The sequence below is a fragment of the Sinohyriopsis cumingii genome, chromosome 16, assembly GCF_028554795.1.
Source record: "Sinohyriopsis cumingii isolate HCF-2022 chromosome 16, ASM2855479v2, whole genome shotgun sequence".
Taxonomy (NCBI): Eukaryota; Metazoa; Mollusca; class Bivalvia; order Unionida; family Unionidae; genus Sinohyriopsis; species Sinohyriopsis cumingii.
The window spans coordinates 72,798,103-73,002,696 of record NC_142976.1 but is presented as its reverse complement, the minus strand read 5'-3'; the positions used below and the strand labels follow the sequence as shown (position 1 = coordinate 73,002,696).

At 37.2% G+C, this 204,594-nt stretch overlaps 4 protein-coding genes across 9 annotated transcripts; 3 read left to right on the top strand and 1 right to left on the bottom strand.

Annotated features, from left to right (window-relative positions):
* Positions 1-17,451: 17,451 nt before the first annotated feature.
* LOC149780776 (bifunctional polynucleotide phosphatase/kinase-like) lies at positions 17,452-71,879 on the bottom strand. 2 transcript variants are annotated; one of them, XM_089937851.1, is made up of 17 exons: positions 71,768-71,879; positions 70,185-70,337; positions 61,118-61,764; positions 58,678-58,757; positions 55,705-55,783; positions 53,850-53,936; positions 52,273-52,344; positions 48,613-48,661; positions 46,740-46,807; positions 46,110-46,202; positions 41,048-41,149; positions 31,700-31,727; positions 29,747-29,808; positions 28,436-28,545; positions 23,291-23,378; positions 20,702-20,763; positions 17,452-17,639 (listed from the first exon to the last, which is right to left on the bottom strand). In XM_089937851.1, the coding sequence occupies exons 2-17, from the start codon at positions 70,312-70,314 to the stop codon at positions 17,516-17,518; spliced, it is 1,881 nt and encodes a 626-aa protein (XP_089793977.1). In that variant the 5' UTR covers positions 70,315-70,337; positions 71,768-71,879; the 3' UTR covers positions 17,452-17,515. The 2 variants fall into 2 exon arrangements, with proteins under 2 accessions (XP_089793977.1, XP_089793978.1); XM_089937852.1 differs by having other exon boundaries at positions 41,081-41,149.
* A 15,625-nt stretch (positions 71,880-87,504) lies between these two features.
* On the top strand, positions 87,505-103,677 carry LOC149780775 (cystine/glutamate transporter-like). 5 transcript variants are annotated; one of them, XR_016415139.1, is made up of 12 exons: positions 87,505-88,393; positions 88,745-88,870; positions 89,707-89,806; positions 91,166-91,210; positions 91,610-91,733; positions 92,295-92,398; positions 95,261-95,357; positions 97,034-97,183; positions 100,067-100,244; positions 100,850-101,900; positions 101,945-101,988; positions 102,033-103,677. XR_016415139.1 is itself a non-coding variant. In XM_089937850.1 (10 exons), the coding sequence occupies exons 1-10, from the start codon at positions 87,718-87,720 to the stop codon at positions 100,903-100,905; spliced, it is 1,656 nt and encodes a 551-aa protein (XP_089793976.1). In that variant the 5' UTR covers positions 87,505-87,717; the 3' UTR covers positions 100,906-103,677. The 5 variants fall into 5 exon arrangements, 1 of the variants encoding a protein (XP_089793976.1); XR_016415137.1 differs by having other exon boundaries at positions 101,945-103,677; XR_016415138.1 differs by lacking the exon at positions 101,945-101,988 and having other exon boundaries at positions 100,850-101,944.
* Positions 103,678-106,206: 2,529 nt separating this feature from the next.
* Positions 106,207-136,457, top strand: LOC149780774 (uncharacterized). Its single transcript, XM_089936229.1, has 3 exons — positions 106,207-106,308; positions 134,547-134,730; positions 136,288-136,457. The coding sequence occupies exons 1-3, from the start codon at positions 106,207-106,209 to the stop codon at positions 136,368-136,370; spliced, it is 369 nt and encodes a 122-aa protein (XP_089792355.1). The 3' UTR covers positions 136,371-136,457.
* A 4,823-nt stretch (positions 136,458-141,280) lies between these two features.
* Positions 141,281-181,518, top strand: LOC149780773 (cystine/glutamate transporter-like). Its single transcript, XM_089936412.1, has 10 exons — positions 141,281-142,077; positions 142,644-142,769; positions 144,901-145,000; positions 149,282-149,326; positions 149,723-149,846; positions 150,322-150,425; positions 173,239-173,335; positions 174,887-175,036; positions 180,170-180,347; positions 181,095-181,518. Exons 1-10 carry the CDS (start codon positions 141,402-141,404, stop codon positions 181,148-181,150), a joined length of 1,656 nt encoding a protein of 551 aa, XP_089792538.1. The 5' UTR covers positions 141,281-141,401; the 3' UTR covers positions 181,151-181,518.
* Positions 181,519-204,594: the final 23,076 nt, after the last annotated feature.

Below are 204,594 nucleotides of genomic sequence, written 5' to 3'. Positions count from 1 at the left end.
CCGCTGAAATTCTCTATCCCAACTGTATGGTGACGACGAGTCAATTGAAATTGTGGTGTCAAGATTATCTCTAATGGTTTGTACTTTGTCACGGAAGAAATTTGCAAACATGTCCGGAAGGTCAACTGGAGAGAAAGTAGTTGGAAGTGGTGTAGATTTGTTCCTTGAGATTAGCTTGTTAGTAATCTCGAAGAGCTCTTTGCAGCTGCAACTTTCCATGATCTTAGTAGTGTAGTGGGCTGATTTCGCTGCATGGACTATATTTGTGACATTCTTCTTAGCGGCTTCATATATTTGCTTATGAAAGGTGAGTCTGGTGGAAAGCCAGAGCCTCTCAGCTTTACGGCGGTCTCTTTTAGCCTAACACTGCTATACCATGGATAACACTTTTGAATTGATACTCTGCACTTAGTAGCTGGGGCATGTTTGTCAAGTAATGAACGCATGCAGTTATCGAGTTGTTCTGCGGTAGGAGGTAAGCAAGTTGTTAGGTTAGCTTGGATGTCGTGCCTTAGTTTAGTTCTATTTATCATTCGGAGGTTTCTCTTAGTAGCAGATAAAGGTGGAGGGTTAGGGACTGATACGTCAAGATGGCATATAATGCAGAGGTGATCTGATGCAAGGTCATGGGATACCAGGGAGGCCCGTAGAATGTTATCATCAGGTCTATGAAGAGTCCAGTCGGGTGGGTTGGTTACCTGACTCTTTGAGGTTCAAAACATTAATGGAAATCGAAGAGTTTTGATGTATTTGGGTTTACGGGACAGTCAAAGTGAAAGATGAAATCTCCAAGAATAATCAGGTTGCCACCTATCGAATTTCCATAGTCCAGGAGATTCGGAAACTGCTCCAAAAAGAGAGTCAGCCAGCTTGTTTTTTTTTTCTACTAGGAGGAGGGCGGTATAGGCAGAAAAAATGGACTGACCTTTGCTCCAGTGTGAGTGTGGTTTGGACTAGTTCAAACGATGTGTGGTCGAAATTGAATGTTGTGGTGTGGTTAAGACGTATTAACATAAAGTTCTTTGTGATGACAGCAATTAAACCTCCGCGAGAATTACGGGGGAACGACATGATGGAGTAACTAGTGGGTGTTAGATCCGCACACTTGGTCTCATCGCCTGATGTTTTTAGCCATGTTTTTGTCAGGAAAAAGACGTCAATATATGATATAATTAACTATTTCTGTGCGCTTTTCCGGTGGTCCTTCTGACTGGGCATTGAATAATGCAATACGCAGAGGTATCTCTTGGATAGTTGACACAAAGGTTGACGAATCAATATGGATTTGAATTAGGTTATCTGAATTAACTGTCGATTTTTTTTAAATTGTTGAGCCGAAATGAGGGAGATAACTGGAATTCTTCTTCCTGTTCTACGCCGGCCAGCTTTGAAACATCGTTTCTTTTTTCTCTTCTGTTTACATTTAGGTAATGATTAATGTAGTCCCGGTTCGTTTAGTCTAGAGCATAATGTAGTGTGGAGAGCCAAGGAGTGATCATTTAAAGCAATTAATGAGGGTCCATCGTAGTATAAACGGGTTGACTGGCGAGTATCACGTGATGGCGGTTTATTCAAAAACAGTGGAGCAAGACAGCTGAGAAAAGTCTAATTGTTCTCATTTCCAAAACAAGGAGATGAAGAAACACATACGAATTTAACAGCCAATACATAATGAACACAATAACGTAAATGAAAACAGGTAACAAGCACAAATATCATGAAAACGGCACTAAAAAACGGAACAGCAGCTTCAAGCCGATTAAGCGATAGCGGCCATCTTGTATATGTCTCAAAAGAAAAGTAAACAAGATGACAGTACATAATGCTCAACGTGGATCTGTAATGGTCAGGGTGATGAATTCTTGATTACCTACTTATGAACTGATTTACGGTGATGAGCTCGGCGATGTTCTTCAGAGTCTATTCAGAAGGATAGCCCCGAAGGTAATACCAATTGCATAACAACTAGGAATGAAATGTATCGATGTTATTCGTGATAAAGGTATTGGTGATGTTGCCGGTAAAGCGTTCTTGGCAATCAAGTAAAGTATAGCACAATTAATACATACACAACCAGTTGTCAGACCGCAACCACCAGCAAAATTACCCGGCACCGAAATTATGCCAGCAAATGTCAGTAAAATAATAAATCAAGCCGCAAATAAAAAAACTAGCAGAGTTGTCCGGTGAAGCAGAAAAAAATAAAGCTTCAATTTTGATAGCAAGGAGTGGTCTCCGCCGAAGTGGTATTTCCCGAAGTGGTCTTCGTGTTAGACGATAATAATTATAAGATGTTTAAGCATATATCCGATCCAGCGCTTGACATGGATGCGCCAGTCATTCAAAATGAACTGGTACGTGATTATCAATTTTATTTTTATGACGCACGACTACCAGATCAGCGCGGAAAAATTGAATTACAAGTCCACGTAACAAGTAGATATTTCTTACCCGCTGAGGCTTTTATGAAGTAGAAGGTGAAATCTTAAAAACAGATGATACTGCATATGCAGATGAAGGTAGAATAGGTTTTGTCAATAACGGCATCATGGCGTTTTTTTGACAGCGATACGTATATAATTCATGGGAAAAATATTGAAACAATTCAGAAAGACGTCGACGTTACCACAACAATAATAGATTTAGCCAGATACTCTGATGATTATACAAGATCAGCCGGCCCCACAGTGATGTTTGCGAAGGACACTTCCGACTATCCTAGTGACATACAGTATAATATAAGACCAAGAAACAATACCGATAACGGCGACGCTGTGTGGCCGGTGGTTGATGGTGCTAATCCAAAATTCAGCCTAGGATTTACAACGCGTCGATCAATGTTGGGACTAAATCGTAGAGGTTTTTCATGCGAGATTCCACTATCCCACATCTTTGAATTTTGTAGAAAAGTTATCTTTGGAGTTAAACACACGGTTACCCTTGCAAGAAAAGCTACAGACGACGACGCTATTTGGCGACCTATTGGCAATGCTGGTAAAGTAATACTAACACAATTTTCGTTGTGGATGCCGGTAATGACTCCAACGATTGCTAAAGAACAGCAATTGTTGTCATTTATGGATCAGTGAGGTAAATCATTGACGAGATGGTTAACAGTAACCACAGATATTATTCAGAGTAATATTAATGGTGCATTTACATGGTGTATAGCATCACAGCAAGGTGTTTATTCACAACGACATATATTTGTTGCGTTTCAAAATTCTGAACGATTAAACTCACAAAAGAGTAGTCATATGATATTTGACAAACATTGGTGTTAATGAAGTTTCGCTAAGAAAAAAACGGACAACAAGAACCAACTGAAAATATACTACTAAATTTTGATCAAAATAATATAGCGCGTGTGTATCATCGGTTAATGACATTGATGGACAGCGATCAAAACGTTGACACAGGATTGCAAATATCCCAACTAGATTTGAAAAATTTGTATCCAATCTATTACTTTTCGCTGGAGCATCTTGATTTATCCAGACAATTTGTTGTTAATATTCATTTTCGAGCCAGCGTAAATACAGGTGGCGGTGTTAATTACAGAGCAACAGCGGTTATACTCAGTGACAAATCAATGTTACTCGAATGTGTTGCTGGACGAATAAGAGTTATTGACGTACCGGCAGAAAACATATAATGTATTTAGATCACTCACAGATACTATAATGTCATATCATCGTGTTAATGTCAGTCTGACTCCTGGTCGGATGTTTAAAAAAAAATAATCCGCGTCGGTAAAAAAAAGTCCAGAACCGCAATAACGCTAAAACATAACCAGATCACAGGTGGTCAAAAAAAGTGGTCGCTGACAGAATGTCGACTCAAAAAATTCAACGATGCTAAGAAAGCCAAGACTGGAATTCGAGTTATTCTTTCCGTAGGTGCCATTTCAGCTATAACGAAATCAGGTGTAATATTTCCACTTCTCGCGGCGATACCAGCATTGATAGCCGCTGAAGCTTCAGCAGTTGAAGCTTCAGCCGTTGAAAATGCGACCGCGTTAGGTGCACTTGGAACCACTGCTGGAATGGCATTTAAAAAAACTACAGGAAAGGGTCTGAGACTTCCAGGAACCCCCTATCGATACGGAAAATCCATAAAGGGAAACGGTCTCAAGCTTCCTGGAACAATTCGTTAGCCTTGACTACATCAAGGGAGCGCCAAGACGCTCCGCTACTAGCGGTCCGACCGATGTCAAATTTTTATTTACTAGATGCTGCTAAAAAAATTTTAAATATAAAATTTTTTAGAGGTGTTTTTATGCGCGATCAGTTACTGCATAAACGAAACAATACTGAGACAGAGATTATTAATCTTGATAATAATAATGACGCTGATACTCACTGGGTTGCATATGCGATTGATCCACGTGGAATTATTTATTTTGATTCGTATGGATTAGCGCCGCCGCAGGAGTTTATCAACTATGTGAAATCGATAAATGTACCAACCTGGTATCAAACATAACCAACACAAACAATAAATGATCCACCAATATGCGGTCGATAAGCAATTGCTGTACTCGATGCCATATCAAAATCAAAATTACCACCTCACAAAGTCGTGCATGATTATACAAGTGCACAATTTAAAAAACACACGGTTTGAAAACCATGATTTAGATGGACCTTAAGGTATAATGGAAGATATTTACGGAAGCTCTCTCATTGGTACCAATAAGGGTTAAAAAAAAAACACCGACGACATAGATCTGTCAAATTACACGACTAAAGACGAACTTGCTGATATTAAGAAAACGAGTAATATCAAGTGCAATGACATAGTTTGCAGAGTTCTTGGGGCTACCACGGATAACATTCCAGTGTTTACTGACGGCGGTAGCAGCAGAGACTCAAATATATCAGTCGCGACTATTAGAAATGAAATCGCAAAAGTGTTGCTAATCGTTTGCGGACCAACAGCGATACAATGACTGGGGAACTCAGCATGAACGGAAATAAAATAGTTGTTTTAAGAGATCCAAGATCTGATGAACATGCTGCAGCAAAATATATACGTAGACAATAACTACAATAACCTGGACGCCAAATTACGCTCTCGTAAATATGTTTACATATCTCCGTAGAAACTTTCGAAAAATTAATGAAATCGCCGATGATTTATTTGGCACTCCGTTGACTGTTGACGTGAAACTCGTTGATATTAACACAAAACTCGATGGTATTAAGACAGCTATGCCAGATATTGAAACAATTAAAAAAAATAGATGTCATAAGTGGGATTCCTGATATCGTTAAAAAATTAATTTTATTAAAATTCCCAACAAGCAGCTTGTCAATATAGTATAAACAGTGTCATCAGGATTCTCAACATGGTCACAGCAAAGTAACACAATCAAACATACCGCGGAAGTCACTGGTGTGTATAGACTGTCTGTATTCAGTGGTGCAAAATTTAGTATATATGTTACAGCACTTGCCTTCTACTCATTGGTGAGACGATACAAGTCCAGTATTTTGTTCATTATTGGGTTTATTGTGCATTATTGGGTTGATAGGTGGAGATTGAGACATTTCTACTGCTTTGTTACATACACCCTTATCATATGGGACAAAGGCCAATTTACATCTTCTTGCAAACAGAAGAATCATCAGGCACTTTAATGCATTGCCATGACCAGCACCCTTCAGAAACTCCAATGGAATGACCACCATTAATATGCTGTTCATACTATGTTGTTTATACAGACAAGTAGCAAACTAACCAATCAGAAAGTTGTTTACCACTTGTCATTCAATAGAACAACCCAGCATGACCAGTAATCAGGGTAGTTGCATTGCTCAGTGAACAAAACTAACAGGTAATCCTGGTTCAAGGTTACCTAAATGGCTAAATATGTGTAAATGAGAATAACACAATAATTGCAACTGATGACTGTAGTTCACTCAATAATTAACATTAACTACATAAAATAATAAATTACCTACTTCTGCCCAATTAAAACATGAATATAAAATTATAAAACATATACTCCTGCTACATATACACTACGTATGCCTGGCATCATTCAACCGATAAGTTTTCTGGAACCGTGTCTACTGTGTTAAATAGCGGAGACGAAGAAACATTCATACTAGAATCAGCTGAAAAGAAATTAACTGCGGCGTGCTACTGATGGTGTTTTGAATTTGTTGCCGAAACGCCTCATTTGGTTACTGTATAAAGTATAATGAGCACTTCAATCGACGTTCAAAATTTCAGGTATAATCAAGTACGTGAATGGCAAAGAGCGATAAAGGGTATCGTTGACGAGTATACAATTAAGTTATAAAAATATTGTAGACGCGCAGTTGTTATTGATATTAGAGTCTAACAGTTGTAACAATTTGCGTCTCAGCGTCAACAGCGTTTGCTAGTATTTTTAAATCATCGCAAAAAAATGTCTACATGCACGAGTGTAAAATTACGTCACTATGCAGTAAAATTACACACTGCAACGCTAGCATACTCTAAATTATCCTCGTTGATACCGTCAAGCTTTAACGATGGATCGATATCAGATTCTGAGTTTGACGCGATGGTTAAAATATACAATGATGCAATTGATTCCAATAATCGTGATTTAAATCATGGCAGTTTGAATAATGACAGAATTAATTCAGCAGATGGTCAAGAATACAGCACCGTTGAAAACCACAATGATATCAGTAAGCTCAACCAAACCTGAATTTAGTGGCAATTTTCCAACTGTAATTCCAGTAAAAGAAATCACATTGGCGCAGTCGCGAGTATACTACAGCTGGCCGAATATCAGGTCAATGTCATCTGGTGCATTACCGTCAAATAATTCATTTTTATTTGCGAATAAAAATAAGCCAGATGGAACTCCTGATTGGCAAGTTGTAGGTACTCAGACGGGAAATTATCAAATAGAAGAAATCAATGACGAATTTCAGCGTAGAATAAAGATGATAACTGAACGGGAATCCAAAATAGTTATAACAGCCCATGAACTGACATTATCGGCCGCAATAAAAATAAATTCACCAGATTACGCTGTTGACATTTATTCATCATCGATTAGGAGAGTATTAGGCTGGCCTGAAATAGAACTACAGCAGTTTGTACCGATATCTGAATCGACGCAGGCTGATTTTACTTAGCGAATCGTTCGTACTGGAGAATTGTTCCAGATTATGAGAACAAACCGTTGTGGAAAGTTATAAAAGCTAACGCGGACGGTGGTGAGTTGCAACCCACCTTTACTGAAATATGGTGGTTATACGGAACACCAAAAATGCCCTATATTGAGAAAGACATTAAGATTACCTTTGATGATATTAATCTTGAACAAGAGCAGCAACGAAAAAATTACACCAATTATTCACCGAGTATCTTTTTGACGTGACGTCTACAAAAGACGCAATCATTAAACAAATCGAACTTTTAAACCAGGTTGTATTTGACCTATAAATTGTTTATCAAAGCATTATACACACGGCAATCAAGAGCCATAAATGAGGCAAACAATATTTTTTTAAAAAATATTCAATAACAGAAGCAGATCTTCCAACATTTAATTTTCCTGGATATAACACAGCTGAGTTAAGAAAAATCAGTCAATGTATCGTCAATGAATATTTTCCTAAGTTACTTGAAAGTGGAAAAAAAATAATCGGTATGGTGAAGGCCGACATATTTCATCAGGGATTATAAATATAACTTCAACGAGTGCAGTCAATCTTGTATGTGATGTAGTTCATGGTTGTTATCAGACAGACAAATCAAATCAAGCACAGCAGGGATACATTTTGTATACTTTTACGCTGCAAGTCTCTCCCAGATATTTGATCGTGCAAGAGCAAATCAATTATGTGTATCTGCGATGTCATAATCCGCTATTATCAAGAATACATTTCAAACTAACTGACCAAAAACGGAAACCTGCTTGATTTGCGAGGTCTGAATTTATATGTGCGATCATAGTGTTTTACAAATTATTTAATCAAGTGTATATTGTACTAACGTGCGAGTTTTCATACACGACAAACACATACTTGAAAATGCCATCAAAACAGTTAGTAGTATAATTGAGATAACTCTTTACCGCGATACGCATCCTTGACAGAGTTATCTAACACAATATTATGATACTCAAACAATATTTTTGTCTATACCATTTAGAATACGCCGATTTGTCTATTTTATTTGCAACTGATTGTATTGAAGGTACGCATATATCAAAATATTTGCCAGCCTAATTCATTGATCGAAATATTTTTTCTTCGCCAGTCTCTGTATTTACGGATTTAACGACTTTATTAGGAATTTTTTAAAAATACTTTCCAGTATTTCCGAATGAACAACTCTTGCTCTGTGTGATAGTTCGCAAGTTATTTAAAGAGTTATCTTTCTTATCTGAATTAATTTGATCGATCACAAGACCGTCTTCAATTACCCTCCACCCCGAAACATTCGTATATAAATTTATGACAGAAATAATTCATCTTCCCAACACCAAATTTTCGATAACCAAAAGTATCAACAAAACAAACTGGTTTTGTAGTCGACAGTGTTTGATTACATCATCACGAGATGCTTCATATTTCTTAGTGATAGGATGTCTCAAATTCTTTTTGCTCCATTATATAATATTACTTGCCTAAAATATTATTTTACAAATCTAGCTAAATAATCTTCAGCGTTTCTTATAACTTTATCATTGTTGTCATTGTTATTTTTATAAATCATAATGTCGTTTTAGTTCTCTGTATTTTTTACCACCACACTGCACACACAACTGTGTTTTCCCTCTAACTCCAACACCATACCGTAAGCAGAGTTTTGGTCCTAGACTCCCCCTCCATATGCTTTGTGAATGATGCCCGCAGAATTCATTTGCACAAGCTTCATTACAAGGAGTTGTAGAGCCTATCATTAACCACCTACACTTGTTCTTTGCTTGGATCATTGTGTATATATTTTATTTTAAATGTTTGTCTTAGTTATAATATGGAGGAGTTTGAGAGATTATCTAAAAATCAAACCTCCAAAATCTAGATTTGACCTTAACAGTATAACCCCTGACTTAACAAAGCAAGATCTGTTTGATCCGATGAATAATCTGATTGAAAGTATTAGTGGCGCCAATAAATTATTTTCAACAATGGTGCATATCATGTGTGGTCAGCATTCAAAATTATATGCGATGACAAAGTCATCACCAAAGGTATCAATGTTTCAATAATCGATGATCGAGCGGAATGATTATTCATTATCTCGATGATCAAAGATATATTCTCAAAATAAAATTTATCGTATAAGCTTAAATAGACAATAATACTTGGGGCCCCGAGTGTCCGAGTGGTCTAAAGCGCTCTCCGTTATGGATCACTGCCATCTCACCTGTCTGCGTCAGTTCGAGTCTCGGATTCGGCTAATGTGGGTATGTGAGAAAGCTTGCCAGTGGTTTCTCGTGGGTCGGTGGTTCTTTCCGGGGTTTTCCCGGGTTCTTCCTCCACCATTAATACTAGCCGCCATGTATAGCCTATCATGTGCTGAAAAATGGCGTTAAACCCTACAACAACAACAACAACAACAACAATAATACTTGGATTATCCGTGACAAACGTGACCCTGTCCTTGCTAATTAAAAAATTGATATATTGAGTAAAACTTCCAAACCAGGAATATTGACTGGTATTGACAAACTGTATTATACACGAGCATATCTTGTAACCGCGGTTATTTATGGGATATATCCATTGAATGATAATCCCATTATTGATGATTTAGCGCCAATGAAATTTTCAACAATAAATTATGTAGCCGAATGAGTAACAGAACAACTCACAAATGCGATACATGGAAATGGGTTAATGGATCTAAGGCATAAAAAAATAGGTGAGTGGGCTGAATCAGTTATGGATAAGGGAGCTACAATTAATGATGTCGCTAAGTTAGAAAAAACACTAAAATAGCAAAAACAATAACGAGAGAATTTACATGATTCAAGACATTAAAAAAAAGGGGAGCTCTGATAAATATCGTTGACCATGACGCTCACGCGTAGACTAATGTAGTAACAATATTTCCACGAAATCGAGCCGTAACATTTTATGACAGTGATATATTTGATTTTATTAACGAAATAAGTAAAAGCAATCTTGTATCCATGTGGTTGTTTTCAAGTTCAGATAATGAAAACTATGATTGATTTGTATGACCTAACGGAGACGTTTTTCGTTCAGAATCTCTCCATGAAGAAATCACAAATCTTGTGCAGAAATTTTCATCACAGACCGACAATATTGAAGAATTACTAAATAATTGTTTCACCATTCTGTCAGTTGCTGCTCACTTTACAAGAGAAAAAATTTGTGGAAGCCAACACGATCTGACGTGCAACTAAGCTGCTGCAAATTGGACAGAGCGGATTGAGGAATACTTTTTACAATTATAACGACGTTATCTCGATTGATATGGCAGTGAGTTATACAGGACGTTTTCTTGGAATGGGTGATTGTCATGGATATTTTATGTGATTTGGACATCCAACACACGAGATGACCAGAGCTGCAATAAATGGACCATTACCGGATTTTGACCTGACTGGATTCTCTTGTTTAGAGTCATTCGAGTTTGCTAAAGGTCTTCATCCAATTAGTTATATCTGGTGTGGTTGACACTTTTCAGAACAAAAGTGGGCCCCAATAGTTTTATTATGATATATGCTCGATTCAAAAATATTATCGTTGGTTGTAAATGAAGCAATTATATCACATCAGAAGCAAACTGAAGTTTGGTTACCATAACAAAAGGAAATTCTGATAAAACTGATGAAGAAAATAAAACTGCAAAAGATCTTGGTAAAGGAACAATCGGTAAATTTACCCAAGGAGGACAATATGATCATAAACAACATTATACAAGATTAATTAAAGACGATGTTTAACTTGATTCTATTTCTGCTGATGCAACAGAGAGAAATATATTTGTAAGCTGAAAAAATGCTTACTTGTCTAACGGAACACAAAAGGTACAATTGTTGGTTACACTGATGACTAGTCACCTCAGTTTACTCATTTAAGATCCTCAATGCTCGCGTATGTTTCGAAAAATGTATTATCGATGATAAACAGATGTCCTGACACCATGGTCAGAGTTGCTACGGATTCATTCTATATCGAAAGAAAATATTTAGAATTGCTGATTCAATTTTATATAAGTACCTCTTATGATATATCATGAGGCCAATGGAGAATAAAACAAGAAATGTTACATAATTATTCTGAATCCACCGACATTGAAATCAAAGATATTTTTTATAAAAATAATCAAATATCAAAATTATCATCAGCATCATCTGTATATGATCCCGTGACTAGACATACAACTGTTTATCTAAACAGACCAGATAGTTCTGTTAAAACAACTCGTGTTACTGAATTATTTAGACAGAGTTCAGTTGATATAGTTGTTTTAACACTACACACGGACTCACAAGAGAAATGAGCGAACGAGGAGTAAAATCATGTACTTATCATAGCTTCTTCCGATCGAAAGGGGACACATGAACTCTTGATCGAATGGGCTAGAAATATGTTCCAGGGATCATCATTTGGGATGAAGTGTGCACAGTATCTAAAGATATATTACAAACATTTCTCGATTGGTTATTGCTGAAGAATACAGCTGTGGTCATGTGTGGGGATCATGGTCAACCACCACCTTTTGTTGGATTGTCTCCACACGAATGACTTAAAAAGTTTGTAGATTATTATGAGGAGATAACTTATCAGAGAGCACTTGATCCAGAATTAAGAGTTTAAGAAATTAATCAGACTACAACTGAATACAATTCAGTGTGAAATAATGCACGAGATAATTTCAGAAACTCCAACAAATAATTTTTGGGATAGGTGGAGACCAAGCGACTTAATAGTTGCAAGTAGAAAGATAGTTTGTGATAGACATCAGCAGAAATTATTTCAGTTACAACAAGAGAAGTTTTCAGAATTGCCTGCACCATTGTTTTATCGACCAGCAGATACACAACAACAGAATATTGACACTGATATACCAGGATCCTTGACAGTATCAGGGACAAAACAAAATCTTGTATTAAATGATATTGTTATAGTTGATGTCAGTGCTGTTGGGGATGCTTTGAAAATGGAAAAATCTTTGTGGACGTTAGGATACGCAATGATGATCCATTCATCACAAGGATTAACCATCTCTGATACAGCTGTTTGGATCGTTGTTGATCATACTGAATGGTCAAACTTAGTTTATCTCGCAGTGCCTCGAGTCAGAATATCTCAGTTGTGGAATGTTATTGTAAATTTTACAAAAAAAGCTGGCACGAATAACGAAGTTGTTAGTGATGATATAGTAAGAAAAAAAAATTGTTATAAACAATGCGATAAATAAAATAAGCTCGACTTTGATTTTGATGCAGAATTTATCACAACATTAAAACATCAGAATAATCATTGTGCAAGCTGTAACACAGTAATGCTGTGGAGCAATATTCTTCATAATCCAAGACAATTAACCGTAGATAGAATTAATAGTAGTCTTGGTTACACACGTGAAAATGTGATGCTGACCTGTCTTGAATGTAATCGACATAGGGGTGCTAGTTAAATGAAGATGGTGGTAATTGTGTGTCTTCAGGAATTACTTGTAATTGTTCATGAACAAATCCACATTGAGGAGCAGTTAACTCTAGTCTGTAGATTACAGGTCTTCCAATTTTGATAGTATCGTGTTTTAAAAATAATATATCTACTGGATGAACTTAATTTGGCAAGCTGACATCAAACTGTGCATGCTGAATTTGTTTAGGCGGTGTAGATAAATTTGCCATATTGCTTGTATTGCTAACCATGCTGCGGCGGAAACACATGTAACATTTGCTGCATCGGTGAGTTTACTAATCGCTGCTCTACCCATCCAATTTCCTCTTGGGCTATACGGTAATATATCGATTCCATTATAATAATAATCAGTTGATTAATTACTGGCCATGAATCTCAGTTTCCTAATAATAGATTACCTTTCACTGCAGATCTTACCAACCAAATAGCTAATGATTCCCTGAAATATTTTTTTAAAAATAGAATTAAACGCATGAATTAATTTCACATCTGCTATATGTCGTTGTTGCAGATCGTTACGTGTATAAGCTACATCATGAACGTGACATGCTTGAGTCTGATATCAAGTCTGGTACCGGGACCGCAATAATTATATCCTGAAAGATGTTTTTCTCCTGGATATTGATCCCATGGAGTTCCTGGTAACTTTCCCAATGACGTAGCGATATCACCACCTGTCTTCTTGGAAATAAATTTACATTCTTTGTACCACATTGTTCACACTTGCACGCATTTTATATTTTGTTGTTATAGTTGTTAGTCCACTCGTGGGGGTTACTGTTTTGCATTGAACGCAATATAGATCCATATTATTTATCATTGTCTATAACATGGACGTAATTGATTTCTCAGTGACAAAAAACAATAGCCAGCCAAACATCATCCAACGCTACCAAATTATATTTATTAGAATGATAATAATTGGGCCATCTGGGTCTGGTAAAACACAATTGCTACCTAATTTGATAATGAGATGGATCAAATGGGATAAGTTGTATTTGATAGCACCATCAGTTGATGACCAGCAATGCTACGAAATGCTTCAAGATTTTAATAAAAATGCAAAATTGTTAAATGAAGCTTACGATATTATTGATTTTGCAACTGATATCGGTGAAGCACCGTCTGTAGATGATCTTGATGGATTTATTAACAACTTAGTTGTATATGATGATGTTATGCTGGATAAACAGTCAGATCCAGCTCGAATATTTTCCACAGGCAGGCATAAAAACAGACGTGAATTATGTTAATCAGCAGTATACATAAATACCAAAAGTGATCAACTGTAATATTTTACTTGTATTTAACAGAGTTGATACGCATACATTACAAAATATTCACCAGACCTGGTGTAGCAGTGATATGGATATAATTAAATTTAAAAACTTCTTTTCGCAAGCAGTCAACCCCACATGGATTTATAACAATAAATTTACCCGACCCCCCGATCACGATATCGTATAGGCCTCGATAAATTTTTTGGATGAGACTGAAAATTAGAGCAGCTGAGAGGGCGCGACCACAAATAAGTGTCATAGCGGGTAAATGCACGTGCATAAATTTTAAAAAACAGACAAAAATACAGTAACAAAAATAAACCAACCCAAGTAGAGAAACTCTCGGTTGGTTAGAGACTTTGGTTTGACGATATGACCTTATTTTTTTCATTTTCGTAGAAAGCCTTGGTTTTTAAAAAAAGACCTTTGAAAAATTGGTGGGTTCACCCTCTCTGCTGATAGAGAAACGTAGAGTACTCTGTGCTGTCTTTTAATGGTTAGTTCAGAATAGGTTAGTGGAAAGAAGAAAGAAAAGATAAAATTTGTTGTTTTTCTTGTTTTTTTAAATAAATTTTATTTAAAGGGTGTTTGGTTATTAGGTGGGGTTTAATTGAAGGGAGGTACTGGTAATGTTAGGGTTAGGCGGGTTTCTTTGCTGAATACTCAGGTCACTCTAGACGTAACAAAGTCGCCCATCCTAACTGTTTTAGCTGATGGTTTGTCTGAATTTGATTGAGTGGGGTATAACTTTTTTTTTTGTTGGTAAGACAGGTTTCTTTGCTGAATACTCAGGTCACTTAGATATATCAAAGTTGCCTGTCTCAATTGGTTACCTAACTGGTTTATTTGGGGTCGATTAAATCCTATTTTTGAACCCTGTTGTTTTACGGTATTTTAATATGTTTCAATTTGTTAAATGTTTGTTAGGATTTGTTGGGTATAGGAAGTCTGGATATGTACAGGGGGTTCCAATTTCTTTTGAGCTCTTTGAAAGTTGTTTCTTGCTATCTGGAGTTTAGTGCAATACTTGATCTACTTCTTCTAAAGTGTGACAATTGTAGCAGTCTATGTTTACTGGTTTTGGACTTATGTATACCACAACTGCCTGCTAATCTGGTTTTCCCTGTCATTATGCAGTTCATGATTTTTTGGTCTACACTTTTCCCTTGGGTCATTTGATGGATTGGTCTACTGTTTTTAGGACTGAGGGCAGTTTCCTACCCTTAGGCGTGGGATTCCAAGTGTTCCTGCTACTTTTGGTTAATATAGGTTTTTACGAAGCAATGTACTTCTGTAGAGCTTTATCTAACTCTGGCTGGATTGGGGTCTCCTAATTTAACTTTAGCTAATTTGTCTGCTTGTTCATTACCAGAGATTCCTATATGCGATGGTACCCACATAAACTCTACTATTTGGTTCCTCGTGGATAATTCTTTAAGCATATGGTAGGCCCTGGCAAGAAAGAGCTCTCTTGATCTAGTGTTGCGATTTTTAATGAGTTTATTACACTAAGAGAGTCACTAATAATGACAGTTTTGGGATGTTATTGTCCATCTGAGTGATTCAATACTTGCCCAGAACTTTGTGGTTTAAACAAAGCAATGGTCTAGTAGTCTGGTCCCCATTTGGATGTTGTATTCAGGGATAACTATTGCAGCTGCTGTTCTTGGTGGTTCAGTATTTTTTGTTGATCCATCTGTGTAGACTTTAGTGAATCCAGAGTAGGTGATTTGAATGTCATTTGTGATTAGTGTTTTTAGTTTGTTTTCTTGTTCCAATTTGTTTCTGTATTCGTTGGCCTTGGTGATTGTCCTTGGGTTAGTTTGCGACCAAGGGGTTTGGTGTATTCTTCCTGTTGCTCAAGGATTGGGAGTTTTTCCCTTAGCTCTAGGACTAGTTTGCCGCCTGGTATATTTGGACACGATAGAAAACATCCCTACAATGTTTAGAGTCGGCACACTAGGAGACAAAAGAAACCAAGGTGTTTACTGATGAACAAAATACCCATTGCCAGCCAGAGCAAATTTAAAATAGCTGACAATATACAGAATGGTAGGAAACTGATGCCAAGGCAATGGTTGCTAAGTGACTTGCTTAGAGATATGTGGTTGCTAAGTGACTTTCTTAGAGATATACACTAGCTGCCACCATATCCTGATCAAACCAGTTACCCACCGATTGTGAATCTAACTGAGACACAATACAAGAAGGAAATCATGAATGTTAATTATGATGGAATATGAACACATTTACGCGGGGCATACAATCTTATTAAAATCAATATCTATTCATAATTAGTAGTTGTTATGTCAGAGATCTTAATTTTAATTATATTGTGGTTACAATGCTCTGTCACCTCTCAGCTCTGTTGTTCCCTAAAATATGTTTACCCTGCAATTTATGCTGTTTATTACTTGTAAAAGCTTGAATATGAAATTAACATTAACAGCAATGTTGTCAAGAAAGTGGCACCTATCTCTTGCTATTTGTTAACACATAGTTGTAATAGAAGCCACACCATTATTAGGGAAGGAACAATGAAACAATTTTGATAGAGCATGTTCAATCAAGATTTGTCAGAAAGTCAACCAGTATCCCTTTTATGCCTAAGTTTGTCTGATGCTGGGAATACCCAGAATACAATAAAGTAATTAGTGTAAGAAAATTAGGTCACTGTGATCTATTTTCCCTTGGAAAAGAGGCACAATAGTGCTAGGGACATGCTTACAAAGTTTCATGGAGGCTTCATGCCTATGGCTGGAATCTTCACAGAGTACAAACTTTGACACTGGAGATGACCTTTAATCAACGAGTCATTCCATGTAAGGAAATTGGGTCACTGTAATAAATTTCACCCATCATTGTTCAGACTAATGTAAGGAATCAATTTCCTTGAATCTGGTGATTTGATAGTAAAACAAAATTTTAACCTGCAAGAAACAGTATTATAAGAAAAATAGGTCACCGACCTACATTTTCCTGGAGTAGTTCAAAATGATGACCGTGGCAAAATTTAATATATACATCATTCCTAAAGGTCGAGAGTGACTGGGAAGACAAAACTTGTACATTGGGTTTAACCTATAATAATAAATCAAAGTTCATAAAAGTAGATCAATATGACCTACTTTTCCCGATCAGTGGGCCATGCAAGGATCACCCCAAGTTCCATGAAGATACAATGCTTAAAGCTGGCAGTAGTGGCAATAAAGTCCCAATGTCCCAACCTGACTGCAGATATATAAACTATGCAGATAATGCTGACATGGAGGAAGGGGCTCAAGCATAAGCTTTACAGATGAACAAATAAAACATTCAAGACCGTTTTTGATATATCGACAGATGGATTTGAAGAACAAACAGACAGCATATGCAAGGCCATACAATAAGCTCCATTTGCCTTCAGGGAGGAGGGCCAAGAGTGCAATATTTAACAAATTAACATTAATTATTTCTCACATTTTACTATTTTCTCTCATATACTGACAGTCAACTGTTGGAAAAATTATATTCATGCTAAAACTCAATTTCATTTCAGACTTTATTGCATGTGCTCGCACTTCTACAGCAACATCATATCACATCGTAATATTACTTTTCCAGTAAAAACTGACTGTACAATCTCTGATGGTCTGGGCTTGAAAAGTGAGGCACAAAGTTAACTTTCACAATCTCTGAGAATCCCTCCTTTAGTTCTGGTGGCTTATACTGCTTCCTTCAAGGGGAAAAAAGGGCAAAAAATAAAATTAAGAAAAACAGTCACAAAAGCAACATATAACTTAAGGATGCATCTTCATGTTTTCCGAATTAACAAATCTGAATTACATACAATTTACCTTTTGTTCAATTAACCAACTGAACATCGTTAAATTAATAACTACTTTTCCACAGAATTTTTTCCTGTCATGGTTTTGTGGATTTAATGCCATTTCTCAGCACAAGATAAGCTATATATGGAATAGATAGTGGAAGAAGAATCTTGGAGGGGCCCCAGGTGGCCAAGTGGTCTGTGGTTCTTCCAGGGTGCTTCCTCTACCAATTATACTGCACTGTATAGCCTATCATGTGCCGAAACATGGCATTAAGCCCACAACAACAACAGAACCTGGGAACACCCTGGGAAGAACAACTGACAAAACAGGGAGCTACTAGCTTTCTCACATACCCAAGGCTTAAACCCACATCAACAGAGGTGATATGTCAGTGAACCACTGACCCACATGAAGCTGCTGGCAAGCTTTCTCACATACCCAAGCTGGCCTACCCAAGGCTTGAAAAAACATGAACAGAGAGGTGATATTTCAGTGATCTACAAAGGCAAGCACCTCAGACCACTGCCACCCCGGGCCACTGCACAACAAGTGGATCACCAATTGTTTACATTGCTAGCCAGGAGTGAAATATGTGTGTGATTTAGATTTTTAATTTAGTTTAAACAAAATTCAGCCATATCACTACAATGTCTGCTGTGTGGCCGTTAAGAGTGATGTCTAGCACTGGGGCATCATACCACAGACATGTTACATCATGTCATCCAGTCACATTATCCTGACACCAGGCTGACCTAACACTAACCTCTTTATGCTGAGCACCATGCAAGGCAGCTGCTAGTAGCATTTTTTGAAGTTTTTGGCATGACTTGGCCAGGGTTCGAACCTGTGACCTCCCGCATCCAAGGCAGACTCTCTAACCATTTAGGCCACCTGAGAGGTGAACTATTATGTAACTCTATTCATATATGAATGTAACAACAACAAAAAACCCAGCATAATGTTTTTATATAACCTCACATCCAATGGCATCTTTTCACGAGTAACGATGGGAAAAGCTAACTAACTTTTTAATTAATGAATCAATTAACATGCTATATCATTCTATGGACATGCCAAAAGACCATGCTAGTTGATTTGAGCACACATTCACCTTCATAGTTAGATTATTCGGTTTAGTGTATATTATAATGTACATTCATCATCTTCTTAGCCAACTCGTGTTAAGTTTTTGAAAACAAATAATTATGAAGTTTTGCAGCTGAGGGCCCAATGAATATCAGGTCCAACACATTAATAGGTCCAAATTAGGCCCAATGAATGTCAGGTCCAATATATTAACAGGTCAAAATCAGGCCTAATGAGTATCATGTCCAACATATTAACAGGTCAAAATCAGGCCTAATGAGTATCATGTCCAACATATTAACAGGTCAAAATCAGGCCTAATGAATATCAGGTCCAACATATTAACAGGTCAAAATCAGGCCTAATGAGTATCATGTCCAACATATTAACAGGTCAAAATCAGGCCTAATGAATATCATGTCCAACATATTAACAGGTCAAAATCAGGCCTAATGAATATCAGGTCCAACATATTAACAGGTCAAAATCAGGCCTAATGAATATCAGGTCCAACATATTAACAGGTCAAAATCAGGCCTAATGAATATCAGGTCCAAAATATTAATAGCTCCAAATCAGGCCCAATGAATATCAGGTCCAACACATTAATAGGTCCAAATTAGGCCCAATGAATGTCAGGTCCAATATATTAACAGGTCAAAATCAGGCCTTATGAATATCATGTCCAACATATTAACAGGTCAAAATCAGGCCTAATGAATATCAGGTCCAACTAATTAATAGGTCCAAATCAGGCCTAATGAATATCAGGTCCAACATATTAACAGGTCAAAATCAGGCCTAATGAATATCAGGTCCAACATATTAACAGGTCAAAATCAGGCCTAATGAATATCAGGTCCAACATACTAATAGGTCCAAATCAGGCCTAATGAATATCAGGTCCAACATATTAATAGGTCCAAATCAGGCCCAATGAATATCAAAAGCACAGTTACAAATATTCCTTGAATTTTGCACAAACATGACATGGGACAACCTTTAATCAAGAAAATTCAAACTGGTCAAACACAACAGCTTCTCCCAACAATCCATCATAATCAACCCCAAATAATCTATGTATTCAAGTGTTCTTCAAATGTTCTCAGTCCTTGTTTGGTTTATTGTTTCATTGGAGGGTCATTTTCCTCAGTTTTGCTTCCTTAGGTTTTTCAGATTTGCCACAAGTTGAGTTGCCAAAGTTAAATGATGTCCACTGGAGTGCAACCGTGTGTAAAGGTCGGTTCGTGTTTCAATGTTTTAGTTAGCGACTAATTCAACTTGATGATCTGAGCACCAGTCACACAATATGCACATATCTTTTCATGAAGCATTTCAAATGTCACTGAATAAGGTTGCGGAGGGAAAACTGGAATGTTGTGTTTCCAAACAATTAAACATACAGTTCTCTGAACAAGATCTGAATTTTGGACCTGCAGTTTTGCTATACTTGTGGACTGGTACTAAAAATCCATAGGCAAGGATAGTGCAGACTCATACTTCTTTATAGGTCCCAGTCTGACAAATTTGCACACAGCAAAATAAAAGTACACTTAGGAACAGAATTTTGAAGATATAAGTTTATAACAACTTTGACACTGCAGCTGAATATTTTTAATTTCCATTTCTTGGAAAACTGGCAGTTCTGAATGACTTCTGACACAATATATTAGGCCCAACGGTGAAAACGTCAGGTCCTTGACCTTGGATCACCGCAATTCCTTGACCCTGAATGATTTATATCTGATATGTAAACAATGTTTTTATTTTTATTTCTATTACATATAATTAACATTTCATGAGTCTGGAGGAGATACTAAAAAACTCCCTTGTGAAATGTAGTGAATAGCCATTTTTACTACTAACTTTTATGACTTACTTGTATGAATTCATTATCATCTCATTGATGGGCTGGTGAGATTTGTCAACAATTTCTCGAAACTGAAATGGAAAGTGAGAATGATAACAGTATTCCTCAATTTAACACTTACTCTTTCCTTCTTGCATTTACATACCTTTCTTTGGCTCTCCACCCACCCACTCCACCCATTACCCAAGTACTTCAGCCTTATGTACCAACACAATTAACTAGATGGAATTTGAGAGCCACATTTGAAACAGTCATTAAAAAGTTTCCAAAGTTTGATCTGAGACTAATTCAGCAAAGACAAACGCTATGTTCAGTTGAAAAAGTTTGTAAAGTACATTTACACTTTAATTACCTCCAGCACAGTTCAGAAACTGCAGTTCCAAACCCATGGAATTCAAAAGGTTTCTTTTTTTACGTAATGAGATGTAAATCTAAGTCAACAGGATAGATAACCAGGGACCATAAAACCTGTATATGTCATGAAATGCTAGAAACTAACATTAGGTCATATCAATGTAAAGGTACATTCTTGTTTTTGTTCAAATTAAAAAAAATTTAAAAATCCTTAGTAAAGTTACATTGCAGAAACTGAAGTTAAAAGGATGGAGAAAGATGAGGCCAAAATCTCATTACCAGTAAATGATGATGTTGAACAATAGATATCAAACATATTGAAGGTCTTTACAAAATGAAGCTGTATACAGAATTTGGTCGGAAGTCAATAATCCTTGATGACCTGATGCAGTGGTAACCAAAGTTAGAAGGATAGCTATCAGGGGCATAACTACTGTCAATGATGTCATGGAATACTGGGAATTTAACTAATTCAAGGTTTGATCAACATAAAGCAGCATAACCACTCTGGTGGCCTAGTGGTTAGAGCATCTGCTTTGGATGCGGGAGGTCGTGGGTTCGAACCCCGGCCAAGTCATACCAAAGACTTACAAAAATGGTACTAACAGCTGCCTCGCTTGGCGCTCAGCATTAAGAGGTTAGTGTTAGGACTGGTCAGCCTTGTGTCAGGATAAAGTGACTGGGTGGGACATCATGCTACATGTCTGTGGCATGATGCCCCAGTGCTAGACATCACTATAAACTGTCACACTGCAGACATCGTAGCGATATGACTGAAACATTGTTAAAGCTACATTAAAAATCTAAATCACTCACTCACATAAAGCCGCATACCAAATTTGGCTGAAATCCAAGAAACCTTGGTAAAATTATGTAGCAGAAACCGAAGTGAGGAGGGCAGGCATAACTCCTGTAAATGTCATGAAAAATTCTGACAAAGACAGCTGGCATCTGAACTCTTTCATGGTCTAATTAACACAAATATACACTGCAAATTTGTCCATAATCCAGTAGAGTCATCATGCAGAAACAAGATTGCTGATGGCCAGAGACGGTGGAACAGATAGCTGGATGGATGGACATGATTACTATAGGGATCTGCCGACTTCACGGTGCAGGTTCCAGATTAAAACATTATTAAACTCTGTAGAAAGTAAAATTCAAATCTTATCTGGAATCTTCTCAGATTTCTGCATTTAGTACTTGTAATATTTAGATCTGCTAGTCATTATAGTTTCCCCTGACACTGGTTTTTTTTAAACCAAATATTCTTGTTACTGAGTTACCGACTTTGTTTCATCCTACGGCTGGCTTTTATGAGTAGTCACAGTGATCTTTATGGAAAGAAGATCAGTCAAACCTAATAATTACTGGTACCTTTGCAGAGGACATAAGTGTAAAGGTAAATAAATGACTATCCTTCAACAGTTATCAATCACATCATTCAACCACATGGCCTTCCAAAATAATTACTGTACGCCATGTAAACTTGTGTAATGGAAGTAAACAATTTAATTAAAAATGCTATATGCATGGAAAGTATGCTAGCTGTAGTTTTTTGCAGACAAAACCAGTTTTTGGGCCAGTTTGTGGGTAGAATACTGTTTTTTTCGAAAGTTAGCAAGAGTGTATTACCAAGAAATAACTTAGAACAAAACTAAAACTTAAAAAGTTTTTTTCAGAACCATATTGCATGAAGGGTTTAAGTGAAAATCCCGTATTAATGTCACTATTCATGGAAAAAAATTTGAAGTAAATACTTATCCAATCACATTATTAGCCTGCTACCTCGCAAACCCAGCCCTACTACAACATGGAGTTTATTTTCATAAAACGATGCTTACCCTTTAGGAATATTAGCCTGCTACCTCGCAAACCCAGCCCTACTACAACATGGAGTTTATTTTCATAAAACGATGCTTACCCTTTAGGAATATTAGCCTGCTACCTCGCAAATCCAGCCCTACTATAACATGGAGTTTATTTTCATAAAACGATGCTTACCCTTTAGGAATATTAGCCTGCTACCTCGCAAACCCAGCCCTACTATAACATGGAGTTTATTTTCATAAAACGATGCTTACCCTTTAGGAATATTAGCCTGCTACCTCGCAAATCCAGCCCTACTATAACATGGAGTTTATTTTCATAAAACGATGCTTACCCTTTAGGAATATTAGCCTGCTACCTCGCAAACCCAGCCCTACTATAACATGGAGTTTATTTTCATAAAACGATGCTTACCCTTTCATTATGTCTTGATTGCATGTGGCCCACTGTGGAGACAAAACAGCGACATTGCACCTTAGCCTTCTTGGCACACTCTATGTATCTACAATCATAAAATGGGTTGCTATGAAAACTGCTCTCTGTATTTATCATAATATGGGTTGCTATGAAAACTGCTCTCTGTATTTATCATAAAATGGGTTGCTATGAAAACTGCTCTCTGTATTTATCAAAATATTTCTATGTCATGATCCCTACATTTTTCAAAAAATCTGACCCTGTCCATCTGGAGTTGTGAGCATGCCTATGTAAATAATGGAGAAAAAAAATATACTATACCATTCAAGGCTACGACATTAAACCTTGGGATTTGATTAAGGGTTATCTGTAGATTTACACGGAAGTTTTAAATTCTGATGCAGCCTCTGCAGGTGGGGATTGTTTTACTTAAACTGAAAATATCTTCCAGATTCCCCGTTTACAAGACTAATGTCTGAGAGTTGGGGTGTGATAAAGACCCAAGAATCCCATTGTACAACTCTCTCTCTCTCTCCCTCACACACATTTACTGGGTATTAAAAGATGAATTCAAAGATCAAATTTCTTTTTACTCCTTGATCAGGGACCCAATTTTAAAGACAAAGGTGCTCAAGATGGATGGGACCAGGGTTGCATCTAGGATTTGATAAATGTAGGTACTTGCCCCCACTGAATCTGAAAACAGGGGGGGGGGGGGCAACAAAGCCGGGGGGAGGCTTCCAGTATGGTGTAAAAAAACCCAAATCAATTTATTCAAAAAGAGCAATAACAAGTATAACTAGTGCCTTAAATGCCTATCATGTCTTCTGTATGTTGTAGTATATTACTTGAAACTGAAATCAAAGTCTTATATTCCTAATAACATTCTATCTACAAACTAACCATTAAAGAGTCAAACCACAGACTGCAAATAGTGTCACTCCTCTGGCCAATCTTAAAAAGGTGTGATGTACTTCCTGCGTGTCACATGCTCAATTCTGATTGGTTACAAATCCATACTAAGAAAGATCAGAAGAGCACATATTTTCCTTTCATGGATGACAAAAAATAATTTTTAAGGAAAAGTCCAAAGCTCAAAATGAATTAGGGCAAGTATATAATGTTTTTATAACAGTCAATTCTTTACTGGAACATATATACATTTGCATCCAGACTGACTGTAATTGTAACTGCATTATTCTGCAAATATGATCACTATTTCCTAAATAGCTTCCTGTCCTTCCTCATCCTCCACTCTACGAATGCCTTGTTAAAGTTGAAGTCTCTCAGAGGAGGTCCTTCAATTGAAATCATCATGAGTCTGTTGAGAATCCTAACACTAACCTCTTATGGTTGAGCACCAAGCAAGGCAGCTGCTAGTACCATTTTTATATGTCTTTGGTATGACTCAGTCAGGCATCAAACCCACGAATCCAGAGCGGGCGCTCTATCAATAGGCCACTGGAGCAGTCAACTGTTGTTAGAAGTATTACTGCTAAAATAATGAAAAAGGGTCCAAGTTTTAACTGATTTAACACATTGTCCTGCCAAACCAGCCACTGTATCAAACGTGTTCTTCTGACCTTCATTAGTAAACAATCCGAATTGAACACATGACACAGGGAAATATGTGATGTATTTACAACTATACAAGTACAACAAATACGCTGAGTGACAATCAGGAATTTTACAGCCCAAAAAATAATAAAATAACGCATTCTTAACAAAAAATGCACACAATTCTTATTTTTTTGCATGATTTTGCCCGCTTAGGATTAAAAATCAAGCAGTAAATATTAAATATATAGATCTGAAAATCTTCATGGAAGAATGCTTGACGTCAAGTTTGATCCAATTTTATTTGATCCCTGAGAAGTCATTTCAAGATCTAATTTTAATATGACTGTATCTGAGGACAGATCAGTATCCTCTAATCAGATTATAAGGTCGTCATGCCAGGATGGTTTCTGTCAAATATGATTTAATTCTGCTGAATAGTTTCAGAGAAGGTCATTTTAAGTTTTTCGATTCTTATGATGGTAGGTCAACATCAGCTGCATAAATTTGAAAGCCCTCAACACTTTCTCTCAAATATGATCAAGGTTTATTAAGTAGTTTTTAAGGAGAACTATTCATAGGTTTTTCAAGTTTTTTTGTAACAGCGACTATATCTTATGGCAAACTGGAAGCATCTGTCTTCATGCCAAAATGCATTCCATACAGTTTGGTCAAATTTCAATAGTTTTGTTCCAATTAAACATACAGGATACCCAGGGAAGGCAGTTTTTTAAAAATATATGCCATGGTACTTTGATTTCACAGAGTTTATATTAAAATGATAAGAAATGTCTAAACTGCATCTATGGTTGAGTACCCCACTGTAAAAGTGCCTTCCCTGGGTACCATGTATGTTTTAAAGGAACAGGCCTGAAGTCATTTCAAAGTTTTTCTATTTTTAGTAACAGTAGCCATATTTGACAGTGGATCAGCATCAGTTGCACAAAACTTTAAGCTTCTCTATGACAGAATGCTTTAAAAATTAGCTCAAGCTCTGTTTAGCAGTTTTTGAAAAGTAGTTTCAAGGTTTTTCTATTTTTTGTATTGTGGACAGATTTGCAAGCATATCTGCATCATTTTCTCTATGTCAAGGAGCTTTCTGTCAATATAATCTATTATACTGCTGAGCAGTAGTTAAGGAAACGTTTTTTAAACCTTTTATTATTTTTAGTAATCACAGCAAATCTCAAAGCAGATTAGCAACACTTATACAAATATGAAAGCCCTCTATGCCAGGATGCTTTTGATGAAAAAAGATAACATTTATTTAAAGCGTTGTTTGAGAAGAAGTTATGTGAAGGTTTTTCTATTTTTAGTACAGGTAGCTGATTGGCAAGTTCTGTATAAATCAGAATGGTCTCCAACGACTTATCTTTTGGCAAGTTCTGTATAAATCAGAATGGTCTCCAACAACTTAGTCAAATTCTATTCAATAGTTCTGAAGGAGTCGTTTAAAGTTGTTTTTTTATTTTTTATTTTTAGTAGTGGAGAACATATTTCATAGCAGATTAGTATTTGCACATAAACTTTCAAAACTTCGCTACCTGGATGCTTTCTGTCAATTTTAGTTATATTTTGCAGAGAGAGTGTTAGCAAAGTTGTTCAAATTTTTTTGTCTTTTATTTAAATATTTTAAAAGTAACTGTGACCATGTTTATGATGCGTCTGCATCTTTTGCATGAACCTAAAAGGTCATGCCTTGAAGCTTTCTGTTGTTGTTGTATGGTTTAACGCCATTTTTCAGCACACGATAGGCTATACATGCTGGCCAGTATTAATGGTGGAGGAAGAACCCGGAAGCTTTCTGTCAAATCGATCATATTCTGATCTTTGTTCTAGATGAAATTATTGTTTAAATTGTTTTCAATAACTAATAATGGTTACGCTATTTTAAGAAGTATCAGCATCAGCCCTCTGCTTTCTGTCAGGTTTGGTCAATTTCTATTCAGCGGTTTTTAAGAAGTTATTTCATGCTTTCTTTATTTTCATTTATGGTGGTCACATTTTCATTTTTTGTACCAAAATGAAAGGCTTTCATGCCAGGATACTTTCTTTCAACTTGTTCAAATTCAATTAGCAGTTTTTAGGAAAATAAGTAATTTCAATTTTTTTAAAATTTGTATTAATGGTGTATTTTTATTCTTAGTAATACTGGCTATATCTGAAGATGTCAAAAGGTTTTCCTGCTAGTATAATTGTTCTCAAATTTTTTTATCAATATTTTTTTCCAGCAGAATTCATGTAAAAGGGTTTTAAGTAGTTCTGGTAACTGTAGCCATATTTGAAGGCTGATCAGCACTGTTTCTCCAAACTTTTAAGTCCTTTATACTAGAATGTTCTGTGGCAATTTTGTTAAAAAATGGTCCAGTGGTTTTTGAGAAGATTAAAATAGCAATTGTGAACTACTGAAACATGACTCAGGATGTAGGGCAGGGGTCTCAAAAACACGTCCCACAGGTCACATGCGAACCACCAAGCCATATCCTGTGGCATGCAAAATGATTGGTGTCACAAGGTGTCATGAGAGATAACAAAGGTGGTGCAACCTTTGGGCCATTGAAAAGACCTTCATGTGGCCCTCAGGGTGGTTTGAGTGAGAGACCCCTGATGTAGGGCCCTACCATAAGCTCACTTGACCTTCAGCTAATTGAGCTAGTAACATGAAAATGTATTACACTAAGAATTGTGTGTGTGTTAGCGATTTGGATTTTTAAGGTCACATTAACAATTTTCCAATCCTATTGCTATGATGTTCGCAGTATGGCAGTTTATAGTGATGTCTAGCACTGAGGCATCATACCACAGACATGTAACATCATGTCCCACCCAGTTACAATATCCTGACACCAGGCCGACCAGTCCTAACACTAACCTCTTAATGCTGAGTACCTAGCAAGGCAGCTGTTAGTATCATTTTTATAAGTCTTTGGTATGACTTGGCCAGGTTCGAACCAATGACCTCCGGCATCCAAGGCAGATGCTCTAACCACTAGGCCATTGGAGCGATCTCCAGAAAGCTGCTGACAGACTATTTTACTGTATTCAAGTTAAGCAAACTATTCAAACTATTCAAACCTGCCTACCTCAGCATTTTATTTTTATTATAAGCACACAAAAAAACCCACTTGAAATGTTTAACATTATGACACATCACTGGTAAATGATGCAATTAAAAAATGTTCTTTCAAATTAAATAATACTGTTTCAAATTAAACAGTATTGTTTCAAAAGTGTTATTTCTGTTCAAATCTATCAGGTCTGGAATTAGAAACAAACTGTTAAGGCAGAAAACTGACTTCTATTCAACCTGCAATTTTCAAAAGCCATAGTTCTTTATAAATCTGCTAGACAGTTCTATTGAAGAAATGTAAGAAATGATGAAAATTTAATGCAATCATTATTAATAGATTTCTTATCTGATCTTGAAGTTTCTAGAAATTTCCCAGTTTCTGTTTTGAAAGTTTTATGAGTCTGAGACCAATTTTATATGAATGGAAACTCTTTCACAACTATTGGTAGATACTGCAGTGTCACTTGTACTATTATGTCAGCCACATCTACTATATTTTGAGCCAATGTTCTCACCTGCCTCTGGACTCTGGGTCAGGATTGGTGTTATCAACAACTACACTTTTCCCTGCCTGTAAAGCCTCCATGCACAGTTTAACACACTTTTGCCAGCTGCCCAATGTATCCTTTAGAAATAAAAATGTACATTTTTGCAATTTTGTTTAATATGTATTTCTGCACATTTCGAGGAATATATCCTCTTGACATAATGTATAAAACTTAATCCACTTTTGATCGAAAGTTTTGTGTTTTTTAATGACACTTTGAGAACATGATTGGCCATAATTTGAATCACTTTAAATTCAGGGTTATAAAATTTCATGATTTGGCAGGAAAATGCACGTACATGTGTACTTATTTTTACGGATTTGTCATTTGCAGGGTAGAAAACAACATGCACACTAAAGAGGGACAAACGTATATATCTTTATAAAAGGTACCACCAGCATTCACTTCTTCAACAGCACAAAAAAAACCCCACCAAAAACCAGGCTTAATGCCCACTACAGTTATTAAGTTGATTGGGTAAATTTTTCCTTGCAAATGCATGGCATGAATTCTGAGATGATTTAAATCAAACAAGATGTCAACAACTTATAGCATGCTTATACCAGCTTAATAATTACACTCCTTGTATTATATATTCAGTGTTTTTCAGTGTTCTTAACAATCATCATCAAAACATAGTGCTCTCAACAATTAGGAACTAGAGGAGAGCCAATGACAGCAACCCAGACCTTTCCAAAAGAAAAACTTCTTTCTTTTACATCAATAAACGGTTTTCTGTGAAAAATGAGTTTTAGTTCCCTCAAACATCACAATACTGCTGGAACAGTAGTCAAGAAGCAGGAATCTTGAATGCAGTAATGCTCTTTGGTGTTTTCATGGTGGGAAGAAGCTGCAGTCTTGCACACAAAAGTAAACAGCATCCTACCATTGTTGGTGCCAAATGCATGCAGTCCCCAGATTTTTATGTCATGGCCCAGATTATTGCTCAATAAATTCAACAGAAGAACCATGGAAGGAAATGATCAAATGAAAGACATAAACCCTTAAGGCAATTCACACAAAGCAAAGTGGATTATTTTCACATATGATACAATGTCACCTGGGACGAATGTTAATAAACTGTGCTTTGATACATCGGCACTTATGTGCTCATTGTTTATTCAGCAGTTGAATGAAACATGCTTATCAACAAAATGTGCTCTCGTGTACTGTATGGGCAAAAGCTTTGACAAAATCCAATTCATCACCATAATTCAAAAGTCAGAAGTACCATCAACCTAGCTCTTCATGGAAAAATGAATAATTCTAGGAACCTACCCTATTAACATGAACATATCCTTTCGGCACCAAATGTGTCTTGGCAAAGAATGATTTCCCAGCTGAAACAAATGAGGAAAGAAAAACAAATGAGTCAACTTCATTTGTTATTAAGTAAAAACAGAATTATGCCAGTTTATATGCCAATTCATTATTATGTAAAATGTTTAGTTGTAGCTGGTTTGTGGTGTGTAACTTTGTGATGAATTATTATATGATCTGCCTAGATTTTGCTGGTTTGTTATATGTAATATTTTTATGAATTATTATTACATGATCAGCCTAGTTTAGCTGGCTTGTGATGTGTAGTTTTGTCATATCAACCACACCTGAACTTCAGAATTATATGTGCTACTTAAGTACAGTAAAACCTGTCTTGAAAGACCATTGCTATGAGAGACCATCTGCCTTGAAAGACCATATTCTTGATGCATGGATATATTCATTATATAGTGTTATGACCCTCTTGAGAGACCATTATTGTCTGGCAGAAGAGGTGGTTCTACTGTACAGGCTTTTATTCTTTAAACTCTTTTTTTATTTCAGACATGCAGTATCTAATTTACAGCATGTGCTTGGTAATGGATCTTGTCCAAGCAATGATCATATGTGGTTGACTGCAACTGTTTGTCAAAGCAATCTGGAAATACAGAACCCACTCAATATAATGTTCTTCAAGCAAGCCATAATGGGGTACATACATATTAGAAATACCACACAATGTAATGGTGATCCATGATCAAAATCACTTTATTAAAACAACTGTGTTGCACTGAGGCACCATATTGTGAGGGAACACTGAAACCTGAACCCTCAGGATCAAACTCTTCCCTTGTTTTCTGGCAAATATATGCACAAAGCACACCATATATGATCCCTACATTCTTCTCAAAATCCTCTGAAATACAGATTGTGTCCATGGGGTGATAATCCGAAATCCACTGTTGTTATCTTTGGGCGTAACACCATTTTTCAGCACATGACAGGCTATACACAGCAACAAATATATCAGTGTTTCAAACATGTCTCTCAAGTGTACAGATTTGGTATTTATATAACTCCCATTTATCCAAATGAGTGTGCGGAGAGCCTGTATGTGTGTGAGGAGAGCCTGCAGTTTTGTGTGTGTGTGGAGATGCTGTGTGTATGTGTGTCAGTGGTGAAGCTAGTTTGATTGGTTTTGTATTTATCTGACTCCCATTTATCAAAATGTGTGGAGCGGTTGTGTGTATGTGTGCATGTCCCTCAAGGAATCTGATTGGTTTGGTACTTTTTAGCACAGAAACATAAGTATGTCATTTTTGAGTTAAGGCAACTAGAATAAACTGCTATGCCTAAGGAAAGCATGGTAGCTGACCTGGGTTCATCCAATGGCAGGATTGTAACCTGCACCCATTCAGTTTACAGTCCAGCACACTAACCCAGGATACACTGCAGTTGATGCATTTGTAAGTTGCCTCCAATGACATGATGGAGAATGCACTGAGCCTAGGTAAATTTCCCTGCAGTAATGTCCAGACTGAATGAATTTCTCCTCTACATTCAGCCATTTAAATTAACATATATGCATACAAGCATGCAAATAGTGAACACATCTCAGTGTGAATACAGACATACAAACATTCTAAACATGGATAAATAAAATATATTACAGAAAAGTTTCCTTCATTTGTAAAATAACAAAAAGTAAACAACTGTAAAAAGGAAACGTTAACTAGATTTGACCTTAATAAATCACGTTTATGCAAAGAGAACCAAATCTGACCCCACCCCCCTATAAGTTTATTTTATCCAGAAAATTCAGCGAATGTCAAGCTCACTTTTTATTTGGCATAAAAACTTTAACAATGAGGTTGATCTTTGGTGTGGATGGACAGACATGTCATCACTATGTCTAACCTTTTCCAAGGCAGCCTTGTTAAAACAACATAAAACTGGCATGTATGTACTTACACGCTGGACATCCCACCAAGACTATGACCTGAAAAAAATTTAAAGTTTAAAGAAGAGAAAAAACTTTTAGCATAAATTATGTTTCTCTGAGAATGTTCAATAAGTCATATTAACATTAGAAATTAATCTGCACCACCTCTCAAATCCAACCCTGTCAGAAAGCCAAATAATTAATCTGTCTGTATATCAAATAGATTTTACGAATTGTAATCTAAGGGAAGTAACTCTTCCAACATACCATTAAAATTATCTTTCCTTCTCAACACCACGTGGCTGCACTTGTACTAGTGTTCTTCAGCTCAAGCTTCAGCAAAAAACATTGATATGGACTCCTGCACCGGTGGAGAAGCAAGAGGGCCTTAATGTAATGTGATAGGACATGGATTCTTGGTGAAACATAATTTAAAAATACAAATATTCTGTCTCTTTTAAATACATTACCCAACCACATTAATGTTATGAGAATAGACAACAGTCTGATGCTCTACCCACTGAACTACCTCTACTAACCAAACTACCTCATGGGACACCCTACCAACTGAGTCACCTTGTCTGATACCCTACCAACTGAGTCACATTGTCTGATACCCTACCAACTGAGCTACCTCATTGGACACAATACCAATTGAGCTACCTCATTGGACACAATACCAATTGAGCTACCTCATTGGACACAATACCAACTGAGCTACCTCATTGGACACAATACCAACTGAGCTACCTCATTGGACACAATACCAACTGAGCTACCTCATTGGAAACAATACCAATTGAGCTACCTCATTGGACACAATACAACTGAGCTACCTCAATGGACACAATACCAACTGAGCTACCATATTGGACACAATACCAATTGAGCTACCATATTGGACACAATACCAATTGAGCTATCTCATTGGACACAATACCAATTGAGCTACCACAGTGGACACAATACTAATTGAGCTACATTGTCTGCTGCTCTACCAACTGCGTTACCTCATCTGAAAGTCTACCAAATGTGCTACCCCATCTGACATTCTACCAAATGTACTACCCATATGACACTCTACCAAATGTACTACCCATCTAACTCTCTATCAAATGTACTAACCCATCTGATATTCTACCAAATATACTACCCATCTGACGCTCTACCAAATGTACTAACTCATCTGACATTCTACCAAATATACTACCCATCTGACATTCTACCAAATGTACTACCCATCTGACATTCTACCAAATGTACTACCCATCTGACATTCTACCAAATGTACTACCCATCTGACATTCTACCAAATATACTACCCATCTGACATTCTACCAAATGTACTACCTCATCTGACACACTACCAAATATACTACCCATCTGACATTCTACCAAATATACTACCCATCTGACATTCTACCAAATGTACTACCCATCTGACATTCTACCAAATATACTACCCATCTGACACTCTACCAAATATACTACCCATCTGACACTCTACCAAATGTACTACCTCATCTGACACACTACCAAATATACAACCCATCTGACATTCTACCAAATATACTATCCATCTGACATTCTACCAAATATACTACCCATCTGACACTCTACCAAATATACTACCCATCTGACATTCTACCAAATGTACTACCTCATCTGACACACTACCAAATATACTACCCATCTGACATTCTACCAAATATACTACCCATCTGACATTCTACCAAATATACTACCCATCTGACATTCTACCAAATGTACTACCTCATCTGACTCTCTATCAAATGTACTACCCATCTGACATTCTACCAAATGTACTACCCATCTGACATTCTACCAAATGTACTACCCATCTGACATTCTACCAAATATACTACCCATCTGACATTCTACCAAATGTACTACCTCATCTGACTCTCTATCAAATGTACTACCCATCTGACACTCTACCAAATGTACTACCCATCTGACATTCTACCAAATGTACTACCCATCTGACATTCTACCAAATGTATTACCTCATCTGACACACTACCAAATATACTACCCATCTGACATTCTACCAAATATACTACCCATCTGACACTCTACCAAATGTACTACCCATCTGACATTCTACCAAATGTACTACCCATCTGACACTCTACCAAACGTACTACCCATCTGACATTCTACCAAATGTACTAACCCATCTGACACTCTACCAAATGTACTACCCATCTGACACTCTACCAAATAAACTACCCATCTGACACTCTACCAAATATACTACCCATCTGACACTCTACCAAATGTACTACCTCATCTGACACACTACCAAATATACTACCTCATCTGACTCTCTATCAAATGTACTAACCCATCTGACACTCTACCAAATGTACTAACCCATCTGACATTCTACCAAATGTACTACCCATCTGACACTCTACCAAATATACTACCCATCTGACACTCTACCAAATATACTACCCATCTGACACTCTACCAAATATATTACCCATCTGACATTCTACCAAATGTACTACCCATCTGACACTCTACCAAATGTACTACCTCATCTGACACACTACCAAATATACTACCTCATCTGACTCTCTATCAAATGTACTAACCCATCTGACACTCTACCAAATGTACTAACCCATCTGACACTCTACCAAATGTACTACCCATCTGACATTCTACCAAATGTACTACCCATCTGACACTCTACCAAATGTACTACCTCATCTGACACACTACCAAATATACTACCTCATCTGACTCTCTATCAAATGTACTAACCCATCTGACACTCTACCAAATGTACTACCCATCTGACACTCTACCAAATATACTACCCATCTGACACTCTACCAAATATACTACCCATCTGACACTCTACCAAATGTACTACCTCATCTGACACACTACCAAATATACTACCTCATCTGACTCTCTATCAAATGTACTAACCCATCTGACACTCTACCAAACGTACTAACCCATCTGACATTCTACCAAATGTACTACCCATCTGACACTCTACCAAATGTACTACCCATCTGACATTCTACCAAATGTACTACCCATCTGACACTCTACCAAATGTACTAACCCATCTGACATTCTACCAAATGTACTACCCATCTGACATTCTACCAAATATACTACCCATCTGACGCTCCACCAAATGTACTACCCATCTGACACTCTACCAAATGTACTAACCCATCTGACACTCTACCAAATGTACTAACCCATCTGACATTCTACCAAATGTACCACCCATCTGACACTCTACCAAATGTACTACCCATCTGACATTCTACCAAATGTACTACCCATCTGACATTCTACCAAATGTACTACCCATCTGACACTCTACCAAATGTACTACCTCATCTGACACACTACCAAATATACTACCTCATCTGACTCTCTATCAAATGTACTAACCCATCTGACACTCTACCAAATGTACTACCCATCTGACACTCTACCAAATATACTACCCATCTGACACTCTACCAAATATACTACCCATCTGACACTCTACCAAATGTACTACCTCATCTGACACACTACCAAATATACTACCTCATCTGACTCTCTATCAAATGTACTAACCCATCTGACACTCTACCAAACGTACTAACCCATCTGACATTCTACCAAATGTACTACCCATCTGACACTCTACCAAATGTACTACCCATCTGACATTCTACCAAATGTACTACCCATCTGACACTCTACCAAATGTACTAACCCATCTGACATTCTACCAAATGTACTACCCATCTGACATTCTACCAAATATACTACCCATCTGACGCTCCACCAAATGTACTACCCATCTGACACTCTACCAAATGTACTAACCCATCTGACATTCTACCAAATGTACTAACCCATCTGACATTCTACCAAATGTACAACCCATCTGACACTCTACCAAATGTACTACCCATCTGACATTCTACCAAATGTACTACCCATCTGACATTCTACCAAATGTACTACCCATCTGACACTCTACCAAATGTACTAACCCATCTGACATTCTACCAAATGTACTACCCATCTGACAGTCTACCAAATGTACTACTCATCTGACATTCTACCAAATGTACTACCCATCTGACATTCTACCAAATGTATTACCCATCTGACATTCTACCAAATGTACCACCCATCTGACACTCTACCAAATGTACTAACCCATCTGACATTCTACCAAATGTACTACCCATCTGACATTCTACCAAATGTACTACCCATCTGACGCTCCACCAAATGTACTACCCATCTGACATTCTACCAAATGTACTAACCCATCTGACATTCTACCAAATGTACTACCCATCTGACACTCTACCAAATGTACTACCCATCTGACATTCTACCAAATGTACTACCCATCTGACACTCTACCAAATGTACTACCCATCTGACACTCTACCAAATGTACTACCCATCTGACACTCTACCAAATATACTACCCATCTGACATTCTACCAAATGTACTACCCATCTGACATTCTACCAAATGTACTAACCCATCTGACATTCTACCAAATGTACTACCCATCTGATGCTCCACCAAATGTACTACCCATCTGACATTCTACCAAATGTACTACCCATCTGACATTCTACCAAATGTACTACCCATCTGACACTCTACCAAATGTACTAACCCATCTGACATTCTACCAAATGTACTAACCCATCTGACACTCTACCAAATGTACTAACCCATCTGACATTCTACCAAATGTATTACCCCATCGGACATTCTACCAAATGTACTACCCCATTTTTGAGCACTGGAAGTAGTCCTATTCATGGCTGATCATGAAATTATCCCGTGCTCATGACAATTCCTGAACTTGTCCCTACTCACTGTTCTGACTAATCTGACTCCATTCTGAACCTTAGTGTAGCTAAGTGATTGTTCAGCAGACTTCAGTCAAAAGCCAGTCAGAGATTTCTGTTGGTGGCTGGCACCAAGATGTGTATGGTGCTGAAACCCAGAGAGTTCAATTTGCAAACTATCACTATTGACACCTCTTTCAGCAAAATCTCTGCCTTATTGTGACATTCATCATGGAAGAGAAAGTTGAAATGGGTAGGGGCTGGATGAATGAAACCTTAAGCCCCTAAAAAACAACTTGGATCACCACCTCCATTTGTGAAACAAGTCAATCCAAACCTTATAAAAGTGTTGGGCCAGATGCCTAAAAGGCAGACTGTCAGCAACAGGATTGCTATGTCAGGCCAAATCAAGCAAAGATATTGCTACTATATGTAATGCCAAACAATAATAATAATAATAATGAGGACTTTGTATAGTGGCTATCTTTAGAAGCTCTAAGTGCTTTACAACATTAGACAACACCTAAAACATAAAAAAAAACATATAATGATATAATTTTTTTAAAAACACCATGAAATTAAAAAACATAAAAACATGCTGAAAAAATTTAAGGTAGGAAACATTATTAGGTCTTTAAGTTTGTTCTTGCAGTCGAAATAGTTGAGTTTTAAGAGAACTCTTGAATGAGATCACTATGCCGTTGTGTCTAAGTTCAGCGGGCAATTCGTTCCATGTTACTTGGCCCTGGTATGCAAAAGAATGTCCATATGACTTCGTTTTCATATTGGGAATATTGAGTATACAATTGTCAGAAGAGGAGCGTAAGTATCTTGCTGGTGTGTACACATGGGTGAGGTCGGATAGGTATGTTGGACTGGAGTCCATCAGTGAAAAGTAGCACAGAGAACAAATTTTGTGTTTGATTCTGGATTGAATGGATAGCCTTCGTATGGTACAGAGCAGGGGGAGGTGTGCTCTGATCGTGGTACTCTAAGGATGATGCGAGCAGCTGTGCTTTTAACTTTTTGAAGTTTCTGGACCAGATATTGAGATGAACCAGACAGAATTGAGTTACAATAGTCCAGTCTTGAAAGTACTAATGAGCACACAAGTGTTTTAGTGGCATCAACTGAAAGATATTTGCAAATTGAGCTGATGCGTCTCAGCTCAAGATATGCAGCCTTGCAAATGTTCAAGACATGTTGGTGCAATGTGAGAGTACTGTCAAGAGTAACAACTAGGTTTTGCACTGATTGTGTGAATTTAATGTTGGTGTTGCTGATATTTATTGTTTGAGGTAAAGGATGTGAATGAGAAAGCCTTTGTGTTGTGATCAGTATGGCTTCAGTTTTATCATCATTCATCTGCAGTTTGTTACATCTCATCCATGATTTCACATCAGAAATGCACCTCTCTACAACTTGGATGGTAGCATCAACTTCAGTTGGGTGGCTAGATTTGTATATTTGGGTGTCATCATCTATAACACTTGAGAGCAGCTGAGTGTTTAGAATGAAGAGAACATGTCAAGAACAGACCCCTGTGGAACACCACAACATAGATCAACTGGGCTGGAGTGTATTCCATTTGAAGACACAATTTGTGTCATGTTGACAAGCAGGACTTGAACCACAGTAAGACTGTATCGTGAATGCCAAATACATGCTGGAGATGGTGAAGTAATGTATCATGATCTGTTGTGTCAAATGCTGCAGACAAATCAAGGAGGGTGAGGACTGTAATCTTTCCGTTATCCAAAGCAGATAGACGATCATTAGCTACTTTCAGAAGAGTAGTTTCAGTACTGTGGCAAGGGTGATATGCAGACTATACATTGCTAAAAAGACTGTTTGAATTCAGATGAGATACAAGTAGAGATAGAATACCTTTTTCTAAGATTTTTTATATGAATGGGAGCTTAGAAACTTGGCAATAGTTCTTTAAATCGTTATGGTCGAGTGTTGGTTTCTTCAGCAGAGGCTTTACAATGGCATTTTGGAAAAATGATGGGATTTCCCTGAATGAGAGAGAGTTATTAATAACATCAGTTAGTGAATGCAATACTGGATCTAAACACTCAAGCAGGTGATGTTGGAATTGGATCAAGTTCACATGACTTTGGTGCACTCTTCATCATGACTGTATATACTAAATCCACAGAGACACAGATGTTGCTACAACATTCTGCAACAGCTTAAAACTTATTCAGAAAATGCGATGTCTTTTCAAACAGTAGAGAGGACATGTTATATAATCCAAACACATGGCATCAGGAAAGCATCAACGTTTGTACAACACAAATGGATGTAAAAGGTAAACATCAGCTGGTTCTGTGAAAAACACTTTAGTTATTAGCCTCAGATGTTGTCAGAGATATAACTGGACAGCTAAAAAAATTTGATTTTAACTGACTGACGAAGCAAACAAAATGACAGATGTTCACATCATTGGCATCCTCTGAGGCCTTGACCTTGTATGACTTGTGCTCCAATAATGATGGAGGGCACTTGGCCCGACAAAATATGAGATTTCTTTTACTGCTGCTTTAATGCTAAACTCCATTCTCTCCACAGCAGGGTCAGAATGAATAAGCTGGTGGGTTTCTCCTTGTACTAGCCTTTGGGGGGGGGGGTCCTGCAGTGGATTTTCTATATTTTCATGTAGTATACCAAGAGAAAAGTTAAGATGTGGTTGTGGTGTCATCCATGGCAGTGTCCTGGTACCTACTCAAGGTATAGGCCCTTAACCATGAACCTGTCAATTGGCAACATAGTTTGCGTAACTGGAACTGCCTGCTGGACAGCCATGTGGAAAGACTGGTCGAATCGTTTCCTATAATACAGTATATAAGACAGGATGGTTGGCACAATTTGCAAAGCTAGGACAAGCAACTTGAATGTCATGCAGACAGATTTGTTCTGTAGAATTAATATTACTTTGTGGAAACCATTTTCTTTTTCAGTCACAGTTACCATGACTTTGGATCTTCTGGCCCCAAAATCAATAGGCTTTCTCTACCCATGTGCAAGTCATCCACAAAGGGCAAGTCATCCACAAAGTTTGTTCCAGGTCTGTAAGGTAGAACTAATTTGACTGTACTAAAACCAATTTTCTTCTCTCTGTCAAAGTCAGTGACCATGACCTTCGACTCTTTGACCCTACAACTGATAACAGTTTGGACCAGGTATGTGATGTAGAACTAATGTTACTTTGCAAAAACCATTCTCTTGTTATAGTTACCAGCTGAAGAAGAATTCCTAACATGTTTAATCAAATATGGCTTAGCTCTTCAAGGTCAGATAAAGGTTATCCAACTGGCTGCTAGTGAAGCCATACCATTGCTTATGGAGCCACTCTGGGTACAATTTTGATAAAGCATATGCTAATAAATATTCCAACATTAGTTATTTCTCATATGCAAGTCTATGGATGCTCTACCTTATTTCATTGCAGTGGCATTTTGACAGCCCTGCCATATCTCCATACAAATAATTATGGACACCCTTGGTAAACAGCCACAATTGCATGGTCAATTCATTGTACAACCTGACAGAAATATCCCTTATAATAACACATAAAACAAACTTTCAGGAAGTTTCTATACCATAGCATGTGCAAATGAATCAGAATCTTAGCCAATATAAGATAAGAAAACATCAGGAATTTCCCCAAAAGCTAACACGAGTTGAATCTATTTATAGCACACTACCCTGGGACTGACCACTTTATGTACAAGTAGGCAAGAATGCAGCGTTTTATCATGTTATACTTTAGACAAAAAACGATAAAAATTGAATTTGAAAGCTTAAAATATGCATCAGAGTGATACTGGGATACAGTCAGCTAGTGATACATCAAGAGACACTGTTACTCAGTGATAAGCACTATGAGGGAAAGGAACAAAACCAGTTAACCTATTTTGGAAAGTCAAATGTAGTTTCTGAAGTTTGGTTCCTATGGAAGCCACACCACTGCTTGGGATGCCACCCCAACCTAAAGGTTGGTAGAGCATGTCCTGACAAACACTCCAAAGTCGTTTGATTACAATTGTCTCAGCAGTTTTTGAGAATTTGAAAAAAGCAATGCTGATGGATGCCACACACTGGATTCATGGACATGCTATAATCTTTGCTCTGCCTAAGAGGCCAGGTAAGCTAAAAAAATCTTGTCTAAGTGATGTGAATTATTAAAAAATAAATAATGTGGCATAAATGAATTACAATAATTCCATTGTTCATTTAATTTATGTGTTTTGAGACAGTTTAGACTCCTATTCCTGACTCACAGCTCAACCATAAAAAAATTCTGGAGGATCATGGTCATTTAAAAATGTGGCAAAGTGAATGTGCAACAATTTTTGAGGGTTTACTTGCTACTAAAGGTGTCATCTTGTACATGTATTGCAAAACTGCAAAATGGTATATGGCTTGTCCTAAGTCTATGAGATCTGTTTTGTGCTAAAACAATATTCAATGGTTGTTGGATTAAACTGACTTATGCATACCACATTTACTTCCCTTTTCTGGATTATTATTACCTCTTGACTACTTGAGGCAAGTTTGGCATATGCTGGTGACAGCAAAGGATCTGTGGGTTTGCAGGTTCTCTGAAAGTAAAAAGATAACAATAAAATTGTAAAAATTTCTCAATGATTTACTCCATCCCATATCTGTACTATAAATTAAAGGCATGATAAACATTTCTAGACAGCATGTATTTTCTTATGCATAGAAATTGAATAAAATTTAAAACATTCCATTTCCTTGCAGTTATTATTATCTATAGCTAATGTAAACCTTGGCAACTCTAATAAGTGTTTCTAAAAAAAAGACCCCAAAAAAACAGAAAAACATTCGGCAATAAGAAACTATGAAAATATCATAGCTGATCATTTTTCTGTAAGTTATCTCCCTTTACTTGATCTAACAATCACCCTGGGTTTCGCCAACATTGCAAATTGTGATTTTGTTCCTTATATACCACCTGGTGATCTTTTTGGCGACAGCACTTTTCACTGTTAAAAACTATATACAGTCATGGGTTTGCAATTGAAAAATTCAAAGGCACCAAGACACAAAGCTGCAAACTTGGATATAAATTGCTCTGGAATCTATTGTTACAAAAACCAATTCTTTGTTCATACTGACAAACCAACCTAACACAGCGTGGTTATATCATAATCCTCTTATGCTGATGTCTGGCCTTAGTACTCGGTGCTGTAATACAACCCAATTAGTCATGCTACCAGACAAGATACATTTGACCATTTCTGAAGGTGGGAACAGGAATGACTACAATCTATCAGACGATGGCAGTTTGAAAAATGTACTGGTAACAATAGTTTTGCTGAAACTTCAAAGAAATCTGATTACATTTGATGCATCGATCATTCTGTATATATACTAAGCAAATTAAAAAAATATCTGTCTCTGTCAATGTTTTACAATTATTTGATGTTGCCACAAAAATAACAAACAGGCATTTGTTTGGTCCTTCAAAAACTGCCTTAAGCGACACCTTCAATAACACATGAACCTTCATCAAAGCAAGCCAAAGACCTTTGATCAAAGAAAGTCAGTGACAAACTTAAATAAAATCATTCTTTCATTTTTCATAGTGATTGGAACATATTTATTGTGTCGTGAAAGTTTCCCGTTTGCAACAAAAACGTTCATGACTACAATCACTACCAATGTTGCTTTAAAACCCAAATTAAAGTTCCAATAGTCTGAATAGATATCTGGCCGTCGAGTTAATTGAAGGTGGGACATCTTGCAAGAATGTTAAAACTTACTAATTTGTTCTTTTTATATGTTTTATTGTTGTTGTTGTTGGGTTTAACGCCATTTTTCAGCACACGATAGGCTATGCATGGTGGCCCGTATTAATGGTGGAGGAAGAGAACCCAGGAAAACCCAGGGAAGAACCACTGACCCACGAGTAGCTACTGGCAAGCTTTTTCACATACCTACATTGGCCGAATCCTAGACTTGAACCCATGCAGAGGTGAGATGGCAGTGATCCGTAATGGAGAGTGCTTTAGACCACTCGGCCACTCAGGGCCCCTTATATGTTTTAATTGTGTTTTCTAATGGGATTTGACAGATCATATATGCAACAAAAAAGTTCATGACTACAATCGCTACCAATGTCGATTTAAAACCCAAATTAAAGTTCCAATATTCTGAATAGATATCTGGCCGTCGAGTAATTGAAGGTGGGACATCTTGCAAGAATGTTAAAACTTACTAATTTGTTCACGTTTTCATTTTCCTTGTGGATATCCTCATCCCTTTGGTAGCCTCAGCATCATGGTAGTTTTTCTCTGGCTGACCAAAATCTAGGCCAATTTAAGTACATGTACATGTAGCATATAAACAACTATACAGCCACATGCTACTAGGATAATAAATATCAGAGTTAATTGTTTCTTGAAATGTGTTTGCTGACAATGGGATGAAGATCAAACAAGGACTACTGTTTTTATGTTTTAATTGTGTTTTCTAATGGGATTTGACAGATATATGAATTTTCTAACATTTGAATTCATGGATTTTTCATATGCACATATATTATTTAAAATATTGTCGAGTGTACTACACAAATGTAAGTTGTCAATATACAAGTTTATTTCAGACTAGTTGTCTTCATTTAATAAAAATTTCCATTTTTGTATTCTCTGCGTAAATTCTAGTCACTGACGACAGGTCATCTCTTAAAATTTCACTTGTATTCAAAATTTCTATTTTCAGCCCCCCCCACCACCACCACCACTTATCTAAACATCCGCATGTGTCGACAATATTACTGAAAATTGCCAACATATATTGAGGTTGGTGATTTTTTTGGCAACAACTTTTATAAACCTAGAGCCATCCCTGTTTTTTCACCTTTTTTACTTTTGTTTAAAAAAGGCCCATGACAACGTCTTGATGAATACATTTGGATTTATCTGTTATGTATATTTAATTTAATTGTTTGTCAGGTTTACGTTTTTTTTTAATTTCATTACATGATACTGTAATGTAACATTGTTTGCTGGACTTGACCTTGTCCAAAATTGAGTTCATTTCTGCTTGACCTGACTGCTTATTTTTTTAAATTTCATTTATGTAAACAACTAAAATAGCTTCATTATACTCTATGTGTATGATGTTTTTGTTGTTGTGGGGTTTAACGCCATTTTTCAGCACACGATAGGCTATATATGGCGGCCAGTATTAATGGTGGAGGAAGAACCCGGGAAAACCCCGGAAAGAACCACCGACCCATGAGAAGCTACTGGCATGCTTTCTCACATATCTACATTGGCTGAATCTGAGACTCGAACCGGCGCAGACAGAGGTGAGATGGTAGTGATCCGTAACGGCAAATGCTTTAGACCACTCGGCCACTCGGGGCCCCCTATGTGTATGAGCTTATTAACCAAATTATTATTCAGGTAAACAAGAAGTGGTAAATAGGTTGATCAGGGTCAGTGTTTTGAAGACTCCCACGTGAATGTTTATGGGTTATTGTATTGTAAGTAAACAAGGTTTATAAGAACATTCTAGAAGGTTATTTTCCATTAGGTAATGGTTGTTTTTAGAAAAATGCTAATGTGACATGAAGTCAAGCAGAGAACTATATTATCTTGTGACTGTGAAGATTTTACTAGTTGTGCTTTAACATCTAGCAATTTAAGTTGTAATATGTTGTGTCCAGTTTGGGCTGAATTTTATTTTCTTCAAATTATTGAATTCAAGAGATTATTTTCTCTGGAAATACAAAAGTACTCTGACAAAATTCTTGGATAAAGACATTCATTGGAATTTATACTGAATTCTAACATGGAATAATATTTCTGTGATTCAACAAGAGACTACTGACACATCAGCACATCACTGACCATAACAGACACATCATTGCCTTAAATTTTGGATCTCATCAGGACTTGAACTGAGTTTTATTCAAGACTTTTTATTACTAGGACTTGTGTCTTTAATTCTTGGATTATTTCTAGATTTAATTTGCAATACTTTAAGTTTTTTTTTTCTCCTCATTTTTCACTTTGTATTCTAGGGAAATAAATTACTTTCTAAATTTAACAAAGCTTGTTGTCTACACTCTTTTTTGTTACTTATTTTAAGAGATAGACTCATATCTTTAATCAAAGGAATCTTACCATACTGTCAACATATCCTGGAATCTGTTGCTTCCTATATGGCTACTAGTTCTAAATCTACTGAAAGCTGTTCCATTTAAACATATATGGCATCCAAGGGTAGGCACTTTTCAAAAAGAAAATACAAAAATACATGCCAGGGTACTTTGGTTACTCATGGAGGTCATATGAAAATGATAAAGAGTTCTTAGTTATTGGTTACTATTCCAGATTCAACGCCCCCTTCCTGGGTCCCAAGTATATTTTACAGGAACAGGCCTGATCCTGAAACTATGACAATGTCCTTTATATCACCAATGTATGTGCCAAGACATGTTCAGATTTATTCAATACTGACACATGATTTACTGTACAATTAAAAACAATTAAACATAGTAAAGTTTATAATTGTTAATTTTTTTACAATCACCTTCTTAAATAATTTTGTTATATATAATTATGAGGTTAAAAGAAATGATTGAAGTAGGATCACTGAAATGCTTTAAAATTGAAGCATATAAAAAAAATAATATTTATATGAAAAAAGTTTTAATCAGTCGCTGGCAATTAAAAAAGAAATACATAAATAAATCAGTCCTTAACAGCACAAGTAATGGTTTATCAACCATATTTTTTGCAACTTTCATTAAAGAATCAGCTTATAACTCATGGTCTATTTTAATGACTGCAAAAGCTTACACAAGCAATGGATTTTCCAGAAATTATCTGTAGGCTAAATCTGATAAGTTTCTTCTTTACTAAAGTGTTAACTCACTTCAATACCTTTCAAGTTTCAAAAAATATAAAATAAACAGGACACCAGCATTTATTTTGTGCTTTGTAAATTAATGAAGTTAAATAAGCATTCTAAGTAAACTGGTCTGCTAGTTTCTCGTAAATAGGCAAAGTGGTATCAGTGTGCTTTTGAACAATCTACAATGAAATCAATATAAAGCTTACAGTACTGGAACAATGTTTTCATCTGAAAACATTGTAATCAAGATGATAATGTTCTTAAGGTGATAAATTAGGAAATTAATTAAATGGAAAATATCAATCTGTTTTATCAAAATATCCATTTGTTTTATCAACATATTCATCCATTTTATCATCATACAATCAAACAATGGCACTGAATAATGTGTAGTACACACTATATTATTTAACTCTGTATTTTTCCTGGTGTTGTTGAAGCGACATTTAATGTGTTTGAATTTAATATTTATCACATAATATCACTGGTATTTTAAGTTAGAAAATAAAATCCCTATTTTGCAAAATAACTGACGTTCACATTTTTGCAGGATAAAAAAGTTAAGGCAAAAATTCTTCATCTTTGAAGTTTGAAAATACAGAATTTTGAACATGTGTACCACATTCTGACATATATGCATGTTCTAAATCACAACATGGATATACTAACTGGGTCAAATTCCAGAGTATCAAATGGTGCTTTCTTCTGACCAAAGAAATACTCCTCAGGGGTAAAGAACTGTAATCCAATATTGAGAGCAAACTGCAATAAAAAGACAAACAAAACTCAAAATAAAAGTGTTGAATAAAGACATTACAGTTGGATCAAAAGTATTATCATAAAAGAGGACTGGTAAGCCTTAAGAATGTAATACCTTACCGGTGAGGTTAATTTATATTGAGACATTATATATGTAATATTACTTTCACATAATGAAGTGAGATCCATGACCATTCCTTCCATATAAAAGAGGCTGCCTTATAGTGAGGTACCTTACAACAAGGGAATACTATATATAAACTGCCCCACCCCCACTCCGTATCCTATTCATTACAGCCACACAATGTCCATCTAAGCTTCTACATAATACACTTAACACAGAACGCAGCCAAAAAATGACAACTTCTTTGTGCTTCATCATAAACATATATTAGAAGTCATCGTTAAATGTCATTCAATGGCGCAAAAAAGAAATGAAGTTCAAAAATAAGATTTGTTAATGCATAGGAGTAAGTTCAAAAGAATGATTCTAAGCTTTATAACTTAAAAGAATAAAAAGATAGTATATGTGATACCAACCAGTCTATCACTTGAAGAGAAATCTTTTTTCTTTTTAGGTGCCCATTTCTCTGGCCTCCCAGCTGCATCTATAAGGAAAAGACTAATTAAGCTGCAAAGAATTAACTAATTAAGATTCTGTACATTCTTTCTTGTCAAAACATATCAGGAAATGTATGTACTCTTGATATAATGAGGATTTGTTGGAAAACTGACCTATGGATAGATGTTCACTGGTAGCAATTGACAACACACCAATTACTGTCATTGGACATGCACATGTAGAGCAATGAATAATTATATAGCTCACCTCTCTTTTTACTAGTCTCAAGTGGTCACCGTAAATATGCAGAAACCAAATTCAGATTAAAGTGGATCTTGTCCCCTTTCATAACCAATGAACTGTTGCAATCTTTAACCTGCACATTGTAACTTGCAATCATTTTAAAATTTGCATTTGCACTTTTAATTGGCACTATATGGCCAAGATTGTGCTAATTATAATGTGAGATAACCCACCTACCTACATACTGTGATTACATACAAAAATTAAAACAATACAAAAGAATATTGTTTTGTATCATAATAAAAGTGGAGCTACTATAGTGAGTTGACTAAGGTTTAATGTAGTTTTGGTATTATTTTTTCAAATTAATTGTTGTTAAAATCTGCTTGAGAAGTTATTATTCTTATCCACCCGAGAAGTCAGATTTTACTGAATGAAAGTTACAGGCTTCAAGTAACCTTGTAGTGACAGTCAGCAGCACTAACATAGTTCATGCATCAATAAATACCTTGAGTAGCTACCACAGGTAAGGCTTCACATGAAAAGCATGCGGTATGCAGCCCACTCATCTATTTCCTATACTCATTCATATGTACAACATACAGCTAACCTGCTGAAGGTGACATTGCAACATTTACAATTTATATTCATTAATATGAAAAATTTACCAATGAATAAACATATTTATTCCAATTTCAAACAGCACTAGCTAGAAATGGCCTTATGAGAAGGCTATATGGACTAGTTTATGTGATCATAAACACAAATACTTATTTTAGTATAAAATATAGGTCAAAGTGACCTTCCTTGCTTTTATGGTTCAGTAAGTAACAGAGATGTATCCAATTATCAAGTTTGATGATTGGAACATAAACCGCAATTAAGGTTAAACCCAAAATGTCAGCAAAGCCATTGCAGCATGAAATTTCATGATTGGAACATAAACTGCAATTAAGCTGAAACACAAAATGTTAACAAATGTTATTGCAGCATGAAATATAGGTTACAGAGACCTCTTTTGGCAGAGACTGTAGAACTTATCAAAATGTGTCCACTCACAAAGTTTCACGATCTAGGTAGGATAGTACACACATAATAAATGAAAAACTTGCAAAGTCCTTAACTAAATGAGGAAGTTTAGCAAAGCCATTGCAAGATTAAAGTTAGGTCAAAATAAGCCTCTTCTTTTACAAGGATGTTTGTAGTAGCCAAGAAACATATTCATCAATTTCAGAGTTTAAGAAATGAACATAAAACACAACTTCAATCCAACAGTGAAGCATAAAATATGGGTCATAATAACCTACTACTAAAATGTGCAGGCCATCAGGATGCATCCCCAAGTTTCATGATTCCAGATAGGATATAATCTATATAGCAGACCAAAAATCTAAATGCAAAAACTTAATGTGGGTGGACCCATCTAGTTTAATGATCAAAGATGAACAACAAAAAACAACAAAACCAAAGTCAGTTAAATACAGGTCACAGTGACCACAAAGTCTGGCTATGTTCTGTAATGTAGTACCAATGTAAAGAAATCAAATGAACACATGGACCTGCAGGCTGCTGCTTTTTACCAACATCAATCAAAAACAATATACTAACCTCCAACATAAAAACTCTTTGATAAGTCAATTGGCACGCCATCATTTCCCTGCAAAGGTAAAACCAAAATAGTTTTCTGAATAAATACAACATGTTGCAATTCAAAGATAATAAAAAAATATAAGGAACTTCTATCCTCATTCCTCTCCATTTATGAGCCAAATATAATTCTCAGATTTAAAAATTAGAGCTGTTCTGATTATTGATTATAATCGATAATCAGTTACTTGGGTGAACCAACTCGCTAATCGATTGTGAAACTCCATAATCGATTGCACAGTATGGGAAACAACTGTGAAGCACTCGGCACAGAATAGTTCCTTCCCCATGTTTATTGGGAAGAAAACTGAGGATTCTGAGAAAAAAATTATAACGCTACTAAATATCATACATGTGACATGGATGAAAACGATCCCAAAACAATAGATCCATATCCTGGAGGAAAAGCTCATTCTTGAGTTCGGATTTTACAAAGCACAGAAGGGTCCACTGACAAAGGAGAATTTAGATACGACGAAGGTCATATGCAAACTCTGCAGAAAGGAGTATGCAAACAAAGGAGGTCCAAATACATATATGCCCTGTCTTGTTTGACTACCATAACTAAATGTTTCAAACTTTACATTTTCAGGTATGAAATTCCAGGTCGTAAATCAGTGTCCACTAAACTAGCTGAGAAGAAAGACCAGGCTGAGAAAAAAGTGAAAGAGGAACTACATGATGTTCTTGATATAGCTGTTACTCATGATGCATGGACTTCATTAAACAGAGAAAGTTATAGCACGGTGACTACACATTTTATTTCCAAAGATTGGGAATTGAAAAGTGTTGTGTTAGAAACACGAAAAGTTGAAGGCAGTCACACTGTGAAAAACATAAAAGAAAGCCTGTTGGCCACTTAGAGGCGATGGAGTCTTCCAACACCAACTGGAGTCACTGATAATGCAGCCACTGAGATAAAGGTTCTTGATTTACTTCAATGGACTCAATTCGGTTGTTATGGTAACAGAATCAACCTGATTGTGAAAAAAGCTCTAGCTATAGCAGAACTTTAACAAATCATTGCAAAGGGGTACAAACTTGTGCCTTTTTTCCATCAAAGCACTAGCATAAATGATTTGCTAATGAGTAAGCAGCAGTTACTACTTGACGTAGGTGCTAAAGGATTCAAGCTCAAGATGGATGTTCCAACTAGATGGAATAGCACTCATGACATTTTTGAACGACTGCTTGAGCAGACACATGTTATTATTCCTACTGACCCAAACATAAGCAAGTCAGCAGCTGCAACATTAAAAAATTATCTCTATACATTCAATAAACAAGCAGTGGTTGAAAAACGTGTGGAAGTTCTCTCACCATTCGTGAATACAACAAACAGTGTTTGCAGAGACAAAGCACCAACCCTTCATAAAGTTATCCCAATACTTCTTAAACTTACCAAATGTCTAGAAACGAATGTTAATGATCTACCTCCAGTTGCCAAACTTAAAGATGTAATGAGACAAGATCTTGACAAAAGAACACAGGACAACAATCTAGCTTCGTTGGGCTGTATATTGAATCATACTATGAAGGATCTTGAGTGTCTACCTGACAGTGAGCATATGGACATGCTCTGCTTTTGAAGGTTCCTCTTGATATGGCTGATGTCAAAGTGAATGTCAAAGTGGAGCCAGGGACTAGTGATGAACAGCCTTCAGACATATTGCCAACTCTACCAATAGTACCATCACTACTAAATCTCAGAGATGACAATGATAAAACTGTGGTTATACCTAGTCCACCAAACAAAAAAGTGAAGGTTAATGAATACATGGATGATTCGTTGCAAGATGTTGTTTGCCTTGGTCAACAGCCAATAACAGATGTCATCCACCAGGAGGTTTCCAGATATCTAGTTGTTGCTCCATCTGATACCAATCTCACAATGTTACAGTGGTGGAAACAAAACTGGCAGTTTTACCCCCGTCTTAGCATACTAGCTCGGAAGTACCTAAGTATGCCAGCATCATCTGTATCCAGTGAGAGGGTATTTAGTCTGGCTGGACATATTGTCAGCAAGAAACGGGCTCGTTTAAGCTGTGACAATGTGGACTTGATAATATTCTTAAATAAAAACATTGACTATTGGTATTGTCAGTGTAACAAAAACACAAAAATGCAGTATTCTAAAAAATGATTTATGCGTTCAGTATTACTCACACATTTGATTTGTATTTTATTGTACCTTCTGTTTAACTTGTAATATGGATAACATTTTGATTTAGTCTTAAGCATTCTAGTCTTAGATTTTTAAATCATTATATGACTTTGCTGTGAAACTGTAAAATTAATAAATGTAGACATTTTTTGGTGTTTTGTTTCATTTAAATGTAAAATGTGAATTATTGGGTCATTGTTAGTGCAATTATCAGTATTCTGAAAAATGACATCATCTGTACTAGTCAAACCTTTGATTCTGTTTAATGTGGATAACATTTTAGTCAAGTTTTAAGAATTTTAGCTTTAGATATTCTATCTTTACATAAATACTTGATTTTGCTGATAAACTGTTCAGTTAATAAATTTTAAAGTTTCTTTAATTGGTGTTTTTCTGTTTTGTTTAAATCTAAACTGCTTTGATTGTAATATTAGTAAATAATGACATGCGAGAAAAGCATGTCCTTCTATACTTTAAACAATAGACAAATCACATATGAATAAAAGCATTCTGGAGTATTGCAACAGTCTTTCAGTTGCACAAAACTGATAAGCCAAAAGTTGCTTTTGTAGATGAAAAAATAAAAATCAGTGCAATAAAAAATATAATATTGTTATGAGGTTAAAGTATATATATGAAAGAGATTACTCCTGTACATTTAATAACATTCTGAACTCTTGAACAAAGATATAACTCTAGAACAAAAAAACATTAAAATTTACTTGTAGTAACCAATTATAATCAATTGTCAGTAAGTTGAGTGGAATCGATGATCGATTATGAACTTCTAACCAATCACTATTGAAAACTATTTACAATTGCCATGGTAACAATATAAAATACACATACTTACATTTTAAGATATATCATTTTAAAAACAGATTTTGATCAGGAAATAATGCAAAAGAGAAGCACTCAAATGTGGACAGTAGACTTTTGGCAACTTTTTGAACAGAAATACAAAAAAAAACTGTATTGCACTGTAATCCACGTATGACAGATGCGCATGATGTCAATTCATGGGATTTCAGTTCACTACACTACCTTTACATTTTAATTGCTTCCCATGACATCAAAAATGTTTAACACATATTTATTACATGACTACTGTGCTATTTAGGGCAACAAACCTATATTTTTGCTGTAATGAACAAAGATCATAACACCACAGGACATCATAAATGAGGTCATGACATCATGGAAGATGAAGGCATGCTTAAAAGTCATTTCACAATACTATCTTGCAGTTTTACTGAAATAAATGTGGAGCTTGTCAATTTATAAACAGAATGTAACATTTCTGCTAATTTCCAATGACAAGTATGAAACTCCTAAAATAATCTGAATTTTTTGCTCACCATGGCTAATAAACTTAAGGTCCTCTTTATATAACATAAGTAAGCACTGAAAATAAAATATTGTCCAATCACGGCTGCTAATGAAAGATCAGTGCTTACCTCTTGAACCAGAAAATCCCACATGCCTGTGGCAGGCTTTCTATAAATTCCACCTGATGTGGAGACTAAAATCTGAAAAATACCCAGAAATCCAGTGACCATTTGTAAGAATTATTATAACCAATTTCAAAAAGTTAATTTCCCTAACCATTGCTTGAGATTAACACTAGTGTTTTTGTCACCAAGAAAACCAGTGGAATTTATAATTATACTATTATAATTATACTAGTGCTTTATGATTACTGCTGGTCATTAATATTGCTATTAATACAGTGAAATACTACTTCATATTAAAGAGTAAGTATGAACAAAAGCAGAACTCGTTCTGGCAGACCACCCTTTCTTTCAACAAAACACTGGAGGTAATTTCTCTATATATAGTTATGTTTTTTGTTCAATTGATTACTCCTAACAAACTGCATAGACCCTGATCTGCACACACATTATGCAACAGCAGATCAGGGTCTGTGCAGTTTGCAGTTGAACTCGACTCATCATCTAGTATATATTGAAGTTAAGTTTCAAATCGATGAGGCTATCAGCAGGAAAACGAGGGTGCACATTAGGAAATGAAAATATATCTAAAAGCTGTAGAGGCCATTATCCTGATGTTAATGAACAACAGAAGATATTGAAATGACATTTGATCACATGCATAACTTGTTCTTCTTTCTTGCCAATAAAGATAACGATAGAAAGGTATATGGATAATCAGTAAAAAATTTACCTGATAAGATCAAAATGGCTTTCAAATTAATTTTTAAAGCCCCAAACTTTACTGTGGTACTTGGTGACAGTAACTTATGTAGTAAAAGGCACTCATTAATGATAACTGTTCAACAATTTAAACCATTAACTTTATCAATAGATCTGTCAGGGGGCTCTTCATATTAAAGTAACTCTAGTTGAGGACAGTTTGGATGCAAGAGTCCCAATGACAGGATCAAACTAGCGAGGCTATCAATATGGAAATTAATATTTATTTTGCTTAATAAAATGACTGACTATGGCTACCTGACTAAATGTCTATGGTTTTCACTGCAGCATGTACTGATAAATAAATGGATTGGATAAGAAAATAATGAATGGCTTCTGAACTGATTCTAAAACATGCATGGTGCTTTGTGACAATGATTGACCACTGTCCAGTCGTTAATGAACAGCAGTAAATATCATAATAAGAGCTGACTGTATCAATTATTGTTTGTTGACACTGACCAATCTAACATCAATACATTTAATAATAAGCTTATGGACATTGAAAATCCATCTTATCTTGCTTCTGTAACTTAAATGAATGGATAGACAAAAATTCCAACAGTATCATAGATGGGAGACCTATCTTGAGCATTTCAAAGTAATCAACCAAGCACCCAATCATATCACTTAATTAAACTTTAACATCAAATTAAAAAACACATACAAATCCAAGACCAAATAAAAAAAACCATTTGCTAACAGTCCAACATCTGCCCAGCCACACACAAAAAGTTTAGAAGATGTGAATTTGCACATGTTCATTTTCATGTATTACATGAATGGGTACTCCTATTCCCTCAACAATTGTGTATAATTACCTGAATGGGTACTCCTATTCTCTCAACAATCATGGTAAATTTACTTTGAAGATCTTCTATCTTTGTTTTCCCTTTTGCAACTCCAAGCTGGTTGGAATAAAAAGGAAAATTCCTTTATATTTTATTCAAGACTTATACTTTTAACAGCTATGTAACATTTTTAAACATGTAAGAATTTGATTCCCCTGTCATGAATCTGAAATAGCTTTATAATATTACCATTCCCAAATTCTCATACCAAGATACATACAATTCACATCATCAACATTTCTTTTCTGTTTAATTTTCAAGATACATACAGTTCACATCATCAACATTTCTTTTCTGTTTAATTTTCAGTGGGACCAAAATGAACACAATTTACATATGTTATTATGGTAACAGTACCACATACTCTATCTTTCACAGCGAGTCCAAGTGCAAACAGCGTATACCCTGATCTGCATATGCATAATGTACCAGCAGATCAGAGTCTATGTTGTTTGTCATACTGATTATTCCTAACAAACTGCACAGAGCCTGATCTGCAGGCAAAAATGTGCTGAAAGATCCAGGTTTATGTTATTTGCTCCACAGATTACTCCTTACAGTTTGCAGTAGGAAATGACTTTGAAGCAAGTATATACATTATGTATAATTGATGTTTTCACTTTCCACAAGGTTACAAAAGATATTAAAGAAGTCTGAATGAAAAGAAAACATTTTCTTGTGAGTAGTGATTCAACAATTGGTTAAAAAAAATGTCGAATGCTTTTTTTATATAGATTTATAAAGTTACAGAAGTTAATTCCACACTTAACGTGATTTATTAGAAAAACAGAATGATTTCAGTTTGACATTTCCTATGTTTAGTGCTTCTTTTTTTAGGATGAGTAAAAGGAAATACAAAATAGACACACGATACAAACTGCATCTATGGGTGAGTACCCCACTTTAAAAGTGCCTTCCCCTGGTCCCATGTATGTTTTAATGGAACAGCCCTAATATTTCTCTAAGATTTTAGATGAATATACTTACATCATTAATTCTGAAGGAAAACATATTTACTTGAGCTTGAATTTAGGACACTGGTATTCCCCTTGGGAATTCCTGGCATAACTGCTCTTTTACATGTTCTTTACTACATTGTTTAAGAATATACTGGAAATGAATTTGATGGGAAAATAACCCTCATCCTGATTCTGTTATTCTGTCTTAAATTTGTATATAAGGGTGAAGTAAACAGAATTTCTTCATTTCATATTAGTCTTAGAGGAAAAAATTTCAGCTGTGTTTCAGTTAGCATTAGCATTAAATATTGGAATTTATTGGGAACTCTATACATTTTGACTTGTGATAAAACTTTTAGGACTATTTGGGATTTAATTCACAATACAGTAAGTTCTTTTTAAATTTTCAGTTTCTATTCAGGAAAATAAATTATTTGTTGAATTTACAAACCTGTTGGTTTTTGCTCTTTTCTGCTATTTAGTTGAAGACCATTGAGTAGTGACAGTGTCATTTACTTTTGCAAACATAAACTATACAAGTGCACTGTTAATTATCTTTTCAAAAGCAGTTCATCCTGAAACATTTCCAGGGACCAGTGAAGGATTCAATAGTTTTATTCCATTAATCTGAACATTTTGCCGTCAATTTTCATTATTACTGTCACTTTGTAAAACCAGGAGGCAAATCGTTTGAGATATTTCAGAGTTACTGTATCTCCCCTATGATCACAAAAACTTTAACTCGGAAAAGTATGCATCAAGCTAAATGTAGCACATAGCTATATTAACAAGTCTAACATTTATATCAGAATGAATATTCAAAAAAAAGTATACTGATAATAATGTCTGTTTAACTCATATTTTACCTGATTAGTGAAAAATACCACTTTGTAACCATCTTCATTCAATTTCTTTAATTTCTTTGGAATTTCCCCTGTCCATAACCTGAGGAAATATATAATAATTATATTTATTCATCCACAAAATGATCTACTGCACTCATATCTGGACAATTATACTATACTTGTATTCAGAAAATTATACTATACTCATAATCAGACAATTTACTGTACTCATATTCAGACAATTCTACAATGCTACTGCACTCACAATCAGATAATTCTACTGCACTCATAATCAGACAGTTCTACTGTAATCATAACCAGACAATTCTACTGTACTCATAATCAGATAATTCTACTGTACTTATAATCAGATAATTCTACTGCACTCATAATCAGATAATTCTATTGTACTCATATTCAGATAATTCTACTGCACTCAAAATCAGATAATTCTACTGCACTCATAATCAGATAATTCTACTGTACTCATATTCAGACAATTCTACTATTATACTGCACTCAAAATCAGATAATTCTACTGTACTTGTATTCAAACAATTCTACTGTACTTGTATTCAAACAATTCTACTGTACTTGTATTCAGACAATTCTACTGTACTTGTATTCAAACAATTCTACTGTAATCATAATCAGATAATTATATTGTACTCATATTCAGACAATTCTACTGTACTTGTATTCAAACAATTCTACTGTACTCATATTCAGACAATTCTACTGTACTTGTATTCAAACAATTCTACTGTAATCATAATCAGATAATTATATTGTACTCATATTCAGACAATTCCACTGTACTCATATTCAGACAACTCTACTATTATACTGCACTCATAATCCGATAATTCTACTGTACTCATAATAATCAGATAATTCTACTGCACTCATAATCAGATAATTCTACTGCACTCATAATCAGATAATTCTACTGTATTCATATTCAGACAATTAACACATACATGATGTCCATTATGTTTCTGCAACTAACAAAACTACTGCATAGAATCATCCAGTAACTTGTTCCATATGGCAATTGGTTTTCTTTTCAAAATGTACAGGCTTCCTGCCACAAAACACTTTTAAAAAAACATTCCAGACTTTTTCATACCAAATGATTTCCAGTCCTCCTGAAGAGCTCCAAATCTGTATACTAACATTTTTCCCAAACAAAAAGTCGGTCATTACTAGCTCTGACTAAGATGGTTGTAATAACCAAATTTTTCAAGACTTTTTAGTTGTTTTTCATTTTTTCCAGACATTGTCAAGACCTGGAAAAGCAATTTTCTAATTTTAGACCTTTCCCAGAATTCCAAATCTGCACAGGAATTCTGCCTTTATTATAAAGACAAATTCAGTTGCAAGCACAAAAAAATGTAATATAATTCTGCTGAAAAATAATGACATATTTACTCACTGAATTCATATATGATATAAACTATACAGATGTCTAACCATGGGGAAAGCATATATAATTCAGACAAGCTTAGTGCAATGAATTTAATTACATAATGGGTACCATCTTGCTTGGCACTAGTTTTTACTTGGGTCTCATAAATAAGCCCTGAATGTCTGTATTGGGCCTCTTGCTATTTGTTATTGAGTTTTATTTTAAAATTACCTTGAAGACTGTAGCAAAATTAAAATCTTCACACATTTCTAAGCCTACAGAATTAAAAGCCATTCTAAACATGCCCCCACACATACACAAGAAGTGCTGATGCTCTACTGCTCAAAAAGAATTTCCCGAAATCAAGAAAAAAACATTTCTTCTTTCCAGCAACTAAAACCATTTCTGATATTCTTCATCAATAAGCTGTTCAAGAAGGTGGCCATATTGGATGCAAGATTGGTACTATTTTCATTCAGAATCAACAAGACATCACAAGTGAAAAACCCCATGTCAATATGAGCATCCATTCAGAGCCAGTGATAAGATTTTCAAGATGGATGACATATTGGCCATCTTGTTTGTAATGATGGCTAATTTCATTTAAGACCATCAAAACTTTATAAGAAGTCTTTTGGCATCAACCCTATGTCAATATGATCCTTCCAGGAGAAGCAGCAATAATAATGTTTTCAAGATGGCTGCTGTGGTTGCCATACTGGATGTCTGAAGAGCACTATTTTCACTTTGGACCAACTAGACATTGGGATGAATTATAAACTGAAGTTTCATTACAATCCTCCGGGTAGTTTAGGAGTAATAATAACAAATTTGTGGTAATGGACAGACAAAAGGCCATCTCAAAAGTTCTTCTGGTCTGTGATTGGTTGAGATAAAACTGACTCTCTATCCAAGGAAGCTTTCTGGTCAAATTATGATGAGAGTTTGTGAGAAGTTGTTCAAATGCTCTTCACATTTAGTTGTTTTTGTTGTAGGGTTTAACACCATTTTTGAGCACACGATAGGCTATACTTGGTGGCCAGTATTAATGGTGGAGGAAGAACCCGGGAAATCCCCAGAAAGAACCACCGACCCCACGAGAAGCTACTAGCAAGCTTTCTCACATACCCACATTGGCCGAATCAGAGACTTGAGCCTACGCAGACAGAGGTGAGATGGCAGTGATCTGTAATGGAGAGCGCTTTAGACCACTCGGCCACTTCACATTTAGTACCAGCAGCCATAAGTAATGGTGGATCAGCAACATTACAACAAAACTGAAAGACTTTCTATGCTTTCTGTTAAAGTTGGTCAAATTCTGCCGGCAGTATTTGAGAAATTTTGTCATTTTTTTGTTTCATCCTTAAATTGATACATTACATGCATAATGGACATTTAAATCAATTAAAATCAACTTTTTTACAGATATCATGACCCATTATGCTTTGAAAACTGACTTTTCTAGCTGACTAACAATTTAAATCAACTAGTTATCAAGCTATTTTTTTCTCCTCAGACTTGCTAAAATCAAGATGATTTTAAAACACCATTGACTACCATCATACCAGAAGGTCATTTGTACTTACCTCCAATCATCATTATCAACTGGGAAAACCTTTCCTGACTTTGTTGTAATAATGGTACCATCAATATCAAAACCAGCAATCTGGAAAATAGAATGGGATAGGTACAATGTCCACTGGACAAGGCATGAACACCATGAGTACCCTAATGGCACATTATATATCCACCATGTGTTTAAATCTCCTGTGTAACATGTTAGTCATTAAATTTAACATGCAGAAATCATTTTTATTATCAGACTTACCATGACTATTACTTCTAATCTTTTCACCACAGAATATGTGTTTCTTTCTGACCTCAAACACAAACCATCCACAAAGTTTAAATGAAGAACTTACTCTAGAATCAACATTATTTTTCAAATTCCTGTTTCTTAACCATAAGAACAACAGGCCTCTTCTATATACGACCTGTTAAGTGTAAGCCTGCCACAAACTTTGGTTAAGGTATATAGTCTAAAACTAAAGTCTCAGTGACCTTGACATTTTACCTTTGGACTCCAAAAACAATAGATTTGCTCCTTACACTAAGTGCAATCTTATCCACAATGTGGTTACGTCTGTAGCAAAGAACTAATGTTATTGCATAGAAATCATTTTCCTTTCTTCAATAACTGAACTTGACCTATGACTTATTGACCACAGCAAAAAAATAGTTCTTCCATGCCCAATGTACAAGTTATTCGCAAAGTTTAGTAACAATAGACAATTGAGATCTTGAGTCATTTGGTGGAAGCCATATTTCTTGCTTCAGCCACAGTGATCTTGGTCTTTGATCTTTTGACCCCAAAATGAATGGACTTCTTCCTTACCCCAAGTGCATGCAGAGCATGGCCGCCTTGATGTATAATAGAGAAGCAACAACAGTGTAGTACCGTAATCTGAACTCATTTTCAGAATGAAAATGCCTGCAATACTTTTTTTCTTCTTTAGCCCTAGTGCAAAAAATTCAACTCCTAGTGGATTCTCCAAAATTAAAATTGTTCAGAGCTTTTTCCAAAAGGTTTCAATCAACACAGTTGAAAGCTTTATCAAGGTCTATCAATAGAAAACCAGGTTATTTTTATTCCCTCAAGACAGTGCATCAGATCATACAAATTCTTGCCCTTTCATAAAACCTTTCTGACTGTCACTAATGATAAAAGCCCTGTTTGCAATACACATTGAGTGTGTGTGAGTGATCTGGATTTTTAACATAACTTTCACAATTTTTCAGTCATATCACTAATATGCCTGCAATTTGGCAGTTTAGTGATGTCTAGCTCTGGGGCATCATGCTGCAAACATGTAGCATGATGTCCCACCCAGTCACATTATCCTAACACCAGGCCGACCAGTCCTAACACTAATCTCTTGATGCTGAGCACCTAGTGAGGCAGCTGTTTGAACGATTATTTTATAAGTCTTTGGTATGACATGGCCAGGGTTCGAACCCGCAACCTCCCGCATATGAGATGAACACTCTAATCACTAGGCCACTGGAGCAGTATCCAATAGGCATTTAAATAATCATAATAATCTACATTAAGCAGTGAGACTGGTTTTCAAATTATTTTTTTTAATTTTGTAGGGGGGCAGGGTAAGTAATGATTCCCTGAGATAGAAACTTTTATGGATTTTTTGTGCAAAAGAAACAATATTACCTTTTTTACACGAGACAATATAATAACACCGTGAGGTTTTCGTACAAATGTGTCTTTGTGTACAATATTGTGAATGTGTGTGTGTGCGTATGCACGAGTGTGTTTAATGAAATTAAGTAACCAAATATATGTAAAGGTTAGGATGCAAAACAATTTAAGGTAATGTTATACCGGCAAATGTAAAACCATTATGTGTGTTTTAAAAAATTTGCTTACATTCCCCATAAAATACACATAAAAATGGCTAATAATTTCAACTACATCCTTTGGTCACCTTGTATAAAAAATCTGGACACAACTCTCAAATCTTGCTCCAGTGGCCAAGTGGTTAGAGCGCCCACCTCAGAAGTGGAAGATTGTGGGTTCGTAATCCAGCTAAGTCATGCCAAAGACTTACAAAAAAATGGAATTAAAAGCTGCCTCGCTAGGCACTCAGCATTAAGAGGTTAGTGTTAGGTGGGACATCATGCCCCAGTGCTAGACATCACTATAAACTGCTACATTGCAGACATTGCTGCGATATGACTGAAAAATTGTTAAAGCTATGTTAAAACGTCCTAATCACACACACATTCAGATCATGCTGAATAGAAAAAGGTTGGGTTTTTGTGTGTGTTCATTAATGCAATGCATCTTTATGTCATGTGTCAAGGTACGTGTTCAACCTTTAAGACTTAAAAATGGGCTTGTATTAGATTTATTCTGCCTACCACATCCAAATGCATAGTAACAGTTTGTGTATATTTTTAGTGACAATTCTATTTCTCACAAACTTTTAGGTTTATGATAACATAACTTACCTTCTCTCTGGCCTGTAATCCTTCTCTTATGTACACATACAATTTATCATATTTTTCCCATACAGATTTCTTCACTGGAGCACCTGCAATTGTACTAGTTTTTGTCCGAGATGAACTTGGAACCACGTCATTTGACGTATTATCACATGGAGGAAAGAACTTGTTTTTCTTTGATGTCTCCTTCATCTTTTGCAGTTTTTCTGCTATATTTTTCACATTTTCACCTTCATCTGAATCAGTAGCTTCTGCAGTTTTATTTTTCTCCAATGATGATTTAGCTTTCTTTGAAGGTCTTTCAACATCCTCACTTTTACCAGATGATGGTCTCTTTCTTGCATTGCTGACAGAGTCTGTTTTATTACTATTATCACTAATTTTGGGTATCTTAAAGTTTTCTTCCAACTTCTCCTTTCTATTTGAATTGACTAGGGGCTTCTTAAACTTCTCTTGTAACCCACTTTTCTCATTGTGATCTTCTTGGATATGAAATTTCTGTGGGTAGTAACCTGTCAACACATACAGGGTTGAATTCTGTCTCATTTGATACTGTCTTCCCTGCATAAGTTCAATACCATCAAGGGCAGAGCTGTTGCTTCCCAGCTGCTTGACAGTTACCTCTCCAAGTGTACAATCTGCAGTCAGCTCCACTATATAAAAAAAATAGCTTTAATTTACCTCTAAATGTCATGAATCGTGCTTCAGAATGACCTGACCTAGTGTACAGTTCATATTTGGCTTTGGTAATTAAACAAGAGTTCCAGGTGTGCCTGAGACTGCTCACCTCTCTGCAACTGCCTATCAGCTAAATATGTTTTTTTTTTTGCCTTTCAAGCATACAGTAACATGTTTCTACTATAACTGCTTATATTATACTGCTGACAATATTGGACATAAGATTTTCTTTTAATAGCTCAGTAACATTTTGCAATCTACCTTCATTACTTACCCCAGTCACATGATTAAAGCAAATATTACTGTTAATGACTACTTGAAATACGTTTTAGCTTGTTACTCAATCTTTACATCTTTTGTTAGTTTATATAGTTTCCATGAGGACTTCTGCACATAAATACTGTTCAAATCAAATGCAAATCTGATCATATCCAGTGGAATAGTTGGGAGAAGTAATTTAAATTTTTTATATTTTCAGTCATAATAGCCATATTTGATGGCAAATCAAAATTATTTGTACACATTTGAAAGCCCTCAATACCAGAAGGCTTACTGTCAAAAACAGTTTGTTAAATGTCAAATTCTGTCAAATGTGCTAAAATTCTGTCAAATGTGGCCAACTTCTGTCAAATATGTTATACACGAATAGTTGTTTAATGACAAATAACAAAATCATAGCTGTATGCTGAAACATCATCACAGGACACATCAATGAGCAAAAAATATTGACTCTTATAATTCTGCATGAGGGAACACTGAGCCCTATATTTATAGGAACAGTGGCAATATTTGACCATGGATTGGCAACATTTGTAGATGTTTGAAATCATATCAAGCCTGCATGCTTCCTGTGAAATTTGATCTAATTCTATTCACCTGTTTACAACGATGTCATTTAAACTACTTTCAATAATGGTAGCCATATTTAATAATGAATTAGCATAATTTCTACAAGTTTGAAATCCCATTATGTTTGGATGCTTTCGGTGAAATCGGATTATTGCTTTTGGTGAAATCTGCTCAAATTCTGTTCACCTGTTTATATAATTTATAGTTCATTTTGTCTATTTTTAATAATGGTGGCCATATCTGAAGGTAGAGTGGCATGATTGGTAAAAACTTGAAATCTTTTTATGCCAGGATACTCTGTGTTTGAAATAGGACAGGTGATTTTTGAGAAGTTTAAAATAGCAAATACTGATGGACGATGCGAGAGAAACCATGCATGACATATATATAGTAATAATGTACGGCCAACTGACCTTTCATCATCCAGGTGAGCTACAATAACTAGAATACGATACCCTCAATTTATTTTACCACTTTGAACCCAGTGATGGAAACCAATCTAGAACATATCAGTAACTTTTTAAACATGATGTTAGTGATTTTGCCTTTTTTGTCCCATCATTTCAACAAGTTCTGACAGTTAATTTCAAAAATTGGTTGAACCAACTTTCCTGGTTGTGCTATTTCATGAAACAATTCAAATTGGACCCAACATGTTTTTACATACTCGTTTTTATTACCCATTCATTGTCATCAATGTGATGTTGTTGATCTTCTGACACATTTTATTGTACCACGTGATTACAACCATGAAAAGTTAATCTGGCTCCTCTACACAGTTTATCATGAATTGATAAGAACTCCATAGAAAAATTTATCTTGAAAGAAACAAGACTATAAAGTACAACCTTGTGAAAATGTTACACGTCTTATCTTCCAGTTTATACAACACAGGATGAAAAAATATAGGCTTCAATTATACTTTAAACTGATCGATGCTGAACAAGAAACCGTGAAAACACAACAATTACAGATTTAATATTTAAATTTCTGCAGAGAGATGCGCATTCTTTTATATATGTATAAGAAAATTTGCAACTGATATGGCATGAATACATACAGTAAATGTTTATTCACTGACTGATCTAACAGCATTTCATTACAGTGAATCCATACTAATTTCAATGGAATGAATGAATGAGATTTAGATTTTTAACGTAGCTTTAACAATTTTACAGTCATATCGCTACAATGTATGCAGTATGACAGTTTAAAGTGATGCCTAGCACTGGGACATCATGCCGCAGACATGTAGCATCACGTCCCACCCAGTCACATTGTCCTGACACCAGGCCCACCAATCCTAACACAAACCTCTTAATGTTGAGCGCCTAGCGAGGCAGCTGTTAGTACCTATTTTAGAAGTCTTTGGTATGACTCAGCCAGGGTTTGAACCCATGACATCCCACATACAGGGTGGTTGCTCTAACTACAAGGCCACCAGAGCGGTAATTCCAACGGAAAAATGAGTACTGTATACAGAAGCATCAAGATGTGTCTGACGTCAATGGAAAACAATTGATCCATGAAAATAACATAAATATATTTTAAAATGGTTGTTTCTGTTTGAATTTTATATAAATTCTCTAATCTGCTATTTTCTCATTTGTTGAGAATGTTTAATTGGCCCTCTTTGATAAATATCCTGCCAGTGTTATGGCATCCCTCAGAGTTTCTATTCCTATTATATCAACGGTGCAACAAGTAAAATGTGGGCTACACTGTCCCATTTTTATCAACGAGCTCTCTAATATCAGACCAGTATCTTTCACAGTGGCAACTACAGAGTGTGCTGAATAATCTTATTTTAGCAAGACTTTTAGATTACTAATTATACAACAATTAACATAGAGCAAATTCATCCACTATAAGGTACCGACCATTTAACTGGGGGAAGACTGAATTTTCTTTTCAACTGATACATTTATTCTCAAGATAATTTTTTTTCGCAAATAATAATATGAATATAATATGGTGTTGTTTTGCTATAAATCAAAGCAAGTTCTCTTCTCTTGTAATTGACAATTAGAAATTTCTGCCTCTGCCATAGAAAATTGAATTGTTCATCCCCAACATGATAGTGGTATACTGTGGAACATATTGCCATATGTTCAGAAATAGTGTCAAAATTTTTGTGGTACCCAGCTCTAATAATACATATACACAGACCTGCCAACCCTCGAGTTTTTGTGAAAAATTTTCAGGGAGATTTCAGTTATTGCAGAGAGGATTTCATCAACGGAATTGAACACGCTTACAAAAAGCAAATGGTTTTCAAATAAACATATACTAATTCAATTCTAAAATGGTTTATTTTTAGATAATAAATAACAATATATAAATAACAGACTGAATAAAACTTAACAGTGAAGAACATCAATTAACACTACTCCTGGAGAGACAAGATTGTTGCTCCTTTGCATCTTTTAAGCATAACTTTGTCAAACTGTCTCTCTGTGCAAACAATACCTTCTTGTTTAACAAGAAGACGACTTTCTAGTGTCACAGTTTTCATGCTGCTCCTGAAGTCAGTCGTATTCTCCCTCACGAATCTAAATATTTGCTCACAGGATTCATTGCTGTGAGGGATGGTGAGGATATGGCTCATCACTTTGGCAAGAAGTCCAAATTTTGCTTGACCCATACTATCTCTGATCTCACCAATCTTCATCCAAGTTTGGTCCATGGCAGCTGCTGAATTAGGCTCCAGCATTCAGGAAGGGAGTTCTTGAATTTGGTATAGAGAAAATTTGCATATGCAGCTGATTCAGTGATGCTGCTGCAGGCATGATTGCTGGAAACTGCTTCACAAAGAAATCCAGCATTGCGAAGCTGATGAAGGGACTCTTTGTCACATCTGCTACAACCGCATTCTAAAGATGAGGTTCTGAAATATTTCCATGCTTAATTAAATAGTTACATGCTGTTGTAAAGAAGGCTTTTATAGAGGTAAAGAATGAGTCAGCCTTTCCTTTAGATAGTTTACATTCCTTCTTGAAGCTCCGAGCTGCTTGACCAATCAATATTTCTTCATTATTCTTGATGTTGTATTCAATCCAGAAGTCAACAGGTTCTGTATCCTTGTAGATCATGGCAGAAGGTTTCACAAATATGGCCATAATCTGCTTGATAAGCTCTTTTATCTGAGCAGCCTGTTTGTGGATCATTGGTTCTTCTGACTGCAGCTCAAGATTCACCCTGTCAAAAAAGTCCAAGAGGAGGAGGTTCAACTTAAAAAAGTCCTGGAATTTAAATTTTCCAGGACTCTGCTTCCTAGAGTGGCTGGCTTCTACACATCACCTTGTTTTGACTTCTTTACTGGCAGACTTCTCCTCTTCGCACTCTGTCTTAAAGAAGGCTGCAAGTGGATCCCATTGCTTGGAGTACCCATTTAGTAGTTTTTCCAAGAGAATGCCACGCTTGCACACCTTAGTAATATCAACACCTGCTTCTTCTTGGCAATATATGAATGCATACATCCTATTGGTGCTCTTTTCCATGTAGTAATATATAATATGTCATGAAAGAATGATTCTATATTAACAGTAAGCTCCATGCAAGCCCATTCACAAGCCAAAGGAGTCGTTGACAAATGCCACCAGTTGCACATAACTCGGGCTGCTTTTGCAGCAAAAATCCATAGGCACCACTCTTCATTCCTATTAAAACATTGGCATTGTCTGTGGTGAATGCAATGCAATTCCTCCAAGGGATGCCTTTTTCCTCAAATTTGTTATCAATCATTTTTGCAGTGCTTTACCCTGTTCCCTTTTCTTTGCACTCCAATAATGTCAGAAGTTTCGTTCTTGTATTTCCATTTCCTTGAAAATGGCACCTGCATGATCGGCTGCAGATAGATGGATATTATGTTCAATGAGAAACCCAGTAAAAGTGCTTCAGCTTTGGTCACAGCTTCTTCAAGGGATGAATTTACAAGTTTGAACACATTGACACATCCTGGGTGTTTCTCTTTGTGCAGATGTTACGCGCCTGTGAAATAAAGTGCATGAAATTTAAAATAAAAGGTCACAAAATGTAAATTGCATTCATTCACAAAAATTAATTGCATTTAATGTTTCTTACTTTTTATTAAAACATCAGGCACAGTAAAGTATTTGTTTCTCTTCCCGATCTTACTATGTATCTTAGGCAAGTAAATGAAGTTTTTAGGAAAGAGCTGATAAATCTCAATTGTTAAAGTCATTTTCGGGTTTAATAATAATAATAATAATAAAAATAATACTAATAATAATAATGAAGTCTTAGTATTTTTATTATCTGCAGATGTATCGATTCAATTGTCATTTATTCAACTGTACCTGATTTAACCGATCAATCAGTGTATCCTAATTTCTCTAATGCTGGCACTCAAATTACAATTTGCAGCATACAATTAAGGCCATAAAAATAAACAGTAAGACTAAAAACTTACTTTTGTGACTGGAGATGTTGACGACAATCATCGTGCATGTCACTGGCAACAGTGAAACATGAATTGCACGTCTTGCAAATTGTTGCATGTTTATAACTTCCAAGAGTCAGGTATGGAAATTCCAGGCTTTAAAAAGCTTGGAAATAAGTTATATATTTTTTGGACTTTCCAACTTCATCCAAATCTCCCTTTCTTTTAGACATTGTAGAAGAGATCACCAAACATATGGATTCAAGTTTGCACTTTTCAAAGAACTTCTGCGCACTTCCGGTCTTACATGCTGGGGAATTTTAAAAACATTTTTCGTTAAACAAAACACTTTTTCCCCAATTTGTTTTGACGAAATAATTTTCTTTCTGGGAGAAAAATTAATAATGCAGGAGGTGTGGTTTGATTCATGGAATCTCATTGCAAAAAACAGGAGGGGCAGCATGTCTGTATACAGATGACATCATAACACTGATTCATGTACAGAACTCTTTGTTTTCCAAAGAACTAATATGGTCACTCAGTAATAAATGTTCAACATGGCCAGGCCACATGTGCATTACAACTACTTTCATTTGTTATTTTTCTTGTGGCTGGTTTTAACAGCACTTTTAGATTACTGGCTATATCATGCAAATAAAAAGGGAACCAAGTACCTTCTGCAAGAACACACTATTGCAGCTAGTTTTGGCTAGCCTGGGCAGATATCAAAACTGCAACCCTTGCAATACAACTCCAAAAATGTGAATTTTTTGTATATGTGATTATGATAAGCTGGGTAAAACACATATGACATTGAATGATAATGAGTGTTGCGGTGTTGACTAAGGCAACCTGACAATTTTTACTCCCAAAAGAATTTTATTTTATGTCACATATCAAAATGCTAAAAGATGTCTCTTATATCAAGACACAATTCAGCAAAACTTTAAAATGGATTATATCCAATTCTGACATGATCATTTGACCACTGTATTTGCCAGACTATAAGCTGATGCGGAATATAAGTCGAATCAGCAAATTTGGCAAACTTTCCATCATTCATCCGTACATAAGTCGAGGCCAGTTCAACACATTGGATTGTGTTTTTTACTTCATTCGAATTTTATCCTACCTGTAACTCATTAACCTTTCCAGTCAGGATCATTAAATGTAACTAAAAGTACCTAATTTGTTTCACATTAAGTATTTTAAATGTATTATGTACATGTATTATGTACTTTTGGCTACATATAATGACACTGACCTGAAAAAAAATTGAGTTACGGACAGAATAAAACTTGTGAAGATGTGTGGAATTAAATTTAATAACTTCTGGTTTCATAAATATTAAATGTATCACTGATAGCTATTTCAGATTACCGGCACGAGGGAAACTCCATCATTAATATTAAAATGCATTGGGGGGGGGGGGGGTACAAGGGAAATGAGGTATAGAGAGAAGGATGCCTATTTATTCCATCGCATTTTATTTGCACCTCGTGATCAAATAAAATACGGTCTGATACATGTGAGAAAGAGAGACAGAAAGTTCGTCTCTTCATGGATTTTTTTGTTCTTTATTTAATCTTATTGGCCCCATGTTGCTGAAGCTTTTGTCAAAGAGAGAAAACATTAATAAATGAAACAGTAAATGTAAACTATGAAAAAACATACCATACTCCTGCAGGGTTTAAATATTTACAATAGTTATATCCATATAGTCTCCATTAGGTTAAATCCCAGGAATGACCATTTTTTGCATGCTATCTAATTTTCTTTGAAAGTATACAACCTATCCATTCCCAACAAATAAGATACTGTTTAAAGTGCATGTACTCTTCCTGTACTTAGGTGGCAATTGTTTTTGATCTTTGCTCATGCTAGATGTACTTTAAATTGGTGTCGGTTCCATCGGCAAGTTCAAAAATGTCACTGCCTGATAAATTTACAATAGTAACCACCTGGCATTTTCTTTAACTATATGGTACAGCATTCATAATACCCATTGGTAGCCTCATTTCCCTATTAGTAGCCTCACTAATCTGATCTGGTCTGCAGAATCTTGACCTCAAACAGGTGTTATCTTGGAATGACTGAATACAGACATAGCATATATAATTAGCATGCAAATACCACTACAAAGCCTTATGATTCTTTTAATAATGGTAGTGTAAACAAAAATTAGAAGGAACTGCTTAACTAGTGGTATTAATTGATAATGGAATATGCTACTGCACTTGTACACAAGTAAAAACAGTCATCAGGTAAGTGAACAACAGATTTACAATGGTGAAGACATCTCTGTCTGTCTCTCTCTCAATGGGGCATACAGATTATTTGATCAATAGGTGCAAGAAGAAAATTTTGATGGAATATGTCTTTGTCATGGTTATTCATCTTCTAACTTGTACATTCTAACACACATATATGTAATTAAATGTAAACAATGTATATTACAAACAACATACATTACTGGAACATGCTGCTTTAGCAAATTACATCTGATCTATGTTAATTTTAAATACTGACTATCATGTAATTGTTTAAAATACTCAATGTGGGATCCTATATTTGTTCATACACAATCTCTTCCCTAAAATGAAATATTTTTTTACACATTATTTTTGTACTCTTGGCGAATTATTTTCCATATGAAAATATGATAAAGTGATTTAGACAACATAATCTATATATGTCAATTCGAAGTATAAGATGAAGCTAAGATTTTCTGGTCAAAACGTATCGTCTAATAGGCTGGCAAGTATGGTACATGGCCAATGTTGCTTGTGTTTACAATGTTGTCAGTTCAGGTTGCTTTTCAGAAAGTTTATATTTCAGTCTGAGTGTTAGATGCTATGAATGTAATACAAACTTTGAAGATTTAACAAATTTGTCATAAAAATGTCTGCTCTAACAATAACTTTAGGTTTTGTACAAACAATGAAATTAGTTAAAATATCAACCAGGTCAAACACAATTCTCCCTAATCCTTTATCACATGCAGTGGCGTTTTGACAAGGATGAACAGTAAAAATCTAATAGCAAAGTAAACCCAGTCAAAATCTCTTAAAGGATAGGAGGACACAGAGCAAATGTGGGACACATCATTTATCATAAACACAAGATGATACTTTAAATTCTTACACTGCTGTCTGGAGCATCTTTTGTCAATTATCCTCGTCAATGGACTCCTCCCAATTATCACTGGTACACCATGTGGGAGAGGGATGGGATCATGAGTATTCTCAGGACATATCAGTGAGAGTATCTTCATTTCAAACAATTTTCTGTTTTGTTCTGAAATTAACATAATAAGCACATGTAAAAAAAATATGATATTAGATACAAAGGCAGCTTGGTTATCCTAAAAGTTTGCAACATATGATGCTTTGTTAACTTCTTTTCTCACTAAAGAACACACATACAGTATGTTCGGATATATAAATGCATACAAATTTCACCAATGAACTATGTACAGTGTAACAAAACCAGCAGAAAATTATGCAAATCCTATAAGTACAAAAGTATGTGTTGCTCATGACGTTTCAAAGTTAACATACTGCAAAGCTGAACTGGCGCAAATTTATCTCTTAACCTCTTGAACTGAATACAATGAAATACTGAAATCATCACCGAGTTTGTCACAGGGAAAGAAGAACCTGTATCAATACTCAAACTAGCTACGATGTTGTAGCCTCAACATAGTTGAGGCTACAATCTGATCCTATACCTTACAATGAGACAATAAAACTATTATTAAAATCTACTTCCTAAGCAGAGTAATGTTTTTCGGCAAGTTTGGTAAATTTATTGAAACTGTATCAGATAAATTATATTGGAATCTTTATAACAACCACATCTTGCCCACCATGACAGATATCTGTTATTAAAATCTACTTCCTAAGCAGGATTCTGTTTTTCAGTAAGTTTGGCTAACAGTAAAATTTATTAAACTATATCAGGTAAATTATATTGGAATCTTTATAACAACCATACCTTGCGCACCAGGACAGATAGCACAATATTCTTGTGGTAATTCCTTTTCAAAATAAAGCTTGATATGCCGTATTAGGATATTCTACGATAAGTTATTTAATGCATACCATATTACGATGATCTGTTTGTTTCCAAATAAGACAGCAATGCCCATATAAGGCACAAAAAACGAGGCTGAAAACGGAAGTAGTTATCAGCTGAATTATTATGGCGGACGATTCAAATTAAGAAAAAAAAAATCATATAAAGAAAGTAAACTATATTTTGCACGTATTTCTGCAATGGTATGCAGCAATACTGGTACTGAATAACAGGAATATTTAATTCTTTTTAGTATGTGTGAGGAACTTGTTCAAATTTTGTTTAATGTAGGCTGAAAAAGCGCCGAGTGTGAATCACACCCGGCTGCTCCCTTGATCCACATTAGTTCATGTTCGTAGCCCGTCCACGAAGTAGCGTTACTAATATTAGTACTACGATCGAGCAACACGAAAACAACAAACTATTAGTGACTAGGTCTGTTGTGAGTATATTCAAATATTTGTTTCAAAATAAAATTCATTTAAACATTTAATAGTTGATATACTTAGATATAACCCAAATGTCAGCTATCAGCACTGCACAAATATCCTTCAACGTTTGTGTGGCCTTAATTAAATTTATATCTTCTGTTGATTCCATAATTTCATAGTCTATAATTATTAAGAACATCCATAACAAATATCAGTCACCTCGAATGAAAAACAAAACCTTTCCAATGCTAATGGTAGGAGGATCTACAAGAAAACACCCGTACTACAAAACCGTTTTCCGAAATGCCAACAAACTTTAGCGCCAGTTCATGTGGATATCTCCTTTGTTGAGAGTCTTTAAGCAAGGGCAACAACTCTCACACGGTAAAGCGATACTTGACAGTACTCTCTCTCTCTCTCTCTATACACACATACACACACACACACACATTTCTGCAAATGCCATTAGATGACCAGCTTTACCCCCAAATCCACATAACATGATCAACATGTTATAAACTGTTAAAATCAACTGAGCTGGAAACTGGCCTTTTTCATGCTTCTTGAACAACATGAGATGTGTATTTTCTCTTGCAAGAGAACTTAAAGCGTTTGATCTTCTAAGTCAATGGAAGTAGGAAAAAGTTACTCGAGCTTTTATACCACTCTTTAATCACACATGAACTTGACATACTCTGGAATGAAACAGTTTGAGAGAAGAATTCATAAATTATTAAGAAGATGGTACCCGAATCAATGTTGTAAAATATTGTTAATTCTCTCTCTCTCTCTCTCTCTCTCTCTCTCTCTCTACGTCAGACTAGAATACCATCAACTTGATTTAAGTATTATTTAACTAAGTTTTTCTGTATACGGAATGCTAGGCAGAACACTAAAAAATGCTTCAATCAATGGTTGTGTTACATGGGTATCACATACGAAACTTTTATTATTTAGCTATCATTTTGGCTTTATACGCATGTCGCAAGGTGTTGATATATTTGCAAGAGAATTCTCTCAACGGGTGAACAAATGTACTAGTCAAAACTGGCATGAAACAATCACGCAGCTGTCAAAATGTAGGTATTATCGAATTGTCTACAATATTATTCAATGTTGAGAAGCATCTTTATATAACCTATCTATGAATGTAAAGCTCTTCGCGATTCAGATGTTCTAGTCATAAACTTCGTAAAGAGGTATGTATGTATGTATGCACACTTTGTATGTATGTATGCATGCAAGTATATATATATATATATATATATATATATATATATATATATATATATATATATGAATGTATGTATGTGTGTCAGGTGATAGATTTTGTCTCTGTATATATTATTGTATTTTGGGACAGTGTACTAGATTACCAATTAAAAATCTTTAATATTGAATCATGGAAACTGGAGACTTAACCACCCAAGATTCCGTCCAGAAGTGACTAAACAATAAGTTAAAACATTTGGAATAATTTATCATCATGATCGCACTCAAATACATTTTCAAAGCGTGCTCAAGTAAATTCAGAACGAAGCAGACCAATAGATAACTAACACCTCAACTACCTAGCAAAATTCAGGAGCCAAATTTTACTTATTTTTGTCTATGGTATGAATTCAACACCATATATTTTGGTAGTAAACATGTTAAATATAGAAACAATAATAATAAATTATATATGGCATGGATGAGTACACCAGCTGTCCAAGCAAACCTTACATAAGAATGAACAAGAAGGTGGGGTGTGATTTCTCAACCTCACGTATAAATAAGAAACAATAGTTACAAATAGGATTAAGAGCTTGCGGAAAGGGGTAAACTATAGAAACTTATGGAGAGAGGTAAACTATAGGAACTTGCGGAAAGAGGTCAACTATAGAAACCAGTGGAAAGGGGTAGACAGGAGAACAAACTGACGGTAGATTTATCCTGAGATGGACACCCAATGTCCACTATGTAAGAAGTATACGGACACTAAAGTACACTAAATAATTCAATGTCACAAATGGATCAGTCAAGAGCACAACATAAACCTCATCAGGCAGACATACGGACAAGTTAAAAAGGAACACGTATTATGCAAAGCAGAGCTACATGGCACAAATACATATAAACAGTTAATATAATAGTTGTATCAAATAATGGATACTGAAATGAAATTTGTACAGCAAAGTGGAAATAAATTAGAATAAGTCCCTATAAATCTTAAGATAAGAACAGTTAAGGAAGAAGATAAGCAAAAGCGAGACGGGCCTTCTCTATCGTATATATCCCAAATATCATACCTCTTGATGAAGGTGACAGTTAAATATCTTCCGTTAATAATAATAATAATAAGGACTTTGCATAGCGCCTAATCTTTAGAAGTTCTAAGCGCTTTACAACATTAGACAACAGCTATAAGATAAAAAACATATAATAACATTATTATAAAAACAAACACCATGAAATTAGAAAAACATTAAAAAATAAAAAAAAACATGCTGAGAATATTTAAGGTAGGAAACATTATTAGGTCTTTAAGTTTGTTCTTGCAGTCGAAATAAGTGAGTTTTGAGAGCCCTCTTGAATGTGATCACTGTGTCTTTGTGTCTAAGTTCAGTGGACAATTCATTCCACGTTGCTGGGCCCTGGTATGCAAAAGAACGCTGTCCATATGACTTTGTTTTCATAGTGGGAATATCGAGTATACGATTGTCAGAAGAGGAGCGTAAGTATCTTGCTGGTGTGTATACATGGGTGAGGTCGGATAGGTATGTTTGACTAGAGTCGACAGTGAAACGTAGCACAGAGAACAAATTTTGTGTTTGATTCTGGATCGAATGGATAGCCAGTGTAGGGTACAGAGCAGCGGAGTGGTGTGCTCTGATTGTGGTACTCTGAGTATGATCCCAGCAAATGTGTTCTGAACTTTTGAAGTTTCTGGAGCAGATATTGAGATGAACCAGACAGAATTGAGTTACAATAGTCCAATCTTGAAAGTACAAATGAACACACAAGTGTTTTAGTGGCATCAACTGAAAGATATTTGCGAATGGAGCTGATGCGTCTCAGCTCAAGATATCCAGCCTTGCATATGTTCATGACATGTTGGTGCAATGTGAGAGTACTGTCCAGAGTAACACCTAGGTTTCGTACTGATTGTGTGAATTTAATGTTGGTGTTGCTGATATTTATTGTTTGAGGTAAAGGATGTGAATGAGAAAGTCTTTGTGTTGTGATCAGAATGGCCTCAGTTTTATCATCATTCATCTGCAGTTTGTTACATGTCATCCATGATTTCACATCAGTAATGCACCTCTCTACACCTTGGATGGTAGCATCAACTTCAGGTGGGTGGCTAGATTTGTATAGTTGGGTGTCATCAGCGTACAATTGGTGAGACACTGGATGATGATCTATGACACTTGAGAGCGACTGAGTGTACAGAATGAAGAGAACAGGTCCAAGAACAGACCCCTGTGGAACACCACAACATAGATCAACTGGGCTGGAGTGTATTCCATTTGCAGATACAATTTGTGTCCTGTTGACCAAGTAGGACTTGAACCACAGTAAGGCTGTATGATGAATGCCAAATACATGCTTGAGACGGTGAAGTAATATATCGTGGTCTATTGTGTCAAATGTTGCAGACAAATCAAGGAGGGTGAGGACTGTAATCTTTCCGCTATCCAACGCAGAGAGAATGTCATTAACTACTTTTAGAAGAGTAGTTTCAGTATTGTGGCAAGGGCGATATGCAGATTGTACATTGCTAAAAAGACTATTTGAATCTAGATGAGATACAAGCTGGGATAGAACAACCTTTTCTAAGATTTTTGATATGAATTGGAGATTAGAAACTGGGCGGTAGTTCTTTAAATTGTTATGGTCTAGTGTTGGTTTCTTCAGCAGAGGCTTTACGATGGCAGTTTCGAAAAATGATGGGAATTCCCCGGATGAGAGAGAGGTATTAATAACATCAGTTAGTGAATGCAATACTGGACCTAAGCACTCAAGCAGCAGTGATGTTGGAATTGGATCAAGTTCACATGACTTTGGTGCACTCTTCATCACGATTGGACGTACGCAATCCATAGAGACAGGTTCAAATGCTGCTAACGGTTGCTGCTCAAATTCTGTATCCCAACTGTATGGTGACGACGAGTCAATTGAAATTGTGGTGTCGACGCTTATCTCTAATGGTTTGTACTTTGTCATGGAAGAAATTTACAAACATGTCCGGAAGGTCGACTGGAGAGAAGGTAGTTGGAAGTGGTGTTGATTTGTTCCTTTAGCTTGTTAGTAATCTCGAAGAGCTCTTTGCAGCTGGAACTTTCCATGATCTTAGTAGTGTAGTGGGCTGATTTCGCTGCATGGACTATATCTGTGACATTCTTCTTAGCGACTTCATAGATTTGCTTATGAATAGTGAGTCTGGTGGAAAGCCAGAGCCTCTCAGCTTTACAGCGGTCTCTTTTAGCAGTGTGAAGCTGGGACTAACACTGCTATACCATGGAGAACACTTTTGAATTGATACTCTGCACTTGGTAGCTGGGGCATGTTTGTCAAGTAATGAACGCAGACAGTTATCGAGTTGTTCTGCGGTAGGAGGTAAGCAAGTTGTTAGGTTAGCTTGGATGTCGTGCATTAGTTTGGTTCTATTTATCATGCGGAGGTTTCTCTTAGTAGCAGATAAAGGTGGAGGGTTAGGGACTGATACGTCAAGATGGCATATAATGCAGAGGTGATCTGATGCAAGGTCATGGGATACCAGGGAGGACCGCAGAATGTTATCATCAGGTCTATGAAGAATCCAGTCTAAAATGTGACCATGTTTATGGGTGGGTTGGTTAACTGACTGAGGTTGAAAACATTAATGGAATCTATGAGTTTTGATGTATTTGAGTTTCCGGGACAGTCAAAGTGAAAGTTGAAATCTCCAAGAACAATGGAGCAGGTATGCAGGCTGATAACTAAACCTCCTCTCTCATATTAAATAAAACAAACTACCTGTGGAAAAAATAATCCATAAAAATAATCCATATTACAAAATCGCAGATATAAACTAATATAACTCTTTAAAGCTTGAGAGAAGAACGGTAACCGTAAGGGGTGAGTGGAAAGAAGCGAGACTGGACATTTAGGATACTCTTGAGAAAGACTCGAAACTAAACAAGAAATAATTATTTATATAATTAATATGTACCTTTTCCTTTCAGGATGAAAGTCATTGATTCTTTATATTTTAAAACGGGATTAGCAGAATCAAGATTTTTTGTACTCTTTCCGCTAATACAATGTTTCTTTTGAAGAAAGCACTAATATAATATCGTGGCTGCGCACAAATATGTAAAAGAAAATATGCATGAATCCAAAAATGCCATGTTTTCCATCACATAAGCTTGGAATACTTTTTTCAACCCTTTTTAGACAACTATGCTCGACATTAAAAGTAAAAAGATATTTTCTAACATCTTCAATCCGGGTTTTAACATCAAAGTCGGTAACAAGAAGAAGATAGACAAATAGTATCTACAATTGCTACTCATAACAAGACAAAGATACCAATACTTGGTACTTCAATACAGCAACATTGATCGCGAAAAATTCATGTTAGTAACAATAATAAATATGATTAATATAATGCACCTGTAATATATTAATTATAAACTTAAAAAGTCCAAGTGTGATTTTATCACGTACGCGCGAAGAACGATTTCGTTCCGTTTTAGATCACGAACCGATGGTGGGTATTACAAATATTCAATCTTAATACAACTATTAGGAATTTTGTATACCACCTACAACAAGATGGATCGCTTCGGTGGCATAGTGGTTAGAGCGTCCGCCTCGGATGCGGGTAGTCGTGGGTTCAATCCCCGGCCGAGTTATACCAAAAACTCACAAAAATGGTACTATCAGCTGCCTCGCTTGGCGCTCAGCATTAAGAGGTTAGTGTTAGGACTGGTCGGCCTGGTGTCAGGATAATGTGACTGGGTGGGACATCATGCTGGATGTCTGCGGCATGATGCCCCAGTGCTAGACATCACTATAAACTGACACACTGCAGACATCGTAGCGATATGACTGATTTTTTTTTTTAAGATACGTTAAAAAAATCCAAATCACACACACACACAAACACACACAGACACTACAACAAGATGGATTAATCGTAATTACAATAAATTAACAAATCCCCAAATAATCTCTATAAATCAGTCTAAGCCCAAGACTTATACGGCCTTAAAATATCACCTTAAAATAGTGACATTAAAGCACATAGGGCCCCAAATTAATCATTATAAGGTGGTCAATAGTATGTATGTATGTATGTATGTACGTATGTATGTATGTATGTATGTATGTATGTATGTATGTATGTACGTACGTACGTATGTATGTATGTATGTATGTATGTATGTATGTATGTATGAATGTGTGTGTGTATGTATGTATGTACGTACGTACGTACGTATGTATGTGTGTGTGTATGTATGTATGTATGTATGTATGTATGTACGTATGTATGTATATGTATGTATGTATGTATGTATGTATGTATGTATGTATGTATGTGTGTATGTATGTATGTATGTATGTATGTGTGTGTGTATGTATGTATGTATGTATGTATATGTATGTATGTATGTATGTATGTATATGTATATATGTATGTATGTATGTACGTATGTATGTATGTATGTATGTATGTATGTATGTATTTATGTGTGTATGTGTGTATGTATGTATGTACGTATGTATGTATGTATGTATGTATGTATGTGTGTATGTATGTATGTGTGTATGTATGTATGTATGTATGTACGTATGTATGTATGTATGTATGTATGTATGTGTGTATGTATGTATGTATGTATGTACGTATGTATGTATGTATGTATGTATGTGTGTATGTATGTATGTATGTATGTATGTATGTATGTATGTATATGTATGTATGTATGTATGTATGTATGTATGTGTATGTATGTATGTATGTATGTATGTATGTATGTAAAATTAAGTATACACAAACTTTAAAAACATGACCAATTTCAAAATAAACAGACATAAAACGAAACAAGATAAAGTATTTAAAAAAAGTAAATTTCGTTGTTATACATTTCAAAATCAAATTCACGACAAACACGATTAGCAGGCACAAGCCACGGATGCAATAGTTGAAGATAATCTCCCTTAATGATTTAACTAATTAGTGATTTGACACTCCTCAAAAACGCTCGTATCTGCATATTTAGCTGATGAATACGAATAATGTATGAAACAGTTTCTTAGCAGAAATGACAAAGTAAATTAATAGGACCCAAATTAAAAATTGAACTGATAATAAGGTATTCTCATGAAATAAGGGATTATCATGAAATAAGGTATTATCATGAAATAATAATAATAAACTATCTTTAACGAGGATAACACATTTGGTCATGGCTGACCCATCTGCCATGTGGTCCTCAGTTTTTTAATTTGTTAAAAAATATAAAATATAAAATTATTTAAAACAAAATAATAAAGAAAGAAAAAAATACACAAAATAAAAATAGAAGACATTGCACATAGCCAGGTATCGTCGCACACTCATTCGTACATATTTAACATGAATGACTATGTGTGACTATACTGGGAAACATACAAATATGAACAATTTCAATACACAGGTATATACATTTCAGCATAAGTCTTACTTATATATATATATATATATATATATATATATATATATATATATATATATATATATATATATATATCGAATAAGATCTGGATATATCAAGTATGGATATGATTATAAAGTTTTCTATTCTGAGCTTTTAATGTCATTCCAGCTGGTCTAGAAAGAATTTCTTTAATGATATATTTTAAAAGAAGCAAGGGAAGTTGAATTACGTATCCTCAGTGGTAAGGAATTCCATACAGTAGGTGCTGATACAGTAAATGAGCTTTTGTAATGATTGGTTTTCGACCAAGGAATCTGGAGATCGTTGTTAGTCGTCGATCGGAAATTGCGCTCAGTATTCAATGATCTTAGTTCAATTATGTTGAAGATATAATCTGGAGAAAGACCGTTTAAAGACTTGTTTGTCATGATTCCTTTAAAATAAAGAATACGTTTTTGTATAGGTAGTCATTGCAGACATGAAAACAAAACATTTGAGGGAGTCATAACAGGAAGTTTCAGTATTATTCGGGCTGCCCTTTTCTGGAGTCTATCAGTTCTGGACAGATTATAATTTGATGTGTTTTCCCATATGGTACAGCCATAATCTATCAGTGGTAGTATATAATCCGAAAACTAAATTTCAAGTGATTGTGGAGGTAGAAATTTCAAAAGCAATTTTAACAGAGGTATTCTTTTGACTACCATTGCACATAAGTGATCGATATGCGCATTCCAGCTGAGGTGTTGATCAATGTAGATACCAAGAAGTTTTTGATTTTTGACAATAGATACGTTTAAGCCATTTTGAGTTAGAAGTAAATCCATGTCAGTAGATAGACGCTGCCTTGTTCCAATTGTCATACATTTCTTTTTACAGATGTTAATATGCATTTTGTTTTGAAGACACCATCAAACTGATATATTGCTGAGGTCGATTTGAAGTTTATTTTAAATGGAGTCTAGAGATTTACCAGATAAATGCAATGCAGAATCGTCAGCGAAAAGATCTGTGTTAGCGTGCGCTGGATACAAGGCTAAGTCATTGATAAATAGTAGAAAAAGAAGAGGCCCTAATATAGATCCTTTAGAAACACCACTTAAGATATGACTTGGTTTGGATATATATTTACCCGTGTAAACAACCTGGTGTGTGTTTGTGAGATATTACGTGAACCAGGCAACTGAGTTCGGAGAAAACTTGTAGGCTGAAACATTTTTAATGAGCACCGAATGGTCAACCAAATCAAATGCTTTGTTAAAATCAATGAAGATTGCGCCAGTAAGTTCGCCTGATTCTACTGCTAGTAGCCATTGGTCTATACGTTTTGTCATTGAAGTTTGACATGAATCATTCTTTCAAAAACCTGATTGTGATCTATGGAGAAGTTGGTACTTGTCAAGATATCTGAAAATATGCTTGCTGACATGTTTTTCAATAATTTTTTAAACTACGGATAGGACAGATTTGGGTCGATAGCTGGATGGGTCATTCTTTTCATTTCCCTTATAAATTGCGAATACTTTTGCTAACTTTAATTACTCCAGGAATTTACAGGCAGTGATACTACAGTTAATCATTTCTTTCAACGACTCTGAAATTGATAAAGCTGACATTTTCAGAGTTTTAGGGTGAATTCCATCTAGACCAGCTGATTTATTTGTGTCAAGTTTATTTAGAATATCAAAAGTGTCATTAAGGGAATGTTGAAACTAACATGATCGGGTACCCTTTCATTCACGAAATTAGTAAGTTTGTCTAAATTAGGCTCAGTATTATTAGACCTGTCAAGCGTTTGGGAGATATTAGTAAAAACAATGGTTCAGCTGGTTTGCAATATCGAGCTCATCAGTATAATTAGTGCCATCAACTATAATTTCACATGGAGCTAGAGGCGCAGGTTTCGTTGAAGTTAGATTTCGTAAGTGATTCCAGATGGATCTGTTATCGGAGTTTGATGTGATGGCTTCTTTGAATAAGGAGCGTTTGTGTTTTACAATGATTGATTTGACTTTGTTCCGCCACAAACGATAGTTTGTAAAGTCTTTATATTAATGGTAGTAGTTTCGTTTGCGTTGTGCCTCTGCGATTTCATTAGTATACCATTCTGGTTGTTTTGATCGTTTAATTCTTTTGATGCGTATGGGGGCGTGTTTATTTAGGATAGTAAGAAAACAGTGATTCCAGATAGACAAGTCATAATCTGGATCTATGTTAGGGAAATATATTGTGTTAATGTTTTGTGATAGTTCTGTGAGAAATTCATTTTCAGCAAAGTTTTTGAAACATCTGTAGGAGTGTAAGTTGTTTTTCTTTGCGCTTTGTTGGTTACGAGTTGCACATATAGGATAGTGATCACTAATAGGGAAACATGGCACGTTTATCTCGTAGAGATTGGTTGGATGGGTAGTATAGATGTGGTCGATCAGACGAGAAGTACAGGCTGGTACTCTTGTTGGAGCATATATTACCTGTGTACGGTCGTGTAGTTGTATCATATGTAGCCATTTAGTGTTAGTATCAGAGAGGAGGTCAATATTAAAGTCTCCCATGATAATTACTTCATTGTTGGAAAAAAAAGCAGCCTCTAACTCATGTTCAAAATGGTCAGTCCATGAGGAGAGGGAGTTTGGGGGTCGGTATGCTGAGCAGATATAGATTGATTTACTATTGAGGGAACTTAACTCGATCCATATTAATTCGATAATAGAATTTTCAAAATCTGTTCTTCTCTTGTATGTTAAGTTATTTGAAACGTACATGACTATCCCTCCTCCTATGCATTGTGGTCGATCACGTCTTTCCAAAGAAAAGTTGCTAACAGAGATAGCACTGTCAGGTACATTACAATCTAGAAACGTTTCGCATAGTCCAATTACTGTAAGGTTGGGTTCATTCTGTATCGTTAGTCTTAGTTCATCGATCTTTGGTAAGATGTGTCTTATTGATATTGATAAGTTGCAAACCTTTCTTTTTCAGACCAAAGGATGTACTGTTTACATTTTTCTCAGTCGTTATAGGAATGAAGACAAATTTATTAGTTATTCCCGAATCCGAGGGAGAGACCTCATAACCTTGGCATGTACAATTAGGCATATAATCTGTACTTTGGATAGAGAGACAGTAGGAACAAATATCTCCAAAAACATGATACTTATTATTGATTGAGGTATATGTATAATAATCATTGTACCTAGATGAACATAACTAATGGTTATAATTATAATTAGGTACGCCACGTGTGTCATGTGCGTACTGTTGTATGATCGAAGTGTCACTTTTCCAAGGCCTTGTATAACGTTCGAGTCTGCCTCTATAACCATGCCATGTACTCTGTGTATTATGTTGATGTTTCTGTTTCCACCCATTACGGGCTTGCATTGCAAGTATGTGGCTTTTCTGTTGCCTATGTTGGTATTGCGCAGGTGGGTAGTGCTTACTCACGTTGGTAGGTGTTGTTTCGAGTACAGGAGTAACACTATGTATATTTTTCAATAGGTTTTCTGTGCCCGCATCTTTCAGATGGATCAGGTCAGAGTGAAAGAAAGTAGATGGTAGCTGACCCGACGCTAGCAAAAAGCTGTCATGGATTGATACATATGGCAGGTTGAAGGAACTGCTAATATTTATGAGCATGTCATCATATTGCGTCATATCCACGTCACGTCTTGGAATAAGGCCAGTTATAACGACATTGTCTACCTGGGCTAGCAACTGGTTGATGAGGGACATGTATTTGACTTCAAACTGGTTTATTTCCAGATCTCTATCGGCATCATTTACACTTACTTGTACAATAATCGTATGGTAATTATTTAGGTCAATTTTGTTCATTCTCTTTTGAGACTGTCAGTGGTGGCACCAGGGTATGACTTCACATGTACCTGACGTGAAAGTCCTCTGGTGTTGATACCTTTCAGGAGAGATGATCCTGTAATCAGTCTTTGATGGTTTTGGAAGAGGACGACTAAGTCGATTTTGATCTGTTTGAGGGTGTTCGTATCTTTCATTAGCTCGTGTTGGTTTATCAGTTCTTGGTTGACTCCTGTCGGTCTGGCTAATGGCCGTTTCATTGCCTGACTTTGGGTATTTTGTATTAGTTTTTATCAATTCGATTACATTTTGTGTTTTGTTCAACAATAAAGCTGTCTTCTTATTTGTTTCAAGTTTGGCATCTAGTGTTTGCTGTTTGATTTCTTCAAGTTGTAGTAAGGTTGATTTGTCGTACACAGCTATGCGTTTTGTGATGCTGGATATTTGGTCGTTCATGTTTGCACATTTTGATTCCATTCTGTTTGACAGAATTTGTATTTGGTTTAAAATGACCTTTGTACAAGCATGCATTTCATTTATCGAAGCCTGAATCGTTCATAGGTCTTCAGGCATTTTTCTACATAGAGTACAAAGCCAGAATCCTATTGGGTCTGTTCTGCTAATACCAACACAAGTATCATGATACCAAGACATGCAAATGTTACACCTTGTCATATTTTTATATTTTGTTTTTGACTTGCCTATTGCTTTACAGTCATAACTACACTTATACTCATTATCAGTCACAGCTTCTGTGTCTTTTTCGTCCGGGATCGTCAAGACACTGCTTGAGGTTATCGTCAAGACACTGCTTGAGGTTATCGTCAAGACACTGCTTGAGGTTATCGCCAAGACACTGCTTGAGGTTATCGTCAAGACACTGCTTGAGGTTATCGTCAAGACACTGCTTGAGGTTTAATATGTCTGTTTCAAATGTGTTATACTGTCGTCTCCAGTGCTTGGTTCGTTCTGTTCTTCGTTCAAGGTATCGCAATATGCAACAATTCTTTTATCATCTGGTTCGCCTTCTTCCTGTAAGGCATTATCATGAAATAAGGTATTATCATGAAATAAGGTATTATCATGAGGAAAAAAGGTATTATCATGAGGAAAAAAGGTATTATCATGAAATAAGGTATCATCATGAGAAAAAAGGTATTATCATGAAATAAGGTATTATCATGAGGAAAAAAGGTATTATCATGAAATAAGGTATTATCATGAGGAAAAAAGGTATTATCATGAAATAAGGTATTAACATGAGGAAAAAAGGTATTATCATGAAATAAGGTATTATCATGAGAGAAAAAAAGGTATTATCATGAAATAGCAAATGGAAATTTCTAAAAAGATCACTATATATAAATGCGATAGCAACTGCCGTAAGCCTTTAGTTTGGAAAATAAAATAATAATAAAAGATATGGACACCACTCATTGCTAAAATTCTAGGCAGATCTTGACAACAGCCGTTTGAACGGGCTGTTAACACACAACAACAACAAAATGAACTGCACACTATAGCAAATAGAAATGCAAACATCAGCAAATAATTTTACCAGTAAGTAAGAGAATATAAACAGACGATAAAATGTATCCAAAGTGGACAACTCACAGCAGCAAACCTTTGCATTTACTCCGCAGAGAAGAAAGAGAATAAGGAGTTTATGTAAATGATGTTAAGAAAGTTGTTAGTTTGGAAATGGGACATACAAAGTCAGATGCTGAAATAAAGGACCAAAAAGTTAAATTGTTGTGCTACGTTCTTAGGCAAAACGAATCTCATTAGTCTCACTGCCCCCCCCCCCAACAAAAAAAAAAACACCAACCCAAACACTTTCAAACTGGATTGACCTAGCCCCTAGGTAATCTCCTCTAAGGGAACTTATCCCATCCATTGGGTAAAACTTTCAAGTTGGTTTAGCCCAGGCACAAAGCAAACTATCTTAAAGCAGAACGAACCCATCCAAACAAAAATGTTGTGGGTTTGTGTTGCACGTCAATAATTCTAAAGCTGAATAAATGTCTCTGTCGGCTGTAGAACTTTGTAAATTTTAATGTCAATATACAAGGTCAAACTTAACAATAAAAAAGATATTTCTGAAATAACCTGATCTTTTATTATTACCCTCTTCTCTTAAATATTTGTATTGCTCTGAATCATGCGTTGCGCCATTCGTTCAGTCTGATTTTTTATTTTTAGCAGTTTTAAATGCTTACTCATACATACACCTTTACAAACATAATTAAGAAAAAAGCACTTTTTAATCCCTTGTTTTCTTTTCTGCTTAAAGATACTGGCGTTTCATTATTTTTTTAAAGTATTTGTTATTAGGCCATAAATTAAATTTCTTCAAGGTCAAATGGGTGCAGAAATAACACCCCTAACCTCACCCCACCTCCAACCCACCCTCTCTCTCTCTCTCTCTCTCTCTCTCTCTCTCTGATGGCTGTTAACGGTTCGTCAGGTCATTGTTTAGAATGATTTTCTTCAGAATCCAACTAGCGCAAAATGTTATTTGTTTTCCATTTAAATCGTTTGAAAAATTGTGCCGTTTTTGTAGAGATAACTGCACCAAATGCGCAGTATTGGTGTAGACGATGTTGCTTCGTTATTTTTTTGTTTTGTTGGGGTGGGGGGGGGGGTCATCACGATAGCGTAAGCTACACATCTTTGTATTGGAAACTCTCTACTCCAAGAAAAGGAGTTTTAAGCAATTCTTCGTCAAAGAATCAATAATAAATCCAGAGCAAGGGCACCGCAGAAATTATTCTGGGAGGTGGGAGGTTGTGGTTGGTAAACGTGTAGTGATTAGCTTTTAAGTTTTACGAATGAAGGCCAAACTATGTTTAGAGGTGAAATTCAGGGTGTTAGGGCAAGTGCCCTCCCCCCCCCCCCAGTGGCCCCCCAGTATGGGCGTTCATGACCCAGAGACGAATCTGTGACTTATAAAACCAATAACTTGGAACATTATTATCACTAATTAACTACAATAAAAAGTCATCTGACTCTTTAGCCATCTCGTTAGAAAGAAACGGGCTATATATTTCTCTGCTCTAAAGATGATAACATCGATATAGATACTATCACTATTTACTTAAAGTTATTAATTCTTACCGATTTGTTGCTTGGGTGTTTTTATTGAATCGGTAACTATCAATATATCCAGTACAATTTTTATTTTTAAATACGTGTACGCTTTAATATTCAAACCGATCGGATGTTGAAAAGTTTGAGACGAACACGGTTTCGGTCTGTGGACACGAAGTGGCTTGCAGAGATATTAATGCCTCCTTTCGGTTGTTTCTTCTTTTAAACGATAACTCTAACCGTTCGCCAGTTTTAAAGAGGGTCCACGTTAATGTACGTTTTTAATGTTGAATCAAACTGAAAAGGAAATATTTTGTTTTTATCTGCAGGATATGCTAGTTAAATGTATCATTGCTTGTTCGCAGTAAATCGCCGTTTCCTGAAGTACAATGTCGATACATAACTGGATCTCTCTTCCTTTTTAAGTACAAATCACTCAACATCAGAAGTATATATATATATATATATATATATTTTAAAGAGGAACATCATGTACGGCTATCAATAAAATAGACTCCATAAAAAAAATCCTCATTTACGAAGCCCACTCTTTGTGTGACTACATTTTGCACAGAGAATGCAAATTCTATGCAAACCAGAATTAATATTTTCAAATCAGATACTTAAAATTGAATAACAATTGCGCACGCAGGCGCATTAAACAACTTTCCCGAAATAATTGTCAAAAGTGACAAATGTTTAAGTTCATATTGCAACTGGTGTAACCTGCACGTAACTGTGGAACCAAATCTGTTTTCTGACTCTTTCTCATTCTCTCGCCGATTTTACAATATCCTCCTTAGCGTTAAAGTGGTGGTTTCAGTATAAATTATCTTATAAATAAATTTAAAAAAAGATTGTAGACGACTTACACTCTTATCGTTCGACATTGCGTCTCAATGGGTGTCTGGAGCTCTTTTATATGATTTATCCCCTGCCTTCCTATCCTCAAAATCCAACACGTTATTTACATTCAAAAGAAAAAAAATGAGCACGTGCGAAGGTTATGGGGACTAAATAATTATGTTTCACGACAGACGCTCGCATTTTCATAGTATATAAACATCGGTAAACAAATCGCACGCGTAGTCAAAAAGTGTTACCAGCTTGGTCATACCTGTGTACCAGGAAGATTTTTTAAAAAGCAAATCAAGCACGTGTATCTTTATGGCGTTAAAATCCGGGTATAAATATTTACATGCAGTTGCAGTCATCAAGATAACGTGACCTGAACATAAATCCTGTTAGCGGAGACTACTAACCAATAGGAAGTCTCATCCGCACCCTTTGACGAATAGTATAACTGAACTGTGTGACCTTATACCTACTACGATAATGACATACTATATAAGCAGTGCAAAGCATAAACTTATACCATTTCTTCCGCCATACAGTGAAGTTAATGTATTTCGAGGACAGACAAGATTGTATAATACACAATGTATGCTTTGTACATTATATTTTGAAAAGCTCGTATATTTTGTTGTAATAACTACAAAAATAGAAGCATTGTGTTAATATTTTGCAATCATATTAAAACCGAAAATCTGCTGCTGAGGTTTTTGTTCTGATCATTTTAGCGATAACGGTACAAAAATGACGCGGAAATCTAAAAATATCACCTTGACCAACCTCAACATGGCAGCATCAAAGGATACTGTGTTCACAGTAGAATCTTACGTGAACAAGGCTTACTTACCAGATCTCGAAGAAACTAAATCCAACTCTAGTACCAGCAGCGGAGTGTCCAGTATCGAAGAAACCAGCCATGATACCGGCATCGTGAAACGAACTACCGTGAATAAAGACTCCCAAGATGGATATAACTCTCCCGAAAAGAAGGTAGAAAGTTCCGGAACTCAGATGAAGAAATCCATGAATTTGCTGCACTGCACGGCTATTATGATTGCAGTGACTGGACATTCTTCAGTATTCATATCACCTAATGCAATTTTGAAAACAACAGGTTCTGTCGGAGCATCGCTTATTGTCTGGCTTGTGGGTGGTCTAATTAACTGGATGCTGGCATTATGCTTCGCGGAGCTAGGTACCATGCTACCGAAAGCTGGTGGACCTTATGCTTATGTTATGCGCACATTTGGACCACTTCCAGGATTTCTAATAATGTGGGGATACGTTGTTCTTATTGCTGGCCCTTTTTGGGCCTTTTTGTCCTATACAGCCGGGTTATATATCTTGAAACCTATTGAGGGTGTCACCGGATGCACTATTCCAGATTCAGCAGTAAAAATTCTATCAGGCTGGATTATGGGTGAGTTGATACTACTGATAATAATAATAATAATAATAATAATCTTCATCATTATCGTCATCATCATCATCATCTGACGAAGTATTTTTGACATGGAAAAAGTTCGTAGCTATTGATGTTAGATGATATGGTATGTTGCATCCTTTAAGATGTATAATAGCATTTTTTCAAAATACTCCCAATCGTATAACACATTCATCATAACTTGAAAGTAATCTCTAGCAACATGCAGATTTGTTTATGCCTTTCATGCGCCTTATTCACAAAAATGTTTTACATACTTAATGATGAAAGAGAAAACATTTACGTATTTGAAGCATTTTCAGAAGGAGTTTTATTTCTTCGTTCTAGTTACCATGGTTGCGTTGAACTGTGTCTACATGAAGTACGTTACAAAGGTCCAGACGTTTTTGTCAAGCACAAAATTGCTGGCGCTATTAATTCTTATTGCCGGAGGAATTGCAATGCTTGCTAAAGGTGAGTTGAAAGACATTAAATAATTTCTGGTTATGTGCCACCGATTTTTCTTTTTCTCCGAAGAGAGGTAAATTCAAAAGTCCTACATTGTGCATTATAGATAGGTTGACAATATGCAGATGGGCTGGTCTAATATCTTTAGCACATCTTACTCTCTGTCAACGTGAGTCGTGAGTTCAAGCATAGGCTCGACCAACGCGGGCGAATGATCTAGGGCGCTCGCCATTGCAGGTCATTCGCACATTTTACTCTGTCAACGTGAGTTCAAGCATAGGCTCGACCAACGCGGGGGAATGATCTAGGGCGCTCGCCATTGCAGGTCATTCGCACATCTTACTCTCTGTCAATGTGAGTCGTGAATTCAAGCATAGCCTCGACCAACGCGGGCGAATAATCCAAGGCATTACTTTCGCGTTGGTGAGTGGTTCATCTCGGTGTCTTTTTAGATTCTTCGTCCGTCAAATATGTATAGCCTATAAAGTGACTGAAAATGGCGTTAACCCCTCCCAATCACCACCCCCACCCCAAAATAATTTATACAGAATATCCCTTTGGTCTTCATGTTTCTTTTATCAAAATTAGAGATTAAATAAATAAATAGCATCCCTTTTTTTTAGTTGCAAACCGAGTTTTATTAGACGTTTTTCCTTGGCTGAGAAAATGTTAGAAATGTTACATTTTCAAGATGGGCGGATTCATTCGTTGATTTTTAACGGTGAAAGGGCTTCAAAAATTTCACATGCACAGAAACAAGTCGTTAATTAGCAGCAGTTGTTTTAAATTTGTTTGTTTTATTACTTGGAGCTAATCTAGTTTATTTGCATCTTGTTTCTCAGGACAAACAGATAGTTTCGTGAGTCCGTTTGAAGGCACAACACAAGAACCAGGCCAAATTGCTGTGTCCATCTTTTATGCTATATTTTCCTATGGCGGATGGTAAGTTAAATATTTTGTCAATATTATATGTATGTATGTATGTATGTATGTATGTATGTATGTATGTATGTATGTATGTATTGACCCGCAGATATGTTTTTGGGAATGTTTCATAATAAATGAATGGAAATTTAGACGCGTGTTAAATAAACGCACATTGGGCCAGGTGGTCATTCTAATGCAGATGGACTGAATACCAGCGACGGTCCAGGTGTTCATCCTAATGCAGATGGACTGAATACTAGCGACAGTCCAGAAACTTGCTGACTCATGCTGAATAGATAGCTCGAAAACCTTTCCAAAAAATAAATGTTCTACTTCCGGAACACAAATTGCTGCGAAGACACTGAACTTGGACTTTAAGAATTTCAGGTTTTCAGTGCGCTAATACTTCATTCCGAGAATCGCAGGTTGTGAAGTACATAGTGACGTCTACAATATCCTTGTTCTGACAAATACACCTTTTGACCAAATTTGTATAACTAGGAAGTAAAAACAGTCAAATATATCAGTTGTCCAGGTATACCCAATCACCAGGTAAGGTGTGCTATAAAACAATGAAATACACTGGATATACTGAATAATTTATTACAGATAAATAATTTCTTTCCCGAACTGACCGTCGGTTGGATCAGTCCGTCATATTCCTTACAATAATAATAATAATAATAATAATAATAATTGTTATTATTATTATTATTATTATTATTATCGACAATGAACTAGATACAAGATCAGCATTAATGACAACATAAACATCTTCAATAACAAATAAATGACTAGCACCACTACCACTATCACAACGACCATCAACAATAACAAAAACAATCACAGCAACAAAACGAATTATGGGGAGTTGAATCTGCAGTCACCACTATTTTTAAGACTGTGAAGAGTTAGATTGCGATTTCTTCTATACTATCATTCACTTCTTATTTTTTTTTGTATCGTTACGCTATTTATCGGCGAATTTCTATAATTTGAAATCGCACGGAAATAGCCAAGTCAAATAAGGCGAATTTTTTAGGCAGGGGAAGGATTCCAGCCAATATATAGTCCACAAATAGTCCGTGTGGGTGTCAGCCAGCGCTTGCGTCTGTGTACCTCAGGTTGTCACATGATAGTATATCTTTACTAATTAATGTTGCATACTGTGAGTATCTTTTAATGTTTATATACACGTTATGTGTGTAAATGGGTGGGTGGATCTCTCTGTGTGTGTGTGTGTGTGTGTGTGTATGAGAGAGAGAGAGAGAAAAGAGAGAAATAAGTAAATAAATAAAGAAAGAAAAATATTAAAGTAACTTTGTTATAGAATTCAGAAACAGGATGATTCAAATGATGATTTTTTTTCTTAAGGCAGGTCATGACAAGCTTGATGGAAGAGGTTAAAAATCCTGGAAGGTACGATAATAATAATAATAATAATAATATACGTATTATTATTATTATTATTATTACTGAACATGATTATTTCTCCTCTCTCTAATGACAACTTACAATTAACGTTTCCTAATAAGAATTTAAGACTGATGTATACTCAGAATTGATTATTAGATTAATTAGTTTAATTAAATGATAAATACATGTAAAGGCGATCCATTATTTTTATAGCGGTCTAGTATACTTTATATGCAATACTCAGCTTCGCAAGGAAAAACAGGTATAGTTATTGTTTTGTTTTATAACATGTCAACACTAATTTATAAGAAACAAATAAAAAGTATCAATGCATTTGAATTCAAAGTGAGTTTCTTGCAGTTTCTCTCTTGTTTACGTATACATTCATTTATCTATTTTCAGAGATCTTCCACTTTCCTGCAACATTGCATTTATCACAGTGATTCTGAAATACATAATGACAAATGTTGCATATTTAGCCATTTTGTCACCACAAGAAATCATGAACTCAAACGCTGTGGCGTTGGTAAGTAAGACCTTTTGGCATTCAGCAATATTCAGCATTTTACGAAACTTCAGTAACTGTGTGTGTGTGTGTGTGTGTGTGTGTGTGTGTGTGTGTGCGGGGGGTGTTTGTGTAATAAACAGTACAAAACAAACGGCATATATGCAAAAAAATTAAGAATTTTAGTATTTTAGAAAATCTGTTATTTAATCTGACCAAGAAAAAGACTTTCCTCTTACCGCTCCGGTGGCCTGGTGGTTAGAGCGTCCGCCAAAGACTTATAAAAATGGTACTAACAGCTGCCTCGCTTGGCGCTCAGCATTAAGTGGTTAGTGTTAGGACTGATCGGCCTGAAATTTTGAAATTATGACTGAAATTTTTTTAAAGCTACGTTAAAAATCCAAACGACACACACACACACACACACACACACACACTTTCCAATAATATTTTTTTAATATAACCTGGTAAAAATAGGTAACTGTTGTAAGTGTGATTTTTGATAATCAATATAAAGATAAACAAATGACTAAATTCGTTATCATATTACTGTAATATTTGTTCCTCTATAATCTTTTTTAGTTGTCCATCCAGACTCTTTACAAGCCCATAACGCCGCTGATCTGTTGTTTTGTGGCCTTGACGTCTATTGGGGCTTTGAATGCATCCATTATGGGACATTCCAGGTAGTGTGTGTGTGTGTGTGTGTGTGTGTGTGTGTGAGAGAGAGAGAGAGAGAGAGAGAGAGAGAGAGAGAGAGAGAGAGAGAGAGAGAGTAGTGTGTATTGGTTTACAATGAGTAAAAAAAATTGAAAATAGGGGAGCTGGATTTACTAATGGGTTGAACAAATGCCTTTTTGCATGCAGTTACGATATCTCATCATGAGATTACACACCAGAACATTCGTACTTAACACACTTAGCACACTTACTTAAAACACGTACTTATTTAACACGCTTACACAGAGGTTTTACTGTTTTAACACTGATGCTGGCGAATCACCAAACACCTCCTATCCATCGTCAACTGTTACTCAAACGTTGTTTTGTTTAAAATTCCACTGGACCAGTAAACATACTTACCTATCTCAAGCGCGAAACCTGTGATCCATTACATGATGGCGTAGTTTAGCAGCCTAACCTTGGCTCGCTCTAAGGGAGCATGGTTCAGTCGAGGTTGGAAGGTTAAGATACAAATTCACCTAACTTAATCACGGTCAAAATTTTACACTGAAACAAAATATAGTGAAGTCAACTTAATTTTTTCCGTTATAAACATTGGCTATGGACATAAATTGCTCTTTAAAAATGTTAAATTTCTAAGGTTAAGAAATATTTATTTTTCTTTAAATAAGTAACCGTTTTACTAATGTAAGATTTGTGTGTGTACATCATAAAACACAACCTCTCGACGAACTATTTTACCGTGACATATATATAATTCAACAGACATTTACATATATAGTACATATTTACAGTGAAACAATACACATGTAAACATTACAGTGTCACTTGTGTAACACATCACAGAAAATAATGATATATGTAACACAATCAGAAATAAGGACATGTTACACATCACAGAAAATGATGATTTATGTAACACAAATCAGAAATAACGACATGTTACACATCACAGAAAATGATGGCATGTAACACATCAGAGAAAACGACACTTAATACGTCGTAGAAAGAAAAAAATCATAAGAATTTAATTCGTATTGCAGAAAGTCATATGTTGGATAAATAATATTATATCAGGAAAATTACGGTGTTAAAAGTTAAAATTATCGCAAAAAGCGAGGGGAAAAAAAGAAATAAAACAAATTAAATATAAGTGTAAAAGATTAGAAAATAAAATGGACGCATAGACGCTATGCGTGCAGGATTTAGGCCTGGTTGTCTCGGTGAAAATTGGTAACTTTGAACTGAATTAGCTTTAACCACTAAATAGCAAGGCAAAACACGTTTATATTGAGGCTCAGGCCATGTCCGAATCTGCCTGCTAAAATCCGTAAAATGACTTAGAAATTGTTATCAGTTCATGGGACAGTTTGTTCGAGAATCCAGGTGTGTCAAATTTGAAAGCGGGCTTATCCGTCTTGTGGCCTTTTAACATTAAGTGCTATTTCACGAGGTGTGGGCGGGGTTATTTCGACTCTAGCCATTGTCGTCTGTATGGATTGTGAGTTAGTATACCCGAATTGAGTCCAGGACCAATGAAATACGGTAGACACAGTATGATTCGTAATGGAAAGCCACGATCCTTTATGTTCTACTGTTTTTTGAACCAGGATATAGTCCGTTATAAACATACATCATATGTCTATTTCGAGAACATATGGAAACTCGATTATAGATTAGTCCACTTGAAATTACGGTCCACACTATACACTTGTAATAACCTGTTCTGAATGATGTAACCAACTAAATTATCTGCAACAAAGTGGGAAACAAACAAACAAACAAACAAAAACACCAAAATAGTTGGAAAACCCAGTGTGCCGGTATATTTTTTTTTTTGTCTTAACATGCTGTGTCTGTGCATACATAAAACCAGCTGTGTTTGTAGATGTCGCTGACCTTTCACGTATCAGTTTCTCAGCTAAAGCTAAAAACGTTTAGAATGAAGTCAAGTAAAGGGTTTGCACTGACTCACTCATTTAGCTAAAACAGAACATCCTTATCCTGTACGTAATAGTGCACTGGGAAACGGACAACCGCTCACTCCTGCTAATCAAAGTTCTACATATTTCACACTTGTTCTGATGTTTCCTTTGAGCGTATGAAAGATCTGGCAAAACCTTGTTTATACTTAATTGTAAAAGACTTACAGATTTTTAAATCTGTCGCCTATTCATCTCGAATCTTTTTCTTGAAATTTTACATGCCTTCGACAAATACGAAACAAATTACATAAAAGCAGTATCCAATAGTAATATTTTGGAAATAAAATCACACACACAGATATATATATATATATATATATATATATATATATATATATATATATATATATATATATATATATATATATAAAACAAATTAATCAATAGATAAAATAATAGCAACAACTGCAAAAGAACGTCAAAGTATACAATTCATGTATGAGTATAAATTAGTCTGCGTTTGCTGTCTACCTTTTTAGTCCCCTTTTTAAGTCCTTTTACACCATCGAAATAACTTTTGAATTTTCGTCCTATTCTGTTTTTTGACACTTGGATATTTAAAGTCCTAAGTCATCTACTTAGACTTGGAAGTGAGTGTGGTATGTAGGTATGTATAGAAAGACAGATAAGTTATAAGTACGTAAAAAGGTAACAAAGTTTACATTTCAGACATTTACTATTTTGAGACAAAAATTAGAGATTTGCTTAAAATACTCTAAAGTCCGCAGAGCTTCATCTTAAACGATTTTATTTTTGTAGATATAAAACAATTTTTTTTCTCCAGTTTATCTTGAACGATTTTTATCATTTCTTAACTCTACAATAAGAGAAGAAAATCATACACTAGTAACATGGTTTTTCTGTTGTTATTATGTGCAGGTTACTATTTGCTGGATCCCGTGTGGGCCATATGCCACTGATCCTGGGAATGATCCATACCAAGTACCTGACCCCCTGGCCGGCCATCTTTGTTTTGGTACGTATAATTAATGTAAAGATCAAACTCACTGGCCGGCTTAACTTTGCTCTTTTGTGTACGTATGATTAAAATATCTAACCCCAGGGCTGGCAATCGTTGCTCTGGTACCTATGGCAATCTTTGTTCCGGTATGTACGTGGGACGTAAATTAACTCCCTGGCAGTCGACCTTAGTTCTAGTACGTACGTAATAGGACGTAAATATCAAACTCCTCGATGCGTGATTTTTGTTCTAATACGTATTAATTGTGTCAATATCTAACGTCTTTGCGAGCGATTTTTTTATACTCCGTACGTATCGCGTAAATAAGTAACTCCATGACCTGGTATCTTTGATCATATATGTTCCTATGATATAAATATTTGACTCCCTGGACGACGATCTTGGTTCTGGTTCGTACGTGTGTCGCACATGTCTAATTCAATAGCCGGCCACCTTGCTTCTGCTACGTATGTATGGTGTAAATATTGTAATAAATTTGGAGTATGCGCATTTAGTTATAGCGCCGTCTTTTAAGAAATTCTTAGATTATTGTGATTATTTGTTTAATTATTGGAATTCGGTGCAATGGAAATATTCCTTAGCCCGAAATAATTAGCCAGTTACTAGGAACAAACGTCACCGATTGAAGTGTTAGTGAACTTCCATGATGCCATGGTTCACTAGTAGTGAATTCAGGTCAAAACCGAATGATAGTCCCTATTAAAATCTAGTGGTGTACACTGGCGGTGTGACTGCAGTGGCAGTATTTACAACAGGAAACAGGTAAATTACACAAATGAATAAATAAGAGGCACTCGGCAGATACTGTTTATGTCGCCATGGTTGCAAATGTGATGCAGTTGTACTGGCAAAATGTGCCTGGAGACCATGTATTGACTGTCCTATGGTGGCGTATTTAAATAGTTCCTCTGTTAGGGGACAGTTGTATAGTTTCTACGGCGCGAAGTGCTTGTGGTACAGAAACCTAACGAAGAGAAACCGTGCAGATGTGCACTTGATAGATATTTGGCAGGTTGTGAGATCTGTTGTCTTGCATTGATTAGGGTAAAATTTATGCTGAGAACTTACACGTCGGGCTTTCTAATTTACAATTGAAGTTGTATATAAGTCTTTGGAAATTTGGGGTAAATTTATGACTTCTAGCGGGGATCGCGCCAGGGTTTGACACTGCTCGGTCAAGCAAATACCCCTGTCTTGTAACACTATCTATAAAATCCCTGTCAGCTGCGTTGGTTTACGTACGTGAGAAGAAAATATATAACCCCCTAGCCGAAGATTTTTGTTCAGTTACATATGTATCGTGCTATATCTGACTCCCTGGCCAGCGGTCTTTGTTCTGGTATGTATGAATGGTGTAAAAAGGTACATTCCTGGCCGGCGATCAGGGTTCTGGTATGTGCATATAAATATATTACTCCCTGGCCGGAAACCTATGTTCTGGTCTGAACGTATCATATACTTATTTAACTCCCTGGCCGGCCATCTTAGATTTGGATGGTAAGTATGGTGTATTGCAAAGACGTAAAAACTGAAATAAAACGTGGAATGTTTGAAGAACTACAGATATAACTAATTGGAAAGACCTTGTTTTAAATATCAGTTCTGTTTTCTTTGATAATATAACTTAATGTATGTTGATATTATAAATAAATATATGTATCTAATTTTAGCTTGGGTGGGGTCTGGCGATGCTGTATTCTGGCGGTGTGACCGACATGATGGAGTTTATCAGTCTGTTCTCCACCATCATGGGGATTGCGTGTGTGCTCTCCGTGCTTTACCTTAGGTGGAAGAGACCGGATGAACATAGACCTTACAAGGTATGTGAACGTCAATATTTAGTCCTTTTTTGATCCACGTACTTGCTTCTTTCTCTCATTTGATAATTTCGAACTGACATCATCACTCGTGTTCAACCTATCAAACACCGCTATCTGACTCATTCGAGTAGATCAAGGGTGCACAATCTTTTTCGGCCAAGGGCCAGATTTCACTCTCTAAGACCACTCGAGGGCAGCAAATACTAATTTCTTTAATATAATTACTGTTCTCCGGCCAGATTTATGTGTTGTTTTAATTGGCCTAGAAGGCCGGACAGAACACGTTCGACGGCCGGATCCTGACCGCATGCCGTAGGTTGTGCACCCCTAGAATAGATGATTGACTCTGTTTTTATCCTTTTAGACCAAAGCTAATTATCATGCGTGCAATTTGTCAACGTTAAGTGTTTGCATGAACACGAGCGATCTTTTTGAATACGCAGACAAAGCTAAACGCACGCCTTCATGTAGTGCAAACTTTTCCAGATTAAAAATATTTTGATATTTTATTTTTTTTAATTATAAAACAGATGAAATATGCTTTTAAATTGTACTTTTTTATAATAATACAATTTGTATTTGGAAAATTTTCTTGTCTAATATCAATATTTCACATTCGTATTTACATCAATCTTGAATTCCTTAAATCTCATGACTAGTCTTATTTGAAACATATTTAGATATATCAGAAGTCAACCTTTTTCATAATTGATTTTCGTTATTATGTAAGGATTCTATTTTGGACTTTAGCTACTAATTGTTCGCATTTGGTAAAATAAACAGTACAAACAAGACATTTTCCAGAAGAAACAAAAACATGATCATGTCAACATATTCCCATGAGGGCCCCGAGTGGCCGAGTGGTCTAAAGCGCTCTCCGTTACGGATCACTGCCATCTCACCTCTGTCTGCGTGGGTTCGAGTCTAGGATTCGGCCAATGTGGGTATATGAGAAAGCTTGCCAGTAGTTTCTCGAGGGTCGGTGATTCTTCCTGGGGTTTTACCGGGTTCTTCCTACTCCATTAATACTGGCCGCCATGCATAGTATCGTGTGCTGAAAATGGCGTTAAACCCCACAACAACAACAACAACATTTCCCATGTACTTTCACAAAGACTTTCGTTTATCCTTTTGTTGTTTTGATTACACACTTTCCTCCCACCCATCAGATCTATCGATGGTCTTGGGGATGTTAACTAAAAAAAGTAACATTTATAGTATACGCCAACCACAACCCCAGCCCCGTCAGTTTGAACCCCTCTTCCGATTTTGGAAATGAAAAGCCCGAAGTTTACTTATTTAAAGAAGAAGAAAAAAAATGAAGGAAACTTCTTTAAGTAATTTGTCATCTAACTCGAGTGTCTCCAAGGAGTCTCGAACTCTTTATCGCGTTTCAAACTTTTAAACGTAAACGACGAGCGCGCGCGCACACACACACACACACATACATACATACATACATACATACATACATACATACATATACATATATATATCGCACACACACACACACACAAACACACACACACACACACACACACACACACACACACATATATATATATATATATATATATATATATATATATATATATATATATATATATATATATATATATATATAGAGAGAGAGAGAGAGAGAGAGAGAGAGAGAGAGAGAGAGAGAGAGAGAGAGAGAGAGAGAGGCAGGAGTGTGGTTAATAATGTGTCGTCTGCATCCAGTACTTTTAATCCCTGGTTATAATATTTTCCGAAAACTGTACTCGTGGACTTGAAACACGCACAGTAGTAGTAAATTTATTGTACAAATTCATCAAAACAGAATTACCCATACATTTATGCACGCCGTGTTAGTTCAGAAACTCCCGTTTGAAACGTGAAGAAGACGACAATGTTAGGGACTCCATGACAAAAATCGGTCGGGTTATAAATGATAAATTATTGAATAACATATCTTAGTTATGTTCATTTTTTTAAAATCTCATTCAGGCCTTTCATTTCTAAAATTGGAAAGCAGAGGAGGGGTGTTAACTGGCGGGAGGGATTCGGCGAATACTTTAGTTATATTGCTGCAAGTACGGGAAGGAATTCTATAAGCAAAGGGTGATGACGTCTCGTTGATATAAATAAGAAATATTGTATTCGATATAAAAATATAAATTTAGTAATATTATTTGCAAAGACCGTGAGCAAACTCATTTCTTGCATATAAAATATTGACTATTTGAATAGGTAAGGTGGAAATTTTGGCAATTTTGTTTCAATATATTCATTGTTTGATATCAGAAATTATTTGATATCAAAACCCATCTTCGCTAGATAAGATTTCGATATGATCTTCACCTTGGCAGATCGAACAGCTAGTTTGTTGCTTTGTCCTAGCGAAAGCGTTTGAATTTCATGAGTTGCCTCCCTTAGTATGTAATGTTATCTAACCAACAGTGGTACATTGTACATCGGCAGAAAATGTTGGGGGCACTTGACGTAAAAAGGGTACTTTGGAAGTTTAGCATCAGAAGTATAACTATGTACCAGAGGGAAGCCGTTACAAGTGTATTTGAGAGAAAGTTATTTGTGTAAACACTGACCGGCACTGGAAAATTGCTTATTTATCAGTCAATTCAAGTTGTGTGCCCCCTTATCTCGATCTTGTAGGAAAAGTGTTCAAATTTGCAGAGCTTAATTTTGATTGGATGCGGTGGCATGCCGCCGCATCCAGTGAAATTCACAGACCCGAAGCACATAAATATCTGCTCGATACGCCAAGGTGTAAATAGAGTTATCACATCGGAACTTTGGATAGCAAAGATGATAAAAACCTTGTTTGTTGTTTTAACTGTTGTTGTATCCACATCCTATCGTGATCTAATGGTTTTATTTCAGATTTTTATACTGATCCCCATAATACAACTGGTGTTGAACATAGCTGTACTGGTATTGGCAATATATCAGAAGCCCAATAAAATGGGAATTGGCCTGGCAATCCTCTTTGCAGGGATCCCAATCTACTGGCTTGGAGTCCTTTGGCAAAACAAACCAGAACCATTCACATCCTTAGTCAGTAAGTATATGAGATAAGTTATATGAACTGACTTTTGGGACTGATTGGTTTTTAGGACTAGAAACTTGTAATATAAAAACATGAAGCTGACTAGTCTGGTTCACTGCTTCGTACGCTCCCTGCCTCGCTCTCAGCTATAACAATGCAGGGGGGCATACGAAGCGGGGAACCAGACTAGAAGCTAACTGGAAATTTTAAATTCTGATGAACGTATAAATGTCAAAGAATGACAGAATACAAAGAAACGTGTTAAAGCTTAAGAAAATACGACAACCGAGTGTTCATATAATTGAAACTGCACCGTAATGGCTTATGTTTGAAACTTTAAATCTTGCTTACCATAAATTACGAACAAAATTACAAATATCTGTGATATAGAGTTTGGCTTTTGTGGTATTTCATAGGTTTTGAGGGAGGATCTTTGAAAATTGGCATACCATATAATCACATGTTATTAATGTAATTATTTGCTTTCGTTGTTGTTAAGTTATATTGGATGTATAATTTTCCAGATTGTTATGATTTTATTCTTTTTAATTTACAGACGGTACAATATATCAACTTGACACTATATTATTTACTAATTTTATTTTTTATTTTTACAGAGGATTTGACAATTCTTGCACAGAAAATACTGAATATCCAAAAAACAGCGTCATGATTGGTCATTATTCCAGCCCAAGTGAATGTAAAAGACAATCAGACTTTTATTTATAGTAAAAAGTAATCGCTTTAGGTTGTCGCAGTTGACAACTTCGGCAGTTCTTCGTGCATTCTAACAAACAAGGAGCCTCTGTTACAACGATTGCACAAACATGCACGGTTTTGTCTTTGAACTCCAGTGTTATCCATACAAACTGAAATCATCAGGTCCTAGTTCGACTACATTACACACGAGTTTTCAGCTGATTCAAATTATACAATATCTATAATATTGCTGAGGACATTGTGGCTTTCTTTTAGGCAGAGAAAGTAAAAATGATGGATGTTAACTTATTAGTTTTAAAAACGTACCCTTGAAAATATGGTTATTATTAAAGTAATAAGTCGAGGAGTTCATAAAAGTTGAGAAAATCATCAAAATTTCCCGAAAGATAAAACAAGTGCTATATCTTTCCAAGTAAATTTGAGATATGGTTGCATTTAAATTGTTGATGACTGCGAAATGAATGTAAATCCAGCAATAAGAAAGATATTAAAATTGTTCAAATTGAAGAAGAAAATATACGCTATTGAGTATGTGTGTGTGTGTGAGAGAGAGAGAGAGAGAGAGTGTGTATAATTTGGATTCTGCCGCAGTCCCTCCCAGTCACATTATCCTGACACCAGGCTGACCAGTCCTAACACTAACCTCTTAATACTGAGCTTCTAGCGAAGCAGCTGTTAGTACCATTTTTAAAAGTCTTTGGTATGACTCGGCCGTAGTTCGAACCCGCGACCTCCCGCGTTCGAGGCAGACTATCTAACCACTAGGCCATTGGAGCGGTCAAGCTATTCTGTAAAAAGAAAACTATTTAGTCAAACTCGGATCAGGCTATTATATCATCCCGACTACTGGATACATAGTTTAAAGTTTGGCTGGACTTTAATAAACTGTTCCCACTTAAAGCATCATGTTAAACAGACAATGGAGGAAATTGCATATCAGATCAACAAGTTTAATCTACCGAGAATGCACTATTCACGTAGGTCAATATGAGGTTTAATCTACCGAGAATGCGCTATTCACGTAGGTCAATATGAGGTTTAATCTAGCGAGAATGCGCTATTCGCGTAGGTCAATATGAGGTTTACTGGTTCATAAAAGTAATTCACTTAGAGTCAGTCACTGCCATGTTTACTGGTTCATAAAACCAATATTCATTTCGTCAGTCAATGTGAGGTTTACTTGTTCATAAAACCGATATTCATTTCGCGTCAACAAAAATCAATTTGAGGTTTACTGGTTCATAAAACTACAGTTTCACTGGAACAAAGGTCGCGGGGTCGATAAGACAGGTTCAATGGTTCTTTCAACTTAATATTTAGTGAAACAAAAGTCTGTATTTACATAATATCCACTAGTGGCAATGTCATAATTATGTATAAGAAGCTAATTAAGTGGCATTGCATAATTATGTATATGAAGCTAGTTAAGTGGCAATGTCATAATTATGTATATGAAGCTAGTTAAGTGTATGTTGTCTTTTAAATTTAAGTATTAGTTTACTGCATTCAAATGGCATATGTATTGCTACTTTCATGGAATGATGGCTTACATATATATAATGGTGTAACAATTGTTAGTATTCCATGCTTCCAGTCATATTGTCGAAACCCAACTGTCTGTATTAAATTACATTGCTATGTTTAATATAGAATAGTTTGAAAACAGGCTACCCAATGTTTGCGTTTATTTTAGTATTATATAACATTGCATTCCATGTTAGTATGTCTTTCAGTTGTACGATGATGAAACTTCAGTTTTTGATATATTTTATAGGAATGAATATGATTTAAACCAATCAAGTTGCATACCACATAACAACTCTTGATTAATGTCTTGCACTTTTGTTTGATTAAGGATTAATTTAGGATTTTTTGCACCCAAAAGTGAAAATAATGCCAAAGTGGAACACATTAATGCTATGTTAACTTATTTATTTATTAAAAGCTTTGTCTACTGTCACATAAGTCAGTGACAAACTTAATCTCAATCAAGACCCGATCAGATGAGAAAACTGCCAATATTTGACACAATACTTAAAACAATATGCAGTATCGCTTTACATTTTACATGAATTTATATAATGCCTGGCACATCTTATGCAAAGTGACAAAATTACAAAATTAGTTTGGGTTGTTTTACGGAACAGTATAACTCGTGCCCAGGCAAATATAATAAAGTAAATTGTAAAAAAAACAAAAAAAAACCAACGGATTTGGATTGCGGATTGTTTTGTTTTTTTGGGGGGGGAGGGGCGGGTGGTAGGGGTTGGGGTGCAACATAAAATATTTATGTTACTTAATGACTACGTACAACCAGAAAATTAGTCCTTGTCTTATCACTAAATCTCATTTTTAATTAAATTAAATATTTACATACTATCCTGTAACACCTTTCAGGTACAAATAAAATCTTAAGGAATGCCATTATTATTGTGAAGAACACAATAGAAGGGAAATATGCTCATTTTGTTATAATTTAATATAGTGTTTCCCATCCATTGTTTTGTTGAGCTATGAATTTCCAAAATATTATATGTCGTTGTAATGAGAGTTGCCTGTATACGGATACCAAGTAATTTCTTGAAATTACACTGTACCTCTCAATTTTTAAGTTATTTAAAGTATTTTGTTTTACAAAATACAAGTGATTTGTTTTAATTACTTTGTTAGATGTCATCTTGTTTTATATTTTTCAAATAAAAGTTTACATGCCTTTTAAAGTGCCTATAGTTTTTCTATTGCATTTTTTTTAAATGACGATTCAAATGGCTCAACTCTGTAATATGTTCAGTGGCGACTTGGGCTAGATGATTGATAATTGTTGCCTTTCTGTAAATATTCATATTCGTTTGAATGAACACAGACAATTTGAAATCCAATCAGGAAGCTTCGGTTTTGACAAAGAACAGTTTTTGTTTTGTCCGTGTCAAATAACAACCAACAAAACGAAGCCCATTTTGCCAGTGGGGTGAAATACCGGTATTTGCAATCACCAATTGATGGGAAATGGACCGTCGGTCCCGTTCGCCACCGTTCAGACTCGACTCTGATGGAGGCCACCATTTGCCTTGCGAGCGTTATGCTACGTTTTCACCGCCAATGCATCCTTTGGCCTCATCTCACGGTATAAAAGCAACTCCGTTCTCTTTACTCATTGTGCGGCCGCAGCTGTTTCATAAGCTATCAAGCCGGTGTTTTTTATTATTTTTTAAAATATTTTTGTTTTTGTCCGTGTCATGGAGGGTTCTGTCAGCGTGTGCCATCTGTGCATTTATTCTGAGCTCTTTTTTGTCCACCTTGTACTTGTTGTGCTCGTGGACGATGAACCAGAGCCGTTCCTTATAGCGGTCGGCCTACAGGACACGAATTTCGTCGTGCTTTGTTGGCCTTGCGAGCAGGGACAGGAGACCACATCCAAAGGACAGACACTTGAGAAAGATCGCGATGGACGCGGTTATAATGTTGGTCGACAGGGGGATGCAGGTTGCATAGGTGGCACCTCCAAACTTTCACCTGCACGTTGGTAATTATGTACAATTAGATGTCGATGTTATGCCGGACTAGTATAGCTGCCTCGGTGACACGGAGACTGAAACAGCCACCGACCGGATTGACAGTGGTTACAGCAATTATGTCGTTGATTCTAACCATGAGCGATTGGGGATAGTTTTGAAAGAGGGGGGAGGTATAATACAGCATATCTTTTTCATAAAAGAAACCAGTTTTACGCCCTCTCATGTGGTTGAGCATGGGCTGTTCATTGAACATATATGACAGAGGCTATGACGAGGGCGCATCCACACTGTCTGCGTGGTCGTTGAAGATTAATCACGCACGGGCTACTCCGCAGAACTTATCGCTTGCTCTTTCAGCGAAAGCGCTACGATCCTCAGCTGACCGCGGTTAGGCAATGGGTGCTCTCTGTGGAGCATATGGTCAATAGCTATCTGGACCAAGTCGGAATCGGAACGCGCTGACGACGAATCTCCGAGGTGTCGAGGCTAAGACCACCATCCTCGTTCCCACTTCGTCCTGGCATTCTCTCCAGCTCATCTCGCATGAAGACGCCCGTAAAGTGACTCCGGACATTGCGAGCCGAAACATGTCAAGTTGAAAAAGGCCCTTACCGCCGCTGTACGAATAGGGAGCTTTGACGTTAATGGACTGGCAGCCAAACGGCGCTTCCTATAGATTTTTTGACAGACAGGTGATCTTCTGCGCCAAGGACCGTCTCCTTGTCAGCGGATGCAATAGACGCGATCGTTGCCACTAAGGCAGTAATCGCCAGGGAAGGGCTAACAGTGGAAATAAGCCACCTTTATTTACATGGATTTCAGGGCTGCGTTGCAAAGATTTAACCGTAAGCATAACAGAATGACGCCCTGTAGCTATCTGGTGCCACACTTCATCCTAGTGCCTCTGCGGGCTCTCTATGACGTACGAGCTTGTCCAGCTGTCATACGGCGAGGGACACATGACGCCGTTTGAGTGGCATCGCGCATATTTGTATACGCCTTGGGATTTAATTAATATGATCTGGCGGTGCTTCAATTAAAGGCATTCGCTCACCAACCCCCTCATACAGCATTGATTTGTATGAGGGACGCTCTACAGATATTATCAACGTAAAGTTGTTTGCATTTGCAACATGCACAGTGGAGAAAATGTTAGCATACCTCTATGTTACTTTCATGTAATGTGGCTGAAATTTCTTTTGGGTATTGTACTTGTGGAAATAGTAAATGATTTAAGCACACAGCTAACCAAAATGACTCTTCCCTTGTGCTCAAAAGATCAGCCTGAATTAGTGTAAAGTACTCTGTCTTCAGCGGTTAATAAAATAAGAAAAATGAATTTGGTCAAGCAAGACAATAACAGCTTCTGAAAAGCAATGAATGAACTACCAAACGTAAAAAGTATTTTTGGCTCTTTGTTTTAACATCTTACATCTGAAGTCCAGGAAGTGAAAACGACAAAGCGGAGCTATCAGATATTTTATAAGTTCACATCTGTACTAAGGCCAATCTGTATTCTCTATAACAAAAACTACACTAATCAATCATACACCAAAACAAAGGGAATTAAAAGATACATAAGGTCTTTTTAAGTAGACAGTATTATCTAGCTTATCATAGTAGGGTGCTTGCAGTGACCTTAATTATGGAGAAAACATCGAATCAAACCAAATAATTTTTGCTTAATATATCGTATCCATGATTCACAAAATTAGTCTATAAATACCTCTCTATACAAAATGATGCCATCAAAGAAACAGATTGGTGGAAAATTATTATTCTTTAGAGCAGATTCAACTTTCATCACAACGACCAAGCTCGTGTCAAGAAATTTTATCGAGGTAATATATATGTCATTGTAAAGATCATGACATTAAGTTTTTAAAATAAATGGATCGTGTCTTATTGTTGGCAAACCAATGTAACGTTGAGAAGAATAGGCAAAATACATAGCTCTATTCATCCTATCTAATTATATCGCAACTATTTTTTCATATGACGCACACTTCCTTCTTAAAAGCTAATTTTATAGGAATGACGCGTACATGTGATCTGATATATTCCAGGTAAAGGTAAATTCCAATGGAATGACTAGGTGGCCGACAAAGCAAAGCATATAGTAAATATGCAAGATTGTTGTCGAGCATTTCAGTCAGACAGAAGTTGAATATATTCGTAAAAAATTACATTTACTGTTCAAGACGACAGTTATTGTCAATGTTGTTTACTCTGTTTTAATTAGGGTTGTTTGAGTAATAATTAACGGTATACTTTATTATGTCAATGATTTAATTGAGGATTATCATGTGTTACCACCTGACACTTTAAAGAACATAGAAAATTGCTTTAGAAATCGATATACAAATATTTAAATTCTTCGATATATGTTCAAAAACTGACCGAGTTCAGGTATGCCGTTGACTTGACCTCGGTTTAACTTCTGGCCCTACATTACAAACATTCAATCGCAGCTAGCAGTACACTGCCATGGAATTAGCTAGCAGCACACTGCCATGGAAATATCAATTTTTAAAACCAACAAAACACTTTAAATAAAGATTTCATTATTATTATTATTATTATTATTATTATTATTATTATTGTTGTTGTTGTTTTTGTTGTTGTTGTTGATACTATTTTTTATTGTTGTTGACGTCACTATTAATATCATCATTGTTATTATTATTATTATTATTATTATTATTATTATTATTGTTATTATTTAGAAAGAGAAATTAAAAAACACAGGTAAGGTAAAATATTGACTTAAAGGTGAGAGAACAAAGACAGTTCTCAGGATACAATATAATGCCACTGTAAGACACATATCAGCATGTAAATATAAGATCAAAAGAGAAATCAGAAATATGATATAATTAATAGAATGCAATTAAAATTACGAGCATAAATTACAGGTTTGCTAAATATTGCCACTAGGAGAAGAAAACACTGTAAATACCAGAACTATCTCGTTGAGTGGTGCATGTTAGTGTGTGCATCTTTTGTACGAGTCATGTGATATGTCTGCATTTTACTGGATTCAATGCATCTCTGTTCGCACCACACCCTTAACATATAAGAGGGTCACCATGACCTATATTTCCCAGTGTAATAGTTTTTATTACGTTTTTGCGTATATCTCATGACCACGTGTGTTTTGGCGTGCTATAATGCAAACTTTTATATCTAGAATCATGAAACTTGACGAAGGGATGCATGTTGATAAATAATTGATCCTTTATGCAAAACGAAATCTCCTTGACCTATATTTCATGTCTCAGTGACTTTTGTTCTGATTTTGTGTTTAATGTTCATTTCTTGTATAGTGCTCATTTTAGAGCCACGAGGCTTGATAAATGAACACCTTTCTTCTAGTACACCTTTCAACCAAATGTCTCCGTGACCTACATTTTATTCTTTATTAACATAAGTAAGTAGTTGTATTTAGCTCATGATCTCTGCATCCAATGTACCTATTAATCGTAAAAGAAGTACTTTAATGACCAATAACAACGTGAAGTCGCATTATGAAGGGCAGTATTAAATTGGACTTTTGTAACTGTAAAGTGGACTGCTACTTACTGTGGACGAATGAAGTATTAAACAAAAAATATTATAATTATTGAGAAGCTGGTTGCTGACCAAGAGCTATTATCTAAATGTATGCCCGACACACCGTCTGTTTCAAACAATAACTGAACACTGATACAAATCGCCGATCTTTGAAAAGAACTCACTTTAATTCATCCACCTTCTTCTATTCTCCTCATCCTCATCCTCATCATCATCATCTTCTTCTTCTTCTTCTTCTTCTTCTTCTTCTTCTTCTTCTTCTTCTTCAAAGATTCAGTTGATAAGTTGATAACGAAAATAATGTGTTGTAGTACTGTTCTTTCCATTTTCTAAACATACACGAATGCTAGTTGCAAACAAAAGAAGTGATTGACATCTGCTGCTGATGTCTTATTAAGAGTGAGTCAGACATTGTTTATTACAGGAATAGTCGTCCATTGTATGATGAGTTCGGTTTTATGAGACATAATGTAATATTTTATGTTGACGGAAGTAAAAATCAGCAGGGTCTTTAAAAAAATGGTGGTATTGAGTGTAGTTTGCAACATCTATGTTCAGTGCCGGATTACCAAATAGGCAATGTAGGCACCGACCTAGAGGCCCAGCGACAACGGATCAAAATAATACTGATAAAACGTATTAGGAGATAATTTGCGATGGGGGGGGGGGGGGGCAAGATTTCGACTGCATTAGGGCCTAATGGCATCCATGGAGTTTAATCCGGCACTGTCCATGTTTCGTCAGTGTTCAGACCTCCACAGACTGACCATCGAAACCTACAACTTGATTCATCCCATGGATTTTATGAGTGTTAATTTGAGGATACATTGAATTCTTCAGTTAGCCACCAGGGCATCGGTCAAGGAAACAAATGACAGTGGAGGGGTGGGGTGGGGTGGGGGTGAAGCCGGCAGCATTACACCTCACAGTTTTTACGCATTTTAAAACTAAATGACTCTTACAAAACACTATTATTATGAAAATAATACTCATAATATAGATACACATAGCAGAACTTATATACTGAAAGAGATATTGACAGTAATAAATTATCACATACAAATTACAAGCATTAGAAACTATCTTTAGTTGTATACCTTCTTTGTAAAGAATCATTTATCTTGGACTATGATTAAAGTCAAATTTAAATTAAGAAAAAATATATATCGCTGCGTTATAAATCTTAGGGCATCAATTTGCATTGCCATCTAATCGATAAGGGAAATTTCTTTCCGAATTAAAACAATAATCTCCTCAAATGCATGTAGACTTTGCCACTAACTTGCTAACATATACTTGTAATGGTATATATATATATATATAAGTAGTATAAGGGGTGAGATTAGCGACAATGGGAATTAGCATTAAAAACACCCCCTGGGTAAGATTAGCGACAATGGAAATTTAACATTAACCTCCCTGGGTAAGATTAGCGACAATGGAAATTTAACATGGGCAAAAAACCCTGGGTAAGATTAGCGACAATGGAATTTAACACTGGAGAAAGGAAAAAAAAGGAAATATTGAGATTAGCGACAAAGGCATTCGAACAATGGAAAAAAAAATATCGATTCTAGGGACAAAGGCAATTGAACATGGGGAATAGAGTTTGGGTCTGTCTAGGGACAAGGGGAATTGAACATGGGAATAGAGTTTGGGTTTGTCTAGGGACAAAGGGGAATTGAACATGTTAAAAAAAAAAAAAAACTACTTTAGGGACAAGGGGAATTGAACATGGGATTTTTTAACAAATTTTTTTTAAATTTAAATTTAAATTTAAATTTAAAAAAGGGGTAGGCAATTGAAAAGTCATTCTCTTTTCGAGAAATATGGATGGCCCTGAAAAGGGCCTTTGGTTTTTCTTCTTCTTCTTCTGCTTCTAATTTCTTCTTTTTCTCCACCAACTTCTTATTTTCTCTCCTACACTCTTTTTCTTCTTTTTTTTCTCCTCCTCTTCTTTCTTCTTCTCTTCCTCCTCTTCTTTCTTCCTCTTCTCATTTTCTTCTTCTTTTTCAATTTTTGTCTGCGGCATGATGCCCCAGTGCTAGACATCACTATAAACTGCCACACTGCAGACATCGTAGCGATATGACTGAAAAATTGTTAAAGCTACGTTAAAAATCCAAATCACATCACATCACATCACATCACTTTTTCAATTTTTTCATTCCATCTTCGTATTCTTATCCTTTCCTCGTCATCCTCCTTCTCCTCCTTTATCTCTTTCATGACACCACTTATTATGTCCTTTACTTTTCTTAAGTTATTAATTTCCATCTTTAGTCGATGGGGACTATAGGAATAGTGGTCTTCATTGAGTCTCACTAACATCTGCTCCATTATTCCTAAATTGTCTAAAACGTCTTGTAATTTTTGCATTTTGTCAAGGTGGTTCGAAGCCATCTTCTTTGTAGAATGGTTTGAACGACGAATACTGTGGGTTCTTATACGAAAAGCACGGACGTGAAGGAAAACATCCCCCAAGACATAAAATTGATCTTACCTAGATCATGACCAAACAACGCGCGAACGTGAAGGAAAACATCCCCTACTTTTCTCATTTCATATAATATACTATCCACATAAGTGAAGCAACAATAAACAAACCCCAAATCTACTATTTACACACGCAAATCATTAAAACAAAATCCATAATCTACTATCCACACAATCGTACGTGAGCGGTTACAAAACCCAAACTATACTCTCCACATACGCTAAGAAACAATAAACAAAATCCATAATCTACTATCCACACAATCGTACGTGAGCGGTTACAAAACCCAAACTATACTCTCCACATACGCTAAGAAACAATAAACAAAATCCATAATCTACTATCCACACAATCGTACGTGAGCGGTTACAAAACCCAAACTATACTCTCCACATACGCTAAGAAACAATAAACAAAATCCATAATCTACTATCCACACAATCGTACGTGAGCGGTTACAAAACCCAAACTATACTCTTCACATACGCTAAGAAACAATAAAAAAACCAATAATCTACCATTCACACAAACTTACGTGAGCAGTTACAAACACAAACACACAAACACATACACTCGCACTATGAAAAAAGAGTTAGTGTTTATATTCACACTACTCTACCTACACACACACACACACACACACACAGAGTGGCAAATTGATGGTTATTTCTTTTCTAGAGTATTGGGTAGCCCTGAAAAGTGCTGTTTTTTTGGAACTTCATGGACACCCGGTTAATGGTGGCACCTTCCAGGCCTGGCGCCACATACACATCTTGTTCCCCAGTTGCTTTTTACTTTTTTGGGGGAGAGAGCAGAGGCAGGATATGTGGCTTCAGAATCCCAATTTTCGGTTTCTGGGATTCTGAAATTTCTTCTTCTTTTCTCCTTTTCCTCCTCCTCTTCTTTGTATCTTCTCTCCTCCTCATCTTTGTATCTTCTCTCCTCTTCTTTGTATCTTCTTTCCTCCTCTTCTTTGTATCTTCTCTCCTCCTCTTCTTTATTTCTTCTTTCCTCCTCCTCTCTCATCCTTCCTTCTTCCACAATGGCCTCCGCGGCCAGTTCGTTCAACAGGCGCCTGGCATATTCCAGATGCACATGAAGTTCCAACAGTTTCGCCAGTCTAGTGTTCATTCTGGTGTTGATCAATCAACAAGGGTAGCTGGACTGCCGAACGAGTTTCAATTTATACTAAAACTGCGGACGTGAAGGAAAACATCCCCCTAAAAAACATAAAATTGATCTTACCTAAAAGAAACACTCACTCACTTTTTTATACTACCCATTCCTATTCTAAAAATTTTTTTCATTAATCACTCCAATATACTATTCACATACGCAAAGCAATCCAATCAACCCCCCCCCCCAAATCTACTCTCCCCACACCTCAAACAGCCAAAAAAACATGATCTTAATCTACTATCCACACCAACGTACGTGAGATGTTACAAACACAAACACACAAACACATACCCTCACACTATAAAAAAGAGTTAGTGTTTATATTCACACTACTCTACCTACACACATTGGCAAATTGATGGTTATTTCTTTTCTAGAGTATTGGGGTAGCCCTGAAAAGGGCTGTTTTTTTTGTGTGTTTTTTTTTTTGTTTGCTATGGCAATCTTTTAGTTTCTAAGAATGCGGTGTCCTCTGAGGATAGACTTTCTGGCAATAGGTCTGCTTCTTCGGAAAGAGAAGAAGAACTCTTTGGTGTCGATACGGCAATCGACAAAGCCTCTGTCAGCTTCAGGTTGCTGCTGTTGTTGCTGCTGTTGCTGCTGTTGCTGCTGTCTCTGAAGTCTGTACTTCTCTGTCCATTCTTCTTTCTCCCTGTTCACTTCTTCTCTGAAGAGCTCTTCTATCAGGTCTTCAGTAACTTTTAACATTCTCACATTCTCTATCTCTTCTGGCTTCGGTATCAGACTGTGTCTGACCCTATGCAAATTCACGTAGGCTTCGTTTAGCTTAGCTAGTTTGGAGCACATCTTCGTAGGAGGATGAGTCGACAATGGATGGTTAGACTGGAAACAACCCGGTTCTTAAAGTCAAAGCGCGGACGTGAAGGAAAACATCCCTCTACGGTTTTCGAGCCGCAACGTTCAATGAGTGTCATGAGAGGGAGAGTAAGAAGTCAAAGAGCATAAATCAACATTCTTCTAACCAAACAAACCACAAAGGCATTTTTTTTCAAAACACAACATTTTTTATTCAAAATCACTTAACATTAACCAACAACTCTAACATTTTTAAACAATAATCCAACAATATAACATCAAACATTTTTTTCAAATGACAAACATTTTTTTTTAATTTACACTCTACTTTAAACAGGGTTGGCAACGTTGTGAATGAAATTGTGATTTCCACTGTTGCAAGTCATTGAGTCATGGATGGACACTACGTTTCCTAGCTAAAGACAACAAAATAAGCATACTAGTCACAAAATCAACGATTTACTTTCTCATCGTTTCTAGAAAAATCACGATCAAAATAAGTCACTAAATGTTCTTTTGCTGATAATAAGTGATCAATTTCGATCTCGACTTTCTCTTTGAATTTGTCAAAGAGGGTTTTGATGTAATGGAGGACAGAAATGTTCACGCAAGTCTTTATACCACCAACGAAACACGTCTTTTTTAAACAGACTCCAAGCTTCGTCCAGATATTCGTTGAATTTTTCTTCTTGACTGATGTTTTGACATCCATAGTAATCATGCTTCATCCATGTCGTAATTGTGTCTGCCAGGTATGTAGCACAGTAGGAGACCAATTGCTGTTCTTGATCTGGACATCTCGACTTGATCACGATGTCCTTTTCGTCTTTGTGTTGGGATTCTCCTTCCACGGTCTCCTCACATTCCATCTTCAAAGCTTCTCCACTAGGTAAAGAGGGAGAACAGTCTTCCATAGCTTCTAGTAATCTAGAATGACTTCTCTCAAACTGTTGATTTCTATGGTATTATCGAATTCTGCATACAGGATGACGTTCACTGTCTCGTCCAGTGGCTTTGCAAACTGAAGTTCCACACGAATCTGGCCGGATTTTATAGGGTGGAAATGTCCCTCGTCGCTGCCTTGGTCTGGAGTGAAATCGAAAGCCCACAAAGCGTAGCCTCCTGCATAATCCTCGTACGTAATGCCGTGACTGGTGTTTGTTCCTAACTGTCCCGTGGCTTCGTACAGCGACAAGTACGACCTCAAGTAATTCTTCTTGTCAAAGTTAGGTTCGAAAGGTCGGGTACACAAGGTCTTGCCATCGCGACTGACTTCGATCTTGGACACGTCAAAGTGTTGAAAGTAGAAAGGATTTTTAGCGATAACTCCGTTGAAGGCTGTATTCTCGACCATACCAACAATCAAACGTTTGGGTAACTGTCCTTGGAACAGATGATCTTCAATCATGGATCGCTGTCCCCTAGGAATGGTGAAGGTTTTCACTTCTACGCGTCGGATCGGATACTTGGCGGTCGTTCTGCTCAACGTCTGACTGATGTAGTTTCCCACTTTAGGTAACACTTCCACACGGCGTACGTAGAGTCTGGCTTCTTGGATTTTGGTTTTGTAATTATCGTTACTATCAGCTATTAAATGGAAAGCGGCACTGCTTCGATTCAGTCTCAGGCGGACATCCACCCCGTTCAGCAAATATTTTTCTTGCAACCACATGTCCAAATGCAAACGATCCATCAGTTCTAAACTGTGTCCGTCTTTGATTCTGTCTCTTCGTTCTACAAATCCCGCATTGTGGTCTTTGGCTGTATCAGTTTTGAATGTTTCAAATTCGCCTGCATCGTCAGCTTCCCATACCACACAGGCATTGAGATGAGTGTTCTTGACGTCTATTCCGTACGTCAAGAGATTTTCCAGGTACGCTCGATAAGGGTAAGTATCCATGCTGCTACTGACTAGTTTGTTATTCAAGTACAAGTCCACTCCGCTAAACAAGGAATGCATGAAATTGTTGACGGGAGCTACTGGCTCAGTGTCTATAGCATTTCCATCCTTATCTTGAACTTTGACTTTCAAGTACAAGTAACTGCTATTCAAATCGATGTAATTTTCGGGCTGTCCTTTGATTTCAAACTCGATGGGAGCGGAATCGGTCAATGAGGAGACGGGATGAAATTCCACCCATTGGGATTCTTGCATGGTCATCATGGTGGGTGGCATGGCAAACAGATCCAGTTCCGTCTTGGAACAGGCGCAAGACTCTCGGTGCATCATTTTTTTTGTTGCTGTGTCTCAATAATCGAAAACGTCTAAGTCTCGAACGGTTCTTCCTTTCTTTGCCTTTCTAGCTTGAAGTCTGGTGAAAGGGTGTTTTCTTCGTCGTCTCTTTCTGCCTTGTCCTTGCTGAATGCCTGACTCGGTAGCGTGCAGGGCATTTATAGGTGTTTCGCGTCGGCCCAAAAGGTCTTTGCCTGTTTGCAGCAAGACATTTTTGTCTGCCCTCATGAAGGCTTCTTTAGGGTTTTGTTTGTCGATGATGACATTTTGGAGAAATTCTTTGCCTTGCGTCAGTGCCGCATCTTTCAAGGCGTGCAATCCGCGTGTCACCATCGGTTTCAACACTGGGGCCACCGAACGAAAGGCCGATTTTAACATATCTCCTAAACCGTGTCCTCGCTGTCGAGCAACCCCTCGATACACTGGATACATGACTTACGAGTCGTGAGAGAACCGTTTTCGAAAATGGAGTTTCACCGTGACTTTTCCTTTGGTGAATGGAATATTTTGTCCCAAATCTCCTTTTATAGCAATGTTGACCGTGTCCAAATACGACTTGCTGACAGGCAAATAATGAGGATGTACAAATTCGCGGTGGACGTGGTAAGTGTTTCCACCTTCCTGGTCACTGGTTGTGGTACTATCCACTTTGAAAGGAATGACACGCAGTAACGGCACGGAGGTGTGTCCCACCACGTTATACTCCACCACATCGGAGTACACGAACATCAAATTCAGTCCTTGGTTCAATTCTACAGGGAATCGAAAAAACTTGTAAAATTCCGTATTGCTGTTGATCTTCGGTTTAAAATTTGGAGCCATTTTTGTGTCTCCACCTAAAATATCAAACAAGTCACGATTAAAACTGATGGACAACGTTTGGGTATCCTGAAATTTCATCAGTAAGCGACGAGCCACTTTATGGTACTCCAGGGTGACACTTTTTTTGACTCTGTTCAGGGCTTTGCCAAAGGCTAACTCGAACCTGGAAGTAATGGTGTCCACCAAATGTTGACCACTAAAATAAAACCCTGCCGGAATTTTCAAGGTGTAGATATTGAAGGGTGAATTGTTGGATGGTCTTGTGTACCCTGAAAACCCGATGTCATTCATGACTTCTTGTAATTGTTGGTTCAGGATTTCGACCTCAAAAGAGTTTTGCTTTTCGGTGATGTTTTGGATTTGTGTAGGGTGAATCATTTCTGCCAAAGCCACTTCCCAATGGGCTTCGTGATCTAACTGGATGGCTTGAGGTAATTTGGCCGTGTAACAGCACAACGTGTTGTTGGGGAACACCTCCATGGAACTGTCACTGGGTAAGGTCAAGTAAAATTGGTTTTGGTGACTCATAATTCCAGAGTTCTGTGGCTGTCCGATGGGTTACTGGACGTCAGAGGCGTGTCTCCGCCCTAAATGAGGTTCTGGTTGTGATTGTTGTTGGAGTGGTGACTGGCACTGGCACTGGACACAAGGTTCCCGTGGTTCCCGTTCGAGGAGAATTTCAGGGAGATATTGGGAAGCAGGTAACCGATGCAACTGCTCAATAAAATGGTCCACAATTGTTTGTCTCCTTGTTGCAAACTCAAATTGGCGATGGCTGCCCCGATGACACAATACACCACGAAGATCTGGCAGAAAAAGACGATTTGCGTTTTAGGCACACGTTCTCCACACCACACCCACAAGGGTTGTTTTTGTAAATCTTGCACAGAAGAACTAGGTGAAGGAGGAGTGGTCGACGTAGCTGCGTCTGTGTGAAAGGGCATGATGGTCACTTCTTTTTATAGTCGATGACTTGCGAAGCGTCGATTCAAGAATCAAAACTGGGTGGATATCCTTTCCAACGTACTTTGACTTCTTTGACACGTCGTTTGCCCACTTTACGGGTTCTGCGTTCGAGAATGCTTTTGATGTCGTACACGTCGTCTTCTTTTTTGGTGACACGTTGTAACTCGGGCAAATAAAACGTTCCTTTGAGCACTTCTCCGTTCATGTCTTCCAATTTATAGACGGCAGGATGACGGCCATGCACTCGTCCAGTGACGCGAAACAATTCGGTCGTCCAGTTAGGTAAGTAACCTTTGTCGAAAGTGCGTTTGGTTTTGCCAATCTCCTACGGCCAACTCTCCACTTTTCTTGGGGACAGCCCTCGTCGGGGACGTACCAAACAGGCGCTCAAACACCAACACTTCGTTGTCGGGAGTCACGTCTTGCGGGGCACGTCCGATGCTTCGATGGTAAGATTGGTTGTACGCTTGCACCAGGTGCGGTAAGATGTCGATGTACTTCAGAGTGTGGTGATGCGTAAAATATTTCCACATGCGTTCTTTCAAAGTGCGTTGAAAACGTTCCACGATGCTGGCTTTGGTTTCGGGATTCTCGGTGGTAAAAAAATGAATGTCACGTTTCTTTAATTCTTTTTGGAAAGCTTGGTTCAGAAATTCGGTGCCTTTGTCCGTTTGCCATCGAAGAGGGTGACGACCACTTTGTTTCAACACCCGTTGCAGGGCTCGCACTAACTCGCTGCTCGATTTGGAAGTCAAGGGCACGACCCAGGCAAATTTGGAAAAGACGTCGATGACACAAAACAAATATTTGTAGCCACGATTGTAGCTGGCCAAATGAGAGACATCGGCTAAATCGGCTTGCCATTGATGATCGATGCCTTCCACTCGGGTGCGACTTCTGGCAAACTTGCGTCGAATGGGTTTGTGTAAAGTGTAGGTAGCTTGTTCTTGTAACCATCGTTGCACTTGAGGTAAACGGAGACTTTTCAGTCGAGTTTTGGCAGCACGATACAATTTTTGAACTCCTGCGTAACCTGCAGGATGGGAGGGATCGTAGTAAATGCTGGCTAAGACTTTTTCCATTTTTTGTGTTGGTTGGTGTGTTAATAAGACACCCACTCTTGGAGGATGCTACTCTTTTTCTCTTGGGGTATTTTCTTGGATTGCAATGCTTTGCGTGTGCGACCGGCAATAGGTGTTGAAGAGGAGGATGTGTGAGCGGGGGATATCGGTTCTTGTTTCACTTCTGTCTTCACTTCTGTCTTCACTTTCTTTTTCTCTTGTGATGAAGAAGGGGTGGCCATCATCTTTTTAATCCATCCAATTCTGGAGGTAGGTGGTGTTGTTAACTTGCGTACTTTTTCTGGTGGAGTTTGAAACCCTTCTTCTTCTTCTCCTTTTTCTGTCTTGGTCACTGGTAGTGGTGGTACTGGTACTAGTACTGGTACTGGTGATGGTGCTGGACTTTTCATCAAGGTCTTAAAATCTTTCAGAGTGGGTAGAGCTGTTTCGTCTAAAGCTTTCTGGTGAAAGAGTTGCAGTCGTTGCAAGAGTTGACCGTACTTTTGCGATTTTTCTGTTTCGGACAAATCTTGGCGATCCATCAAGGACTGCAATTCGTGTTGTAACTGGGACATCTCGCTCAAATGGGGATTGGGAGGTAAATGCGGGGTGCGTTGTTCTTGCCACCGATGGTATTCCATCCATCGTTTGTAAGGCACTAAAGCTAGTTTTCGTCCTTCCATGGGGTTGTCAGGGGTCGATTCTGAAATCTTGGGACTTCCGAGGGACTTTTTATCTTGCTCCCACCAGTCCTCCCAACATGGTTCCCAAGACTCCTTTCAGTAAATGACCTAACAAGAGAGGTAAAATACCTCCACGTTGGACCAACATCTTCTTTTTTTGACGAATCGGAATTTTCTTTTGAACCATTTGGCGAAGAACGTGACGATGTTTGCTTAAGCATTGTTTCTGGTGTTTGGACAAAGGGATCGTGCCTTTCAAGACGTTCAAACAACATTCGCACACGGTATCGATGACCTCTTTGGAGGCCGATTGAATGAGTTTTTTTCGTAGAGGTGGAGAAGCTTTGGACAGGACAGATAACATGTCCCCATGTTTGATTAAACGTGGTGGTAGTCCTTTTCTTTTCTTTCCTTGGGGTTTTCTGGAGGGTGACATCTTTGAGTCTTCAGGAGCACCAAAAAACACTGATACCCTACTTGGTCGCACACCTTTTTTATACTGGAACGCGTCGCCACTGATTGTCTTTACGTCGTATCAATTTGAGGACAGGCATGACACGTCGTGCAGGGGTACGTAACGGACTAAATCGAGCCAGTTCTTGCTTGGACAAATCCAGTAACCTTTGTAACATGCCCGATCTTTCTTGGACTTTGATTTTGGGAGAAGGTACTTTGTGAGCAGCAGCCACTGCCACTAAATTGGAGGGTCCTACCACTGGGGAAGTAATTTTTGGGGTCATCAACGGAGAAGTTCTTGGTGTGATCAACGTCTCCAAGTACTCTTCAGTTCTTGGTGTCATCAACGGAGAAGTGGATGAACGTGAGGCTGCCGGAGATGCGGTCACCGCCGTGGCAGGTCGTGGTTTGCGAGTGTAAAGTTGCGTCCTGGCCGAAGTGCCTCTCTTGCGACTAGTTTTCTTCTGTGGACTTTTCTTTTTCTGGGGACTTTTTCTCTGTTTCTTTTTCTGGGGGCTTCTTTTCTTTTTCTGGAGTGGTGTCTGGTCAGAGGAGGGTCCCGCCACTGGAGAAGTTCTTCTTGGGGACCTGGTCTTTTTCTTCTTCTTGGGGCTTCGTTGGACTTTTTTCTTGGGGAGAGGTTTGGGGGCATTAGGATCCCATCTTAAGAGAGAACGAATGATGACACCTCCTAGAGTACCGCTCCCTCCAGGTTTCAAAATGATTTGTTTTTTGGTTTGAGTGTCGATGCGGGGATCGGCCAGTTGGACCAAAGCGACTTTGTTTCGATCGAAAAAGCGTTTGGTTTGATGAGGAATCTGAATGATTCCTTGGAGTAATTGACGTGCCGTCACCGTGAACCATCGTAAGACTTCTTTGAGACTAGCTTCTACGACACGAGCTCGTATTTGTGGATTTTTTTCTCGACTGATGCCATACAAGGCACGAATCAATTTGACGGGAAGATGCGTCTGAAGGGACGTCATGTTGACGCTGTGTGAGACAGACGAAAAGGGTCTGAGGTTTTTATAGATTTTTTTTGTGGAGTGAAATTAAGTCGAGGACGGAGACGTGTACAGGACAGGCCCTCCGTCTTGGCACCAGTGGTGAAACAAGTGGGTACGAAATCGCAAATCCTCGGGAGTCGTAGGTTTCAAATCGACGAGTAAATAGGCGTGTGGAGTTTGAGTGGCATCGTCGTACGCCTGAGTCAGCCAAGGCGTTCCTAACTGTTTGGCTAAGACTTGCACTTGCGATTTATCTCGAGGGCTTTTAAACAAGACCACGTAATGCGCATTGAGACTGATGGTGCGATGGGCTTTACTTTGTTGAAACAAATTTTGGGTGATGTAAACGACACTGGCATTACGGTGATGCCCTTTGCGCGTGAACCACAGTTTAATTTCTTCTTCGTCTTCTCCTAACATGTCGTCAAAAATGACCAAATGGGTTAGACGGGAGTCATAGACGATGCCGTCGTCTTCTTTAGGAATGCCTTCCACAAACACGATGGAATCGCCTTGACTTTCTCGCAAGAGGCTGTACGCCGATTGCCACTCTTTGTAACACCACACGATCCGTTGAGGTGACCGATCGATTAAAATGATGTTTATGTTCGATCAAACGTTTGACGAATTCGGTTTTGCCTGAACCGCTAGGTCCAGCAATGAGCATGTTAAAGGGATGGCGAAGATACAAAGCCTCCCAACTGGCACGATCTAAGTGTTCGTCGACGACTTTGACAGTAGAGGAAGAGGGAGCAGAGACAGCAGAGGTAGCCATAGTGTGAGAAATGTCACTTGTGACACGAAAACAAACAAGACAAGAGTTTATATACTTTTTTCAGAACACGTTTATTGAATGTTTCAAACATGAATACGAAAGACAAAAATGCATAAAAGCCAAAGGCTTAAGTATAAGGATAAAAGGCACATGATAAACATTAACGTGGAATAAACACAAATGTCTGTACAACATGTTTTGGGTAATGTTCTAACCAGTTCTATAGTAGGGGGTAAGGTCACACAAGTGTCCTCCCGAAAGGGTCTTTCAGGCCTGTCCACGACAGTCCCGTCCTGGGTGACAGGTTCTTCTGGCACCGTCACTAACACAGGTTGAAAAGTCGCAAGGCTCACAATCGCATTCCACTTCAGAAGCCCCACACTTGAATTGTGCCTGTCTAAACTTGTTTTGTGTTTCTCTGAAAGTATTCATCTTGTTCGCTCGGTCTTGGTAGTCGCAATGAACTATCGATCTTGCCTAGGGTTTCTTTTTATATACAGACCAATACCGACGTGTCCATACGGTAAGGTGAAATGATTGGGAAGTCGCACTCGCTTCTGGTACACGATTTGATAGACTTTTTCCAAGGGTCGACTGACGATGTGGTGAGTGGGTAAACGTACAATTTTGTTCGGTTGATAGGTGGTCACTTTAAAGTTTGCATCCTCTCCCGATTGCAAGGCTTCTTTCAGTACCCCAAAGTTCACCACACGACTGGTACGATAATTCAGAGTCAATCCTTTCACTTTGCACGTCGTGTGCAATTCTCCTTGTGGGTCCCGGTATTCGTAGCCGTAATTTTTGGGACCACCACTGACGAAACTTAGAATCTTGTCGTCGGGATGTTCGTCTGTCCAGGCTCCTAAACGGTCTCCTTCGATGTCAGGGTGCGGTTGACTCGGGTGATCGATGTAAATGCAACTGTCCGTGTCAAAGTACAGGACACGTTCCCGTAACAGTTCTAAAGCTTCGTACAATTTTAAGCGAGCATGAGCTGTCACGTAAGCCGCAATGATGACATTTCCAAAGGGGTCGTCTTGTACAAAGTCCAGATCTTCTTCGTAATTGACCAAGATCAAATCCTCGCGAACGACGTCCACGTGTTTCATGTATTTGGTTTTGTCGTGAATCATCTGAAAGTAGCGGGAAGGTTCTGTCAAATATTCCGTCTTGGGTAAACACGGTCGTTGTGCCATTTTACCCCACAAGCAATTTAACATCACTTTGGCAAACGACCGCCTGCCTTCGTTTTTCTCGATGTGGTCTAAAGAGATGCCTTCTTGTTCATAGTATTTCTCTTTGAATGTCTTTTCGTCTTCGGAAGTGTGACACCAGGTCCTTCCTGGCTGGCTTCTTGCTTCAGTTTCAAAAAGGCATCCACGTAGTCGGCGAAAATGCCTTTCTGACTGGGGTCACCCTTGTGGTATTGTTGTGTCTTGGGAAAGTGGCAAATTTCGTACACTTCTAACAGTTGGTATCCCATGTCCAGAGCTTTGAACAATTCTACGCTGATCCAGGTTCCCGTCAAGGCACGTTCTTCCTGGGTGTGCTGACAAGGTTGGTCTTGGTTGCACGTTTCGGCACAAGTACGGCACAAGGGAAACATCAGTTTGCCTTGACAATGGTGAGGTAAGACGGGATGGTATAGGTTCGTGGGAGGCAAAACTTTACACTTGATCAAGCCTTCGTATTGTCGAATGTTTTTCAGGTCGATGTGTTCCGTGAACAATTGTGGGTGCCCTGCAGGAAAGGGACAATATTTGCACACGTAAGGATACAGCGAACACACGTCCAAGTATTTGATTTCTTCTCCTTTCTCTTCGTCGGCTTGGTACAGCAAACAGGTGGCATTGGTCCTTCCTCCGTACAAACTATCCCTCGGGTTTAGGGGGTCCATCAGCTTGTAACTTTCCACGGCACGTTTAAACTCGGGATCGGTTTTCATACGGTGATCGTACTCGTGTTCCCACATTTCCACCACTTGGCATCCTTGCTGTTCTAACTTTAGGCGTCGCTGACAAGTGTCCTCGTACAAGTCTTCCATGGTTCGTTGTAAAAACTGATTTTTAGTGCTACGATCAGGGTAACAGACGGGACATCCGTGAAATAAGCAACCGTTAAACTCGTACACGATCTTGGGGTTTTCTAAGTCCCAGCCATCGACCGAATACGTTCCGATGGTCTTTTCGCCTCCTCCGTTGCGGGCATGCTGAATCCATTTGTCTTCCTTGTCGCACAAGTAATGTAACCAACGTAGGGCTTTGACCGAGTATTGACGTTTGACATAGTGGGTCGTTTGAGGACTGATGACAGCCACGGTGTTTTCAGGCATGAATCGTTGTCGATACACTAAGGAACACGCTTTGGCAATGGTGCAAGCTTCTTTCAAAGGATCGACCCCTCCGTGTTCCATGAACAGTTCTCGAAATTTTCCACAGCAACGCCGTAAAATGTCCACGTCAGAACGACAATACTTTAGCATTTCTTCCTGAAAGTCGAAAGGGTCGGAGGCGTGAGCCTGGTACCAAGCGTAGAAAGCTTCTCGTTGTTCGGTACGCATGTTGTCGGGGTCGTAATAGTGAGCCTCAGGCAAATGGGGTAGAACGGCGTGTTGATTGGCTTCCGTATTGAAAAAGTGAGGAAAATAACCTTTAGCCATTTCTGTCATTCCAAACGTTTTAGGCATTCGACTCAAAGGCATTGCCAAGTAACTCATCGAATCTTTAAACTGCACTTGTCCCACTTGCATGAAAATGATTTTGGCTGCGTTCAAAGTCACTTTAGGACGTTCGGTGCCATGTTCCGTATAGTACCTCAAAAGAAACTGTCCATCGTATCAGGAGAAATTGTGAGCCATCACCGTGGCATGACGATGACAATCTCCGTAACGTTCGATGTCCTCTTGGCTCCACGTCTTGTCGATGGGATCTAAGACCCATTGGGCAAAATCGGCTAACGTGTTCGGTCCTCGAAAGATTTTTTCACGCCCTCCGGGAATCTTGCTGCAGTGAGGGCAATGACTGAAGATAGGTTCTTGAATGCACTTCTCGCACGCTCGATGAGCCACGCAGAAATTAGGAATGTGAATGCCAGTCTCTTGCATGCATTCGAAATCGAAAAAGATGAAATTGCCTTTCTTCTTGTGACCGTCCTCTTTCTCTGGTGGGGGTTGGTATTTTTGCACGTAGCATTGGTGTTCCAAGTCCACGATGTGGTGACAAATGTGACATTTTTTCTTTCCTGAACATACGTGTGCCTTGGTATTATTGGTACGTATGCCTTTTCGACACGTAGGGCACAATCTCAGCAGTTGGCAAGCACATTTCTGCTGTGAACCTTGCGTCTTCAGATGTTGTTGGTAACAGGCAGGGCTGACAAACGTGCGCAGACAAGCAGGACATTGTACTCTTTCTTGTCCTTCGCTCAGACAGGGTGGAGAGGCCAAACATCCTGGGCATTTCCATCCGCAATGTTTGTGTTGCTCTCGATTGTTATAGCCATAGTCACATTTCTCACAGTAATAACTGTATCCCAGGAATCCAGTGATAGTGGTAATGGTATCGAAATGGTCATCGTGATAATAGACATGAATGTATTTTCCGTCCTTAAAGTCTTTCCCTCGAAACAACAGAGGTCCGCGCATTTCTTGAGGGTGCACTTTCAAGGTGTAGAGTGGAGCTGGGACATCTTGCAATTTCTGCATCTCAGGAATGCCACAGGGTGTGTCTTTGGACAGTCCGGCTTGTTGTAACAGGAGTTCTGCTTCGTTTCGTTGTTTGGCTCGGTCGGATCGTTGAATAGTTTTCCAGGCTCTTTTCCATTCTACCGTGTCGTTCTTGTTGGCATAGGTTCGTCCCACCACGATGGCTCGGGCTAAACACATCTGGTCTTGAGAATTGTGAATTTGGACGAGACTCTTTTTGGTGTTGCGAAGGTCGTTCACCAATAACACCTTATTGCGTTGTCCGGTCCCTTGAGGAGGAGAGACGTGGGCCATTTTCAGTGTGGCTTTACCATCGGTGATGTCAAACTGGTCATTAGATTGTTGTACGTGTTGAATCTTGTCCATGACTTTGGAAGGGGTTAGTTCTGCGGGTCTGCTTAACTCGATCCAAACAGGGGATTTCAAGCTGTCGTGATCTATGGATAGTGTCAAGCGATCGTCTTCTTTGGGTTGACATTGTCGCTTGAGTGCGGTGAGCAAAGAATCTCACATCTCGGTGATAAACCCTTCTGCTTTCTCCAATGGTACGTCGGACTTGAAATCTTTAAACTTCACTGTGTAGGTGTAAGCCGTGGTTCTAAATTTTCTAGAGGAGCGCTTTTCCGTCTCTCGAATGGAATAGTACTTTTCAGGGTTGACTAAGAGTGGTGAACTTTGTTTAGAGGGTTCGGATTCTGGTTCACTCATGTCCTCTTCAAAATCACTGGCATGAATTTGTGCCAAGACTTCACCTCTGGTACGAGGCGATAGATCACGTTTCTGCCTCTTACTTTCTTCTTCTTCTTTCTTCTCGAATGAATAGGATCGTTTCATCTTGAGTGCAAAACGTCAAATGACTCAAGTTTAAACACCATAGACTAATTTATAGTCATGGCAAACCAGCGTATATAAAAAGGGTGTATGTCTTGTCCTTTCACTATTCATTTCACTCTCAAACCGAGCACAACGATGGAAGAGACTACCCAGATGGAACGTTTCATCAGAGCTTTGCGAGGGGTCATTAGAAAATTCTCTTCAGACCAGCCGACGGACTACTCTCCTTCCTTTCGAGATAAAAGTCAAGATACTTGCTATATCTGTCAGAAGAAAGGGCATTGGTCTTCAGAGTGTCCAGACCGTCAAAAAAGAACAAAAACAGGGGCGAGAAAAGACAAAAGTCAAGATACCTGTTATTATTGTCAAGAAAAAGGACATTGGTCTCCAGATTGCCCAAAAAAGAAACAAGAGGAGTCGGAAGAAAAGAGGGATTCTTCAGAAGAAGAGAGAGATTCTTCAGAGGAAGAAAACAGCCAGGTGAAGAAAAGAAGAAGGGAAGAAAGTGAGGAGGAAGAGGAGGAAAAGACTGTGACGGTGAAGAAATTGAAAAAAAAAGAGAGAGTAAAAAAAGAAACAGAAGAAGTGAATGTAATTTATAAAGTGTTCTGTTGTGAATTGTGAATTGGATTGTAACTATGGAGAAAAGAATACATTAATTATATAAGGTAAGTGTCTTTGAGTTTTGATTTTAAAATAAGAAGCTACACTCACGCACTCATACACAGACATGTACTATAAGGGTAAAATGTTTTTTTTTGTTGATTTTTGAGTTATTGGCAAATTGAAAGGCTATCTCTTTTCGAGAGAAGTGGGTGGCCCTGAAAAGGGCCTTTTTTGGTGTAGGGGTGAGTTTAAGCAATCAACTTTAGCTGTCTTAAGCCTTTGCCACGGCCGAGGCCTACTTCTGATGATGATGATTGGGTTGAAATCACTAAGGGTGGTACGATAGGCTTAGTCACAGGGTTGGCGTGTTTAGCTCGGGAAGGTCGTATTCTCTTCGGTCGTGATAAAGAAGTCTGATACATTTGTTTCAGACTTCTTAACTCCGCTAAAATGTCCAACAGTACCGTAGCCGTTTGATTTTCACCCTCTTGTTTCTTTGCTGATACTTCTTCTTGTTGTTGTTTTTTTCTTACCTCTTCTTGTTGCTGTTGCTGTTGCTGTAGGAGAAAAGCTTGTTCCGCTTCCTTTTGTCGTTGCATAAATTTCTCCAATTCTTCTTTCTGTCTCTGTCTAAAATTCTCCACTTGCGGTAATGAAGAATGAGACGAAGGTTCCGGAACAAATTCTTGCGAGGTAAGAAAATCCACAAAATCCCAATGTACCTCTTCTGAGTTCCCTTGGGCGGTCTCCACTGCTGGTGCACCCCAATGGATCGTTTTCTGAGTTTCCGTCATGTTGAATCACTATCGCATAGATTGACAGCACACAGGCGCTAGCGAATCTGTATAGACCACATGACGTCACAGACTGCTCTCTTCGGATTGGATGCGGACTGACTGAATTTTGTAACGCGTGTTCGGATTGGTGAATGAACTCAATCCGTTTCAATCCTTCCTCTACCTATAAATAAGTGCAGTTCACTGCGTTGATTCACCTGTTCTCGTCGCCTCACTATGTGGACCACAGTTGAATCATCCAGCCTTGTGTCTTCAATGATGTTTAGGACGGACATGCTCATGTATGTCCGGTCCAAGTGGACTGTTGTTGATAGGACAGATACTAGTCTATGGATGAGAAGAGTTTACATAGAAAGACAAGGATGCCTCAAGAGGGTACTTGTGTATTGACCTGCAGTTAGAAGGAGTTTAAGAAGAAGAAGATGTGACAGATGCCGTCTATGTTAATATTAATATTAACATAAATCCAAAGGCCCTTTTCAGGACCACCCACATTTCTCGAAAAGAGATAGCCTTTCGATCGCCTACCCCTTTATAAAAATTTAAAAAAAAAAAAATCCCATGTTCAATTCCCCTTGTCCCTAAAGTAGTTTTTTTTTCTAACATGTTCAATTCCCCTTTGTCCCTAGACAAACCCAAACTCTATTCCCATGTTCAATTCCACTTGTCCCTAGACAGACCCAAACTCTATTCCCCATGTTCAAGTGCCTTTGTCCCTAGAATCGATATTTTTTTTTTCCATTGTTCAAATGCCTTTGTCGCTAATCTCAATATTTCCTTTCTTTTCCTTTCTCCAATGTTAAATTCCATTGTCGCTAATCTTACCCATGGTTTTTTGCCCATGTTAAATTTCCATTGTCGCTAATATATATATATATATATTTGAAAGTTAAGGAGCAGAAAAAGATTGAAAATTCGTCGCATCAAACAACGAATGTATCCCATCCTGATTCGATTTTTTTGTATCTCCAAACCGTTAATTTTTAATCCTTTATATGTGTCATCTAACGCGCTAAAATTTTTCTGACGAAACACAATACTTATAAACACGTTTAATGTATACTTGATCACGTTAGAATCATATTTCGACATTTTAGACGCGTGTTCCAGCGGTCAGATGCAAATATAACGCGTTAGTTTATCCCTATTTTACATGACCGGTATTTGACAGACAACTGATTCCATAAGTATTAAGTGTGTGCATGCACCAAGTTTGGTGTTTGATAAAAATATGAATAATTGAAATGTCAACGGCTTTCTATTAGCAGTTCCATCACTCTAAGCACACACCCTTCCCGTATTATTTTAATCTTCTCGTGTGACGTAAAGAGAGAAAGGATTAGAATGGAAGCCAATGTCTTTGAATGTAAATTTCCTTCTAACAAACGAAAACTGTTTGATTTAGATATTTGATTTTGATGTTTGATTTTGTATTAAAAAATCAATTTGTCTATCTCTCGGATTCAAAATTTACTTTAGAATAAGAAAATGTTCAAGGAGGGCTTTTCTAATTTTACTCTATCTCATCCTTTTACCAAATCACGTCTTCACTTAAATTTGAAAGGATTTTCGGTGTTATCTTCAAAAGAGAAGAAATTTTGGAATTGTGTGTGTGTGTGTGTGTGTGTGTGTGTGTGTGTGCGTTTTCTTAGTTGAGAGACGTACTCTAGTAGTCTATTTAAAGGCGACGCTCTTACTTTGTGGACAGCTTCCGTTAAGTTTCCGTTTGGACTGGCACCTTCTTGCCCCGCCTAAACCACTCGTTGCATTATAATACATTATGATCTTGGATTAAGGTCGTATTCTCCCATTCGCGTATCACAACGGGTTAACAACTCCAGCACTGATAGATTATTAATTTTTTGTACAGGAGGGAAAGAGAGCCCCCTAACGTGCGGTTCACCACATACTGTGATTAAAAGATATGCGCCCCGCGTACTAATTAATTCCCTGAAGGGTGGATGTTCATCCCACCCAACTAACTGACCCTACTCGGAAGGCACCGCGTGCTCATTCGTGGGATACAAAATTAATTTAAATTACTTGTCCCGTTGAGAAATTGCCAACCACATGACGACATCCAGTCTAGCGTGCTTAAATGCTTTTTTGTGTATCTCACACTGAAGGAATAATTCATGTCTGGGCGAGACAAAGGAGGAAAAGGTCCAGTCGGAGGCCCTAAACGCGTGCGGAAACTTTTCAGAGACGCCAGGAACGCAATATTATGTCAAACTTAACCCAGTTTTATCTAATGCGGGCATTCCCTAAGAAGCAATATTGTGTGAACCACTTATTTAATTAGGACAATACAATAAGTTACAAATTTAATTCATCTAATTCAAGTTTGAATTTTGTGTACAAAGTGAGATTAATTTTCCACATTACATTACTTCACATTACTTCTGATAATGGTTAGATACGAAAGAAGAATGATGATGAAAACGTATTTTAAAATCCACTTCTGTCATATAAAAATACACGATATACATTATATCGCTCCGCGAATATAAATCTAAATTTTATATCAAAATATCTGCGCATCCTTTCAAATAAATTTGGTTTGAAAATAAGTTGTAACCTTATTACAAGCTCATTCATAATTATGACCTGGCTAATACATATTTTTAATAGTAGAAAATCCTGTTTTACTTTTGGGTGACACAAAGATATATTCATATATATTCATATATTCTTTTAGCGACAGCAGCTTGTGTGTCGATCAAAGGTCGTACTATATATATATATATATATATATATATATATATATATATATATATATATATATATATATATATATATATATATGTATATATATATATATATATATATAGAGAGAGAGAGAGAGAGAGACAGACAGACAGACAGAGAGAGAGAGAGAGAGACAGAGAGACAGAGACAGACAGACAGACAGAGACGGACAGAGACAGACAGAGAGAGAGAGAGAACCGCGTGAATTTTGTCCACGTTCTCGCAGCACACTTTACCAATTTTGCCGCGATCAATGTGACAATGAAAATTAACTAATGCGATAGGTACAGTCTTAATATCGCTAAACTGCAATTATTTAATATCCCTGCTTTGGGCCATGATTGCTTCTTAATTGAGATAACGGCCAGACAGATGAACAGGCAAGGCGAGTTAGGGTTAACGTAGCTGAAAAACGACAAAGTGGAGACAATCCAGTGACAATTTTTTTGCCATTGTTTGCCTTTTGAAATAATTGTCATGAGGTGAAATTTTTCAGGAATCGGTTTATTCAATAAAGGCTGAATAGAGAATTTCCTACCTCCAATGGGCGTGTATTAATAGCGGCGGTTGGATAAATTTAACCCAGACTGGCTAAGCTAAATAAGGGATGTGTGTTCCAGACGAAATTCAACGTTTTAAGTATTCTACCTCGAAAATTTAGCCAGTCCAAGCTTTTCTGTGGAAGGGGAAGATCTTGACTCCAAGGAAAAGGAGCAAGTATCTTTTCTCGTTAAAACTGTCTTAGAGACGGATGTCTGGAAGTTTGAGGGACACGGGACTTAAAGGTACATAGATTTGTCTACTTAGAAACTATCGGAAAGAACAAGGTAATTGTCTCAATCTCGTGCAATTATCGTGATATGAGTGTATCATTATTTGTTTGACTTTATTTGTTTTAAAGTCATATACCATTTTTCTATTGATGAGTTCAGAAGATAACTGTCTTGAATGTTATATGATTCCTATATGCTAAGAATCTCATGCATTATCTTTTGAGAGAACTTAGTGAATTTATCAATTTTAAATTATATGAATCAGGTAGGCTCATAATTGATATTACTATGTCTGGAAATGTTTTTCCAATTAATTGTTATGCAGCGTTTATTGTAGTTAAGACATGAAATTAATTTCGGTCATTCATTTTTATTATTAAGATATGAATTCTGTTAACCCAGAATAAATGACATTATTAGTAAGAGCGCTTGCCAGCCGACATTTAGTCCAGCTAGGGATGTATAGTCCACAGCAGGACATAGGAATCGTTTACTAAGAGTCTCGATTATGTCATAGTTTAATTAGAGGTACTGAATAGCCGTATGGAGAGACATTAGTCGTGTTGTACTAGGTTTGTTATCAGCTGTCAGGCTGCTAACAGATCTATATTAGTTTCTGTTAAATGACAATATGGCGTTATCTGACGTAACGAGAGAGTGGATAATGTTCAACCCCCGAAAAAAAACTGACAAATATTTAGGTTGTCTTTTGTTTATTTTAACATGGGAATATAGCTCGATGTATACACTCATACAGTGGGAGGATACAGCCAAATTTTGGTTAATGACCCGAAAACAGGCTGGAGAGAGAGAGAGACAGAGAGACAGAGAAAAAAAGTGATACGTCGACTCTATCTTTTCACCAACGTTGAATTTGGAAGGACCGGCAAGCAACCAGGTTATGCAGGCATGCTGGGCAATTGCTTTCGATCGTTCACTCGATTTCATTATGAAATTTATCTTAGTGATACAAATAGAACGGCAAATGACATTATATATATATATATATATATATATATATATATATATATATATATATATATATATATATATATATATATATATATGTATATTGTAATTTTTGATTAAGCTATTATATTTTTTATATAATTGATTAAGTTATTATATTATGTAAATGGAGGCTCGTGTTATTCTATTCTATATCACTGATCAGATCTCTGTTTATTACATCCATTACATACATACAGTGGAACCTTGTTAATCGGGACACGTTCGTTTTCAGTGTATATGCCCGGATTAACGAGCTTCCGGATTATTGAATCATGCACATTTATATTTTACGATGTCATCATACTGTTACAAGCCAAGGGTCCTTACTTGACCGAGGGGTTGTCAAACCCTGGCGCGATTCTCGCTAGAAGTCATAAGTTTACCCCAACTTTCCAAAGACTTCCAAAGAACTTCATTTGTAAATTAGAGAGCACGACGTGTCCATTCTATACCTAAATTTTACTCTAATTAATGCAAGACCAAGATAAAACAAACTGCCAAATATCTATCAACCGCACATCTGCATGGTTTGTCTTCATCACGTTTCCGTACCGCCAACCGTTCACGCCTTAGAAAATGTACGAGTATCCCCTAACTACGATGTCGTAGTCTCAACTTGATTTGTTGCTGTCCACGAGGTAGGAATAAGGGCACTAATATTAGTACTAGAGTATCCCCTAACACTGGAAACTATTTTAACTCCGCCACCTTAGGTCAGTCAATGTATGCTTTCCAGACACACTTCGCCATTATAACTGCACCATATTTGCCCTAATGGCGACATAAACGGTATCTGACAAGCCCCTTCTTATTTATTCCTACCGTAAATACTGCCACTGCAGTTACACCACCAATGTGTACCATTATATTTTAATATGGAATGTCTTACTCAGGGACAGACATTCATTCAGTTTTGTCCTGAATTTCACTACTAGTGAACCATGGTATCATGGAAACTCACTAACACTTCACTCCGTGACGTTTGCTCCTAGTAAATGGCTAATTATTTCGGCCTAAGGATATTTCCGTTGCGCCGAATTCCAATAATCACAAATAATCACACAAATCTAAGAATTCCTTAAAGCGGGGCGCTATAACCTAATGCGCTTACTCCATATTTATTACAATACCGTATACATGTACATGTACTACATATGTACATGTATTTGTTAGCTGTACATGTATTGTATATTTTTTCTTTCTTTCTTTCTTTTTATTATTGTCTCCGTAATAGGTTGACCATGGGTCGTGGAACCATCCCAGGCTCACCTTACAACTGATACAGCCTTGGGACAATACATATTGTGTAGGAGAAGAGGAAAAAAATGCACACACATGCAAACACACGTGCACATATTCATGCATTACACAATCTCTTATTTGACAATTATGCATATACAGCATCTAGGTGACACAATGTATACTATAACATGACGCTATTAAACACGTGCTTTAATTAAACACGTAATTCTAATTACTGTGGAATAATGGTTCCCACTATTACCACATCAACATCAATGCTTCTTTCTTTTCAGGTTGTATTGCAATATACGTTTCCAGATTATAATGATCTTTAATAGAAACTTTCAAACCATCCAATCTAGGTATATCCCCTTTAATTTTACATATATAGTTGTAGTATTTGGCTTAAAGAAAGCAAAAATAAGAAGTTTCTTCATATATTCCATCTCTATTGGTATCTCCTAATATAACAGTTTTTGCACTTGGCACGGCATCTTAATTCACGTTAATTTAAATCCAAAGGATCACTTCATTACACAGCTTGATTATCACAACACATTTCCATGTACTGCATATTCAGTAGAGATCCCTAATGACGTCATCAGCAGTCATATTTGGAATCGGTTCACAATTAATACTTCCAGTTCAGTACCCACGAATGTAGTTCTAGTCTATTTTTAGAACATTTTTTCCTCTCTCATTTTGGTGGTGATAGAAGAGTTTTATTTATGCATTTTTGGTAGGGATTTAAAGGTAACTGTTTATTCTTCATAATATGAGCTCAGGGTGTTGTTGTATGTGTGTATTTCGGCGACAGTGCACAGTGAGTAATAAGGCCTTGGTGATGCTCCGGAAGTGAAATGTGTGTTCTGTGTACATGGTGATGTGTTGACAGTTCAGCATCTAAAAAAAGAGCAGGTCAACCTTTGACGAGAACTTCACCGTGAAGTCATCTTTGAAGGTAGTTTAGATTAGCATATGATTTGTATTGATTGTCACACAGTGGAAAGGTCAGTACTGAGAAACCAATGTAGATAACATATAGTAAAATTAATTGTGTCCTATGTCCTGTCAGGGAAGCATTGATTCAACTTTAAATTGCTATAATATTTTTATTATTAATGATAGACACATGAGATTTTCACACCTTGTGTATATTGACTGTAGCAATCCGAAAATATAATTAAAATTTTAAAAAATTAATTAATTTTTTTTTAAAATTAATTTTAAAAAATTTAAAAATTAAAAAAAAAAAATTCCCTATAAATTCACAGAAATGGTATCTGTTGGAGATGACACTCATTATTATTAGCAGCAATGTATTCCTACACCATATTGAAGTTGCAATGGAGGATTTTTTTGAAAGCCTGTCAGCAAAAATTTCATTGAATTCTGTAATAGCACATAATAGTGTTTGTAAAATATGGACAGGAAATGTAACAGCCAATGGATTATATGGCCTATTGTCATATAAGGATCCCACAACAAACACGTGGAAGAAAAAACATGTTCACAGACTGGCACTGATGGTGAAGTTGAGAAGTCTGACTATACCAAAGGAGCTAGATGCATCCCATTTATGCCATAATAGTCTGTGTGTGAATGTGGATCATCTGGTTCTAGAGCATCATTCCATTAATAATAATAGACAGTATTGCAAAGGTTATGGTCATTGCATTGGCCATGGTGACTATCCTGACTGCATGTTAAAGTTGAAATTGTAATATGGAATAAATTCAGGTATCATGATATATCCTTTACACCCACCCACATCCATATCAATGTATGTCTGGCATGGATGGAAGGAAGGAAGGATGGATGGATGGATGGATGGATGTATGTATGTATGTGTTGAGTAACAAGGAGAAAGGAAAGAGTGTGGTCTTTATTTTAGTAGACCATGCTGGTATGACAGTGCTTTCTTAAATACATTCCTTCCTTCCTTCCTTCCTTCTTTCGTTCCTTTTATTCATTCATTCATTCATTCATTCATTCATTCAGCTAGTCTAGTAAGTCATGTCTTGTCATGTCATGTTATTTTAATTTTGATTTTTTTAATCTTTATTTATTTTGCTTTTTAATTTCTTTATTTGTGTCTTCATATTCAGAGAAAACTGTTTCGACCTCTCCATAGGTCTCATCAGGTGGTAGTAAGTAACACAACTGCACATAACATGCGCTGTGTTACCTACGGATTTCCCCACTACAGTTTTCCCTTCTGTACAATGTGTTATTCATGGTGTATTTGAGCGCTTTCATTTTGCACATGGAATTAACATAACTTTTTCTGTCTGCAGTGTCCATTGGCTCCTGCTAAACCTTTGCATAGGAGTGATCGCCCTTGGTATCTAGCAGTCCTTTGCAGTAGTCAGACTTCCTATTGCCTTGCTGTGTCCTGTACCTCAGATGGGCCTGTATCATATTTCCTCGTCTTGTTAGAATACGTTTCCTGGTTTTGGGATGCTTTTGATACAACTGCTGGTAAGTGCAGTCTTTATCCATTGTCTCCAGTGATCTCAGAGTCCTTGTTGAAAGTTTACCTCCCAAGTGTGTCACTTTTTTTTTCAGTGATGATCCCAGGCTGTTATTGAGTCTGTGTATTGTTGAATGCACTCTTGCCTCAAAGTTTCTGGAATAGTTCACATTCTTAGGTAATGAAACACTGATTGATCTGTTCACTGCCTCACATTTCTGTGTGTTTGTGTTCAGTCGCAATCTTTCTACAACATCACAGGAGAGTTTCATTTTCAGAACTTCTAGCAGGATGTTCTTATCATTTTCTGTCATGTTGAGATGAGTCATTTGATGAGGGCCCAGGTATGCTGATCGCATCCACCAGCTGTTAGTACTTCCTCCCCCACAGACCTTTGAATAATGCCGGCATTTGGAGCAGTCCCCTGAATAACAGCGCAGAGTGGCATCCAATACTTGGGGAAGTTGACATTTAATTTTTTTAACATCACCACTATTGTCCTCCATCATTTGTTTGAAGATTAAACCGCAACGTGCTTTAATGTCTTGGCTGAAAATTTTCTGTTTGAGCCTTTTTCCTTCTCTTGTTCTTATTCCTGGAAACATGTTTTCACTAAATATTGCAGAATTACACCGTTTGAACTGTAAACGACCCAAATGGATGGGATCCGACAGTCTTTCTACTTTCCACATTGGATGCAGAATGGTATAAGCATTTTGGAAGCCAGCAGCAGCCTGTGCATCTCCATCTGTTGTTGCATGTCTGATGAGAATCTCTTGCAGAACAAATTTTTGTCCCATTTCTCTTGCCATTTCATACTCTGAATGTGGTGCAACTGGTGACAGATTTGCTGTGCAGTCAACATGGCCTCCTGGACATTTCACATCAAAACCTTTTCCCTTCAGCCATGCTCCAGTCCAACACAGCTTGTTTTCTATTGTAGTTCCCACAATGTATTGCTTCTCTGTAACAGTTTCGCAGGCAATTCCAACAGCTTGTGATGAACTTTGACCAGGTTTCTTTTCATGTCCAAAGCTAATGGCATTGTATCTCGCATCAAAAGCAACATTTATTTGCTCAGGATGCTGAACACCACGCATAACATTAACTTGTCTGACTAGTTTCAGCTTCTCTGTCATGTCCATTTCATTCAGCTCCACAGTTGCTTTGCCTACAAGGTTGGAGGCCCTTTGCATAGATGTTCTGCTAGGTGGCGGAATGTCAGTGGCTGCAAGCAAGTATCTAGCCCTGGTGTTGCCCATTGGTGTATCTTGTAATCCAGCTTGAAACATCATATTTACAGCAGCAGGATTTGGCCCAGGTTTATTTGTTTTTATCTCATCATACAACTTATACTCTGGTGACTTAAAGCTGCAGTTTTTACACATCATAGTATGCTTCCAAGCAAGTCCCCATTTTATTTCATTAGCAATTTGGAACTCTGGTCTACCACATATGTTGACTTGATTGCCATGGCGATGAATGATATCATTCCACATTTCAACATTTTTTTTCATACAGATCATACGTGTCCCATCATGCTCATTCAAATTTGTCTCTTTCAGGTCCAGTTTTGCTTTGGATGATGGTTGTAGAATGTTTGCAGTCCCAGGTGTGCCATTACAGTCTGGTGCCTGAACTGACTTGAGACCCCCATTTGTCGGCTTTGTCACAGCTGTGAGAGAGAACTTGTCTGCATCCATTCTTCTTGTCACTGGAACAGATGCAGCACTGGAACTTGGTAGAGTATTATCAGTCAGATATGTGACTCCTTTGTTATGTGGAATATATCCAGGTTTAAAAAAAGTTGTCTTCCTCTTCTTGTACCCTTTCATGGTTTCATTTACGATAACTGCATGTAAAATACAAGAATCATCCTCTCTCTCTCACTTATATAGTTAGGAGAAGGCATGCTAGCTTGGTTTCAGAGAACTTCACCAACTCTTCAATACTACTGGAAGCCTGACATCTGAAGACTCCTCCCCTTCATGGGTGGAAATGATGTCATGTACTTGGTTAGACCTAGCTTGCGTATTTAGATGCTACCAGATTTCAGGTGTTACCTTTCATTGACAAGCTTTGGTTTAATTGCTTCACACCTGATAAGGAAAACCATTGATGTTTATGACAAAGGATTGGAGAGACTTTGCCATAGAACAAAATTTGTCAACTTCAGGTTTTAAAATTTCATTAAAATTTAAGTTAAATTTAAATTTTCATATCAAAATATGTATGATTTTTTAAAATTGAATTTTCTAAGAAAGTTAAACAGTCTAGTTTAATTTCTAGTAATTTCCAGATTGGTGTTAGAACTAAAAACTAATTACAGTTTATTTGAAGTGTTTATCTTGATTAGCAAAATCACAATTAAACTTTAAGTTTTGTGCATTTTTGAAATTCGGCCATTTGGAATTGAGTTGTGTCTGTGTTACAGTGGTGTCAGCTAAAAGCCTGTATCTGTCCTATTCATGGATGAAAGTCCTTAAAACTTTGCAGCAGCATTTAAGAGACATTGATTTGATCATGGATGGAAGTTTTATCCATGGAGGTGAAATTGTCTAACCCTGTCAGGAATCGGTTCACAATTAATACTTCCAGTTCAGTACCCACGAATGTAGTTCTAGTCTATTTTTAGAACATTTTTTCCTCTCTCATTTTGGTGGTGATAGAAGAGTTTTATTTATGCATTTTTGGTAGGGATTTAAAGGTAACTGTTTATTCTTCATAATATGAGCTCAGGGTGTTGTTGTATGTGTGTATTTCGGCGACAGTGCACAGTGAGTAATAAGGCCTTGGTGATGCTCCGGAAGTGAAATGTGTGTTCTGTGTACATGGTGATGTGTTGACAGTTCAGCATCTAAAAAAAGAGCAGGTCAACCTTTGACGAGAACTTCACCGTGAAGTCATCTTTGAAGGTAGTTTAGATTAGCATATGATTTGTATTGATTGTCACACAGTGGAAAGGTCAGTACTGAGAAACCAATGTAGATAACATATAGTAAAATTAATTGTGTCCTATGTCCATTTATGGTATGCTGGCAGATTAACCATAGAATTTATATCGTAATTGGAAGTTGAAATAAATTAACTGAATCTCGAGATACTGTTAAAAAACAGACATACATAAACATAACGCAAATCGGCTTTCTGTTAGTATCTATATCTGCAATTTATAGCATTAACCACGCGACTGGGATTTTCTTGTCTTGGTGGAAACACCGACATAGATTATTTTTCTCCCCCAATTTTTTCCAACTAAATTAAAACAACCCTGTACCCTTGCAATTTAGTTAGCAGTTCAAAACACAGTATTCATCAGGTAATATTATTGCTTCTCACTCTCTTCAAAGGTCATCAGGTTTTGCACTCTTTGATTAAAATCTGAATAATTGTCGAAGTGAATCTAACTATATATGCCGCTCTTAGAAAAGGAAAACAAAACCCAGAAAAGAGTAATAATTGTTTTATGTTGGGAAGTATTGCGCACTCAGCGTCTCGAGCCACATGATTTTGTTTTTCCAATACGGCGCATTAAGACGAATGTGCTAATGAGGGCAATGGAGTGACCTGTCGACCCTAAGTACACAAGTTCTACGCATGCGAAAATAGAAACATAACATTATTTGTTACTATTACTGTATTATCACATTTAGTTGATAGATGTCATATGAAATTGATAATAAATAAATAATATCTTTATACAATTAAGTTTTAACTTTCATCAGTTCTAATTTGGAAAACTTTTTATGGAAGGCAACTGTACGATATTGTGCAGTACAATATGTCCACTGGGTAGATTTCTAACGAAGTGTGTTGTGACATCAGGAAAGTTTTAATTTATGACTCTCTTGGAAACTTATATTTTCTGTTCCGCAAGTATGGCAAGTGTTGCTATTACTAGTACAATGATAAGCTACATGGAAATATTTTTGTGGAATATCATGTGGACGGAAGAATGAAATACACTGGTTGGTAAGTGCAGGAGTTTTTATTTGCAGTCGCATTAGGCTAGTATGTTTGATTCAACTGGGGCATATTGTGGGTGTTCGATAAAGTTAGAAGAAACCAATTTGACATTGGCCTAACACATTTCTGGATTTTTGCCGGCTTAGCGGTAAGACTTAAGAGAGTTTGTTTTTCTGTGTCCAGTGATCTGTATTGCCCGTGTTTCTGGAGCTCTATCAAATAGTTCGACTTGTGTGTGTGTGTGTATTCGGCTTTTGTTTGTGTTTGTGCGTGTGTTTGTGTGTGTGTGTGTGTGAATGCTTTGTATGGTGTTATCGGAGAGACCTTAGGTTGCTTTGAGTGACTTTCATTTTGTTATATAACTGCTGTAGTTCGATTTTTATAAGAACTCCTTCAGGCACAGTAGAAAACATAACGGGTTTCTTTCTAAAAGTAGTTCCTAGAGCGCGGAACCGCTCCGGTGTCCTAGTAGTTAGAGCGTCCGCCTGGTGTCAGGATAATGTGACGGGGGGGGGGGGGACATGATGTTACATGTCTGCGGCATGATGCCCCATTGCTAGACATCACAACATCATTTAATGAAAAACCTTCAAAATTCTCCAAAAATCCGATATCTTAGACAAAATCCCCCCCCCCCCAGCATCATACAAAAATGAATGTTACGAATTACGAAAATGTGAGCAAGTGTCGCAACAATAAAGAAAAACCCACAAAACGGAATAACATACCATAATTTGATCAAAGAGAGTGCCACGGCACAAACAAGTAAAACTTAAAGCACACAACACGAATTCACAAACCAACCCCCCCCCCCTTTTTATATATGCCAAGGCACATATAGTACAGATCCAATACATGCACTCATAATACAAAAACAAAAGACACTTATTATTTTTGGGGAAGTTAGATAGTAATAACTCTCAGAAATTTGACCAAGCTAAGCCATCCAAACATCAACAACACAAACAAAAAAAACAAAAAAAAAAAAAAAAATCTTACACAATATGGATGTATGACTCTGGCAAAGTCACTTTAACACTAAACCTTTACTGGAACAGGGAAGGAAATTAGCCCAGGGCTAAATAGCCTTTGGGGTAAAAGTACAACCCTAATTCTAAAGCTGATTGGTAGAAATCAGGCCCACTGTCAGCACGGACAAAGGGAAGAAAGTACACAAGTCAGCTTTCTAGGGATAATTTAAAAACTCAAAAGATTTGATGAATGAAAGAAAGATCAACCCTGCTAAAATTTAAAAAAAATTGCATTATTGTTTTTAAAACATCAACACGTACAGATCCTTGGGAAGACAGGGAAACGTATAGCATACACACTTTTAGAAAACCAGGGTGTCATTTCGAGGTCTCTAACCAGCCATATATACTGGGATGGGGCTATGGAATGTCAACAAAAACAAACTGCCACACTGCAGCCATCGTAGCGATATAACTGAAACGTTTTTAAAGCTACGAAAAAATAAATAATAAGCCTAGCGCATGGACACCGCGACTGATACATCAGGTCTGAGATAACCAGACTGAGATTGGAAAAGTAAGGTTAGCAAAACAGGTAGACTTCTCTGTCGCATCGGTGAGAAAGTAAGATATCTATAAATAAAATATGAAGGTAAACAAACGTAAAAGATCAAAAGAATCGATTAAAACTTTCTTATATCAACCGCATTACCTAAAAAAATGCTCAGCTTTTGTTGGATGGAATATCATTATCTTTTCTTGATGACATTGCATGGCGTAGCATCAATGTCTCACAGGGTTAAGTCGATGCACTCGAGAAGAATGTGTTACACTGGTCAGTTTAAGCTTGCAGACCACGCACTCTAATCGAGGTTCACATTTCAGGAGATACGCACGAGTTACGTATGCGTCTTGTACGCGTTTGGTTCACTACCACCTCATGCCGCTCTCCAATGATGGTGATCATATTAAGAAGCCTGATTTCTTTCCATATGTTTTCAAAGTGTATAGAACTTGTCTATTTATATAAAAGTTTAAGTCAGTTTGACCTCTTTCATTTCCTTCTTCACTTTATCTCACACACGGGTCACCAGACACATAATAAAGTTTATTATTCAAAGGCTGACGTCTCGCTTAATTACATCATCCTTCCGAGGACTTGCCTAAGTCAAAGGTTCAAAAGTTCAGTACGTAAAGCAGCTTTGCTTTCCCGCTCATCAATCGACACTTCCACGCTTGATCAACACAATTGAATTATTGACAAATTTGTTGCTTTTGGTTTTGTTGTTGTTGGTTTTTTTTTGTTGTTGTTGTTTATTTTAAATCTATAAATGCAAGGACAAAACACAACTCAATTTGATCACAAGAAAGTAAACAAATTTCAGTCAGGCCAATCTCGGAGAACATGGTTCGAAGCTAAAGGTTTTCTGATTGGCTACAATGCAAAGCAACTTGAAAGACCTCCGAACGTAAACATAGGTGGTTTATTCGGTCACACGATACCATTCTATAAGGAAAGACACGATTGTGTAACAGACCCGTATTCATACTTGGTTGAGCTTATTGCAGGCTATGCTTAAATGACTCTTCGGAGATATTTGTTTACTAAATCCAAATTTAAAGGTATTTTTAGTTTTCAAAGCATGACTTTGTAAGTGACAATACTTTTATATATTACTGAGAAAGAAAGTTGTTTCTGAGACTGTTGATTTGTTAATTGCAGTGGCGAACGTCTCCTGTTGATGAAGCGGAATTCAGCAAATATCATCTTAACAAATTTCAGCATGGCAGCATCAAAGAATACCGTGTTCAAGGAAAAAACTTTTGTGAACAAGGCGTACCTCCCAGATTCAGACGAAACTAAATTCAGTTCTAACAGTAGCAGTCGCGGCTCATCTAGTATTGACCAAAGCAACCATGTAAAGGCCAGAGAAAGAACTAGCGTAGGCAAACACTCTCAAGATGGACATAACTCGTCTGAAAAGAACGCGGAAAGTTCTGGAACTCAAATGAAGAAGTCCATTAATTTATTACATTGCACAGCTATTATGATTGCAGTGACTGGACATTCTTCAATATTTATATCACCGAATGCTATTTTAAAAACAACGGGTTCTGTTGGAGCATCATTGATTGTTTGGCTTGTGGGTGGTCTAATTAACTGGATGTTGGCATTATGCTTCGCGGAGCTAGGTACCATGCTACCCACAGCAGGTGGGCCTTATGCTTACGTCATGCGTACGTTTGGGCCTCTTCCAGGATTTCTAATAATGTGGGGATACGTTGTCCTCGCTGCTGGCCCTTTTTGGGCCTTTTTGGCCTATACTGCTGGATTATATATTTTGCAGCCTATTGAGGAAGTCTGCGGATGCAGTATTCCAGATTCAGCAGTGAAAATTCTATCAGGCTGGATTATGAGTGAGTAAATAATAATAATAATAATAATAATAATAACATTATTGTTGTTGTTGTTATTATTTAATAATAATAATAATAATAATAACATTATTGTTGTTGTTGTTATTATTTAATAATAATAAAAATAATAATAATAATAATAATAATAATAATATAGCTTCCTCAAAGTAATTGGAAATTGGACAAAGTAAATAACCATTTTATTTTTTCTGATGTCTTATAACTTAAAAAGTAATAGATTTTTTCCCCAAATTTTCCTAAATGTATTCAACAATCACAATAATTGAAATTAATCTGAAATAATATTTTAAGTTGTTTATGTCTTTCGCAAAAGGAATGGAGAGAGAGAGAGAGAGATTTACTCTAGGATGATTTTTTTTTTTGCTTCATTTTAGTCACGGTGGTTGCTCAATGTATTCAACAATCACAATATTTGAAATTAATCTGAAATAACATTTGAAGTTGTTTATGTCTTTCGCAAAAGGAAGAGAGAGAGAGAGAGAGAGAGAGAGAGAGAGAGAGTAACGTTGACAGTGGCATGATATTTTTTTGTTTCTTCATTTTAGTCACATTGGTTGCTCTAAACTGTGTCTACATGAAGTACGTCATAAAGATCCAGACATTTCTCTCGAGCACAAAATTACTAGCGCTTTTGATTCTTATTGGCGGAGGAATCGTAATGTTAGCAAAAGGTAAATTGAAGGGCATTAAATTACAAGGTTTTTCTCTCGAAAACACAAAGGAACCCCGATAACTCAGTAGTTATCGTCAAAGGCAAGGGACCAAAAGGGCGCGGGTTAAAACATGTTCATTGGATTAACACAGGCCATCTACCACCGTGTTATCCTTGAGCAAAACACCTTGCTACGGCTCGTCAAAAAGTAACTTTCACGTTTTGGTGTCAGATCTGTGTTAGTCGCAATTTGTAATACACGATAATCTGTAATTGATTGCTAATATACAACGCAATAAAAAAGATCGGATTTTTTAAATATGCGTTAGAGTTTTGAAATTGTAAAGAAATATTTTGTTGGAAATTTTTTTACCTCAAAATGATATGTTCTAGCTCATGATAGTGACGTTGCATGCCATTTTAAATTACATTCTAAAAAGTGGGTTATAATTACACAGGTAATGAGCTCACCTAACCCAATGGCCAAGTCAAATCATGGCATGATGGAGCTGTCTTCGTTGCATGTTGTGTGCCCTTCAACAATCGCTTGACCACGCTTTAGGTCATATTTCTGACCGGCTTTTGATTATGCTTGGAAGTTGGGTAATATCATCAACATCATGGACGAGTTCAATAATTGGCTATTGCCACTTTGTATGCAATATTTGTAAAATCTGGAATATAAACTTATTAGTATGATAGGAAGGAAGATTTACGTATGTGAATAAGGTGATCTTGGCGAGTTTGTTACTATTTTGGGGGCCATATTCCGGATCAGATTTTATTTATTTATTTATTTATTTATTTATTTATTTATTTAAAGTATTAGCGCACATTGGCTGGGGTACTAATAGAAATTCATCTTCAATTATATAGAACTTTTAATCGCTCCAAACTGGACAGTGGTTGTTTATGCCTTCTCACTGAACCGAACGAACCGCTTTTTATTACCTCGTAGATAAATGATTTCTATACGATGCGCCCTTAAATTAAGATCAAACCCTCTGAACCCTGCTTTTTCGTCTGTATTCCAACCCAAACATAAAACATTATACCAAAATAAACCAAATGCCGTAACAACCTTTGATATTAGAATATTATCCATCCTTGACAATACAATTATTGATCTTTCTAAGATCCAGAAGACTTACATCTCCGACCCCCCCCCCCCCCCCGGCAACTAAAGAAACCAAAATACTTGCAACGCTACACGATGGCAAATAAGTTATATACAAACCATTGCATCATCCACATCTCTTATCTGGAACTCCTCGCCAAATTTAAAAATTGCACAAGAAGTTACACTGAGCGATCAAATGACCAAGAGAAGGCTGCTGTAGCCTTCGTTAATGGAAATCACGCAACAAAAGTTCGCTTACCAAATGGTACATCTATTTTTGTCTTCAGCCGAAATCAAGCCAACCCTAAGAGGCTGGACTCTTTTCTACATAACCATCTGTAGTAAGGAGAATTGGTCATGCTTATAAAAGCCGCTCCTACATTTTAAACGGCGAAGACCCATCTGCCACGATCTCCAAACTCTGTTACTACAATGTTCAACACATGAAGCAACTTTCTGCTGCAATAAATGTGCCTTGCATTTTAAAATTCCTCAAAGAAGTAAACATCTATTCTAAGATTTAATTTTTATGTTACCACTTTGAGTTGTTGTTTTTTTTTTTTTGTTTTGTTTTGTTTTGTGTAACGTATATACTGTCGTTCGTACTAAATATATTTTTATCTAAATATTCATTGACACACACGATTTACCTTCCCTATTGATCGGGAAGTTACATATATTACCCTTACCATCTCATCGTTTTATTTTTAAATGTTTGATTTTATTATCGCTGGTCGATAATAAACCTTTAATCAGCTGTAAATAATCTACATATAACCTTTTCTATGGCACAAAATAGACGTACCGTGCTGGTACGTCGTAAAACCACAATCAATCAATCGATCAGGCAATCAGTCAACCAACCAACCAATCAATCAATCAATCAACCAATCAATCAGTATTTATTTATTTATTTATTAAAAGAATCTAAAGTTTCCTGTTACAGTATTATATTGCTAACCAACTGGTATTCCATGAAGTGTATGATTACTTGCCGCTCATTTGGTTTTCTTTCATTTTCTTTCCTAAGGTCAGACTGAGAGTTTTGTTGATCCATTTAAGGGCACAACAAAAGCACCTGGCCAATTTGCTGTTGCGGTCTTTTATTCTATCTTTTCGTACGGAGGGTGGTAAGTGACTTATCCATATTTACTGTCTGTCTGTATGCATGCAGGTAGGTAGGTAGACAGGAAGGTAGGTAAGAAGATGGTTTTTGATCAACCATGTATCTATAGATGTAGGTAGGTAGGTCGCGATAATATTCCTAATATATGACCATTCGTGCAGCATAGAACGTTCGAAAACCTTTCAAAGTACGACAGTATTCTAAATTAGGAATACTAAAGAAGAAATGTAACATGGGGCGTATACATTTCTAGAACCGTTTCACATCATGACTTTGACCAATCGGGTTTAAGGAGATGGTCCGCCCACTAATTACAAGAGCTATGACTTTAAGACGGTGTTTCATCTTTTTTTAAAAATCATGTTAATATAATGTTAATTGCCCGTATGATCTTTAAGTAAGTTATGAAAATGCAACAAAACTTGGATGAATGAAAATGAAATGTATAACTCACATTCCATTAGATTTAGATGTATATGATCAAAAAATGACTGCCCAGAATTTTAAAATTATATAAATGATATCATATATGAATGTAAAAATGAGTCTGTCATTATATGTGGGGGCTTTAATTTGGTTCAATAGCCAGAATTAGATTAAAATAAGTATGGAAATGTAAACAACCATAATGCTAGAAATGCACTATTAAGTATAAAAGAAAACTTTTAGCCTCATGTATCAATTAAATGCAGGATTAAATAAATAGAAGACGGTGAGAAACCAACCAGATAATACGCCACGAAGAAAACAGAAACTATGTGAACACACTAATTACAAAGTTAATTATAAATTACAATAAAATTATTACCGGTAAATTTTATATTATAGGTGAAGTAAAAAATAGTATTGTAATAATCGATATAATGAGGAAAAAGAGGTAGAATACATAGACTTAGAGGACCTTCTGAAAACTTCAGATTCCTAGGCTTAACCAAGAACAGAATTATTGAATTGTTTGAAAAGCATGGAAAATTGCAAAATCCCGGGATGAGATGGTTTCACAGATGAATTTGTTAGTCTTTTGGATTGACATTGGGGAATTTCTAATTAGAACAATTAATGAAGCATATGAAACTGGATCATTCTCAACTGTTCTGAGACAAGGCAGTATAACTTGCATACAGAATTTGGATGAACCTAGGCAGTAACTGAGGAACTGGCGTCCAAATTCTCTGCGTAATGCTGTATACAAATTAGCATCAAGATGAATTTCCAAAAGAATTAAGTCTGACGATCAAATTGGTTTTGTCAAACGAAGATACATTGGTGGAAACACGAGGATCGTATATGATGGTATGCACACTACAGAAGAGTTATAATTCCGATTGTATTATTATTCACTGATTTTGAAAAAGCATTTGATTCTGTTTCATGGAAATGTATTCATAATGTTCTAACACTTTTAAATTTGGACGAAGTATAGGGCACTATGCTCAAACTTTTCATCGTAATATCTCATCGGCATTTGTACAAAAATGTTGTTTTTTTCCTCAAAGTTTTTAAAACTTTCCACAGCTTGTCGACAGGGTGATCCAAAATCCACACATCTCTTCTTATTATGTGCAGAAATATGGTCCATTCTATTAAAAATAATAAAAATATAAAGGCATCAAGATAAAGGAAACAGAATATTTGCTGTCACAATTTGCAGATGACATTACTTTTATTCTTGATGGCTCAGTTAAATCCTTGGAAACCTCTGTTGAATGAAGCATTAAACTTCTTTGCACGGTCTTTCAGGCTGAAATTTAACATTGCCAAAACAAAAGCAGTTTGGATGGGAAGACGTACAGTGCAAAAACATTTCATCACAAGTTAAAATTACAGTGGGTGACTGAAGTAACATCACTGGGCATAAAGTTTTCGGTGGATTTGAATTAAATGGTTAAAATGAATGTTGAAAATAAAACAGAAATGATCAAATTTGTTTAAAACATTAGAAAAAGATATCCTTAACACCAGTAGGTAATCTAACAGTGTTGAAAACCTTATTTAGTACAAAGCTTAATACGAATTTCCTTGAATTTCAAAGTATGATTCATTATGTAAAGTCCTTATGTAGAAAGTTACAGTTAGATATAACGGCACTGGTCAGACCATTTATCCCTGTCCATTTATTAATTTTATTTTTAAACAATAAAGGATGTAAAACCTCGTTCAAATCACTTCTTGAAAAGGATGTTAAATCAATATATGTTAAAATAAATGGAATGAAAAGGGATATGCATGGATTAACTAGATTAGATGGGTTGAAAGTTTTTCTTATAGACCACTATAATCTGTAAAAAATATATCGCAATCAAATCTGAAAAGAAAGAAACATTTATGTTGATTTGGGAACAATGGGAACCATTATTCCACCAGTAACTAAGAATGATGTGTTATAATGCATGTTTAATAGCATCATGTTATAAATAACATATAATGTGTTTGTATTATAAGCTAATAGTTATCTCAAAAATATTTCACTGAGTCTATTTTGATGGTAAACAGAAACAAAGGACTATGATATCACCAAGTCTATGTCGCCTAGACGCTGTATGTTTGTATATTTGTCTGTCTTATAAGAGATTGTGTAATATATGAATGTTTGTGTGCACGTGTGCTTGCGTGTGTGTGTGTGTGTGTGTGTGTGTGTGTGTGTTATTTTTTCCTACACTACATGTATTGTCCCTAGATTATGTGAGACTGAAAGGTGACACTGGGATGGTTCCCCGACCCAACGGTCAACGTATTACGAGGACAATAAAAAAAAAGAAAACAAAAGCTAGATAATAACAGAAACACTGTAAATTCCTTTGATATATAGGAGATGTCAATTATAGTTCTTGAATCACTCATAACTTCGAGGTCAATCCCACGGATCATGCCTTAAAGCAGAGTGGTTCAGCTACAGAGCCGGGGGCGAAATATGGTCCGGGGGTCATTTGCTTGTGGCCCGCGCTTATACAATAAGTCAGTTCTATAATTATTGTAAAGTTACTATAATATATATTATGTATAGTCTACGACATTTATATTTTTGGGTCCATGTGACCCACAGTGTTGAAGATGTTTGACCTCCCGGCGTCTTAAAAGCATATTTTGTCTCGCAGAAATAATAGTCGAGGTAGTGCGAATATTAGTTAATAAGACAGCTTTATTCTGAAAATACATTTCATACGCCCCCCACCCCGGTTATTACCAGTCGTCAATGATCCTTTAAAGCGGATGGACGATATTTCATATCCGGGTTTGTGCGTCGCTAGGAGATAAAACAGGTTAACTTGTCATATAATCTCAAGGGATAACTACAATCAGCTTGGAAAGGTGTGCTATCTTTGGCGCACCTGCCGAATCCGTGACATTACTATATTAATCAAATAATTTAAGGCTATGAATAACCTCTCAAAACTACTCATATGGCCTGGCCGCAACATCCTGATATTGGACCAACAAATCTCTCTCTCTCTCTCTCTCTCTCATTTGAAAGCTGGATATAACTAAACGTCAGTCAATAATAAACCTAATTATAAATATAAGAAGGAGAGAGAGAGAGAGAGAGAGAGAGAGAGAGAGAGAAAAGATTCATTCAGTCCTATGAAACAACACTGCACGAATACAAAATTGCATTGAATTATCATAGAACAGATAATGAGCATAACAAAAAGTAAAGGAATGAACATTCACTTATTTCCTTAATTAGTGATCATTTGATAGACATTAAAAGTAGAAATATGCAAAATTCATAAGCACACGTCCACATAAATACATAGGGTAAATCACAACATCGCATTCATTTTGTTTAAACAGCATACCTGTAGTAGAGTTGTGTTATATAGCTAACAACAAATTTACGATTATTAAAGTTTATGCTGAAAATAACTTTTGCATATACTAAATACACGGACGACTGGAAATACAACCACATACAAGGTTAGAGGTATCACACCATATACATACAAATGAAGTTAAAATTTCAGCACATACAATGCAGGACATTACTGTCAGCATGAACGACTGTCTATGTTTTAGTTGCATAGGAACCGGTCGCTGTTTTGAATGCGAATTGATTTTACCAATATTCATATTTTGTTTTCGTCTTTTCTTACCCCTTTGTTGCTGTGTATAAACATTAGACCGCTAGGTAAATTATTCCAAAGTTGACAGAAGTATATGCCAAGGGCGCGCGCATGTGTGTGTGTGAGAGAGAGAGAGAGAGAGCAGTAATTACATTCAAACTAGCTGAATTAAATTAGTTACCGAGAGGTGTCGTTTAAAGTATTTTCTTCATTTTATCTTTTAGGCAGGTAATAACAAGCTTGACGGAAGAGGTCAAAAATCCGGGAAGGTAAATAATAATAATAATAATAATAATAATGACGATAATAATAATAATAATAATAATAATAATAATAATGAGGACGATAATAATAATAATAATAATAATAATGATAATAATATTAATAGGCATCCTCGTGATTTCCTCTATTGTGACAAATTATATTTAAAATGAAATTTTGAACTTGTTAATGCGACTTATATATATATATATATATATATATATATATATATATATATATATATATATAATTATGATATTTACTGATTAGCGTAACGTCGGACACATTTTTAAGTCTATTAATGTGCAAGGAACACATTATCTTTAGTTGTTATTTTTTTAAAGTGAGCTCTTTTGTTGTAGTTTTTATCTTGTTTATTTATCTGTTTATTTATTTATTTACAGAGATCTTCCACTTTCCTGCAACATTACATTTGTCATCGTGATTCTCAAATACATAATGACAAATGTTGCATATTTAGCCATTTTATCACCACAGGAAATCATCAACTCAAAAGCAGTGGCATTGGTAAGAAAGATCCGAATTTTAGGAGATGATTATTCTACCAACTTTTAGAAATTTCTTCTCAAATTGTTGACTTTCACAAAGTTTAAAAATTACAGAATGTACAGAAATTTCATTTAATGTACCATATTTTTGCAGAGAATATGAACATGCTCATAAAAGTTGAACAAATCGATATATATATATATATATATATATATATATATATATATATATATATATATATATATATATATGTGTGTGTGTGTGTGTGTGTGTGTGTGTGTGTGTGTTTTTGCGTTTGTATATATATATATATGTGTGTGTGTGTATATATATATATATATATATATATATATATATATATATATATATTGTTGTGTATGTATATTTGTATATTGACGCAGCTGTTTTCATCATTAATTTGGCAATTTATGCACTTGAAGTATGAATAATTCCAATATTATATAAAAGTAAAATTGTTTCTTCTTAACTTCAGTTGTCTATCCAGACTCTTTTCAAACCCATAGCTCCACTGATCTCTGCTTTTGTGGCCTTGACGTCTATTGGGGCTTTGAATGCTTCTATAATGGGACATTCCAGGTAATACACCTAACCTAACAGTTAACTTATATTTCCGAAATTCGCTGGGTTCGAAACCATGCAGGATATATGACTTTCTTTCAAGGGGTATTCACTTCGTAGTCAATCCTATATGTCATACCTAGAATGAATATCAATAGCTGCAGTCTGCTGCCGTTCGGATCACCTTGGTTATTTACAGAAGGTGATTGGGGATCTCGGCCCATTTCAGATTTGGTCTATACAAATGTTTGTTTAGAAATTATGGCTGTTAAGGTCGGCCCATTCTGGAATCGTCCATTCAAATGTTTTGTTGTTTTTTGTTTTGTGGTACCCAGGGCCGGCGCTACCATATAGGCAAACTAGGCAGCCGCCTAGGGCGCTGATTTCAGGGGGCGCATTTCTCCAAATCAACAACAGTTTTGAAAAAAAAAAAAAAAAAAAATCAGTTTTATTGAGGGTCGTTTTTTATCCTGGTTTATTTCATACAGGGACAAGTAATCGGGTAGATTCAGTCTGACCGAAACACCAGGCTGACCGGAACAAACAAAATTTTGAAACTGATATTTTCCGTAGGGGTGGGGGTGGGGTGGGGCGCCAGAATCTAACCTTGTCTAGGGCGCCAGATAGTCTGGCGCCGGCCCTGGTGGTACCTTACCGATGCCATGCGATCAACGAACGAGAAAATATTTAGTGGACTTGGGAAAGTACATAAAATTCAAACAGAAAACAACTGCTCTCCGAAAATTCTTAGGATGAATCGAAGCCTTACAAAGTAATACATGTACTTAACACATTAACATACGCTAGTAAATAAATACAAAACTTATAATTGTTTTATTCCGAAATTTATCTAAAAGCTGAATTTGGCCCGAATTTCTTTCCCAATATCCCAATGGCCACCACACTAGCAAAAACATGACACGTGTCAAACGTACGATTAAAGGTCAGAACAATTATTATAATTGTAATATTCAAAATTAATTTATGACAAATACGTTTGTCTTGTAAAACAATTAATAACATATTTTCATGAAAACATGCTGTTAATAACATTAAATTTGGAACAACATTTGCTCGGAAATTTATGTACATTCCTTACTGATGGAAACTTTCGACGTACCCGTACTGTGAACAAGTAGCGTGGTACACAGTATACTACCGGAATAAATACCGCGGTAATACCACGTACCTCTTGCGGCCAGTATAACTACAAGAAAATTCCGATAAGAACCACCGATCCATAGGAAGCTACTGGCAAACTTTCTCACATACCCACACTGGCCGAGCCCGAGACTCGAACCCACGTAGACAGAGGTGATCCGTAAATGATCTGCAAATGCGAGAGCTTTAAACAATGATCAGAAAATGCGAGAGCTTTAGACAATGATCCGTAAATGGGAGAGCTTAAGACCACTCAGCTTTCCGGGCCCTTCGTGTTGTCTGTTGAAGGATTCGACAAAAGATTGTTTAAAATAAAAAAGTGAGGCAAACGGCTAGCTTCTTTTGTAAATGAGCGTTTTGAGTAAAGCAATAAATAATAGCGAAACGGCCCTTGATCGTTTCATCAAACTGTCACCCAAAATGAAACTAATATATCAACGTATCAATGGGTACTGACCACTCTGTCGAGTGTTCCAGAGTCGTAACTGCAAAGCAGCATGCACTTTATCGTGATTCCTGTAACTTATGCTTTATGGCAACAAAGAGATCGTTATAAGGTATGTTACAATAATTGTTGGGTACCCACATTTTCTTTACAATGATAGTTACAATAATTTTTGCACAATGGCGAATTTTTTAAAACTGAATATGTCGGCAAATCTATTTTAAAACATACTTGAAATTCAGCCTTTGATTAAATTGTATTCAAACCTTTTGGCTTTATTTAACAAATCGAATGATAACTAGTTTCGGCGGTATCAATTGGTCAATGAAAAGTGTTTGTTCATTATATTCAATATTTAAAAAAAACAAATGAATATTTTTATCGGCAGGTGCTGCTTTTGATAAGATTATCACAAGGTTAAATATTAATAATGCGGAACGAATAAATACAGCAATAAATTAAACTGTATTTTCTTTTCAACTTTAGCAGGTGCGGATCCAGGAATGGGCGTGTGTTATTGTTTACTACGAAAATGTTGAAGACACAAGGTCTTTGCCAAACATTCGCCCGGTTATTCAGTAATTTGTATCCATTTTAGAATGAGAATGTCATTCAAGTATTCTCATGATTTTAGCATCTTGCTCCATGACCTTTATTGTTCGTTCTATCTTACGTATTATTGTGATAATCCTCTTGTAATAAAAACTTCTCGATTCGAGCAATCTGTTAATATTGTCAGATTTTAAAACTTCATTGACTTGAGCGATAACGTCGAGAGCGTCCAAATCAAAGCGTGAAAGGTTGGCATTACGCACTGATGCGTCCACATACAGGCAGTATACCACGAAACACAATGCGAATAAAGACCAATTTGTCCAAGTAAATTAGTCCAAATAATCGGACATGAAATTATTTCACGGTATAGTTTAAGCACAAGAATAATACCTAGGCATTGACTTTGGATATCGTCTCTTGGTGTGGTAATACCTATCATTCACTTGAAGTAAACATCAAACCTTGACCTTTCTCTTTACATTCTACTAAATACTGAACCAGGATACACTCGTTGTGTATTTGCTTATCACTCAGTTGAAGTAAACAAGAAAACAACACACTTTCACCTCTCCTTTACATTCTACTGCATACTGAACCAGGCATCGTCGCAAACTATGACGACGAAGTTGCTACGCTTTTTTATCACCCGGGGATAAAAGAGCGAGGCGGGTTTTTTCAGTGACTTGTAACGATGTGTACCAGGAATATAGTATATTGGTGTGCTAATACGTACCACTCAGTTTAAGTAAACAGCACACTATCCTTCACACAGATCTGACCGGCATTAGAAAATGCCACCCAAGCATTGAACTGGCCTTACAGTACTGGCAGTACACAGATTTTGGCAAAGGCATACGGAGTCGATTCTAAAATATTTAATTTGTGAAACATCTCTTTTACTTTTTATTGCCAGAACTTATTGTATAATATATACATGAAAATATTAACATGAGCATTTCACCAAAAAAACCTTTGTTATTGCTTTCACTACCACTTTTTATTTTGACATTACTCCTGCTACAAATACAGTGATGCACATGCAAAATGTGATGATCTGCCCTACTGACCGTGTCACAAAATCACGTGATTGCTAATATAAAGCTAGTCCTACATATAAGAACTTGACTCTGAAATTTATGTTTTGGGCGTGAGGGTCTTTCTGCCTAACTAACAGCGCTGTGTAGAGTGCTTTTTGATGTCTACTAACATCGTAATGAAAGTCAAATTTTCAGGAATATCTCATACAACTAGCAAAGCAACTAAAATAGCGGTGCTTTTCTACAAAGTAAAGTCATAATGTTTTAGTCAGACTCTACTTACTCTGACGTCTTTTCTGTAATAAATTCAAATTCTCACAAAAGAAATGGACCTGATTTCAAGTTTCGTTGGGCTACATTTCAGTTGACTGAAAGCGATGAAAGCCGGGATTGCCGAAATCAGCTTAAATAGAAATATTATTCTTAACGAAAAGAATAAAATTATATTATGCCTATTGGAACTGTAAAGCAACGTTTCGTTTCGTTCAAGAAACATCTCCGCCACATGAATCTACTTAAACATATTTCAGCATACCTCGACTACCGTCGCATTGCAACAAATTCAAATGTATGTCAACGGAACATGAAAATGCATCCATTTGCTATTGTCATGGTTTCATTCCGCCAGGATAAAGACAGTACAGTAATTATATTAATTACACATCAATTAGTGGAGGAGTGTCGATATATGCTGCCAAATGTGTGAGATATTCCTGAAACTTTGACTACTCGTTCCGATGTTGTTGACATCGGAACACGCTATGCAAGGTCATTATTTGGATAGTAAGACATAGCACTACAACAAAACTAACATGTGCTATGTCTTACATTGTAGGACTAATATAAAGTCAGAAGTAGATGTTGAAAAAAGTGAATACAAGCTATGTCGAGAGAGGGTTTTCCAGCTGCTAAGTAAAACATAGTTAAGAAAATAACTTATTAAATCAATGATGGAAAGTCCATTTCGTACTGGATAATTTCATATCAGAGGTGCGCGGTCGCGGTATTAACGGTATACCGGTTTACAGCGGTATTTTTTTTCTTTCTGGTGATACTTATCACAGTACTTTTTGCTATACTGTTACGTCGGTAGTTTCCGTCAGCAAGGAATGTACGGAAATTCCCGAGAAATCTTGGTACGACTTTTATATTAACGACTAGTTTTCATTATTCATGACAAAATTGTTTTCAAAAATGACCAATTTTTTTTTTTTTACAAAATGGTTGTATCTGTCCCTAATTAATTATGGCAAATATAATTATATTTATGACTCATTAATGAATTGCGAACAGATTCGTGTAAAACCCAAGTTTCAGACAAATTTCTGATTAAAAAACAAAAAGTCCACAAACAGAAACACACTTCATGATTTAGTCATTTACTAACGTATGTGAATGTGTAGAATGCATTTTTATTCTTTGTAAGATGGCGAATTATCCTACGATTTTCAGGAGCGCGCTTACCTTCTGTCTGAACTTTACGTAATTTCTCAAGTTCACTTAATATTTTCTCGTTTGTTGAGCAAGCGTGTTTAATGTTCCTCTCTGATAAATATCTTGCCCGGATGTTGGCATTCCACTCAAAGTTTATATGCCTATTTTATCGATAGTGTAGCTATAAAATTGCAGGTTTTAATATCAGCACAATGAGTTTCACATTATCAGCTATAGTGTAAGCTTAATCATCCCATTGAAGTTCCAGCTTTTAGGCCGCAACTTACATCACTGTTAACATACATATAGGAAATTAATTGACTGTAAGGTACTGGCCATTTGATTATCGGGGGTCGGGGCTATAATTTTCAACTGAGCTGAATTTTTTTTCTTTTATCTCAAGATAATTCATATTTTCTTTATAACATCATGGATATAATATGGTGTTATTTTGTCCTAATAACATCATGGATATTATATGGTGTTATTTTGTCCTAATAACATCATGGATATAATATGGTGTTATTTTGTCCTAATAACATCATGGATATAATATGGTGTTATTTTGTCCTAATAACATCATGGATATAATATGGTGTTATTTTGTCCTAATAACATCATGGATATAATATGGTGTTATTTTACTATAAATCAGAGCAAAATATCTTTTCCAGCTAGTGACAGGTATAATTAAACACAAAAGTGCCAGGTCCTTGACCCAGAACATTCAATTGTTTGATCCCTAATGTAATTGCGGTATACCGTGGTACGTATCGCGGTACGTCGATAAATAATGCGGTATACCACGTACATAAAAAAATGTTCTCTGTATCCAGCTCTGTTACATATGATGGTAGCATTTAATATTACAAGTTTGAAAGCTTGCTTAAAATAATTAATTTTGAAGGAAAAAAATTAGAAAACTAGTCAATGATAGAAATCTTGTAGACTATACCCACGTACAGAAGCCCGCAGAACGATTTTCATATTTGTTGATCTCGCCCACTGCCGGTCTGTTATTGCACATTCGATATTAAAACGTTTCTCTGGATAATGCTATCGCATGCTGTGTGCATCACAGAGGTTCGCTCTATTCCGCCTCTCTCCGCCCGCGCCTATTTGCATAAGAAAATCTTTTTTACTATATCCAACAGTATCATATTTTATAGACTTATGACTACTAAAGTTAACGAAGCTTTAACATTTTCATAAACCAGCGGGTTGTTAATAATGAGATGTCATGTGAAGCTGATCGATGGAAAAGGACTGATACATACAATTTTTCCCATGTTATATCATTTTAATAGGTCATTAGGATTTTTAAAAAAATACATTTTTAATGATTTCAGTTTTAATTCCTTCCTGACTTTTTGTGACCATGTATGCGTCCTAATGTTTTAGAATCACCATTGATGGTACTGGAGTACTTTCCCATCATTTTATAAAGAAAAGAAGAAATAAGATAGAATGAATAAAACTGACATTAATCTTTATTACATGTGCATCAGTTGTATGAAACTGACATATCGTACATCGTGTTATTATAACCCTTATACTGCAGTGGTTATGTCAAGAAACTCCAAGCAGCAGAGAGGGTGAACAGACCATAGAATTCCGACAAAACAAATAAAACAAACAAAATAAAATCATCTCGTAGAAAGGTCCAGATTTTTACAAATGAACTTTTCCTTGAGATGTTTTATTTCTGTTGAAACCAACCCCATCAATGAAACCCCAGTTCGAAATAGTAGCTGGAAAAAAAGTACTCTACGTGTTTATTTATTCTTGTTTATTTTTTTGACGACCAACGTTGGTAGGTACCCTCTCTGCTGCTATTAATTTACCACCATACCAAGTTTGATGAATATTTCTCAACGCGTTCTCGCTGTCGTTTCTCCTCATCTGTTTCATCTTTATTTGTTCTATGTTTCATGTAATATTCAAGTTCTGATGGTGGTTTTTCTATTTTTGGATTTATGTTCTTTCTGTGTTTATAATATATCATCAAACTTCTGTATCGATCTCCACCGCAATTTTTGCAAATCTGATATAATCCTCTAACGCCGTTGTTACATCCAACACAACTTTGTGGACCAGCATGAGGATTTTTCTTCATAAGATAATTATGTTTTTTACAATATTCTCCACGGCATTTTTTATCACGGTTCCTTGACGCAGCCACGCACAGTTGAATGATATCTTTTTAATTAAATTTAATTTTATCATCCAAATATTTTATCAAGACCCACACGATATCTTGTTCTTGGATCATGTAAATTTATTGTTATAAATCCGTGCGGAGTAGCTTGCGCTCGTGAAAAGAAATTTTTGAATTTAATTATATCCATGTCACCACCACACCAAGTTTGATGAATATTTCTAAGTGTGTGCGTGTCTACGCCATTAAACACAACTAAAATGTTGCAATTGTCTCTAATCACCTTCGGAATTTGTGTGCATCGTTGAGTAACATAGATCACGTCTGTATTTTTATGTCTACCACGGGAAAATATTCTGGCTGGATTTGATTGTTTATCTAGCATCACATCGTCGTATACAACTAAATTATTAATAAATCCGTCTATGGAATCTACGGATGGTGCTTCATCAATATCGGTTATAAACTCTATAACATCATTACCCTCATCCAGTAATCGCGCGTTTTCATTGAAATCTTTAAGTACATCATAACATCGTTGATCATCAGCGGATGGTGCTACTAAATACAATTTATCCCATTTCAACCATCTCATTATCAGATTAAGTAATAACTGCGTCTTACCCGATCCAGATGGTCCTATGATAATCATTCTGATGGAATTTGGTAACGCAGGGTGGTGTTTAACTGGCTCTCGTTTTCTTGTTGCTGAGAAATCAATTATATCCATATATATATTATGTCATGAATTTATATTGCTTACGCTGTAGAGTTAAAACTCCAACTACTGATTTAGCCACGGTTACAACAAAAAATAAAAAAATAGCGTATGGTGGAAAATGTTCTGTATGCGGTAGAAAGAAATTTTCGTTTTTACCTAATAAGCGGGGTGGTGATATTGCTAATTTGATGTCAAAGTTTCCAGGTGCTCCATGGGCTAAATACAGTGGAGGAAAACATCTACCAGGATATAATTATTGCGGTCCTGGTACCAGACTTGATATCAGGCTCGATAATCAAGATCAACCAAAACCAGGCGAGGAACCAATAAACGCTATTGATCGAGCTTGTCATGCTCATGATGTAGCTTATAAAAGTCAAAATCTACAAGATAGACATATTGCAGATGTGAAATTAATTCATGCATTAAATTCTATAAAAAATAAAAATATTAGAGAATCATTAGCTAATTGGTTAGTAAGATCCGCGATGAAAGGTAAATTAGCGCTTGGGGCTGGTAATTAATAATGGAATCGATTTATTATTCACCAAGAGGATACTGGAGAGGCAAAGCAGCAATTGGTAAACTTGCTGATGCAGCAGCGGTTAAACATTCAACTGCTAAAATGTGGTTATCCAAACAAGCAATATGGCAAATTTATCTACCACCACCGAAACGAATTCAGTACGCGTATTTCGATGTCACTGTTCCTAATGAAGTTCATCAAGCTGATATTCTGTTTTTACCGCATGATACTGTGCGTGGAAAAACGTACAAGTACGCGTTAACTGTAGTTGATGTTGCAAGTAGATATAAAGAGGCAGAGCCGCTATCAACGAAAACAGCATCTGAAGTAGCCGATGCGTTTGAACAAATTTATCAACGAGGTGGCCTGCGATGGCCACAGCTACTACAGGTTGATCCTGGTAAGGAATTTCTTGGTCCAGTATCATCGTTGATGAAACGACATAATACCAAAATACGACGAGGACATACTGCGATTCGCCGTGATCAGGCAATTGTTGAGCGATTTAATCGAACACTCGCTGAGCGGTTATTTGGATATCAATACGCGAGGGAATTTATTCAGGATAAAAGATCTCGCGAGTGGGTTGCAAGATTACCAAGCGTGATAGCTGCATTAAATAATGAGATTGCACGAACAACCAACATGAAACCCATTAATGAAACCCATTAATGCAATTACAAAAAAAAATATACCAACACAACGCAAAGATGTTGAAAAACAAAAAATATTGAGTGATGTTACAGTCAGATATTTATATGAGCCTGGTGAACTTGAAGGTGGTAAAGCGAGAGCGACTGATCCTATCTGGAGTGTTACCACACACAAAATATCCACCGTGACAAGATCCTCAGGTAGACCTGCAATCTACAGATTAGATTCGACTGCTCCTCAACGTGGATTTGTACGTGAACAACTACAAATAATTCCCGAGGATACACAACTACCGCCAAAATCACTTCAGTGATTTCGATCACTTAACTAGCACCCAAGGCGCTGACGCCTCTACGTCGATTACACTCAAGACAGGTCAACATGGTATTTTCTCGTGTATGACCGCGACTATTATCTTTTCTATCTACGGTAAATTGTCTTGAATCATTACTCGAATACCTCCACAGCATTATACAATTGCAACTTGTGCAATGATTATTCTGCTGCTGTTTTAACTCAATAATAAATTCAACATCAAGATCAAAGTCGCGTTTATTTTTTTTATCAGATTGTTTGTATCCGATTAATTTTTTTCTTATTATATCATCATCGATGATGTTAAATTTATCAACGATTTCAGGAATTATAATTCTACGTAATTGAGATATCTTTCTGACCCTCGATACCGCTAAATAAACTAAATTTGACCACTCGATGCGATCGTCTACAATCCAGACTTGTGTATCAGAAATAGTTAATCCTTGAGACGAGTGGATCGTCATAGCGTATCCCAACACCCATGGAGATTTGTCAGCGCGTAGTGCATCTTCGACCACACTGATATCAACGGCAACAATATCATTTAATACGAGATTCTGTTTCCTTGACTCTGTCAAGGGTCCTGGAATATCAACATTAATATTCTGTTTTCGTGTATCTGATGATCTATAACACAACGGTACGGGTAATTCTGAGTATTTTTCTTTATGCAGCTGAAATAACTGTTGTTGTAAAGCGTCTCTGATTATTTTTCTACTTGCTACGATCAAATCGGTGGGTCTCCATAAATTTAAAAAATCACTCATTGAGGTCTCTGAGATCACTCCACGTATTATTTCACACTGAATTTTGTTTGATTGTAATCTGATTAATTTTTTAAATTCCTTTAAATTTGCATCAAGAGCTCTATGATCATCATCTATTTCTTCATAATAATCAACGAAAGTTTTTAACCAATCATGTGGAGATGGTCCAACAAAAGGCGGCGGTTGACCATGATCGCCACACATTATTATAGCGGTATTTTTCGTCAACAACCAATCAAGAAACATTTTTAATGTATCCAATGACACCGTACATATCTCGTCCCAAATAATTATTTTAAGTATATATTTTTCTCCCATTCGTTCAGGAGTCCATGTATCCCCGCGCCACCGAAAGAAACTATGATACGTACACGATTGTACTTGCCGCTGTTTCATCTCACGTGCAAGTCTATGTGTGGGTGTCAGCACGATCATATCTGAATTTCTAAAAATATTAATTGCTCGAGTCGTTTTGCCGCATCCACCAGGTCCACTGAGATATACTGTCTTATATCTAGTTATTGGATCACTCAATGATGGCGCTTTCGACATTTCTGATATTTTATTACCCTTACGATAAAAATCTCTCATTGGAACATCTGCTGATTTTGTATAATTGTGTAATAGTTCTTTTTTTATTCTCCACGAACCCCATCGTTCATCATTACTTGTAAATTTCATAACAGGTTCTAAATATTTACTTGAAATATAAAATGAGTCTGTTGCGACTCTGACTGCGGTCTCAGGAAATCTATTAATCATCGATAATAAATTTATGGAAACGTAAGCCAACATGGAAGATCTTAGATGAGTATACTGTGGGGAGACGTCATTTATGTAACTAACGATCGTACCCAATTTTGTTCCGTCGGATAAATAAACACTTTCTCGATTTACAAATATATTTCTCGCTGTTGTATCAGCGATTATAAAATCATACTCGGCATCATCTAGAATTAATCGTGCGTGATGTCTTTTATAATCATATGCACCACCCTGAGTAAATTTACCTATAATTTTTCTACCGAGATCTTTTGCGGTTTTGAGTTTATTCTCGAGAATTTTAGGAATATCATCCTTAAACTCGCTAATAACTTCAGAATCTGACATGGGCAACCAAACTTTCGTCTGTGCATGATATGATATAATCGCCTCACTGACCACCAACGATGTCAGTATCGCACAATCTAGCATATATCGTAATAAAACTACAAGTGCCCAACGTTTTTCACAAAAATGTCTACCAAACCAAACATAACAAATCTTGTGAAGATTTTCGTTAAACTCGAATGATTCAATACAGGCGAATCCAGTCAGATCAAAATCAGGTAATGGTCCATTAATTGCCACTCGCGTCATCTCGTTTGTGGGGTGACCAAATCTTTTAAAGTATACAGAACAATCTCCGTATCCCAGAAAACTTCCTGGATAACATGCAACCATATCAACCGAAATAACATCATTGTAATTATATTTGGTATTCCATAATCCGCCATGTCCGTATTCGACGCAACTTGCGCGTACGTCCTCGAGTAAATCAAATCGTGTTGGTTTCCATGAATTTTTTTCTCGCGCGAAATGAGCCGCAACAGATGGAACGGTAAAACAATTAGTTAGTAATTTTTCAGTATTTTCCGCGTGCTTGCACTCTAAAAACATCTCCGCGAGATTTTTCATTTCGTCATGGAGGGATTCTGTGCGATATATTTCACCATTTGGTCTGACAAACTGATCAAATTCACCTTCCTCATTACTTTTAAATAATCATACCGATACAGGATCGTTTTTACTTATTTCGTTAATAAAATCAAACATACTATCTGGGGGGTAAAATCTAACAGTTCGATCACGTGGAAATATTGTTACTGCGTTAGTCCATGCATGCGCGTTATGATCAATAATATTTATTGGAGCTCCTTTCGATTTATATTTCGATTCGTACAGTACCTCTCCCGTTATTGTCGCTACGGTTATTGGAAATTTTAATAGTTTTCCTAGTTCAGCAACATCTTTTATTGTAGCACCGGTATCCTTAACCGAATCAGCCCACGAGTTTATTTTTTCACACCTTAAATCAGTTAATCCATTTCCACGCATCGCGTTTGTAAAGTGTTCTATTACTCGTTCGGCTACACAATTTAACCTTGAAAATTTCATCGGCGCTAGTTTATCAACGTTGGGTTTTTTATTTATCTCATAGATTCCATAAATAACCGCTGTTACAGGATACGCTCGCTCATAATACGGTTTGTCAATACCCGTCAGTAGACCCGGTCTGGAATTTTTACTTAATATGATAGTTTTATTATTGCCAAGGACAGGATCATATTTGTCACGGATAATCCAACTACCTGTTTCTGTTAATACAATAAATTTTACTCTGAAGAAATATTTTTGATTGCCCTCGTATTCAGCGATGTAGTTAATGATAGTTGCCGCTCGCTTGTCGTTCATTGTGGCGTCCGTGACAAAGTCAGTGTTGCGTATAATCTTGAACGTTGACCATGTATGAGATGCACCATCCGTGTAAAATTCTTTCTTGGCGTTGTGAATTTTCGAGATCAGACTTTTATTTTTCGGATCAACCAAATCTCGCACTGGCAAGTCTGGAGATAATCTGTCGAGGTTGAATTTATATTTAACAGGCCTAGTTTGGGATAATCTCTCAAACTCATTCATATAATTAAAACAAATATTTAAAATAAAAATTATATATATACAATGTCTCAATGCAGATGGTTGATGATCGGCTCAGTAAATCGATGCAACAAATCCTGCAGAGAGGAATTTTGCTGGATGCACTTACAAAACATACGACGAGGAAGTCTAGGACCAATACCATGTCTGCGGTGTGGTATTGGAGTGCGAGGAAAAACAGAATTATGTGGAAAGTGCGGTGGAAAACGGTTCAGAGAACTTAAAAGATATTATGACAAAAAAAATAATAACGGTGAAAACGCTATAAAATCCGTGGAGGATTATATATCAAGATTTCAGACAAACAATGATTTAAACAAATAATATTATTATAATGGAGCAAAATAAATTTGTCCCACATCCTGTCATTAAGAATTACGAATCAGATATTAATGGTGTCATCAGACACTGCAAGTTGAAGAGACCGGTTGGTTATGTCATTAATACTGGTTATCTAATGTTTACTACTGGGGGGAGAAAACATTATTTCTGTCATCGTTTCATTTACGAGTGTCACAAGGGTTTGATCAAAGACGGTCTTGTTATTGATCATATTGACGGGGATCCTCAGAACAACTCCCTGCACAACCTTCAAGCTATATCACGGAGTGAGAATAATATACGTGGTAATACTGGAAGGTGTAAGACAGTTTCTAGAAGGGCGGTAAATTCTACAAACACAGAAACTGGCGAAAAAATTATATTTCAGTCTATGCGTGCTGCTGCAAAATATTTTGATATTGACTCGCGTGTGGTAAAATACGTCGCAGAAAATATAACCAGATCTACTTTCTCGAAAAAATATAAACAGAAAATCACCTTTCAGTATTGTTAACGAGATAAACTATCAAAACCATTTATTATTTGAGGGGACCCAGTACTGTCTGATCGTATACTACTGAATTTTTGATTATATAAAAGGGAGATTACTTTTTAATATATAGTTTTCTTCGTAGATTTTTTATTTTTTATGATCGTAATTAGTCAGTTTAACTAATTACGACGTAATTAAATACTCGTAGAAGTATTATTTATGGTTTTTAAATATTCCCATCATACAACATTACGAGAAATCATGACAATGTTATTGATCCGCAAGGAAGCTGTAATATAGGTACAGAACAGAAACCGTTGTTATGGTATAAATCGATCTGCAGGTGTGTTCATGCCGCTTATTGATTCGCAGGTTGTATTTGCAGTCTGCTTAGGAAAAACGCTGTTTTATATTCAGAAACTGTTGTTATAATACAGAAACCGTTATTATTCAGAAACCGCTGTTTTAGTGTAAATATTGGTTCCTTAGCTATATATTAACTTCCGAAACATATGTTCGTAACGAGGTTCGATAGCTCAATCAGTATGGTATTGGACTGTGACGCTCGCGGTCCAGGATCGAATCCCCATGGCTGAAAATTTGTCGGTGGTGCGCATAATAGCGATTTTTATAATAATGGGGGAACCGCAAAACCCCCGCTCAGCAAAATTCAACCACAATATTGACTGGTGGTTGATACATATTTTCGTATCACCCACTGGATTAATTATTGTGGGTGGGATTTTGCTGAGCGTGTATGTCCCCCCCCCCCCCCCTTGAACTCGCTAAAGACTCGATAGGGGTTCTGGGGATAATTTTTTTTATTTTAAAGATTTATATATTACATAATGAACCATGAAAATATCAATGATGTAATTGTTGCTATTAAAAAATTGAAAAAAGATGGAATTAATATATCCAATGAACTAAATCCTGAAAAAATAGTTTCTGATTTTGAGATTTTACAAGAACGTAAAAACCAGGGAACACACACACTATCATCTGAATACAAGCTCATGAAACGGATTCAGGCGGCAATGTTTCAGTCGCTAGCTACCGTAGAAGATAATCAGGTGAAGGAATTCGTTCCTCTCTCTGCCGCCGTCGAAAGAATTAAATCGCTGTTATCCCACGAGTACGAGGCAAAGAAAGCGATTAGTACTCGTATAAGACAATTAAAAAAAATTATGTCAGAGAGTAACCCCGTTACTGGTGAAATGATCCAAAGTAACCCCGTTACTGGTGAAACGATCCAAAGTAATAATGAAAATGAAAGTTTTGGTAACTGGGATCCCTGTCAACGCTGACCACGTGTGGGCTAGAAAAAAAATAAATAAAAACATATTTTTTTTTGCAAGGCTGATTAATTTGTATCAAACACACAATCTGATTAATTTGTACTAGTAATAAAAAAATATTTTTTTTTTTTTTTTTTAAGTTGATCGAATTTGAGTCTGAAATCCTCGTGTATAAAAACACTCCATTACATAATATTTAAGATTTCACATACAGATTTATCACAAGTTCTTCTTCACGTATGTCAATTAAGCGATTAAGGTGGTCTGTGAGTTTAAAATTTATTCGTGTTAACATATTATTGTGACACAGTAGATACACAGGATTAGTTGGTTCTTGCACGATTAAACTTCCAGGGGAAACTTGTGGTGTAAATGTGTATAGGATGTATCCTTGTTGAGCCTGATTTGATCTTCCGAGATCTATTTGATAGCTGCCATCGATTACGTCACAAACTAGATTAACCGCGACCATCGACGTTATATTAACGATTCCCGGAGATACGTGTCTTCCGCCGCCATGTGGATCATTATCATATCTAAGAACGGTTGGAGGTGGAATTAATTTTCTCCATGCATCTAGTATTTTAGGAAAATATTCATCAATGACATCATTGACAGATTTTCTTAACTCAACTACACTATACCCGGGAAATTTATAATTTGGTACATCGGCTTCTGTTAATTTATATCTTTCAAACCATTTATCTGCACCAAATAGTTCAAATGATTCTAAACTAACCATCGCTTGAACTATTCGGTTATTAAAATATTCCATATCTGATATAAGCTGATTTAATATTTCCACACGCGTGATGATTTTTTCACGTGATGACGCTGATATGTCAAAAATATGTTCGTTAAAATATTGATTTAGTTGATCTAGTTGTTTTTTTACATTCTTGATTGATTTCCTGAAAATATTTAACAATCTCACTTCGAAAAACACCTGAAGTACTTGTTTCCTCGGGATTATTTCTAAAAGTCCATGCCTCATCATAACTGTAAATTAAAAATTTGCTAAACATTGATTTATTTTTTATAATACGTAGTCTTTCCCGGTATGATGGATTAATTTCATGATATGATTGCCTATCCGTGACATAATCAGACTTTTTCGGTTCTGGTGGTATCGGTGTTATCGGTGGTGATATTTCAGGCCAGCCTAGCACGGATCTTATCATGGATTAATAAATATCAACGGCATAATCGGGAGAATGTATTTCAACCGTCGAGGACAGGGTCGGTTCATGAACATTAATTGATATTTTTGATTCTTTTCCGGTTATTGATTTTATTCTACGCTGAAATTCATCATTGATTTGTTCGATCTTGTAACTGCCAGTTGGTATTCCAACAACAACCCAGTCAGGTGTTCCATCGGGTTTATTTTTACTAGCAAATACAAGCGAATTATTTGCTGGTGTACCATGAAATGATTTTGATCTGATATTTGGCCAGCTGTAATATACCCGTAATTGCGCTAGTGCTATTTCTTTTACTGGAATTGCAGTAGGAAAGTTAACACTAAATTCAGGATTAGACGAACTTACCGAGATCATCGTTATCTTTGGCGGAGTTGTGTTGGTCACGATCTGCTGGAGTAATTCTGTCATTATTAATACTTGTATCTTTAATATCGAAACTTTCGTCGTATATTTTAGTCATCATTGAAAACTCGAAATCAGATATAATTCCATCACTAAGACTCGCTTATAACAACGAGGATAATTTCGAGTATGCTACCGTCGCTGTGTGTAATTTTATTTTGTAATCGGATAATTTTTCGTTCGTGCAAGTACATATTTTTTTTGCGATGATATTAAGCACACCTGCAATAGTTGTTGCTGCTGAAATACAAATAGTTACAGCTGCTGGTGCCATCATTGTCACCGCTGATAATATGACACCGGTTCCAGCAACAACAGCGGATACTGAATAAACAATCACATCAACGATAACTAATCGTCGTCGATATTTTTTTACTTTTACTGTATATTGTTCGACTTGATCTTTTAGCGCCGCCTGCCATTCACGCGCTTGATTGTACCTGTATTGTGCACCGTCCATATATATTTTTATGCAGTAACCAATTGAGGTGTTTCAGCTACAAATTCCAAACACCACCAGTAAGATGTTGCGGTTAATTTCTTATCAGCTGCTTCCAGGATAAAAATTTCCTCGTTTCCGCTATTTAATTTAACAGATACAACCCCGGAAAACCTGTCGGTAGAATGACGCCATGGAAACGTTGTAAATATTTCAAATTTTGCAGCACTAAACACAGACAGCCTGTACACGCCAGTTACTGTTGCGGTATATTTGATAGCATTATTTTGCTGTGAGCATGTTGCAAAACCCGATGATACCGTGTATACGATGTTTGTGATATGTCCGGGAGTTATTCCAGCTGGAATTTTAATCAAATTGGTTTTGTTGACAATCTCAGGAATTCCCGCTATGATGTCTAGCTGTGTTCGTTTGATCGTGTCTAGGTTACTTTTGATATCAACGAGTTTTATGTCAATGGGGGGGGGGAGTACCGAAGAATTTATTTATGGATTCGTCGGTTTTTTTGAAAGTTTCTTCGAAGTCTTGTAAACGCGCCCACGTGAACGTCATACTCGGCCCGCAGAGTGGATAGTTTACTGTCTACGTCGTCGACGTATAGTTTGTTTGCGACGTCGTTGTCAGATTTTGGAGTTGTTACAGCTACTATTTTGTTCCCGTTCATGTTAAGTTCACCTGTCATTGTGACACCGGTGTTTCTCACGCGATTAGCAACACTTTTTGCAATTTCATCTCTAATTGTTGCAAACGATATACTTGAATCTCTGATTCTACCACCGTCAGTAAACACGGGAATATTATCCGTAACTGCACCAAGTACTCGCCGAACTATATCATTCCATTTGATATTACTCGTTTTTAGTTTACCATATCGATCTTGAAAAATAACAACCTCATCTGGGTCAACTCCAGCCAGGTTCATAATATCAGCGAGGTCATCTTTAGTCACATACTTCGACAGATCAACGTCGGATTTTATTTTCTTACTAGTAGAAGATCTTCCGTAAATATCAACCATTATAATAAGACCTGTTGTTTAAAACGCTTTACGCGCAACGAATTGGTTACTTGTATAATCATGCACAACTTTATGCGGTGGTTTGGATGGTTTTGATATAGCGTCGAGTACATTAATTACTTCACGGCCGCATATTGGCGGATCTGTCATTGTTTGTGTGGGTAGCGTTGAATACCAAACTTTTTTATGAAGTGGTGCAACATACTTGATAAATTCAACGGGTGGAGCTAACCCGTACGAATCAAAATAAACGATTCCACGTGGATCAACCGCGTATGATACCCAATGAGTACCGGGTCCGGAACGTTCGTCAAGATTAATAATACCTGTTTCGAGTTTGTTTGGTTGTTTCGGTAATTGATCTCGCATAAAAACACCTCTAAAAGCTTTTATTTTTAATTTTTTAGCAGCATCAAGTAAATCAAAATTTGATGCTGGAACGTCTAACGTGGAAGCCTTAGACCTCTCCCCCAACGAGATCCTGGCAATCTTAAGCCGCGTCCCTTTTTTGTATCCATTTCCTGTTGCTTTCTTTAGAGCCATTTCAGCAGCTGTTCCAACAGCACCTAACGCGGCTGCTTTTGCTACGGCTGGAGCATCAGCAGCTATTAACGCTGGAATAGCCGCAAGAAGTGGAAATATACCACCTATTTTAACCATGTCTTTGATGGCGCTCGGAGAAAGATGAAATTGAACTCCAGTTTTTGATTCTAGGGCTTTATTGAAATGTTTAATCTGATTGTTTGTCAACGATAATTTGTTTGGACCACCACTAATCTGATCTCGTTTTAGTGATATTTTAGTTCCGCATTTGCTGGTGGTTTTTGATTGAAGCTTTTTGACCTTTCCGGGAGTCAGAGTAACATTAACATGACTATACGACATTTTTATATAAATAATATTTTTCTGAATAATTAAAGATTTTCCACTGGTGCATCAACGACTCTCATTCGACCACTACCACCTTCAAGTAACATGGCTTTATCGCTAAGTATGACCGCGATTGCTCTGTAGAAGCCGCGAACAAGTGGTGGACCAGCTATATCAGGAGGAGGTCTAGTAACACGAGCTCGAAAGTGTATATCAACGACAGATTGCTTGGACGAATCAAGATGCTCCAGCGAAAAATAATAAGTCGGATATACACCTGTAAAATCTAGTTGTGATATTTGCAAACCGGTATCCACATTTTGATCACGTCCCATAAATGACATCAAACGATGATATGCACGCGCTACATGATTTTGATCAAAATTTAACAATATATCCTCAGCCGGTTCTTGATGTCCATTTATCCGCAAGGAAACTTCATTAAATCCAAGGTTATCAAATATCATATGTGAATGTCTTTGATTATTCATCCGAGCATTATCTTGCAGCGCAATAAAAATATGTCGTGGTGAAGAAACACCCTGTTGTGATGCTATATGCCATGTAAATAAACCATTAACATTGCTTTGAGCAGCATTCGTGGTTACTGTTAACCATGATATCAATGATTTACCGCCTTGATCCATAAAAGATAGTAATTTTTGTTCTTCAGTAATTGATGGTGTTATTACTGGCATCCACAATGAAAGTTTTGTTATATTTACTTTACCAGCATCAGCATCACCAGCAACACCAGCACCTCGCCAGATTGCATCATTATCATCATTTTTTCTTGCGAGCACAATTGTGTGTTTAGCTCCAAAGATTACCTTTCTAACATTTCTGCAAAATCCAAAGATGTGAGATAATGGAATTGCACATGAAAAATTTCTTCTATCTCCCAACAACGCTGCTCGGCGTGTTGCAAATCCTAGGTTGAAAGTCCGGGCAATACCCTTTATAATTTCAAAATCACCCCCTGGTCTAGTTTCACGATCGGGGTTGGCAGCTTCTGCCTGATTAGCAACAGAAGTATCCTGTGGTGTGAGTAACTTGATATACTGATATTGGTTGGCGTTGTCGGTGGTATCCTTAGCAAACATCATTGTTGGACCGGCCGATCTTATAAAGTCGTCAGAATATCTCGCTAGACCAATTATTGTTGTAGCAACATCAACATCCTTCTGAATTGATTCAATATTTTTTCCATCAATCATGTATGTGGCGCTATCAAACAGTGCCATAATTCCGTTGTTGACAAAACCAACACGCAAATTGGCACCATATGCCGTATTATCCCCCTTTACAAGTTCACCTTCTACTTCAATAAACGCTTCAGCGGGCAAGAAATATCTACTTGTATCATGAACCTGTAATTCGATTCTCCCCCGCTGATCTGGTTGTTTTGCGTCATAGGAATAAAATTGATAATCACGTACCGATTCATCTTTGAGGACCGGTGTATCCATGTCAAATGCCTGGTCGGATATGCGTTTAAACATTTTATTATAATTACCATTTTTCCAAATGGTGATCATCGTCGACGAAGACCGCTTCCTGCTATTAAATTTGCTGTTATATTTTTTTCTGCTTCTTCAGATAATTCCGCTAGTTTTTGATTTGCAACCTGATTTATTATTTTACTGACATTTGCTGGCATAACCTCAGTACTTGGTAATTTTACTGGTGGTTGTTGTTTTCGTCGCAGTAATCGTGCTAGTCTTTCTTTGATCGCCGAGAACGCCTTACCAGCAACATTGACAATTGCACCAGGAGCTTTTTCACGAACAGCCTCAATAGCCTTCATACCTAATTGTTTTGCAATCGGTATTGCTTTTGGAGCCATCCTTCTAAATAGACCCTGAATAACATCACCAAGTCCATCTCCGTAAATAACCCTATGGATTGGTAATCGTGAGTTTACCGCTCTGACCTGTACAGGTTTGCGATGATTATTATGTATTATCATCTTATTTTTATTTACCATTTATCTAACAACTAGTCATCAACAAGTTCATCGATAAGTTCTCGGTAAACTCCGATATCCATGATGCCGCCGCGAAATAATCGCTGGTAAATATCAGCTGCTTCATTAATTATTTCTGGTGAATTATTTCCGGCACGTTTTCCTCCTATGAGAACTTCTAACCGTGACACATCATTGATGATATTATCAGGACATAAACCAGATCCTGTTTTAGGTTCATCTTCAGGTGTTTTAAATACTGATGGTTGCATTACCGGAGTAAGTACTTCAGTGGTGACCGGGGGTGAGCCAGGTAAGTCACTTCTTTGAAATCCAGGTGATGTATCTGCCGGTGTAAATGTTATTTTACGTAAGGGTAAAGGAATTTTCTTCCAGGAGGGTGATCTTTTTTCTACTGATTTTTTAAGTAGCTCTTCAGTCCTTTTAAGTTCCGACTTCAACCCTTGCTGCGGCGAAGAAGATTGCTGTTGTTCGGTTTGTTGCAGAGGTGGAGGAAGCTGATACTGGGAGAATTCTTCTTGTTTTAGTTGTTTCAGTCTCTCTCTATGAAGTCTTTTTACTTCTCCTTCAAGACTTTTGAATTCTGGACCTCTAGCTTGTTTTTTTTTGTAATATACGCGATATATCTATTTAATGAAATTATCATCATTTACTTTTTCATAATGGGGTTTTAAAATACTAGATTTATTAAACATACTATTTAATATTGCTTCAGGTAATTTTTCTCTTTCAGTATTTCTAATAACATCAACAACTCCTTCATTAAATCTTGCAATCAATTCTAAGTTTTCTTTTGCTGATTTGGATTCAGATGCAAGTTTTTTTTCTCACATCGGCGACTTCAGTACGAAGTTTTCCAATACCTTCAAGTATTTCCTCACCAACAGGTGGAGGCTGAGCCGCAGCTATGTTAGTTGGAAGATTTTGTAAAATCCCCATTGTCTGTTCAGTCAGCGCTGCAGTTTGTTTTGATACCGGAAGAAGATCTTCTTTGATGACAGTTCTAACTTTCTTAGTAGCTGCAGTGACGGGCTTAAACAGTTTTTTGGTGTCCTCTTCGTATTCAACTTGTGCTTCTTGCTGCGCTTGTAGATTTTTTCTGAATGAGTCTCTGACAGGAAGAAATTTTTTAATTGCTTCTAATCGTTCTCGAGCTATTCTTGCAGTATGAGATTCCGAATGTACCATTTTATTATGATATAATGATTTAATTAATATCAGCAGAAGAGGTGTAAATTTAATTAAAAAGATATCATTCAACTGTGCGTGGCTGCGTCAAGGAACCGTGATAAAAAATGCCGTGGAGAATATTGTAAAAAACATAATTATCTTATGAAGAAAAATCCTCATGCTGGTCCACAAAGTTGTGTTGGATGTAACAACGGCGTTAGAGGATTATATCAGATTTGCAAAAATTGCGGTGGAGATCGATACAGAAGTTTGATGATATATTATAAACACAGAAAGAACATAAATCCAAAAATAGAAAAACCACCATCAGAACTTGAATATTACATGAAACATAGAACAAATAAAGATGAAACAGATGAGGAGAAACGACAGCTAGAACGCGTTGAGAAATATTCATCAAACTTGGTATGGTGGTAAATTAATAGCAGCAGAGAGGGTACCTACCAACGTTGGTCGTCAAAAAAATAAACAAGAATAAATAAACACGTAGAGTACTTTTTTTCCAGCTACTATTTCGAACTGGGGTTTCATTGATGGGGTTGGTTTCAACAGAAATAAAACATCTCAAGGAAAAGTTCATTTGTAAAAATCTGGACCTTTCTACGAGATGATTTTATTTTGTTTGTTTTATTTGTTTTGTCGGAATTCTATGGTCTGTTCACCCTCTCTGCTGCTCTCCATAATAATAAAAGTACAAAACTCTAAATTAAAATATTAACTTTTCAACATCAGAAAACTGGAAAAATTCTAAGACATAATACTTGTGTAGCAGAACTGCATTTAGTCTTTTTACCAACGCTCGTCCTCTTTGTCCGTGTGTGGAAGTCCTGATTATCACTAGCAGCATAACTACATGTTTCTTCTTCTCTATCTCTCTCTCTCTCTCTCTCATTGTGTTATCTTTGTTGTAATCACACTACTGCAGATATGGAAACAACGTGTATTAATATGAAAGTAGGTAATGAAGTTAAAAACTAAGTTAAAATTCTGACCATTCTGATTTAAAGCAAAGAATGTATACTTTCCTGTCGATTTCCTATTCACATGATCTCATTTCAACTTTGTCTTATTTTATGATAAGCAAAGTGACAAATTGTTCATGTTCTTTTATAGGTTACTATTTGCTGGAGCTCGTGTGGGACATATGCCAATAATTTTGGGAATGATCCATTCCAAGTTTCTGACTCCCTGGCCGGCCATCTTTGTTCTGGTACGTATGCTAAATATCTATGATCTAACTCACTGGTCGTTCATCTTTGTTCTGGTAAGTACGTATGATGTAATTATCCAAGTCCCTGACCAGTTATTGTTCTGGTATGTACATATGATGTAATTATCCAAGTCCCTGACCAGCCATTGTACTGGTAAGTACGTATGATGTAATTGTCCAACTCCCTCACCTATCTGTATTTTGGTATGTACACATGATACAATGATATAATTCTCTTTCCTGGCAATCTTTGTTCTTGTACGTATGTATGATTAAAACATCCAACTTCCGGGCTGGCGACCTTTGTTCTTGTGCGTACGATATCGATGTTTGTTCGTGCGTGATTAAATACCTAAATATCTGGTCCGGTACCTTTCATGCGGTACTTCTATTTGGACTGGTACCTTTCATGTGGTGCTTCCGGCGATCTTTATTTTAATTTTTCTTACGTATCATGCATAAATGTAACACACTAGCCGGTGATCTTTGTACTGTTAGGTACTTTCGATATAACTATCTAACTTTCTGATGAATCTTTGTTCTGTTATGTCCATGTTACGTCCATATAACTCCTTTCCCAAGTATCTTTCTACTGGTATTTATACATAATGTAATTATCTAACTCCCTGGCTGCCAATCTGTGTTCTAGTATTTACACATAGTAATTATCTGACTCTCTGGTCGACAGTCTTTGTTTCGGTGTTTACACATAGTGTAATTATCTGACTCATTTGCTCTCAATTTTTGTTCTGGTACTTACACATGGTGTAATTATCTTGATCCCTGGCTGCCAGTCTTTGTTCTGATATTTACACATGGTGTAATTATCTAACTACCTTTCTGCCAGTCTTTGTTCTGGTACTGACACATGGTGTAATTATCTAACTCCTTGACTGCCATTCTTTGTTCTGGTATTTACATATGGTGTAATTATCTAACTACCTGGCTTCCAATCTTTATTTTCTACTATTTGCATATTGTGTAATTATCTGACTCCATGACTGCCAGTTCATTGGCGTATTATGTATCTTGCTCCCGGTCCGGCAATCGTTGTTTCGTAATGTACGTATGATGCAAATATATAACTCCATGGCTGGCCATCTTTGTTCTTTGTTCACAATACGTTGGCACAAACGACAATATTGCAGCTTAAAAGATAAAACAATATTGATTCATTTGCATAATTATTTGGTTGAACATGTTTTCATTTTTTTATTTGAGAAAACAACAAAACAAACAGTTATATGAATAAATAACATGTGGCAAGAACGATGGTATGAGCCACTTTGTGACGTCAAAGAAATGTTTTCTCTCCATTAATATAATTGTAAAGATCAGTCTCATTCTCGTGTTGATGGTGGTGATGTCGTCATCACCAGCAGATGCAACAGCAGCAGCAGCAACAACAGTAGTAGTAATTGTAGTAATAATAGTAACTGTATCCCAGAAATCCTTGCTTCTTACGGATGAATTGATTATTTAATAAATGAATGATTAAATTTATTTATTTATTTATTTATTTATTTATTTATTTATTTATTTATTCATCAGCTTGGATGGGGCCTGGCAATGCTGTTTTCTGGCGGCGTGACGGACATGATGGAGTTTATCAGTCTCTACTCCACTATCTTGGGGATTGCGTGTGTTTTGTCTTTGCTCTATCTAAGGTTCAAACGTCCAGATGAACACCGACCTTACAAGGTAAATGAAATAAATTTCTAAGGCTAAAACGATAAAAAGGATCAACTTTTTTGGGGTATCGAAAATACTATCCCATTCTTCTTTTATATTTTACCACCAGTGCTTTCTAATAAAGAGGTAATATTTTCTCAGCGTTTGGAGTAGGCAATTTTGTGTGAAGCACCGTTGTTTATATATTCTATAAATTTCTCAAATAAACTGATTTGTAAATAAGTACATATTCTTTTTAAAGATCAGAAAGTCCTTTTGTTTAGATAAATAAATTCAGATCCTCGAATTCGATACAATGTATAACACATACAATCGATTTATATCAAGACAAATGTTTTCGATAATATAAATTCAATATTTGAAAAAAAAACTTTATGCTGCTGTATTAAAATAAGGCGTTTATTTGTAACAGTTGAAATTTTAATCACATTTTTGGCTACTCTCTTATGTCATTCTGAACTAATTATCTAAATCCCGACTTGCTTAATATATTTTATGTATGTGCCATATGGCCTCCAGGCCGCACGAAAGACATATTTGAGTCTGGAGTCTGAACTTCTGTAGCTGTAGATAAGATGTCTGAACTTTTTTTTTTTTACATAAGCTTGTTGTTTCAGCTGAGTATAGCCTGTATCTTATTGTAAAGTAAGTGCTAAAATTTGTAGAAGTTAACATAAGGTGATGTTTTATAGGCAGATGACCAACAAGGAAGTCAAAATTGAAAGAATAATATCTGTTAAAATCGAGGGATCGTCATTAGATCAAAGTGTTAAATTTTATATTTATATCGCACGTCTGCTGGGTACATCATCGGTACAGGCGGGTCTGATATCAGTATATATCCCAAGTCATGTAAATGGCTAGCGATGATGATATTGATATTGATATATATGTATAGTGTGTCTGTACATAATAAGTATTTTTATAGCTCACGTGGCCTACCGCTCCGGTGACCTAAGTGGTTAGAGCGTCCGCCTCGGAGGCGTCGCGGGGTCTGACCCAAGCTTCGTTATGCCAAAGACTTATAAAAATGATACTACTAGCTGTCTCGCTTGGCGCTCAGCATTAGGAGGTTAATGTTAGGACTGGTCGTCCAGGTTTCAGAATAATGTAACTGGGTAGCACACGATGCTGCATGACTTAGGCATGATGCCCCAGTGCTATTCATCACTATAAACTGCCACGCTGCTGATATCGTAGCGATATGACTGAAAAAAGTTAAATCATAGTTATAAATTCAAATCACACACACACGCACGAACACACACACACACACACAGCTCACCTGGCTGTAGGGCCAAGTAACTTGTCTGTCGTCAATCGTCCGTCAACATTAGTTTGTTACCACCCTGGCATACGTGTTTGTCATCTGATTTTGATCAGACTTGGACTGCATCAAGATATATATAGATTTGAATATTAATCGAGATACACGCATAATAAGGAAGTGATCTTGCATTTGATTGATTAAACGTTGTTACACTCTGGAGTACAAATTTCTCATCCGATTTTGATCACACATGGAATTTATACTTGTATGACCATCAAGACCTCTCATGAGGTAGATAATGGGTGAGATACGAGCATATTAACGAGGTGGTCTTAAACCTGATTGGATGATCGTGTTGACAATCTAGATCCATACTTCTGATCCGATTTTAATGAAACTTTAAATATGGGCTTATATAATTAAGCTCTTGGATGAGTTTGATAATGAGCGAGACACAAGCATGGTAACGAGATTATCTTGCATCTGATTGGGTGGGTTTGTTACCACGCTGGAAGCCATATTTCTTATCCTATTTGGATCAAGCTTGGAATGTATGTTTTTAAGATCAAAACAGCGCACGAGTTCGAATAATGAGCGAGATTCACGTATATTAATTAGGTGATCTTGCATTCTGATTAGCTTAACATTTGATCTCTCTAGAGACAGTATATTTCACCCGAGTTTGAGGAAACTTGGTAAATGGTATAAAGTCATCAAGCTGTCCAAGTAGTTTTTTATGAGCTAGATCTGCGCATGTTATTGAGATTCATCGCAGATAGAAATAGTTTTGAGGTCATATGTAACGTAACGTAATTAGTTACCAATTTCTCATAAAGATAACATGGGAGGTAAGCCGTATATTGATTATGGAGAATCACAGGTTTAGGTCCAAAGAGTTACACCCTTTACAAAACTTATGCCAACAAGATTTTTTATTTAAAATAAGATAACAAGTGAATTTCATTAGAAAAGTTTATAACAATTCTGAAAATAATACACTTTGGCGATTAAAACAAATAATTTGTTTATTTAAGACTGAGGAAAATTGCATGTAAAAATAAACGGTGTGCAGTGCTGTAATTGAGGATCAGAATTTCTGTACACAATTATATAAATTTGTTAGCAATAATTGTGTTCGTTTCCAATATTGATTTTGCTCCAGTAGGACTATATTTCTTGTAAAAATCATGTCTATGTCTATGAATTTTTGGCAGAAAATTATTCCTAAAAACTTTCCCACGTTTCGAATTCTCATTATTGTATGGCATTTCATATATTCGATGCCATTACTTATTGGGGGTGGGGGTGGTGGATTAAGGTTTTGGATTTTGTAGTGTGAATTTTTTAAAATCTAAATATGCTTTTCTCCAGAAACATTTACAAATTCATTTACCAGAGCGATGTAACCCATTTAACCTTCCCCGTGATTTATAATTTAAATTTTACGAGAAAGCCGTGGGAATTAGTTGACCGCAAATTAAAGCTTTGCCTGTAAATCTGACTTTTAAATATCTTGGATTACTTCGACTATCATTTATGGCAAGAGCTAATACCTATTTAATTATGCATTTATCCTTGGAAACATTTTTGACATATGTAAAATCGATATGATATAAAGTTTGGTAGATAGTTTACATATGATGCGTGTTTACAGAACTACAGCTTAGCTTAGTGACACGGTCAATTAAAATAATAATAATAATAATAATAATAATAATAAACAAGTCTTTATTTTATGAGGGTGACACAACTAGTACAGAACTATTCTGTGAATCGGAGAAACAAGTGCTTCGTACAAAAATGGTATTATGGGTTAGTGTACATAAAAGCAAAACAGTACAGAGACTGGTATACATAACCACGCATAATTGTAAATTTCTTCTTCACACACACATAGACAGACACAGAGATATATACACATACACACACATTTTCTATAATATATACAAATATAAATATATACAACAGTGTACAACAAAGTTTCCATAACATGTTTTTGGAGATTTGTATTGCATCCATGTGATGATCGGAAGGCACTGATGATGCTTCTACAACCTCTTTAAGTGGACTGTTCGAAATGAATGGATCTGAAAAATTCAGACTAATTTTATACAGCTTGATTTTGGTCTTAAGAAAAAGACAATTATAGATGACATAGCGTGTAGTATTGGTTGACCAGAATGTATTAATATTATTTGTCCTTTTACTTAACATATCGTTTATCAGTTGTGCATTGAGTAAGTTTAGCTTCTTGTTAAAACATATTTTTCATAAATAATTACGATCTTCAAATCAGTAATACATTTATAGACATTATCAAAAATTTTATGAAGGATAATTCTGACGAATCGTCTTTGAAGTTTTTTCTCTCCAATTTTAACATATCTGCTTCAGAAGCATATACCATATGATGCCGTAGTCCAGATGAGGTTGAATATAACGTTTATAAAACATTACCCTGTAGTTAAGAGTTAGGAATTCTTACATTTGTTATAGTAACCAAATATTCTCAAACATCGTTTTGGAGATATTACCAATCTACTCCAACCATACATGTTGTTATTAATTCGTACTCTTAATAGTTATCTTGCATAACATTTTTCACTTCATCATCATTGAAATTTGTGTGAAAAATATCGCCTTTCAGTATGTTACCCTCTTCGGGGTGTGGTTCTCAGCATTACTTTAGTTTTCTTTTTGTCTAAATGACTGACCATTCCATCATGTTTACCCCATTTGGAGAGCTCAACAAGAGTATCGTATAAGTTTCTTTCCATGTTATTTTTTAGATGAGCTGATATCTTATAAGGTTGTGTAATTATTATAGAGATATCTTATACGGTTGTGTAATTATTATAGAGATATCTTATACGGTTGTGTAATTATTATAGAGATATCTTATAAGGTTGTGTAATTATTATAGAGATCAGTTTCAATATTTGCTCTATACACGTGTAGACTACTTATAAACGTAAGAAATGGTAAAGACCCTAAAATATATATCCTTGACACACTCCACAAGTTACATATATTTCATTTTTTTTAACGTGATATTATGTCAACTTTTTATTTTCTGTCTTCCAGATACGACTTAAAACCAATTTAAATAGTCGTACTGAGCTCGTCAAATTTTCATATTTAGTTAAAATATCAAGATCAACTTAATCAAAAGCTTTCTTAAAATCAACCACCACAGCTCCCACTAGATCTCCATTATTTTGTAGCATTGAGCCATTTTTCAATTCTACTAGCGAGATCAGTTTTACATGAATGATTTTGGGCGAAAGCCTGATTGTCTATCATGCAACTGTTTGTGTCCATCAAGAAAAGTCATTAGGGAATCATCATAATATTTTTCAATAGCTTTTCATTGGATAGAGAGGATTGAGATGGGTCTGATGAAAAGGTTTATCAAAAGATTTCTCTCAATCATCCATCAGATTGTGTGGAAATGTATTTGCTGTAAAATAATATATATATATATATATATATATATATATATATATATATATATATATATATATATATATATATATATATATATATCAGAGGCGTAGCTATGATATTTTGCGCCCGGGGACGAACTATAAAATTGGCGCCCCAGCCCCCTCCCCGTTTAATCACATTTTTGAATATTACCCTTGTTTACTTATTATAATGTAACGTTGTAAGCCTCATTTTGGCGCCCCTGTACCTTGGCGCCCGGAGACATATGTACCCCCCTGCCCCCCCCCCCCCCCCCAGCTACGCCTCTGATATATATATATATATATATATATATATATATATATATATATATATATATATATATATATATATATATATATATATATATATATATATATATATATATTCCGAAACGTATATTTCAGACTTTCATACTTATGCCATTCATACAACTGCTGGTGAACATAGCAATGCTGTTCTTAGCAATATACGGGAAGCCCGTAAAAATGGGAATTGGTCTCGTAATCCTGTTTGCTGGAATTCCAGTCTACTTGTTTGGGGTTGTCTGGGAAAACAAACCAGAAATATTCACTTCTTTAGTCAGTAAGTATTCACTGGAATCGTTTTTATACAAAATGCAAACATACCCTTTGACATTCCATTGATTTCTTTAAAACACACCCGGCTTTCTTATTTTTCTGGACCGAGTTTTGGCTGCAATCATCTTCTAATCTGCTATTTTGGGTTATTCACGTCTAAATTATTGTTGAATATATTTTACCAAAAAAAAATAATTTTGCCATACCTACAACATATTTACTGGTAACGTGATCAGTTTAAACCTGCGGGTTTTGTTTTTTTTTTTTTTTTATTTATTTTTTTTGTTGAAAATATCAATGTTTTTGAATTTCTGATATTGCGAAACTATAACTTGCTTGAGATAATGCAGTAGTCTGGACAATTTAGACAGCATCATAATGGACCTATCTTTTAAAGCTGTTAATATTAGTTTTATTGCTAGTAAAAATTTACGTAATTTAAATAAATGTGGCCTATTTGTGAAATCGTGTAATTGGCATATTGAATTCTTTGTGATTAGGTCATTGAAAATATTTGGTCAATTTTCTTTTTAACTATTTGTTTTCTTTCAAAATTTTATAAATTGTTAGAAATCTGCAAAGAAAAATTCAAGTAATAGAGAACTAATTTTAAAGACATTAAACTTGACCTAAGGATTGGAATATTAAAAAATAACGTGACTGTTTGTGTGAAGACATTTGTTTTATTATTTTGTTTCTTTTTAACAAAATTTGACATTCTTTGATTATATCTGGTGGGGTTTTTTTGCAGGAAAAATGACGATTATAGCACAGAAAATACTGAATATCCAGACGACAGGATCATAAACTGTCATTATATCAGCCCGATTGAATGTAATGGACAGACGTAGTCTCATTTCCAATCCAGTGTCGTGGCAGAGGTTACTACAATAAAAAATGTTAACATTCTTTTGGTGCAGTTTTTAAAAGGTCGACCCTGCTAAAAACAAAATTTTATCAGCCTGCTACGTCTCATCTGCTTTGCAGAGGCATGTTCCAAAAACCGAGCAAAGTCAATGTGACCTGATTTGGCATGTGATGAGCAGTACCTTCCTTGATAAACATTCGTTATGTTTATGTTTCATGACATTATATACAACAGTGTCAAAGAAATTATATAGAGGATCTCAAATGTGTACTGATTTAATATTAAATTTATGAAACTCCTTGAATAATGTCCAGCTTTTTACCCATTTGAGATTCTTTTCATGACAGTTTTTATTTCAGTGGAAATTATTTGGATAGATGGAAGAACGCGTAATTTCGTTAATTCTGACAAACGCTGCCCCATTGACTTGTTGTGCGTCAAAAATAGTCCCAAAATGAAACTAGTATTAACGTATAAAAATAGATTATACTTTTCTTACAATCTATAAGTCATAGAACAAAGGTCCTTCATAATAAACAAAACATTTTACACAGACAAAATAAATTTTCAACACTGTCCAGTGTGCGTGATGTCGCATCGTTTTATGCAGTACTCTGTTAGACTGCAGTAGACGATCCATGTTTACGTAGCCTAACATGCCACTTTCACAACGTAACATTACATTGTTGCAATAATCACGTGAAAGAAGGTTTACTGGATGCAGAAATTCCGATATTTGCTGTAATGGATTTGTGAGCTGATATTTTGGAACAGCAAAGTACAGAATATGTAAACAAATTTAATTTTGAATCGGAATTGCATCATATATTTACCGCGTGAGTATGCAGTGGTTGGATAAACTTCTGTCAGTTTGGAGACCGGTTTATCTAAACATTCTTCTGTGAGCAGAGGTGAGTTTATTTACTTCTGTAAATTAACATTTAAACCACACTTGTCTATAGGAATTATAGGGTAAAGTCCATGCTACAGGTTTAACGCCCTCCCCCGCCAACCCTACCCTTCAAAACCGCTATGAACTGAGCAATACCTTTTGTTTTACTTTTTGTTGTTCTTGTCTTTGAGTTTACGCCATTTTTCTTATGATAATATTGTTATACATGATATAACAAACCCTTGTGGGGTAAATTGCCCGTATTCAGACAGCCGAGATAATTTCTCCTCGATTTCCTTTCGTGAGTCGAATTGAAAAATGTCCGCCAAAATGATCATTGAAAAAAAGCATTCCAAAAGGCGGGGTTGGAAAAGTTTTTCCACGATCGCAGTCAATCATTAAAGAAAATAATGCACAATAATTTCATGGGCTTATTTGGACCAATCAGAATCACATAAAGTTGTAAGTTCAAATGCTATTAATATAAACAAATATACAAAGTTTACAGACTATGTGACTAAACGCTTAACGTTGACGTCTTGTCATGGAATAGCGACAGCAACGTCGGAAAATTAATTCATATCGCTTATGCTTTTTAGAAAGACAGAAAGCTGACGCACAAACAGCATACATTATATTATTTGACTACGATTTGATGGCGCAATAATAGGTTAAGAATACGAACCTACCATGTGCGCTCTGCACATAGTTCTTTCATCCTCAAGATGGCATGTGAAACGCAACATTTCATATTAAGAAAAAAAACGTTCCCCGTGGTAAGATCATTAATTTCCTTACCACTATCATCCAAGTTCGAAATTATTGTGTAAATGAACCTAATATTAAAAATTTGAAATCTTGTAAAATGTAAAGAAGACAATATTTCATTTGAAAGTTGATTCACTATTAAACTGTGTTAAATAGAAGACGTCTTAATAAAAAAAAATCATAACGGCCAAAATGATCCGAACATCAGCTCGTTCTGATTGTCGATCTTTTTCTCCCAACACTGCAACCATATCTTTTGTAGGAATGATATCAGAATCTGCTTGAAACCACCCCACCCCCCTTTCAGTATTATATATTATAATGCAACTGAAGATACGTTTCAGGCTTCTTTCAGACATGTTATTTTAGTCCATCTGTTTGCATAAAAATGCTATATGCCATTATGAACTTTGTGAACAAGCAAATTCCAGGAATTGATGTCTCTGGCTTATTTTTTGGAAAGTACGGGAATATAATTTTGTAGAGGAACGCGATAGATCACAAGGACAATTATATACGTAAGTTTAGGTAAAGCTGTAAAGGAAGACTTTACTGATGACGTAAAAATTTAACTCGGCTGAGCGCTCATCAATACACGCACAAAACTGCATACGTATTTTGTTCCCTGCAGAAGGAGAAAAAAAGGTCTGATATGGCGCAGGGACACGTCGAGGCAGTCCGGCCCAGATGTCTTAATAAGCCAAATCAAACGAGTTCTTTCCCCCATCTTATGACAAAACATGAATGCGGTTTTGTATTTATTAAATACTCCCACTTTTACGCTTACGAAATGTTGCTAGCTTTACTGTATGACTGAAATTCAAAACTAATTGGTATTTACGAAAGATCGATTCACTCAAGCTAAACGTATTGGTGCACAGAAGTCAAAGAAGACACCTTAAAGTTCCAGTCTGCATGTGTGATACGGAAATATCGATTGGACATTTGCATCAAACGCCACACAAAGGACGTACGATTAAATGGGTATGTAATAAAAAGCTGAATACAAGTAGTGAAAGGGGCCACCCTAGGGACAATGGGAATTAGCATTACAGACCCCGCCCCCCCCCCCCCCGGGCCACTCTGGGGACTATGTGAATTTAACATGGGGAAAATTGCTGGGCCACTCTAGGGACAAGGGGAATTAACATGGGGAATAGAGTTTGGGCTTGTCTAGGGACAAGGGGAATTGAACATGGGAATAGAGTTTGGGCTTGTTTAGGGACAAGGGGAATTTAACATGGGAGAAAAAAACTACTTTAGGGACAAGGGGAATTTAACATGGGATTTTTTTTAAAAAAAAAATTAAAAAAAGGGTAGGCAATGGAAAGTCAATCTCTTTTCGAGACCTATGAGTGGCCCTGAAAAGGGCCTTTGGGTTTATGTTAATGTATCCATTAACATAAAGGGCACCGTATTGGTCTTCTTCTTGTCCTTAGGCTGCGCCTCACTGTAGGACCGTAAATCAGCACTCTTTTGAGGCATCCTTGTCTTTCTACGTAGATCCTACGTATCCACAGACTGGTGTCTGTCCTGTGGACAACGGTCCACTTGGATCGGACATACATTAGCATGTCCGTCCTAAACATCATTGAAGACACAAGGGTGGATGATTCAACTGTGGTCCACATCTTGAGGCGACGAGAACAGGTGAATCAATGCAGTGAACTGCGCTTGTTTATAGGTAGAGGAAGGATTGAAACGGATTGAGTTCATTCACCAGTCCAAACACGCGTTACAAAATTCAGTAAGCCCGCATCCAATCCGAAGAGAACAGTCCGTGACGTCACGTGGTCTATATAGATTCGCTAGCGCCTGTGTGTAGTCAATCTATGCGACAGTGATTCAACATGACGGAAACTCAGAAAACGATCCATTGGGGTGCACCAGCAGTGGAGACCACCCAAGGGAACCCGGACTTACTTTCAGAAGAGGTAAATTGGGATTTTGTGGATTTGCTTACCTCGCAAGAATTTGTTCCGGAACCTTCGTTACCTTCTTCATTACCGCAAGTGGAGAATTTTAGACAGAGACAGAAAGAAGAATTGGAGAAATTTATACAACGACAAAAGGAAGCGGAACAAGCTTTTCTCCTACAGCAACAGCAGCAAGAAGAAGAGGTAAGAAAAAAACAATAACAACAAGAAGTAGCAGCAAAGAAACAAGAGGGTGAAAATCAAACGGTCACGGTACTGTTGGACATTTTAGCGGAGTTAAGAAGTCTGAAACAAATGTATCAGACTTCTTTATTACGACCAAAGAGAATACGACCTTCCCGAGCTAAACACGTCAATCCTGTGACAAAGCCTACCGTACCACCCTTAGTGATTTCAACCAAATCATCATCATCAACAGTACGCAGTCCAGAAGTAGGCCTCGGCCGTGGCAAAGGCTTAAGACAGTTAAAGTTGATTGCTTAAACTCACCCCTACACCAAAAAAAAACCACAGGCCCTTTTCAGGGCCACCCACGTCTCTCGAAAAGAAATACAATTTCAGTTGCCAATAACTCAAAAAAAACCCCAAAAAAACATTTTACCCCTATAGTACGTGTATATGAGTGCGTGAGTGTACGTTCTTCTTTTAAAATCAAAACTCAAAGACACTTACCTTATATAATTAATGTATTCTTTTATCAATAGTTACAATCCAATTCACAATTCACAACAGAGCATTTTAAAAAGTTCTTACACTCCTTCTGTCTCATTGTTTAGTCTCTCTGTCTTTTAAATTTCTTCACCTTCACAGTTTTTTCCTCCTCTTCCTCCTCACTTTCTTTCCTTCTTCTTTTCTTCTCCTGTTTCTTTTTCTTTACCTGGCTGCTTTCTTCCTCTGAAGAATCCCTCTCTTCTTCTGAAGAATCCCTCTTTTCTTCTGGCTCCTCTTGTTTCTTTTTTGGGCAATCTGGAGACCAATGTCCTTTTTCTTGACAATAATAACAGGTATCTTGACTTTTGTCTTTTCTAGCCCCTTTTTTGATGGTCTGGACACTCTGAAGACCAATGCCCTTTCTTCTGACAGATATAGCAAGTATCTTGACTTTTATCTCGAAAGGAAGGACAGTAGTCCGTCGGTTTGTCTGAAGAGAATTTTCTAATGACCCCTCGCAAAGCTCTGATGAAACGTTCCATCTGGGTAGTCTCTTCCATCATTGTGCTCGGTTTGAGAGTGAAATGAATAGTGAAAGGACAAGACACACACCCTTTTATATACGCTGGTCTGCCAGGACTATAAATTAGTCTATGGTGTTTAAACTTGAGTCATTTTGACGTTTTGCACTCAAGATGAAACGATCCCATTCATTTGAGAAGAAAGAAGAAGAAAGTAAGAGGCAGAAACGTGATCTATCGCCTCGTACCAGAGCTGAAGTCTTGGCACAAATTCATGCCAGTGATTTTGAAGAGGACATGAGTGAACCAGAATCCAAACCCTCTAAACAAAGTTCGCCACCCTTAGTCAACCCTGAAAAATACTATTCCATTCGAGAGACGGAAAAGCGCTCCTCTAGAAAATTTAGAACCACGGCTTACAAATACACGGTGAAGTTTAAAGATTTCAAGGCTGAAGTACCGTTAGAGAAAGCAGAAGGGTTCATCACCAGAGTGTGGGATTCTTTGCTCACCACACTCAAGCGACAATGTCAACCCAAAGAAGACGATCGCTTGAGACTTTCCATACAACACGACGGTTTGAAATCCCTTGTTTGGATCGAGTTTAGCACCCCTGCAGAATTGACCACTTCCAAAGTCATGGACAAAATTCAACACGTGCAACAATCTAATGACCAGTTTGACATCACCGATGGAAAAGCCACACTGGACATGACCCACGTCTCTCCTCCTCAAGGGACTGGACGCAAAAAGATGTTATTGGTGAACGAGCTTCGCAACACCAAAACAAGTCCGAATTAACAACCCTCAAGACCAGATGTGTTTAGCCAGGGCTATCGTGGTGGGACGAACCTATGCCAACAAGAACGACACGGTAGAATGGAAAAGAGCCTGGGAAAATATTCGAAAATCGGACCAGCCAAACAACGAAGTGAAGCAGAACTCCTGTTGCAACAAGCCGGACAGTCCAAAGACACACCCTGTGGCATTCCTGAGATGCAAAAATTGCAAGATGTCCTAGCTCCACGCTACACCTTGAAAGTGTACCCTCAAGAAATGCGCGGGCCTCTGTTGTTTCGAGGGAAAGACTTTAAGGATGGAAAATACATTCATGTTTATTATCACGATGACCATTTCGATACCATTACCAGTATCACCGGATTCCTGGGATACAGATATTACTGTGAGAAATGTGACCATGGTTATAACAATAGAGAGCAACACAAGCATTGTGGATTTAAATGCTCAGGATGTTTGGCCTCTCAACCCTGTCTGAGCGAAGAACCAGTGCCTTGTTCAACTTGTCCGCGCACGTTTGTCAGCCCTACCTGTTACCAACAACATTCGAAGACGCAAGGTTCACAGCAGAAATGTGCCTGTCAACTGCTGAGATTGTGCCCTACGTGTGGACAAGGCATACATACCAATAATGCCAAGGCACACGTATGTTCAGGAAAGAAAATATGTCACATTTGTCATCACATCGTGGACTTGGAACACCAATGCTACGTGCAAAAATACCAACCCCCACCAGAGAAAGAGGACGGTCACAAGAAGAAAGGCAATTTCATCTTTTTTGATTTCGAATGCATGCAAGAGACCGGCATTCACATTCCTAATTTCTGCGTGGCTCATCGAGCGTGCGAGAAGTGCATTCAGGAACCTATCTTCAGTCATTGCCCTCACTGCAGTAAGATTCCCGGAGGACGTGAAAAAATCTTTCGAGGACCGAACACGTTAGCCGATTTTGCCCAATGGGTCTTAGACCCCATCGACAAGACGTGGAGCCAAGAGGACATCGAACGTTACGGAGATTGTCATCGTCATGCCACGGTGATGGCTCACAATTTCTCCGGATACGATGGACAGTTTCTTTTGAGATACTATACGGAACAAGGTACCGAGCGTCCTAAAGACACTTTGAACGGAGCCAAAATCATTTTCATGCAAGTAGGACAAGTACGGTTTAAAGATTCGATGAGTTACTTGGCCATGCCTTTGAGCCGAATGCCTAAAACGTTTGGAATGACAGAAATGGCTAAAGGGTACTTTCCACACTTTTTCAATACGGAAGCCAATCAACACGCCGTTCTACCCCATTTACCTGAGGCTCACTATTACGACCCCGACAACATGCGTACCGAACAACGAGAAGCTTTCTACGCTTGGTACCAGGCTCACGCCTCAGACCCTTTCGACTTTCAGGAAGAAATGTTAAAGTATTGTCGTTCCGACGTGGACATTTTACGACGTTGCTGTGGAAAATTTTGAGAACTGTTCATGGAACACGGAGGGGTCGATCCTTTGAAAGAAGCTTGCACCATTGCCAAAGCGTGTTCCTTAGTGTACAGACAACGATTCATGCCTGAAAACACCAATGCTGTCATCAGCCCTCAATCGACCAACTATGTCAAACGTCAATACTCGGTCAAAGCCCTACGTTGGTTACATTACTTGTGCGACAAGGAAGACAAATGGATTCAGCATGCCCGCAACGGAGGTGAAAAGACCATCGGAACGTATTCGGTAGATGGCTGGGACTTAGAAAATCCCAAGATCGTGTACGAGTTTAATGGTTGCTTATTTCACGGATGTCCCGTCTGTTACCCTGATCGTAGCACTAAAAATCAGTTTTTACAACGAACCATGGAAGACTTGTACCAGGACACTTGTCAGCGACGCCTAAAGTTAGAACAGGAAGGATACCAAGTGGTGGAAATGTGGGAGCACGAGTACGATCACCGTTTGAAAACCGATCCCGAATTTAAACGCCTCGTGGAAAGTTACAAGCTGACGTACACCCTGAACCCGAGGGATAGTTTGTACGGAGGAAGGACCAATGCCACCTGTTTGCTGTACCAAGCCGACGAAGAGAAAGGAGAAGAAATGAAATACTTGGACGTGTGTTCGCTGTATCCCTACGTGTGCAAATATTGTCGCTTTCCTGTAGGGCACCCACAATTGCTGACGGAACACATCGACCTGAAAAACATTCGACAATACGAAAGTCTGATCAAGTGTAAAGTTTTGCCGCCCACGGACTTGTACCATCCCGTGTTACCTCACCATTGCCAAGGCAAACTGATGTTTCCTTTGTGTCGTACTTGTGCCGAAACGTGCAACCAAGACCAGCCTTGCCATCACACCCAGGAAGAACGGGCCTTGACGGGGACGTGGGTCAGCGTGGAGTTGTTCAAAGCTCTGGACATGGGATACCAACTGTTAGAAGTGTACGAAATTTGTCACTTTCCCAAGACACAACAATACCACAAAGGTGACCCCAGTCAGAAAGGCATTTTCGCCGACTACGTGGATGCCTTTTTGAAACTGAAGCAAGAAGCCAGCGGCTATCCGTCCTGGTGTCACACTTCCGAAGACGAAAAGACATTCAAAGAGAAATACTATGAACAAGAAGGCATCACTTTAGACCACATCGAGAAAAACGAAGGCAGGCGATCGTTTGCCAAAGTGATGTTAAATTGCTTGTGGGGAAAAATGGCACAACGTCCGTGTTTACCCAAGACGGAATATTTGACCGAACCTTCTCGCAACTTTCAGATGATTCACGACAAAACCAAATTCATGAAACACGTGGACGTCGTTCGCGAGGATTTGAGCTTGGTCAATTACGAAGAAGATCTGGACTTTGTACAAGACGACCCTTTTGGAAATGTCATCATTGCGGCTTACGTGACAGCCCATGCTCGCTTAAAATTGTACGAAGCTTTAGAACTGTTAGGGGAACGCGTCCTGTACTTTGACACGGACAGTTGCATTTACATCCATCACCCGAGTCAACAGCACCCTGACATCGAAGGAGACCGTTTAGGAGCCTGGACAGACGAGCATCCCGACGACAAGATTCTAAGTTTCGTCAGTGGCGGTCCCAAAAATTACGGCTACGAATACCGGGACAAACAAGGAGAAGTGCACACGACGTGCAAAGTGAAAGGATTGACTCTGAATTATCGTACCAGTCGAGTGGTGAACTTTGGTGTACTAAAAGAAGCCTTGCAATCGGGAGAGGATGAACACTTTAAAGTGACCACCTATCAACCTAAGAAGATTGTACGTTTACCCACTCACCACGTCGTCAGTCGGCCCTTGGAAAAAGTCTATCAAATCGTGTACCAGAAGCAAGTGCGACTTCCCAATCATTTCACCTTACCGTATGGACACGTCGGTATTGGTCTGTATATAAAAAGGAACCCTAGGCAAGATCGATAGTTCATTGTGACTACCAAGACCAAGCGAACAAGATGAATACTTTCAGAGAAACACAAAACAAGTTTAGAAAGGCACAATTCAAGTGTGGGGCTTCTGAAGTGGAATGCGATTGTGAGCCTTGCGATGGGTACGATGCTGTACGTTGTGACCTTAGCGATGCCGTAAAGCATCGTGGGAACCTTGTTCTCACTACCCCTATCATGGAAAGTGATGCTGTGCGTGTCAAACCTGAGGGATGCGAAAGCGATGCCGCTCGTCCTCTTGGACATTTTACTGGGTTTCGTTTTAAAGGGGAATGTTAACCTTCACGTCTACCCCCCTACGGATGTCATCCAGCTCTGAGCAAACTCCTGTCCATGTCACCCAACCCTCATCGAAACGAACCTGTGAAAGACGAATATTCGTTTCCTGTGCGTTTGTCGGAATACTGCGACTTTGAAAATCGTCTTCAATCGTTCAAAGGAAAATGGCCTAAGTATCTGGGAGGCCCGACCCCCGAAGAATTAGCCAGAGCCGGATTGTTCTACTTGGGCGAAGGAGATAATGTCAAGTGCTTCAGTTGCGGTGTTTAAACTTCATTTCAAAAACGACATTGAATCATTACCTAAAGAACTGCAAGAGAAGATTTACAAGGAAGTTTGGCAGGGACTTGCCAGAGTGAAATCTCAATGGGTGACTGTAGAACTTTTGTGCCGAGAAATTCACAAGAGGAAAGTGAAAAAAGTCAACCAGTGTGTTAGATTTCTTTGGGTCAAGTGTGCATTTCGTCCTATTGTATTACTCTAGACCGTTTACATCAAAAGAGTTCAGTGACATTCTTGGACGTTACCCTGCATGGCAGTGGCCAGAAATTACTCACTATGTGGATTACTTTTGCTCTAGGAGAAGACTGTGAATTGTACGGACTGACCTATTCATGGATACTTTACAAGAGAACATTCGTGCTTTGCCTGTGGAGTTGAGAGAACGCATTTGCCGAGAGCTGGTCAAAATACAAGTGAAACGTAAAGAACAATTGCATCCGTTACGTCACCAGATCTTTAACCACTGGTACCTGAATGGTATAAGAGAACTGATTCGTCAGAAATTGTTTCAGTGGTCAGACCTTGTTCAATACTTCCAGGCCCCCGATGATCCACGTGTTGATCATTTTGGTTACTTCGAGATTCACCTAGTGCAACACATTGAGGAAGACAAGGTAAAGGATTACAGACATATTTTACGTGGAATCTACTTAGCGGAAGAGGAAACATCTAAACAAACTCTGACGTTTCGGTTACAGTATGCAACATTTAGATTCCCCACTGGAGAACTAAGATGTCTAGCTAGAAAGTACGTGTATTGTTTCCGAAACAAAGAGACTATAAAAACAGGCTGCCATGCCACGACTTTTGTCGTATGTAATCCAACAGATTCCATGGAAGGAACTCAATGACCATGTTCAAACCGTCGATCATTACCATCGATTATTAGAAGAACTGTATCCATTCAATTTGGGTCGACAAGTGGTGTGTGTCTTAGTGACTTGTTTTCTGGGATTTCGTTTTCCAGCCGATTCTTTGTGGACTCTTTACGAACAGTATTTACCACCCATTCAACATGAAAGTGGTGCCTTTAAATGTTCACGAGAGACTCCTTTTGCTCAAAGCCTTACGTTTTCATCTGGATACTTCTCGACCTCTACGGGAAAAAAAGATTCGTCAACTTTTAGCTACCCGAGACGTGTATGACGATGTGTGTGTAGCTTGTGACTTACACCCCCATTGGACAGATGTCCGTGACTGGAAAAAATGGGATTTTGAGGCTTGGACCCAAGAAGTGGCCGAGTATGCTCGAGAGTTGTGATCCTTCCTTTCAACGTCCAAAGAAAAAAAGTTACTTTTCAACTTGTGTTACTGACGGTGCCAGAAGAATCCGTCACCCAGGACAGGACTGTCGTGGATAGGCCTGAAAGACCCTTTCGGGAGGACACTTGTGTGACCTTATCCCCTATAGAACTGGTCAGAACTTTACCCAAAACATGTTGTACAGACACTAGTTTTTATTTCACGTTAATGGTTATCATGTGCCTTTTATCGTTGTACTTAAGCCTTTGGCTTTTATGTATTTTTGTCTTTCGTATTCATGTTTAAAACATTCAATAAACGTGTTCTGAAAAAAAGTATATAAACTCTCGTCTTGTTTGTTTTCGTGTCACAAGTGACATTCTTGACAGTATGGCTACCTCTGCGTCTCTGCTCCCTCTTCCTCTACTGTCAAAGTCATCGACGAACACTTAGATCGTGCCAGTTGGGAGGCTTTGTATCTTCGCCATCCCTTTAACATGCTCATTGCTGGACCTAGCAGTTCAGGCAAAACCGAATTCGTCAAACGTTTGATCGAACATAAACATCATTTGATCAATCGGCCCCCTCAACGGATCGTGTGGTGTTACAAAGAGTGGCAATCGGCGTACAGCCTCTTGCGAGAAAGTCAAGGCGATCCCATCGTGTTTGTGGAAGGCATTCCTAAAGAAGACGACGGCATCGTCTCTGACTCCCGTCTAACCCATTTGGTCATTTTCGACGACATGTTAGGAGAAGACGAAGAAGAAATTAAATTGTGGTTCACGCGCAAAGGGCATCACCGTAATTCCAGTGTCGTTTACATCACTCAAAATTTGTTTCAACAAAGTAAAGCCCATCGCACCATCAGTCTCAATGCGCATTACGTGGTCTTGTTTAAAAGCCCTCGAGATAAATCGCAAGTGCAAGTCTTAGCCAAACAGTTAGGAACGCCTTGGCTGACTCAGGCGTACGACGATGCCACTCAAACCACACGCCTATTTACTCGTCGATTTGAAACCTACGACCCCCGAGGATTTGCGATTTCGTACCCACTTGTTTCACCACTGGTGCCAAGACGGAGGGCCTGTCCTGTACACGTCTCCGTCTTCGACTTAACTTCACTACACAAACAAAAATCTATAAAAACCTCAGACCCTTTTCGTCTGTCTCACACAGTCAACATGACGTCCCTTCAGTCGCATCTTCCCGTCAAATTGATTCGTGCCTTGTATGGCATCAGTCGAGAAAAAAATCCACAAATACGAGCTCGTGTCTTAGAAGCTAGTCTCAAAGAAGTCTTACGATGGTTCACGGTGACGGCACGTCAATTACTCCAAGGAATCATTCAGATTCCTCATCAAACCAAACGCTTTTTCGATCGGAACAAAGTCGCTTTGGTCCAACTGGCCGATCCCCGCATCGACACTCAAACCAAAAAACAAATCATTTTGAAACCTGGAGGGAGCGGTACTCTAGGAGGGCTCATCATTCGCTCTCTCTTAAGATGGGATCCTAATGCCCCCAAACTTCTCCCCAAGAAAAAAGTCAAACGAAGCTCCAAGAAGAAGAAAAAGACCAGGTCCCCAAGGAGAACTTCTCCAGTGGCGGGACCCTCCTCTTACCAGACACCACCCCGGAAAACGAAAAGAAGCCCTCAGAAAAATAAACAGAGAAAAGGTCCCCAGAAAAAGAAAACTAGTCGCAAGAGAGGCAATTCTTCGGCCAGGACTCAACCTTACACTCGCAAACCACGACGTGCCACGGTGGTGACTGTGTCTCCGGCAGCCTCACGTTCATCCACTTCCCCGTTGATGACACCAAGAACTGAAGAGTACTTGGAGACGTTGATCACACCAAGAACTTCTCCGTTGATGACCCCAAAAAGAACTTCCCCAGTGGCAGGACCTTCCAATTTAGTGGCAGTGGCTGCTGCTCACAAAGTACCTTCTCCCAAAATCAAAGTTCAAGAAAGATCGGGCATGTTACAAAGTTTACTGGATTTGTCCAAGCAAGAACTGGCTCGATTTAGTCCGTTGCGTACCCCTGCACGACGTGTCATGCCTGTCCTCAAACTGATAAAACGTAAAGACAATCAGTGGCGACGCGTTCCAGTATAATAAAGGCCTGTGACCAAGTCGGGGGTATCAGTGTTTTTGGTGCTCCTGAAGACTCAAAGATGTCACCCTCCAGAAAACCCCAAGGAAAGAAAAGAAAAGGACTACCTCCTCGTTTAGTCAAACATTTGGACATGTTATCTGTCCTGTCCAAAGCTTCTCCACCTCTACGAAAAAATCTCGTTCAATCAGCCTCCAAAGAGGTCATTGATACCGTATGCGAATGCTGTTTGAACGTCTTGAAAGGCACGATCCCTTTGTCCAAACACCAGAAACAATGCTTAGGCAAACATCGTCACGTTCTTCGCCAAATGGTTCAAAAGAAAATTCCCATTCGTGAAAAGAAGAAGATGTTGGTCCAACGTGGAGGCATTTTACCCCTCTTGTTCGGTCCCTTACTGAAAGGAGTCTTGGGAACCATGTTGGGAGGACTGGTGGGAGCAAGATAAAAAGGCCCTCGGAAGTCCCAAGATCTCAGAATCGACCCCTGACAACCCCATTGAAGGACGAAAACTGGCTTTAGTGCCTTACAAACGATGGATGGAATACCATCGTTGGCAAGAACAACGCACCCCGCATTTACCTCCCAATCCCAATTTGAGCGAGATGTCCCAGTTACAACACGAATTGCAGTCCTTGATGGATCGCCAAGATTTGTCCGAAACAGAAAAATCGCAAAAGTACGGTCAACTCTTGCAACGACTGCAACTCTTTCACCAGAAAGCTTTAGACGAAACAGCTCTACCCACTCTGAAAGATTTTAAGACCTTGATGAAAGTCCAGCACCATCACCAGTACCAGTACCACCACTACCAGTGACCAAGACAGAAAAAGGAGAAGAAGAAGGGTTTCAAACTCCACCAGAAAAAGTACGCAAGTTAACAACACCACCTACCTCCAGAATTGGATGCATTAAAAAGATGATGGCCACCCCTTCTTCATCACAAGAGAAAAAGAAAGTGAAGACAGAAGTGAAGACAGAAGTGAAACAAGAACCGATATCCCCCGCTCAGACATCCTCCTCTTCAACACCTATTGCCGGTCGCACACGCAAAGCATTGCAATCCAAGAAAGTACCCCAAGAGAAAAAGAGTAGCATCCTCCAAAAGTGGATGTCTTATTAACACACAAACACAAAAAAAATGGAAAAAGTCTTAGCCAGCATTTACTACGATCCCTCTCATCCTGCAGGTTACGCAGGAGTTAAAAAATTGTATCGTGCTGCCAAAACTCGACTGAAAAGTCTCCGTTTACCTCAAGTGCAACGATGGTTACAAGAACAAGCTACCTACACTTTACACAAGCCCATTCGACGCAAGTTTGCCAGAAGTCGCACCCGAGTAGAAGGCATCGATCATCAATGGCAAGCCGATTTAGCCGATGTCTCTCATTTGGCCAGCTACAATCGTGGCTACAAATATTTGTTTTGTGTCATCGACGTCTTTTCCAAATTTGCCTGGGTCGTGCCTTTGACTTCCAAATCGAGCAGCGAGTTAGTGCGAGCCCTGCAACGGGTGTTGAAACAAAGCGCTCGTCACCCTCTTCGATGGCAAACGGACAAAGGTACCGAATTTCTGAACCAAGCTTTCCAAAAAGAATTAATGAAACGTGACATTCATTTTTTTACCACCGAGAATCCCGAAACCAAAGCCAGCATCGTGGAACGTTTTCAACGTACTTTGAAAGAACGCATGTGGAAATATTTTACGCATCACCACACTCTGAAGTACATCGACATCTTACCGCACCTGGTGCAAGCGTACAACCAATCTTACCATCGAAGCATCGGACGTGCCCCGCAAGAAGTGACTCCCGACAACGAAGTGTTGGTGTTTGAGCGCCTGTTTGGTACGTCCCCGACGAGGGCTGTCCCCAAGAAAAGTGGAGAGTTGGCCGTAGGAGATTGGGTGCGCATTGGCAAAACCAAACGCACTTTCGACAAAGGTTACTTACCTAACTGGACGACCGAATTGTTTCGTGTCACTGGACGAGTGCATGGCCGTCATCCTGCCGTCTATAAATTGGAAGACATGAACGGAGAAGTGCTCAAAGGAACGTTTTATTTGCCCGAGTTACAACGTGTGATCAAAAAAGAAGACGACGTGTACGACATCGAAAGCATTCTCGAACGCAGAACCCGTAAAGTGGGCAAACGACGTGTCAAAGAAGTCAAAGTACTTTGGAAAGGATATCCACCCAGTTTTGATTCTTGGATCGACGCTTCGCAACTCATCGACTATAAAAAGAAGTGACCATCATGCCCTTTCACACAGACGCAGCTACTACGGCTACCAATCCTTCACCCAGTTCTTCTCTGCAAGATTTGCAAAAACAACCCATGTGGGTGTTGTGTGGAGAACGTGTGCCTAAAACGCAAATCGTCTTTTTCTGCCAAATCTTCGTGGTGTATTGTGTCATCGGGGCAGCCATTGCCAATTTGAGTTTGCAACAAGGAGACAAACAATTGTGGACCATTTTATTGAGCAGTTGCATCGGTTACCTGCTTCCCAATCCCTCCCTGAAATTCTCTTCCAACGGGAACCACGGCAACCTAGTGTCCAGTGCCAGTGCCAGTCACCACTCCAACAAAATCAACAACAACAACGACCCTATTTTGGGCGGAGACACGCCTATGACGTCCAGTAACCCCTCGGACAGCCACAGAACTCTGGAATTATGAGTCACCAAAACCAATTTTACTTAACCTTACCCAGTGACAGTTCCATGGAGGCCTTTCCCAAGAACACGTTGTGCTGTTACACGGCCAAATTACCTCAGGCCATCCCATTAGATCACGAAGCCCATTGGGAAGTGGCTTTAGTGGAAATCATTCACCCGACCCAAGTCCTCAATGTCCTTCCCAATCAAAACTTTTTTGATGTGGAAGTTTATGACGAGCAAATGCAACAGTACTTGGATACCCATGGCAAATATGACAAGAAAACCCCTGGCACAAGAAATCAAAAGTACACCACCTATCACTTGTTCATTCCCCCAGGCTATTATTTTAGTGGTCAACATTTGGTCAGCACCATAGCCTCCAGGTTTAATGTCGTGTTTATGAAAGCTTTGGAAAGTTTCAAATAAAGTGTCACCATGGAATACCACAAAGCAGCTCGTCGCTTCTTGATGAAATTTGACGGGAGTAAAATCCTGTCCATTTTATTTTGTCCTGAATTGTTTGACATGTTGGGCGGAGACATGGACATGAGAATGGCCATGATCAAGAAAAACGAATTACCAATCGTTTACGACAACGAGTCTTTTAGCAAGTTATTTCGTGCCCCGGTAAAACTGAACCAAGGACTGAATTTGATGTTTGTGTACTCCGATGTGGTGGAGTACAACGTGGTGGGACACACCTCCGTACCGTTACTGCGTGTCATTCCTTTCAAAGTGGATTCTGCCACGAACGCTGACGAGGAAGGTGGAAACACTTACCACGTTCACCGCGAATTTGTCCATCCTCACTATTTGCCTGTCAGTAAGTCTTATTTGGACACGGTCAACATTGCTATAAAAGGAGATCTGGGACAAAATATTCCATTCACCAAAGGAAAAGTCACGGTGAAACTCCATTTTCGAAAACGGTTCTGTCACGACTCGTAAGTCATGTATCCAATGTTCCGAGGGGTTGCTCGACAGCGAGGACACGGTTTAGGAGATATGCTGAAATCGGCCTTTCGTTCGGTGGCCCCAGCCTTGAAACCGATGGTGACACGCGTATTGCACGCCTTGAAAGATGCGGCACTGACACAAGGGAAAGAATTTCTCCAAAATGTCATCATCGACAAACAAAACCCTAAAGAAGTCTTCATGAGGGCAAGTAAAAATGTCTTTCTGCAAACGGGCAAAGACCTTTTGGGCCGACGAGAAACACCTATAAATGCCCTGCACGCTACCGAGTCAGGCATTCAGCAAGGACAAGGCAGAAAGAGACGACGAAGAAAATACCCTTTCACCAGACTTCACACGTCTAAAGCTAGAAAGACAAAGAAAAGAAGAACCGTTCGAGACTTAGACGTTTTCGATTATTGAGAAAGAACAAAATGATGCACCGAGAATCTTGCGCTAGTTCCAAGTCGGAACTGGATCTGTTTGCCATGCCCCCCACCATGATGACCATGCAAGAATCCCAGTGGGTAGAATTTAACCCCGTCTCCTCTTTGACAGCCTCAGCTCCCATCGAGTTTGAAATCAAAGGACAGCCCGAAGATTACATCGATCTGAATAGCAGTTACTTGTACCTGAAAGTCAAAGTTGTCGATGAGGATAATACGCCCTTAGATGGTGATGAGGTAATAGCTCCCGTCAACAATTTCATGCATTCCTTGTTCAGTGGAGTGGACTTGTACTTGAATAACAAACTAGTCAGTAGCAGCATGGATACTTACCCTTATCGAGCGTACCTGGAAAATCTCTTGACGTACGGAATAGACGCCAAGAACACTCATCTCAATGCCTGTGTTGTATGGGAAGCTGACGATGCAGGCCAGTTTGAAGAATTCGAAATTAATACAACCAAAGAACACAATGCTGGATTTGTAGAACGAAGAGACAGAATCAAAAGTGGAGATAGTTTAGAACTGATGGATCGTTTGCATTTGGACATGTGGTTACAAGAAAAGTATTTGCTGAACGGAGTGAATCTCCGCCTGAGACTGAATCGTAGTAGTGCCGCTTTCCATTTGATAGGTACTAGTGCTTGCAAAACTGTCATAGAGGAAGCCAGGCTCTACGTACGACGCGTGGAAGTGTTACCTAAAGTGGGTAACGACATCAGTCAGACGTTGAGCAGAACGACCGCCAAGTATCCCATACGACGCGTGGAAGTGAAAGTCTTCACCATTCCCACGGGGCTGCGATCCATGATCGAAGATCATCTGTTCCAAGGACAGTTACCCAAACGTTTGATCCTTGGTATCGTCGAGAATGCAGCCTTCAACGGAGCTTTGGCTAAAAATCCTTTCCACTTTAAACACTTTGACGTGTCCAAGATCGAAGTCAGTCGCGATGGCAAGACCTTGTGTACCCGACCTTTCGAACCTGACTTTGGCAAGAAGAATTACTTTAGGTCGTATTTGTCCCTGTACGAAGCCACTGGTCAGTTAGGAACCAACACCAGTCACGGCATTACGTACGAGGATTACGCAGGAGGCTACGCTTTGTGGGCTTTCGATTTCACTCCAGACCAAGGCAGCGACGAGGGACATTTCCACCCTATAAAATCTGGCCAGATTCGTGTGGAAATTCAGTTTACTACAAATCTAACAGAGACGGTGAACGTCCTCCTGTATGCCGAATTCGACAATACCATAGAAATCAACAGTTTGAGAGAAGTCTTTCTAGACTATTAGAAACCATGGAAGACTGTTATCCCTCTTTACCTAGTGGAGAAACTTTGGAGATGGAATGTGAGGAGACCGTGGAAGGAGAATCCCAAGACAAAGACAATGAAGTTTTGACGAAGTCAAGATGGCCAGAACAAGAAGCCCATTTAGCCTCCTGTTTTGCCAAACACTTGTCGAAAGAATGACGGAATTGATCAAGAAGGAGTGCTATGGATGTCAAAACGATCATCCCAGTCAAATTCAACACGATAAATGCCTGATGCTGAGTGAAGAAGAAAAATTGGATGAGTATCTGGACGAAGCTTGGAGTCTCATCTCGGATGAAGTCGTGTTGCATCAGTGGTATAAAGACTTGCGTGAACATTCTTGTCCACCATTAACCACTCAAGAGATTCATCGTATCGAAGCTGTCCTGAATCAGAGTGGGGAGACGAAACGAAGAAACGGTTATTTGTCAGACATTTTCAAGCAAAAAGTCATGATCGAATTGATGACTTATTATTACCTGTGAAGAAGAAAAAAAAACCAAAAAAAACATGGATACCTGGGAACTTTATTACCTTTTGAACCACAGTTCGTACACGGCTTCTTGGAATCCTGTCGTCTGTGCTAAAGATGAACTCCCTCATCGTAAACCTCAAGACCATCTAGCTTATGTCATCAACACGGACGACAGTCATCTCCCAGGAACCCACTGGGTAGCCGTCTACTTTCCTCAAGAAGGATGTGTGGAATATTTCGATTCGTACGGATTGCCTCCTTTGGAAGACGATATCATTGACTTTATGAGAAGAAATGCTCAGACCACCCGATTCAATAATGTAAAATTACAAGGCACAGATTCCTTGGTGTGTGGACAGTACTGTGTGTATTTTCTGCATCATCGCAGCCTGGGCTATTCCTTAGAACATTTAGTGACTCATTTTGATCCTCGTTCTTCTTCAAGAAACGATGTGAAAGTAGATCGATGGTTTTGTGACCATTATGCTTATCTTTTGTCTCAAGCTAGGAAACGTAGTGTCCATCAATGGCCTAATGACTTCCAACAGTGGAAATCACAATTTCATTCACAACGTTGTCAGCCCTGTTTAAAGTAGACTGTCAATTAAGAAAAAAAATGTTTGTCATTTTTGAAACAATTGTTTGATGTTATATTGTTGGATTATTGTTTAAAATGTTAGAGTTGTTGTTTAGTGTTAAGTGATTTTTGAATAAAAAATGTTGTGTTTTGAAAAAAATGCCTTTGTCTTTTGTTTAGCTATAAGAATGTTGGATTCATGCTCTTTCATTTCTTACTATCCCTCTCATGACACTCATTGAACGTTGCGACTCGAAAACCGTGTGGGGGATGTTTTCCTTCACGTCCGCGCTTTGACTTTAAGAACCGTGTTGATTCCAGTCTAACCATCCATTGTCGACTCATCCTCCTACGAAGATGTGCTCCAAACTAGCTAAGCTAAACGAAGCCTACGTGAATTTGCATAGGGTCAGACACAGTCTGATACCGAAGCCAGAAGAAATAGAGAATGTGAGAATGTTAAAAGTCACTGAAGACCTAATAGAAGAGCTCTTCAGAGAAGAAGTCAACAGGGAGAAAGAAGAATGGACAGAGAAGTACAGATTTCAGAGACAGCAGCAACAGCAGCAGCAACAACAACAGCAGCAGCAGCAGCAACCTGAAGCTGACAGAGGCTTTGTCGATTGTCGTATCGACACCAAAGAGTTCTTCTTCTCTTTCCGAAGAAGCAGACCTATCGCCAGAAAGTCTATCCTCAGAGGACATCGCATTCTTAGAAACTAAAAGATTGCCATAGCAAACAAAAAAACAGCCCTTTTCAGGGCTACCCAATACTCTAGAAAAGAAATAACAATCGATTTGCTAATGTGTGTAGGTAGAGAAGTGTGAATATAAACACTAACTCTTTTGTGATGTGAGTGTATGTGTTTGTGTATAGGATTGTGTGTTTGTAAGTGCTCAAGTAAGTTGGTGTGGATAGTAGATTAAGATCATGGGGGTTTTTTTTGCTGTTTGAGGTGTGGGGAGAGTAGATTTGGGGTTTGATTGGATTGCTTTGCGTATGTGAATAGTATATTGAAGTGATTAATGAAAATTTTTTAGAATAGTAATGGGAAGTATAAAAGGTGAGTGTGTGTTTCTTTTAGGTCCGCGCGTTGTTTGGTCATGATCTAGGTAAGATCAATTTTATGTTTTTAAGGGGGGTGTTTTCCATCACGTAGGCGCTTTCAGTATAACTTGAAACTCGTTCGGCAGTCTAGCTACCCTTGTTGATTGATCAAGAGAATGAACACCAGACTAGCAAAACTGCTTGAACTTCATGTACACCTGGAATATGCCAGGCGTATAGTGAATGAGCTGGCTGCAGAGGCCCTAGTAGAAGAGGGAAGGATGAAAGAAGAGGAGAGAAGAAACAAAGAAGAGGAGGAGAGAAGAAACAAAGAAGAGGAGGAGAGAAGAAACAAAGAAGAGGAGAGAGGAAATTTCAGAATCCCAGAGACAGAAAATTGGGATTCTGAAGCCACTTATCCCGCCTCTGCTCTTTCCCCAAAACGAGTGAAAAGAGACTGGGGAAGAAGATGTGTGTGTGGTGCCAGGCCTGGAAGGTGCCATCATTAACCAGGTGTCATGGAGTTCAAAAACAGCCCTTTTCAGGGCTACCCAATACTCTAGAAAAGAAATAACAATCGATTTGCCAATGTGTGTAGGTAGAGTAGTGTGAATATAAACACTGACTCTTTTTTTCCTAGTGTGAGGGTATGTGTTTGCGTGTTTGTGTTTGTAAGCGCTCACGTACGTTTGTGTGAATAGTAGATTATGGGTTTGTTTATTGTTTCTTAGCGTATGTGGAGAGTATAATTTGGGTTTTGTAACCGCTCACGTACGATTGTGTGGATAGTAGATTATGGATTTTGTTTTAATGATTTGCGTGTGTAAATAGTAGATTTGGGGTTCGTTTATTGCTGGTTCACGTATGAGGATAGTAGATCATATGAAATGAGAAAAAAGTAGGGATGTTTTCCTTCACGTCCGCGCGTTGTTTGGTCATGATCTAGGTAAGATGAATTTTGTTTTAGGGGATGTTTTCCATCACGTCCGCGCTTTAACTATAAAACTAACAGTGTTTGCCATTGGAGCCCATTCCACGGAATAAGCAAACAAGAAGATGTCAGCAGCTTCAGCTTTGTATAACAACCTTATGGGAAGTTGGTATTGGATGGTGGATGGATTGAATGCTGCAGAAAGGCTTGAACAGGAATGGAGGCATGCAGTGATAAAAGACTTCGTCTCAAGATAAGTAACCAGCCTCCACTTAGCAATCGATATTGTGATTGAAATGATAGAGGATGAGGAGAAGAGAATCAGAGGTTTTATTAACCCACCGTAAGTGAAAGTGGGCAAGTTGAAAGAAGCCATAGTTTATGTGACGAGTGTAAGGTGTTTTTTAGAAGACATTGTAGAATGGACAGATTGGTCTTTTGTGAAGTGGGGCTTAGACAAGCTTAAGAAAGCGGAAGAAGTAATGAGGAATGTGCTGACCGAAGAGGTCAAGAAAATCAAAGAAAGGTGGTCAAAGGAAAGAAAAGAAGAAGAAAATAGAAAGAAAAAGGAAGAACTAGAGAAACTGAACGCTAACTGGATGAAAATCCAACAGAAGTTCCGAGCCATGGGTCACCCGGACTGGATACCGGAAACAGAAAAGAAGAAGAAAGAAATGATGGAAAAAATAAGAGGATGGTGGAAGAAGTTAAGGAGTTAGAAGAAGAAGAAGAAGAAAAAGAAGAAACCCAAAGGCCCTTTTCAGGGCCACTCATAGGTCTCGAAAAGAGATTGACTTTCCATTGCCTACCCTTTTTTTAAATTTTTTTAAAAAAAAATCCCATGTTAAATTCCCCTTGTCCCTAAAGTAGTTTTTTTTCTCTCATGTTAAATTCCCCTTGTCCCTAGACAAGCCCAAACTCTATTCCCCATGTTCAATTCCCTTTGTCCCTAGACAAACCCAAACTCTATTCCCCATGTTAATTCCCCTTGTCCCTAGAGTGGCCCAGCAATTTTCCCCATGTTAAATTTACATAGTCCCCAGAGTGGCCGGGGGGGGGGGTCTGTAATGCTAATTCCCATTGTCCCTAGGGTGGCCCCTTTCACTACTAATACATATGGTGATACTGTCAATGCGTTCAGGTACATCGCAAAGAAAGAATTGATAAAGTGCAAAACTTACACTCGAATCCAGGCGAGGATGCATCAATACAAAGCTGAACAGAAATGATGCTTACTGATTATTTTTGTTATGGGGGGGGGGTGTCTTTTGATTATTGTTAAACATGGAAATCGACTGTCAATGTTGCAAAGACAACATTTCAGAGAGCATTGATATGGTAGATGACTAGAAATAATGTTACTCTCCTAAAAAATACGACACCCTTACTTTAGATAGAAGAACTTGGTCATTGCATCCTTCAAAAGACTGGTTTTCATTTTATTTGTATTTTAAGCAAATGCATTGAAAACTTCACATTTACCAGTTGACTGCAAGTTTACTCTGACTGATCATTCAATACGACAATTTCTTTCATATGTCGCGAAATCTGGGGATTCAAAAACGTTGACATTATTAAAAATGGACAATGGAATTTGGATGAGATCTGATTAATATAAAGCAATTAAGAAAATTTACGTGAAATGAAAATATGATTAAAAAAGTTATTGGGCCTAAACAAAAAATATCTGGTTGAAAGATGCAGCGGCCATAACATCAAACAAGTAGCTTGTGAGTCAAGTTTATGTAGGTCTACCTTCTTCAGCAATGTTGATCTTCTAAAAAAAATATTATGAATAATGTTTATGTGAGATTCTTTGTCTGTTTTGAATTTAAAGCTAAAGTTGTGCACGTTCAGTGTGACAAAACTTGCATTATCACTGATTTTGTGTTTTTGCCTTTCCGATAGCTCTTAACAAATGCACCTGCCTCATCTTCACTTGAGCTGCACTGGCGGGCATAACCGTTTATATAATGTTAAAATTGTTCATGGGTTTAACATATGAGATTAAAAGGAGGAATTTTAAGATTACACCGGAG

Bases quoted from the DNA above. Each gene is read 5' to 3' on its own strand.
- LOC149780776 (XM_089937851.1), bottom strand. From the start codon at position 70,314: ATGAAGATACTCTCACTGATATGTCCTGAGAATACTCATGATCCCATC. The intron at 58,758-61,117 runs GTAAGTTATGTT...TCTATTTTCCAG, and splicing joins GATTACAGGCCAGAGAGAAG to ATTGCTGGTTTTGATATTGA. The intron at 23,379-28,435 runs GTGAGAACATTG...TTATGATTGTAG, and splicing joins GACCCAGAGTCCAGAGGCAG to ATACATAGAGTGTGCCAAGA.
- LOC149780775 (XM_089937850.1), top strand. From the start codon at position 87,718: ATGACGCGGAAATCTAAAAATATCACCTTGACCAACCTCAACATGGCA. The intron at 91,734-92,294 runs GTAAGTAAGACC...AATCTTTTTTAG, and splicing joins ACTCAAACGCTGTGGCGTTG to TTGTCCATCCAGACTCTTTA. The intron at 97,184-100,066 runs GTATGTGAACGT...GTTTTATTTCAG, and splicing joins ATGAACATAGACCTTACAAG to ATTTTTATACTGATCCCCAT.
- LOC149780774 (XM_089936229.1), top strand. From the start codon at position 106,207: ATGATGCCATCAAAGAAACAGATTGGTGGAAAATTATTATTCTTTAGA. The intron at 106,309-134,546 runs GTAATATATATG...TTCTGTCTGCAG, and splicing joins TGTCAAGAAATTTTATCGAG to TGTCCATTGGCTCCTGCTAA. The intron at 134,731-136,287 runs GTAAGTGCAGTC...TGTCTCTTTCAG, and splicing joins TGCTTTTGATACAACTGCTG to GTCCAGTTTTGCTTTGGATG.
- LOC149780773 (XM_089936412.1), top strand. From the start codon at position 141,402: ATGAAGCGGAATTCAGCAAATATCATCTTAACAAATTTCAGCATGGCA. The intron at 150,426-173,238 runs GTAATACACCTA...GTTCTTTTATAG, and splicing joins TCTATAATGGGACATTCCAG to GTTACTATTTGCTGGAGCTC. The intron at 173,336-174,886 runs GTACGTATGCTA...TTTATTCATCAG, and splicing joins GGCCGGCCATCTTTGTTCTG to CTTGGATGGGGCCTGGCAAT.